Source organism: Crotalus tigris, unplaced genomic scaffold (genome assembly GCF_016545835.1).
Source record: "Crotalus tigris isolate CLP2741 ecotype Arizona unplaced genomic scaffold, ASM1654583v1 scf7180000017568.13789103, whole genome shotgun sequence".
NCBI classification, from domain to species: Eukaryota; Metazoa; Chordata; class Lepidosauria; order Squamata; family Viperidae; genus Crotalus; species Crotalus tigris.
Window position 1 is genome coordinate 835,964 of NW_024096479.1, and position 223,256 is coordinate 1,059,219.

The window sequence follows — 223,256 nt, forward strand, 5'->3', positions numbered from 1 at the left end:
AAAAATAGAGTAGCCGAATGGCGACTGTTAACAATGTTTGGGGATTTTTGTTTGTGTGCATGTTTTCTTTTTGCAAACATTTGCCTTACTGCTGCCGCCGCCGCCTCCCAAAATTAGCATTTCTATAGATACTCGTTTAAGTCGGATAATATAATTCAACCGTTCCCAAACTAGTATTTTCTCAAATGCCTGGGAATTAGAAGAACAAATCCAGCCCACAGAAGTGCAATTAACAACAACAACAATTTTCTGGTGAGGCACGGGTTTCCCAGCTACTGTACTCCTTTTCATTATTTCATCAGCTAATTATCATTTCAACCCTCTGCACAATAAATTTACTTCCAGGGAGTACGGGAATTCCCATCTCTGGAGGATCACATTACTACCGCATAATTTAGGCGTGATTACCCAGAAGTAATCCCTCTTCAGTCAGGGCGAGTCAGGCTGAACTGAAGTTTAAAGTAGGCACTCGCTTTCTTCCGCTAAAGAATATGAGGTGAACGGAGAATATGTGCACAGTATTTAGGACGGAACAAGATGAATGAAACGCGCGGCCATTTTAGACTACAATTCCCATGATGCAACTCGCAACCACATCATACTTTCGAGCAGCGACTTCAGCTCCTGCCTTCCATGCTATTTTTATCTAGAACGAAAAGCGGTGACTTACTATGTTCTGTAATACGTTATACCGAATATATAAACTATGAATTCCGGGCTGCCTTAGATAGATTGCTCAGGTGGGCAGGATGAAAATATTGGGAAAAAATCAGTTTTAAAATTCGAGCTTTTGGCTATATGCCTACAATGTGGTTTTTGAATGCATAGCTGTTACTAACTAGACAACCCGTGCCCCGGTTGGTTCATCGTTTCAGAATCCTTACCATAATCCTCAGTACCTTCAACAAGACAGAGCTTCTAATGTACTTATTGCTTTCACTGGAAAAGTTGGGATACATTCAGAAATATATCTGCCTTGAAAATAACTTATATTCTGAACAGCACAAACGTCAGCATAGGAAATGTTTTATGACTTTTTGTATTCTATCACAAACTTTTGATATTTCAAACTGTTTTATGTTATCTTATAAAATGTTTTATAAAATTTGCCAAATTTAAATTCCACAAGAGTCTCATATTTTGGACATATTCTGTTTATTAGCCCATTTGAGGTACCCTAGTTCAAAACGTTTTGCCCTATGGTCCACCGTTTTGCCCAGTTAAAGTTTACACTGTATATAGTATTTTGTATATTGGCATTGGAAAGTGTTCCAAACATTTTTTTTTTAAAATTCCTTACAGTCTCATAGCTTGCAATAGTCAAGTGTGCTTCTAAATCTAACAAAAATGGATTTCCAATTCAGAATTGAAATTTTCTATTTTCTCTCTGGAAATCATGTAAAAATAACTCATTTATAAAACTGTATATGTCATTTAAATAGAAAGTGAAATCTTGGTGAAAGTGCCAGATGGATAAAAATTAGGAATGCTAAATATTTTGAGAATGCTTATGCTCTAGTCTAGTTCACTTGTAACCTCAATGTTTAATAAATTGATTATAGTATTAATTCAAAAATTTAAAAGATTAAGACAAATTAAGAAACTATAACTACTGAAAGAAATGTTAAACATTTTTTGGGTAGTAGTAATCAATGCAGTTGCGAACAGCTACATTAAGAAATAATCTATGATAAATACGAGCCGCATTGGGGAAATACAACCTATTCCGCTTGAAAGCGTTTACTTTTTCTTTGTAAATACAACTTTATAGAATACCTATAGCAAAGTCGATTGTGATCTTTCCCTGATTGATCCAGCAACATAACTGAAGGCTAAACCTCTTCTTAATAACTTTTATAAAAACCCTCCAACAACTAATGGGAACAAAGATCGATTATTTATTTATTTATTTATTAACATCTCGGGATCTCTAGTAATGGCCTAAAAACCTCGGAACCGGAAAAGGTAAAAACACGTCACTTCAAGAAAGGCCTCGCTGGGGACTAGCTATCAGCGACAATCCATTTCCGGGAAGTACGGTGTCGTATTAGGTTGCCTTGAAAAGCGTTCGCGTGATGCTTCCACTGCGCCTGCGCCAGACGAATGATTCTATAGGACCTACGTGCTAGCTCCAAGACCAGATTGGGTAGACTCTTCCCCCCCCTCCCCCTGGTCTGTGCCTATTGGATGCTGAATCAGGACTGAGTCGCCTCTTCTTTCTTTATCCCTGGGGTACGTGTGGGCAGAGCTCCCCGTGCCAGGGTGGAAACCTTGTTCCTTAGTTTCCATCTTCCTTCGACTGTTGTCTGTGATTGCTGTGAAAAGATGCCCCGACGCGGAAATTTGTTTACTCAAGGGACAGACAGAAACATGGGAGGGGAGAAGGCATTTATAGGATTTGTTAATCTGGGGTGGGCGGAGAATTGACTATCGTATTAGCTTTCCTTTCTTCTGTAACCGGGTGTCAATGCAACCTCTAGTGTTGGAATTATAATCCCCATTATCCCCATTATTTCTCTGAAAACGTCATGAAATTCAAAGTGAAAGAGTGATTGGATGTCAGAGCTCTGAACAAGTCAGAATGGGCAGAAGATTTCCTTCTATTGTAAAGAATTGTGGTAGAATATATAAAGTTAGAATTCAGCATTACTGAAATTTATGAGATTCAAATAACTAACAGTGTAATGTTTCTGTATTTGTAAATGTAATTTTTGTTTTCTGTTTGCACATGCATAGTCCTTCTAAGCTTTATCTTTATTCCTTGTACAAAACCAGTTTCCTAAGAATGTTTTCCTTTATAGTTAGGGGTGATTAGAGTGGGGTTCATTAAGGTGCTTATTTATGGCCCCCATTTCTATATAAGTTCCTGAATCCTATTGTTCCATCTCTAGTTTGGGAAAAAATTAAAATATTGTTTGTTTCACTATTCCAAATGTTGCATTTTACAGTTTCATGTTATGTTTCACATTAATTATAAATATTGTATGGATATCTAAATTTTCATTCCATTAGCATCAAGCTATACATTTGAATGATAAATCCAATTAGACTTTTGCCTTAAGTATCATTTTTGCAGGACGGATTCATAGTATTTGCCATACTGTATGATTCTGTCTTCTTACTTTGGAAATGTATATCCGCAAACAGCCATTGGACCGTTGGATGCAAGATGTGATCTGACAGTTTCATTTGTGGCTTGGAAGTGTGAGAAGGAACATTTTATGAATTCAGGTTAACAAGAAGTATATAAAGAGCAGCAATTCTAGCAGAACAATTTCACTAATAATGGTTTCCCCAATTTTAGTACTACAGTTATGGGAGAAGCATGCCTAACCAAACTGCTTTTTAGTTCCTTAAATATGGAATTGGCAATGCTCAGGAGTTATTTGACAGCTCTCATAATAAATCTAACATTTATTTCACTTATTATATTTGGAGATCTTGGTTTAGAAGTCAACTGTAGGTTTTATTTAAATATAAATTTGAATACATTTGATGCCATTATCTTTCTAGATGAGTCATAAAGATACGTTGGCAGCTGCTTTTCCTTTTATTTGAAACTGTTACAGGAAAAGAGTAAACTCATCTAGACTAATCAATGTCAAAAGTCCACTTTTATAATGAATAGTCAATGTGCTTGGAATAGCATTCCAAAATTGGGATTCTTACCCAAATATCTATGAGTTAAATGAAAGTAACTTAGGATCAGGCACAAGTTATGCACAAATTAATACTATAGTTATTCAAAGATACTTTCTGAAATGCTTAACATTCTTGTTTGCTATTAGTAGCTTCTAATATTTAAAAGGTTTAGAAGAAGCCATTTTTAAGCTGAAAAGATTTACACTTGATTTTGTTAATATTAAAAAGTCAATGATTGGTACAAATGTGTAGCTCATTTTTTTTTGTATACATTGAATATTCATGTTGAAATGCAAACCGCTGAGGTTCTTTTTATAAAAAATGGCATGTTTCTAAAGACAATATTGAAATGGTAAAGCTAATCCAATCATGATACATCTTAGATATTATATTCAAAATATAATCCTGTTTACTTCAATATTTACATCAATCGCCAATTTCCATTTTCATGTAATTTTCAATTTTTGAATTGATGTAGCAATGCATAGTAGGGCTGTGCATCAATCTGGATTCAAAATGGGAAAGATGATTCAGGTCATATGCATGTGCATATTTTTTGTTGGAAATTCATTAAAGACAAGGAAAAGTCAATAGGTGTGATGTGTGTGGCCACATGTACTTTGGTCACTGTTTTCGATCTGGACTATTGAACAAGCCTATTCCAAAGAAAATGTATTACTAGAGTGACAAACCTATATTGAGTGATGGGATATCTAAACCAGAACTGAAGCATAATATGGTGTCTCCAGATGCACGGCATTTTCAAATTTCAGAGGGAAAACACTTCCTGACATTCTTCTGAAAGGTGTAGTTGGCATCTCAGGTATTGGCTACTAGGAGGGTTCACAGAAATCCAGCTCCACCATGTTCTCAGTCTCTATGTGGCCAGTTAGGTTAATGTCTGAATCCTTGTTAGATTAATCAGATCCATCCTAATAAGGAACATGAATTATATAGCGCACTAAGTCAAAATCAATCTCATAATTTGATGCAGTATACAAACCGAATCCAAGTTTGCTTTCAAATTTGTATGTTAATCGAATTCTGAAAGCTTCTCTTGGGGTCTTTTGCTTTGATGCAGCAAAAGCTCCCTTTGCCCAGACAACTCAGTCCCTAATGATATGTCTCCAATCATGCTGTGCTTCATGATGGTAATGCTTGTTGCTATATTTCTGCTGACGATGGAGAGAGAAGCTATTTTGAGAAATGAGACAAACTGAATAAAATAGGATGCTGTAAGGAAATAAGTTACTGAATGAAATAATTTAAAAATGAACATTAGAAGATCAACAAGAGTAGGGGATGTATGTGGCTGAAAATGTTTGTATTACTAATATGTTTATGTTATTGCAATAATAGTTTATTTTTCTGCAGAATCTTTCCCACTGAGATACTCTGTCCCCAAAGTAGGCATACCGCTGCATAAAAAAATTATCTTCCCAGCTTTATAGGTGGTTTGTGTCTTCCTCAGTCTTAGGTCTTCTATCAGAGGCCTGGGAGTTTGAGAGTTCTGCAGAGGATCTTAGCTGTTCCTAGCACTGCACACTTTTGGACAGAGAGCTTTGTTGTTTATTAAACCTATTTGCTGCCCATCTTGTATCAAAACAGTTCTGTTCCTGGGAACCGTTGGAGTCACTCTCCCAGTTTAGGAGTCATAGTCCCAAGTATTCCTACCACTTTGGCCTTAAAATTCCATATCCTTCCAGGTCTTCCTTCAGGTCCTGATAATTCTCCAGCTTTTTCCTGATGTTGCTGTCACTTGGCATTGTTACATCTATCATCACCGTTGTCTTTGGTTCTTGTCTATTAACATGAAGTCTCGTTGATTGATTAGTATCTGTCTGTCTGTCTGGATCTGACATAGCTTTCTTATTCTCCACAACGTTCTGTGGGATCTCCCACCCAGACCTAGGACTGTCTAGTCCAGGGGTAGGCAACCTGGGGTCTTTTATGACTCATGGACTTCAACTCCCAGAATTCCTGAGTCAGCTATGCAGGTTCTTGTCTTGCCATGCCACTTCTTCTGCTTGATCTTCCTGCCATGTCTGCTGCCTCAGGCATTCTTGCATCAGCTCATCTTTGGGTGCCATCTTACTGATGTACTCCTGAATACTCTGGGTTTCATCCAGGACTGTCACCTTGTTACTCACCAGACCCTGACAACCCTCTTTTCATCTAATTTACAGTCCATGAGTTTTGGACTTGAGTTGGAAACCTTTGTACATCGTGACAAGTTACCAGATTTTCACATAGGCAACTTTTATGTTCTTTGGCCAGCTCACTATATCAGCAGGATATCTGATGGCAAGACATATATGTTGAATGCATAGATCTTGTTTTTCCCATTAAGCTGGCTCTTCAACCTTTGGTGTATTTGCTGTTTTCTTTGCCTCCTTCTCATGGTCCCCATATGATTTTGTGGGATACCAAGGTACTTGTAGCTGGTCTGTATGTCTGCTATGTGGCCCTCTAGTAGTTCCACCCTATCAGTCTTAACTACTTTCCCTCTCTTGTCTACCATCCAGCCACACTTCTCAAGTCCAAATGACATCCCAATGTCATTACTATAGATCTGTGTCAGGTGGATCAGTGAGTTGATATCGCATTCATTGTTTTTATACAACTTGATATCATCCATGTAGAGGGGTGGCTGATGGTAGTCATGCTTGAACTTGCATCCACACTCAGTCTTTGTGTTATCTGGCTGAGGGGGTTTCCAGCATAGTACGTCCCACTTGAGGACCCCTTGTATGAGCTGTCTTGAGTTGACTTCCAGTGTTGTCCTCCACAGTCCTGTTGAGTTCTTGAAGAAAGTCCTTAGTGTCTTGTTGACTTTGCACAGCGCCAGGTGTTCACAGATCCATACATGTGGCATTGAGTACATACATATACGTATACATATACACATATATACATATACACACATATACATGCATACACACACATACACATACACATACACACATATACATACAATACATATTTCAAGAAAGGAATGATAGCATCACAAAGAAGGATGCTGATTAAACTCAAGCTTTGGCATGAAATTTCTGAAGAAACTGCCATTTCTGTTAAATGATTGGGGGGGGGAGAGGAATTATTTAGGTGTATTGTAAGAAATTGAGATACAGCTGCTGAGTGCTTTTTAAATATTGAGCTTCTGAAGCCTTAATAGCCCCAAGTGTTGAATGTGGGAAGCAATATAAATGCTAAGTGCTATTGCTATTTCCATGTACTCCATTCAGAGCAGTGAAAAGAAGAAGAGATAACTGTCTTCCTTCATTTAGTTATAAAATTCCATGATCATTTGGATAATGTACTACTGAACCAGAACGTTGCATGAAGTGGATTTCCAATCTGGTAGATATCTACCATAATTCTTAGGAGCTGTTTTGAAAAAAAAAATGGAATGAAGATTGTCTGGAGAATTCTGTCGGATGGTTCTGTTACAGTTGGTTCTGATCCTATTACAAAATGCTTTGGGTTAAGTCATCTTAGTCTCTTCAAGAAAGATGACCCGAGGAAATCCCTAAATATGCCTAGCTCACTATGGAGAAAACGTTTGCCTGCTACACGACTCCTGCTGCGCCCTTGGCTTAGTGAGCATCAGACAGAATAGAATAATTTATTCTTACCTGGTGGAAGGGAAAAAGGAAATTCTGAGTTTGTATTTGCACATTGTATTTTTTTTTCCATACCCAATGACAGGGTTATTCCTCTTTTTCATCACTCCTAGCTGGAAATGATTTGTTTGAGAATTCAGTTTCCTAAAAATCATCATTTCGTTTATATTCCCTTTGTCTCATACAGTCTTCTCAAGAAAGGATGGAGTGAAATATACTATATCTTCATCATCGTCACCATCACCATCATCACCACCACCACCATCACCACCATCATCATCTCTTGTCCTTTCTGGCTATTCTGCCAGATGGCTTAGGCTAAGCAATAGTACAAATCCAAACTAATAATAGGCTGTGTTTAACCAGGGATTTGTCCTCAGCAGAAGTGGTGGGGTTTAGGGATATTAGCAAAGATGAGCTATACTTATAACAGAATCTCTGCTTGTTTTTCACCTTTTCTAAGGTTAAACAGGTTCTTTTCTGAAAACCTAACAGGCGGCAGGAAGAATTAACTTTCCTCCTTTGAAGTTGGTGGCTTCAACTTCATATGGGCTTTTGGTGATTGATTTTTCAGGCCATCACAAGGTTTGCTGGGATTTGACCAAAAAGGAAGTGGCTAATGAACCATGACCATTGCTTTGGTGTGAGAAATGTTCTGTAGATCATCTTCACCACCATTAGGCATTTCTTGCAAACATGAGCCTTTACCAAATTCCACTCTCTGTCACTTGATATCTTTCGTTTGAAATTTTAAAATATGCATGTATTTAAGCCTGTTTTGTGAAAGGCAGGTCTGTTGAAAGCCCTCGAGTTCTTCATATCCTGGTCCCTCCCTCCTGCTTTGCTGTAGCAGGTTGATAGTTTTTGCTGCCATCACCAGGGGGTATCTCATTTAAGTATTCAGACTATTACCTCAGTGTGTGTGAGAGTGAGATCTCCCACCCTGTTGCTTCATGAAAGCAATCTAGAAAAGATACAGAGTGATAAAATGCAAATCGTCTTCAGTGAGACTCAGAAAAGTGCTTAAAATATCAAGACATTGAACATTTGATCAAAGGCTCCTCCAAAGAGATAATTGTATTTTGCTGTGTGTAGAAATGGCCTTCAAAACAGTTGAAAAGCTGCAGCCTGTTTTGAACGCAGGAGCCCATTCTGATATAATTGAACTTGGGGAGTTCTCATCCCTCATAATATTTCCATAATTGGGGAAGGGCAATGTTTTGTAATATTTGACTGAGAGATACAATTTCAAAGTTATACTTTTGTAATTGCCACCCACCCCAACAGTGATCTGTGCCTTGGTTATCTTAAAAAAGCAATGATTCCTCACACTGAGTTTTATTATGATCTTCTGAAGGGTGCTAAAGGAAAAACTGAAGTTCTAAAGAACCAATATAGACCAGATGCTTTGGCTGCTTCAGAGGCACCTGAGCTGCTTTTTTACTTGGTGGAATCCATGAAAGAAATCAACCAATGATATATCTCTATCAAAAGCTCAAGGATATTTGTGAAGTGGACATTTATGGGATATTTCAAAAATGATACTAAATTTCCAGAGAAGCCACATCAATGGCTTCATGTCCTTAAACATGGTAAAGTGATATCTACTAATTTCAGCTTAAGATTGAATTAGGATGCATTGGACTTGCCAAACAATGTATTTGAAAGGATAGAAAACACATTTTCTGTGCTTGGGGTGTAAAAACTTTGAGGCTCACTGACTCAAGTGATCATTTAGTATCTTCAGGATAGTGCATCTATCTTATTAGATGTTTACATATCAAGGGTGTTAATGTAATGTTGAAGTATATTCCGAACCTTGGAATCTGACTATTTATCAGGAATTGTGGTTGTATAGAACATTGGGGAAGGGTGGTGGCAAAAATATTTTTTTTGACTTTATATTGTTTTTTTTTCAAGATATCAAGGAATGGTTGTCAGAAATATGTGATTTATCTGTTTTGGAAAAGGCAATATTCTCCCCTCAGCAATATGTGTTAAATGGCAGTAATTTTGTGATTACAATACACAATTATTTCTTGTATTCTTTATATTATAGTAGTGAATTCATGGGTAAACTGTAACTATAGATAAGTATAAAATACAAGACAGATTTTTCTTTTTTTTACTTATTAGTTCATATTTTAGTTGTACTTTTAATTTGTTTTTAAATTTTCTTCTCTAAGATTAAAATTGTCTGATTAAAAAGGAATAAAGAAAAGGATTACAAAAAAAAAAAAAAATCAAAACAGATCCATACTGGGAGCTCCGCAGAACAGACATTAATCTCTTCACTGCTAGGGTTCCTGAACATATATCCAAGTTTTTCTAGCCTTCAGGTTCTCACTTGTTGATGTGGTGATTTTGACTCAGGCAAAACCTCCCAGATCTGCTACCTTCCTTCAGTTTGGGCAGTCTATTGCAGAGAGCAACCACAATGCTTCTAGATGTCTGTGGAGATTCTCAGTCATCCAGGTCATAGTTTTGAAAGAACACCTTTAAGAGTGCTTCTAGATGTGCTTGGTGTTTGTTGGGCTGTCTTCCAGCTCTGGCTATCTGTCATTTATAAACTTGAAACTAAATGAAGCCCACCAATCCTACAGACTCAATGAAACTCTTACATCTTCACAGCATGCTAGGGTTGGATTCAGCCTTCTAAACTATTCTCCTCTCAGCACAAGAATCCAAGAATCTCCAGCAAATGGTGATCTCACTTTTATTTGACCCCATCCAGTAAAGGGGAGCTATTGCATCTCTGGATAATTGGTTTCGCTGTCCTTGATCATTCAGAGTTCCAAAGGACCTTGCTTGGAGTTACTTACAATCTGGATTTGAAGTTCAGACTGTCCCCCATCTCCACACCCACAGTTATGTAGCTGCAGTTTGGGAACTCGGCAACTGGGTTGTATTTATAGCCATTTACAGTGCCCCGCAGTCACATGACCACAATTTTTGACAATTTTGCTGAAAATGATTTTGACATCCGCTTTTCAGCAAAAACAGCCCATAGTAAACCATGGGTGGCTTGATGACCACGGTGTTCCCTTAATGGTTACTGCAAAAAAGATAATGAAATTGGCTTTGTCATGTGACTGGCCCACTTTATGCCTATCATGAGTTTAACAACCATGATTGGAAAGTTCCATTGCAGTCATAAGTCAAGATCTACCTGAACTGCTAGAAATTTTTTTTCAACCAATCATTCAGAGATATCTGGAAGGGAACAATTGAAGGAAGTGTGTGAGTGGCCAATGAAAGCAGCACCCACTGCCTCAACTGCATAGACTTCCATGCTTGGATTACCCAGTGTGAACCAATGCTGCTAGGAATGATAAAAGCCCAATTCCTATACTCTCTCTGTGTTTTAAAAAAGATAAAACCTTTCTCCAATTCCAGCAGAGGGTAGAGCAAGAGTACCTGACCTAGCCTGTGTACCCGACAGTGAGCCATTTCTCATTCATGGGATGTGGATTGTGAATCTGAATCTTTGTACAAACTACATCCAACAATACTCCATTTCTTTCCTTGCTGTTCGTATGATAATCTGTTTCTTCCATCTAGAGTGGATCAATCTGATAAGTAATGGAAAAAGGATAAAAAAGGATATAGGCTATTGCATATGTTCTGAAAAATCTTCTCCGCTTTCTCTTGATATATTTTTCCATTCATAGCTAGAGAAAAAATATAGGAAGAAATTTTTATCTCTGTGTGCGTACAAATATTTTCAGTCCAAAGAAAATGGGAGAATTTCAGCTGATGGAAAATATATTAAAGAAAAATAAACCCACAGCCATTTTCTTTTACAGGTTACAAGGACAAATTGGTTAACCACAAAAGGGGAATTAAGGTATGCTACTTCTCCTATGTACTGTACATATTTTAATTTTTAGAACAAGGAAAAGTATCAACATTAACATTATCAACAGCCAGTGATAATGAAAACAGATGCATTACTAACTGAGGGGAGAATGTAAAGATATTTGTTAAGGCAAGTTTTCACTCACACATGCAGTAACGCCTTTATTTTGTTTCGAATGTGTTAGTCAAACAAGGTTATATGGCTTAGTATATTGGGTAAACCTACCAGAATTAGTATGTGAATGATTTATAAAAAAATAGGATTGTGCAGCATCAGAAATATATATGAAAAGAGACTGTTGACGTCCCATGAGCACAATGCCACTCTGCTGCTGACGTGTGTAGCTCTGTTTATGTGGATAGAAATTGACTGAGATAGTACAATAGGGGATTTAAAAAGATCTGATCAGGAAACAGTGTATCTTTAACAGTGTGTCTTCTAAGGAAATCCAGTTGGGGACTTTTATCCCAGGTAAGCTCTTTGTCTTCTATGTACTTCCCAGCTTTACCTTCTTTTATGAGTTGGGAAAAGTAATAATTTAATTTAAATCTTACTAATAGAAGTAAGTAATTTTTTCCAGGAGACTCCCAGTAAAAGATAATTATTATGGACTATCATTAACTGAATTGAAGACATAATTTTTATATTTTGTTATCAATTCATATTTTATTTCTGGTCATTTGGGGGGGGCTGAACAGAGGTAATCTACTGTATTTAGGCAGAAATGACTATCACAGAAGTGCAAATTTCTGAAGGTTTCAATCCGATTCCAGGAGTAAATCCAGAACAGAGACTACCATCACAATTCAATGGGATTATCTACCGTAAATGCCGACGTATAAGGCGACTTCCGCGAGCGCTGAAATTGGCGCCAAAGACTGGGGTCGTCTTATACGCCGAGTCGTCTTATACACCGGAAATACTGGTAGTTTCCGGCGTATAAGACGACGTTCTAGGAATGCGGCCCGGCTATAAAGACGGGGCTCGTCTTATACGCCGGGTCGCCTTGTACACCAGCATTTACGGTACATCATGAATGAGAGAGGACGAATACATCTATCTGGTTCTGCTGGGCTTCTTAGTGGTATTCAGTACCTTTGTCTGGGGTATCCTTCTGGTCATACCTTTCTGTGGTATCATAGTTATAGCCAGATCAGATTAGTACAATGTGTTATATTCAGAAGTACAGTTGAAAAAATCTCTGAAAACTATAATTTATTTTGAATGCGAGTCCAAAAAAGTTGGGAGGATTATATTATGCCATCCTGTAAGAGCTATGATAGTTGCCAATTTGCTTCCAGTGACAAATCAAAGTATTGGTGATAAATTTTAAAACTTCAAATGAGCTAGGTATATAGTATTTCAGAAATTATCTCTCTCATACTGGGCTGCCTATTCCCCTGCCATCTGATAAAGAAGTCATTCTCTATGCCCACTTCTAGAAGATGTACATTTCATTGGAATGATAGAGTGACCACATCTAACTACTTTATAAAGCCTTGGTGAGACCACACTTGAATACTGCATCCAGTCTTGATCACAACAATATAAAAAGTATTCTGGAAAGAGTGCAGAGAAAAACAACAAAGATGATTAGTGGGCTGGAGGCTAAAACATATGAAGAACAGTTGCGGGAATTGAGTATGTCTAGTTTAGTGAAAAGAAGGGCTAAGGATACATGATAGCAGTGTTTCGATATTGAGGGATTACCTCAAAGAAGAGGGGGTGGGGTCATCCTATTTTCCAAAGCACCGGAAGGCAGGACAAGAAACAATGGTTGAAAACTAATGAAGGAGAGAAGCAACCTAGAACTTTTTGACAGTGAGAACAATAAACCAGTGGAGTGGCTTGCCTTCAGAAATTGTGGGTGCTCCATCAATAGAGGCTTTTAAAAAGAGTTTGGACAGTCATTTGTCTGAAATGGTATAGGGTCTCTTGCTTGAGCAGGGGGATGGGCTAGAAGACCTCCAAGGTCCCTTCCAATTCTGTTATTCTGTTAAACTCTGAAACTTTCCACTTTGGTAATAAATGGAGAAAGCACCTTACTATCTTCTTTACCGAACCAATAAGACTTTTTTTTTTAAAGAAGTATCAGCAGAAGCTGCTCTCTGCTTTGTAATTTGTTTTAGAAATTTTTGTGTTTTTATAGATTTTTTTTAGTATGGTCTTCCTTTTTTTTAATCTGTTAAACATTTTAAATGTTGCACTGATTTTTAAGGTAATCAGCTACTAATGGGTGCATTAGAATTGTAGGATATAAATCTTTATAAAAATGAACAAATGTTCCACCATATTTTGTTTTGTCCTAAGTGAATATTTTTTGAGAGAGTTGGGATGACTTCATAACCAGTGATGTTCCTTAATCCTGCTTCCTGCCCTTTCTCTAATACCTCTCCCAAACAGTTCCGAGGAGGTACATTTATTTTTTTCCACAGTGGATTTCTAGAATGTGAAAAATACTGAGACATCTGAGATTAGCTCTGTATCTTGTCTTGATGCCTTGTATACCTGTACTCGTAGAGTAGAAGGAACATTTTCCAACATATATACAGATTTGGGTGATCTATTTGCAATGTATTGTTTATTCTAAGGATATGGTTATGGCTACTCTCTGTAGCCATATGTAATGCTGAAGAGATGGGTAAAATGATCATCAGCTTTTTAGAAAATGGCGCCACTGTACTGAAGGAAAAACTCCTCTACACAGTATTGTTTTAAGCAGCCGTTGTGAATCCTGCTACCAGATATTTTGTTTTCTTGTCTCCAAGGATCAAATACTTATTAGAGAGGACAGTGGGTTAGCATGCATAAGGCACTCTGCTGCAGGGTTTATGGTGATACAGATGACATATGTTTAATATGTGACCAAATTATTGTATTTTCCCTTCCTCCCCCCAAAGAATTTTCACAGGCTCATTGTGAACATTATTCTGATGATAAAAGCATGCCGAGGATTCCGCAGCGCATTGAAAGGATTCGCAGGTTTTGACCTGATAGAGAAAGAATGTTGTCGGGAAATTGAAGGTGTAAGGAGTTCCACAAAAACAACTGAAAATCTTTTACTATTATTGATTTTATTTATTATTGCTTTTTAACATTAACTTCTATTGGTATTCTGCAATATAATCATAAGCCATAAATATAAAATAGAATTATTTGTTTAAAAACTAACATGAAAGTGTAGAATACTTTTAAGCTTTTTTTTTTTTACAGAATTCTATGTAAAATTAACTGTCATTCAATGTCTGCCTTTTAGGACATCAAAAGTGCCAATGCTGTGTTTGATCGATATGAATTCAGCGTTTCAAAGGTTTGGACAAGCCATATATTATTGTTTTGGATGGTTTTTTGCATTTGCAGCAACAGACAACTAGAGGACAAGGGTGGGGATATAGCAGTGGGGAAATTGAATAAATACCTCTTCAGAAGATGAAACATTTGACCCAATGTTTTAGTTGGGTTTTTCGGTTTTGAATTCAAGGTGAAATACATTGTCAACTTCCTGCATGCTGGTTACTGTTATTTAGTCCTGCTTTACAGAAACACAGTAGCAAAAACTTTTGTGTGTCTGCTGCAGGAGATTCAGTATTTGAGCTTGACTGGAGGTGAGTGTGAGATGCTTGAGGGAGGAAAGGTGTGCAAAAGAGTGAGTGGAATATATTGAAATAGATGCATTTCAGTATGAGCATGGGGACTAATCCTTGGATTGTCCCCATGTCTTCCCCATCCTTGGATTGATTGGTAATACTCTGCAACCACCCCTTAGTGACCATGTTAATGTGGGCTGGGGAATGGTGGAATTATAGTGCAATAGCTGCATAGCAAAAGTTCAGGAGAGAAGCTTCACATAATTGCTGAACTGAAATACAGTTCACACTCAACTGAGTCATTCCTGCATACTGTGTGAAAATTAAACACAAACGCTAAGGAGTATAGCTGAAGCATGGGAGTTCCTGAGGGAATAAGAGGATGCTCTTATTCCCAAGAGCATCTGCAGGTAGGGGGAGGGTGTCAAAATATCCTCTGTGACTGCATGATCAAGGAGCCACCCCTTTTAAAGATATCATACAGACCGAAATCCACTTTAATGCCCCTTCTCTCCTGCTGATGTTCTGCTTATTACATCCACAGCCGGCTTTCTTCTCAGTTGAAGAATGCCTCAACATTACACAAGCTTTTCCCTGAAAGCAATGATTCCCCCCATTATTACTTTCATTACTTCTAATTATTTACATTAACTTAGGCCTGTCACACAGGCTTCTTACTGACGGTGGGAGGAAAGGCTTGTGATGGGAAGGGCTTGGGTGGACTGGGAAAGCTGTAGAAATGCTGAGGCCAAAGTTTGTCCAGTTTCCATCATTGCAATGGAATTTTATTGCTCTTGTGTGAAGATGGAAATCACACATTTCTCCATGGAACTGAGACGTAATCCCAAGGAGACCTGATAAAATACTGATCAAACTAGCAAGCAATATTAGGACTTTGAAGTTTTATCTTGGGAGGCAAATGAAAGAGAGAGAGCAAGAGAAAAATAATGATGCCTAGAGTCTTGAGAGAATGACATTGCCATCTTTTACTGCTGCCCCTGTGGATATTTATTTTTAAATATATTTGATATTGCCTTCAGGAACATTTCCCTTTTAGAGCAATCCAAATAACTAAGAAGCCACCAACATGGAGGACTGAATCAGAAATAAAACACTTGCGCAACCGCTTACAGCTTTTAGAAAGTTACCGCCAATATAGCCCAACGCTGCAGTATCTGTTGGCCAAAGTGATTCGCTTTGAACGGTAATCGGGAAGGGAAGGTGGGCTAGGGAAGATAATACTGGCTTTGGAGCAATCCAAACCAGATCTATAGCTTTAAAAGTCTCCAAGTATCCCAATTAAAGGTAATGTTCCATCAAGGTTACCCAACATATTTTATTGCAGGAATTGGAATAGTCTAAGGCAGGGGTAGGCAACCTTGGCTCTTTTATGACTTGTGGACTTCAACTCCCAGCATTCCTGAGCCAGCATGGCTGGCTCAGGAATTCTGGGAGCTGAAGTCCACGAGTCATAAAAGAGCCAAGGTTGCCTACCTCTGGTCTAAGGTATCCCACTACTTTGCATTCTTCTGCTGCGGATATCACACAAGACCTTTATAAAAATCCTAGACAGTTTCTATGGAAAATCTCTGCAAGGTCTCACTCTGCTTTTTGGAACTGTTGTCATGTATTTTCCTGACCGTAATTCACTCTGGAAAGCTGCTCATCCTATTACCATTTCCCAAAGTGCCCAACACCCCTTTGTTGGTAATAGGGGGGATTTCCCTCACCCCAGCTGCTGCCATTAGAAAAGATTGTAGCTGGAGGGGAGGAAATATTGCAGGTAGATCACCATCCCAGATATGATACATGTATTAAGTAATCATCAGTATAGATCAGTGTGCTTCCCAAATATTTGCTAAGTGGACATAGTTTCCTTAAACATGAAAGCCAGATAGGCCATGTCTTTCTTTCTATATTCTATATTCTTTTTTATATTCTTTTTTATATTCAATCGAGATATTGGCTTTCTGGCTATCCAAAGAGGCATTTGTCTGAAACTAGTCTGGCATAAAATTTACTATCTTCATTGCCTATCTGTACCTTGCCTCCACTGAATCTGTTCCAAGTTACTGCCCTATAGGTAGCATTGTGATTTCGCACGTATCATTCTCCTCTGACTTTGCTGTAACCAGGCCTTCCTATGGATTCCTAGGATTTGATAAACACATCAGACTTGTTTTTTTTTTTTTGTTATCAAAAAGACTGTGACTTTGTTACTATCAGAGTATCAAAAGAATTGTTTTAGGCCAGAATTCTAATCCCAGAGTGGCCAACGGATAATTCTCCGGTTGCTTAAAAGGGAACGCAGCAGCAGCCTTCTGTTTTTGCTTCCCAGTAATTGCTAACTAGAGTGAGAAAGAAAAGCCTTAAAACTTCTTCTCCATTTAGATCAGATCTAGCTTGAGTATCTCATAGCTACTTTTGTAGAGGAAAGAGGGAGACATTGGAAAGAGATATACTGAAGAATATCATTATTACAATGTCTAGATCAGGCGTGTCTAACCTGTGGCCCCCAGGCCACATGCAGCCCTGGTGAGCTAGTAATGTAACCCCACAAGATTGTAAACTTTTAACATTATTATGTGGTTTGCATACATTATATTGTATATTTTCTATGTGACCCAAGACAATTCCTCTTCATTCAATGTGGCCCCGGCAAGCCAAAAGTTTGGACATTCATGAGCTAGATTGTCTCTTTCCCCCCACTTTTTAAAGATATCCAATAGCTGATTGTGTTTTCAGTCAAGTGGTCACAAGATCTTGTTCTTTTGGCTTTAATCTGACATTAATAAAGAGGAAAGGAATAGATAATGATCTTAATTGTTCTCTGAGAATGATGCTTATTCAGACACAAAAAAGGAAGATGCCTGCTAAAGGAATGCTATCTCTCAGGTTTGAAAAATGTAGCAGTGGCATACTACATAAAAAAATAGCAAACAAATCTGTGGGATGTAGAAAGGCAAAAGAATATAAGCCATGCATTATTTCGGTGTCTAACTGAAAATTACATGATTTGGACATGTCCCATATTGAGCCAATAAAAAAAACAGATGTCTGGTAGCATCTTCTCAGACTAACACAATTTTTTTTAAAAAAAGGCATAATAAGCTTACTTCATTGGATGCATGAAGTGGCTAACCTGAAGTAGGATTTAAACTGGAATGAGGTGGCAAGGGAACGAGCAGAAGACAGAAGATGGTAGTTATGCAGACGCAGATTACGGGTTTCTTATAAATTAAAATTTGTTTTATATTAAAAACCCATTGTGTTTGTTAAATCCTTTTGAGATTAATATATATATATATATGATAGCAATAGCAATAGCACTTAGACTTATACACTTAGACTTCATAGTGCTTCACAGGCCTCTCTAAGCGATTTACAGAGTTTGTATATTGCCCACAACAATCTGGGTCCTCATTTTACCGACCTTGGAAGGATGGAAGACTGAGTCAACCTTTCATCAGTCTTTTATTTGATTTTACTCAGTTGTGCTGGTAAAGTTTCTTTGTTCCAGAATAGCTACTTTAAGATCTATTACAGGGTATATTGGCAGGTCAAAATGCTGTTGTTATTATGCCCTTATCTTGAGTCCTGATGTCAAACTTGTGTGCATTCATTCTTCCACAGAAGGTTTGCCCCATTTGTCCTTCCTAGACTCCAGAGGATATTAACCTTGTAAGGTAGTCCAGACAAGAAGCATAACCAGGAATACTAGTTCTACCTTTATTGAAAGTTTACATTAACATTACATTTCAAAATTGCATCCCATCCCTCATCTTTATTCACCCCAATACTAGGGAGGGTTCCTTCTGAGCCATTTTCACTAGTTGTCTTCCTTCAGATTTCAAATTTCGCTTATCAGACCATTGTCTTGGCTGCAGCTCTTCCTCCTGCCTTCTCAAATGATTCCTATTTTCCATTAAAGAGAGACACTGCTGGCAGATGATGGCATATCTCATGTCAGAGGAAGAGCTTGTGAAGATACCCTTAATCTGTGTGTGAAGTTGTGAGGGCTGTGACTGCACAGCTGGTGTAGTGCAGATACCCCTTGTAATGTCTATAGTGTCATTGAATCTATAAAGAAAACTTGAGGCAAAGGAAAAAAAACAGCTTTAGGTTTGTTGGCCTGGAATTCTTGAAACTGTACTGTTAATCCACCCAGAGTCCCTTCTTTTGTCAGGTGGGCAGCTACTGAATATAAATTTGAAAAATAAATGAATAAATCCATACTCAAAAGGGCATCAATCTGAGGAAGGGTAGCGAACTGTGCTAGCGCTTTAAGTCTTCTTTTTCAGGTTCATTTTTGCCAGCTTGTGATGTCACCTATGATCTGTTTTCCAGATTTGGTCGCAGAAGAGTGGTCATAAAAAAGGGGCATGAAGCAACGGCCTTTTACTTCATTTATTATGGTACAGTTGCTATCACGGATGATGATGATGGTAGCAGTGCCTTTGTGGAAACAGCTCCAACTACGATTCAGAGTGGTGCTTCTTTTGGTGTGAGTGTGATCTGCAATTGTGGTTCTCAACTTTTCAGTATTAGCAAAGAAAATGGTTCTCTCCATAGCAGAAACACACACATGTGCTGCACACATGCACCTTTTTCCACAAAGGAAGTATCTCTGTATGCTTACAAGCTTTGATAAATGTTATGCCTCTAAGCATTCTCAATATATAAGAATTATACTATTGCTTTTCCAATTGAAAGATGCTGATCTTTCCAAGCAATGGGAAATTTCAGCTTCAGAATCCAGCAGGGAGCATTGTCAAGACAGGTAGCTTTCAGGTAAACTGATACTCAGAAAATCTTGTTGAATGAGTTACAAAGATAGCACAATGTACAGTGTCCAGGGGTCATAAAATCCTTACCCCAAAAATGAATTTTAAATAAATTTGAAAATCACAGTGACATATTGTGAACCCAATTCCCATCATCCTGGACCATCTGTATTTCCTATAATATTGTAGGATCCCAAAAAGATTCAGCAAAAATGATGGTGGCTTCAAGAAGGCTTCTGTTGACAGATTTACTGTCAACAGAAAAAGGAAAGGCAAAGCTGCGAAAAGCTTGAGTTTAGGAAATATGAAGGGGGGTGTCGACCGGTGAAGAGGATGAGGAGAAATTAAATAAAAGGAAAAGGACCAGGTGTATAATAGAAAAAGAGGAAGACTCAACCATGGCAATATTTGCTCTCATTTATCTCTTGCTTATTAACAGGAAATTGCCCTTTTGCAAAAAACAAAAAGAAATGCCACTGTGGTCTGTATGGCAGAAACGGAATTGCTGGTGGTGGATAAAAAGGATTTTTTTGCCTATAAACTAGATAAGGAACTTCAACGGGAATTCAAAATTCGCTACGATTATTTGAGGTATTCCTTATATTGCTGTTGTCCATTGTTTCTGTGGTTTTGGCTTTTGTTCAACTAATCAACCTTTATAGAAAGAATTCCGTAGATAAGGAGTGTTTCTTTTTCAATAAGACATCAAGCATTTCAACCTCTCAGCAGCTTTTGATACCATGGTATCCTTCAGAAATGGTTTTGGGGACTGGGAGTACGGTATTGCCTTGTTTTATCTCCTTTCTTTGAGACTGTTTCCAGTTGGTGCTGATCATGAGTGAGAGGTCTGACCTTCAGCCCCTGCGCTGTAGGATCCCTCAAGAGTTAGTGCTTTTCCCATTCCCATTTAACATCTACATGAAACTGCTGGATGAAATCATCTGTCATCGTAGAGTTAGATATCATCAATATGCTGATGATACTCAATTGTATACCACTGTCTGTGGTGAGTTAAGCTATGCTGCAACTATCCTTTCTCAGTGCCTGGATGCTGTTGAGGTCTGGATGGGGAGGACAACTTAAAACTAACCCCTGGCAAGATTGAGTAGCTTTGGATCTGGGGCTTCTTGGTTTGTTGGAGAATTACAATTTTTGATTGTCAATGGGTTTGCACTGCCCCAGATAGACGTACTTCATAATCTGGGGGTTCTCCTGGAGTCATGACTTCTGCTTGAAAAGCAGGTGGCAGTCATGGCCAGAAGGGCCTTTGCACAATTGTGGGTGGTGTGCCAGTTATTCCCATTCCTGGACCAATGGCCTGTTCTCATGGTCACCTACAAAGTGGTCACTTTCCCTTTGGACTATTGTAATGTGCTGTACATAGAGGTGCCCTTGAACAGCATCCAGAAGCTTGAGTTGGCTGAAAATGCAGCCACCCTCATGGTTTTGTGTAAGTCCAAATTTCCACAATGTCCACTACACTGATTACCAATTTGCTTCTGGGTGCAGTTCAAAGTGCTAGCTATCACCTTTAAAACTCTGCATTGTTTGGGGCCAGGTTATTTGACGGACCACCTCTCCCCAATTACATCAACCCAGCCCATCAGAACAGGAAAGCAGAGTATATTCCAGGTCCCAATTATCAAGGAAGTACATCTGGTGGGACCTAGAGAAAGGGCCTTCTCTGTGGTGGATAGATTTGGGATGATTTGGGCTCGTATTTACAAAAAAAATATAAGTTAGCTACTATTACACTGCTGCAGAAATTACAGTTTTTAATCCTTATTTTTCCCATTTACAGAGAATTAAACATGCAGCTCTTTCTGACCCAGCCTTTTATATTCTTTCCCTTTAATAATTCCACTTTTATTTTATTGTTTCATTTCAGCCCATTTCGTTTTATAGATGGGTGGAAAAAGAGCCAGGTTGTTAAGCATTCACTGTTTTTTAAAATTAATAAAGCAGCACTATAGAGATTGTCCATATTATTGTTTTTAGCTCAGGATTCTCAAATAAGAGAGGGCTTGAGAGAAAAACGCCAGTGTTACTGCCTGAAAGAAAATCCATATGGTGCCACTCTCCTATCTGGAACAAATGTATAATACTTTTGCAGGAGGAGACATCGGTTTGTGCCTTCATGGTATTTCTTCCTAAGGCTGCCTGAAGCAGATTGCTTTGATATATTTATTGACTCAGCTACACCGTTGCCTATCCCCAGAACATCCAAGGCAGACGCTTCACCTTCTCTGAACCCCCACTCACCTTCACAGAGCACACAGTTTTGCCCTATTTTTGCAGTACACTTTCCCCAATTATATTGCCTCAAGCATTGCTGTCCATTTGGGCTAGAGAATTTCAGATTATTGCAAGCTGCCCTTCACAGTTCATGGCTTCTTTGCAGAGGTAGGAAAACACCTGAAATTTAGCTCCGGGCCTTTTTAGACCTCCTCTTTACCTTGCCTGTAACCTTTGCTTCACAAATCAAACGTTGCTGATTTGAAATTGTAGGGAACCATGGAGTAAACCTTGGAGAAAGATTGATTTCAGCCCTACAGGTGGACCAGATCAGAAAATGGACTCCCCAGAATTCTACTTTACTGAGATAGGCGCTAGTAGCAGAATCTTGCGAGTCCACCTATGTTTTGCCTTCCATCTCTTTTAAGCTCCAGAAAGTCAAGTAGATTTGGTCTTTAAGTCACATATTTTAAGATATGCTTTACTTCAAGTTTGGAAAAAATATTATTATAAGTTAAATTATAAAATACCTATTTGGGGGATCCCTGGACAAGCAATCCAGGGGGTTTCTAAGGGGGTGAATTTTGATAACATTTCGTATAAAGAGTTACTTACTTGGTCGGGTACTGATTGGCAATTAAAGTCTTCTGATGTGTTAAGGCAAGAAAACATTTTACAATCGTGGTTTCAATATTTGCAAATTGTGCAGAGATGGACTTTGGATAAGAAAGTGGGAATTACTTTAGTAGATGAAAATTTGGTAATTCAGATCAAGGATCAGAAATGTGCCCATATTAAAAGAATTTATAATGAGTTAATAAAATTGGATTCAGAAACAGAGTTAGTTAAAGATTGTATGATTAAATGGGCCCAGAATATTCAAGAACCGATCTCGTTAGACTTATGGGAGGAAATTTGGACTAGAAATGTTAAATTTACGCAGGCCCAGAATTTGAGGGAGAATTTTTACAAAATGTTTTATAAATGGCATTTGGATCCTAAAAAGTTGTCCTGTATGTACACGAACCTGCAACCTAAATGTTGGAGATGTGGTTGCTTGGATGCAACCTATTTTCATGTTTGGTGGACCTGTAAAGTTATTAAAGCCTTCTGGATTATGATTTGGTGGACCATTCAAAAGGTTTTTAAAAGGAAGATTAAGTTTACTCCCCAACTGTTTCTTTTGGGAATTTTCGTGGACTTTAATGTTAAAGAAACTATTTTAATGTTGAATTTAATAACAGCAGCAAGATTACTGGTGGGTCAATATTGGAAGAAGGATACTCTGCCTTCTTTAGAAGAATGGGTATTTAAGGTTTCTAATTTAGCAGAAATGGCTAAAATTTCTGCTTATTTAAAGGACCATTCACAAGAGAGATATTTTAATGTATGGAGAAGATGGATAGAATATGTTCAGAAGAAATATGGAACTACAAAGTTTCACTTATTCTATGAGTAATGATTTTGTTTATAAACTTATGATGTCAAAGTTTGAAGAGAGTTAAGGGTTTTTATGATTTTGTTCATTGTATAATTAGTAAACTTAAATAGATTATGTTTAATATGTTTGTATAATCCTGTATTTTGCTCTGGGAAGTCGGGGGGGGAGGGGGGAGGCGGGTGGGGGGAGGGAGGTGGGGGGTGGATGGGTTGAAGTTTAAGTAGTTCAGATAAAGTAGAAATAGTGTTATTGTATATAATATTAATGTTTTAATTTTGAGAGAGGAACTGTTCGGGCATTTCCCCTGGACCGCATCAAGAGGGAGAAGAAGAAGGTGAGAAGTAAGTAGGAAGGTGGAGGTGAAGGAGGAGAGGGGGTGAGTGAAGAAAAAGAGGGAAAGAAGTAAATTGGTTTGAGGTGGGATGCGGTTTGGGGGGAAATGGGCGGGCAAGACCGAATGTGGTGTGTATCAATTTGTTTTATTTTTTATCTGAAGTATTTGTAAGATTGTTATGTATTGTAAAGTTGAAAATAAAATTTTTTACAAAAAAAAAAAGTCAAAGGGGAGCTGGCCTGAGTCTCTTCCTGTCTTGTGGGCTTAACACAAGCTTCTTCTGCACCTGTTGTTTTCTTAACAGCTGCTGGATGCTTTCTCCAAGGTCATCTCCAAGACTCCTTACAGAAACTATGGCAGGAACTATTTCAATTATTCTTCTTCCTGGACTTTCCCTCCTCCTCCTCCTCCTCCTCTTTATTTGTCACTTGCTGTTGTTGTTGTTGGCAGCTTGGGAACAAGAGGGAAGAACAACGGCAACAGCAATGTATATATTATTTAGAATTTAAGCATCTGCTCCATGCTTTATCATTATTTTCATTTTTTTCATAATACAGCACAATAGGCACATAGATATGTAGGACATTGTATTTCAGAGGAGTTAAATGGTTGGTGTCTGTTGAGCTGCATCAGGCCAACAAAATAAAAGACCTATTTCACATGCTAGGTTTAAAGAAAAATGATGATTGAGTTTCCTTTGCCTGTGTTTCCCTATAACTTTAATGGAGTTCCTTACATAGTAGAATAGATATGGATTTAGAGATGAGTATCTCAGAGCCATTCCTGAATGCTTTGATCTGTAGTTAGCCAAAAGCTTTCAATTTGTAGTTAAGTAAATAGTTGATGAGAATAGCCACATTTTTTTCTATTTTCAGGGCTATAGATCTTTTTCAAACACTGCCTGATTCTTCAATAGATAAAATAGCTAATTACTGCAAAGTTGAGAGATTCTATTGTGGACAGGTGATTACCACTGATCTTGCAGAAACCCACAGTATGGTATTTATTACCAAGGTGAGATTTATTTTGGTTTCATGTTTATAGTATGGGTTGCACCCTTTTCTTTCTACTAGTTAAAGTTTTTTTTTAATCTACAAATTCACAAATGGGTGGATTTGCACACTGCATTAAGTCAGCAGTTCCTAACAATGAACCTATGATCTATGCAAAAATCAGATTATTTCAATGATGTATGTTGTATGTAGAACACCAAAATCCAGTAAGGTTTTGCAGTCTCATGAGATATATCCATTAAAAATATATCTGTGCTAAACTAAGGGAATCCATTAATAGAGACCACCAGTGGTCCCTGAATCACAGGAAACTACTGTATTATACACCATCATGATATCAAAATGATGACATGCATGTCATATCACACAAATAACAGAAATATGTAATTTGCATCACTTGTACCATGTTGAACATAAATATATAAGTTGTATCTTCACCTGTATTTCATAAAAGGATGACATCTTGACTCCTATGTCAGCATTCATTTGCATTCCTCTATACACATCTATGACTTAGCTTCTTCCACACTTCCAAATTAGCTTGGAAAGTCTTTTGATGTTAGGAACTGTTTAAGACATACATGTCAAACTCGCAACATCACGTAATGTCATGCATTGTATCAGGATGGTTTTGCCATTGTCGACATTGGGGTAGGCGTGGCTTCTGGATGACGCGTCTGGCCCATGGGCCGGCAGTTTGACACCCCTGGTTTAAGATATCTTTGCACAATGACCAGCTTTAGCCTGAGAACCATTGAATCCACTCATCAGCCTCAGCCTTTACATTTATACTTTGCTTGTAGGCTGCAGCAATGGGATTGTGCTAATGAGGAAAAACTGTATGGCCAAACATGATATGTGAAGATTGTCTTTTACCTGAAAATGTCCTCTGATTAAGATACCTGGTTTAAAGGAAAATATCTGTGGAACAAAATAGCCAAAACTTAAATGATTTTTCTCTTCAACAATTAGCATGTGGGCAGTAGAGTTAGCAGGTAAAAAGTATCACAGTTTTATTCTAGTACAGCGGTTCTCAACCTGTGGGTCGCGACCCCATTTGGGGTCGAATGACCATTTCACGGGGGTTGCCAAACAACGCAGTCCGCCATTTTTCCCCCTTTTCCTTAGCTGTGCTACTCCCTTTTATTCTATTGGCTTTTGAAAGCTAATAGAATAGAATCTCTTGAATAGTCTAATTCTATTGGCTTTCAAAAGCCAATAGGAATTGTCCAGGCTGTCTCTGCCCTGCTGAGCCCGCCAAAAGTCCCATTCTGCAAACGGTGCTGCAAGTTGTCTGCAGCGAAGGCGAGCTGTCTGGAAGTTTCCACCCCTCCCTGCTGAGCAACTACTAAAAATGTAAGTAAAAGAGGGCCAGCGGTGGGGGGTGGGAGGCCGGCGGGCGCAGGGAGGATTGCTGGCGTGCGTGGGGCCCGGCGGGTGCCTTACCTCCCTTGGGCTGGGCCAGCTGGTGGCCCAGCCGGTGGTCGGCCTGCTCCGTCTCTGCCACTTGCCAGCTACGCCTCGGCTGGCTCGGGGCGGCACCACGCATGCACGGCGCTCCCGGGCAGAGAAAATCCTCGACTTACGACTGGTTGTGTAGTCCTTGACTTATGACCGGTTGGGGTCATGGCATTAAAAAGGTTGAGAACCATTGTTCTAGTATTTCTATTTTCTTCCCTCTTTCTCAAAGCACATATAATATTTACGCAAATCTGTGTCTTATTTTCCACACATGTTCTAGGTGACCTGTTTTCCTCTATATTGGCAATAAATACATGGCAATCCCCTGAAAGGCCCTTTGGGACATCTGATGTAATCAACCCTAGGGCCCTTTTTTATTATTGTGAATGGATTCTTCTTGTCAGTCAACAGGTTCTGATGTTCATACACCCTCAATAATCATCTGTAAGGGACAGATGTTCTTTATAATCTGGGCACAGACAGATACTACAACCATTCCCTGTACTAAAGATGGAAAGGATTTTGGCAATGGTTTGTGCTCTGAGCTTTCCGTTTAGCTCCTGAACGTTTTGTTACAAAGCTATGTAACATCATCAGCAGGACTTCGTTTTTAGTGTCTTGTCTCATTTCTCTTCATCTTAAATAGATCTAGTGTGGTAGGGTGGTCGTGTGACTAACTGGTTGCATGGTGCAAAAGGCAGCTGGTGAGGCGGTGGTCGGTTCTATTATTGATTGATCATTCTGATGGTCCAGTTTGTTATGGGTTCATATACTGGTTCCAAATCTATATGTTTGTAGAATACCAGACTTCGGCAAATTGGCATGCAGGGCAAGTGTTGGCATGGCCAATGATTCTTATTCCATCCCAGTTGAACTGGAGTTGTTCAATGTCAGTGGGTCAAGATCAGTGATTTTTGGTCGTGTCGCTTGACCGCTAGCTGGTGTTCATGAATCCTTGTTTTTAGTTGTCATCCTGTTTGTCCAACATAGAATTGGTTACAATTGTTGCAACTGATTTTATATATTATGTTGCTGCTGTCTACTTTCTGTTTTTGGCTTTGATCTTAGATAGATCTTGTCAGAGAATGGATGTGGGTTTGTGAGCCACCATTATTCCCAGGGGTTGTAAAATCCTGGCAGTCATTTCTGATCTTTCTTTGATGTATGGTAGGACTTGTTTCCGTCTTGAAGTTGGCTAAATGGTACGTCAGGGTTTGGATGATATGCATCGGAGTAGGAAGTTTTGGGGATAGCCATTGTGGGGGAAGACATTGAAAAGGTGTTTCTCCTCTGCTTTTTCAGTGACTTGGTGCTACAGTGTGTCTTGGCTCTTCTGAAGAGGGTCTAGATCAGCGGTTCTCAACCTATGGGTCGTGACCCCATTTGGGGTCGATCGACCATTTCACAGGGGTCGCCAAGCAAGGCTGTCCGCCATTTTTTTCCCCTTTTCCGGCGGGTGCCTTACCTCCCTTGGGCTGAGCCAGCTGGTGGCCCATCCGGTGGTCGGCCTGCTCCATCTCTGCCGCTTGCCAGCTACGCCTCGGCTGGTGCAGGGGGCGGCACCACGCATGCGCGGTGCTCTCGGGCAGGGAAAGTCCTCAACTTACGACCGGTTGGGTAGTCCTTGACTTACGACCGGTTTAGTCCTTGACTTACAACCGGTTTAGTCCTCGACTTACGACTGGTTGGGGGTCGCGGCATTAAAAAGATTGAGAACCACTGGTCTAGATGCAGCTCCTCTTGTGTGCAGTGGGGTTGCGAAACTAAGAATCTGGTTTGTGTGTGTAGATTTTCCAATTATGCTGGTTGTTAGTTCACCATTATCCTGTCTTCTTATGTCAATGTTGAGGAAAAAGAATCGTTGGTCCTTTTCTTCCTCATATGTGAAACTGATCCCAGTGAACACATTATTAAGTAGGTGGTGTGTTTCTTCTAGTTTGGAGCATTTAATGATGACAAAAGTGTCATCCACGTAATATCCCCAAAATTTTGGCTGGATGGTTGGCAGGATTGTGCATTTAAGCCATTGCATGACTGCTTCTGCTATCAGGCCAGATATGGAAAGGATTCATTTGTTTTTTTTTTAAGAACAAAGCATACTTGAACTGGGAAGGAGCTGGGAGAGATAGGCTGGAAAAGACTGCAAATTTATAACCAAGTAGCCTCTGATACAAGAGGTTCTCCCCAGAAAGTTGGAGGTTATCTATGTAATGAAGCAGGGGAACTTTTAGTTCGAGAAATTTCTATTTTCTGTAAAAATGGGTAAAATTTAAGCCAGAAAATTATATTAGATTGTTTCTTTCTGTTTTCTATGTGCTGCCGAGCTACCCTTAAAGTTCTTATTTCTCCGTACAAGTTAGGATGCCATTTGTTTTACTGGGCAAGAAGAAATTAATTTTATTTTTAGTTTCCTAGTGGTCCACAATATCAAATTGCAAGCATTCCTGTTCACTAGGCGAAAGTATTCATTGAGAACTGACAATGCCATTTGTCATTTTCCTAGAACTGTCAGGCCCCAAACCAAGAATAACATGTGACAATTCTTCTAAGCTAATTTTTTTTTATTATTTCACACCTATAGACAAAATCTTGCCAGATTAAGGACACTATCTGCAACCACAATACACCCTCTGAACTAATAAGGAGGGGCTATCTTCACTCTATTTCTCTAAACAGTGTTTCTCAACCTTGACAATTTTAAGGCATGTGGACTTCAATTCCCAGAATTCCACAGCCAGCAATGCTGGCTGTGGAATTCTGGGAGTTGAAGTCCACATGCCTTAAAATTGTCAAGGTTGAGAAACACTGCGTCTAACACTTGATATTTGGACTGAGTTGTCCTTTACTCTTCTGGAATGCACCCCTTTCCTCCTGGGGATCCACCTTCTCACTACATTCCATCACAGAACATTGTCTATACTTTTGTCATTTTATTTTAAGGTAAAACAGGTTTCATGTATATATCTTTTTTAAAAAATAAAATTTGATTTTCTTTAATTCTTGTGAGGTTGGCCTATTTCCAAAGCCTTTCGTCATATGCCTCTAAGCTATATAGTTGCATTATAGCCATTATTTCAAGCCTACTCTCATTTTTACCTTTTAATTGACAAAAAACCTATACAAATTGTGAAAGTTCTACTTTCTCATACAGTGGGATTAGAGAGAGAGTGACAAGTGCAGTAGTCCATGAAAGATAGGCCGTGATAGTGGGAACCACCAAATCACTCCCCATTTGTGTCAGAGGCACATTTAAGGCACTTCCGGGTTGAAAGAATTAGCTGGTGACATCACTGTTGCCCGGGAGATCCCTGTCAAGGGGCTGGAGTGAATGATGGGATTTCACCCCACCATGCAGCAACACTCAGGTCTCGAAAGAGGGCTTGCTAAACTCCAACCCAGCATCCTAACCACATCAGCCACCATACTCCCACCAAATTACTATCTCAGAGCAACGAAATAGTGCCAGAATTTGAAGAACTAGGAGATCTCCAGCTGTTTATCCCACATTGGTTAGCCATTCTGCTATCCAAATAGTTTTGGACCTGAGGCAAATTTCATTCACCAAAACATTTATGCTCAGTTGAGCAAATATCCATGATTAAATGCATACTTGAAAAGAAATCAACAGTTAAAAAACTCTAGATATTATGAATATTGTTTTATAAGTAATACTTTAGCCTTATTCCTTCACGAGAACCGTAGATCTCTTCTAAGGTAATGTTTCTGTGATATATGTAACTGCAATATACCTTTTGTTCTAAAACAATCATTTTGGCCACAAACAAGTATATACAGATATAATCAGTGGTGGGATTCAGATGGTTTGCACCAGTTCAGCAGAACCGGTAGCTAATTTTTTGTGGTCTTCAGTGAACCAACTAAAGCCCTAGCCCTTTTCTGCAAGGCTCAGAACAGACTGCCGGAAGTGCATGGACGCTACTTCTGGAAGTCTGTTCTGAGCCTTGCAGGCCTGGGAGAGGCCTCCCTGGACCAGAATGGCCCACTGGAAGTGTGTGGATGACACTTCTGGAAGTCCATTTTGAGCCTCAGAGGCTCAGGGGAGGCTCCCAAGCCCCAAACAGCCCACCAGATGTGTGCGGACACCACTTCCAGAAGCCTGTTCTGGGCCTCAGAGGCCCAGGCCCAGAACGGACTTCCAGAAACGATGTCCATGCAGAGAACTGGTTGTTCAGGTATTTGAATCCCACCACTGGATATAATCAATTCATTCTCAGGCAAGTAGTAGCTTCCAAGTCATACAAACTCTTTTTTAATGAAATACAAACTGAACCACTTCAAGTCTTTCCCCAGGACTGCAGTTTGGCCCTCTTTGCCCTAAATTATCTTTAATTTTTAAAAGTCCTTTTCTGTCTCAAAATTAAAGAAAAATTCTGAGGCAGAAATGTAATTTGAGAAAGGATTCAGAGTTGACCCTTCCTAGTTCTTTTTAGCATAAAGTTGGATGTTGGCAAGTCACTTTCAGACTTTCAAGATTCTGTTACTGTAATCTTATAATAATTGTAGCATTAGCATTCACAACTTTGGTTTCCTTCACTGATCTACTTCAGACTGCTAATGTACTCCCAAAGAGAGTCTTAGATCACATATGGCTTCTGAATAATTTTGCTAATTTCTGGTTTAGGTATTGGTTTTTAAAACTCAGACTGATTATTCAGGTGAACAGATTTTTTTTCTTAATATTATAAGCTGCTTACACTTTCAGACCGTATTTGTTCATTCATTCACCTCACAGATCTCCATTCAACAAAACAAAACAACTGACTTTTGTTTTCATTTTGTTTCATCAGGGCATTTGTGAAGTATTGCGACTGGTTAACCTGAGCACTTGTCCTTCTTATCAAAAATGGATCGCTAAACAGCTGCATTTTCCCAAAAACAAAACATCCACAAAAGAAAGGCACCAAATGGATTCTGGTATGTTACATGTTGACTTCTGTAAAGGTGTAATTCTTGTAAACATAGCATATGATAATGGTATTGGTCTAACAGTCCAAAGAACTAGTTCTTTGTGGGCAAAATATTTAAGGCAAACATACTTTTTGATTGGAAGGTAGATAGAAAATATCAACTCCAGGTAGTCTTCGGGTTATGACCAGTTTTTCAATGACTGTTCAGAATTACCACAGTGCTGAATAAGGGGAGCTTGCAAAGACTCCTTAGAATTCAGCATTCCTTCAGTTATAGGAATCATGATCAAAGTTCTTTTTAGTCAGCTTATTATTACAACACTCCAGCAAGCTGTGGTCACATGATCAAAAATCCTGAGATTTCGGAATTGCTATGGCTAAGTGATATGGTCATGTGACATTACACTTTATGACTGCATTGCTTGGTTCCTAGTCCCAATTGCCATCATAACTGAGGACTACCTTAATCTTTTTATTTTGTTTCTTACTGATGATGTGCTGTGTATATAAATGTATACACACCAGCACAAATGATTTTTATTATGCAACTGTATACTCATCTCTGTAAAATTATTTTTTCCCAATTTAATTGGCAAGTGGGAATCTAAAAATATTAGAAACTAAAATTTTAAGCTTTGATTATGATAAAAAGCAGATATGTCATAGTGTTCTACCAAGTTTTATTCTCCTTTGCTAATCTTTTCATGAAATGCTTTTCAGGAAAGCATGTAATCAAGCAATTTAGTTTATGTTTCCTTGGAACATTCTTGTGCAATTCTAGACAAACCTGTTTCTATAAAATAGTTTTCTTGCTCAAACTTTTATTGGTTTATCAAAATATAAAGTACAAAGAGAAATTCAAAAAAGTAATAGAAAAGTAGGAGGAGGGGGAGGGAAAGGGAAAAAAAAGATATAGTGTAAAGAGGGAAAAAGAAAGAAAAAGGCACCAACTTCTGACACTCTTTAGCACAGTGGAAGGTAACAACATTACAACCACAACTTTTTACTTTTACACAGCAGTATGTACAAGCCATTTCTGTAACAATAAACCTATCTAATTAGCAAAAAAACCAAAAGGTTTCATTTCTTTTTTCATTGCAAGCACAAAATCCGGAAGCAATTTCAAAATAGAAACAAGGTTAGATATATTCTCTTCTTTGGATAAAAGAATCAGTTTGACCATCTCTGCTTCCCTTTGCTGTGGGGAATAGTATATGCTTTTATTAACTCATTAATCTTTATCATAATTCATATCAAGAAAATCCTCTATATTATTTTAATTTTTTTAACCGTAAAGGGAGAAAACATTTTTTCTAATTTTGATATTTTACTAACTTTAAAAAAATATTCAAGTAACTCCTTCATTTTAAACCCAAAACACAATACTACATAAGAGCTTTCATTCAATAATATATATCATACCAATCTAAGCCCAATTAATTTCAATTAGCTCATTGAATTCAAATTTCTTCCTTGAGTTTATCCTCAGGGAGTAAATCTTTTTCTTCTCTTATTTTCAAATTTAATCAATAGTATTTTATAAACTTTGGGAAATACTCAGCATTACATAAAAAGACAGAACACATGCATTTACAAACTCATTTTATACATACAAAACTATCTTATAGCTTTCTTTCAATACATATATCAAAGTTATAAAAATCCATCCTAACTAATTAATTCATTAAATTTAAGTCACTCCCTCCAGCTTATCTTCATAAAATGAAATCTTTTTCTTCTCAGGAGTGTCTATCAATTCTCTTTTCTTCAAGAAATTCTCAGCCTTATTTATATCCGTGAAAAAATATCTCAAAGTTGTTCTGTTAGATGTTGTAGATTAACCTGGAGCAGATCTTCATAGAATAAAGTTTCCTTCTCTGAGATGTCTATCATATCTTTTTTTCTTCAAAGGATTCTTGGCCTTCTTAGTATATATGAAGAAAAAGTCCCAAACTTGACCTCTTAGGAGTTGTAAATTTACTTGGCACTCTTGTTTCAGGTACATCATCATAATAAAAGCTGGTGTCAGATTTATATTCCAGAGGTACAGTTAAGTTATTTACATTGTCCAGCATTTGTAAAGCTGACACAGTGGGTTGGTGATTTTCTACACCTAATTGTGTCTCTTGTTCTTTTTAAATATCCTCTGTATAATTAATATCTTTGGACCCTATCAGATTTATGGTATAAATTATTTTCTGTATGGACTTTTCAAAGATTCCTTTGACGACAGACTCCAACTCAGAGTTAAACATCTTATAGCTTCCTCTAGTGGTCAAATAATGTTTCCTGTCTGTCTGTCTGTCTGTCTGTCTGTCTATCTATCTATCTATCTATCTATCTATCTATCTATCTATCTATCTATCTATCTTTCTAACCAATCAGAGTTCATTAAAATTGGAAAATTTCAACAACCACAACAAAAACAATACAGAGTTACAGATTATTTTAAAAGTAATTAAGATCACAACTTTTATCCTTATATTTCAAAAGAAAAAATACTCCATGTTTCCTTATTTTAGCTGCCACCACCAACCTGTTTCCTTGTCATTTAACAATAAAGAAGTCTCAAAGATGGTGATAGCTTCAAAAAGAAGTGATAAGCCGTAAATAAAGAGAGTGTCTTTTAACTAGTAGAGATATTGTCTCATGAATTGATTAAGAAATGAAGGACACAGCTTATTGTCTGTTTGAAAAGTAAATTCCAAAATGACTGTTTTATCCAACAACAAAGTGATTTCAGTCCCACCCCCCAGCTTCAGCTCACCAACTATTTTGAAGCACGGCTTCTGAAACTGCTTGCAGACCGTTGCTGTTATCGGAGGATCTTGAGGGATGATTCTGGGACTCTCCCTAATCCAGAATGAACAAATAAATGAAAAAAAGCCTGTTGCTTCTGTTGTTAAATTGGAAAAAATGACAGTCCAGAGAGAGGAGATTCTCTGGGCATGTCAGGTGCTGTCCAAGTCTTCACCGGAAGTCTCTATAAAATAGTTGTTGATAGAGAGAAGATGTCCTATTTAATTAAAGAAGGTACAACAAAACAAAAAAAATACTTGAATACTGGAAGCCCACTTAAACTAAGAAGGAAAGGAATAAGCAGAGTAGGGCTTTTCTTTAAAATATACTGTACTATACATGGCATTGATCATAGAGAGAGAGGGAGGGTGGGGCAAATTCTGAGGTAAAATGCAGGAAATAGGAAATGGGAGAAAAAAAACTGAAAACAGTTTTTGTTTGTTTATCATTTTCAAAGTTTACTGGAGAATAGAGAGACAAAAACAAGAAAAACATCCATCATTCACAACTGAAAGCTATTCCTTTTTTCCATGTTTCAGAATCGGCATTTGGCCTTAATAACTTTTTTACCCAGAAGTTTGCTTCAACTGTATGGCAGCATTATTATCAAATCTTCATTCTTATCATATTTATTTGCCTTTTCTGTGTTCTGCCCGAATTGCAATATAGTATTGTATGGATGAAAACACTGTAAGAACAAACAAACAAGAAAGGTGGAAGTGTTCTAATTTAATTCCTGACTTTAAAAGCATACTCAGATATGAAAACAAATGATAGACCTGGATTGAGTAACTTCTGGAATATCTCTCTCTCCCTCCCTTCCCCCACTTTCTAGAGATTGCCTGTGTTGATAGATTCAAAAGCACCATGTGGAACTCCTATTCTGGACACAAATTGAGGGACCTGAAAACCTATTACTTACAGAGAAAGAATTTATCCTGTGAAAACTATAAAAGAGATGAGAAGCAGATCTGTCGCTCCAATAAGAGTTGTAAAAGTGTAGTGATAAATGAGCAGAAGCCTGATAAAAGGTGAGAAAAGCATTGCTTGGGTCTCTAGAGATGGCATATTTGTTGGCACTGTCAGTTTTCATTCCCGGGAGGTCTGGGGCCTTGCTCAGGGCAAGCTGCCATGTTATCCAAGCATGATACAGGTAAATTGAAGATGAGGGACAGGGTAGAGTATAGATCAGGAAAAAGCTGGTGATCCAGAACTGGGGGCTATAAGGCTCTGATACTGTTGTGTAGAAGATAAACGAATCATAGAAATACTGTAAGAGGCCAGTTTTTCAATTTGCCAAAGAATTTTCATCAAAGTAGGCACTTTTACACCGAGGGCTGATGGGTTAATTTACTGGGTAACTGGCAAGGATCAATAAACTTTATGTCCAGCTTCTATTACAACGGGACAGAAGGTAAAAATCCAGTGGAAAACCACATCAAATCCTCCATTGCAATCCTGACATGCTCTTGCCTGGATTCATCTGTGGTGCACTTGTCTGTGCCAAATGCAGCTTTTCTTTAAGAGGAGCTAAGTAGCCTGGCTCTCCTGCACCGAGTCTGTGCCTCAAGGAACAGCAGATACTGGAGCTTGGGAGAGCAATTTGCAGGACTGGTAGCCATGGACGGTCTGAAAAGGAGATATATCTATGGAGGAATGTATTGAGTTGTTGCATACAAAGTCTGCAAGAAGGCAGTTTTCATCCAGTTGTCCTGCTGAGAAAAGACAGATCACAATAGTGAATGGAAAGCCCAATCCCAATTATCATAATCATAATGAACTAAGGCTTGCAACCAAAGTCAAAAATAACACAAAAAAGCTTCTTTCAACATGTAAAAAACAAGAAAAAAGTGAAGGAAATGATTGGTCCATTAGTGGGTGAAAGTGGCAAGAAGGTGACAAGCAATAGGGAGAAAGCAGAACTATTTAACTCGTTTTTTGCATCTGTCTTTATACAAAGGGAAAAAAACAGACCAACCTATCAAAAATAGTGTCATAAAAAACAGTATAGAAACACAAATTAAGATAGGCAAGAAAATGATAAGTGAGCACCTGTCCAGCCTAGATGAGTTCAAATCACCAGGACCAGATGGATTACACCCCAAGGTTCTCAAGAAACTGGCAGATGTGATCTCAGAACCACTGAACTATATTTTTCAAAGATCTTGGAGCACTGGGGAACTACCAGAGGACTGGAAAAGAGCTGATGTAGTTCCCATCTTCAAAAAAGGAAAAAAAAATGGATCCAGGAAATTACAGACCTATCAGCCTGGCCTCAATACCTGGGAAGATTCTGGAAAAGATAATCAAACAACGAATCAGCGAACACTAGAGGCAAACAAAATCACTACTAAAAGCTAACATGGGTTTGTCAAAAACAGATCGTGCCAGACAAACCTTATTGCATTCTGCTCTTCAACATCTTCATCAACGATTTGGACGAGGGGATAGATGGGGAACTCATCAAATTTGCGGATGACACCAAGCTAGCAGGAATAGCTAACACTCCAGAAGACAGGCTTAAGGCACAAAATGAAATTCAGTGGTGAAAAAAGTAAGGTTCTACATTTAGGCAAGAAAAACCAAATGTACAGGTATAGTATAGGGGGTACCTTGCTCAATAGTAGTAACTGTGAGAGGGATCTCGGAGTCCTAGTGGACAATCACTTAAATATGAACCAGCAGTGTGCTGCAGCTGACAAAAAAGCCAACTCAGTGCTGGGCTGCATTAACAGAGGGATAGAATTAAGATCACGTGAAGTATTAATACCACTTTACAATGCCTTGGAATACTGCATCCAGTTTTGGTCACCACAATGTAAAAAAGATGCTGAGACTCTAGAAAGAGTACAGAGAAGAGCAATAAAGATGATTAGGGGACTGGAGGCTAAAACATATGAGGAACGGTTGCTGGAATTGGGTATGTCTAGTTTAATGAAGAGAAGGACAAGGGAGGACATGATAGCAGTGTTCCAATATCTCAGGGGCTGCCACAAAGAAGAGGGAGTCAAGCTATTCTCCAAAGCGCCTGAAGGCAGGACAAGAAGCAACGGTGGAAACTAATCAAGGAGAGAAGCAACCTAGAACTAAGAGAAACTTCCTGACAGTTAGAACAATTAACCAATGGAACAACCTGCCTCCAGAAGTGGTGAATGCTCCAACACTGGAAGTTTTTAAGAAAAAACTGGACAGCCATTTGTCCAAAATGGTGTAGGGTTTCCTGCCTGAGCAGGGGGTTGGACTCGATGACCTCCAAGATCCCTTCCAACTTTATTATTATTATTATTATGGATCATCGCACAGTCAGCCAGATGTTCAGACTGGATTTGGCATTTTGTCTACCTATCGAGTCCTTACCCAGGACCTGGGATAGGCAGATGTGGATGTTTGATGGTATTACAGATATCGTCGCAGGATGGAAGCAGTTCCTAGTAAGGCCGCCTTTTGCAATTGACTAATAGCGAATTTGTCAATGCCAATGGTGTTCAAGTGGTGCTCCAGTTGTTTTGGGATTGCACCCAAGGAGCCTATGACTATTGATACTACCCTTGCTTGCTTTTGCCACAGTCTTTCTATTTCTATTTGTAGGTCTTTGTATTTTGTTATCTTCTCCAGTTCTTTCTCTTCTATTCTGCTGTCTCCAGGCACTGCCACGTCCACTATCCAGACTTTTTTGTCTTTCTTATCGACAATTGTTAAGTCTGGGGTGTTATGTTGCAGGTGCTTGTCTGTTTGAATTCTGAAGTCCCAGAGCAGTTTAATTTTATCATTTTCTATGACTTTCTCTATTTTATGATCCCACCAGTTTTTGCTTACAGGCAAATGATATTTTTTGCAGATCTTCCAATGCACCATTGTTGCTACTTTGTCATGCCGCTGCTTGTAGTCAGTCTGTGCAATCTTCTTGCAACAGCTTACCAGGTGGTCCACTGTTTCTTCAGCTTCTTTGCATAGGCGGCACTTACTGTCTGTTGCTGTCTTCTCAATTTTGACTTTATATGCATTTGTCCTTAAGGCTTGGTCTTGTGCAGCCAGAATTAGTCCCTCGGTCTCTTTCTTCAATTTTCCTGCTCTTAGCCATTGCCAGGTCTTGTTATTATCTGCTTTCCCAGCTATTTTTTTAATGTATTGGCCATGTAGTGCTTTGTCTTCCCATGCCTCTATTCTGTTCTTCATTTGGTCTTTCTTGTAGGCCAGTTTGGTCTCTCCAGTAGTCAGTAAGCCTTCCTGATATACTAATTTCAGTGCATCTTCATCATTGTTCTTCAGATATTCTTCCAAAGCCTATTCCAGCTGTGTACCTAATGACTGGAATTGCCTAGGTGTTGATTGCCTTTATGGTATTTCCTCCATTGAGTTTGGACTTTAAGATCTTCTTCACTCTCTTGGTGTATTCACCTCTAATCTTTTTCTTGACTTCAGTGTGCTTGATGTTGTCAGCTTGAAGGATACCCAAGTATTATTATTATTTTTTATTATTATTATTGATCATCGCACAGTCAGCCAGATGTTCAGACTGGATTTGGCATTTTGTCTACCTATCGAGTCCTTACCCAGGACCTGGGATAGGCAGATGTGGATGTTTGATGGTATTACAGATATCGTCGCAGGATGGAAGCAGTTCCTAATAAGGCCGCCTTTTGCAATTGACTAATAGCGAATTTGTCAATGCCAATGGATATTATTATTATCGATCATCGCACAGTCAGCCAGATGTCAGACTGGATTTGGCATTTTGTCTACCTATCGAGTCCTTACCCAGGACCTGGGATAGGCAGATGTGGATGTTTGATGGTATTACAGATATCGTCGCAGGATGGAAGCAGTTCCTAATAAGGCCGCCTTTTGCAATTGACTAATAGCGAATTTGTCAATGCCAATGGTGTTCAAGTGGTGCTCCAGTTGTTTTGGGATTGCACCCAAGGAGCCTATGACTATTGGTACTACCCTTGCTTGCTTTTGCCACAGTCTTTCTATTTCTATTTGTAGGTCTTTGTATTTTGTTATCTTCTCCAGTTCTTTCTCTTCTATTCTGCTATCTCCAGGCACTGCCACGTCCACTATCCAGACTTTTTTGTCTTTCTTATCGACAATTGTTAAGTCTGGGGTGTTATGTTGCAGGTGCTTGTCTGTTTGAATTCTGAAGTCCCAGAGCAGTTTAATTTTATCATTTTCTATGACTTTCTCTATTTTATGATCCCACCAGTTTTTGCTTACAGGCAAATGATATTTTTTGCAGATCTTCCAATGCACCATTGTTGCTACTTTGTCATGCTGCTGCTTGTAGTCAGTCTGTGCAATCTTCTTGCAACAGCTTACCAGGTGATCCACTGTTTCTTCAGCTTCTTTGCATAGGCGGCACTTACTGTCTGTTGCTGTCTTCTCAATTTTGACTTTGTATGCATTTGTCCTTAAGGCTTGGTCTTGTGCAGCCAGAATTAGTCCCTCGGTCTCTTTCTTCAATTTTCCTGCTCTTAGCCATTGCCAGGTTTTATTATTATCTGCTTTCCCAGCTATTTTTTTCATGTATTGGCCATGTAGTGCTTTGTCTTCCCATGCCTCTATTCTGTTCTTCATTTGGTCTTTCTTGTAGGCCAGTTTGGTCTCTCCAGTAGTTAGTAAGCCTTCCTGATATACTAATTTCAGTGCATCTTCATCATTGTTCTTCAGATATTCTTCCAAAGCCATTTTTTCTTCTTCAACCATCTGATGTACTTGTAGCATTCCACGCCCACCTATTTGCCTTGGTAGATAAAGTCTATCAATGTCACTGCGTGGATGAAGGGCATGATTCATTGTCATTATTTTTCTGGTCTGCCTATCCATTGCTTTTAGTTCTGCTTGAGTCCAGTCCACTATTCCAGCTGTGTACCTAATGACTGGGATTGCCCAGGTATTGATTGCCTTTATGGTATTTTCTCCATTGAGTTTGGATTTTAAGATCTTCTTCACTCTCTTGATGTATTCACCTCTAATCTTTTTCTTGACTTCAGTGTGCTTGATGTTGTCAGCTTGAAGGATACCCAAGTATTTGTAGTACTCTTCCTCATCCAGACTCTTAATGTTATTTTCGTGGGGCATCTTGATTCCTTCAGTTTTCATTATTTTTCCTTGTTTGATAGTAAGTGTGGCACATTTGTCCAAGCCAAACTCCATTACAATATCTTGGCTATATATACGGACAGTGTTGAGCAGCGATTCTATTTCAGATGATGTTTTTCCATACAGCTTCAGATCATCCATGTAAAGGAGGTGGGATAGTCTGGCAGATGTTTTTGATGTTTGATAGCCATGTCCTGAGTTATTCAGTATTGTTGACAGAGGAAACAGTGCAATAACAAATAGTAATGGTGATAATGAATCTCCTTGAAATATTCCTCTCTTGATATTAACCTCTCCCAGCCTCTCACCATTGATCTGCAACTGTGTCTTCCATTGTGCCATCGATCTTTGCACAAATTTTCTGATGTTTCTACTGACTCCTGTTATTTCTAGGCACTTTATTATCCAATCATGTGGCAGAGAGTCAAATGCCTTTTTGTAGTCAATCCATGCCACATTCAGGTTGGTCTTCCTTCTCTTGCAGTTTTCCAAGATCATTTTGTCTATTAGGAGTTGATCTTTTGTTCCTCTGCTATTGGGGCGGTTTCCTTTCTGCTCAGGTGGAAAGAGATTGTTTTCAACTAGATGCTGTTGCACTGCATCAGCTACTACACCAGTTAGTAATTTGAAAGTTGTTGGTAAGCAGGTAATTGGCCTGTAGTTACCTGGTGTTGCCCCTTTTGCTGGATTTTTCATTATTAGGTAGGTTTTCCCAGTTGTTAGCCACTTTTCAATTTCTCCTCCTTGTAGTATATTGTTGAACTGTTTGGCAATGAGTGGGTGTATAACAGTTAGATGTTTCAACCAAAACCCATGCAGTTCATCTTCACCTGGTGCTGACCAATTTTTGATTTTCTTTGCTCTTTTTTCTACCATTTTTGTTGTTATTACTAGTTCTTTCATTTCAACTTCTGTTTTATTTGCATCCACCTCTTTTAACCAAGCCGCATCCTTGTTGTATTTCTTTGGGTTATCCCATATCTGCTTCCAGAACTGTACTGTTTCTTCCTTGTCAGGTACTGACTGATTCCTTGCAGTTTCTCCATTGATGGATTGGTAGAAACGTTTCTGATTGGATTGAAATTGGAGGTTCTGCCTATAGTTTGCAATTCGAGCTTCATATCTACTGATTTTCCTGGCTATAGCTGTTATTTGTTGCTTTATTATTTCCAGTGCTTCCTTGATCTTCCTTGTTTCTAAGTGGTATTTCTTGATTAGGTATTCTTTGGTCTTCTTGTTCTTCAGCTTCTTTTCTTTCATCTGTTCTAGCTTGCTTGCATGTGATCTTAACTTGCTGATCTTATTTTCTAGTCTAACCTTCCATTTTTCTGGTACACTGTTTGTTTTTCTTTTTTGTTGATTTTGCATCCCAGGTATTCTGTTATAACTGCAGCTGTGCTGTACATTAGTTGGTTTGTTTCTTGCAGTGAATTGGTGCTTATACTTGATATTGCAGTATTTGCATCTTTTAATGCTTGTGCTAGCTGTTTCTTTGGAACAAGCTTCAATGCAGGCAGCCTTATTCTGTTGTTTTTGTGCTGTTCTAGATGCTCAGTTATTCTTTGTTTCAATTCTTTTATTTCTTTAGTTAGAGGGTTTTGTTCTTCCTGAGGAAGAGGTGCCTGGTTTCCAAATGAGAACAGTTGTATATCTCTGCTGGATTCCTTCACTGCCAACTCCCCCTGGTTTGCCTCTACATTCTGAATTACTTCTGGTAAGGCTTTGATTTCTTTGCCCTGGGTAAACCTTTGCAGTTCGTCCAATTCTGTTTCTGTGAATACTTTATTTTGTGTTATAAATTGGCGTTGATCTGCTAGTCTCTGTTCTGTTATTTCTGATTCTGGATGTTGTTCTTTCCAGAACTGGTGCATTCGTTTTAGATATCCTCTTCTTGTTGGACTTGATCTGTAGTAACAGATCATTATTTCTTTGTTTTCAATCACTGTGTATCTGCGACGGGTAAACATCTTTTCTTCCATTAGTTCTGCAGCTGCTGGCCCTGGTTGCTCAGCCAACAGTCCTGAGTCCTGTAACCCATTTTTCACCAGATATCCAGGAACTCCAATATCTAGCGCGGACCTTGTTAACCCGGGCGACGTCCGAGCCGGTATGGCATTCTGCAATTTACGTCTCACCATATTTTTTATGGGAGAGACACTTTTTGTCTGACTCCTCTGATGAGACCTGTCCAGTATGGTTGAACCTCTGGCATAGCTCTCATCTTCCTCAGAGTACACAAGCCCCACGTCAAGGTAGTGCCTCACTGGGGGTCAAGGTAGTGCCTCACTGGGGGATTATTATTATTATTATTACTGTAGTTAACCAAGGATTACCTCTATGCAGATAAAGGTGAGGATAAAGGTTGTATGAATCTTTTCTTCAGACTGTCCACCAAAAATACTTTTAAAGTGGCAAACTCTTGAGTAGATGTGAAATAGTGTCCCTTAGCTGGAATCAGGGCTGCAGTTTCAAATGTTTAATACAGTTACATATTGCATGAGGAAGTAATGTACTTGTTCCATCCTCTCCAAAAACTTCAGCAACCTAAGCATATTGATTGTTTTTTTTTTTGTTGTTGTTGTTGTTGTTAAGGAAGGGAATTCAAAAGGCGATCCTAGAAATTTAAATGGATAAAAACAGGAGCCTTTCCAACTCTGCTATTGACACTTTTGTGATGGAAAAGATATAGCCTCTGGCTCCCAGTGGACATCTGGATCATGAGTTTACAGCCAATAAATGCCCAGCAGAGTGGGGAAAGAGAAAGCTGTGATGCCAAGTGATAATAATTCTATATGATCATTTATTATCAGTTGCAAAGTCATCTCTTGTCTGGACCACTGCTATGCATTCTACATGGGGCTGCCCTTGAAAAGCATTTGGAAGCTTCAACTGGTGCAGAATGCAGCTATATGTCTAGTAAAGGGTGCTGGATATTTCACATGGGTAACACCAATGCTTCACGGGTTGCATTGATTGCTAGTGTGTTTCGGGGTACAATTCAAGGTGCTGGTTATCACTTTTAAAGCCCTTCATGGCTTGGGGTCAGGTCCCAGATATTTCTATCCATCAAATTTGGTCAGGCAGGTTGGTATCCCATCAGCCAAGGAATATTGGTTGGTAGGGACCTGCTTTCTGAAATATTCTCCCTTCAGATATCAGGATGATTCCGAGGGCCTGGAGTGTGTTAAGAGCCTTGTTGCCTGGCTATATTACCATCCATAGTAACAGTTTTACTTGGTATCATATATATTATTTTGTGCTGTCTTGAGTGTTTTAATGTTTTATAATATATTCTGCCCAGAGTTGCTTCTTGAGATGGGCAGCTATAGAAATCAATCAATCAAACAAATAAATATTGTGTGTTGTAGAATAGGACCAGCTCAAGCCATTTTCCATCAATAGTTTCCACAAACATAGGTTGCTCTGATAAACAGTGTGGACAACTTAAATTGCTGCACTTTGGCCTCATCTATGAAGTTAGCTGCTGAATCTAAATCTAAAAAAAGCAGAGCCTTGTATTTGTATATCTGAGAGTGTACAAAGAGTAACAGGGATAATTTGCCTATTGTTGATTGTCTAAGCCAGTGATGGTGAACCTTTTAGAGACCGAGTGCCCAAACTGCAACCTAAAACCCACTTATGTATTGTCGGATGCCGGGTGGGAGTGGCCCATTGGGTGGGTGTAGCCCATTGGGTGGGTGTGGTTGCGGTGGTAACGGCAGACTGGGTGGGACTACAAAGTTCAATCAATCAATTCCAACTTTGTGAGATCTTTTTTTTCCCCACGAGAAGTTGAAATTGATTGATTGAAACTTTTTTTTTTTGCATATGGCGGCAGAGGCCTAAAGCGAAAAGGTTTTATAAAACCCAGCTGAAGGCCTAGGACTGGGGCGACGGCATGCGTGCCCACAGAGAGGGCTCTGTGTGCCACCTCTGGCACTCGTGCCATAGGTTCGCCACCACGGGTCTAAGCTCTGCTTAATTGTTTGAGGGCACCGGTGTTACACTCCTGGGAGAAGAGTCTGCCATGTTTCTTGAAGTTGAGACTTTTGACCAATTTGGGCACTTGCTTGCCATATGGCATACAGTTCCACAGGTGTGACACTTACAGCAGCAACAGAATCAGAGATCTATACTATAGTATACAAGCTTTGGCTATAATCCTCTTGGTTTAGTGTTGCTCTCCTAGCTACAGCATCAGTTCTAAGTCTTTATCTAAAGTTCTGGTCATTTTCCGTTAAAGAAGTGTTGCCTTCAATGACTGGCACAGCTCATTTGACTGTTCCTTCTTTCAGCTGGCTAGGAACAAAATTCACTCTGGAGCGATCTATAGGAAATTCTGCTGGTCGACATGTCACAAAAAATTCACAATGACTTGTAAAAGTGAGAAATTGATCCTGGGCTCCTACAAGCATTTTTAACAAAACCCCATGAAAGTGAAGAAATACTAAAGGGACTGTTTCTTGCTTGGGCAAGCCTAGTCCCAAATGCTACGTTAGTTTGTTATTTATACATTCACTTGCTATTAATGTTGTAAAACTATTTTAGCAAGTTGTTCTGTGGGCAACTCCCCCCCCCCCAAGGATCTGATGCGCATTTCCACAATCAAAGGCATGATTAGATGTATCTTTGAGTAGACTACTGAAGCATGTAAAATTGATATAAACACTTTGAAGTAGGCTAGATTTGGAAACAGACACCCCAAGGACTCTTGGAACTTTGTAATTATAGAATATCTTGAAAGCTTGATATGTTTTTCCTTACTCTCTTCTTATATGGATGAGATCCAAGGCAGGATTATCTTAATTTGGACCTGGGGGTCAAATTCCTAGGAAACATGTTCTGCAACCAAGCCCCCACTCCTGCTATCCTCACCACCCAGAATGAAACAGGAGATGGGAACATTGGCAGCATATCAGCTTGATGGCCATATCAGGGTTGATTGGCACCCTTGGTACAAAAGGTTTTATGGATGCCCATTTTACTTACATAGAGCATAGAACATTAGAATAATAGAGTTGAAAGGGACCTTGGAGGTCTTCTAGTCCAACCCCCTGCTCAAGCAGGAGACCCTGTACCATTTTGGACACGTCTTGAAAACCTCCACTGATGGAGCACCCACAACTTCTGGAGGCAAGCCATTCCACTGATTAATTGTTCTCACTGTCAGGAAATTTCTCTTTAATTCTTGGCTGAAACTTTCTTTAATAATCTTCCATCTATTATACCTTGTCCTACCTTCAAGTGACAGCCTGGGAAGAGGGGGTTGATAGCCATTCAAATATTGGAACACTGCTATCATGTTACCCCTAGTCGTTCTCTTTGTTAGACTAGACATACCTAGTTCTTGCCACTGTTCATTGTATAATTTAGCGTCCAGGCTCCTTATCATCATAGTTGTTGTTTTCTGCACTCTTTTTAAAGTCTCAACATCTTTTTAATATTGTGACCAGAACTGGACACAGTATTTGAACTGTGGTCTTACCAGTGCATTATAAACTGGTATTAACACTTCACGTGATCCAGATATTATCCTTCTATTGAAGCAGCCTAGGACTGCATTGGCTTTTTTTAGGGCAGCTGCAGCACACTGCTGCTTCATACTTAAATGGTTGTCCATGAGAATTCCTCTCACAGCTACTGCTATTGAGCCAAATAACATCTATTATTCTATACTTGTACATTTGGCTTTTCTTGCCTAAGGAAGACTTACTTTTCTTACCATTGAATTGCATTTTGTTGGATAAGCGTTCAGGTCTCTCAAGATCCTTCTATATCTTGAGTCGATCTTCTAAAGTGTTGGCTATTTCCCCCAGCTTGGTGTGATCTGCAAATTTGATGTTCCCCTTCTATACCCTCTTTTTAATCATTTATGAAGATGTTGAAGAGTACTGGGACTAAGACAGAACCTTGAGAGATCCCACTGCATGCTTCCCTTGATTTATTTGTATTTGTATTTGTATTTAATTTTATTTATATGCCGCCCAATCCCAAAGGACTCAGGGCGGCGTACAGAGTTAAAACAATCATAAAACAATAAAATAATACAGTCATACCGCGAGTCCGATCATATCCCCCCCCCCGGGGACCTCAGCCCCAGGCCTGCCGGAACAGGAGAGTTTTAACGGCTTTCTTAAAGGCTGGCAGGGTGGGAGTAGTTCGAACCTCGGGGGAAAATTGATTCCACCAGGTCGGAGCCACCACAGAAAAGGCCCTTCCCCGAGGGCCCGCCAGCCGACATTGTCTGGCCGACGGGACCTGAAGGAGGCCCAATCTATGGGACCTCACCGGTCTCTGGGAACTGTGCGGCAGAATGCGGTCCTGTAAGTAACCTGGCCCTATGCCATGAAGGGCTTTAAAGGTGATAACCAACACCTTGAATTGCGTCCGGAGACCCACAGGAAGCCAGTGCAGCTCACGGAGGATAGGTGACACGTGGGCGTAACTTGGCGCGCCCACAATCGCTCTCGTGGCTGCATTCTGAACCAATTGCAGCCTCCGAACGCCCTTCAAGGGTAGTCCCATGTAGAGCGCGTTACAGTAATCCAGTCTTGAGGTGACAAGGGCATGAGTGACTATGAGTAAAGCCTCCCGGTCCAAATAAGGCCGCAACTGGTGCACTAGGCGAACCTGTGCAAAGGTCCCCCTGGCCACAGCCGATAGATGTTGTTCCAAATTTAGCTGTGAGTCCAGGAGGACACCCAGGTTGCGTGCCTGCACTGAGGGAGGTAAATTTGCCCCCCCCAGGACTAATGATGGACCATCCAGTTGGCCTTTGGGAGGCAAGACCCAGAGCCACTCGGTCTTGTCAGGGTTGAGTCTAAGCCTGTTCACCCCCATCCAGACCCTCACATCTTCCAGGCACCGGCACATCACGTCGACTGCTTCACTGAAAGGACACGGGGTGGAGATATATAATTGGGTATCATCCGCGTACTGATGATACCTCACCCCGTGTCGCCGAATGATCTCACCCAGCGGTTTCATGTAGATGTTAAAAAGGAGGGGGGACAGGACCGAGCCCTGAGGCACCCCATGATCGAGGCGCCTAGGGGTCGATCTCTGTCCGCCCACCAACACCGACTGCGACCTGTCAGAGAGGTAGGAGGAGAACCACCGCAATACGGTGCCGCCCACCCCCACCTCTCCGAGACGACGCAGAAGTATACTATGGTCGATGGTATCGAAAGCCACTGAGAGGTCAAGAAGCACCAGGATAGAGGAATAACCCCTATCCCGGGCTCGCCAGAGGTCATCGGTCAGTGCGACCAAAGCAGTCTCAGTGCTGTAGCCGGGCCTGAAACCAGATTGAAAAGGGTCCAGATAATTAGTTTCATCCAAGGATCTCAAGAGTTGGGACGCCACCACTTCTCTACAACCTTCCCCACAAAGGGGAGGTTGGAGACGGGACGAAAGTTCTTCAAAACAGCTGGGTCCAGGGAAGGCTTCTTGAGGAGGAGCCTCACTACCGCTTCCTTTAAAGGTTGCGGGAAAGACCCCTCCATCAAGGAGGCATTGATTATCGCCTGGAGCCAGCCTCGTGTCACCTCCCTACTGGCAGAAACCAGCCAGGAGGGGCACGGGTCCAATAAACAGGTGGCGGCATTCATTGCCCTCACGGCCTTGTCCACTTCATCAGGGGTCACAGGCTCAAACTCGCTCCAGATAACATGACTAAGACCAGCCCCTGGCAACTCGGCTGGCACTGCCCAGTCGGAGTCCAGATCTGTCTGAATCTAAGCGATTTTGTCCGAAAGAAACTGAACAAACTCCTCAGCTCTCCCCTGCAAGGGTTCCTCTGCCTCCTCCACTTTAAGAAGGGAGCGGGTCACCCTAAACAAGGCGGCCAGGCGAGATTCTGCAGATGCAATAAGTGCGGAAAAGTGAACACGCTTTGCCGCCCTTATCGCCACTAAATAAGTCCTAAGATAGGCTCTTAATAGTGATCGGTGAGATTCAGAGTTACTGGCCCTCCAACGTCGCTCTAGACATCTCTTGTGGTGCTTCATCTCCCGGAGCTCCTCAGTAAACCAAGGCGCCCTCCGGGGACCACCACCACAGAGAGGTCGCAAAGGCGCAATTCGATCCAGGGCCCCGGACGCCGCCTCATTCCAGGCCGCAACCAGGGACCCGGACGAGTTGTGGACAAGGGAGTCAGGTATTTCCCCAAGCTCCTCCTGGAACCGATCTGGGTCCATTAGGCGCCTGGGGCGGAACCACATAGTCGGCTCCCTCTCCCTGCGATGGGAGAGTGATGCTCTGAAGTCCAGCCTCAATAGGAAATGATCTGTCCATGACAAGGGCGAGATCTCTATTCCCCTTAATTCCAGATCATGTCTCCATTGCCCCGAGAGAAACACAAGGTCGAGTGTGTGACCACCCCTATGAGTCGGATCCTGAATTACCTGGGTCAGGTCCATGGTTGCCATGGAAGCCATGAACTCCTGCGCCGCCTTTGAGCAATCGCCGAGTGATGGTAGGTTAAAGTCCCCCAGTACTATAAGTCTGGGGAACTCCACCGCCAACCCGGCTACTGACTCCAGCAACGCAGGCAGGGCTGTTGCAACGCAGCTGGGAGGTAGGTACGTCAGCAGCAAGCCCAACTGAACCCGTGAACGATGACTGCCACTCCCCCACCCCTGCCCTGATGTCGAGGCTGATGCAGCACCACAAACCCATCCGGGCACATCTCCGAGAGGGAAACACCCCCCTCAGGGCGCAGCCAGGTTTCGGTTATACATGCCAGGTCCGCCCCGCTGTCCAATATTAAATCACGGACAAGGGGGGCTTTGATGACAACGGACCTGGCATTAAGCAACAGCAGCCTACAATTAGGGTCCTGTACTCCCCTGTCACCAGTACTATAGGATGAGCCTTTTGAGGGGCCGGAACAAGGAATCGCTCTAACATAGCGAGTCCTTGTTCCCCAAAGATGGCCTGCCCCTCGGCTCCCGCCATATCTGCCCATCCCAGTCATAACCGGGATGCTCCGACCTTCTCCCCTCCCCGGAGTACCCCCACCCTCACCAGCCTTCTCCCTTCCTGACCGGACTCGCTTTCCATACAGACCAAGCCCAAGGGTAAGTCCTGCCCCCCTACTTTTGCTATTGCACTCAGCAGAGGGGGTACCAGGCTCCACCCCCGACTCCACCATTCTCATACCCCAAACACTCAATACACATTCACACTCAATTTATATACATAAAAATAAAAATATTCACATTCATACGCCCTAAATACAATAATAAAATTTATACATAACAGGGCCACCATTCATCTACATGCATACACACACCCACAACAAACATTCTCTAAAAAAATAATATTGCCCCTCTGTGTCCCAGGCTGGTCCAATATGGTCGGCTAGGTGATCATTAGATACTTGTCTTGGGGCAGACCGTACTTGGCCTTATGCTCCTCAAAGAGCTGGGTCAACTTCTCCAAGTACCTCTCATGCAGCTCATCAATGGCTTCTCCGGACATCCAACAATTGTGTAAAGTCAACCCAGCCATGGCGGGACGGCTAGTCAAACTAGGGCTCCTTAAAGCTGAGTTGGTTTCAATTGCTGGGATCGCAGCCGGGAATGGAGAGCGTAACAACACCTCTGAGCATGTACAGAGTAGATTTCTAGGCCACAAGCTCGCCTCTCCCACTCCTTTCACGATGTGGCACTCGATGACGGCCCCGAACTCCTGGAAAAGGACGCGCAGCTTGCCGCTGGTGCAGACGGCTGAGACGTTGCCCACGAAGGTCTTGACGGTGTGGGTGGGCCTCGGGCGGGAGAACTCCACGACCACGTGGTGGCAGTGCAGGAGGTGCCCATTGAGCTTAGATGTAGTTCCATTGAGGACTACATATTGAGTGTGGTTAGTCAGCCAGTTCTGAATCCACCTGGCGGTGATGGTGTCTATCCCACATTTTCCTGTCTTACGAAGAAGTAGACTATGATATACTTTGTCAAATGCTTTACTGAAGATTAAGTAAACTATGTCCACAGTATTTCCCTGATCCTTCCTTCTTTCTCATTTTAATTTGTTTATATTTGAAAATATATTATTCCTTTTAACAAAATTGTGCTTCTTTCAATGAGAAATGAGGTGTTATTTACAGACTGCTCCTGCCAGGTCATAACAGCCAATTAGCTAGCTGCACATTGCTTGAAGGAGTCTTTAGAGTATAACGGAAAAGCTGTGCCTTCTCCTCTCTGGATTAGCTCTGGATTAGAGGAGGCTCACATGGCCAGGAAGTGAGGGAAGGGAACTGAGAAACCAACCCTGAAGGAACAATTAACACCTATCTCTGTTTCTTCCTGCCCAGCACATTCTGGCAAAGTGGATGTGCTCCAGGTCTCTTTTACTAAATATCATTTTATGGGACTGAGGAAGCAAGCCTTCTCTGTCATGGACCCTCACTGTCTGCAACAGCATATCCCCAGAGATGCGCACAGCATCCTCCCCCCTGAGGTTTCAAAAAGTGCTTAAGACCTGGCTTTGCTCCCCAGCCTGCAATTGTGGGGCCCTTGGTTTAAGTTGTTACTCTTTGATTGTTTTAGTCCAGGCTGCCTATGAAGTTATATATTTTTACTGATTTATATTTGTATTTGTAAGCCACCTAGAGTCTTGGGAAAGGGTGACTGTAATAAAGCAGTTTTGCTTAGCTGGACTCCCTGCAAATTAACAGAATAACAGAATAACAGAGTTGGAGGTCTTCTAGTCTAACCCCCTGCTCAGGCAGAAAACCCTATACCATTTCAGACAAATGGTTGTCCAACCTCTTCTTTAAAAAGGGGAAAGTGTTGGGGCATTCACAACTTCTGGATGCAAGTTGTTCTAACCATCAGGAAATTTCTTCTTAGTTCTAGGTTGCTTCTCTCCTGCTGTTCTGAGGCAGTCCAACATGACATGTGCTGGCTGGGGACTGTGAGATTTGTGGTTCAGACTCATCTCAATGTTAGGATATAGAGAGACAGTGAAATGGCCTTGAAGCAAATCTTCAGAAACTGAGGACAGATGTACTGTATTCCTTAAATCTTGGGAATAGAGATTGCATTAAGAGGAGACTCAGGTTGGGTCCTTCCTGCCTCCTGGGGTATAAGAGAGAGAGGAGAAAAAGCAGAATCAGACTTGTAGGATTTTGTATTAGAACTCACCTAAATAAAGTAGAATTCTGGTTCTCCTGCAGAATTTGCTTCCTGATTTGGTCTTCCTCCAAGGGCTGATATAGGGAAGAAAAATAACAGCAGGGGCTGCCTTGTTTTGAAGATGTTCATTTTTTTTGTTTTTTGTTTTAAGTTGGTTCTTATTCTGAATTCAGAGGGGAAAGTATTGGTCTTTGAGAGTAAAACCCTACATTGACCAAGCAAGAGTTAATATATAAGTTTATTTGCTTAAATTCAAGCATCCTTCAGGAACTGGTACCATCTGATGAACAAGAGATGGTGCAGAACGTTGTATCAGGAGTATTCAGACAGAAATCTGCACACTCTACAGCCTATGGAGAAATGCCAAATTCTGTTGCCGCAGCTGTATATATCCGACTAGATCAATTCTATAAAGGAGATTACATAGTAAGTAAATCTGTAAGCTAGCACTTGGGAATAGTAATAAATAAAGATACAATGCTACGTTAACATGAAAAAAGCAAAAATAATCCTGAATAAGTGTGATCTAGTCAGTGGTGGGATTCAGCCAGTTTGCACCAGTTCGGCAAAACTGGTAGCTAATTTTCTGTTGCTCAGGCCCAGAATGGATTTCCGGAAGCGGCATCCACACAGACAACTGGTTGTTCACATATTTGAATCCCACCGCTGGATCTAGTGTATTTCCTTTACTTCATTTATTATATAACTTGATAACCATATGTGGGCTGTCTCTCTGTGTGTATATATAGTACTTTATCAGGATCAATGACTAGAACTCTATTTTTAAAAATTAAAAATTAAAACATACATAATAAAAGAAAATAATCAAGTTGATTCAAGGGGATCAAGGATCAAGCACAATGGGGGGGGGGGAAGAAAAGAAAACAATAGTTTCGACCAGAATGAAAATATGTATAGCCACCTTCTGGTCTCCAGTCACACCACCTTCGTGACAAAGGACCACTTTAGGCACACTTAATTCTTCATTCATTCATTCATTCTAATTCTTTCAAATTTAGATTGTAGATTTTGCTTTATAATACTCCAACATAATTAAAGCCTATCTGCTAATAGGAATAGAGGGATAGGAAGCTGCTGGTATTTACTCAGCAACTGCAATGCCAGTTGTTGCACATCTTTCCTTATATCAAGAAAAAAATATACGTTTAAAGATTTAAAGTTAGATTTTGTGAAAAACCTGAATCTATATGGAAGTGGCTTTTTGCCCTGCTACCCATCTCAATGATATGTATCAAATGGTCTGAATGCAGCACTAGAAAACGCCCCCCCCCCAATATTCCATTGGACCATTGGAAACATTAAAAAGTTGCTCCAAGATTACAGTGGCCATATTTTCTTGGAAAAAATAAAGGGGAAAATCTGAAAGAGCTTCCTAAGGATAAAAATGTTTAATTGCTTATGTTATAATTTTGCTATATAAAGAAAATTCAAGAGGAAAACCAAGAATTTTTTTTTTACAAAACACATATTCTAATAAAAATATCTAAAAAGCATGAAAAGCTATTAGAAGCAAATATTTCTGCAGATTGTGCATTAAACGGTACTCTTTGTATGTTAAAAGTTAAATAAAGGACAAAAGTTGAGTTTTTGAAAAAAATAAATCCAAAGGATAGCTTTCTGAAATAAAGGAATATTCTTTAGAATAAAGAACATATGGCCATTGTATCACTGTACCCACAATATAAGCTGAGAGGTACACTGTTTGTATTTCTTAGGTAAATCTGGAAGACAGTCGTGTTATCGTCATGGTCAGTCATGGAGTTGAGCTAATCCGACTGAAAAAGGAAAAAATTGAGGCGTGGGCTGATGACGTTATTCTCATGAAATTGAATAAGCTAAAAATTAAATATCCCAGGTGGGTGTAGTTGAGCCTGGCAGCTACTGAATTTGAAAACATTGTGGAAACGCTCGTGATCAATGATGGATCACGGTCAAAGAGATTTATGCAGCATTTTCAGTATCTAGTGAAGGTCTTGCAGAACTTCTTTAGTATGAATGGAATTCAAATTTAAAAGTTATGTGCGGAACTCCAAGCAGCTGGCTTACTTTTTTCTTTGGGATGAAAAAGAAAGCAAGAATCCTTTTACAGAATTATCACCAGTGTGATACAGCGGATAAGTACTTGACTAGAATTGGAGAGACCCTGGTTCAAGTCCACGCTTAGCTATGGAAACTTACTGAGTGATGGGGCTTGTCCCATGCTCTCAGCCCTCCCTTATCTCACAGGACTGTGGTTGTGGTGATAAAATGAAGGAGGAACCCTATGGAAGCCGTCTTGCTCTGCTGGAAAAAGACAATTTATCTATTGAACAGCTAAACAGTAGTGTTACTTCCGCCATTAATATTAGTAATATATACTTTTTGTCATTCTGGAATTGGAAATCCTTTGGTCTATAGCAGGGGTCCCCAACTCCTGGTCCATGGACCGGTACTGGGCCACGGCATGCTAGCAACCGGTCCACACAAGCAAGCAACGCCCCATCTGCATGATGCAGACAGCACACAAAACCACGCCCCCTCCGATCAGCAGAAAAACCTCTCTCCGTGTAACTAGTCCCTGGTGCCCAAAAGGTTGGGGACTTCTGATCTATAGGGGGAATTGGAATCACTAGAGTCTCCTTAATATTCTTCATCAGGCATTTTCACTCTGATAAAATTCTTCAAAAGATGACTTATGTTTGTCCTTTCCAAGGAAAACAATTGTCATATTTGAAAATAGACAAAGTGGTCAGGTTTTTCTTCCTTTTTCTTTTAACAAAATTGGTCCATACACCCACAGCTACACATTGGTTTCCTTAAAAGCTAACTCTCTTCCTGACCTAACCAGGTGATCTAAGAATAACTATGTAAATTTAACTTCCCTATTCTCCTCCAATATTTATTACAGATGTACACTGTCCTCTCCTTCATAATTAGGCACACTGTAATACTTAAGGGCAGGTTTGTAAGTAAGCTAGAGAACAACTTGATGGATGGGTATGAAAGCAAAAGATAGAAAAGGTGGGGTTACATTACTGGTTACTTTATCCTCCAAATACCAAACTTCTCCTTAACCACATCTTTTACCCTTCCCAAATTATTCAGAATATTTCCCAAAACAGTTTTAACACATTAAAACTTTAAGCAGCAGCTCGAGCCAGGAATGCCTTATTTTCGAAGTACAGAACAATCATTACTAAATAATTATGAGTACCTCTGAGTGTTCAAGAGGATCTGTGTGCCAGTGAGAGCAATTTTAGTATGGTGGTTGCAAGGAGCAAAGGGCCTGAGAGAGTTTTGAGAGTTGATTAATAGAAGAACGGTTCTCATCCTTGTAACAGAGAGTTGTGTGTCCAGCATTGTGGAATCTCTATAGACATGTACTGGGTGGGAAAACATGAACTGTCAATCTGGTATCCAGCTGATTCAACTTCAGTACTTTTTGTATATCAAATCCCAATGAGCATTTTAACTCTCCCTTTCCTTCCCACCATGTAATGTACTTGACTAACTGTCAAAAACAGGAAGTAGATAAAGTGTAGAGACAAAGAACAGTTATCTAAAGTGCTTTTCCCGTGGGCATAATGAATTTATACATACATACCAAAAATGAGGCAAATATATGTATCCCAGGATAATGTTGCAAAATCCAGTCTGGGTCAGTCACCGGGATCAGAGATTTACTGAAGCCCATCCTCAGGGAACTTGAGCCCAAAGCACATTTTCTGGTAGAGAGAGGATGGGGGCTCCAGCATGAGTTTGAAAGCTCGGAAGAGTAAACCTCTGGTCCCGATGACCAAACCAAGGTTAGATCTTGCATACATGCCATATCTCAGCCTACAAATACAAGTCAGGCATCAGGTGAGATAAGAAGCTTCAACCAAAAGAAACAAAAGGAAACAAGGAGAGCCATCATGACTTTCTAAATACTACAGGGAAGAGGGAATGATGCTGGTTGGATGTGGCAACCATGTCTGATGAGTTCATTGAGGTGTAGAGAAACAATACTTAAGACATTTAGAAATGGAAAGAGCAAAAATATTCCAGAGATCTGCTGCTTAAAAAGAGGAATCCAGTTCTTAATGTTGCTTCCGCTTTTCAGTGACGACGAGCTGTGTCAGATCTTCCTTCGACAGAATGCCTGGGAAATGTTTAAGAAAGATCTATTGAAACTTGTGATGGAACCCAAACTCATGAAGATGGTACATCCTCCACATCCATGCCCTACAGCTGAAGTCTATGATTCCTGGAGTTTGAATCAAGAAGGAGTCTTGGATCTTTCTCCTTTGTGTTACAGAATGCCATATCCACCACCTAAAGTCAAATACGTTCCTGTTCAATTAAGCCAAACAAGAGAAAGTCTACCAGTTATTCTACCAAAGCTGATTCATGGCATCTCCGTTGTGCGTCCCAATTTGGATGGTGCATTTTAATAGCATCAGCGTTTGGATTCATAAGTCAGCCACATAGATGCAGTTCTAAAAGACTGAAGGATGATACTACTTATGTGCTTATGACATAAATATGCATTTAATTGTCAAAGTCTAAATTTCTTTCTTTTTATAATTGATTGATACTGTGGTTTGTGAGTCTGGTCCATTTCATTTTTTTTTTTGTGATATTGCAGGGAGACAAATTTCTTTTATAAGGTAGGTTTCCCCATGCATATTATACATGCATCAGTGAAGTCAGGTTTTGTGTTTAGTGCTGAAATGCTTACATACTATATTTAATTTATTTTTATTTATTAAATGATTATGCCCGCCATCTCTGCAATAAGATGACTCTGGGTGGCTTAAAGCACAAAAAAGCTACAGGATATCTTGCTCTCCCTCTGCATGCTGATCTCCTGAATCTCGCCATTCTTGAAATATCCTGCAAATTTCATATTAATACAACATGCATGGTTGAATAAGCGTGACCTACTGTTTCAACATGAGACTGAAAAGGAAACATGTACTCCATAATTTTAAGACCAAAAGCTTTATAATCAAATAGCAATATAAACTGCGCTGGTTATACTATAAAGTGATTCAGAGTCTTTGGAAAGCCAATAGACCAGAAATGGAGATGTGGCCTTCCGGATCTCCTTAGGTTTCCATTTTTGCAGTGCTACACGTAATGGAGGCTACAGTGTGGAATAAGGGTATTGTGCTTTTAAGGAGAGTTGATAGCCAGCCGATGCCCATTAGACAGCTAGTTCTAATTAGTCCGATTCACGTATATCTATTTCAGTTGTACTCTTTTCTGAGCTGCTTACAATCACCTTACACGTACTAGTTGCTGTGTGTGCTTGGCTCCCTTCATATGACTAAAAGAACTTGCTTGTCATCTGAAGTGACTGGGAACCTCAGAGCCGTGGGATGGTACTGGGCTAATGAAAGCTACTCCGTGTCAAAAGTGTGTGTACGCTAAATCGCCTCACTTGCAATCTCCAGTGTCCTTCTCACAGCAGAAAACTGCAAATAATTGGCAAAAGTGGCTCCAACGCTTCAATTCAGTCTGATTGTTGGCAGGTCCTAACAAAAAGAAAATCAACTTCAGGGCTTTGTTTTTGCATTTTGCTTGCAAAGAGGCAGAGGAGATTTATAATCTGTTCCTGTTTACACAGAAGGTAAATAAACAAATAATAATAGACACCTTTCCTGCGCATTTTGACCCTAGAAGGACATAACTTGAAAGGCTTTTTTTAAATATCAGAATTCAAGGAGTAAAGGAGATTGTGTTGACTGTATGCCAAAAAGGTCGTCTCAGACATGTGAATTTGGAGAACTGCCTGTGTTGTTTATAAAGGACAAGATTGTGAGCAGTGTATATGGAACTCAACCATCCAGAAAGAGAAATTGTTCATATAGCATGACTTGACCCTGGACGAAGCAGTAAAGATAGTCAGAGTAGAGGAATTCTTGATATCTCTAATCCAAATTTTGGAAGCCTCTGGGAGAGATACATGTATTGTTTAAGTTAGCTCAACTTTGGAACAGACATTTTACAGGAAGCCCTCTAGGTTGTAGAAATTTACAAATTTACAAAGTCAACAATAATGTCAACCATAGTAAGAAATATTCTAGGCATTTGTTGGATAAAGGCCCTTGTCTTTGTTTGGAGTGTGACCCAGCCAGTTAAAACGGCTGAGTCACAGCCTAGCTTGGTTATCTGGGAGGAGTCTGAGCTGGTCAATTTTGAGAAAGTGGACAGAGGTCCTACTGCAGTGAATTCTGCCACCTGGAGTTTGGACTCATGCCCTTCTCCAAGCCTTGAAAGAGGTGATGGTTCACCCCCTCCTCAGGAGGCCATCCTTGCACCCTATGGTTTTAAATAACTTTTGTCCAATCTCCAACCTTCCCTTTTTAAGGAAGGTTGCAGAGAAGGAGGGGGGTTCCCCGCTATAAAGAACTTTGGATGAAGTGATTTATCTGGACCCTTTTCACTTAGGATTCAGGCTGAGCTATAATATAGATATTGCATTGGTTACGCTCATAGATGACTTTTGGAGGACTTGGGATGGGGGTGGTGTATGCATCCTGGTACCTGTGGATCTCTCAGAAGCGTTTGATACCATTGGAATGGTAGTTTGTTGACCAGCTCTGGGGAGCGGGGCACTGTTTTGCTGTGGTTTGCCTCCCTTTTTCCTGATTGATATTGATTGGCGCTAGCTGGGAAGAAGTGATCCAGCCTTAGGCCCCTTTGTGGGGTTGCCTCAGGACTCAAGTGTCTCTTCCTCCTATATAATAATTGTATGAACCTACTGGAAGAGATCATTCACTGGCACGGGACTCGATGTCATCAGTATGGTATGCAGTTGGGGAAGTGGTCCATATAAACCCACAGCTCCTGCTGGAAAAATAGATAGCAGCCATGGCCAGAGGGCCTTTTGCACAAATCCATCTTGTGGGCCAATTGTATCAATGGCAAAGCAATCAAATAATACAATTTTCTTTAAAAAAAAGCAATTCACTGCAGATTTGTATAGCTTCTCTTTAAATATGGATACCTAATAGTCATTGCTGTGTGTTATAAATATGTTGGGTAGGAAGCAAACAATTGTCACTACTTTTAAGAAGCAGGATAGGAAAGGTATCAATGCCTTTGACCTTTGGTGTTGGAAAATACTCCTGAGAATACCATAGAGAGCCAAGAAAACAAACTGATGGATCATTAAACAAATCATTCAGAGTTCTCCCTCAAGGCACAAATGACCAGGCTCAAATTGACCTACTTCAGACACATTATGCAAAGACCAGCTTGCTGGCAAAGCCTCTAATGCTGGAAAAGGTGGAAGAAAAGAGAAGGTCACAGCGGCAATGACTGCACCATTGGAAGTCTTGAAAAAAACAGAGATTGGTTGTTTTAGAGAAAGTCCATCTATGTGGTCACTGGAAGTTGAAAATAATTTGATGGCCCATAGCCAACTTTTAATGTATTTATTTCGTATAGTTCTGGTCAGCAAGGAAAGTCAATTTGAGAAAAACAGAGAGTTTGGTAGATTAGGAAGTCGTCTTCTTCCATTTTGTTCCAAAATAGACTTCTTTCCCTGCCAGCTGCTCCTCTTCTCATCCCTTTGCTTTGGGTTGTCCTAAAAAGAGAGGCAGTAGAGGGGGACAGAGCCAGCAAGAAGCCAAGTTTATTGCAGAGGTCTCCAGTTTCCTATCCTAATTATACAGTCCTAAAGAAAACGAAACCTTCCCTATTTGAACAGTTAGGAGAAGGTTTTCCTGCCTTAAGGGGAAAGTCAGGAAGTCAGACAATGAAAGTCCTTGTATTCTCTTAGGTTGTGCCTGCTTGTAATATCTGGCAGAATTCAGTGCCTCAGTGTATCCGTTTACCAGGGGAACAGTTAACCATTGAGGTAGGTTGCAAATAATTAATCCGTGGACTCAGGCATATCATGACTTTATTTAATATGACTATTAAACTGAGAATTACATTACACATAGTCAATATTGTTTTCTGAGTAAAGGTTTTTAGAAACTACAGTTAGTTTTAGAAGTAATAAAAGCTACAGTTAGCTATTGCGTATTGTCACACTAAACCACAAAGAACTACCTTGTGTTGGTACCTTATCTCCTCCTGGCAAAGGGCAATAAACCGTAACTGAAAATAGACGAAATGCATATTCATGAATTTTTCCCCATGTTAACAGTTTTCTGTAACATAACATGAGATACATATCAATAAGTAGAGACTCCGCCTATAAAGTGGTTGTGGTAGATCAGGATCCTCACCCTAACTCTGAAAGGTATAGTATATTGCCTAGGTTTGTCATTGTTTTCAATTAGCATTTAAAATCTGATCTAAATATAAGCAGAGGTGCAGTAACATTAATTTTTATGGGATTCATTTAGGGTTAAGGTGACAGCACTGCTTGGAAAAGCAATTAAAGCATCTTAATGTATTAAAACGGTCTTCTACTTTGATTAAACATTACCTGGAGGTATAGAACAATAAGGTGGCCGAGTCTGCAAGGCATTTCTTATTTATTTGTTACAGTATAGTGCGAAGAGGAGAGCTACTAGTATTTAAGTGGGATCTCACCATTCTGCATAATTATAATTAAAAATAATCCTTGACTTACACCCACAATTGAGCCCAGAATTTCTGTTACTAAGTGAGACAATTGTTAAGTGAGATTTGCCCCATTTTACAATCTTTCTTGCCACAATTGTTAAGTGAATCACTGCAGCTGTTAAGTTAGTAACACGGTGGTTCAGTGAATTTGGTTTCCCCATTGACTTTGCTTGTCAGAAAGTTGCAGAAGGTGATTGCATGATCCTGGGACTCTGCAGCCGTCATAAATATGAGTCAGTTGCCAAGCATCTGAATTTTGATCACATAACCATGGTCAAGGGTAGGCAACCTTGGCTCTTTTATGACTCGTGGACTTCAACTCTTCACTGTACTCTTCCTAGAGTCTCAACATCTTTTTTTACTTCATGGTGACCAAAACTGGATGCAGTATTCCAAGTGTGTAAGGCAGACAAATTGATGATTTGGACACTAAAATGAATGAGAATGGTGACCTAGTACTTTTAGAAAAATATTTGGCTTTGAATTGGGGGCTTAGAATAAGTTTATTAATCCATACACATCACTGACTCGATAAAAATAATGAAGGTAAAAGGCTGATAAAAAATTCTCTGAAGTCCACGAGTCATAAAAGAGCCAAGGTTGCCTACCCCTGATCATGGGGATGCTGCAATGGTCGTAAGTGTGAAAAATGGTCATAAGTTACTTTTTTCAGTCCTGTTCTAACTTTGAACAGTCAGTAAATGAAGTGTTGAAAGTTGAGGATGACTTGCACTGCACCAGAAGGACAAAATTATGCAAAATATATTGCTGCAATCTGAGCAAGTGGTGACTAAACACTTTGCTATCATAATTTTTTTGTGCAAACAATCAGCATGGAAGGTCAGGTTTGGGGATTTTAATGCACTAGATTCCTTCCCCACAGGAGTTTTCCCATGAAAGAAATTATTACAAGTTGCCATCAATCAGGTTGTGCCTCCTAATACATTTTATTTTGTCTGCTTGGGAAATTTGTATGTAGTATGCAAATGCAACTATGTAGTTTGGCAGATGTGTAGGCAGATAAGACTTTAATGACTAATTTCTTTTTTAAATAAATCTGTAGTTATTAAAACGTATTTAAGGAAGAGGGAAAAACAAGGAGATATCACAAATAAAGAATTCCAAATAAAATAAACAAAGTCAAATTAGGTATGTACTACCAGATTAAATAGAATCTTGGATTTTAAAGCATATATAGAGTTCATTCACAGATGATGGAGAGAGAGAGAGAGAGAGAGAGAGAGAGAGAGAGAGAGAGAGGATTTTGTGTACGTGAGAGAAAGATCTTAGCATCCAACGATGCCATCTTTTTTTATTTTGAAGGCAACAGTCTTGAAATTTTATAGAATGCAATGATAACAGTGACTCATGTTCTATACAGTTAAACAATATGCTCCAGTTCAGAAATCAGAAGCTTGGCCAGCAAAATGATCCATTTTCCTAATGAACCATCCATTCTGATTTTAAATAATAACCTATTGTGTGGGTTACTTTATTACTTTGGTTGGAGAGAAGCACATTGGAACAGAAATACAATTTCTAATCTGTTAGTCCTTCCAATATGGGGCCAGCTTACTCTATGGAGCCCTGTTGAACCATTCCAAAATGGCACACATTAAAAAATGGTGGCGTTTTGACTGTGCAATCATTGGTGCCATCTTGAATGATCTTGAAAATTAAAGAAATCAAGAAAGGACATATGTATTTATTTAAAAACCTTTTTGGGAGGAATGTAATTACATTTCTCCAAGAAATTTTACATTTTAAACTGCAGATTCTTACAAATTAATTTACAGAAACAATTATTATAGGTTTGATTGTCTGAATGTTGTTTTTAAGCCACTGACCAAAATTTTCAGTTTGCCTTATTTTTTTTGGAGCAGGTGCAATAGCGATATAGTTAGTTGGTATTTTTAGACTATGGATTTAGTGAGGCTTCTTTTAAACAGTCATGTTTTACAGGTAGTCCTTGACTTACGACCACAATTGAGCCCAAAATTTATATTGCTAAGTGAGACATTTGTTAAGTGAGCGTAGCCCCATTTTATGACAAAGAGTTAGATATCCTGCATACCTCAGCTAGAAGTTAGAAATAGGGATGGCCTGGAGCAAATAGAATGTGTATTAGATAGCTCCTGGAGCATTCATTAGCCAAAGTTAAGGAATAGGGACAGCTAGAGACCAATAGAACAAATGGCTAGAATGTTTATTAGATGATATTTCTTATATATCCCACCTTGTCCTGCCTTCTGCTTTAGTGAAATTGTATAAGGCTTTCTTAATCCATTGTTCTGGGTCTTGGCATTTTGCTGGCTGGGACCCCTTTTGCTGAAGCACTTCAATAAAAGGAAACAAAACCTGCATCTCGTGTCTGATGTTTTTCATCAGCTTTGGGGACAACATGACCTTGGGGATGCTGCAACAGTCCTAAATATGAAAAACAGCCATAAGTCCCTTTTTTCAGTTCATTTAGTGACACTCTGAACTGTCACTAAATGAACTGTTGTAAGTTTGAGAACTACCTGTAAGCACAATTTCTTGCAGAAAGGAGTGTTTTTATCAATGGTTAGGGCATCAGATTAGAAAGCTGGAGACCATGAATTCAAGTTTCTCCTTAGCCATAAAAGCCAGCTGGGTGACTTTGGCCAATCTCTCTCTCAGCTCAATCCACAGGATTGTTGTGGTAGGGAAAATAGGAGGAGGAAGGTGTGCTAGATATTTTTGTCACCTTGAGTTATGTGTAAAATAATAAAGGCAGGATACTGAATAAATAATAAAACAAGCACCTATAATTACTGTATCTGTCTGTATGTCTAGCTAACTGTCCGACTAGACAAAATACTTCTTGAAAAAATGTTTTCTTTTTTTGTAGCTGATCAGCTGTAGGAGAGCACTTCAGGCAGAAGGTTCACTCCTAGCTATGCCACTCGGCGCTGAATAAGCTAAGCAAGCGAGAATAGGGCGGCGTCCGTAGGGCCTTGCTCCTCCCTCCGTGCTCATTCAGATCCTAAGATCTATGACATTAGAATAGTTGTTCATTTCCCTCGTCTTCCATTCTGGGAAAATAGGAAGGCTCGAACACAAAAGGAAGGCTAGAACGCGAACGCCCCCGCAGCAAGAAGTTCCTGCGAACTCTGAAGCACTGGGGCTGGGGAAGGGAGGAAACACAACTGCCAGGAAGGAAGATGGCTACCGGCGCTTCCGATGACACCATTTTCCTGAGCCTGCAAAGGGAGTGGGCGGGTGTGGTGAGGAGGAAAGTGGGCGGGGCAGCCAAGGAAGCGCTGGAATGTGGGCGGGGCGGCGAAGCGGGCGATGTGGCTTCCTATTTGCCAGCAGCCGCAGCAGCCGACTCCTCCGTCGGGACTGAAAAGGACCGTGGCAGGCGAAGCCCCTCTCCGGGGAGTCTCCTCCCGGGGTCCCCGGTAAGTTACTTCGGGGGCTCTCCGAAGAGGCTGTCCGGAGTGATGGGGACAGGGAGGCAAGACATGGAAATGGGTCCAGAGGCGGGGAGGGTCGAGGAACCGGGAAGGAGGGTTGGCGGTAGGGCTCGCCTGGGCGGGGACGAGCAGAGGGCTCGGAACGAGAAGGGAACGAGAAGGAGAGGAAAAATCATCGCCGAGCCCGGAGTAAAACTTGCCAGGGCAAATGAAAAAAGCGGTGGCGAGGGTGGGTCGGGTCGAGAGGAGGCATTTTTAATAAGAGGGGGGAAAAAATCCGGAGGGCAAACATTGGAAACCAGAACGCGAGATTGGCTTTCCGATTATTTACTTTTGGAAGAGTGTAAGGAATTACACTTGACTCTACTGCAGAAGGGTATTTCTGAAAGAAAACGATAAGTTCCTCTCGTTTTCAGTCAGTTGGCCATCTCATTTTGCTCATCAATGTTTGAAGCTTGAAAGGGAGACCTTTCTTTGAAGTTTAGTATTCAACATTAAAGGGAAAGCATTAGACACACGGTGTGGAAGTACTGAGCCTTCCACGGGGAAAAAAGATTCTTGCAAGGGGTCTTTGATTTGAATCTTTCCTTAAATAAAGCATGTCAACACTCATATAATTTAACTAGGGTAGCAGATTGAGTGATTGAAATTGGGCTTATGTTTCCAAATGCAGGATTTTTTAAATTGATAGTCTCCTCTTTTTTTTTTGGCAGGTGCCCCATCATGTTGTTTGCCTTATTGGAGAATTAAAAAAAAATCTTCTGTTATTGCTAACAACTACTAAATGTGTCCCAGGACATCACAATTGGAAAGATGTTGAAGACCTAAAATTAAATGGGATTATACTGACATTTAATCCATCTACAAGAACATTGCTTGGAGTCTCTTGAAGAATTTTCCTTTGTTTTCTTGCATATTCTGTATCCATCAACAAGCTTAATTTTATTTGGAGGAGGGGACAGATTTTCCAGAGTGCCATTAATGAAAAGAAAAGGGCAGATTGTCACACTTTCTTATTTAAACTGTGCAGTGGTGTTAGAGACTAATTCTGTTCCTTTTTGGCTGTGTCCATGAACTGAAGCTAATAATTTAAACTGAAACGGAGAATGTTTGGATCCTGATTAGAGGATACTTCACAGCCAAATAAGAGGGAGTTTAGAATGGCATCCAGGGAGAGGCTTTATGAACTTTGGATGCTCTACTGTAGTAAGGTAACTTTTTTTTTTTTAAAAAAAATTGTAATTAGTTGCAGTTGTTTTCTAGATGCTGAATAGCCAAGGTTACAATAAAGATACTGCATAATACAGTGATAAAATATTTTTCAGAGTGTATTTTCCAGTATCATAAATTAGCCACCAATAATTAAGTTCTGCACAGATTATAATTTTTTCTGTTCATTCAGGTTGTGAATATCATAAATATGCCGGCTATGCCACCATGCTTGCCGTAGGGCTTGTATTAGCAGCAATTTCTTGTAGATGCATTGGCAAACTTAGCCTTGTTTTTTCACAAATAATTCTTAGGATTCTGTAAATTTGATGGCTGAAGGATGAAAATGATTTAAACTGAAGAAATAGCGAGCTTCCTACTAACAAAATGATATATGTACATCAACTTTATAATGTTATGCACCATCATATCTATTTAGAAATTATCCTTAGTTTTGTTATGTGGTACATTTCTTGTATTTTCTTTATCTTGACTTTAGTTTTGTAACCACTGCAATATCTTCAACAGCTTTATTGTACAGAAAGTGACATTTGTGCAGTCATTATTATGTAGTAAAAAGGAAGCTGCAGAAATGCTTGTCTGAGCAAAGATTGTTGAATTTTTAGTTTTTGGTGCCTAAGCTGGCAAGCTTTTCAAATATAAATACCCTGTTGTTTGACAAAGCTTATGAGCAGGTGCTTAATAACATAACTGATACTGAACTAGAGTTTACAGTAGGGGTAATTTCTAACTTTTTATTTCTAAGAGAATTTCTTAGAACTGCTCATAAGGTCATCCTTATTGTATCTTTGTAGGTTGCAATATGTTCTAAGAACATTTTGAGATATCGGAAAACCAATTACTCCCTATCTACTATTGCTGACTTCACATATTGATGTGGTTTGGTGTTATTTAATTTGAAGCAATGTGTAAAATTGCCCATTGTAGCTTATTAGCTATGGTTTAAGGTTTAATATATCTAATTCAACTTTCATGGTTTATTCAGTTAATGATAGCTTTGCAACAATGCATGAATTTTTTGGGTTCTTTTCCACTTAGTACTGGCATCTCCCTATATGAAGATTGTTAATTGAATATCAATTTCAAATAATTAAATTCAGAACCATTGCTGACAAGTTTCTTATTGGAGTGGTCTCTGGTCTTGGATCAACAAGTTTTATTGGCTCTCAAATACTGAGTTTCATATTTTTTAACAATGCAAGCAATGATGTGGGAGCAGTTGCTTGAGGAAGGCTAAGTACCGTAAGTAGAAAACATATTGAGGATAGGTTTATGGCATTAGACAAACAGTTGTATGAGTTTTTGCCATAAATAGTAGAAATACATCTGTTTTTAATATCAAAACCTAATATAAAATGGTTTCAAATCACATGACTATCTTCCCCATCATGATAAACCTGCATTCTGAAGAATTCAGGTTTACATGAATTTCTGTTGCCAGCAGGTATGATTGAACAAACCAGAGCTTCAGTGGTTTGTTCCACTGCCCTCATTGATAGAAGCCAGACAGGTGTATCAGGACACCTTGAGAAATTGACTTACCATGACATGCTTCTGCATTCTATGAATTGTATAATAACTAAGTTAATAATGGCTGCTAGATCTTGGTTGCAGACTGCTAGATGGCAACAAAGAGATACAGAAAAATATAGCACTTTGCTCCTATTTTGTAGTCATGCAGAGCTTTATGGCCCAAATCTAGGGGCTATGAACCTAAGCCCCATTGATTTACTTTAGATATGGTAAACCATGAAACCAAATAAAAAATTTACCGGAGTCAATATACAGGCTCTTTCCAAGTGCTAGAAAGAATTACCATGTCCCATAGAGTAATATACAGCAGATAAAATTAGACAGGTTTTCAAAATTCGTCTCTACATTTTTAAAATTTAAATTATTAGAACTTTGACCAGAGTGCATTTTGGATTTCTGTAGAAAATTTGAATATATTTCCTCTTTTTATATCAAATTGGTAAGTGTATATTACATGAAGACTTTGTTCCTTTTTAAGACATTTCTTTAAATATCTTCATATAACATCTTCCTGCTAAAAAGTAGATGAAGAAAAAAATTGGTCTGTCCAAAAAAATTGACAGCAGAAAAGACAGTTAAAAAAAAAATTCTTTTAAAGGCTGGCAGAAGTTCCTCTGGCCCAGTTTATTTTCCTATAGGCAATTTCTAAAGTCTTCTAATTCTTCAATTCAGTCATTGTTGTTCCCAAAAAATTGTAATGAGAACAGACTTTCTCTAACTTCAGCATGTTTTGGGTGATGCTATGAAGATAATATAAATCACTTATTGGGAAAAGGCTATGGGATCACTATTTGCTGCTGATAACTAAGTTCTTTTGACTAATAATTGAGAAAATACCTGACTAGTTGCGGATTTATAAACAGAGAACCCATTGATTGGTCTAGATTGTAATTATCAGTTTAGAGATTATGAAAAATTCTACTTCCTCAGAGTCAATTCCATTTATTGAATATCCACCAAATTTAGTGGTCCTGTCCAGTGTGGCTGCAGATTTATTAGCTGAAGTCCTGTTGTCTTTTATTTGGACTATTGCCAGGATCTATGGGCAGATCTTCCTTTGTCCTCCTTGCAACTATTGACCTTGGTCCAAAAATTGCAGTATTCATTGTTCTTGACCTCCCTTCTTTTTTTCTCATGTTTCCTTAGACCACAGGGCTTCTCTTTTATGGCCAGAGCCCAATGTAAGCTCTTGATTCTACCATTTAAGGCCAATAGTTTGCTATTCTTTACTACCTGTCCCAGTTCCTGTATTAGCATGATCCTTTATATACAGCATGATCAATGGGACAGGGTCACCTTTTCATTCCTTCTCTGCTCTTTACTCCATTCTTCATATGCATTTCAAGGCTTGGATCCATGATTATGGAATTATTTCTCTACCTCCAGCTCTTTATACTTTTGGATACAGTTAAGAAAGAGTTGAAAACTTGGTTATTAAATAAAGCCGGCTGATTGATGGACCTGGTTGTGAGCAGATGCTGAGAATGACATTGACAAAAGTTCAGTAACAGGGCTGTTTTGTTGTAAATCTGATTAGTAAAGATAGACTTCGAGGATAGAATGGTTTCAAATCACATGACGATCTTCCCATCATGATAAACCAGCATGATATAAACCACTTTGATTCTATAGTTGTATGAATGCTCTTTTTACACTAGCTATAAATATATAACAGTGTATATTGATTTCTTTTGTGTAATTTTATTGTTTGTTAATTTTTATTTGTAAAATTAAGTATTGGCCTGAAACCAAGATGTTTGTATATAGGGTGTAAATCAAATCTCAGGTTCTTGTTTTGTACCCAAGTAGACCAAGAAGATGTTTGCTTTCCATTGTTGAGAGCCTCATCTAGTTCTCCATGTAAGCTAGTGAAGTGATTGGATTTGTATGTATTTGGAAAATTATGACAGCTGTGTCATAATTTTAGAATATTATTTTTCTTGAAAATGGTTTAGTGAAATCTACACTAGGTAAAGTTTTTTGCAGATAATGTTTAAAAGACTAACATACTACAATGTATTAAAATATTTTTAGAATTTAAAATTTCAAAACACTTTCCTTGAAAGTATTTAAAGAATACTTTAAATAAATAGATCTCTCTCCTTATAAGCTATTGAATCAGCAACTTTAATGTCCTGAAATGTTCTCAGAGTAATTTAAAAGCCTTTGTAGGCATAGGTCAATAGACAGCTGTTGTGTGCTACAAATACTTTTGTCAGTGAAATTCTGGTTACATGTTTGAAATGGAAATAAATAAGGTCCTTTGGCAAAGAAATTACTGGGTATAATTCATTCAAACTGCATTTTAGTTCAGTGTATCTGGCAGAGAAGGGAGAGAACATTTCTATGGGAAAGACTTATGGGTGCTGCTGAATGTTGGGTGCTTAGAGCCATTAGCAAAATCTGCTGCACATCATAAAACATTTTTTACCAAAAATTTCATAAACCGCTCTCTACTCTAACAGGACTTTTATTGTTCTATGGTATTTAATGTCATTTCTTTCTGCTGTATATTTAATCCTTTTGCAAGGGCAGGGTGGGGAGAGGGAAATGGGTTATATTTTAATCTGAAATCAAAGCTACATAGTCTTGTCATTGGGAATTACTCTGAAACTTATGATAGATTTGAAGCCTCAACTGTTGTGGAAAGTGGAGTGTGTTATTGTTTCTTTTGATTCCAGTGTTGACCTTGTCACCAACTGTATGCCAAATTTCTATAATTGATCATCCACTCATCCTTATAATTCTACTAAAATGAAATGTTTGTTTCTCACAATAGTCAGAAGAGTCATTCACTTTTCAGTACTTTGGAATTATTTTTATTGTAAAGCTAGCTCTACTGATGGCAATTACTTGACAATTTGGCTTGATTTCTGTAGGGTTGGGCAGTGTAAATGCTCTTTCATTAATTGATAAGCTGAATGTATCTGTCTTTGTTTTATTAAACTTGTTATGAAAAGCTAGAAGGATCTTTTTCTCTGTATAGATCACTGTTTAGTGGAAGTTTATTATTTTGAAGTTTGGTTGAATGAAATTGTTTTCTCATATTTTGGGTGGCTTCTTACTCAGAAAAAACTTTTATAATTTGAACATCAGGATTATACATAAAATAATTAAAACTTAGAACTGTATATACTTATAAGGTTTCTGAATTAATTAATACTATTATAAGACTCTTAAATATTTTATAGTATTAAAAGCCAAGAAATTTGGATGAACTCAAATTTGTGTTTTTCTGTCCTAACAAACTATGGTTACAAAAATTAGGAATGAAATTAGTGGGGAGTACCCAACAGATGGAGAATTCTTAATTACCAAAGTATTGTTTGGCATTCTGAGTGCACAAATATATAGGAATATTATCAGATAGGTCAAGTGTTTTCCTATTTTTTTTCTTAGTTATAAAATCCATAGCTTTCATTATAACAAGGGGCAGTAAGAGGATGAACAAAAGTCAGAAGGCTGATTTTTCAACAAATGTGACAAACTGAGGGGATTCTACCATTGTCTGCCTGGAGAAAGATGAGCTCAAAACTAAAAAAGAATTATTTTTTCTTCTTTGCAGCATCCCCTGTTTGCACATTATGCTAAGTTTTGAATTCTGATAGGTGTGTTTTCATAAAATCATTATGTTTGCTTAGTTTATGAATAGTTGTTTTTTGTTTTACAGTATTATATAGATAACTATATCTGCTTCTGGCTTATCTTTTCCAAGGCATATTGCTAGATTATTGAATTGTAACTGGGATGCAAAGCTCTCATTTTAATTGGGTTGAGGTCTCGGACATTGTGACACTAACTTGATTCATACACTGTATATGATTAGTAATCATAGTTTGCACAGAGTAATAGCTGGGCTCCACATATTATGCTTAAACAAAATCACACAAGTGATGAGTGAAGACCATTAAATCTTCTCTGCCTGATAATTTAAAAAAAAATTTCTCTTTTTATTTATTTATTCTTTTTCATATATACTTAATCATATACTGTATGTCTTATGGGCATGATGTATAAATATGGCCTCAAGTGGTCAGATAAAAATTGCACGAAACCAAAATTCCTTATTATTCCAATAAGCATTATGATATTAAACATCAAATAGATCAAATGTTTTATAAGAGCAGTACAGTGTGATTATATATATAAAATAAATTTTCCAGAAACTTTCAATCAGCTAGGTGATATGTGGGCTAGGTGACATGACATTTTATTGATTTGGTCACATGGCACTGATAATGTCTTATGGAAAGTCATTCAATTGGGCTTTTAAACTGGAGAGGGAAAGAAGTTTCCTATGGATTTACTAAAAGTTTTGTCCCATTTAACGTACCTTTTGCTAAGGTGTCATAGAGTCTGTTATGCAGTGTGTGTAGTTTAGCAGAGGCTGAGCTACACACCATCATGATGCCCTGTCTCAAATCACTATTTGTTAGGTCAGTGCATACAGTACATTTCATATACAGTATTCCCCATTATAAGCCTTGCCATTTTTTTTAATAGCAGTCAAGCTTCTGTCATCAAGTAGTCTGTGGTTCTGGTAATGGATTTCTTGTAGAGCAATTGCAACAGTCATTTGATTGTTTTAGGAATTGTTCCTCCCACCAAAATTCCTTCAGAAAGTGAAAGACTTATGCTCAGTCATGTCATCCACAATCCTCACACATCTGCTGTGGCAAAGAGAGCTGTCCAAAGGTAGAAGAGGTAAGTGGAAGATGCAGGGATTCAGACACAGATGGCTGGAAAAGTCTGTTCTTGTAATGGAAGCCTCAGAATAATTGATCTCAGTTGATGCTTCACTTGGATACTCCTCAGCATTCTTTCTTAGGAATTCTATAAACATTAAATCACTTCAACATTCTTTTGTCATTATTTGATGATCTTTGTCAGGCATAGCTAAGAGGGCTTTCATGATAAAGACATGCATTCATCACCATGGAAATTTTATGTATAAGTTAACAGTTGCCTTGCACAATTAATTGATTAGTTTTTTTTTTCTTTTGTTCATGTCTGATTCTTTAAGACTGCCTGGCAAGTCAGTCAGTTTTCTTGGGACGGTTATTCAAAAGTGTCTATGGAGATTCTCAGTCATCCAGGTCATGGTTGTCCCAAAAGTGCTTTTTCTAAAAGGCAACTGGACTATCTTGGTTTTTTCTTTAAAAAGGCTTCTCTTCACATCCAAGAAGCTTCTTCAGTTCTAACTGACTGGTGGGGAATGAAAGAATTTATATTCTTTGCAGTCATCTGGTCATTAGCACTCTGAGGGTTAGTTCTCTGAGAATTGTTGAGGCAATTCGGGGATTTATCTCTAGTCTCAGGGTCACCTGAATCAGAGTGTAAATGGGTGTGGAACCTTCCCGGGACAGCTGAAAACTGCATTGTAAACAGGAGATAGGTGGTGTTTTATCCCTCCCCCAATTTTAATATAGATGGCCTCTTTGACTCCTCTTTCAAACCAGTGATCCTCTCTGTCCAGAATATCAGCTTTACTGTCTTCAAAAGATACAAATGGATTGCTGAATCCTGTCCTGATGAGTTTGTTCTCCTGTGTTGTGCCATGCATTTGCGGGGTGGTTGTCTTGGTCTGCATATGTCTTACTGCATTGCATTACATATACCACATTGCTCTATTTGTGTCTGAGTATTTTGTCCTTGGACAAGCATTGGTCTTAATGTATTCCTGGGTTTAAAGTGTGCATGTATATTGTGTTGGTTAAAAGTCCATTATTCAAAATTGCCACTGCCTCCTGCCTAGGGCTGAGTGAAGTGATTGGCCCAAGGTCACCCAACTGTCTCTACGCCTCATGGTCTCCTGGTTTATACAAAATAGTACATTGAGGATGGGGAAAATCGTACTTAAGAAGTTGTAACTTTTAAATCAAACTGCTTCAGGATAATTGAGTGTTTTTTAAAAAGATAATCTAAAGTGAAATTATAGATACGTAGTCAGGATTCCAAGGAAATAAATACAAAATACCTTTGACTATATGTTTTAAACTTTCCATTAGCTGAAGACTAATTCTTCTGTAATAGAGCTACTTCTTCTTGGAAGGTAGAATTGCTTCATATTGCTTTTGGCAAATTGTACAGTCTAATTTTTCCATCATCCTAATCTCTTGGGAGCCCCTTGCTAGTAATACTTTCGTGAAGCTGTGATTTTTTATATGGATAGCTCAAGGGAAAAAACCCCTCAAAAACATGGATAGTTGTTTTTGAGACGAGGGAGACCAAGTTGACTTAGACTCAATTTAGTATGAAATTACAGAAATAACTGTAACGACTACAAGAAAGCTGTATTTGACTATAGAAAGCAAACTTTCTTTCTCTTAGTTTGTACATAGTAGATTCAGTATATTGGATGTAAACTACATCTGTTCCACATAATTCTCTATAAGCAGAAACAAATAAGTCCTAATTCATAATTAACTTTTCCTCTTTCAGTGAATGGAGCCTATGCTGAATAGGCTTAAGCAGAGTTGGTCCTTTCTTTATCTCTGGAGAAGCCTATACCAACAGCCTGATACTTTAGTGTCTGTTACCAAAATGCATTTCTTTAGAAGGCTTTACAATAATTTAATTGGATTGAAATGTGCAAGTCTGGGAAAGTTTTTTTTAAATTATTTCTTCATTACATAATATCTGAGAACTGAGTTGGAACTTAAACATGATTCTCCTCTGCTGTTGCTAATGTCATAGGTTCAAGTGAAATATGAGAATTTAATGTGGGGATTATCAAAGATGGAAACTTTGTATTGGCTCAACCTTTTACATGCAGAATCAAGAACTACATGGAATGTAACTGTCCAACTTATTGGAATAGTGTTACTGAAATATATAAAGTTTTGAATAAACAAGCACTGACTTTTGAAATAGTGATTAGAAATCATTATCTACCATTTTAAAACTTGGCTTGAATATGATGGGTGACTAATGAAATGATTGGTGGAGTTATGATGCAAAATGGTTTATTTCTGATTTGAGAAGTGACAAATCTTTCTTCTTAGAGAGTGGAATGTTGTGCTGAAAATAGCCACCGGCTAATCCAGTTTTTGTTTATAATAGTCAGCACTTCCTGATAGGATAATAAACTGTGCTGAACTTTGCTCTTCAAATTGTATCAAGTCTGATTGAAGCTCAATAGATACTATGGGTGATTCTTCAAAATTTTGGGAAATATAGGTCTAAAAGCCAGTTACAGTAACTAGTGGTCTTTCCCATCCTTCTGTAGTATGGCAAGGGAGATGAACTGCTTTAGCTGGCAGATTTCACAAGATTTTCCAAATTAAAGACAGGAATCAGTTTTTTAAAGGGTCACACAAATTATAGACATTAATTTGTATTTCTAGTAGAGGGGAGAAGAGAGAGCCATGAGGGCAACTTTGGGATTTGGCTTTGCGTAACCAAAAATCTTGGTTAGCATGGCATATTGTCCATAGAAAATAAATCTTTTGCTAAGGCCTAAGGCTATTGCTTTCTAAAGTGTCAGAATCTGATGTGAAACACATTGTCTAGAGATCACTAATGGTATTGCAAATATCTTGTTTGTGCATTTTTTCCTTTTCAAGGCAAAATAAAAGTAGAAGTTGTTTTGGGTAATTTCCAGATACTGTTAGTTGCTTTTATCTCTGAAATTTAAAAAAAAAAAACAGTTGCTGAAGAAGTAAGTTGGATACAAATCTCCCAGCAGAATCTATGCCTCACATGGGACATTACAAGATTGGCTTGAGGATAGTGTTGAGTGATTGTCAGAACAGAGTTTTGTTTTTATAGTACTAGCAAACCATGCAAATATATTAAGGGCAATAGATGTCAGGCAGTAGAAAATGCTTTGTATCTACAATATGTATCCTCCTAGGAAATTTTATATTCAAAATTAGTTTCACTGTCACAAAATGGTTGCTTAGTGACAAGTCACTTCAATAAACCGCACAATAGAGAACAAAGAAGCAGATCAATTTGCTTACATCTTATCTTTGGCCTTCCCTTAACTCACTTAGTGGCAATATTCCAGGCTACCCAAACCGTTATCTGTCAACCAGTCATTATAAAAATTGTAAGGAAGTGTTTTTTATTTTCATTCTGTTTTATTTTTGTTCTATTCAAGTATTTTACATTTTATGCAATAGATCCTCATATTAGTGTTTTGTGGTAAACCTCTTCTAGGATTTTATTTCTGGCTAAAGCAGTATAGAAATGTTTTAAATAAATTGTATGTAGTTAGAATTGTGGGCTAAGGTAGTTTTTAAAAGCAACTAGATAAATTCATGATCATAACATATGGTAGAAACCACAACTATATTTCACCAATCATGATGCCATCATCCAAACCACATTGATTATGCATCTTGCTATTTGTAGTTTGTTATCATGACACAAACTATATGCCCTACATAATCCGTATCATTTGTGCAATAGAGTCATGATGGGTGTGACAGTTTTTTCCACCAGCATTCATGTTCATGGGCCATGCATTTATCTCCTTATAATTAAATATATGCAACAAACCTGTGAACTGACTGCCAGAATAATCCTGTCTTGGTTTCTTTCTGTGTATGTGTGCTGAAAAAGTCACTTGGGGACAGTGGATCAAAAAATGATAAACAACAATTGTTTTCGGTTTGATTTAGTAGCGCAACTTTTTTCTTAGCATTTCTGAGGTTAGTTCAAGTGTTAGAAAAACCCTCTTAAAAATCAGAACATTGAAGAAGGCATTCTGACTCCAAAGACAAGCTTCTACAAGACTATTCCAAAGACAATGACTTTTAAAAATCCATTTAAAACAATCTCATACAAATACAGGTAGTTCTCGACTTACAACGGTTCATTTAGTGACTGTTTGAAGTTACAATAACACTGAAAAAGCGACTTAAGACCATTTTTCACACTTACAACTATTGCAACATACCCATGGTCACATGATCAAAATTCAGACACTTGGCAACTGACTCATATTTATGACGGTTGCAGTGTCTTGGGATCATGTGATCCCCTTTTGTGACTCAACAGTGCTTTTTCAAAAGGCAACTGGATTTTTTTTCCTCGAGGAAGGGAACCATCTCCTTTTGTGACCTTTTGACAAGCAAAATCAATGGGGAATCCAGATTCACTTAACAACCTGTTATTAACTTAACATGATTAAGTGATTCACTTAACAACTGTGGCAAGAAAGGTTGTAAAATAGGGCAAAACTCATTTAACAAATCTCTCACTTAGCAACAGAATTTTTGGGCTCAGTTGTGGTCATAGATTGAAGACTACCTGTATAGGTTTTTTTTTAGATTTGATAAGCCTACTTTTGAAAAGTTATTTTTGCTGGTCTGTGATCATAATGAAGACCTGATTGATTGATTGATGGATTAGTCACTGACAAAATGAGACTGTCTGGTGATACTCCCTGGGCTGGACCTGGCACTAGTCAAAGAAAAAAATCCCTTCCTCAGTTGGCTGTGACCATTGATGCAGCTATGTTTGCCAGAGAGTATGCTCTACACACCCTAAATTTTTTGGTTCTTCAGATGTGGTAGGGATTGATTTGCTTGGCTTTCCACTCTGTTTCTTCACAAGGAAAAAGGAAGCATTTGGTCTTTTAATTCAGCGGTAAAATGGCTTGTCCCTAGAGTCTCCCGTGAACTATTTTTACTGAGTTTTCCTTGTTTCTTGACTTTCAGTACTGTATTCAACCTTTGTGGAGTTTCTGAAAACTAGCAAGAGTTTTACAACTATCAAAGATGCAGTTAAATCAGTGGCAGTATTAACATCTGCCTAGCGACTCTCTTTCTACCTGGCGTTGCTTGTGTTATAAAACCAACAGTTTTAATTAATACAAAACTAAACAAAGACTACTTGTATTAGTAGGTCATTTTGGAGGCATTGAAATTAGAGTCACAATCTTCTTCTTGCCTGCAACTTATTCTGTATAGGAATTTGTGTGGGCAGCCATGAGGCCATTCTGTTCAGCTAATAAATGAAGCCCTGCATGGAAATCCTAGAAATGCATGTATGTATTTCATTTATATGCCCACCTATCTCACATTCTTGACTTATTATTTGTCCATTTGTTAGATTTATATGCTATTTTTCTCCAAGGAGTTCAAGGTAGTGTAGATGGAACTCCCTCCACCAATGTTTCTCCACAGCAGCCCCACAACCTGTGTTCTTCTGTACTGTCAATTCTACAAGGGACATTTGCCACGAGTTGATTACATCTCTTTTATTTAAATTTCTGGGCCCTATCTGTTAAATAATGAAGATGAATTTATTTTTTATATTAAAATTAAAAATAAAATTATTTACGTGTAAGCTTTGCTAATGATTGCCAATTCTTGTTATGCGGTAGTTTTGTGTTGTTCATTTATTAATTGTATTTTTATTGCTCAATGACTGAAAGTTATGACTCTCTGTCTTTAGCAACTTGGGGGGGGGTTGCAGGTTGAATGGGAAAAAAATCCTCAGCTCAGGTGGGAACTGGAATCTGAATCTCCTTGATATTAGTCAAATGAGTGTCCTACCTTTGTCTTTGTACTAACTGTGAAGGTGATTACAACAATAAAAGCATACAGAGCGTTCCGCATTATATCTGTGGAAAACTATATTTACAGTAAGTAATAAAACACAGAAGGGATTTATAGATAACTTCCTTCTTTGTTTATGCTTGTCAAATTCCTTCTTACTTTTAGTTGTCCGTATGTGCGCCAGAGACATATCTGAAACAGTTGTTTCTGAATGTGCTTTTGAGAGACAAATTGTAGTTTGCTCAAACTTAATTCAGTTTAAAGATAAAGGTGAACTATGATTTTCTTGAGTCCTCAACCTTTGAATTACCTCTTTCTTGGCTCAAAGGGAGACTGAGCAATATGATTTCATGCTACCATGGTTTAATTTGTTGTTTGAAACTTGAGCTGTACTTCTCTTTTAAACACAATTGTTGTATTCATTTTTTATTTGAGGGATTTTGTTTTTACTTTACTCACATGTACTGTTTTTCATATAATATTATTTTGAGATTGTAAGTGAATTGTTTTAACTTATGTTTTACATGTCTTTGTTATAAAGGATGATGGTGATTATATGTTTTTAAATTTGTCTGGCTACTAGCTATATTGAATCAGGAGGTTTTGTTTCTATGAAAGGTGATTATACTGTATCTGATTTTAGGTGGCACTAGCAAATCTGATTAGAACCCTACATATTGAATAACACTAAGAAAAGCTTCAAGAAAAAAATTACTTATCACTATTTTGAAATGACTGTTAATTTTCTTCACATGTATTCAGTCTAGTTTGTTTCTGTTTTACTTAAACAAGGCCTTTTAACATTATATCTTGTTAAGTTTTCTCGAAGTTAACCAAACATTTCTCCTTGTCATGCCTATGACTTTTTGCTTCTTCAACATTAATTTGTGGATGATGGCAACTGGAAGATTTAATGAGGAACACTTGCATTTTAGATTGTACATTTCTTGGGCATCTGTCCTTTTGCGTTATAGATGTGGGTGTGTTCTGTCTGAATAAAAAAAAACCTATAGTAGTAAAATATGATGCCAATTATTCCCTGCCTTCTGGTAAATTAGAAGTAAATAGATTATTGCAAAAACAGCACTTATTCATTGCCTTTCAATAGAGGATAGAACAATTTTAAAAAACCTATTTTGCCTACATTTTTTCTTCTGTTCAGTTGTGTCCAATTCTTGGAGCTGCTTGGACAAAATTCCCTGCAGTTTTCTTGGCAAGCTTTTTCAGAAATGATTTGCCATTGTCTGTTTTCTAGGGCTAAGAGAGAGTGACTGACCCAATGTCACTGGCATTGTGCCTAAGACAGGACTAGAACTTACAGTCCCTGATTTCTAGGTTGACTTAGTCTTACATCCTTCCGAGGTCGGTAAAATGAGGACCCAGATTGTTGGGGGCAATATGCTGACTGTGTAAACTGCTTAGAGAGGGCTGCAAAGCACTATGAAGTGGTATATAAATCTAAGTGCTATTGCTATTCTAGTCTGTAGCCCAAACTGGTTTTCTCCTGACTGCTTTCCATGATGTTAAAATAATTCAATGCCCCTTTTGCTGGAACAATGTAATTAACTTTGGAGCTACATAATAAAGAATAGAACAACTAAACCTCATAGCTGTTTCCTTTAAATGAAGAGGTTTGTGATGTCAGAACCAAGAAAACTTATAGCAAAAACAAGACAGCAGCTTAATCACTGGCATCATTGGCTTTTCTTGGGAGAGGACATTGTAATGTAGGCAAGTTTCTAACTCTCTGAGTTGGCATGTTTGCTATTGCCACGTTGGGGTATATGCTGATTTGTCATCTGGAAAGGATAAAAATGTTTTAAAAATAACACAAGAGTCTAGTGATGGACGCCTATTTATTCTGAAACCTAGTCACCCTCCCAGTCTGATTTTCCAATATATGTTTTTGCTTTGGAATGAAGTTTTAATGTCTTATCATATTCCTGATTTTGGGAAAGATTCTTTATTTCCATAGATACTGAAATTGTGTCCACTTTTTACCAGTAGCTAAATTCTCCAACAGGAAAAAAATCACTGTGTTATCCTGTTTAAGGAACGTTTTTTTTTCCTAATTCGTGTTGCAAGATGTTTAGTTGATAATGCCAAGGTATTCAGAAGAAGGATTTCATAGCACATGACTCTCAGAAGCTTTGTAGAAAAGACAAATTTGCTTGTGTTTACAAAATATATCTGATATTGATAGTTGGAATTGCAAAATCTATATTGATTTCCTTGAGACTGCCTATCCCAATAAGTGGAATAATCAGAATAAAATTATTGTAGAGAAGAAACTCAATGGCTTGAGAATGTGCTGTGATTTTTTAAAATAAACTAGTTGTGTAATACCTTGATCCAGTGTTGAAGGATATCTTAAACCTACAATTACTTACACTTGTTTGATTTAGATTTCACAAGGTTTAATCATAATTTATTCAGCAAATTACAGTCACTGATTTAGTGCAGACTGCAGAAGCTAAGTTTGTGTAACATATAAAGCCAGATTGAAACACATCGCTTTGTTGCTGGATTTGTTTTATGAAGCAGACCAGTGAATCAAATCATTGATCCATCTCACTCAGTATGTGCTGGCTGTAGCTCTCTGATATCCAAGTCTTTTCCAATTAGTTTTCTGTAAGCTACTTTAGGTGATAGGTATAAAACCTGTGTCTTTTGAATGTACACACCCTACCACTGATACCTGTGCCTTTCTCTTTACTCTCCAGTCTTGTTTAAATGATTGGTTGGAATAGGATTTTTTCAATTTCATAAATAGCTTCTCTTTTTCCATTCAGTTGGATAAAACGTCAAGTTTCTTTTAAGTTGAGCTGAATTCACGACTTCATGAACATATAATATCTGAATTGATGATTAAATGGGAAACATCTAAACTAGGCATGTCAGAAGTACAGAAGGAGTATACTGGGGCAAGCAAAGTACAAAAACATTTTCAAATATTTCTGGGATTAAAAAACAAAAACAATGTATTAAACCAGTCTGTTTTTCTTCACAGAAAGATCCAGACTACTTGAAGCTCTGGTTGGACAGTTTTGTTTCTAGCTATGAACAGTTTCTGGATGTGGACTTTGAAAAACTGCCCACTCGGTATGTTGAAATAGATCTGATTTGATCTGATATATAATATGGCTAAATAGATATAAAATATTTGTGATAATAGTTTTATCAAGTATAATATGCAAATACATACTATAATGAATGCACAAATCAAAGTGAAGAATTCAGCACATCTTTTTTATCTGATGGTCAACTTCTTAATCCTGATAAAATGTATAGAATGTATAATGTCCCCACATTTTGTGCTTATTTAATTTTTTCCTCACTATTAATGGAAAATGAAAGCTGCTCTAATCTTAACTCTGTTATCTCTTTGAATCATATTTTATATTAACTTCTCCTGAAGAACTCATGCGAAAATGAGTTTAAGAAGAGACTGGTCAGTCACTTGTCTGAAATGGTATAGAGCAGTGGTGGCGAACCTATGGCACGGGTGCCAGAGACGGCACTCAGAGCCCTCTCTGTGGGCACATGTGCCGTCGCCCCAGTCCTAGGATTTCAGCTGGGTTTTATAAAACTTTTTTGCTTTAGGCCTCCGCCGCCATGTGCAAAAAAAAAAAAAAAAAAGATTGAATCAATCAGTCAATTTCAACTTCTCGCAGGGAAAAAAAAGATCTTGCAAAGACTGGACTTTTTAGTTCCACCCAGTCTGTCGTTACCACTAGCAGCCATGCCCACCCAATGGGCCACACCCACCCAATGGGCCACACCCACCAGGCACCTGACGATGCATAAGTGGGTTTTGGGTTGCAGTTTGGGCACTCGGTCTCAAAAAGGTTTGCCATCACTGGTATAGAGTCTCCTGCCTGAGCAGGTGACTGGACCAGAAGACCTCTAAGGTCCCTTCCACTTCTATTCTGATTTAGTGTGCCTCCACACCCATACACACACACACACACACACACTCACACCCACATACACCCACACACACTGTGATGTAAGTGGATAAAATCTGCAAGGTGGTGGATTAGTATCATGATTGAATTGTACATAGATACACGTTGCCATATGTACAAAAGGGGTAGAGTTTTTACCATGACAATCAACACACCATCTTGGAGATTTTAACTCCTCCCTCCGTGGACATTCATGCACACATGCAAATCTAAAATGTGAAGCAGCAGTAAATGGAAGAATGCTGCCAAAATGTAAATCTTAGTTGCTGATTTTTCTATGCAGAAGACCTGCAGGAGAGCAAGGCTTTCTGTTGGTTGCCAAATTTAGTTTGGGGGAAGGAGTGTTGCATATGTGCATTAATGTACTATCCCCAGATTTGGAGATACAAATGATAGCACATGGCCACCTGTATGTTGATCCCGATGTACACAAAGTGCACAAACATCACATGGCCTGAAGACCTAAGCTGTTGTTCTTCTCCAAAGTATACTTGGAACCTGACACACAAAAGTTCCAGTCTGTTTTATCTCATATCTTACAGGTCATTTTGTCAGCAGTGCCCCAAGCCAAAGTCGTGGTATTCATCAACTTTATTTTACATTAGGATATTCTCCCTTTGTATCACACTGGTATTTCTTGTCCTAGCTTACATTCTTCAAAAATGGGCTGTTAAATTATAGAGTCAAGTAAACATTCTTGTTTGCTTTAAACCAGGAAATGACCTTGGAATGTGCTTTTTGAATGTACTTACTTAGCCTAAGATAATGCATTCTCTTAGCAGCATGAATTCTTTGTGTGCTTGTTCAAAGGTCAGTCCTTGTGGTCTCTAGTGGAGCTTACTCATTGGTAAAGATGTGGAGTTGTGTGGCAGTTGGGACAGAAATCCGGTCCCCAGTAGAGTGATCAGGAATGTCCTCAAATGCAGTACAACTGTAATCCATCTACACACGGAGTGTCTGAGACCATGAAGTCTTAATTCTAAAATTACCAGTTTGCATCACTGAATAATCAGGGTGTAGCCTGATAATCATGGTTGGATTTTCATTGTTTGACTCAAATTGACTCAAGTGAAAACAGGATACTGAACATAGGATAAAGATTAGTAACATTTTGTTGAAGGAACTCCTTCTATCAGCACAACCAACACGGAGTAAATTATTTGAATCAACTTTAGAGATTGGACTGAATAGAGCATTTAGTAGATCATTAGTTACAGTCTCCTGGTCACAGAATTCTTCAGTTGTGCCTTAATATTAATTTTAACATATTCTTAAAATAAAAGTAATTTTGAAGACCTACAAATCAATTTGGATGTTTACTGTATGGTTGATAAATTTTAGATTAAGCCTGAATTGTTTTATTGTATCTTAACTAATAGTATTTTTAGGTATCAGCATAATAAAATATTAAAAGGGAGAAAGTATACAATCTGTAGATTAGCAGCAGTGTTGTTTAACTGTTCGGTATAAAATCTAGAGTTTTGCTCTGATGTTATTGACAGGACTTACTGATTGATAAGAGAAAATATCTAGGGAGATAAAGGTGAAGATTGTTATGGTATAAAAATGCTTCTCTAAAATAACATATTTTATGGGGTATATATTTTCAATTACAGGTGCTACCATTTTAGTATTCAGTTATATTGAGAAGGACATATTTTGGAATATATCACCCCATATTGATGCTGCATTTTTATAATAGTGGCAAAATACTGAATTTAAAAATAGATTTGAAATGGAGGATGTGGATTGCTAAAAATGGTTGTGTATTTTTTTAAAGTAATACTGGATGCCTGGTAATCTCTTTTTTTGTGCATAATGGGTGCAATTTTTTATAAAAGCAAATGAAGTATTATAAAATAAATCAGTTCCATAAGTATAGGATAGGGGAAACTTGACTTGGGTAATAATATGGATATAAAGGATCTAGAAATTATAGTTGACCACAAGTTGATAATGGGTCAGCTGTGTGAATGGATTGGGTAAAGGCAATTTTAGGCTTCATCAGTAGAGTAAAATTCCCAAAATATGGAAAGTAATAGTTTCACTATATTTTTCATTAATCAGACCTTCATCTTAAGTTACTGTGTCTAATTTAAAGCACCCCACTTTAATATTTAAAGAAACTGAAACAAGTGCAAAGGACAAGGAGGAACTGTTGATCCTTGAGAAAAGATGATTGGGAGGATGTTACAGCACTTGTTAAGCAACTGAAAATGTAACAGAGAAGAAGATCCTGTTATTTTTTCAGGATGTGGAGTAAATTCCAGTTGAAGAGTTGAAGAAACTTTCTAATAGTAAAAGTAATTCAACGGGAACTAGCTATTAAAGGAGACAATGAACAATGTTCAGTGGACAAGTTTAAATAGGGGCTAGACAGCTTCCCATCAAAAATATTTTAGGTTGGGGGGTTATCCTGGGAAGGGACAGGACTGAGTGGCCCAAGTTCTATGATTCTGTGAGGTTATTCTTGACCATTACATTTGAAAAGCATAGGATGAAGTCAGTTGACTTCAGGGCATCCCTTCTTGTAGGCATTCTCCTAATATTTTTTTCTCACCCAATTTTTTTCTCAAGGTAACTCAACAGACAAGGCTGATATTATATTACAGGAAGAATGTTATTCAGAGGTGCAGGCTTGTAAGGAACATATAGACCAGGGGTGTCAAACTGGCGGCCCGTGGGCCAAATGCATCACGCACAGGCCACGTCCACCCTGGCTCCGCAAAAACAAAAAATGTTGTGATGCGTCACGATATGTCATGTGACGTGATCGAGTTTGACACCCATGGTATAGACCAGGGATAGACAACCTTGGCTCTTTTATGACTCGTGGACTTCAACTCCCAGAATCCTGGGAGTTGAAGTCCCCGAGTCATAAAAGAGCGGAGGTTGCCTACCCCTGGTATAGACCAAAATCATCATGGTGCTTTGCTTCTCTTTTAAGGGAAAGCCAAGCACTCTATATTGCAGTCAGTTTTTTGGCAACTGTGCTGATGCAACATGAAAGATTAATTTCCTCTCCTCCTTTGTATGTTCCAAAGTTCCTTTAACATGTTGTTTTACTTATATCTGAAGACGTAAAAATCTTCCTACCTGTTTGCCTTACTGCAGGGGAGAGTTTTCTATTGGGAAGGAAATAAAAATATGTCAAGTTCTTTTTTTCAAATTACTGTGTTAAACAGAAGGCATGCCAGCTACTAAGGTGACTCTAATAATAGAGATGCTTATCTCAGTTTCGGAATCTGATTCCATATAAAACAATCATAGAAATGCAATAATACACAGCAAGCTTTTTGTTTAGAGGTTAGCTAATCATGAGGAATCTAGTGTTATACTTTAATTGCTCTTAATTACCATGTAGATCTGGTGTCAGTTGGGATAAACATTGAGGAAAATCTTGAGAGGAATAATAGAAGAACTATGCAATACTGGAAAAATTATTTTCTGTTTCTGTAGTCCTTCATGTATTTCCAATCATCAAATGTGCTTAAGTTTGAGTATTAGTATTATTATTTAAGTATGCCACTATTAGGAATATCACAGGTGGCTTAGCACTGAGAAACTGGAATTTTTTTACCAAGGGATATTAAAATAAATATCTACAATACTGTTAAAAGAAACAAGCATCTGATATGAAGGAATAAACTGGAATTCTGACAAAAAATGCCCCCACTGTCCCCTGCTAAGTTGTACAAATTATCTGCTTTTTTCTTTGATTGGGTTTCCAAAAATGGAATATAGAGTTTAAAAACATACCATTATGAACACCAGCCTGAATTCACAGTTCTTCAGAGTCTCAGCCTAATTCTAGGAGTCAATCAGTCTTTACTCTGAATCAGGCTGGACATGGGTTCTATGCTTCAGTTTGGTTTAGGTTTGGTTTTGCCATTCTTCTAAAGCATAGAAGGGTGGGAGCCAGTCTTCCTTCAGGGGGAAAGCTGTTGTGCGATGAGGAGGTTGCCACTAAGGTCATCTTCTGTATCCCAACTTTTTTTAATCTCTTGCGAGACCTTGTCCTGCAGGCAGATGGTACCTGGAGAAAATAGAGTCGTAGCTAAGAAGTTCCAAAGCTATAATTATGTCAATGACTGTTGCTTTTTGCCTCTCATATTTACTGGCTTTATTTTAGGGTGGATGACATTCCCCCCGGAATATCTCTGCTTCCTGATAACATTCTTCAGGTTTTGAGGCTCCAGCTACTGCATTGTGTTCAGAAATTGTCAGAAGGGTTGGAAGAGCCACAACAAGCACTGACACTTCTCCTAGTCAAATTCTTCATCATTCTTTGCCGGTATCTTTTTTCACCAAATTGTCTTTTCAAAATACACTGGAGAGTGTCAAGAAAGAGATCCCTGATATATTCTATTTCCATTATTTTTCTTTCAGTTTTTTGTTTACTGATTTCTGAGTGTACCTGCTCAATCCCTTTTCTTTCTGTATTCTTACCATTTTTCTCTCTCCCCTCTATCTCTTTTTCTCTCTTGGAAGTATAATATCAAGTTAGTCTGGGAGTTACAACATTGGCTATATCTATGGTAACTGAATTTCACATTATCAAAATTCCTATGCTTTTATTTGGATTGTATATTTGTTTTTATATTGTGAACAGCCCAAGTTGATGGGACCCTGGCTATGTTCAGTCAAATTAAATACATATTTGAAAAAATCATTTTCAGTCATGATTTGATTTATCTGTGGGTTGTTGTAACCCATAGATAAATTTATTTATCTGGTTGTTGTTGTAAAATTTATTTATCTGGTTGTTGTTGTAACCAACTCATATTAACTCATGTTAAGCTATAAGTTGCTTTCAAAGCTAAAATAATATATCATTCTAAACCAGAAGTAACTATATTATGGTTAGCATAACATGTGGCCTCAGCTATTGAAAATATAGCTAACTGGTCATTCTGATATTAATACATTTGCTATATCAAGGTTTCTAAGCTTATAGATTGTCATTGTCTAAATCTATCTACTGTTCTGAATTATTTTGAGACTACATTACCAAGAAAAGTGAGATTTTAAAACATGTAGCCTCTCATAATTTGCATTTTGAGATATTTGTGTAGGAATAATTTTGGAAATCTCTATAGATATTCCTTTCCATCAGTTCGCTTCTATCATACAATTTCTTCACCTCTTACATGTTTCATTCTGTTTCAGAAATTTAGATAATGTGGAAGAGATTGGAACTTGTTCCTATATTAACCATGTGATTACAATGACCACACTCTACATTCAGCAGGTAAATGAATTTGCAATGGCCAGAAGGATGACCACAATCTGTATTAGAACTGTAAAGGGTTTAAGCAGTGGGAGCACACAGGCTAAAGTAGTCTGTTCACTTGGAAACCAAACATTAAAACTGAAGTCAACAATGATGTATATTTAGATATAGACAGGATATATATTTCTACAATCATTATTTTGTGCTTTCCTTTTTCACTACCTTTTTTAGGGTTGGGATTTGGGAAAGGGGAGAGAGGAGAAGTATGTTTATTATTCTAAACTAAGCCAAAGAGCATTATTTCAGCATTTTATTTTTATTTTTGTTGACATTGTGTAGGTGCATGATGCCAGGGAGTGATTTCATTATGTAATTTGTGCATTTTATTTATGATTTGTTAGATTAATTATTGTTAGAGCTTCGGGAAAAAAAGGTGGAATATGAACGTATTAAATAATAATTATTATTTGGCAAGCACATTGTGCGAGGACTGTGCACAACTTTGAATTTTTTTTCTATACCCTGTCACAGATGCTCTCCTTATGCTTTGATATGCCAGTTAGTTAATTGGTGAGCTCTTGGAGTTTCCTGTAATGCTAAGAGCCTTTTGCAACCACATACATCTCAGCAGCCTGTGAATCAAGTGGCTGGCTGGCTGACAGGGAGCTCAGTGAGGTGGAGGTTGCCTTCAGTATGTTTTTATCCTCCTTTTGGTGTGTGCTCCACCAGGTCATGACTAATGCAGCCCTTAGGATCAAAACATTTGCCTGACTGTGTTATAGCTAAAAATAGAAAAGCAAAACTGGTCGGATTAAAACCTCCTCATTCTTATCTATGCTCATAGTGATCATATGCCATGGATTGGTTCACATATAATTTGTGGTTTGTTCAAGCTAGGTTTGTTGAACAAGCAACGTGGATACATTTCTATATAGGTAGCAAACTGAAGATGTACAGAATGTTTTTAATTCAAGCCATTGAAATGTTTGTAAAACACTACTAAAGTATTTTACACTATGATGAAAAACTTGTTTGTTACTTCTTTAGCTAAAGACGAAAACAAAGGAGAAAGAAGTGGCAGATCAAACATCTATAGAAGAGTTTGTGCGACATGCGCTGGCTTTTTGTGAAGGTCTTTATGATCCATATAGGAATTGGAGGCAAAGAACTGCAGGGTATGTGAGAATATTAACACTCTGTATCAACACTCTGTTCTTGTTATTTTAATCTCTTTAAAGTAAAGATGCAAAATATATAATCCCACAAAATGTAGCGCTAAATAGAAAATATATTGATTAGACAATTCATGTAATTCTGCCCCTCAAATTGCCTACACTTGTGATTTGCTACCAGAATAAAGTATAAGCCTCCCAGTAAGATGCTTCAGGACCCTTCTGTATCATCCACCATAGGGGAGACAGAATGGGAGGCTACATCCAGTTTATGCTAGTAAGGAGATTAGATGGACCTCATCTTTTTTTTAAGTTTGAACAGATTATGTTATAAAATACTCAAATTTCTATCTGATGCTGCATTGAGATATTCAGACTGGAAAATAATGGTTATCCATTTTGGAATAAGACAGGATATTAAACGATAAATTAAAACAATGTTTTAATTCTGGCTTCTTTTAAAATGTTTAAAATGGAAGAAGGGAATACTATTCATAAAATCGCAACAAAAGGCAGAGTATAAATCAAATCAAAGAAATCAGAATTTTCCTTGTTTGATTGCTCACATCCTGAAAATTCTATAGGAAAAGGCTTCTTTTGGATCTGGGCTTTTTAAATGGAGATGTACTCATACATGTATAATCATAGCTATAAGAGTTTGTTTAATAATTTTTATTGTACGGAAGAAGCCATCATTTTTAGGAGATGGGAAGATCAGTAAAGTCCATTGTTTATGTGAATACTGTGGTTTCTCTTCAGACCATATAAATCTTTATGTGAATAAGATCAGATATATTTATAAAAGTTGCACTGTTAAAGCCACATTACCTTAAAGTTTATGTTTTTGGCTTGATGCAGAAATAAAAACAATCCAAGGGGTATTTTAAGAATGTCATGTGAAATAAATGATATACAGAATCAATGTATTATTAATGTACATATGTTTTGGTATAACTAAAATGTGTTTTGAAGCTTTATTATAAATGAATATGATTTTTTTGTGTCAATATATTGTAGGCGTATTCTGAGCACAGTTGAAAAAAATAGACAAAAATATAAACCAGCTTTACTCACAGTGGAATTTGTTCCTTTCTTTTACCGTGAGTACTTTATTATAATATCCTACCATTCAGAATTGTTTTAAACTGAGAATCTTTCAGAAATGAGATAGATTTGCACCATAATTTTCAATTTGAAGGTGCCAGTGCTCTCTGAGCTAGATTTAGCTCAGAGAACACCAAGGACCCAGAGTTCAACTCTGAGCTACAAGAATTCTCTTCTATCAGTAATTTGAAAATGATAAATAATTAAGCAATTTAAAGACATTATTGACCCAGATGCATTCTGGATAATAAAGATACATTTTCAATGCTATAGCATTGTCCTCAGATGTGTGTGAAAGTAAGTATCTTGCCCAAGGCTCCTCCACTCCTGGTGGGTTCCTGAGATACATTACAGCACACGTTCATCTGTATGTGGTATCATTTTTTGAGAGCTCACAAAAAGTGCCCTAAAACTTAACTGCCTATAAATCATAAATCTAGTATATTTTTTATTTTCCCTCTTAATGGATCTGTCATGAGTCACAGATTGCAACTGGCTTAATTGCTCTTTTCTAATTAAAACACCTTAGATAGATAGGTGCTATCAAGAACAGTGGTTTTTCCTGAATTGTGAAGAAGACTCACCATCTAAAACTCAGAACCCAATGTAGCAATTCTTTAAACATTGTGGAAAATGTTGCAAAAATGACTATCACAAGTTATTGGCACAGTAATAAAAGCACTTTTTGAAAGTAATTATGCTACATTTCTTCCTTTGAAATCAAGTCTGCAATCATTGAGACCCATACATTTCTGGGGGGAAAACCTGTAACTACGCTGAAGTGGGATACACTTTACAAAAGGCAAAAAAATATGAATTTTATATCTAGCTCTGTTAAGTATTCAGAGTTAAAATCCCTTTTAGCATTAATGTGGATCTCCTTATTATGTTTAACTTGCACAGTTAAGCTCTTGAATGCTCTTTTTGTTTCAAAACTTGTTTTGCATTTGATTACACCTCTCTCTTGAAGATTAAACAGTGACTTTGTAACAGTGCAGGCTTCTGCCATTACTGGGAACTTCTCAAGAAGCTAATTCCCAAAAAAATAATCTGTGGTGGTTTTGGCAGCAGCTACATTATGGGTCAAGCTATTGCTATGGCAACAATTTCCAGGTTAATGTTTATTACTGAGCAAAAATTCTTTAGGTCAGTTGTAATTGCCTTCCATGAGGGAAGGTTTAAGTTTAGATACAATATAATGATTTTTTTTTAGTGGCAATTTGAGTCAACATCCAGTTTGGGCATAAAACATTAGCCTTCTCAAAAATAATATGGGGAAGTATGGCTACTTAAGGCATTTCATTATGTTAAACTTATTGTATTTAAATATTTAAAAGCTGTGTAATCCTTTGAATGGTTTTAGAACTTTGCTTGATAACCTCCTGATTTTGGACCACAACTTCCACAATCCCTGGCCATTGAGCAGGGTGGTTGGGACTGTTGGGAATCCAAAGCACCCCCAAATTATGTCCTTCTGCCAGACTGATGTGATCCTCCTTTCTTTTTCAGTAGAAATCTGACTAAACATCTGGAGTCTTTTGCTTTGCTTCCAGACTAACTGCATCTTTCAGAGTGAATTTAAAACCAGATAGTCTTAGCTACAATTAGGGGAGAAATAGATCTCTAATTTACAATGATGGCCTGGTAAACATCATTTAGTTATATTTTACTAAACTATGGTAAAGGTGACTTCTTGTGAGAGAGAGTAGACCTCATTCAGCACTGAGAAAAGTGGCCAATATCTTATGAGATTAATCCAAATATTAGCTAGTCAAGCTACTTTTAATACTTTTTTTTTCATATGGTCTTTTAAAACAATCTTATTTCCAAAACTTACCTGGTATAGTCAAGGTACATTACACTGTTTGAGGAAAAAAAACATTTTATGTAAGCTGCCAGTAGAATGAGCAGAAATCTCTCTTGCAGGACAAGATGGTTAAGCTCAACCTTATCTCTTAGCTTTTCAGTTGTGCTTGCTTTGCCCAGTTAGGGAGGATTGGATTCCCTTATATTTATGGCTGCAAGTGTAGGATGGTAGTGATTTCTTTTGTGCTGAAAGTTCTTATACAAGGATTTTGTTCTTTGCTTCCAGAGTGTTTTCAAGAAAGTGAGCATCTCAAAGAGAGCCTCAAATGTTGTCTATTACATCTCTTTGGAGCTATTGTGGCTGGTGGGCAGGTGAGAATATATTAATATCCTTTTCTTAATCATTGGGATGTAGGACTTACATCTTTATTGCATCATCACTTTGTGGCTTGTGTTTTATGAATACTTTCCAAGAATGGAGAATTTGGAGTAGAAATAGATTAGTTATGACAAGATGGAGTGCAATTGCTATTTTATGGGACAGACTGTAGTTCAGAGGTAAAATGCACTCATGCTCCTTTAATACCGTAACTTCCGGTGTATGACGACTCGGCGTATAAGACGACCCCCCGACTTCGGAGCCAATTTGCATGCCTAGAAAGTCGTCTTATACGCCGGAAACTACCGTCATTTCCGGCGTATAAGACGACTCAGCATATAAGACAACCCCTGACTTCGGAGCCGATTTGCATGCTTTAGAAAGTCGTCTTATACGCCGGAAAATATGGTATCTTGAGAAAGATCCTTTCCAAGGGAGACAGAACTGAGCAATGAAGGTGAACAAAATGGTCCAATATGCTGTGAGTGTACTCTGTGATTGAAATCCCATGTGCTACTTGCTTAAAATAATAAAAGAGAGTCTATATCAGTCTGTTACACAATACCCAAGCACCATACTTTTGTTTCCTCTTGTCTGAATTTATGACAAGGCAGCTGAAACTATGCAGAAGAAAAGTAAGAAAAATCATAGATATATTGTATGTATGCTAGCATTCAAAGATGTTTTGGTTTTTAATCTTGTTTTTCTCATCAGGATTCAGTTTAACTTTAAAACAATGGTACTTAAGATGTTCTAGTAGTGAAACTGACTCTTTTCCATTTTTCTTATGCTATCTGATTTCATCCAGTTGCAAAGATGTATAATTAATGAAAATCTGTTAGCTTGTCCTAAAAGATGTTTAGGTGAGACAATATCTTAAGTAAATAAAATAAAAGTGCCGTTAGGTTCAAAGAGAAAGAATGTGTTCTTTTTCCTGAGATTGGTGAGCATTATGTATTGAAAGCAAAGTTGTGTAAAGATATGTGTAATTTTATGTTGAGAATTTTTCTATAAGAATACACTAAAAATGTAACAGTTCTGGCCAATACATATCACAGTGGAAAGCATTTCAGCTACAGCAGGTGTGTCAAACTATCACAGCCACCCCATTTCCTGCAATGGAAAAAAAGTCATGATACGTCGCGACACGTCACGTGATGTTGCGAGTTTGACATCCCTGAGCTACAGGAACACAGAAAATTGACTTATATTGGGCCACACTACTTAGGCAATCTACATGTGTTTTATTTCCTTTAACTGTCTGAATTTCCAAGATCTCTCATGAGAAGAGTTTTCTTCTGACCCTTAGTGCTTGTGTGTGTTTGGGTGTGTGTGTGAGCATGTGAGCAATGGTACCACATGACTCAATAGGCACATGGAATTTTGGGAATATTTTGTGACATTTTTCTTTCTTTTGTTATTAAGTTTTCTTAACAGTTAACATACTGTGCAATTTTTGCTTCATTTCCTCCCCATAAATAGCAAAATGTTGTCTGTGTTTGACAATTATCACCACATTTTGATGGCATGAAATTCTCGGGAATCTGAGCATGTTTGACGGCTGGGGTGAAACACGAACACATCTTCAATAAGTTCTTATGTGATTCCACTATCAAAGGGAAAAGTACTTTGGTATCCAGCCACAGGATTAACGTGCTGATTTTGTCCAAGTCACATGATTTCAAACTTGTTTCATGTGCCTATTTATGCTTCTTAAGGAGGAATTGTTCCTGATTATTTTGATAGTGAAGAAGTTTTATTATTAACTTTAGAGAAATGCTCTTCAAGCCATCTCTCCTGCCACTATGGAAGTCTTGATGCGTGTCCTGGCGGATTGTGACATGTGGGATAACAGAGACCCAGATGAAGTAAGCAGGAAGGCTGAGCTGACGTTGAAGTGCCTGACGGAAGTGGTGCACATTCTTCTCACTAGTAGTTCAGACCAGCGGCAAGTGGAAACCAGCACCATACTGGAGAACTATTTCAAGCTGCTGAACTCGGATCATGAGGCTTTGCCTAACTCAAGGAGGTCCCGTCAGTGGGAAAGCAGGTTCATTTCACTGCAGATTCAAATGCTGAGTGAGTAACAGGATCATTTGGGGAGAAGAAAGGTAGGCAGGATGAGATGCTGGGACCATATGTCAGTAGGAAATGGGGCCCTGACCATTTCATTCTCTCTCTGTGGCTTTTGCGATGGGACCACTTTTGAAATAAAACTGTCAAAATAAGAATCAGTTTGAAACATAAAGCCACAAGCAACATTAAGTAGCTGAAATGTCCATAGCTACAATAAGATGACAGTTCTTCAGTAATCAGTGCAGTAAGTTATTTCCCTGATTTTTAGGGGGCATGGCATCTGCAAGGGCATATAGACCTCTACACACTGTTTGCTTTTTAACTAGCTAAATAATTAAAGTAGAAACTTTTTAAAATTGTGTTGCCTGGCAGGAATTAGAAAATAGAGTTTGTCCTCAATTTATGATTTCTGGCTTATTAGGGAATATCAATCCAGGGTCCGGTTTTTAATGACACACTAGACAAATTGGTCCCCAAATTGGTTGTTAAGAGAACATCACTTGTGAGAAGAACCAAGTAGTATGTCGTATGCAAGGGTCTTAGCACTCTACAGGGCTGACTTGACCATTCCATGCCAATGCAGCAAGTGTCTCTTTCGTGAGCTTCAGTTAATGCTCCTGACTGAGGAGTGAGTACAATTTCTATCTATTTAAATAATTTCAGTGCTGACTAAATATCCCTAGAGTGGCTTACTAGAACCAAATTGTAAGAATTGTGATCAGCTAAGTATTCCACATTCTTTGTCCAGTTCACTCAGAAGAGGCAAATATAGTAGAACATCTATTTTCTAGGCAGAAAGATTCCCCACAGGCATTTAACAATTATTTGACAGGCTGGCTTAAGGATTTCAAGGAACTGTATTCTTGTACTTCTTTAAAGCAGTGATATTGAGAAGGCAGCTTCAGTTGATGGCTGTTTTCTTTTCCTTGGCATGATTTGCAGGATACAAGAAAGTTCAGGAGAATGAGTATCCTTCAGCTACATCTTTCTGGCTTCTCTTCTATTTGTATTGTCCAGAAATTGCATTACATCTATTGTTAGAGCATTAAAGAGAAATCTCAGATACTTAACAGTTTCCTTCTACTTCTCCTGGACCTGTCCCTAAGAAGCTTTAGTCTGGTTCTGCTGTTTATTGTGTCTGACTTTCTAGAGATCTCAAAGAGGAGAGATGCAAGCTTCTGTCATTCAAATTGTTATTTAGATTTCTGGCCTTGAAATCTAAAAAAAATGTACAACATACATAGGGATGTCACTGTGTGTGTGGTAATTTGACGTGAGATAAAATGGCACATCCAGAATTGTCCAATGAACTCCAAGGTCAAGCATAGGACTGTCATTTCTAGGCTACAAAATCTGTAGGACTACTAAATGTCAGCAGATTGATACAAAAACTGAAAAAAAATTATTTACAACTCAGTTTCATTAACCCTAATCAGATGGAGGTTTGAAGCTGGTTTTCCCTGTGACCAGTTTAATACTATATTACTTCTGCTAAGTAATCAAAAAATAGATCAATGTTTTTAAAAAAGGCAGGTGGGTTTGATGCCGTGTGCTGTTGTGAAACAACTATATATATTTTTTATTAGTTGCATTGTTAGTAAACAACCCTGTTTTAAAAGTACAATTCTATATTGGGAATAGGAATAATTGTATATTCACTCCTTACTTTATATAAATACATACGCATACATATAAAATATTACTCCTACATAATTAGCTATTGCCTTTATGTCCCAATTTGGCTTCTTTGAGCCACCTGATTGGCCAATGTAAGAGATGAAAATATATCTTTCTGATCCATTAGAGATTTTTCTAAACTTTGGCATACCATAATTTTAATGGTAAAAAAATATTTCCTGCTTCTTTTTTTCTAACAAACAAACTTCTGTTCCTTTGGAGGGAGACTAAAGCAATGTAATTATTTTAAGATATGATTCTTTCCTCCTTGATTTTTAGTTTTTTCTATTTTTAAGATGCAATCACTGCTATGTTGGACTGCACAGATCGGCCTGTCCTACAAGCCATTTTCCTTAATAGTAACTGCTTTGAGCATCTTATTCGACTGCTGCAGAATTGCAAGGTAAACAAAAGATTGTAAGAAAGATATTCATAATCTTTTGGACATGTATTTGATTATAGTTTTAGCAGAACCATTTCAGTTATATTCCAGAAGAAAACCTGATTCTTTAATAAATTGAATTCAGAGAGTGCATCCAGCTTACTTTTATGGTGACCTAGTTTTAAATAGGTTTTAAGAGTAGTGTCTTGTCTGTATAACACCAATATCAGAGAAGGGTATGAATAATAATTATTATTCCTTCCATATATATCCTTTTTATTTATCTGTAGCGCTATGTGAATTGAGACAGCCTTAGAATTGCACTATAGTTATTACGTTTTTTTTTATAACCAAGGACTTTGAATGTCTTCTGAAAGTAGTTTATTGCCATTCAGGTGTATACTCTACAGTGCTGTCTTTCTCTTTTCTTGTTAGTGTAATATCTTTTGTTTTTCTTATATTCTTATTATCGGTTACCTTGGAGTAAATCTTATTTAATTTGGTGGGACTTTAGAAATAAAAGAAATGCCTAGGCCTGCAAAAGCAGATTGGCATTTTTCAGTGTTTCATAAGTTAGTTAAAGCAGGGTCCCTTTGTAAGGTGGAATTTGCAAACCTGGTTTCCAGGATTTCCAGTCCCTTATTAAAACAAGCCTGATTTTTAATAATAAATGTTAGTGCTCATAAATATATAATTTAATTCAAAATTCACCAAATATTTCCCTCTTGTAATGGGACTTCAGTTATGGGGAATGATATAGGTTGAAGCCTGGTTCATATAGAAGTCATCCAGTTGGATAAAACATGGACAATGGTGACATGGGTATTAATATTGGAAAAAATAAAAAAGGAGAAGAGTAGTGGGATTTTCTGTCTGAAAATTTGGAGAGGCATTGGCAGACAATGAAGACCATGCAAAGATCTTAGAACTAGTGGACTAGGGATGTGCAGTATTTCAGATTTGAAGAGGAAAAAGTCCTAAGTGCCCTGGCACCCACATTGCTCTATAGGCACTTCCTTAAATAAAGTGCATCTTTTCCTGGAATCATACTATACCCTAGAAGACAGCTACGCAATGCCAGGAAAAGATCAGCTACTTTGTGGAATTATGAACAAACGCTGCAAATACATGCTAATGGAGGGAGAAGTGACTTGTATCAAGAGACTGTTAATTTGTTCCCCACACTATGTGGAAAGATTGATGATCAAGTACAGTGGTAGGATTCAGCCGGTTCGCTGGTAACTAATTTTTTGTTGCCCAGGCCCAGAATGGACTTCCAGAAGTGGCATCCACACAGAGAACCGGTTGTTCACATATTTGAATCCCACCACTGATAAAGTACCATACCTGAGTCTGAATGTATAGACAGATGGCATCATTTTTGTGGCCCTCCGGGGTCCTTTTATCACCCCATCATGGTCAAGTGAGCATTATGTTTGCGAAACATAAATTCCAAAGGATCTTCTTAAGTGGAGAGTTGAAGTTGCAATTTAGGCTTTCTGATAAATTAGGAACTTCAGCTCTTTGTCATCTTAATATTGTTTTCACCCAGTAGGAGTTACTTCTGGGCAGACATGAATAACATTGGACTTAGTTTTATTTTGTGTGAAAAAATTTTATTATCCATCATGAAATGAAATCCCATAATTTATTTCAGCGTTTTACTAACAATGTCATTCTTTTTGCAGTGTTTATGAACTTGTTCAATCTAATGCAGCTAACTGAATTTAACATTAGAGTTAATCAGATAATGAAACCCTATATGTAGCTACCTTGTGGTTTAGGATTTTACTTCAAAAGTCTTTGTTAGATATATGTTTTGCTGCACATCTATAGGGGAATGGGGTGAACATCTATAGGTTAGTCATGCTTCGTATCCATGTTGCATTCTGCATATATGTAGGGTAATGGGTGGCTATCTTTTGATTAGTTAATCTTCGTCACCCATGTTGCATGGGATTCTTTTAATTGCAAATAGATCAAGGTTGGCTAGTCTCAGTTGGGAAATCATTGAGAAGCCATGTTTATCTGTTCTTGGGAGACGATTCCTCAAAAAAAGGCACCACGGTACTGGGTTTTTGTGTATGGTGCCTATTGATTACGTCTGTGCAAATCTGACTCATACCAGTGCTCCTAATTTATCAAACATTCCAGAGAATCTAAATATGCCATAAAAATCACGCAGGTCATCTTACCAAAGCTTTGAGGCAAAATAACCTAACATCCCTTCCCTTCCCAGTCTCAGCTATGGTTAGTACTTACCTAATATCTTCCTTAACTAGATTATGAAATTAAAAATAACATGGAATTGCAAATTCTCAGTAGGAGGAAAATTTAAATATATATCAACAGCTGTAAACCCTTAATTATGGTTGAGATCACTAGAAGTGTAAAAGTAATCTGTCAGAAAGGGAAGCTGTTGGAGAAAGCCATTCTATGGACCATCTTGGTTGAAAACAGTGACAGTATTTTCCACTGAATTTAGACATAGGACTTACTTGCAAGTTCATTATTAATATATTGTTTGGAGGGACAGGGAAGAGCAGAAATGCCAGATTTTGGCACTTTTCTATCTCACTGGACCCTTTAGGACTCCCATCTTACATTTACTTTTGCTGTGAGCTCATTTAGAAAAGAGCAACAATCCTAGAATTATTTTCTTTGTGAAAAGAGAACCCTTACAGTACTTGCTGTAAGTATTCTGGTAATTTGTAGAGGTGCACATAACGTGTAAGTTATGTTTTGTTTTAAACTTATAGTAAAACATGCATTTTGAAATATATTTCAAGTTGGCTGGATTCTGACAGAAGAAAACTGGAAAGGATTTAAATATTCCGACCACAGGGACAGTAGGAATTTGAAACAAACTTTCTCCATTGTTTTTCATCCTGGAGCCATAAAAGTACTGGACCAATCTAGGGTTCCATTACAATGAAGATTTCTTTTACTTATTTTAAAAAAGGCTTGAGCTAATCTCACTAACATTATTTCAGGTAGCAACTAATCTCTCCTTAAGGTAAAAAAAAGTCAGCCAGCCAGGCAAAATCAATTAACAGATTTGCTGTGCCTTTAGTTCATAGCCTACCTCTCAGGCACAGTGCCATTAAGTCAGCAATCCACTCTCCCCTGGCAACTGTGTTTTCCATTTCCCATTAATTTGATGTGGAGAGATATCCCTGGCATTTATTGGCCTTCCCCAACTTGGGGTTGTCTAGATGTAGTATAAGACTACATCTCCTCTTTCTCATTATATGCTTTGGGGATGATGAAGTTTATTAACCAATGCATCTAGAGTCTAGACCATTGCTTTTCAGATTTGGCAACTTTAAGATGTATGGATTTCAACTCTCAAAATTCCGCAGCCACCACACTGCCTGGGGAATTCTGGGAACTGAAGTCCATGCAACTTAAACTTGCCAAGTTTGGAATATACAGATCTCGAGGTTAAGGAGAGCTGTGAACTTATTACACTGGCTGTGGCTGAGCTAACTAACACTTCTGTTACCATTATTCTTATCTCCCGTTTTAACAGCTATTTTTAAATGTTAACAATAAGGTGGCAGACAAGAATGAGAAAGACCATGCCAACAAATTACTGGCAGAAATGAATCAGGAACAGGTATCTCCTGCGACTTCCATTTTGTTCTTAGCTGAAGTCAAGGCCCCCATGGCAGGTGGTTATGAACTATTTCCTGGACTTCACTTTGAATATGCTTCCCGAATGAACTAGATGAGTTTTGACGCATGTTTAAATCTAAATTTCACTGTGCTTCAAGATATGAGGTATCTAATTCATATAATATTCTATGTCTCTTTTTTAAAACTGAGAAAAGTGAAGTCCAAGAATGGGATTCAAATTTGAAAACAATCAACTTGGTGATTCTTGTTTTAATTTTTTTTTACTTGCCCCTCCTTTCTTGTTTCTCTTCCCCTACTCTTTCATCTGTTTGTTGGTGCATTCTGGTGTAACAAGCTGTGGGGCTTTCTGGTATCTCTGGAATTTGATTTGAAATCTTAATTCTGTTGCCAAAAGATCAGAGTTCATATTTCAATGGACAATCTGAATCTGAGAGGGGAGACGTAATTGGTGGATTTATTTTGTAATGTTTCCTTTGACCTTATGAAGAAATGAACAATATCAGTTCTATTTTTTTTTCTTTAAAAAAAGATATAGAGGCCTTAATATAAGAAGTTTGCATATAATTAAAAGTTAATGTAAACAATGCATGTGAGACTCCAATTCTTTTTAAATGTAATAGCAATCAAGCATAATAAATTATTGCATAAAAGTTAATTCCTCTAACATTTTATAAATTTGTTCGGATGTATTGCATTGCGAATGAAATAGTTTTTATTTATTGTTCAGACTCACAAATTAACCAACTGATTTGAATGGCAATATACAAATATAATGTTTTAAACAGCAAAACTGTCTACCAATAAGATAAAGAACCCAAAAGACTTATGGTTCTTTTGAAAGGAAAGTACTGGGATATCTCCTGTGAGGCATGGGCTGTGAGGTGAAGATATAATTGAAGTGAGTAATTAATTTATTCACACTTTAGTATTACCCCAACTGTTCGCTAAGACCAAACTGTTTCTCACCAATATGTGTGACAAAAGTTGCTCGATAAGAAACTGCAAAGGTTTTCCTTTTTCATACCACCCTTTTGAGGTTGTCCATTTAAAACATGAGATTGTCCATTAAAGCATGAGGAAAAGCTGTCAGTCAGGTTGTCTTAAATGAGTACATGTGAAGGATTCTCTTCTCCTTGAAATGGCTTCCCTTCTCTTGTGTCTTCTTGCTTATAAGCTATGGTGTTATAAAATCCAATTCTTTTCCTGGGTTGATGATTGAGAAGCATGCCAAGGAACATTTTTCTTTATTGTGGCACAAGAAGGATGGGGTGTGCCCATTGGTCAAATTTGTCCTTATATGCCTAATATGTGGTATCTTTTTTGGTTTTTAGGTATTCCAGGGGCAGCTGGACCATCTGGCAGTATCAGCTATTCAGGCTCTCACAGCAGTGATGCACAGATCTCCAGCTGCCAAGGTCAGCATGGCTTCCTCAGAACAGTTGGAATTCTTGTCTTTGCATACCTCTTTTATTGTACTTGCTGAAATGATGAGGACTAACAATAGTGCATATTCGAGTTTGAAACAAATTACAGAAAGTGCAAATGCCAGTACAGTGAGGCAATGCTACTAAGGCAGATCTCACCATTTAGCAAAATGAAGGCCACTAGACTGGATGACTGGTGTGGTACCCAGTACAAAAGTATTGTAAGAAATCCAGCCCCTCAAGAAAAGATCTAGGTTATAACCTTTCATGTTAATATGATAGAATACAAATGTCAGAATGTTCTTCACATTCTTCACCTGTGGTGTCACTGTATGACATTGTTTTGCTCCACTGTCTTAATTCTGCCACAGGATATTTACAGTTCAGCTGACTGTCACTAGATCTTTTATAGCAGTCTCCCATCTTTCAGATAGATTTTGCCTGTCACAGCCTTCACCTGGGCTTGATAGAATGTGTTCTTAACGCTTCTAAAAAGTCAATTCAATGGCATTCTTCTGCAGAATATACATTCCACTTTGGCTATTGACCATACTAAAAGTTGTTGCTATTACTATTATATTAACTACTAGGGGAAAATTTGATTTTATATTGATTACTAAGAAAAAGCAAGTCAGTTGAATTTTGATTCAATATACAGTATATTAGAATTCCCTTAAAATTATGACAGGCTGACAAAGTTGTGAAAATGCATATATTGGAGCACATATATAGACTGCTTATACTAGTGGAATTTGAATTGATCCTTATAATTCTTTATTGTTTGTTATGCTAAACATTGACTTTCTTAGGTATATGCTGCTAACGTATACTGATAATTTTACTCTTCAGGAAGTGTTCAAGGAACGAATTGGTTATGCCCATATATTTGAAGTACTAAAATCAATGGGTCAACCTTCACAAGAACTACTTGAAGAACTTCTGAATATGGTGTGATATTTTTCTTGTTTTGAATATAATTTTAAAATAGAATACCTAGGTTAAATTATTGCAGTCAAAACAACAGAGAATCTTCTGCCTCTTTAAAGGTTAGCAAGATTTAGTTTTTATACCTCCAAATCATGTTGACAAGATGCTTGAAATATAACCTACAGCTTGCATACACACACACAGGAATAAATTAAAATGACAAGGTTAGTTTGTTTTGCTAACTCATAATGCACACAAGATAGAAACAGGACTTGGTTGTGTCTCTTATCTTAGTTACAGTTTGGATTTGCATAAGAATGTCCCTAATTGCTATTTAATTCCAGTTCTTTTTATTCTGTTTGATGGCTTTTATGAATTTGTAAAAGTATGTACTTATGTGTAAACCTATGTACTTTATGTGCATAGGCATGTGTAAGTGTTCTGCTCATTCAAGACTCTGGTTAACAGTTTAATATTCTGCATTATCTAAACCTCTCTTACTTTATTGAAGCAGATAAAAATGAAAAGGTATCACTTTAAAGGCTAACCAATACGTAAGTTTCGGCAGACTAATTCCAGAGAGCTAGACAAGCCAACAACAGAGATCTGTCAAAGCTCAGCAAAAATTATTGCCAGAGAAAAATCAGTATATCTTTCAGGGGCCACAAGATTCCTTATTGAATTCTATTTTTAAAAAATCTTGTTCTTAAGCAGAGTTTCTACACATGTCAATTGCTCGCAGTAATCTTTAATTTGCTTTTCACCAAGGCGGTTGAAGGTGACCATGCATCAGTTGGGATGTTGGGCATAAGCAATGTTCAGCCTTTGTTGCTGTTAATCCAATGGCTTCCAGAGCTGGAGTCGCATGATCTCCAAATCTTCATTTCAAATTTGCTGAAGCGGATTTGCTGCATTAACAGACAGAGTCGTGCAATTTGCGTCAACACAAACATAGTCATCCGTATCATTGAAACACTCAACAAGCACCCTCAACTCCATGGAGCTTGTGCTGAGAACCTGATTGCCCTCTTGGGTTCTTTGGGGAGCCTGTCAATGAGCTCTGAAGAACTGCATAAGCTGATTCAGCTGCTAAGGACTAAAGACTCAAAGCTGGCTCATCCTTACGTCATTCCTGTGATGCGGGCAATTCTTACAATGGCGCGAAAGCAAGACTTGGACAGCGCCTTGCAGTATTTTGACTTGTCCCATAGCATGGCAGGCATAGCAGTGCCAGCTATCCACAAGTGGCCGGGTTCTGCATTTGCTTTCAATGCATGGCTTTGCCTGGATCAACCTCAAATGATTCCAGATGCTAGCAGCAAGGGTGGCAAGAGGAAGCAACTTTACAGGTATGGTTTCTAGGATGGAAAGGTGAAAAACCAGCCTAAGTGCAGTGACATTTCCTAGGTAGCCTGAATGATGAGTATATTTTTTGGTCTTACTAATTTTCTATGTGTATCCTATACTGCATTGTTCTAATCAAATATTATTGTTGTTTGAAACAAAGAAAGCTAGCATGCTTCAAAGGATATCCAAAGTAGCATACTCTGTGGTTACCAAAGTCAGGAGTTTCTAATGAATTCTTAATTAGTTTTCTAAGACCCCAGAAGTACGAGGGCAATTCAGAAATAAACTTCCATTTGGTTATCAATGACACTTGCAGATACAGAACTTTTATTATACACATTAGAAAACTACAACATTACATTACTTTTTGACATAATCACCATTCTAATTGAGGCACTTCCTGTCCTCTACCATTTTCTGGAGTCCATTTAAGTTCACACCTACTGCTTCAGTGACTCCATCCAGCCATGTCATACTCTGTCGTCCCCTTCTTCTATTGCCCTCAATCTTTCCCAGCATTAGGCCCTTCTCCAGTGAATCCTTCCACGACTTCGCAACTAACAACAAAAAATTGAGGCACTTGTCATAACATCCTACAATGTTTGAAACTCCTTAGTAGTAATTGTTCGGCACCAAATCTCGGGTATGGGGGGGCGATCAAAAACATCCAAACTTAACTGCTTCAAAAGTTCTTGGGTGCATCTAACAGTGTGCAGGCGAGCATTATTGTGAACTAATACCGGAAGTGGCACTATAGAAAATCCCGCCAAATATGAAGGTGCCAAAGGAGTACTGCTAGTGGAGTTCATGGAGCATGGTTCGATCATCAATTCAGAAGTCTATTGTAAAACGTTATAAAAACTCAGACGAGCCATCCATAACAAGCATCAGGGCATGTTGACTTCCGGTGTGGTGTTAGTTCACGATAATGCTCGCCCGCACACTGCTAGACTGCGCCAAAGAACTTTTGAATCAGTTCCATTGGGATGCTTTTGATCACCCCACCCCCACCTTCCCCATAGCCCAGATTTGGTGCTGAGCAACTACTATAAGGAATCTCAAACCTTGTAAGACATTATGACAAGTGCCTCAATTTGAATGGCGATTATGTTGAAAAGTACCGTAAATGCCGGCGTATAAGACGACTTCCACGAGCGCTGAAATCGGCGCCAAAGACGGGGGTCGTCTTATACGCCGAGTCGTCTTATACGCCAGAAATACTGGTAGTTTCCGGCGTATAAGACGACGTTCTAGGAATGCAGCCTGGCTATAAAGATGGGGGTCGTCTTATACGCCGGGTCGCCTTGTACGCCGGCATTTACGGTAATGTAATGTAATGCTGTAGTTTTCTAATGTGCATAATAAAAGTTCTGTATCTGCAAGTGTCTGTCATTAATAAGTAAATGGAGGTTTATTTCTGAATTGCTCTTGTATAATGGTAATTGCAGTAGGTAATAATAATAAAAGTAAAGATAATGGTAACTTCAATGTGTAAGTCCGCCTAATTAAAATGACTTGTCCATACAGTGAATTAAAAACATAATAAAAAAACTAAACAACTCTAAATGTGGGAATAACAGTGCATTGGGAAAATACACAGAAAAACACTATCCCAAAAACCATTCAAGTGGGATCAAAAATTGGCCTGGCTAATTAAAAAATAATACAGGAACATTGGCTAGGAGAAGAAATTGTGTTTTAATTTGAATCTTTTAACAGTTGTATCAATAAACAATTGGAGGATGACATTATTTAGGATATATTTCTGAGTTATTTAAATCTACAGTATATACAAATATATTATTATATTGGGATATATATATGGATATATATGTACTTCTACAAATTGTCCAGTTTTGATTAAATTGCCAGAAGACATATTTATGTTCAATAGCATATTGTTTATAATAGAACGTTTGGAATTTAATACATCATTGCTGGAGCTGAGTGCCACCTACTGAAGTAGGATCATAATTTACTATATATTTATGCATTTTACAGCTGCTTTAAGGCACAGTTTCTGTGCCTTAAAATAAAATATTTTATAAAGAGAAATTATAGTGGTACCTAAGAATGGAATTATAAAAATGTTGTCTGCAACAAATGTATAGGAAGCAGACAGTGGGGCCATCTACAGAAGAAGCTGAGGATGCAATAGGGTAGGATCTCTGACAAACCATTCCATAGCATAGTATCAGTGATGTGAATAATTGTGACAACTCCCCCCTCCCAAATGTTAAGTGTGACTATCTGATAATAAACATGTCCTGTTCTCTAAATCACTCTTTAAGAATTGTTGATCATTGGGCTTGGATTTGGCTGAAGAGTATCTGCATCCCACCAGAGTTTTTGCTGGTCCTCACTAATTCTATAACCTCCCTGCAAAAAGGATCCCTAAAAAGTGAGCAGCCAGTTAATGTCTAGCAGAACTGCAGAGGACTGTGAGAGAGATGTTCAGAGGTCTCCTTCCTTGCCAACTCCATTATTGCTTTGTTAAGTGATTTATAAATCTATATATTTGTTTCTGAGTCTGCAGGTGAATGCCTTTCCACATTTTGCCTCTGGTGCTGCTGGTGTTCTGACTTCAGCTCCAGAGGAATCTGGTTCCTGAGAACCTGCCTGCTCAAAAATTTAATTAGCGGGTTCAAAAAAGGTTACACTCCTGGTATGAATTAATAAGTCTTTCTACTGTACCAAAAATCCAGGATGGGACTGGAAAGTATGTCTGTATGCATACATTTATAGCTTGTGTATAGTTCATAACATTCCATGTCTTAAATCCTGTTTTCTCTCTGTAGCTTTTTTACAGCTAGTGGGATGGGATTTGAAGCCTTCATTACCTGTTCTGGAATGCTAGTAATTGCTGTATGTACAAAGAAGGAGTATGCTACTGTGATGCTATCTGACCATTGCTTCTGTGATTCTCTTTGGGTAAGAGCAGATGTTTTGAATTTTCTTCATACATAAAAGGGACCCAATGATGGGTTAGGTGCTATTAGCTTGGTTTAGATTATTTCTCTAAAGTGAAACGCAGAGAGTCATTTTTCTTCCCCTCTTAATTCCTGTTTTGCCTTTTTCCTCTCTTCTTGGATCATTGTACTAAACTTAGAAGTCTTCATTTAAGAATAACTTCCCTTACATCCAGACTGTCATACCTCCTAATTTGGGTACTATAAAATTGGACTATCTGAAATATAATTGAATGGGACTAGGGTTGACTGATTGATTGGTTAATTACTTAATTAATGGGCATCTGTCAAGGAAGAGAAGGGTTGCATGCACAGGCACAATGCTCCTGACTGTTTTTGCTTATTAAAGCAAACTGTGATGATCTACATGCAACTGTTCTGTACAACCTTTTCATTGTTTTCTCTGCCTATCACAAGTCTAACCTAAATAATCATAATACATGATTCATAAATCAGTATTCTGACTGGCATTAATCTTGATTTAAAAGAGCCTGGGAAACATTTTTTGCAGAACGTAGCTTTGATCTGAAATGTACAGGGGTTCTTTGTAGTAACTCCACATTCATTTAACCTAAGATTATCAATGTAAACAGCCTGGAGTAAGAAATGCTAAACGGATTTTGTACAGGGCAAGGATGCAAGATGAATGCAGTGAGGGCATAATTACAGAATTCCTACCCAGTCAGCTTAGGCTGGGAAATGATGCATCTGTACGAGAGCTCTGAATAAAATCAGGGACTTTCTGGGCAGTCTGTTTTTTGCCCTTGAGGATTTGTTCTGCAGCTTCGCAGAATGCTCTGTGTGCCCTCTAAATTTTCTCTCTTGCCAATTTCCCGTTTAGCCATTTTTACCAATCTAAAACAACAGCGTTCCCATTGCCAACATTTTTGCCTTCCTTCTTTCTCTCAGATGCCATCTCCATTGTCAGCCCTGTGACTGGGGCGTTCCCCAACATGCTGGGGGTTTGAAAATCAGAGTACTAGCACAATTACTGAATTTTCTTTGTGAGGTTTGGCAGTGGTTGAGTATATGTTCCTTGGTGGAAAACAATAACATCAATAAGCCACTTGTAACTGTTCAATAGAAATGATGATGATTCCTTGCTTAAATAATTTTTCAACAGCACAATATAAGCATTGTTCACATGCCTGGGAAAAGGCCCTTTGGTCAAAGCCTTGTCTATATTTATGTAAATGGACAACAGAAAGTCTCAGCACCACTTAAATTTCCTGCCCTGAACGAAGTAAGTCTCTTCTTTGTTATTATTTGTATTCCTCCTTTCCCTTAGAGACTTTTGCTGAAGTATCACCAACAAATATACTGAACTTGCCACATGGGCTTTATCCAGCTAACAGAAATGAGCTAATTGAACATGTGCCATAGTCACTTCAAAGTAGGATGATCTCCTACAGAGATTCCAGAATGATCACCAGTTTCTGTGTGAACTGAACAAGGACAAACTCTGTGTGCAACAGTATTAGCCCTTCAATATTTCTAGCCTCAGTGAAGGTAGAATCTTAATCTTTGAGACCCTGCATTGTGTCTGCTAATTTTAAGTTTCTTACGCTTATGAATTTACCAGGTTTGATTTGCCAAAGTTAATTGTTTCCCCATGTTTTGGAGTTTTCGTTGAAATACATATGCACGATTCTCCAAATGTTTATATTTCTCTTTTCAGTTTTGTCTACCAGACAAATATATTTTTTTAATTTTTTTGAAATATATGTTTCATGAAATATTTCACGAACGTGGGGTTTTTGTATAGGTTTATTAATAATATATTTTTATTGGTAATATATATTGCAAAATTTGGAAAAGTGTCAAATGATACATTTTAGTTCTTATATTGCTCAAAACTCCAAAATCGAGTAAGATCTCAAAGATAAATTTTATCTTTTTATCTTTTTCTGGTTGAGTTCTCTGTGTATATGCATATCCTTGGTAGAAACTCCTACTTTCATCTGAGAAGTGACACATGACAACAAAACCCAGGAACCTGTTGGTTAAAGCATGTTGGCTAAGGTGGCTTTGCTGAAATCCCCTTAATACCCCTGGATATACAGACTAAGCTTTTCTTCTTTTTTAAAATTATTGACCAATTTATACCCTCAAATTAACAGTAACCTAACCAAACATCACTGAAACAAATTTCTTAATGTTTTCTCTAGAATTCTTAATAGACATTTACTTGGGGATACACAGCTCATGTTTATGTTGGGTAATATTTATCTCCATGATGAGTTCTTCCCTTTCTGTGTGACTTATTTCCATATGAATGAGAAACAAACAAGAATATTCTCACTTTCCAAATAAAATTACCCAAATTTTAAATTTAGCAGCATACGTCTATAATGTAATAGGGCAGAAATGAAACTTGCAACCAAAACAGCTGTTTTCAAACACTGCCAGAAGAAAACACATGTGATCAGACAGATGTTCTGGACTGAAATGAAATATATTATACTAATGTTCTGTAGAAATAACTGGGACAGTGTGTCTATAAGTGTAATGAATTCTTTTCTGCTTCCCCATCCACTTCATGTACAGTGTTTACTTCAGTTAGCTCCTAATACAGGATGAAAGGATAAAGGATAAAAGGTGATGAGACTTTACAGTAAATGGGCATATTTATCAGAGAGATCATATGTAGCATAAAATTAGAGGAAAATTAATTTCCAAAACAGTGAAAATATCCATCCATCCATCATATTTGAATAGCTGTCACAAAATACGACTCTGGGTAGCATACAATTAAAACCAAATCATAAAATGAACAAATTAAAAACATTCCACAATTTAAAGACATCAATATTATTATTAAAAGACCAGAAGAGAGCATATTCACCTCACTAGTTCACCATTCCTTAAGATTACCAAACCTGTTGACACAACCATGTTTTGAGGAACATCAGGACGGAGCAAGTCTCACTTCAGGAGGAATGATGTTCCACAGAGTGGGTGCCATGGCCTCAAAGGTTGGTGTCCTGGGACCTGCCCAATGGAACTCCTTAACAAACAGGAATTAAAATGTCAAAGATAGTTTAAAGAAGCCCCATAAAATTACAGTTAACTCCCAATCAGGGACTGGCACATTGTGGCTCCTAAAGTCCTTTTTTAGGTACCTTGAAACCCTGTTGCCCCTATATACAGTATGTGTGCTTATACAGACAACCCTCTGCCAGTGATGCAAAAAGACTCTGGGTGCATATATATCTTGTCGTCTTTTAAACTTATTTTCTAGGTTATTCTCTAGATTGGCTATTTTAAATTTGAATGCATCCAATCTAATTGAACTTAAATGGACTCCAGAAGATGGTAGAGGACAGGAAGACCTGGAGGAACGTTGTCCATGGGGTTGCGATGGGTCGGACACGACTTCGCAATTAATAACAACAACAACAACAATCTAATTTTAATTGTTTATCTCTTTCTTTCCACCGGGAAAAAATTCTCTAGCCGTTTACTTCTTGCTGCATTGGTTCAGCTGGTCAGAGAACAACTCTTCCTCCACCATCGCAAATCCCGGACCCACCTTTTTCACCCCCAGTTATATCCCCTCGGACCTCATTTGGGGGGATTCTTGGTCCAGGCAGCTGGAGTGGCCTTCTGGGGAAACCAGAACTTAGCACCAAGCTGATCTCCGCAGGAACTCAAGACAGTGAGTGGGGCTGCCCCACTTCTCTGGAAGGCCAGCTTGGCTCTGTTATTATATTCCATGAAGCCTTACAGCTATCTCATGTCAAAGCCTTGTATTTGGCAGGTGAGCGTTTTCGGTAGCAGATTACTTTTTCCTTTGCTGTTCTGACTCAAAATTTTGTCTATCTCTTTGTTTCTCTGATCTGACCATTGCTTCTTGTAACTATTTCACATACAGAGGTTGGGTTTTTTTTTTTTTTTTTTGTCTTTTATGAAAAACAACTCGCCCTGATTTTCCTCCTATGCTGTGTTCTGCTTTCTCACTACTTTACAGACTTGACCATCCACATGATGCAATGCTTGTATTCTAGTGTTCATTTTTCAGATCCTTCTTCAATTTCTTATTAAAAAGGAAACCCTGGATAATCCTACCCATGTCTGACTCACGTCTGAAACAATATCAGGCTTAAACACAGTAAGCCTTGCAGAGAATATTCATGTCTTTCAGACTGAATTGTAGAAATATTAAGTGTATATGTTGGACTGCTGAGTATCATGATTGGAATAATTCTGTTTGGGTAAATAAGTGCAAAGTAGTGATGAAGTTTTTTTTTCCACTTGGGAGATGTTTTATTTGTTTGTTTATTTATTTATTAGATTAAAATGAGTAATTGCTAAACGTAATACATGTTGATCTAATCTCTGTTTGGCTGAGAATTATGGGAATTCGGTACAGCTGCAAAATTCCAGGTTATGAAATGCTAATCTAAACAACATGTAACTTGTCTTTTAAGATAAATGTGACCTTAGAAAGGGATGAAATTCCCCATTTGGGTCAGAAAACAAGTTTGAAGTGTTAGCTGCAAATAGAGGCTTTCATTCCTCTTTCTGTTACCTCTGTGAATTGGTCTGCAGCTTTTAAGGTGGAGAAAGAGTTTTCAAACTTAATTTATTTGAAACAAGAGAGAATGCAATTAAAAATGTGACCACAAACGTAAAGTTCAGAGTCTGTTTTTTTGTATGTTGAAGGTCCAAATTGTCTAACTCCTTGGAAGTCCCAAGAATCTGAACTGGCAGATTTGCCATGCAAAATACTTCTTCACTATGCTCCCAAGGTAGTATTTTACACATTTTTCAACTACCTTGTAGATATGATTTAGCATTAGAAGTAGAGAGAAATTGGGGGAAGGTCATTTAACCTCCAGCTGTTTGCCATGCTAACTAAGCAAAAAGTTCTCTCTTTTGAAGTAGAATACCACTGAATATCAATTGCTAACAGTGAATGAAGGTCTAAAGCAGCTCTTTCCTGCTTTGTGGCATTTCAAATACTGCCCATATTTTAAGCCGATTCGTCTGCTATACCAGTGATGGCAAACCTTTTAGAGACCGAGTGCCCAAACTGCAACCCAAAACCTACTTATGTATCGTTGGGTGCCGGGTGGGCGTGGCCCATTGGGTGAGTGTGGCCAATTGGGTGGGTGTGGCCAATTGGGTGGGCGTTGCTGCGGTGGTAACGGCAGACTGGGTAGGACTAAAAAGTTCAATCAATCAATTCCAACTTTGCGAGCTCTTTTTTTTCACATGACACAGCAAATTTAACACCCGTGTATGAATCTGTACTCCCATTTTACTGGGATAAGTATCTGCTTAGCAGCCACAGGTGCGTAACTGTATATAGTTGCTGAATTAGGAGGAAAACTCCCTTCCTTCCTTCCTTCCTTCCTTCCTTCCTTCCTTCCTTCCTTCCTTCCTTCCTTCCTTCCTTCCCTCCCTCCCTCCCTCCCTCCCTCCCTCCTCCTCCTCCCCTTCCTTCCTTCCTTTCTTCCTTCCTTCCTCTCCTCTCCTCTCCTCTCCTCTCTTTCTCAGCCGCTTATCCCACAAAATGTGACTCTGGGTAGCGTACAGTTAAAAATAAACCTAATGTGAACTATCTTAAAAACGTCCACATTTAAAAAACAATATTATTAAAAGACTATAAGAGAGCATATTCAGTGTTGCAGACAGAATAGCTATCTCACTAGTTCATTGTTCCTTGAGATCCCCAACTCTGTTGACACAACCACATTTTGAGGGAAGGCTACCAAGATGGGATCAGTCTCACTCCAGGAGGAAGGATGGTCCACAGGGCAGGCGCCATGGCAGAAAAGGCCCATCTCCTGGCCCTCACCAGATGGAACTTCTTAATAGATGGGAACTGCAACGTACCTTTTCTGCCAGACCTGATGGGACAGGCAGGTATAATCAGAAAGAATCACCTATGGTTATGGTAGCACTTAGAAAGTATTGCTGATTCATGAGTTTTGGGGAGAAAGTTGTTTTGTTATTGGGTTTCATACAAAAGAAGAGTGCAGAATATAACCTATTATCTGGTTTATGAATGTACTGTAGCCCACTTTTTTTCTTTTTCTTTTGGATAGGCCTGCAGAAGCCCTATCTGTCTTGATCTTTCTGCAAATCTTTTACATGGGAGGTTAACAGGGAACAAAATAGTGAACTGGGACATTAAGGTGAGCATTTCCAGTGGCTTAATGTTAATGATGTGTTGTTTTATAAGATCTGGATGATAGAAATGTCATGAGAAACTTCCACATCATATAGTAACAATGCCTAGCATCAGGAACTGATTTCCCATTCCATTTTTGTTTGGGGGTGAGATGGACAGTATATAAAAAAGGGTTGAACATGACAAAAGCTAAATATAAAGCTGCTGTATTCCAAAATGGTATGGTAGATTTCTGCTTAATAGTAATAGTTCCAGATGATAAAGGAACTTCCTTCTACAGACAAATGGACTTTAGATTCATCTCTCTGGTTCTGTAGAATATTAAGCATGGCTGATATCTTTGGCTAAATCACTGAAAAGTGAGTGCAAGCTCCCTTTTCGTAAAGTATTTGTACAGAATTGGGCTTTTTGTTGTATATCTTGAAAAAAAATTAAAAATTGGATCTTTTTATCTGAAATTTGAAAATCTGGATTAGCTAACTGCTTCCCTGAGAAATTGAGCTAAACGCAGCAGCTCATTATTGATTGGTTAATGTGGAACCATTTGTAGTCTTTTGTGGATCTTTATTTTCTCCTATGAAAATACATCAAAAGGTATGTTTACCTGTGCTGATGCTGTGCACTGATTTTATTTTTGAAAAATTGGCTCATTTTTTTTTCTAAAATCCAAACTTTTCTTGGATCTACTACAGATTATTTCTGACATGTCAATTGCTCCGTGCTGTTCTAATACTTTTATGCAGGTCTAACATGTCTTTAAAAAGCCTTTCCTGTTGTTGGTTTCAGATTGGTGATTATTCCTTCTCTCCTTTGTTTCCCTCACTCTGTTGTATTTCTAAAGGATATGATCAACTGCATAGGTGGATTAAATGTTCTGTTCCCATTGCTGGAGCAGAGCAGTTACCTTGATGGGCAATTGCCTGAGAGGCCAGAGATAGACCCTTTGCCCCATGAATTGTTGACACCTGTTGAAGGAGATTGGGTTGTATTAACCTCCACCAAGGCTTCAGGTAAGGACATGATTAGCCTTTTCCATCGTTTTAAATGGAGCAGTGGACCAAACAGAGATGCATTCCCTGGTTTTAATATCTTCTATCATTATGTGATAGTTCTACTCCCCCCCCCTTAAGCTAACATCTACATTCCATTTTTTCAGAGGCTCGGTTGGAGAAGAACATAATTGCGACCTTCATCTTGATGATAAAGCATTTCATTCAAAGGCATCCAATCAACCAGGATAATTTTATTCACACTCATGGAATTGCAACCTTGGGAGTCCTTTTGCAAAAGGTATGCAAAACTACAAAATAATTTGAATACTGTATATTGTGAGCTTTTGTTTGCATATCAAACCCAATTTTGCATCTGTGAGATTTAAAAGTTACAATTGCTTTAAATTACCATATTTTGGCAAATTTTGATCTGAAGTTTGAAATACCTTTAGAGGCTCATCTTCCTAAGCTTCATCTCCCTAAAATGCAAGCCTTTTGTTTTATGAATAACAAAAATGCTCAGAGAAAAAGAAGCTGATGAAGATAGTTTGTTTCAGGATATATATTGGATGGACCTTCCAAATATCTTATTTGGATAATTTGCCTATTCTTCATTGTGTTACAAATGTTATCTACAGTACATATATAGTCTTGGGCTGCTTATAAGACAGTTATTGGTTCTCTAGTCAGGATGATAATCTCTTCTTGCCTGCTTTACTCCTACTCCCACTCAGAGTGTACATAACATTGTTAGACTGATACTTGAAGGCCAGTATGGGAAGGAGGGAGATTGTCAGAAAGACCATTTCTTCCTTTGCTGCGAGAAACAAGTACTATAAACATTTCTGCTGAAAACTTTGGCAGACGTTTTTCACAAATGAACAAGCAAATAATCAAAAAAGTGACTCTAAAAAAAATTATTCGACAACAGCCTATTGTTTGAAATATAGAAATCACTCTGTTCGGGGTTTTTTTTTCTTCATAAACAGTATATAGTCCGTCCTTTTTTTTAGGTGCCCAGCAGATTCATGGATGTGAATGTACTAATGGCAGTCCAGTTATTGATAGAACAGGTCTCTGCGGCGAAAAATGTCCAGCTTTTGCAGCAAATGCATCAGCACCTACTTTTTGACTTCAGCATATGGAACCGTGGGGACTTCCCATTCCGAATTGGTGAGCTTGTTATTGTTGTAACAGTTATGATTTTACTTAATACCCTGTTTATTGATTATATAAACATTAAAGAAAACACAACAATAACATCAGTACAGTTGAAATCAGAAGGAATATAGTTTTACTAGACAACCTATGACCGATTGAGTCATCTTACCTAAATAAAAAAACCAGTATGAGCATGGATGGGTAAAAAAATCTTTCTTCTAATTTCCTGCTGGCTTCCCCATTGACTTTGCTTGTGGGAAACTGGCAGGAAGCATCGGAACTTAAAAAATCAGCTGAATATCATGATAGTATAGTGGCCACAACTTTCCGAGTACAACTGATATGAAGATCTTTGAAATTTCAGTGACAGGGGAGTATTGAGTCTTGAATTTTGTATGCATTCCGATTTGAGGTACCTTGGTTCAAAACCTTTTGTACAATGATGTACTTTTTGGCTAATTGAAAGTTACAAACAGACAAATAGAGTTATAATAGTAAATGAATAGATAACTCTTTAAGTGAACATTGCAACATAATATGGTTTGATTATGATGGTAATATAATTAGGCTGGCATGTTACAGGTTGAACCCAATGAAAAGGGGATGAAGACAAGACTTTTTATTCCACCCCATTGCTGCTGGAGCTACAAATAGGGAGCTACATATCATTTAACCCTGGAGTTTTTCCCCTTCCTTTTCTTGAACAAGAGTAAAGCAGTAGAATCTATGCCATCTCCCACTGGATTTTATGAAATGAAAAGAGCTTTTCTGGATTTAGATCAGGCTTTCTGGGGCAAGAAGTAGGAAGAAAATAAAAGCAGATAAATGCCTCTAAAAGATGTCATGCTCTGTGAGCACAACTCATGCTTTTAGGCTCTTAGCTGTGCTTACTTTAAACCATGGCTTAAAGTGTTGCTCTAATCAGCTTTCACTTTTACTTTTGCTGGAACTTACGTGAGGTTGAAAAACGGATTCTGGGATCATACATCTTTGAACTGATTGCAAGCATATAGCTGTGGAAGAAATGCTTGTGGGGCTTAGAAAAGGATTGGGAAATTGGGATACAATATAGAAGGTTTGGCTGAGGTCAATTGGGATAAATAAAATCCTAGTACTCTTTATCAATGTGGATTATAGATAGATCACATACAGGTAGGTCTTGATTTAACAAGCATAGTTGGGACAAGAATTTGGGTTGCTAAGCAATGTGAGTCATGCCGAATTTTAGACCCTTATTTTATCATAGGCATTAAGCAAATTTCTGGGGTTGTGAAGCAAACCTGGCGTCCCCCATTGACTTTGCTTGTTGGAAGTCCCCTGGGGAGGTCACACGTGGTGATCATGTGACCCCGGAATGCTGTAACTGTTGTAAATACATGTTGGTTGCCAAGTGCCTGAACTTTAGTCATAAGACCATGGAGGGCACTGTGATGGTCATAAATGTGAGGGCTGGCCGTATGTTGCTTTTTTAGCACCGTTATAATTATGAATGGTTGTTAAACAAGCGGTCCTCAGTTGAGGATTACCTGAACCTAATCAGTGATCTATAGAGTTTACAGGTCTGGCTACTACAACCTTATTCTAATAGGGACTTCTGATTTCTTTCTTAGGCCATATCCAGTACCTTTCCACAATTATCAAAGACAGCAGAAGGCTCTTCCGGAAAAAATATGGTGTGCAGTTTTTGTTGGATACGCTGAGAATTTATTATGGGTATGGAATCTTGTATTCATGTTTGACTTGGTCTTTGCTTTTCAAAGTCCAGTTTTTTTTTCTACATGCTGGAAACTCTTTGAATCTTTGAAAGACACCATATAAATATTGAATTGCTGCTATTGCCCTATGCTGTGATTTATTTCATTGTGGTTTTAACTGTAGTTTATTGAATAAACCACAATTATCTAGGTTCAGTTGCATAAAGCATAGCTTAACCCCCCCTTTTATTATTTGAAAATAAAATAAAAGGCCTCCTTCCAAACACTGACAATAAACAAATGTTCAGTTTAAAATCATACTGTAGCATTCATATAAAAATATTTTTAAATGGAAAAACTAAAATATTTTTCAGTCTTTCTTTTTAACTAGTATAAATACATCAAAGAGAGGGTTTTATAAAAGATTACTCCCCTCCCCCATTTTTTATTTTTATGTCTTTTAAAACTCTTACATTTGAGATCCATGTATTTAATCATTCTGCTGTCAGTCTGGAAATCAACCCTGAAATTCTGCTCTGATGACATCAGTTTAATGGACACAGATACTTAAGGAACAAGGAGGAATGGCTTGTGAAAAGAAAATAGTGTATATTAGAATTGATTATTATATTTTAATTGACAATCCTTGTTTTTGTTAGAAACCACTCTAGGGACAGTGACTTGCTTCCAGATGATCTTAGGACAATCAGGACATCTCTGTATGGACTAATCAAATACTTCTTGACCAAAGGTGGGACACATGAGGAAGTCCAGAGCGTAATCGGATATATAGCAGCCACGAGTGATGAGGAACAGGTAACTTATTATGTCTTGCTCTTCATCTCTTCATCTCCCTCTTTTCCTGTAACTGTCCATAACAATGGAAGAAGCCACCACCATCAATAAAACAGGTGCAATGAATAAGGGGGTAGCCAGAATCACTGAAGGTGCATGTATTTCACAGAATAACCAAACTCCCTCAATTCCCCTCTCCACTGCACAGGGATACTATTTCCTTTCAACACTATGAGGATGCAGTGTTTGCACAGATTTGTCTGGTATGCCAGTTGTACCCCTTCCTGGACCGGGAGGCCTTGATTACAGTCACTTATGCCTTGATCACTTCCCATTTGCGTTTATTTATTTATTTGTCAAATTTTGGAACCGCTGATCTCATTCTCAGAGTGACTCTATGCTATTCATGGGGCTGCCTTTGAAAACCATCTGGAAGCTATAACTTCCAGTGGGGTGCACAATGCAGTGATGTGTATAATGATGGGTGCCACTGGGTTTACCCATGTTTCATGTCTGTTGCATGAGCTGCAGTGGCTTCTGGTTTCCTTTTGAGTGAAATTCAAGGGACTGTTTATTACTTTTGAAGCCCTATACTGCACAGGGCCAGATTATCTGTGGGACTGCATCTCCCTAAAAACATCAACCCTCCTACCAGATTTGATAGGGTGGGCATGCTCCTGATCCCTTCCTTTAAATATTGCCCTTTTGTGGAAGCTAGGAAGATTTTGTGGAAGCTAGGAAGCATCCCTTCTCCATAGAAGCTCCTGCCCTATGGAGCACTTTTTCCCCTGAAGTTTGGCAGACCCCACTCCACCCTCCTAGCCTTTCCAAAAACTCTTTAGGACCTGGCTCTTCCCTCAGGCCTTGAGATAGAATGAGAGGGTGATGCACTGCTTGTGAAAGTTTATTATGTTCCCAGGTTGTTCTTATTAATTATTTGTGGTTTTAATCGATAGATGCATATATTAATTGTATAATGATGCTATTTTAGCTATTGCTTTGGAGCCACCCAGAGTTTGGTGTACTATAAAAATATTTTAAATGAATAAATACTGCAGCATATAACATAGTGAATGTGTGATTTTTGCTGTCCATAAGCTCTTAATTGTAGATCCAAAGCTCATCTTGTCCAATTCTTGTCTCGGCATCCAGATTTCTGTTGTTCTTTTCATACAGTAATTTTTAAGAATTAGACTGAGATCACCTCTTAACCAACATTTGTTAACAAACTACTTACTATCTCCACAAACTACTGTAGATCTATGGCTGCTGTGTCTAGTCTGGATCTTTCCTTTTCCTTCACAGAAATTGTCCTGTCGGGAGAAGCAGTAAGATTGTCTTCTCTTAGTGAGGATGTCATGCTGTGGCTGGAGTGGTCAAATATCAGAAACTCCCAGCAAAAAAGTTAAAATCTATCCTGTATCATCATCAGTTTACTGGGTGTATTATAGTCATTTTATGGAAGGTTGCATAATCTGCTTATTTTGTGGAGGTTCACTAAGATTTCAGTAGCCCATTTCTTATATGCCAGGTGGTTGTTAGAAACTTGCAAGAATAAGTTGATTTGTATGTGTGCGTGTGCGCGCACGCATGTGTTTGTGTATGTGTGTGTATGTGTGTCCCCTTTTCTCCATCCCTTTTTCTTTTGTGCTACAGTTTTTAGGCTGTAAGCCTAAGGAGAGGTAATTTCTTTTTATTGATTGATTGATTTAAAAGCTGCTCTGATAAGCCTTTCCAGATAATAATGTAATAGATTAGAACAGAATAAAAATGTTCATGGAAAAGATTGTTGGGAAGACTATGAGGTTATGTGAGGCTTCCCAAACGTTAACAAAATCCATCATTTTTTCCTGGTACTTTTTAAAATTATTTGAGCAGCCATGTATTTCTCTGTCGCCTGTTCTTGCAGATCTCTTTATCTCTGCTACATATCCTCCTATGCAGAGGAGATTCAAAGTTCAGTTATATTCTGAATAAGCTGAAAAAAATGACCCTTGTCTGAATAACTGGGGCAACTCTTAACAGGAGTTGTTGCTCTTTGCATTTTCAAGCATACCTATATTTCAGATAAGTCACTGGTGACTGATGTTGTTGGAATGATATTGAATGTCAGGAGTGATTTTGCATTCTAGATTCGTAGATGATCATCTCTGTGTGCCCTTTTTTTCTCTTTTTCCCCAAGCTGTATGGGATTCTAGATATGCTCTTCAACCTGCTTAACACCTGTCCAACCCGCGATCAGCTTTTCTTACTGCTTTTTGAGCCAGGAAATGCAGACATCCTTTATGCTCTTCTACTGAATCAGAGGTATTCCGATAGGCTACGAGAACTTGTGTTCAAGGTAATTTTTTTTTTTTTTACATCTCTCCTAAAGTGATTGATAGTATTAGAAAGATTGTGGATTTTATATGAGACATGGGTTTTTTTGGAAGAAGGAACAAGGCATAGCTCCTCTTTCAAAGTATTAAGTTTAGGGAATTGACAAATACTTTTTCTTCTGGGAGATATTTGGATGATTGATAGAGAGATGCCGATGTGTCTTAAGTAGCTGAGGTCCATGAGGTCAGGAAAGAAAGCTTAATCTGGCTTCCGTATGAGAATTGTGTTTCTGCATCTCATTTTCTATCAAAATCACACACAATCTAATTCAGCTGTGTGATTTGCAGATTCCCTTTCCTACATAGACATCATTTGGGCTACAATCATGAAAACAATTATTTTGTATTGTGTAGTGTAACGTCCAGAAATTCAACAGGAAAATAACAAAGAAGAGTTAAAAAAACAGTCACTTTTTCTATGAAAGTGCATTTGAATTCTGTTTTGCCACTGAGGTCTTGCCTGCAGGTGGACCTTGCTTGGGGTAAACAAGCTACATAGGCACTGCAGAATTTTCAGTTTGTCCCCTGCTGAGAAGTTCATATATCTTTTTTCTTGCAGATTGCAGAGCAGATGCTGAAATGCACTAAAGTTTATGAACGGAGCAAACAACGTATGAAGCTCAGAGAAGTTGGCTATTCTGGACTGGGTCTGCTCCTGAATGAATCTCCACTTAGCACTTCTCTTATGAAGAACCTTTTCAACCAAATTCTGCATGCTGGTACTCAAATGTTTATTAGCTTTTCCACACAACACATGCCCAGTAAAAGTGCTGTAAACTCTGCAAATAACACAAATGTGGCTAGCTAGCAAAATAGCAAACATATATTGATAGCCATATTTTTGTGCTTTTATGGCATTTTGACAGAAATGAATTTCTTTATTGTTGTAATCCATTTCTGTACTCTGCAGATCCAATTGTGAATTGCAAGGACTTTTTAGCTGTGGTGCACTTGGCTCACAGAGCAGATCTAAACGTAAGAGTGGCTGCCTGTCGAAAGGTTAGTCTCCTTGTGGGGAGGGCACATTAATACTAAATAGTGGTCAGCCTATTAATAGTCTGGAAAATAATTGTGGACATTAGGATTTCTTAAATACTTAGTGAACTCTTCAGACCATTGCTCTTGTGGAGGTAACTGCAGAATATGCAAGTACATCCATCTCCCTTAAATAATATGTCTATCTTCAATAATATTCCTGCTGATGGCGCACCCTGAGAGAAATTAGGATCTAATGGCTAGTGAGACCGCTAGTTCCATCAAAGTCATAAGAAGACAGTCTGCAAATCTATTATCAGAACATGGGACAGATGGGAACTCCTCTTCCTGTCCAAAACCAGGATAGGCCTTGGTAGTCACAGGCTTTCTTTCTTAACGGTTTTCATAGTTCTTGCAGTAAGATCTGCATTTTTTAATGCTAACCCTATCTTTATATCTGTAGAGAGAGAGATGTCTTTGAGGAAATAGGCAAGAACCACTGATATATAAACAAAGAGGGCTGAAACAGTCCTTAAATCCTGGGAAACAAGATAGTATTGAGGCAGATTCGTTCAGACTGAATCTCTTGATTCACTGGGATATAAGAGGGATGGTAGGAAAAGCACAATCTGACATGCAAGATTCCGTTATCAGATCTTCTGTCAATAAAATATAGTTTTAGTTTTCCTGTGCAGTTGTTTTTCCTGGTGTAGCCTATCCATAGGGCTGACAATATCTGGTTCCCTTCGTCTGTTTTTCATAGCACAATGAACATAATCTGAGAAGAGCATTTTTCAGTAGCGCTCTGTGGGTTTTATATTTTTGTTATTCAGTGCTTTCATTTTTATGATGTCTATGCGTCCAGTAGACAGAAATACATACTGAAATTAAATTTACTACTTTTGAAAGGACAAATGTGGGCATTGTTTAGGAATTAAATAATTATGGAAAGGATCCTATAATTGGACCTCTTCTTCATGTTCCTCTAACCCTAGCACCCTAATGTTCCTCTAATCATTTCCTAAGGACATATCCTCATAAAGCAGCTTCCATCTCAGTCTTATGACAGCATTCTGATTCACCTGGAGAAGAAGCCTAAGGGAGGTTGGTAACTTGCAGGTCTCTAATTATCCTGCTGCAAGACCTCACCCTCCCATCTGGCCATGGGGCTCTGTGCTTCCGTGGCCATTTCTGCTTTAGCTGCTGGAGAAAAAGCCATACTAGCAACCAGAATCCATCCATCCATCCATCCTTCCTTCCTTCCTCCCTCCCTCCCTCCCTCCCTCCCTACCTACCTACCTACCTGCCTACCTTTCTCTCTCTGTGTCTGAGAGAGGAATAGCAACTTAGTGGAAAGCATTCTATGGTTTTGCTCTTCCTACTGGTAACATTTGCTTCTCCTCCGCCCCACCAAGCAATCCCTCTCCAACAGATGTAAGTCCTAGCTTCCCTAGTTCACCTTCATTTTATTGCTCTTTCCTTAATTTCTAGAGTTCCTTTTCTTTAGAAGCTGTAGAAAGCATGCTGCTGGGAATATGGGAAAGAGCCCTAGCCAAACTGATGTAAAGTTAATAACAATCAATGCCCTATTCATCTAAATGGGGCTTTTCTAAAGATGGTTTTATTTAGCTTAGTACTTACAATGTACATGTTCATTTAATGCTTAAGTTAGTGTTAGTTTATAGGTCTAACAGAAAGAAGGATAAGTAGATGTATAAGAAACTGAGAATGTTATTTTATTTTATTTCATTCAGGAAACAAAAATAAATCTTAAAACACAAACCTTTTACAATGTATTGTATTTGAATCCATGTTTTCGGTAGCTTTTGCAAATCCTACATGCCCAACAAGATTCAGCACAACAGATTTCTCAGCAACTTGGGTGGCAGGAGACACTGTCTCGACTGTTCCTGAAAGAGCATGCTGATGTCAGGGATGGTGTGAGGGACACCAAAAGTGACTCTACTAAAGGAGATGACAAGCGTGCAAAAGACCATCAACAGTGTCGTACTTCTAAGGCTGATGGGGAAGATGGTGCCAGTTTTGCATCTGTTAATGGTTCCTGTGATCAGTGGAGCTTAGAAGACGGCAAATCTGCGACAGTGATGGAGGATACAACCATGGGGGAGATGTCATTTAGGCCTGAGGATCAGGAGGACTTGTGGCAGAAGAATCCTTCACATTTAAGCTTAGACCTCTCAAGTGTTGACTCTTATGAACTGGGTGAAAGTGGGAGCCAGATGGCTGATAGTCTGCCTAGCACCCCTTCCCCTATTGAAAATACAAAAACATTTTCTGGACAGCTTGACAAGGAACCAAATGCTACAGAAGAGCTGGTATTCGCTGCTGATCTTTCCTTATTTGAAATTCATGAGGTACATGGCTAAAAGACCTCCTTGCTGGGTTGTTCTGATTTTTTAAAAAATAACATTAAACAGTAAGAATTCAGTGAAATATCCCCAGAGTACATAAATGCATACTTGATGCTCCTGCTTCTCTCTCAAGTCTGCCTGTTACCTCCATCTGAGCTGCTTGAGAGTGTAAGCAGACAAGTAGTTAGCCAGTTTCCAGATGTGCATCTCTTGGAAGAGCCATGAATCCTCTTCTCTCCTGATATTTCAGAAATGCTTTGGTTGGAGCATTATGGTTTTTAATTTTAATTATATTTATACTGGCTTGATTGATGGTTGCCATCTAAGGTTACATTGTATAAGATGGGTGATGTGCATTTTTTCAACAAATTAATATGAATGAATGAGTGAATGAAAGGAATGAATGAATGAAAAGGAATGAATGAATGAATGAATGAGAGAGATGTATCTTTCTTAGAACTGTCCATGCAAATTGCTCTGGGTGATTTATTTTCTTATTTTTAGTTTCTTGCACTTTGCACCTATTTTTAGGCTGCCCCTTTCAGTATGTTGCCTTTTCTTTGTTTTAAAAAAACAGTGTAAGATATGATTGTATAATTTTCTGGGCCCCATCAGTCAAAAAAGCTGCCCTTTGTCGTTTTAGAATCTGTAATACCAGCAGTTTTTAATATAAGCTGTGAATCTTTGTTACGAAGTGGAATTGATCTGCTCTGTATAAGTAAAATTAGGAAGATGTTTTTCAAAAATACTGTAATCTTTTAAAATGCATGTCTGTTTTTTTTTCTAGGCATGTGAAGAAGATCTCCTTCAGCTTCTGACAGATATTTTGCTTTGTGTGATGTGGAAAGGCATCGAAAGATCAGATGATGCAGCTTGGACTGAGAAGGGTCAAGTTTTTTCTGCACTTACCAAATTGGGCATCTCTAATGAATTACTACGACCATCAGATGAGATTAAACTCAAGTAGGTCAAATTATTACTTTTTCAAAATTTGTTTTATGGAAAGAAAAAGGTGATAATGGAAAGCAGAAAAGAGAAATGATGTTAATGTGGTCTGAATTAACAGTATAAACACCACATATGGTATAAAATGTTTAAAGAGAAGGAAAAAGGTGCTAAAAATTTTGTCCATATTGCTCAAAAGTATCTTTCTTGTCCCTTTTTTTTTTTAAAAAAATTGAGTCCATCCTTACAGTATTCAGTAATGTAAATGGCACTTATTTCACAAATCAGTGGTAGCTCTATTTCCAATGTATTATAATTCTTACGGTTATCCCCATGTGCAAAATGATATGGCAACGGTATGACAAGTCAGACCATGTGAGTTAATGGTTCAGTTCTTGAATTGCATCAATAAGCAGAGATTTTTAACAAATCCATACTGAATAGTATTATTTGTTAGTTGTTAGATACTGAGTATCTACAGTTAACAGTACAGTTAACTCACTGCCCTGCTGTTTGTGGGTAGTATGGTGTTTATTCATCCTCAAATTCCATTTTGAGCCATGAGTTCTCTGCAAGATGGTCCAAATATTCAGAGATTGAATGTCCAAAAGAGGGGCTTACCTCTTTGTAAGAAGGGCCCAATGTACCCGCGCAAAATAATTTTACGTATATTAACTGCATTTAAGTTCAACAGAAACTAGCTTCTTGTATATTCACACATTAGAACATTCTAGACCCAGAAACTGAGTAAATAGTGAATACTGATTTGATTTGCTTCCTTTCATTTCCTGTTGAAAGCATGCTAACTAAAAAGCTTTTTAAATTCTTACGTTTTATTGAACAAATGCAGAATTTCAGACACGGCAGTGATAGCAGGACCAAAATGCCCACATAGCAGGTGTTTATATAACTTAAAGAGCACAATATCTACTTTCCTCTGTCAGCCCATGCCAGTTATTCCCACTTGAAGAATCACCAGAATGTGATTATTCACTTTTTTGAGGTATGCAAGACAAAAAGGGAATGGGTAAAAATCTATTTATGTATTTATTTATTTATTATTACATTTATTTGTCATCCATCTTGCTGTAGGGCTACTCTGAGTGACCTACAACAATAGAATAAAAATTATAAAAAATGTAAATATAACAATAAAACATAATGAAAGTACAGCAACATGAATCAAAAGATGGGCGAGGAGGGAGCCGGAGGCATGGGATGAGGTTGGAGGTCTGCTATTATCTTAGTATGGTACCCCCATGTTGGGTCCCAAGGGCAGAGCCAGGTGTTCAGGCTCGTACAAAAAGACAGAAGAATTGGGGCTTTTTGGCTCGACAAGAGCAGCCCTTTAAAACAATGGGACTTTCTCATGGGAACTCTTTTATTTGACAATCCAGAGTAATTCATTTGAAAATTAAGGTAGAACATAACTTTGAGTAACATTCGAGAACATAACTAGACTATTTCACAGAATATAATTTCTTGGTTTGCAATGGCAAAAGCTAGATAATAACAACGTTGGGTTTAGTTCTGTTTTCCTGCTGCCTTTCCATCAGTAACTAACATTCACAAAAGTTGCTTATTTGGTGCCACCTCTTTCTCTTTAACTTAGTTTGCTAGAGAAGATGCTGGAGTGGGCAGTCACTGACACAAGAGAAGCCAAATCCTTCCCAGTGTATGCTGAAAATGCTTTCCGGCTGTTGTTCATTGTTCAGGATTTCCTGCAAGCAGAAGGTCTTGTGAATTCAAGACTCTGGACAGAAAAGGTCAGTATGAAACTATATAGCAAGAGCTTTGGAAACATGTTATCAGGTGCCATTTTTATCCTCTTTGAAAATACAAGAAATTTATTTAAACAGCTACATTTAAATCTACATGGATTTGTCCCCAACTATTATTGGAGTATTTGGTAAATTTTCTAAGAATATTTTTTTCCAAATTTAATTGTTAAATGTAAGTTTTAAAAACTTTAGGATTTATCAAGAAATACATTTTAAGGTTTAATCAAAGATTTTGTGAAGAAATGAACAAACAGTGATAACAAATGTTGCTGTTTAGCAATTTCTGTTATCTGCTTGACATTTACCTTCCACTTACAAAGCTTCTGTGAAATGAACAGTTGAATTACTTCACCAGTATTCTTTTCTCAGTTTTCCCCTCCCTCCTTTTTAGGTGACAGTGTTGTCCATAAGTAGACCTGACTATGTCAGTTATACTTTGTCTGTGCAAGTCAGTCTTGATTTGTTGTGATTATCCAGACAAATCCATGCAGCTTTCTTGGCAACATTTTTAGAAGTGATTTACCATTGCTTCCTTCTTAGGAGTAAGGGAGAGCAATTGTCTCCAAAGTCACCCAATGATTTTCCATTATGGATAGTCCCTGCCCAGCAACACTGTACTCACTGCTTTATCACATTGGCTTCTGCTTTATGACACTGTGTGACTCTTCACCTTCAAACGTTTAACCAGGTGTGGAAAAAAAATAAGGATCACTTTTCTCTAGCAAGGGTTTAACATAAATATTTTCCAACTCTTCTGATCATCAACAAATGATAGTAAAATCTATCAAAATCCTCTCATTGTCAAATAATCAAACTTGGGTCATTCTAATTCTACAGTAGTTTTCATCAGTCATTATATAGTTTTAATGGTGAGAGAATAGAAAATTTTTTAAAGAATGTAATTGAACATTATATTTTCTTGTGTCCTGGGCAATGCATTCAATCTTCCACAGTTAAACTCTGAACTTTTTTTGTCTTAATTCTGGATTTAATTTTGCACAGCTTTTGGAAGAACTGGTGACCCTCATGGATACGTTGTCAATCTGGTACTCTTCTGGCCAAGAAAATGTGAAGCTGTATCAAGTACAAATCCAGCTGCTTCTTGGATTCATTGGACAAGATAATTTACAGGTGTGTTCCATTATTGAAGGCTTCTGTGCACAAATATGATAAAGTTTGATTTTCTTTTGCAAAGAAATATGTTCTGTCAAATTTGGGGTATGAACATCTTTACTTTACTTTTTCTCCCTTAATACATCAATAAAAGATAACTTTGGTACTTGGATGGATTTAAAGTATAATTGATCAATGTATAAATGTATGAGAATGTCTAAATACAATTTGGGAAAAAGTAACAGCTTCTGCTTTCTCTGATTAGAATATGCTATTGTACAAACCATGGTCCCATTCTTTTGTTTAGGCCACTGATTTGTTTCAGATGGTAAATGTCGTTTATTTTATATTATATTTATATTAATTCCATCTATCTGTAGAGAAAATCACAGTATTTTCTTCATAATAAATCATAGTTTATCATTAGTTTAGAACACAGATGTCAAACTCGATCGCGTCACATGACGTATCGTGACATATCACAAGGTTTTTTGTCTTTGCAGAGCTGGGGTGGGCATGGCCTGCATGTGACGCATCTGGCCCGTGAGCCACCAGTTCGACACCCCTGATTTAGAATGTCATTTTTTAGCCTAACTTCCTTAAAGAAACTTTGAAAGGATTCAGGAAGAAGCTGTATATATTTCTGAGACTTCTTGAAAGAAGGCTTGAATATAAATATAAATAAACAAACAATAAATACATTATATGGTTAGCATATGCTAATAATCAGTATATAATTTGGATGCACTAATAAATGCTTTTGCTATGTCTAATTTTACTGAGTTGTGCTTACATGGTTATCATAATAACAACTAATAAGGCCTGAGCCAACCGAAAGTCAGGACAATGTGTGCAGTGCTTTGAGTTATAAAGAGAAAAGGCAAATGTGGATTCTCCCCTTATGTAATAATTTGCTTCCTGCTAAGCTTACTGCTCTACTTAATTTATCTTGAGACAATGATATCAAATGGGAACCAACAAACTGCAAAACAAACATCAGCCTCAAATACTACCTGAAGTTTCAGTAATGCCTCTAGAGCACAGAAATGCCCTTGGGAAGGCTTCAGTGCAGTGAGTGGTCTGTCTTCTAGTAAATGAGTGTCTTGTGATTGGCTACAACCACCATCAAAAACATTTCATTAGAGTCCCTTTAGTGTGCTCTCAAAATTTCAAATCTGCCCCAGGACCCCAAAATGTATGAGATTTGAAGAGATGATATACTTTTTGGGGAAAATGTATACCTGTAACTTGTTATTTATATTCCTGTTTGCCCCTGCTCCAGATTTGTGCAATGGCTGCAGCCAAGCTCAACACCCTTCTTCAGACCAAAGTACTTGACAACCAAGCGGAATCCTGTTATCTGCTGGGAAAACTGGAGGGCATCCTGAGCAGATCAATCCAAGAAAAGACTGAAACCTACTCCTTCTTGATCCCTCTAGTTCGAACTCTTATTTCCAAAATATATGACCTTCTGTTCATGAACTTGCACTTGCCTTCCTTGCCTTCTACTAATGGAAGCCCTTCCTTTTTTGAGGATTTCCAGGACTATTGTAGAACGGATGAATGGCAAGCTTACATCGATAAATATGTAAGTTGTAATTTCTTAAAATGCTTTTTCAAAAAAGGGAATGTGTTTTAAACTTCTTTCCCTTTATGAACTAGATTACCCCTAATATGAAGCAGTACGAGCTCAGCATTTTCAGTGATGGCAATGAACGTATGGCGCTCTATTGGAAGGATTGCTTTGAGGCCCTCATGGTCAACATCCATAAACGGGAACGAGAGAGGGGAGAAAGCAAGCTCAAATTTCAGGTAAAATCTGAGTGACTTTTTCAGGAGTTTGCCTGAGCAAGAAAATCATAAGAAGATGGCAATACAGGTAGTCCTTAACTTATGACCACAATTGATGCCAGAATTTATGTTGCTAAATGAGAAATTTGTTAAGTGAGTTTTGCCCCATTTTATGATTTTTCTTGCCATATTTGTTAAGTGAATCGCTGCAGTTGTTAAATGAGTAACATGGTTGTTAAGTGAATCTGGCTTTCCCATTGACCTTGCTTGTCAGAAGGTCGCAAAATATGATCACATGACCCTGGGACACTTCAACCATCATAAATATGAGCCAGTTGTCAAGCGTCTGAATGTAAATTGCATGGCCACGGGGAGGCTGCAGAAGTCGTAAGAGTGAAAAATGGTCATAAGTCACTTTTTTTGGTGCCATTGTAACTTTGAACAGTCACTAAACAAACTATTGTAAGTCGAGGACTGCCTGCATTTTAAGACTGGATTCTGTAGGACATGGTGCCAACCATTTCTCTTTCATCAGTATTATATCTTTGACAGTGAAGGGACAGAACTCTTAACACTAATTCTCTTTTGGCTGCTGTTGAAATCAATTTTTCATTCAAAGGTTTGCCTCAGCTACATTTGTTTTTTTGACTGGTAATGCACAGAGTTATATTTTTTATATGGCTAATGACTCAAAAAATACATTTGCTTCTACATATTATATGCAATTTGGATTGTTATTTTTGTTATTACAGTAAGCCCTCATGCAACAGGTTTTTCAAGTCCTTCCTAAGCACTTCTTTTAAGATTTATTATATATGTTTCTGTCTCTAGGAATTTTTTGTAGAGCCATTTAACCGGAGGGCACGGCAGGAGAATATGCGTTACAATGGCATGCTAAAACAGTTAAACAATCAGCACACAACAACTCTGAGACAGTGGAGAGCTGCCAAACTTTACCTTGTCTGTGAACAAGGCCCTTGGGCTGAAAGGTATGGGAGATCAGCATGTTTTCTTTCTCCTTGGAGCATACTGTACCTTTTTTAGAGCAAGGCATGTGGCTGAACAATAAAAAAAAGAAAAAGAAAATCCAGGAATTTTTTCCAGCATATTTTGGGATCTGATGATGGCATGGTTAGTTTTCCAGGGTGGGTGGAATATGGAGTGTTTGTTGGCTTCCAATAATTTGGCAATAGTTCATTCCCTATTATTCACCCAAGGTAGAAGCAAAACAACTTTCTTTTTCATGCTTAAATGATATTGCTTATGGTAGCACACAGTAAATTCTCAATTTCTAATACCTGGAACAAATTCCTGGGTTCAAGTTATAAACCTGCCTTTTCATTTATTCATCCCTATCCCTCTTCCTCCCTCTCTCTCCCTCTCTCTCCCTCCCTCCCTCCCTCCTGTTGATTAAACTTAGAATCCTAAAGGAAAAAAGTAGACCCTACCAAATGGAATTCTGCTCACTCTAGCTTTGAGATATCATGGTCAGTCCATTAGATTTCATGACTCCTGTTGAAGCCTTGACTTCACACACAATAAAAATGCCTAGTTGAAACCCCCCCCCCTCTTTTTTTGGGGACTGCTTTGAGCTGTTGGCAGAGATAATTCATAATTATAATTCTCAAAGCGAGATAGAAAATTCCCTATATGATTCTAGTATAACAAAGAGACCCAGCTCAGCTTGCTTGGAGGTCATTTTCTATAAGAAAGAATCAAGTTATTTTCCCCAACTAGAGGGATCTTCATGCTTCCCCTGGAACAGTATGGAGAAAAAAAAATATAAAAAAGAAAATTTAATTGCTGCAGTTTTTTTTTTAAAAAAAAATCTTGTGTTCACATCTTGTCGTTCTTTTCAGTACAAACAGTAATATCACATGCCTAATGTTGTTCAATTTCTTTTGGTATATTCCTTTCATCAGGAAACCACATCTCATTCACTGGAAACTTTCAAATGTGGAAAACTATTCACGAATGAGGCTAAAATTAGTGGAAAATTACAATTTCAACTCTCACCAAGAGGCCAGTGCCCTGAGGGATAATCTAGGTGAGGCCAAGTGGCTATGATGCTTGTTAGCTATTGTCTTGGCTCTTTAAAATATTCAATCCTGATTTCTCACTGGACTTTTTAATTTCTTTCAAGTATAGAAAATTCTCTTTTCTGTTTGTGTTAAAAGTGTTCCCTTTTCTCAGCAAATCTGCTTTTGCTTATCTGCTAAAATTGCACTATAATATAAATAGAATCATGTGACTTAATAGGAACCTTTCTATGGATGGGGGAATGATTGTGTTGGCAGTCCAGTAGACAAACAGAAACCAGTACGTTTTTTTAGGATTTGAAGGAAATAGGCTCAAACCAGTGTGAAATAACCCAGAATGAGTTTATTGAATGAAATAAAAGTAGATTAAAATTAATTAAGAGAGTTAACAGAAAAAGGTATGCTAATCTATATCCTTTCAGTATGTCAGGAACCTCAGGAATGGTGGTGGTTGGACTCCAAAGCCAGTAATTGTCCGTGCCCTCCCAGAACTTTGAGTCTACATGGAAATTCTTAAAAGAGAGGGGTTATAAACCATCACACGTGAAGATGGCTTGGTAGCCTACTTTATCAGAGATTTGATATAATTTTAGATAGTGGAATCTTTGCCAAAGATTTATCTGGTGGCTTTTGCCGATTACTTTTATCTCTAGACCAGTGGTTCTCAACCTTTTTAATGCTGCGACCCCAACTGGTCGTAAGTCGAGGACTACTCAACCGGTCGTAAGTCGAGGACTACTCAACTGGTGCAGCACCGTTTGCAGAATGGGACTCTTGGTGGGCTCAGCAGGGCAGAGACAGCCTGGACAATTCCTATTGGCTTTTGAAAGAGAGAGAGAGAGTCTATTCTATTGGCTTTCAAAAGCCAATAGAATAAAAGGGAGCAGCACAGCTAAGGAAAAGGGGAAAAAAATGGCGGATTGCGTTGTTTGGTGACCCCCGTGAAATGGTCGTTCGACCCCAAATGGGGTCACGACCCACAGGTTGAGAACCACTGCTCTAGACAAAACAGGATCTCCAGGAGGCAGCACCTGTAAATATTAAGTGAGCCTTTTTTTATGAGAACATTGTTCTTAGGTAGTTAGTGTTCTCCCTCCTCTTGAAGGATGTTAGATTAGGGAGCCTCTGTTGTCTCTTTATCTTAATGGCTACCAAGTAATAACACAGATGACCAAGCATTGGTAATACAATATTGTAGTCCACAAAGTAACTTCTCTTAAGTACACAGGTGGAGGAATACACAAACAGCTTCAGCTAGTTAAATAATCCTTTCTGCATAGGTATTACATGTGCAGAGAGAGAGAAAAAAAGAGTCCTACTGTGATGCCAATACATTGTTACAAAATAACAGAATAACAGAGTTGGAAGGGACCTTGGAGGTCTTCTAGTCCACCCTATACCATTTCAGACAAATGGTTGTCCAGTCTCTTCTTAAAATCCTCCAGTGTTGGAGCATCCACAGCTTCTGGAGGCAAGTTGTTCCATGATTAATTGTTCTAACTGTCAGGAAATTCCTCTTTAGTTCTAGGAGTTCTTCATGTTTATTTTATTCATGTATTCATTTAATTCAATGTTCTTCATGTTTATTCATTGAGATATATGCTCTAATAGAAATTTATTTGCTTAATTGGATATCTTCACTTCATCTTTCAAGGAGTGTTACAGATGCCACCATCAAGGGAAGCTTTGCTTCTGGAGGCAGTGAAGCAAGTAAAAGTCAGTGATATGGAAGATGATATACTTGAACTGCCAGATGAAGATCCAACATCCAGTACAAATATGTATGTAGAAGAGTATGTGAATTCAGAACCAGGTTCCAAAGAATATGGCTGAAATATATTGTGGGCCTGCTCATCAGGGGTTTTTTTTAAATCTATCTCCACATTGTACAAAATCTATTCAAATTCAGACATGAATATGCATGAAATGGGAAGATTTTTCTTTTTAAGCTTGGAATGAAGCAGTCCACCTAATATGTTAGAATGTTCAAAGTTAGCTGCATTCTGAAAGGTCAAAATTGTTTCATCCCAAAGGAAAAAAAATCTTTCAAAATTTTAAAAACTACTAATAATAGAAAACAGATTACAAAATTGTCACAGGAAACAAATACTTTTAATGTTTCATTTCATGATTTTTGAAAATATAGTTTTTTAAAAATTAAATATAATATTCTTTGGAATTTTTTTACTTTGACCATAGATATTAAATATGGACTAATACCACATCTCTTCTGCTAACTAAGTTCAAACAAAACATTTATCTATTTACTTACTTACTAACAACTTGCCTACCCTTCTAGTTTATTGTTATATGCAAATATTTTGTTTCAAAAACTACATGCGCAAATAATAATAATAAAGTTGGAAGGGACCTTGGAGGTCATCAAGTCCAACCCCCGCTCAGGCAGGTAACCCTATACCATTTTGGACAAATGGCTGTCCAGTTTCTTCTTAAAAACTTCCAGTGTTGGAGCATTCACCGCTTCTGGAGGCAGGTTGTTCCACTGGTTAATTGTTCTAACTGTCAGAAAGTTTCTCCTTAGTTCTAGGTTGCTTCTCTCCTTGATTAGTTTCCACCCGTTGCTTCTTGTCCTGTCTTCAGGTGCTTTGGAAAATAGCTTGACTCCCTCTTCTTTGTGGTAGCCCCTGAGATATTAGAACACTGCTATCATGTCCCCTCTCGTCCTTCTCTTCGTTAAACTAGACATACCCAATTCCATCAACCTTTCCTTATTGTTTTCTTCTAATTATATAAAGATCTAAGTAAAATATAGTTTAGGAATTATGTATAGCATCTCTTGTGCTGGCAGTGTAATAAATAGGTTCTCACTGTTCATAACTTAGAAATGAGAAATTTGTTATAGGATCAAACTTTCCTTTATTCATGTTTTTCTCTTCTTAAGGGGTGTTTTCCCTCCGTTGTCACTTGTTTAAGGTATAGAGCAAAAACAACGCTAATCCTATTTGATACTAATTAGTCTTTTTATTAATTAGTACTTAGTGATGGACCATTTGTTTAGGAAGTTCAAATACTGATTATTTTGTGAGAAATGCTGATACCTTGTTTTGTAATTTTTGTATTATCCAGCTAATCAAGCCTATCATTTGATATTTCTGCTGCAGGGGTGAAAAGGAAGAGCAGGGTCAAAAAGAAAAACTTGTGCTCTCAGAAGACTGCGAACTTATTACAATAATGAATATAATACCTGGCAGACTGGAGGTCACGACATATCACATTTACTTCTATGACGGCAGCATTGAAAAAGAAGAAGGTGAGACCTTTGGACTTCCGTTGCACCACTCTGTTTGTATAGTTAACACTCTTTCATACTGGAACGAATTTCTGGAAGAAAGATTTCAAATGTTTGATAATCTAGAATGCTCCATTTGCATTACAGTAGAGAAAAATATTGCTGATTGCCAAACTTTTCCCTAAGTTCTGGGGATCTGTAATTTTTTGTGGCTGATGATTTGGGGGATGTGACATGAGTACTTTCTCAAAATGGCTGCCATGGTAAACATCCATTTATAAGAAGGCAAGTTGAAAGGGCTCCCCACCCCTTTTCCAGCCTCTCACAATGCGGGCAGGGGGGAGGTTATTGGGGCACATTTATTTTTTATTTGTTCTTTTTTGTTTAATGGATTGCAACTATTTTAGAACTTATACTACAGTTTTTATTTGTTTCATATCTTAATTATTGATAAATGTTACTATTGATATTCGGTGACAGGGAACTACAAAAGGGTAGTTTGAAATGATATGATCCCGATGCCACTGATTGTTCAGTCCTGCCATGATTTTTATTAAAGTTTCTATTTGGGCTCATTCCAATTGACAGTTTTTACTTTTCCAACCATGTTACCAGACCTTTTTGACTTTCATAATTATCATATACCTTCAGTTAAGAATAAACTGAAATTCTTCTTCTATATCCAGGTATAGGTTTTGATTTTAAATGGCCTCTTTCTCAAATTCGAGAGATTCACTTGCGCCGTTATAATTTGAGGAGGTCGGCTTTGGAGATCTTCTTTATTGACCAGACTAATTACTTCCTTAATTTTAAAAAGGAGGTATGTAATTTTACATGTTTCTTGTGCAGAATATCTTGGGAATAATCCCTAAAATATATTTTTCATTACTGGGTGACTTTGCCCAGTGATCTCCTGTGAACAGATGAATGGGTTCCATTCAACAATATTCCTGATTGTGCTAAAAATGAACTCAGCTTGGATGGTAAAGTAATTGAAATGTCTTGTTTCATATTAGGATTTTAGGTGCATATTTAACTTTTTTTTTTCATGATCAGCTGACATGTTTAATAATGAAAGCCAAAGTATCTAGTTTAAATACCATGTTTTAAGCAGGTATAAGAAAGAAAACCAACATTGATTTTAATATCTTCCTTCTTCAGCGCTTAGCATAGTGGCCCATTCTTGCTGGAGATGACCAATGTTGAGGCAAAACACTTTTAAATAATGTAATAGCATTTATTGAGATGCATAATGAAATGATAAATTGAATTGCATGGATTAGCCCCATAATTGGGTTGCCAAAATAGCAAGCCCAAATGTGAAAATGGGGACGTTCTGATGATGTTATTCAATAAATTAATCTATGTGCCTTCATTGTTGTAGACAAGAAACAGAGTATATAGCCGAATTCTGTCTCTGTGTTCTCAAAATATTAGTGGGACCAGATCTCCCCAAGAATTATTCAAAGCTTCTGGATTAACTCAGGTAGGATACTAACCTGAATGGTGGGGGACATTAAAAATAATTCATGTCTCTTTTTGCTTGGTATAATGGCTGGTGTCTGAGTTAATTTTTAAAAATACAGATAAATGTATTATTTAAATGGTAACTTCTTCTATTTCTGAGTCTATTCTCTGTTAAAAATAGTTTGTCACTTGAAGAATACAATAAACTTTAAATTGTGATGTATATAGGATGAAATCTATTTTCTTCCTGGTGATGACAAAACTAATAGTAGCTTTATTTTATACAACCTCATCCTAAATGGAGCATTCTCCTGCAGGTCAAGTTTGTTTGATTGCATAGGAAAGTAACAATAATATGATTTTTTAAAAATAATTTTTAATGGTTTATGGTTCTAGTTTTATATGGGCTGAAAGAGTATGGTGGCATAAACATTTGAATAAACATGAATGCTACTTTAATTTTGCCATTTTGTTTGCTTGAATTATGCTAAAATGCATCGCTAGCTCTTTTTACACAACATTAAGTTCAACATCGGCTTTTCTTTATTTAGAAATGGGTGAACAGAGAAATATCCAATTTTGATTACCTCATTCAGTTAAATACTATGGCAGGACGAACCTACAATGATCTTGCACAATATCCTGTTGTAAGTATTGTTTATGTCCATTGTTTCTAACTAGACGCAATATTATATTTTATCAAAAAACAAATGCGAGATTTGTTTTCCTTTTTGTTCAAGTTTCCATGGATCCTGCAGGATTATACTTCAGAAGAATTGGATTTGAATAATCCTGCAGTGTTTCGGGATTTGTCTAAACCTATTGGTGCAGTAAATGAAAAGAATGTGAGGGCTGTAAAGGAAAGGTATTTCTTTTGAAATAATCACTTAATTGATGTATTTAACTGTCCTTATTATGCATCTGCTTCTTAATGTTTATGCTTGTTCCTCTCTTCCAACTAGTAAGTGGAATGTATTGTTCAGAGGGTAGTGAAGAACTGAAGACAGCTGTGCAAGTATTCATTGATAGGTATATTTAGGATAAGAATTTTAAAAATTGTCACAGCCTTTTCAGATTGGACATGGAGGGTAAACAGTAATAAAATTGTGTTGAAAAAAGGAAGTTGATAGCTATATTGCTAAAATAATGGTAATTTATCATTGAGAATTTGGAGCTGCATGTTGCCCTAGAAAAGCCCAGTGGAGGAAGCATTGTGAAGTAGGTGTATAAGAATGTGTTTTTTTTTTTAAAAAAAAAATGAATTGAAAGAAATTCTTTGGATGATAGGCAGAATCTTTGTGCTCTTTATTAGTATAGAAAATGTAAAATTGTACGAATATTTTCAGTGCTAAAAATTCTATTTTTCCATCACTTATCATTTTCCTTGCTTTTCAATCCACTCACCCATATGGGTGTTTATTCATTATATAGTCATAAATTGAAAAGGCAATATAGATTTACTTTAGTGTTTTTCAAGCCCAGTCCAGCTAAAAAAAGACAAAATTGATAGATCAGCTGCCAGATTTTTTAAAAAAAAAACTCTGAGTGTTCTTCATTCTCAAATAGTAAATCTACCGATAACTTCTCAGAGTAAACTTCTGGAGGCAGATTGTTCCACTGATTAATTGTCCACTGAATGCTCCAACACTGGAGGCTTTTAAGAAGAGACTCGACAACCATTTGTCTGAAATGGTATAGGGTTTCCTGCCTGAGCAGGGGGTTGGACTAGAAGACCTCCAAGGTCCCTTTCAACTTTATTATTATTATAATTATAAATAAAATAATAAATACCAATAGATTCACAGTTATGAAAATGTGTTATTTTTCTTTTTTTTCTTTTAAAGATACGATAACTTTGAAGACCCCCTTGGAATTATTGACAAGTTTCACTATGGGACTCACTATTCCAATGCAGCTGGAGTCATACATTACCTCATTAGGGCTGAACCTTTTACCACTTTGCATATCCAGCTTCAGAGTGGGAGGTATGATATTAAGCAATGTATAAATTTCTGTTGTTTACATAATGGTAGAATTGCAAAATGTATTATTTTCCTTGAAAGTAAACAAGTAAATTTCTTCACATACTTAGAGTAGAACGTTTATTTCTCAGAAGAAAAGCACCCTTGCATATAATTCAGAGGAGCTGCAAATACAATAAGTCCTTTGAGTAAAGGAAGCAAAGAAAAAAGCCTTCTTTCCCATGAAACAAAAAATATTATTTGTTTGTTTATTTATAAAGTTTATTTTATATACCTATCTTACTAACTAACTCTGGGCGGTTTAAAATATTAAAAAGTGTAATGATAAAATGTTTAAGTTATGAGCCGATAGTGGCTTTCTGATACTTTGCCAGGTAATCTTAGCATCTTGGTGATGTCCAAATTTCCCGCCAAGTTTTGTAATGGCCACACATGGTCTTCCTCCATGTAATTTGCTGCTATCCAGAGCTTCATTTATGTGCTAATAGCTAAGTAGAGTTCTTGAATGAACAAGTTTTGTGTTCTAATTCAAAAGCGATGCAAGACTGCATGCAAATGATATGTAGCTCCAGATATGCATTGTTATGCTGGATTGAAATAAATAGGTAAACTACTTCTTTTAAAAAAAAATTGTACCTATATTTGATTTTATAGGAAGAGCACTGAGCTAAAGTTAAATGCAATTTCATTATTTAAATGGAATTTCAGTGGAAATACTGATGTGTAATTTGGGAAGTTTTCCTTTGTATTTTCTCTCTGCAGATTTGACTGCGCAGATCGACAGTTCCATTCCATTCCTGCTACTTGGCAAGCTCTCATGGAGAATCCAAATGATGTGAATGAACTAATTCCAGAATTTTTCTACTTCCCAGAGTTCTTAGAGAATCAAAATCGTAAGAAGTTAAGCCAATAATAAACTGCACAGAACAATGGGTTCTCATTTATTGTTTAAATAACACTCTCTCAGGCGCAAAGAATCAGAACCATTCATGTGGATCACAGCATAAATGACTGAAGTCTATATACAAGAATCTAGTTAACTAACAGCACTAACTTGGCATTAGATAAGAGTCAACAAAATTCAAGAGTGGGGGGCTGGACTTAGATCTCTTGTGTTAATGCAAAGACTCCAAACTAATGATATGTTTTATTCTGCTCCCCTTCCCCCCAGCTCTGCCTCCTCTTCTCCTGCACACACTGGCTAATATTCTGATCCTGTGATTACAGAATGAATAGAAAATCTGATTTATCATACAAAAAATCCTAAACTACACTTTTGCCATATTATTACAATTGCTGTTATTCTGTTACATAATTTGGAGAAGCCATTTCTATTTAAAATAAAATGTGAGACATTGATTTTCCTGATTAAGTATTTTTCTTCTGTCTTCTTCTCCTTTAGTGGTATCTGGCTTAGAAAACTGTAACTTCTAATAAACATTTTGTCATTTTAATTGCACCTGAAATCCTTTTGTTTTATTGCCACTCTGCAGATTTCAATTTTGGTCGGCTCCAGATTTCAAAAGAAGAGGTAAATGATGTTATCCTACCAAAATGGGCACATTCTCCAGAAGACTTCATTTTCAAACATAGGAAAGCATTGGTGAGTTATAGTCCCTCTGGAGAGATAATGTAAGATTTTAAAATGTGTGTTTAGCACAAAGGACCATTAGTGTATGTGTGTAACTTGACAGAAATGAAATGCAGGTGTGTTGAATACATTTGCTGCCTTGAGTAATTTGCAAAAATAATAAAGGTGGATACAAATAAATAAATTTATTTTTTTTAAGTAAGGTATTCACTAATGAATAGTATTCATAATCATATAAAATGATTTTCAGTGGCCTTTCTCTCTTCATTGTTATTGATACAATACAATATACTATGTTGATTAATCAATCAACCATATCAACCATAAATATCAACCACAGTAAAATACAATAAAATGAGGTAAGATACAGTGAAGTGAGATAAAACAGAATAAAATATAGTAGACATGATAAATTGAAGATAAATAGGTAAGATAAAATAGTATAAGATAAAATAGAAGAAGAAGAAGAGAACTTAATAGTATCAATTGACTGTGTCAAATATATAAAACTGATGCAAAAATGTACATAAAAAGAAAATGTAAATTCATACTATATCGTCACCCCTATAGTTAATTTCAATCTAATCAAGGTATTCTCTCCTCTTTGAAGTGGCCTTTGAAATGAGGAGGGCAATTGTATTAATGATTTGAAGGTTTGTTCCCTGCAATAAGAGTGTTTCTCTTGGGTACCCCAATTTTTTTTAGTTTTTAAATAAGGGGCTAAATAAGAGGCCGTTTCTGGAGAGTAAAATTTGCAGTTGACAAGAATGTTTTCATTGTCTTCAGTGGCTGGTGCCCCACAAATGCAAAATCTTTCTTCAGTTGTGACCTCATGAAACCTCCCATGTCTTACCATGTTCAAATCAAGCTCTAAAAAAACTCTTTGGAGATGTTGAGGCATGTAAGATATTTGATAGATATTTTTCTAACTGGGAGGCTGATTTGAGTTGAGCCAGCCACTTCAGCCACTTGACACATTTAAGTGCTGCAATATCATCTTCAGCAGCCACATTAATAACTCTTTGTTTGAAGGGCTTTAGATCTGATTGGGCTGAGAATTGGATAGAGAATCCATATTGAGAGATGACATTTGAAATTTGGATGGCTTAAGCACAATGCTGCTCTTCAAAGCACAGCTACCCATCTGGGTCCATAGATAGTAATTAAATACTTAAGTACTAAAATTTTGTAGATATTATCTGGTAATCTGGCCAAGTGTTTTGAAAAAAAATATTTTTATAATTCTTTTGCGATGTAAGTTGTTGTGCTGTCCTTGGAGGTTTTACCACAGCTGAATTAAATTGCACCTGTGTGGTACTTATTTTTTTTCTTCTGAATGGTTACAGAAACTTGGATTTATTTTCTTGTATTTCACAGTTCCTATGTGCGCAAACATTATCATAAAACTAGGATGATCTTTTTCAGTGAATGTAAATATGGAGAGCAAAGTGTATTTGAAAAAAGGCTTTTTTTTCAAAAATAAAATGGGCTAGAAGTTTCTTTGAAGAACTTAGTTACTGAACTTAATTTTTTCTTTCTGTCTTAGGAATCAGAGTATGTCTCTGCTCATCTCCATGAATGGATAGATCTGATTTTTGGTTATAAACAAAGGGGGCCAGCTGCAGTGGAAGCTCTGAATGTCTTCTACTACTGTACCTATGAAGGTATGAAGCCCCATCTTTTCTTGGTACATAATTGGATCATGTGTGATGGAAAGGTTAACAGTAGCTTTAAAAACTAAACCAAGGAAGAGCAGGAGAGAACACAATAGGCTTTGATTATGTCATGGATAAACTGTTACACTATACCAGGGGTGTCAAACTTGCAACGTCATGTGACGTGTCGTGACATATCGTAACTTTTTTGCCATTGCCGGCAATAGGGTGGGCGCGGTTTTTCTATGATGCATCCGGCACACGGGCCAGCAGTTTGACACCCCTGCATTAGACCAAATATTTGCTATCTTACAGCTGTATCATTTGATTAGTGCTGCATAGTATTAAATGGTTTATCTATTAATTTGCATTAGCACCTGTACATGGTTAATTAGGGAGAATGATTAACAATGTGTCAGTGATGAACTATTTGGTGATAATATATATGTACTACATCATGTTTGTGACAGGTGGCAATAGCTAGCTGACTTTTGGCTGCTCCAGAAAAAGCTAAGCAGTATCAGACCTTGTTAATACAGGTAGTCCTCAACTTACAACCACAATTGAGCCCAAAATTTCTTTTGCTAAGTGAGATATTTGTTAAGTGAGTTTTGCCCCATTTTACGACTTTTCTTGCCACATTTATTAAATGAATCACTGCTATTGTTAAATCAGTAACCTTGACTTTGCTTGTCAGAAAGTCGCAGAAGGTGATCACATGACCCCGGGACACTTCAGCTGTCATAAATGTGAGTCAGTTGTCAAGCATCCGAATGTAAACCACGTGACCATGGTGATGCTACAATGGTTACAAGTATGAAAAATGGTTATAAGTCACTTTTTTCAATCCTGTTGTAACTTCGAATAGTCACTAGGCAAACTGTTGAAAGTCGAGGACTACCTGGATTTGGATGGAAGGCAACTACAAAATCCCAGAGTTGAAAATATATCCTGGCAAACAATTTTTGTATAGTTTTATGGGCATGTCCATGACATCACCATTTCACCAGTACCGTGAATCAAGTGCTTCGTTTTACTTACATCATATATATGGATCATTTAAGATTTCATGAGTTGACTTTAAGTGTTAACATGGACGTGATAAAAGTTTCTATTTGAAATGTTCTCCTTAATCCTTCTTCAGAATGTTCCACTCAGGAGGAGAGTGTTGAGTCTAGGGTGACAAAAAAGTCAGGAAGAGTCTAGTAGCACCTTTTCTGACTAGCAAATTATATTAACAGACATGAGCATTGTCAGATTCGTAGAGTGGCTAGACCAGAGGTCCCCGACCTTTTGGGCACCAGGGACCGGTTCCATGAAGAGAGGTTTTTCCATGGACCGGAGGGGGCGTGGCTTTGTATGCTACCTGCATCCCATGGAGGGGGCTTTGCTTGTTTGTGCGGACTGGTTGCTGGCATGCCACGGCCTGCTACTGGTCCACGGACCAGGGGTTGGGGACCCCTGGGCTAGACTACATGAAGTTTTCAGGCATCTGATAACATTAAATCCAGCTCATGAAAATTTATTTTTGTTAATGACATCTTTTAGTCAGAAAAGGGTGCTATTACACTCCATGTGATTGCCACAGAAATTCTAAGATTAAAATTCATCAACTTTTAAAAGTCTGTGTCTCTTGTGATAAAATAATTTTTCACAGCAGAATTTGAATACCTTCTTTGGGAGGTGGTCTGTGTGTAACATCAATCTCCAAATACACCTCAAACCTTAAATACTATTCTTCTACTCCATTATGAATATGGGGGAATTGAAAGCTTCTGTTTTTATTTAGTCACAGTTTAGCATGTCACCTAAACTGGTATGAAGTTTCTATCCACTAATCAAAGTTGAAGAATAACCAGAATTTCTTAGGGCTGAATAATTTTTAAAAATGAAAAAAAAAGCTTTATAAATCATGCTGGAGCAAATGAGATCACACGGGTCCAAGGGTCAGTTATTTTCATCATACTAAACTAGGTTTATTCTAGTTCTTCATGTTGCATCCAAATGGATAGGGCAGATTCGTCACAGACCTTGGCCATAATTAGCATTTAGGCCCTCATGAAATCTGTTCTTTCGCTACCAGAATTTGGTTTTCCTTATCCTGATGCATTTTGGAGTTTATAATCTTGAGTAGATCTGAAGGACACCAGATAGAAAGAGGGGATACTGTACATTTACATGGAGAAACATTACAATAACTGCAAGGGAGGAAGCAAGTATACTCCGCTCCATAACAACTTCAGGTGATGAAATATTAAGTAATACATACTTGTGAAACGATGTACAGAAAAGCATATGGATTATTATTTTTTTTATTTTGTTTGCCATTTGACTATCATTGCAGGAGCTGTAGACCTGGATGCCTTAACTGATGAGAAAGAAAGAAAAGCCTTAGAAGGGATGATTAACAACTTTGGACAAACACCTTGCCAGCTATTGAAGGTAAATCCTTTGGAAGTACTAAGAGTCCCAGGTACCATCTCCACATGAGTAGCCTGCCTTTGACCATGTTGTGATGGTTCTCATGCTTCAGAAGTTTCCCCTCAGGCCTCACCACACCTCCCTGTCATACCTTACAGTCACATTCTCTTTGTTCCTCTTATTTCAATAATCTGTTGAAGAATCATTGTGTAAGTACATTGTGGACTTATTCTAGGAGCCTCACCCAGCAAGATTATCTGTGGAGGAAGTGCTGCAGAAGCAGACCAAAAATGAAAACTCCACCCTCAATCTGTTCCAGCATCTCCCTGAACTAAAATCCTTCTTCATTGAGGTAAAGATATTTGTTATCAGGTTCCAACTGATAATGTTCCACATTATTTATAAAAAAACAACCTCTAGGGTGTTTGAAAATAAAAATAATAATTTCCCACATGATTGGGTGAACTAAAAGTGGATTCTAGGTCCAAAAAGCTTGATGGCTATAGAGACGGAAGACAGTGCATTACACATTTTCTACAATGATAGTAGAAACAGATCTGTACAGTTTTTTTAGTTTCTGGAAATGCAAAAAACCTACAGCACTCTTTAACATTGTTTAAATCTGACTAAAGAAAACAGGGAAGTCAAAGGCACTCAGAGGATAGTAATACCAATAGATTTATATACTGCTTCACAGTGCTTTACAGCCCTCTCTAAGCAGTTTACAGAGTCAGCATATTGCCCCCAACAATCTGGGTCCTCATTTTACCAACCTTGGAAGGATGGAACATTGAGTCAACCTTGAGCCGGTGAGAATCGAACTGTTGGCAGTGTGCAGAATTAGCCTACAATATTGCATTCTAACCACTGTGCCATGGTAACAGAGCTTGATGCTGTGAATGGCTCTCTTTTCTTTCTTTTAAAATTCTGCTGTAGCTATATTATGTGGATGAGGGCTTCCACTTCAACACTGTGGCAGACAAAGTGTTAAGCCACAAGAAAATATTCTTAATATTTTTAAATATGTTTTTTGTGGTGATGGAGGGTTTTTTTGTCAGTCATAGCACAAGCCATAATTGCATGAGGATCCCAGGACATTTTTACAGCTACTTAGCAATGATTGGATAGGAGGATTACATTTTCCCTGCAGATCATAAAATGTCCAGGATCACATTTCTGGGTATGCTTAAAATCAACCTCTCTACAATCTTACGTGGACCTCATTACAACTTATTCTCTAGAAAATGCCCATTCGCTTCAAAGCTGGTCTACTTTCATTGAAGCCAAAACTGTTGGTACTTTGGGAATTACTACTGCTGTTCTTATTGATAGGTTATTTCTAAGCAATGTTTCTGAACATTCTAACAGTTTGTCTTTGTTACTAATAAACTGAGATGATCAGTTGTGCTGTACAACAGTCAAAGATGAATTACATAATAGTTTGAGAAGAGGATACTGTACCATTTTGCAGTACAGCCACATTCATACTGATTTAGATGAGTAGGTTTCAGAAGATAATAATTGCATTGCCTTTTTTCTAAAAAACAGTTCTAAGGTAACAAAGAATATCATGAAAACACCTAATGTAATTAGAAAAGTGTCCCATCTTCTGTTCCTCATTGTCTTTAGAGGTGCTCTGATTTTTTTACCCTCCTGTTCATTCTTTATTTCTTTATATGATTTATTTCACACACATTTGGATTATACAAATATTGTAGGATATTGATAAATATGGCAATTGAGAGAAGAAAAAGGTAGCAATGTAAAAGCAGTCATTATATAAATAGTTGCACATTTTCCTTCTTATTTAAGAGGCAGACACAGTGAACCTTCAGTCTTCAGCATAATTCCATTTCTGCCTGTTCCAGCAAAACTTGAGCAAATGATTGAGATCCAGGAGTTCCTTCTGCTATCACACTTCAGAATTAGAAACACTTATTCTAGATACTCCATTTAATATTAGCATCCCTATTGGCTGTAGATTTGAACATCATCTACATGCATATGCCACATCAGATTGATTTGTCCTACTTACCATTACCAACCAGCATCTGTTTTCCCCTTAGGGAATCAGTGATGGAATCCCTATTGTTAAGGCCATTGTTCCCAGGAACCAGTACCGATCTTTCATGTCACAGGGAAGTCCAGAACTTTTGGTGAGTGACATTTGCAAAAATGCTGGAAGAAGGTCTGATGTGAAGTTATCAAAATTACTGCTTATTAATTGTTAACTTGTTGCCTGTTGTTAATTTGTTATTAATCTTTAACTTATTTCTGTTCAAAGGTGGAAAGTTTATTATGTTATAATGTGTGTTAAGGTATCTGTGATCATGGTTGGTGTGATTATTGTTGTGTTTTAGTGTTTTCTGAATAGATGCAGTATCTTAATGCAATAAACACATAAAAATCAATAGATCTTCACTTTCGGAACTATAATTCAAAGATTCATAAAAGAACAGCCAGATGTAAAGGCAGGGAGGAAAGACAAATTGTATTTATAATTGATGTGAGTGAAATTTATATCTCAATTTTTTTAAATTTAAACACTCTTTTCTGAAGGTAACAGTAAATCTCAACTTTATTATTGGGACTCATGGATGGCTATCTTATGACCGAAATATTTCCAATTATTTCACTTTCCTTAAGGATCAAACAGTGACAAATCCCAAGTGAGTAAAAAACATAATTTTCTGGGACATATTTTGGCATGCATTTAATAATTTATAATTTATAATAATTTATAATAATTTATAATAATAATAATAATAATAATAGTAGTAAAGTTGGAAGGGACCTTGGAGGTCATCTAGTCCAACCCCCTGCTCGGGCAGGAAACCCTACACCATTTCGGACAAATGGCTGTCCAGTCTCTTCTTAAAAACTTCCAGTGTTGGAGCATTTACTGCTTCTGGAGGCAAGCTGTTCCACTGATTAATTGTTCTCACTGTCAGGAAGTTTCTCCTTAGTTCTAGGTTGCTTCTCTCCTTGATTAGTTTCCACCCGTTGCTTCTTGTCCTGCCTTCAGGTGCTTTGGAAAATAGCTTAATTCCCTCTTCTTTATGGCAGCCCCTGAGATATTGGAATACTGCTATCATGTCCCCCCTTGTCCTTCTCTTCGTTAAACTAGACATACCCAATTCTCGCAACCGTTCCTTATATGTTTTAGCCTCCAGTCCCCTAATCATCTTTGTTGCTCTTCTCTGTACTCTTTCTAGAGTCTCAACATCTTTTTTACATCGTGGTGACCAAAACTGGATGCAGTATTCCAAGTGTGGCCTTACCAAGGCATTGAAGAGTGGTATTAATACTTCACGTGATCTTGATTCTATCCCTCTGTTAATGCAGCCTAGCACTGTGTTGGCCTTTTTGGCAGCTGCCGCACACTGCTGGCTCATATTTAAGTGATTGTCTACTAGGACTCCGAGGTCCCTCTCACAGTTACTACTATTGAGCATGGTGCCACCTATGCTGTACTTGTGCATTTGGTTTTTCTTGCCTAAATGTAGAACCTTGCTTTTTTCACCATTGAATTTCATTTTGTTAGTTAGTGCCCAGTGTTCAAGTCTGTCCAGATCCTTCTGTATCTGAAGCCTGTCTTCTGGAGTGTTGGCTATTCCTGCCAGCTTGGTGTCATCTGCAAATTTGATGAGTTCCCCATCTATCCCTTCATCCAAATCGTTGATGAAGATGTTGAAGAGTACTGGGCCCAGAACAGAGCCCTGGGGCACCCCACTACACACTTCCCTCCATATAGATGCAGTTCCATTGAGGACCACTCGCTGAGTACGGCCGGTCAGCCAGCTACGGATCCATCTGGTGGTGGTTCTGTCTACCCCACATTTTTCTATCTTGTCAAGTAGTAGTTGTGATCTACTTTATCAAATGCCTTACTGAAGTCCAAGTAAATTATGTCCACAGCATTCCTCTGATCCACTAATTTTGTCACTTGGTCAAAGAATGCAATAAGATTTGTCTGGCATGATCTATTTTTGACAAACCCATGTTGGCTTTTAGTAATGACTTTGTTTGCCTCTAGGTGTTCGTTGATTCGTTGTTTGATTATCTTTTCCAGGATCTTCCCAGGTATTGAGGTCAGGCTGATAGGTCTGTAATTTCCTGGATCCATTTTTTTTCCTTTTTTGAGGATGGGAACTACATCAGCTCTTTTCCAGTCCTCTGGTAGTTCCCCTGTGTTCCAGGATCTTTGAAAAATATAGTTCAGTGGCTCCGATATCACATCTGCCAGTTCCTTGAGAACTCTGGGGTGTAATCCATCTGGTCCTGGCGATTTGAACTCATCTAGGCTGGACAGGTGCTCCTAACCATTTTCTTGCCTATCTTAACTTGTGTTTCTGTTTTGTTTTTTATGGCACTATTTTTGATAGGTTGGTCTGTTTTTTCCCTTTGTGTAAAGACAGATGCAAAAAATGAGTTAAATAGTTCTGCTTTCTCCCTGTTGCTTGTCACCTTCTTGCCACTTCCACCCACTAATGGACCAATCATTTCCTTCACTTTTTTCTTGTTTTTTACATGTTGAAAGAAGCTTTTTTTGTTATTTTTGACTTTGGTCGCAAGCCTTAGTTCATTTTGAGCCTTGGCTTTCTTCACTTCATCTTTGCAGGCTCGGGCTATTTGCTGATATTCTGACTTAGTTATGTTCCCCTCTTTCCACTTTCTATACTTGTCCTTTTTATCTTTCAATTTGTCAGAGAGTTCTTTATGCAGCCATGCTGGTTTCTTTTGAGAGCTGTTATTTTTCCTCTTTGTTGGTATTGTGCTAGACTGTGCTTTTATTATCTCATTTTTCAAAATTTCCCAAGCTTCTTGAGTTGTTTTCCCCTTGAGGATTCTCATCCATGGAATCCTTCCCAAGCCCTCTCTAAGTTTATTGAAATTAGCTCTCTTGAAGTCCAAGACTCTAGTTTGACTGTGTTCTATTGGTTGTGCTTCTATAATGTTGAATTTAACAAAGTAAAGACCACTTTATAAAATGTATTGATGTGATCCTTCATTGGGGATATGCAGTAAAGAGAAAGAACATTTTCATAGTTCTTCATTGTGTCTTTAATCTGTTTATCCAGAGGAAGGTACAAATATGTCTATCTGAATCAACCTACAAATAGGCATACATGCAGAAATTTGTATGTACGCACACATACATTCAGCATGTATTGTCTGTTTTGAACTGCAAAGTAAGCTTTTGGTTAGGTGATGAAAGCTTCTGCTCAGAACTGGATACTGTGGGAAATTATCTGAAGAAATCAGCAGACTTTGCTGAAGGATGAGAATGTTGATGAAGGAGTCCATGGGCTCATGGTTAATTTTGGCTTAGTAAACTGGCTCGTTGAATTCATGTCCTCTTTGCTATTTAATCAGCTTTATACTGTCCTCTAGACATTTTCCCAAGGATAGATATATCCTAATTAAAGAAAGCTCAGATATGAGCCTGGAGATTTCTGTAACGCAAGATCAAAAGAATGGATGATAAAATCTTAAATCCGCAGTTCAGATGTCAGAAACCTGCACAGTTACTGATAAGATTTGGGAGTTTGGTTATAATAGTATACCACAATCAGTCATTATGTGATTAAGCAGGATACTCCATCTTGCCTTCTCCTAACTGGAAGAAAATAGAATTTGGAAGTTGAAACTTGTGTTTTATTCTCACTTTGGTAAACGTTTATATCTTTACACTTACTATATTGCACTTTTATTTGTACTGAAACTTGCTTCATGATTTTGGGCAACAATACATTTTAATAAATGGACAATGTAGATCTAATTTAAGTATTTGTTTCCAGAACACAACGAAACATCAGTGGTCCTTTTGCACCAGGATTGGAAATTACCTCAAAGTTGTTTGTGATGTCCCATGATGCAAAGTTGCTTTTCAGTGGAGGGCATTGGGACAATAGCATTCGTGTAACATCTCTCACCAAGGGGAAAATGATGGCCCAGCTTATTCGGCATATGGGTAAGGGATTTTTTTTATTTTATTTTATTATTTTATTTTATTATTTTATTTATTTTATTTTATTTATTTTATTATTTTATTTTAGAGTGAATTAGACAATGGGTCTCTATAGAATGTTGAGATGCTCTCACAAAATAGCTGCCACAAAATAGATGGGGCAAGGCACATGCCGAAAAATCAAGCTAGGGTGGGGGGAGTGGAGCTGCCCCATGTACCCCACACCGCTTACCTTACTAGTAGGACTGCTGCAACCATGCCTCTCACGCCCTGACACTTGTTGTGCTGTGTGGCTCATTATGCTAGTGCCGCCACTCATGGCAGGAATCTGCACAGCACTTTGGGCCATTGTCGCTGCTCACAGCAGGAGGCCGCCTGGTGCTTCACAGCCCTGCCGCCACTCGCAGCAGGATGCCATGCGGTGCTTCAGACCGTTGCCGCCACTCACGGGAGGGCGCTGCATGGTGTTTCACACCAGTGCAGCTACTTGCGGGAGGATGCACAACGTCCTCCCATGAGTGGAAGCACTGGTGTGAAGCACCATGTGGCCTCCTGCCACGAGCGGTGGCACTGATGCAATGTGCCATGTGTCCGGCCGCAAGTGGCGGCAAACGGCCGCTGAAGAAATCAAGCAGCAGCGCAACAGGTGTCGGTGCATGGGAGGCCTCGCTGCAGCAGTCCTAAGATAAGACATCCCTGAGAATAAGACCTAGTGCCTCTTTTGGAGGCAAAAAAATATAAGACCAGGTCTTATTTTCGGGAAAACACAGTAGTACTAGTCATACTTATGAATCTTGGTTTCCTGACCTAGTCTACCTCCAAGGGTTGCCAAGTGAGGATACTTCTATAGGCACCTGTTGCCATTCTCCAGAATGCTCCATTTAATAGATCAAAAATAAAGCTTAAATTACAAACAGGAGTGGCACCTTCTTTCTTAATTCTGGGTACAGAGAATAGATACAAATGCACTGTATTCTTCCATTGTGATAAATAAAGAAAATCCAATGATGTTTGGTAGATGTTACTGCTTATTGCATCTCAGGAAATCATAAACGTATTGTAGGCAACAATATTTTTATTACTGCTGTGCTGATTAGCATTATCTTTAGTAAGATGGTGAGAGGTTACTTTCCAGGTTTTCAAGATGATAATTGTAGCTTGTTTTGTCCTCAATAGGTTGAGAATAGTGATTGGACCAAAGTCTACTTTTGACTTTCAAGGACCAAGTGAAGTTTTAAAGTAATGTTACTCTAGGCCTAGTCTAAAGTCCAATTTAAATATTAGATTGCATTGGCTCAGAAGCCTCTTCCATTCCACTTTCTGTCCACGAGGACCCATTAGAACTCTTGGGAACTCTATAGATAGGCTAAAAACACCACCATTTAATCTGATATTCTTCCTCTCACACTAGAGTTTCTATTTTTTATCTTCCATAGCTTGGAGCAAACAAGGCTCCTCCTTTGTTTTTTGCTACCACAGATTAGTACCTCTGGAAATAGCATTAATCATGTTGGATTTGATCCATTTAAAATGTCTCCTTTCTAAACCCCATAGAAATGAATAGAATTTAGCTTTAAAGAAGGTAAGTAACTGTGCATGAAGGGCTCTGGTGAGCCTTTACTGGCTCCATGTCGGTATCCTATGAGAGCTGGCTCTTGAATGACAATATCTGATGGAGGAAAAAAATATTTTTAGATAACCTTTTATGTATAATGCCTCTTTTTCCCAGGAGCAGAAATATTCTCCTTAGGAACCTTTATTAATATAATTAGGTGTCCCAGACAATACATACAATGTTTTCTAATTTATATACATTCATTTTGCAATTTAGAATAGTTGTTTCATTTTGGGCAAAGCCAGCACATCTATGTTTAAACTGTCACTTTTTTATCTGGTTATTTCAGTTCCTACGAATTGAGTCTTCCTCTGTTTGTTTGTGTTTGTAGACATTGTGACATGCTTAGCGATGGATTTCTGTGGGATCCATTTAATTTCAGGCTCAAGGGACACCACTTGTATGGTATGGCAAATAGTTCAACAGGTGAGTTGGCTTTTGTGGAATTCTGCAAGCCATTTGTGCTGTGGGATGCCGTGTTCTCTGATTGCATTAACTTACAAATGGGGCAGAAAAATCAGAAAGTGAGGTATTGTACATTCATTCAAATGTTATAAAGTACAAAAGGGTTAGTTGAATCTCATACAGTTAGGAATTTGTATAGGGTAGGGGTAGGCAACCTTGGCTCTTTTATGACTCGTGGACTTCAACTCCCAGAATTCCTGAGCCAGCCATGCTGGCTCAGGAATTCTGGGAGTTGACGTCCACGAGTCATAAAAGAGCCAAGGTTGCCTACCCCTGGTATAGGGCTTAGATAGCTATGAAAGTTACATTGTGGCACATCTGATAGAAGAAATATTAGTGCATGAAAACTTACATGAACATGTCAAAAGCACTGGGGTGAGGTGAGGTAAGACTGGAGTCCAATGCTGTTTGTATTGCTAATGGGTTGGACAGGATTTGTTTTGGGCTGTTCATTTTGTTTGGTTTCATTATGATTTTGTGCTACTCAGAATTGTGATGAGTAGCCATACAAGTCTTTTAAATAAATCAATAAAAATAAATTTATAAAAAAGTTGTTCTTGTACTGATCGACTGTAAACTCCTTGAAAAATAGTATTGTGTATTTAAAAGTACCAATCCTTTGTTCACTGTTTAATGCGTTCTTTAGTGTAAATGTGGCAAAATAGAACTATTGCTATATAGGTTAGTTCTGAGGCACTAATGAAGAAAGAATTCTTTTTTTATTCTTTTATACATCCTGAGATTAGGTTCTCTCTTCTGCTTTTTTGAGCTAAAGTTTGGCTTGTGACTCTTAAGGATAAATTGAATTGATATGTTTTCCTCCTATTTTACCTGTTTTGTTTATTTATTTTGGCAGCATTTTCAGAAGATCCAGAGGTTTTTCTTCATAGTGACCAATAAAATGGCAGCTCAGCACCTGCTAGCTGCCATTTTATTGGCAATTATGAGCTGTATTAGGAAGCATTAGAAAGTTTAGAACGAAATGATGACAGGCTTTGGGCAGATTTGCTGCTTTGAAAACATCTTGTCTTTTAATATAACTGTGCTTCTTTTCAATATTTAATTGCAGGGAGGAGTGCCAATAGGTCTGGCTCCTAAACCTTTGCAGATTCTCTATGGACATACCAATGAAGTGTCTTCAGTTGGCATCAGTACAGAACTGGACATGGCAGTCTCAGGTGCCAGGGTATGCTTGCTTGTTGTTTCCTCAGTCTTCATTCTAAATAAGGAAAACTACTTCTCCTGCTTAAAGTACCTCATCAGTCTCAAGTGAATCTTGAATATGCAATTCATTCTTTCCAGGCCATTTACATTTCTAAGTTGTTCTCTTGCGGTAAATGATGCCTGCAAAGCTATGCCTGCTTCTTTGAAAGTATTTCCCTTTTTTTGAACATCTGCTTCCAGGCAAAATAAACGCATGATAGTTTGCTGGCAAATGTTTTGGAGTTTGGTCTTAAGAAAGTTTCTTCTGTTTTTAAATGTATTTCCAAAACATTCTTCCTTCATGTCTTCTGCAGAAACAATGGAATGCGTACAACAAAATGTATAGAATGTTTTTAAAACTACATTGTGGATGCATAATGAATTTTGGAGGCTGAGAAGCATTATTTAAAAATCATTGATATAGAGTGCCATTATAAATATTTGCTATTAAAAGTCTTATTTGCCTCCTAAAACATTTCTTAGATAGGATATGACCACTATTGATAGGGTTAATAGTTGGAAGGGACCTTGGAGGTCTTCTAGTCCAACCCTCTGCCCAAGGCAGGAGACCTTATACCATTCCATTCAAATGGCTGTCCAATCTCTTCTTGAAAACCCTCCAGTGATGGAGCACACACAGTTTCTGGAGGCAAGCAGTTCCACTAGTTAATTGTTCTAACTGTCAGGAAATTTCTCCTTAGTTCTAGGTTGCTTCTCTCCTTGATTAGTTTCCATCCATTGCTTCTTGTCCTGTATTCTGGTGCTTTGGAAAACAGGTTGACAGATTGATAATCCATTGAAAACACTTCATCTGGGTGGATCTCTTCTGTGTGTCATTTTGGGCATGCTGACTGTTGTAATAAAAGCACAGAGGCTAGTATTGCTGTACTATGAATTGGTTCTCACATTCTTTCAGTTTTGAAAGATCTCTGTTTGGTTTTAATAGGATGGAACTGTGATTGTGCATACCATTCGGAAGGGCCAATATATGAGGACTCTGAGGCCACCCTGTGAGAGTTCTCTCTTGATCACTGTTCCTAATCTGGCTGTATCTTGGGAAGGACACTTAATCGTTCATACCAGCATAGAAGGAAAGACAACGCTCAAGGTATTAAGACAGCCAAGTACACAGGGGCTGCATTGATTTTGTTTCTAGAGGTGGGGATAAATTAACTATGTGATTGGAGTAGCAATGGGGGCTTCTTATTGTCATTCAGCATTCTCCAGGCTAGTCCCTTCCTCCGACCATGGAATGGTACATATACATGTATGTCTAGATACATACAAATATATACTTGTAATCTGGGGCCCATAGGTGTATGTTTATGTCTGTATAAACCATGGATTCATATTTTGTTGTCCAGAAAAATGGGCAAAGAGATCATATGGGATGTGTGAATTCAGTTACATAGACTTGACTTAATCAAAATGCAGCAACTTTTGCCTGTACGTGAATTAGTATGGACAAAGTATTGGAATTCATTCTTGATTGTGTCTTCTGCCTCTGTAGTGTAAGGCTGTGCAATTTGTTTGGGAGGAAAAGCTTTGCAACACACAGAAATGACCAAAGTAACATTGGTCCGAGATTCATTGAGGAAGCCAAAGCTGTTTCCAGGATTGTATAGCTGCTGGAGGGAAATTTCTACAGCTCATTTTCCCAAGCAAGGGTTTAGTATCCTTGTTAGTTTAAACTCAATATTAGGTAACAGAATTACCTAATTTTGGCTGACTAAATGTTGCCTCTTAAATGTTTCAATTTGGTTTTATTTCAGCGGTTCTCAATCTTCGTGTGACGGCGACCCCCGTCACACGGACGCGGTGCGCATGTGCGGCGCCCCCATGCGCAGCGCACATGTGCAGCGTGGTGCGCATGCGCGGCGGCGCCCCCTGGGGGGGAAATGGCGGATCGCGTTGTTTCGCAACCCCCGTAAAATGGTCAATCAACCCCAAATGGGGTCGCGACCCATAGGTTGAGAACCGCTGTTTTATTTGATATGAAACAAAAAGAGTCCTCTGGCCTACTAGCCTAGACAATAACATTAATCATTATTAATGCTTAGTTTTAATTACCTTTCTAGCAATGATCCTTTGCAAAATTGGTTATAGGATAAAGTTCAAGACCAAATGCCATCATGTATTTATAATTTAATTGGGAAAAGACCATTTTGAGTTCCGTGGTTGTCATTTTGCTTCTAGTTATGCATCCTTAGCAGTATTGGATAAATTGTGGCATTCTGTTTTCCCAAATGACAAGATGCTGCTTGAGAATTTACAGGTGGAGCCCAGTTGCCAAGTTGTAGAGTCTCTTTCTTGAATGTGATCAGTTCTGCAACTGATATTATATTCTGCAACATTCACTTTTCTGCAAACATTGGCAACCTTTTATTTGCATCTCCTCTGCAGACTAAAAACACATTCATACTCTCCAATTTAGAAAACGGGGAGAATTTCACAAAGTCACTACATTTTGTAAGATTTTGTATTCTCATATAAGACTTTAATTTCCATGGGATCTGAAATTATTAGCAACCCCTAACTTGAAACTTGAAATCATGCAGATCAGGTTTAATAACCTAGATGGGTTCCTAATCAGGATCCCACACCTGTGTATGTAAATATTATGTGAATTCACAACCCTGAACATTACATGCCACACTATGTTCTTTTTGCAATGCTGCTACAAACAATACTGCTACAGAATTATAAAATTTCTATGGGAAAATGTTGTTGCTCAAGGCTTTCTCCTCTCTTTTATTGTTTTTTGTTTGTTTGTTTGTTTGTTTTCTGCCCAGGATAAGAATGCATTGCATCTCTACTCTGTGAATGGGAAGTATTTGGGCTCTGAGAGCCTGAAGGAAGAAGTGTCAGATCTTTGTGTGACTGGAGAATATATTGTAATAGGGAGTCTACAGGGATTTCTCTCCATAAGAGATCTCTACAGGTAAGGGGGAGCTTGAAAAGGAAGGCTGTTTCCAATGACTTGAAATGTTAACAACTTTAGTCTGTGGGGGGCTAGGATCAATCAGCAGCTCTCAATTTACAGTCTGTGATCCTCCTCCACCAACTACTGTTGTTTATATGGAAGGAATCCAATATGCTGAAGACTAAGAAGCAAATTAATTCCTTGCTAGTTAGTTTTGTGCTGTTTAGGAATTTGAGCTCTCCTATGAATCCTTTAACTATTAATTGTGTTTCAGAACATCAGGAAACAATCTTTCTGAATCTCAGCCAACTTCCTGATTTGGGTTTTATTGCTGGTCGCAACTATTTTGTCCTTTTTCTCTTTCTACTTCGAATGTTTAGACAGAACCCTAGTGAAGTAGTCCTCAACTTACGACCACAAATGAATCCAAAATTTCTGTTGCTGAGCAACAAAGTTGTTAAGTGAATTTTGCCCCATCTTATGACTTTCTTGCCACAGTTGTTAAGTAATCACTGCTGTACAGTAGTTAAATGAATAACATACTTGTTAAGTGAATCTGGTTTCCCCATTGACTTTATATGTTAGAAGGTCACAAAAGATGAACACATGACCTTGGGACACTGCAGCTGTCATAAATACATGCCAGTTGCCAAGCATCCAAATTTTGATCACCTGACCACAGGGCTGCTTCTCGCTGTTCGTGTGAAAAACTGTCATCAGTCACATTTTTCAGTGCCATTGTAACTTTGAATGGTCAGTAAACAAATGGTTTAAGTTGAGGAGTACCTGCAGAAGTTAGTTATTTCATGTTATAATATGGTAATTGTGTTGCTATTCTCTAGTTCTGCTGGGTACTTCTAGTTAATTGTTGATAATTTTCCATTCCAAATTTCCTGCTGTAGTTCATACAAACACACACTACACCGAAACACCATTTTGGGGGAGAATTCTGGGAAAATGGCTGGCGGGAGAAGAGATGCAAGTGCAATCAAGAGCAGGAAGATGTTGCACAAGTGGCTTTACTTGCACAAATCTGAATCCAACTCAATAACAGTAATAGGATTTTCAATGAAACTCCCTTGTATCAGCCAGTTGGGAACAGGAGCAAGTTATATTTTTGTTTGAATAGTGGATATGCTTGGAGCTATAATTTAATTTGAGATTTATTGTTTATAGATTTGGAATTGTTCTTGCATTTGAATTTGAGTCTTAAATTAATATCTTTTTTGTATCAATTCATTCTAATAAATTATAGACGTTTAATCTAGGCTGAAATTGACTAGTAAGTTTGATGCATTGAACTGGCCCAGAAGAAAAGATTTAAAAATGGCGGTGTCAGTCTGGGTCCCAACCAGTCACTGCCTTTGAGGAAATCTTAAGAATACTGTCCTCTTGTGCATTACTGACCATGTCCTAGACCAGCGGTTCTCAACCTATGGGTTGCGACCCCATTTGGGGTCGAACGACCATTTTACGGGGGTCGCCAAACAACGCGATCCGCCATTTCCCCCCCTCAGAGGGCGCCGCCGCGCATGTGCGCCACGCATGGGGGCACCGTGCATGGGGGGCGCCGTGCATGCACACCGCGCATACCCCAGGTGGTGCATGGGGGTGGCACCGCCACGCATGCGCGGGGCGGTGCATGGGGGCACCACGCCGCATGCGCGGCGCGTCCATGTGACGGGGGTCACCGTCACACAAATGTTGAGAACTGCTGTCCTAGACACAGATGTCAGAGACCCAGTACATAATGCTTCATAAGACTTGCTGGTAGAGGCCAGCAATTTCTCATTGAGTGCTTTTCGGTCTGCTGTAAATAATAGACATTTGTTATTTCTTTATTTCAGCCTGAGCCTTAGCTCCTCCCCTTTAGCCATGCGGCTGCCAATTCACTGTGTCTCTGTTACCAAAGAGTTCAGCCACATTCTGGTGGGTCTTGATGATGGCAAGTTGATTATCATTGGCGTTGGAAAGCCAGCAGAGGTAAAACCTACCATCAAGAACTTTATCTACCGAACAATGGGAAACTCATTTATTTCTGCTTTCCGGCTGAGCAAGCGATCGCTTCTGTGGCAGGGCAAACTTCAAAGCAAATTTGAGCTTTCAAAGGGGAAGAAATAATTCCCAAGACATTCTTAGAGATTCTTTAACAGGTCCTTCTCTGCTTGGAAAAAAAAAAGAAAGAATGTAGAGGGAAACCCATGGGGAAAAGGAGGTGTGCTGAACTAACTTACAGATTTTATTGACTTAGCTTAAGTGCACTAATAGTGCTTTCTAACTGGACTGAACTTGCTTAATGCTACCTGCCATTTAATACTTAATGCTCAACATTAACCTGTCACCACTGTTTACAATGAATGACATTAGCTTCCAGAAGAGCACTGAATAAACAACAGTGAGCTACTTTGGAACTATTGTGGTTTTGCTTAGCTGCATTCATGCTTCATTTAAAAAAAAATGCCATTAAGGATCCATCTTTTTGTTGCTTAATAGATTTATGCAAAGGGCAGTGCTTCTCATCCTCAAAGTGAATGCAGACTACTTGGATGCCAACTACAATTATGCAGTTTTTATTGGGCATGTCCTTAATCTACTGCACAAAAGGGGTGTCACCAAAATATTTCTTAGAACCAGTGAACCAAAGCCCTTCAGTGGCAGCCTGGGCTTTCTGAACTGATGGGATACTGCATTATGGCGTCTGTGAAAATGGTTCTCCTAATTTCAGAGAGATGCCCACTAGTATTTTCTTAACTCAAGCAAACCTCTGCACTAACCTCTTCAGAAGGAGCCAGGAAATGACTGATGCTTATTGATTATTGAGGACAATATAAAATCTTTGCAGGCTGTCTCTCAAGTGTCACATTTGGGAAACTAAGTCCTTTTCAAATTTCTGGAATATCCAGGTTATATCTGGTGAATTAAGCCATTCACTCTCTCAGTTCCAGTTGTCGAGCTGAAGTCAGGCTTTGCGCCATTCAAAGTCAGACACAGTCAAATGTTGCACTATTATCTCGATTAGACAAATTATTTATTTGCCAAAAAGATGTGTGTTGTTTACACTACAAAACTAGTATGCCTTTAATTGCACAACCCAGCCAGGTCATTGGGTGGCTGACCTAGCTTTTGAGTCTTTCTTATTTATTTACTTATTTATTGCATTATAAATTGCTTCATTTAGCACTAATTGTTTGCACTGATTAAGATTAATGTAAATGTGTATAGGTTTCCCACCATAATCATTTACTTCTTCCGTTCCCTGTTTTTGCTGTTACTTTTTCAAACATTGTGAAGTGTTTTGCCTCTAAATTTATGGTGTAAAGACTATGTGTGCGTTTGCATTTTGGTCCAAAGCATATTTAGAAGACTACCTAGTTAGGTTGTTCAGTTTGCAACCTTAAACAAAATTGATCGTTTTATAGAGGTTCTTTTCTGTTTATATTTTAAAACCAAATAACAACAGAAGGCATCATAATCTTGATATCTAAATTCTGTTTTTTTCCACCTACAAAGCTTTTTTAGGGCATTTTCAAAGATGCCCCTTTAAAGTCACTTGACAATGTGACCCTTTAACAATGTATTGGATAGAATTCCACTTTGTGCCCTTTTTTTTCCCTAGGATTGTCCAAACACTGAAATACTTTAGAAATAAATTGCCAATGTGTTGTGTATATGTGCTCTATCTTTTGCTGTCTGCGCTTCTGTAGAATCATCTGAAGTTTTTATTTAATTTATTCCCCTTATCCCAATTTCCCCTTCCTTTTTGTGTCTCTGGCTTACTTTAAACAGATGCGTGCTGGTCAACTCTCCCGAAAATTGTGGGGTTCAAGCAAACGGATCAGTCAGATTTCATCTGGAGAAACTGAATATAATACTCAAGATTCCATGTGATATCTGCTCCTATCATCTCTCGAGATTCATACATTTATTTAATCTTCCAATCATACCTCCCAACTTTCTCAGTTATGTTGCAACTACAGCACAATTTCCAAAGGCACATACACACACTAATATACAACATCTATTGTTTTGTTGTGCTAAGTAGAAGCAATAAGCTAATTCAGTCCTTTTAAACACATTGCAAGATATATTAGGTAGATGATAGAGAGAGATAGATAGATAGATAGATAGATGATAGATAGATAGATAATTGTAAGTATGGATGTATATATGTGTGTGTTTTAAACTGAATGTTGAAAATTTAATTGACATATGAGAAAGCCAACAAACTGGAGTAAATTTAATGACTATCAGCAATGTAAAGTATTTTGATAGTCACTAAATTTGCCTGTAATTACTGACAGTTGAACACGAATGTCAAAATCAGTAAAATGTGGATATCCATTATAACATTCTATACCCTTCTTTACATAACTTGCTGCTGTTTTGGCATAATGGAACTCACAGTTTGTATTCAAAGTGGCCTTGGCCACTGGAGAGGTAGTAGCTGTCATGCCAAAAAAGAATTAAAGATCTAGTTTTTAAGCCTTCCTTGACAAAAGAGGTCTTCTGGATCTTGGTCAATGTCTCTAAATTATTTAACTATGTAAATTAAACAAAACAATTATTTTAAAAAAAAATTCAATGCCCTTTTAGTTCTTGGATGGTGAATGTGAAATGTATTTAAATTCACCTATTTAAGGGGCGAAATGAATGACTGTCAATGCAACTTGCTCTACTCAGAAGTCAGCTTTCTGAATGTAGATCTGTTGAATAGGTTGAAAGTTGAACATAAATGACAAAAAATAGAGGACCAGCAGATGAGTTCTTAATTTGGTGGGATTTATCATAGAAATGTAATCCTTCAAGGTATCTGATTCAGCATTATTAAATGGTGACTGAAACCATTTTTTGCTGCTAAATATTAAATTTGAGCATTAAAACATTAATATAGTCCATGCACAAAAGCATTGGGATAGTCCTCCTGGGCCTGATTTTACATTTGTAATAGTGGGGAGAGGGAGATGCCATCAATAGGACTAGATAGTTCTTTTGGTCAGAAGATGGTAGCTCACCAGCTTTGCTTGGTTCTGTAAGGTCCAGTGTATAATATGCACATGACTGACTTTCATCTCACACGTCTGAAAAAGCTACAGGTGCTGGGCTGTTAATGGCAATCATTTTTGTAATGAGAAGAAATCTTCATCTGCAGAGTTATGGTATAATAACATTTCTTAACTGTAAGAATTATTTCAATGCTGGGAAATGTAAATGAGAGATGCTACAAATATAACATATATCTTTTCTATATTTCTCCAGGTTTTATTTTGCACAGTATGAATTGTAATCCTAAATGAGGATTTATTTTTTAAAGAAATTGGATGTTAAATATAGGCAATTGTGTAATGGAAAAATGATGCAATTTTAGCCTTGGTTGCAAAGAATTTGAGTGAAAATGTTCTGATTCCCCAAGCAAAGAGCATCTTTTTGTTATAGTACTTTTTTATGATTTTGTGTTCACTGTTGTAAGAAAGATTGCAGGCTTATCAAGAGCCAGTATGCCATATACACAACTTATGGAAGTGGATCTATAACTTTCTCCTGATTCCTTTGAGGCTTAAAACTTGATGAATTACAAGAGAAACACAAGAAAATATGAAGTTAATCTTTAATTTTCGGTTGAAATTTTGCAAACTTTATCACTAACACGAAATTCATTTATTTTTATTATTTCTTCAAAGACTATATTGTCTTTTGTTCTGCTTAGATACACACATTTTTAAATATCCTTCTGCAGTCTAAGCTTCAGTCTTTTACTTGGATAAGACTAATTGAAATTAAGGGACTAAAATTTAAGGAGATATATACAGAATGTTCTGGAAAAATGTTATATTTTAATATTGAGTGTAAAATAATTGTGGGCAAAAAGCACAGATTTTGGGTTAATCTTAAAGTTAAGCAATCTGGACTGTTTAGTACATAAATGGAAGAGCTTGTGGGAGTTGTGAGGTAAATGAGAAAGTTGAAAGCACAGCCCAGAAGAAGGGAACTTCAACCTATTTCTGTATTGTTGCCAAGAAAGTGATATAGATGTATCCATGAAGTCACCAAGGGTTGAGCTCTACTGAAAGATGACCTGACTTTTTCAACAATCTTATAGATTGGATAGAAGAGACTAAAGAAAGGATATACAAGACTGAACTTCAAAATATGTTAAAAGATGTATGAGAAAGTTGGAATAGAAAATGTTAGCAATACCAAAGATAATCACAAAGTGTTTGATGTTTTTGCTGTGAAGTTGGGTTATGAGAATTTTAAAACTGAAGGATTATTAATCAATATTGTAGACTGAACCATTTCTTTAAAAGCATGTAAATGCTATACTTAAATATGGGACTGCATGTAAAGGATATTCTAGGGCATTATATTAATGGTTTTGCAATTGTATATTTGATATGTGTATATTTTGAAATGTTTTTAAAGATTTCAAGTGAGCCAATTCAAAGACCTCCATTCCAGGAAAATAATGGATATTTTCTATATAAAGCTCTCTTACATGAGCTTCAAAAAGCCTCTTGCTAGAAATTTCTCAGCTATTTACCAGAACCTACAGAATGTTTTGATTTCTTAGAGATAATTTATAATTTAAAAAATGAAATGTTAGGGTATATCCAAAAAGGGTAGGGTAACGACATTTTTAAAATGGTCTTTTATTGAAACAGGTAGAGAAAAACATCCAAATGTCCTTTCTATACGTGCTATGATTATTTATTTATTTAAGATATGCAAAAGATTGACCTGAAAGAGTTTCTGGGCGTTTTCTTCTGCGAGGCTAAGAATAGTTTTGACAATTAGTTTAGTATGGATGGATGCTTGCTACCTTGGCTGTTTTTAGAAAAAAAAAAACATCTTAGTATGTGAATTCTGAACACTTTTAATGTTTTCTTACCCGTGTGTCATACATTTGAATATCAGAAAAGTGCAGGAACACTATAAGGTGAAAAGATGGCATGGAAGATCTACGTTAAGAATGTAAAGTTGTGCTTTGTTTAAAATTTTGCACAGAGGTTTGCTTTTGGGAGAGTGAGGCTGTCATGCTTAATATTGTTTTCTCTGCGTTACTCAGAGAACAAATATTGTTTTATCTTCTTTGATTGGGCTTTTGCAAAAAAAAAAGAAAAATTGTTCAGCATCTTTACTCAGTTATTTAACACCTGTACTTCTGAAGGCTACATTGAATGCTTTAGGCTCAGGCCAGGGGTAGGCAACCTTGGCTCTTTTATGACTCATGGACTTCAACTATCCCTGGCTCAGGCTCACAGAATTATGATATATCTCACTGAAATCAAGGAGATAGTGAAGCGCTCTGAAAGGAAAATTGGTTGGTTATCTGGGAGTTTCCTGAAATCCAGATTATAAACCAGGATCAAGGTAGATACTGATTGAAGGTGGCTGTTGCACAAAGCATTAAGTTAATATTTCTCCGCATTTAAATGGGGCTTTTTTTTTTAAAGAACAACCTAGTCTCAGTATTTGCTCAGTTTTTCCAGAACTGTGCTTAGGTTCATATCTGTCAGATAACACCTCTCAGTGCTCCATGTAATTCCAGTGGCAAACGGTTTAGAGCAGTGATGGCGAACCTATGGCACAGGTGCCAGAGGCGGCACTCAGAGCCCTTTCTGTGGGCACGCGCACTGTCACCCCAGTCCTAAGCCTTCAGCTGGGTTTTATAAAAACTTTTCGCTTTAGGCCTCCGCCGCCGCCCCCCCCCCCAAAAAAAAGGTTCAATCAGTCAATTTTAACTTCTCGTGAGAAAAAAAAAGATCTTGCAAAGCTGAAATTGATTGATTGAACTTTTTAGTCCCACTCAGTCTGCCGTTACCATTGCAGCCATGCCCACCCAATGGGCCACACCTACCCGGCACTCGATGATGCATAAGTGGGTTTTGGGTTGCAGTTTGGGCACTTGGTCTCTAAAAGGTTCGCCATCACTGATTTAGAGACATCTTTCTGCATAGCTATCTATGCACATCTATGGTATTTGTGATATTTGTACTATTTACATGCCAATGAAGTTTACCATCACAGGTTGCTAAGCCTAACTTAAAGCAGTATGAGTCACTTTAGGAAAATGTCTGCAGTTTTCAGTATTGTAGAGAAACAATTTCGTGAATTGTAGAGAAACAATTTCCATTGTTAAAGCTTGCAACACCACTTTGCTATCAAAAATGCATTTATTAGTAGGTGTGAACTTTGCCTGATATGATGCTATAAGAGAGAAAGAAAGTCCCACTGTTTGCAAAGGCAGAGGTTTTAGACTCTCCTCCATTAAGAACTGACTTTGGAAATTGTGCTGGTGGCACCAAACAAATTTTCTTTTATGAATTTCAGCATTACACCTAACCTGTGCCTCTGCATGTGCTTAAAACATCACACTTAAAAGTAAAAAGAACACAAAGCCTTCTGTATATAAGGGCAAATGATAATCTAATGCTGATTATTCTAATAGTGCAATCTTGACTTCAAATGCCAAAAATGCCTTCAAATTTTGGATGGAAGTGTTTTGATATAATTAAATTTCACCTAGCCATCGTGGAATGTTAAAACCTATTTATCAATCTTTTGTGCAATATCTTTTCTTTATTTCTGGTGCTTTTAAGGTTAAATAATATTCTATTTGTATTAATGTTCCAATGATAACGTTTAATAATTTTAAGCTTGTATGTATGTATGTATATTAACAGTGAACTGGTTTCTGTACAGCATGGTGAGAAATGTTTTCAGAATTGCACTTTGTAGGATTTACAGATTTGTAATTTAAACCTTTTTAAAATGCTTGCATACTTTGTACATAAAATGATTGTCCAATTAGCTTTGTATATAACAAGGTTTGAAGCCAATTAAATTTTAAAAATTGACCTATGACCAGTCTCCTAATAAATGATAGAGTTGTTTTCTATTTCCCAAAATACAGTGCCACGAGCCAGATACAGTCTCATGTGGAGAATTGGAAATTCAGATGTCCATATGGACTTTATAGCCAGTACCTCTCATTCTCTTCCAATGGTTGCATGTTCAGGGGAGAGAGTGGAGTATGACTGGGTGGGTGCAGTCTTTCCCTTACCTGAAAAGAAGCTTAATTTGTATGTTTTTACTGTGCTTCGTGGACTCCTTCAGAATAAAGCATTCCAATTTACAGAAAATACTCATTTTAGGCAGGAAATCAAATTGTGCCTTTCAAAAACACATTCTAATCCTATAATTATCTGTTTTTTAAACAAACTGGAATGTTTTCAATTGGGAGGGAGGAGCCAGTTCACTATGCAGGTGGCAACAGCCAGATGTTTTCAATCAAACAGGTTTGGGAAGTCATCATCTCTCTCCTCCTCCTCCTCCTCCTCCTCCTCCTCCTCCTCCTCCTCCTCCTCCATGGAATAATAGGTGCATTATAGGAGAGAACAGGGTTTTTGCAAGATATCAACAATGCTTGTGGATCCCTGCCAGCACATCAATTGTAAGTCACAATCCTTTGCCAACAATTCACACTGTGGTAACTCTCAAGGACACTGGAGGGAAAATAGATCTGCAGTGAACATACCACTGTAATCTTTGCTGGACATGTTTAGGAAATGTTCATTTCTGAAACAGCATTTCGTTGAATTTACTGTGAATGATTTCAAAAAGTTAGGATGCCTTTTATATTTAGACAAAGAATGAAGCACAACATTAAACACTAGCTCATTGATTTCATTAAAAAAAAAAAACCCAGCAGTTGGTGTTGGGGGGTGGGGTGGGGACAGGCCACCTACTATGCAACCTTGTAAAGTATTCTATTTATTTCATTTGCAAAGGGGCAAAAGCCACCCAGAGTTGTTGAGAGTCAGACAGCATACAAATTTAACAAATGATTACTATATACCCAACAATGTGAAATCACAACTGCCAATTCCTTAACTGGCATTGCTCTTCATATGCATTGATTGTGAAATAAATCCAGATTTATCTAAAAAGGATTCAAACAGGATGAATTAGCCTTATGCAACATTCCCATAAAACTCAGATTTAAAAGGACTTTTATTCCAGTTGAGTACATAACTTTGGTAAGAAGGAAATCAGAAGGATTTAAGTAATGGGTCTTTACTAGTCACCCCACAACATACATTTTCTGGAATTCTTCCAGAGCCTTTATTTATGTAGCTTTTATTGTTCTACTTATTCTGTACTTTTCCCTTACGCCATTCCTGTTTATGTGCTTAGCTCCAAGAAATTCCACGACTGCAAGGTAAGGTATTTGCATATTACTATTACGTAGTAACCCAAATGCAATTCTACTGCATTGGCATTTTTGTTTTGTTTTGTTTTGGATAGCCATTGACATTTAGCTTGGACCTGAAATTTCTTTTATCAGTTCTTAGCAAAGGAATTCTTCTGAATAATGATGCCAAAATCTTGTCTTGCAATCTGTTAAACAAGGAGACAATTTAGTCTCTGCCAACAACATAATTTTTTTCTTCATCTATCAGGATTGCTACTGCAGACTGCTGCAATTCGGGTACGAATTTAAGCTTTTTAAGATTCTTGGTTACAATAGCCAAGAAACCGAGCTGTGAGACATTAATTGGCTTTAGGCAAACAGCCCTCTCAGATCCTCAGATGTAGACTGAAAGTATTATTTATATTTATATATTAAATATAAATTAAACTATTTATCCAGTTTGACATTTATCCAGTCTGTTAATGTCTTAAGCTATGCTTGAGGCTCACTAAGACTATAACTTCTGATTGGGCAACCTGTCCATCCAGAAATATTTGCTTACTAAAAGGAAAATATTGCAGCTTTTCATTTAACAAGAATTCTTTATTAGTATTTTTCAGAACTCATTTTTTTCTGTTGAAAAAGACTGCCATTAAGCTGTGGAAAGACAGTCCATCACCAGCTGTTTGCCTTTCTGACAAATGGCATTTTTTTTCTAGCCTTTTTGGGGAGCACAATTCTGCACAGGAGAGGATTCTTGGAAAAATAATTACACTATCTTGAAGCTCTCATTTAACAGGAAACTGAAATCTGTTCCATGCTCATGTTCCGTTGGGGCACTTCCTCTGCACAGAAAGACAACATTTAAATAATTACTGACAAGTTTAAGAATGAAGTTTTGGAAGTCAACACTAGTTTCATAGACATTTCTGACAATACCACAGAAGTGAACACTAAACATCTATATTTGTACATATACATTCCTATCACAAGGCAATCTAACAACAATCAATATCACATGTTAGAATTAAGTGGCACATGAATATTGCTGGTGATTAAGAAAACATCTCAACTGCTACTGAAGTCTTATGATGATTTCATTTGAGAGGTTTCTGCTTGCTTTCCATGTACTGTATGTACATGGAAAGCAAGCAGTTAAGACTGGAGAGAAAGAATAATGAAAGAAATACTGATCTAATTGGTTCAGTGAAAAGCATGGGGGGGGGGAACAATCTTCTTATTAACATCTACCAATGGCAGGGACTAACAACATAAGTAGGGTGCCTTTGGGCAGAGATAACAAGAAACAAAATTCAGTTTAATGTGTCTGAAAAGGTAAAGCATTAAGAGGGCTACTCCTTAGAAAGATGTGCCAGAGAATTTATAAGAGTTTCAACTAACAAGACTCGCAAATAGGGCCAGTCTTCAGATTACAAATATAAGCAAAATGTGTTGGACTGCCCTTTTTCAGATCATGCTTAGTCTCTGGATTTGAAGCAAAGGTATAGAACAGGTTTTTACCTCACAAACAACCGAGCCCCAGTTTTCCCTTGTAGGGTAGCTTTGTTTCCTTCCACGAGCAGCAACGATCCTTCACGTAAGCCCTTAAAGGTGAGGGACCAAAATGGGTCAGTTGTTTAATACAGGGGAGCAACAGAAAACTCATCTTGAAAAGTACAGGCAGGGTCAATCGAGTCTGAGACTACCACTGGCTGAGCAAGTGTGAACAAATACTAACTTGTATTGCATATCAGGAACATTATGACATGGGTTGAATCTCTGCTCAGAATCAGTCTGCTTGGATTTTCAATACACCAGTTTAACTATGTGAATTGAATTTTTAAAATTCTTCTCAGGAAGGAATGCTAAAGATCAGTAACACAGCAGATACTTGGAATGTAGTGTATCTCAGTTTGAATCACTGGCACACTCTACAGGGCTGTGGATTACCTTTGTTGAAAACGCTGGGAAGCCACTGACCATCCTTGAATTAATTCACCCATTCTGCTAAGCTGCAGCTTGCTTCCCCAGACACAACTTATTGATACCAACAAAGGAGAATATTTGTAGCTCAGGGTTGAAGTAAGTAGTCCTTGATACTCTCTGAGCTTGGTTGTTTTCTTGCAGATGTTTTATTACCCAAACTAGATAACATCTAGCACTGTGAATACCTAGTTTGGGTAATGAAAAGTCTGCAAGAAAACAACCAAGCTCAGAGAGCACCTAGGGCCCCTCACAACATGTTGAGCCATAAAACCCTTATTTGCAAACCAGGATGGCTAGACTCAGAAAATAAGTATACTGAAGAAATAAATTATGGCTTTGGTGGAATAGATAGCTCATGGAAGGCTAACATTTGGCATGTAATATGAAGCCAAGTTTCTCAAGGGTTAGCATAAGGCAGAGTTTTATATTCTATTTATTTATGTTCTGGATAGGGACTTGGCCATGTTTTGAAGGGGTTGTAGACAAGTTCTATTCTGGTAGCATTTGAATTTTGAGAGATAAAAGTCCACACATGTGCAGGATAGCAGATTCAGGAAGGCTTATGAACCTGGACTCAAGAGTTGCAGCTGAAGAGACATGCTACCATTGGTTCATGATTCATTTCATATTTCTGGTTGCACATGCTCTACCAATAGGCAGAGTCAATATTTACCCAAACACAGAATCAGCAATTTTAGCATTTTTAAGTGCATCTGGCTTTAGGACATATTCTTTAGAATCATCATATGAATCAAGATGGGAGGGGGAAAAAAATCTAAGAATTACTCACTAACACTGGAGGTGTATTTAATTCTTCATGGTACTGCATAATCCTTTTCTCACGAGTTTCCTAGAATAATAGTACAGCACTCAGATGTTAGGAAGAAATCACAAAGTCTAAAGCAAGTGTGGCATAAAGAGGACAGTGTAAAATAAAAAGTCATTCCATTTGAATACTTGCAAGATCTCCAGTTTGGTTCTCAAAAATTCCTAATCAGTTTTGTCTCCTTGTACTAACAAGATGACTAAGATGCCATCTACAGATTCCATTTTAAGTTAGTTTATACATATATATGTGCATATAAATATACATATATTTACATATGCATACACACACACAAACATACACACACACACATATATATACATACATATACATATATATATATATATACACACACACATATATATGCATACGTATGTATATGTATATGCACATATATATGTGTATGTATGTATGTATGTATATAAAATTTTAGATTAAAACCTACATTGTGGTTTGTATACTTAAAAAAGGGAGGGGAAGCCATAGTTTAAAACTTTTGTTTTCCTAGACATTTTTAAGCATCAATTTCTCCTTCCACGTGAAATATGCTATGAAGTACCTTCATATACCCACTCCCATGTCCATGGTAATTGTCCCTGCAAATGTCCCCAGGTTTCCTACAATTGGCTACACTCTGGTTCAGTCAAAGTTAGACAAAGTATGTTAAAACTTAGTATACTGTGTCTATTCGGCTACCATAGTAGTTGTAATTTGGTTTGTTAATTTAGATACCAAACAGTATTTATATAGGACTTCCCACTGTGTTTCTCGGTTCCATTTCCTAATGACTGCAAACCAAAATTCTGCTATTTAATGTAATCTCTGGATTCAATCATTAATGCCTCCCATCTCATTCAAAGATCTTGGCTTCAACAATAGTATCAATGCTCTTGTGCCCATCCAAAGAACATGGGGATAATATAGTTCCATCATGCTTTGCTAAGCATTGCCAATAAGTGCTAGAAAGCTGTTAAGAGACTGGATATTTACCCCCATATGAGTGCTATTAACATCTGGGTCCAAGTAATGTGGATTGATGTTGAAAGGAACCAATTGGAGAGCTGTCAAAGAAGGTGGATACACAATGGGCATATCATTAGTTGTGTTGATGCTGACAGTTGCTACATTGGTTCCTGCACTGGATCCAATGTATGGGATGCCATCCTGTAAAAAACATGGAATACAATATTAGAGCAACCTTTAGTGCTTATAATAAATGACTAGAATTCAAAAATTTAAAGATGATTTGAATAAAACTACATAGTTCTACCTCTCTCTTAAATTGAGCACCTATACTTAGTGTGAATCATTACAAGTACAGATGACGTTCACAAAACAGTGCTCTCCAGATGCATGACGTTAAAACACAATACTACCCAGCATCCTACTAGAAATACTGAAGTATTGAGTAAATATTAGGGAGGGTAGGTAAGAGGACAGTAGGGAAGGTAGCTACACTTTCCTGTACCTGGTAGATAACAGAACATAGATTTTTCCATTTTAACATACTGGCATGAAAATTAAAGTCCAGTTTTCTCTTAAACTGAAAAGCTAATCATAGGAAGGGCACTCCGATTGCAAATTTCTCTTTTTACCATATTGAAATCTTAAAATCACAAGGAAACTGTCAACTCTCTAGGTAGTCCTCGACTTACAAAAGTTTATTTAGTAACCATTCAAAGTTGCAACAACACTGAAAAAAGTGACTTATGATCATTTTTCACACTAACAACCGTTGCAGCATCCCCATGGTCACATGATCAAAATTCAGACGCTGAGCAACTGACTTGTATTTATGACGGTTGCAGGGCCTCGAGGTCACGTGATCCCCTTTGTGACCTTCTGACAAGCAAAGTCAATGGGGAAGCCAGATTCACTTAACCAGGTTACTAACATAACAACTGCGGTGATTCACTTAACAATGGTGGCAAGAAAGATTGTAAAATGGGACAAAACTCACTTAACAAATGTCTTGCTTAACAGAAATTTTGGGCTCAATGGTGGTTGTAAGTCGAGGACTACCTGTATATTAAAGGCGTTTATAATGCAAAGGGAGATATGCAAATCTGAAACGTGACAATTATAGTTAAGCTGACCATCCTATATAGACAAAGCAGAATGTAAGACCTGAAGCTTTATTGAACTTAAATCACCCAAGGAGTAAAAATACTAAAGAATAAAAATATATATTGTAATTTCATTAAAGTCTAGGATAGCAACTACTGGCAAAGTTGCATATTTCTACTTCATTTTATTCTGAAGTTACAATTCTGGTTGCTACCTGAACTCCATTACCTGCAGACAAATCCTATCTTATGTTATGGCAAATCTAAGATAGACTTTTGGTATGAACTCTGATTCCAGAGGATGTGGATGGAACATAAAACTTTACAAGGATTACCCTATCTCTGGATATTCTTGGACTACTTTTTTTGTCTTAAAATGTGATCAACCAGGATATTTAAATATCAAGAATTGTCTAGGACAGTGATGGCGAACTTTTTAGAGACCGAGTGCCCAAACTGCAACCCAAAACCCACTTATGCATCGTTGGGTGCCGGGTGGGTGTGGCCCATTGGCTGGGTATGGCCAATCGGGTGGGTGTGTCCCATTGGGTGGGCGTGGCTGCGGTGGTAACGGCAGACTGGGTGGGACTAAAAAGTTCAATCAATTCCAACTTTGCAAGATCTTTTTTTTTCCGCGAGAAGTTGAAATTGACTGACTGATCCTTTTTTTTTTTTTGTACACGGCGGCGGAGGCCTAAAATGAAAAGGTTTTATAAAACCCAGCTGAAGGCCTAGGACTGGGGCGACGGTGCGCGTGCCCACAGAGAGGGCTCTGAGTGCCGCCTCTGGCACCCGTGCCACAGGTTCACCACCACTGGTCTAGGATATAGCTAATTGTAGTGCTAGTGGCTTGGGACTTACTGACTTGTAGCAACAATTGAAGAGGAAGGAAGGAAGGAAGGAAGGAAGGAAGGAAGGAAGGAAGGAAGGAAGGAAGGAAGGAAGGAAGGAAGGAAGGAAGGAAGGAAGGAAGGAAGACCATTTTGACATTTAAGCAGACTTCTAATTCTGTCTTACAAGAGAAGCCATTGTGGACAGAGCTGGTGGCCTTTCTAGCTTTGCCTGCATTGAGAAACCATTTCTATTGTTTCTCAGGTGACTGAATATGCTGAAGAACAGAATGCCAACAGAGTTGTGGTTTGTTAAAAAAACTATAGCTTAGCACAATATGCAAATTAAGTCTTTCTCTGCTTCAGAATCTGATGGCAGAAAGGGTCAAGGAATGTTGCTTTTTATAATTCAAAGGAGGACACTGAGAATCATCTAGAATATTTAGGGAAATATTTAGGGAATGAATCCAGCTGTAATTCTGACTTTTTTTTCCTGCCTTTGGATACTTAGCGTATCTATTTTATCCTTTAAAATTCCAGCTTGTCCTTTCCAGGGGAGGCCAGACTCAGGTTACTTTTGGAGATTGATCCACAAGATTCCATATAAAGACTGACTGGCCATCAAGTCCACAAACGTTGTACAATCCTAAACCTCAGAAAGACCACTCCCAGAGTGGCAAGCAAGCTTTCAGCTTCAGTGGCTCTGGTTCTGTTGAGTCTGAGGCTTGAGGGACAGAACTTATGCAAGATAGAAAATCATGCAGAAATAAATATACCCTGTGCAGTGTGTACAATTCCTTTCCCCTAAAATATGCTCCATTTTGAAAGGTGAAACAAAGTTATCATAAAGCAGGGGTGTCAAACTCAATTTCATCAAGGGCTGCATCAGCATTGTGGTTGCCCTCGGGGGGGGGCAGGTGGGTGTGGCTATGGCCTACTAGGTGGGCATGGAGTAGGTGTGGCCTACTGGGTGGGCATGGCCAGCTTTACATCATTTGTGTCAAGGGTGCCTGTGGGGGCCTGGGCAGGAGTGGGACAGATCTGAGGGTCTCTGGCAGAAGGGGGTGGGACCAGGACAGAACCCATCAAACCGGATATGTGAAGTAGTCGAGGGCCATTTGCTGGCCACTTCCAGGCGATGGTGCATTTCTTCATTCCTCACAAAGGGTGACACCTCTCTGGCATGCACCCAGGGGGTGGGGCCAACGTGGCAGGGGCTGGTTCCTCACTGTTTCCAGACGGCCTTGTGGACCTAAGACTGAATGCATTTCAGCATAGATGTCCACCACAAAACTGTACATTGGCTCCAGGCCGGCCTGGGTCAGGGCCAAGGCAGCGGGGGCCGTTCCCTCACTGTTTCCAGGATGGCTTCATGGGCCACATGAAACCACTTCGTGGGCCGCATCTGGCCCCCGGGCCTTGTGTTTGACATGTCTGTCATAAAGGATACCATATTGTTATAATGGTAGGAAGCCAGTTTGATAGGCCCGTTTTAATTGTTTGCATCTTTGCCGAACCTCCTTTGGCCTAGGTATGGCACACATGGGCTACATCAGTGCAAGTGACCCCTATACATTAGCAAAAAGTCTTTTGTATCTCTCTGTAACCATCTAGTCTTTGCAGCCCAGATCTGGTGAGCATATCTGGATGACAAACAGTTGCCACAGCAATTGTCTGAGGGACAATGGAAATGTCCTAAGAATGGAAAGAAACCCCGGAGTGTCAGTAACAAGCACCAGATTTCTTCTTCTTCAGAAGTAGTTGCATATTTACTATTTAATAAACCAAAATACAATAAAAGCCTCTCTTTGCTTCCCATGCTTTTCAGTACAGGCCACAGGGGAGAAGTTTTCAATAAACAGTTGTAGACCTTTTTATTATGATCCAGCAGAGCTGACTCAAAAGATGGCTCCCAAAGTTACTGACTCCTCTCTCCAAATTGTTAAAATTTCACAGGCGTGCCAAAATCTTTCTAGATTTCTGTGGTTCTTTGTGGTGGGAGCTTTCTTATGAAAAGAAAGTTTCTTGTATACTATCTTGGCTTTTTATTTTGTTAAAATTATGTTTTAAGAGTTGATCTGCCTTTAAATGTCTGGTGGATGTGCTAATGCTGACTGGGCTGTGCTATATCTGCACTCAATCTAATGCATGCTGTTATTACAAGGTTCAATTCTGCATTGTTGGGGGGAAAAGCAGGACTCCATTCTCCTACTTCATGTTTGTTTTAGAAAAGATCTACCACATACTCATTAGCATTTTGCAGATCATTTTCTTTGTAGAGCTATCAACAGACAAATGTTGTATCTAGGTAGTGAATGTTTGAAGTGGCTGTCTGGCTCTCAAGATAGCAATTGTATAAAATCTACACAAGTAATGCCCTGCTTCTACCATACGAATTTGGATTTTGCAAGACCTTTGGGGGTCCAACCATTACAAAGCATCAGAGACTATGAGGAGTCACCAGATTAGAACAGAAGCTCTGTATTTCTTGCTTATGAGACTCTGAAGGACAGCAACTGCATAGACTGGTCCTTTCTTATTTGGTTCTGTGCCCTTATTGCAATGTAATACCCAGTGTCATTCAGGCTTCTTGGCCTAGCAAAATCATGATTTCCAGGTAAGCACTGATTCTAAATTAGCACAGTCTTGTTAGCATACAACTTGGATAAGCTATCTTGAACATACCCTGGCAAGTTGAGGAATGCATGAAATAATCACCTCTAGATGCTTAATTCAGAAAAACAGAATACTTACAAAGAATAAGAGACTCAAAAGGGATTCCCAAGAGAGCTTAACACAGCATCTCTTCAATACAGCTACATTTGTGAGCAAGTACCAGAAGTTTGTTTCAAAATTGCTTAACTGCTGGTTTATACTACCTCAAGAACTAGTTTCCTGATTGGATGTATCAAATTGTTGTCATAAAGCATTTTCAAAAGACGGAAAGTATTGCCACCACCTACAGAAAGAGAAAGTACCATTTGATCAAGTTTATTCCTTTTGTTATTTGGGTCCACATACTGTGCATTCTAAGCTACCCAGAAATAAATCCCACTAAATTAAGAGGACATACATTTTCAGATAAATATGTACAGGATTATATCCTAGCAGGAGAAATAATACTTGGTATTTTGATCACTGCAATACAAAAAAGATGTTAAGACTCTATAAAGAGTGCACAGAAGAGCAAAAAATATGACTGGGGGAGTGGAGGTTAAAGGGTACAGTGAACGGTTGTGGGAACTGGGTATATCTAGCCTAACAAAGAGAACTAGTGATGAGATGATAGCAGTCTTCCAATATCTCAGGAGCTGCCACAAAGAAGAGGGAGTCAAGCTATTCTCCAAAGCACCTGAGGGCAGGACAAGAAGTAATGGATGGAAACTAATCAAAGAGAGATCCAAACTAGAATTAAGGAGAAATTTCCTGACAGTGAGAACAATTAATCAATGGGGCAGCTTGCCTCCAGAGATGTGGGTGCTCCATCTCTGGAGGTTTTTAATTTAGGCATGAAATCCATTGAATTAGAGCAGGGGTTCTCAACCTTGGCAACTTTAAGACTTGTGGACTTCAACTCCCAGAATTCCTCCCAAAGCTGGCTGAGGAATTCTGGGAATTGAAGTCCAGGAGTCTTAAAGTTGCCAAGGTTGAGAACCCCTGAATTAGAGTCTTCTTCTAAAAGCCCACAAAGGCCATTTAAGAAACTGATCCTGGGGAAAGTGGAATCATTTTGTAATACCCCTATTACCCCACTGTACCAAATCAACTGAAACAGGCATTTGAGGTTCAAGGAGGTTACACTGGTACATCAGAGATACAGGGAGTCCTCGATTTATGACCATTCAAAATTACAACAGCATTAGAAAAAAAATGACTAACAATCTGTCAACTCTGCAACGAACCTGGCTGCAGCCATTTTTTCATTTTGGGTTGCCACAAGAAGGGAGGGGGGGAGACGGTATTTCTGGTAGACTAAACATGAGCAACTCTCATGGGAACCAAGGTCATTCTCATGTCGGAGGGATGGAGGAAGATCACTGAGTTAGAAAAGCCCGCCAAGGGGTTCTATTGGGCAGCATGACTAGAGGGGTGGGAATTGTTACACTGTATTACTTTGATTCTTGGGAGGAAGGTTTAGATCTGGTTTCACTTTTGAACGTGCCGATATTATGTATCCAATAAACATTTTCTTTGAGGAACTTTCTGATTTATTTGGTCTTATTGATTGGAACCTTGACATTCTCTTTATGACCATTGCAGTACCTGTGATTATATGATTGTGATTTGGATGCTTGGCAACTAGCTCATATTTACAATGGTTGCAGTGTCTGGCGGTCACGTGATTGCGATATGCAAACTTCCCAGCTAGCTTTCAATAAGCAATCAGTTGGGGAAGCCAGATTCTTTTAAGGAAGATGTGATTCACTTAATGACCATGTGATTTGTTTAAAGACTGCAGTGATTCACTTAATAGCTGTAGTAAAAATGGTCATAAAGTTGGGTTAAGTCATCTGATGACTCAATCACTACATCACTTATCGACCAAAATTCTAGCACCACTAGTCATAAGTCAAGGACTACCTGTACTTAAAATCTTAACTGTGGGATCTATAATTTTATTCCTGATCATTTCTGAAATGGAAACAAAACAATTTTGCTGCATGGAGAGTCCAGAGTGTAAATGTTAGCAGTGTGAGAGAAGGATCATATAGAAGTTGATTCTGCCTACCTCCAGCATTATATCATTGATATATGTTCAGAATCAGGTGGTCTATAGTCAAAATAAGTTCCTTTTTCCTAATGTAGACTCAACTATGCTAAATAGACCAGGGTCAATGTAACACAATTCTTCAAATGTAAGGCTACACTCTAAGTATAATTTTTAGTTGTTTTAACTGTTAAAGCGTGACTGTCTTGCAGATACACATACATTAAAAACTAATATTCAGGACTCTGCAGAATTTGGAAAAGTCTATGTTTCTGCCACAACACTTAAAAAGCAGAAGTAGAGGTCAGAGGTCTCTTTACTACCTACTACTTTTGCCTCTTTGTATCTTAGTCTATCTTTATCAAGAAGGCAGTCTCTATACAAATACTTTCAAGAGGTTAATATTTACCAATGAATATTGCCTCAGCTTTTCTTACAGCTTCTCTTGGATCGCTTGATTCATGAATACTGTCTAGTCCGTAGCCTAAGAAGGAGACAAGAAGTTACATATAAATCAGTAAGCTACAATGTGCACTGTAACAGAATGTAAAAGCAAGAGGTTCCCAGGTCAGAGACAGAGTCCTGGATAAGAACTAAAATACTATAATGAATTCATGATCAAAAGAACAATCAGAAAATAGTCTTTGGAAAAAGTTTCATACCTGTGCAGAAAACAGGAAGTTGAAGAAAGGATATTAAATAGCATGGAGTGTTGTTGCTATCACCATGTAGAACATCCTTGCTATCCCCCTTAGCCTCCATCATCAACTAAATTAGATCAAGCCCTAGGCCCGTGGTGGCGAACCTATGGCATGCGTGCCACAGATGGCATGCAGAGCCCTCTCTGTGGACACACGTGCTGTCGCTCCAGTCCTAGGCCTTCAGCTGGGTTTTATAAAACCTTTTCATTTTAGGCCTCCGCCGTGTACAAAAAAAAAGGTTCAATCAATCAATCCATCAATTTCAACTTCTTGCGGGAAAAAAAAGATCTCACAAAGTTGGAATTGATTGATTGAACTTTTTAGTCCCACCCAGTCTGCCGTTACCACCACAGCCATGCCCATCCAATGGGCCACGCCCACCCAGCACCAACAATACGTAAGAGGGTTTTGGGTTGTAGTCTGGGCATTCGGTCTCTAAAAGGTTTGCCATCACTGCCCTAGGTAGTATTCAGGATGCGGCTAAGTTACAGTGGATATAAAAAGTTTGCACATTCCTGTTAAAATGCCAGATTTTTGAGATATAAAAAAAACCCAGACCATGATAAATCATTTCAGAATTTTTTCCATCTTTAATATAATGTATCAGTTGTATAATTCAATTAAATGATTTATCGTGGTCTGATTTTTTTTTCACATCTCAAAAACCTGGCATTTTAACAGGAATGTGTAGACTTTTATATCCACTGTATACTGAAAGCAGTGCAAGAGTTTTGAAAAAAAAAAGGCCTTGTCAAGGAGAATTCTGCTGACTGTGACAAAGAAACCACAGTTCTGAATAGCAAGAGGATCTTATTCTTCAAGGGAAGAGAATACCCTAAATCAGAGATGTCAAACTGCTGGCCCACGGGCTGGATGCGTCATTGCAAAACAGCGCCATCATTGCCCGCAATGAAAAAAAAGTCTCACAACACATCATGTGATGTTCTGAGTTTGACACCCCTGCCCTAAATGTTTTCAGGAGCAGCTGTTTCTCTGCAGCTCCTCCTCAAGTATTTTTCAAGCAGCCTGTGTCAGTTAAGTAAAAGAGACAAGCAGATAAAGTTTGCACTTATCTATTGAGAAGAACCTAGTTCACTGGCCATGGCTTGCCAGCAGCTAAGCATTTTTGTCTTAGCTTCTTTTTGGGTTTACAAAGTAAATAGAATTATTGGGCATGTTGCAAGTCACACTATATGGCTTAAGCGTACCTCTGGGCATAGGTAAAAGCCATGTTTGTTGCCAAAGAGGAAGATGAACGGAAAGTCATATTATATATATATATATTAGTATAGTATAGTATAGTATAGTATAGTATAGTATAGTATAGTATAGTATAGTATAGTATAGTATAGTATAGTAGTATATATATAGTAGTAGTATATTATATATATATATATTAGTATAGTATAGTAGTATAGTATAATATAGTATAGTATAGTGTATAGTATAGTATATAGCATAGTATAGTATAATTATAATTGTATAGTGTATAGTGTATAGTATAGTATATAGCATAGTATAGTATAATTATAACACACACAAACACACACACACACACATATATAAAATCAATATAAAAATATTGAATAGCTTCCAATTTAGTGCCTTGGAGCCAAAAGGTTACCTACCCATCTTCTACGTGAATCAAGGACAGGTCTGACTTACCTAAACTTTCCAGCTTCTCCCTTGCCAGTGTAGCATATGCAGTTTGGTCATGAAGAGCATAGGGGACAAACAGAATTTTCCTCACCTGCCTAGGAGAATCAATTTTACGATAAACAAGCAAAAGTTTGGGATTGGGCAATATCTCATTTTACCTTAAAAGGTAAAACAATATGAAAGTCCCCTTCCCCATCATTCTGATGTTTACCTAGCATTTTAAAGCAAGAATCCAGCTAAGCAGCCAGTTTGATCACCTATAATAATAACTTTATTGTCACTTTGAAAGTACACCAATCAGCATACATCAAAATGAAATGCCTATTAAGGCAGGCAGATCATTTTTAAATAATAGACTCTGAAAAAAGCAATCAATTTACCTTCTTCCACATAAGAACCCTACAGATTTACTGAAACATTCTTTTTCCATAATCAGTTATCCAGAAACACTTTTTGATAACAAGCTGCTTGTTATTTATATTTACACACCAATCCTATATAAATATTATCCAATGTTAAATAATTTTCTGATTACAGAGCTTCATTTTTATAGCAACAGTAACAACAGGTAACTCGATTCCTGTTCTGGCATAGAAATAGACAGTTTTAAAAATCTTCTTTCACTCTGAAAAGGAGGCAGCATGTACTGTGCAACCAGCAAGTTAAAAGGAGAAGTCAAGGAACCGTTTGGGGAGGCAAAGCGACCCTTGGGGCCGTCAACTTGGAAGATGCAGCGCCCCTTCTCGACTAGCCACCGGGCGCTCTCTCTCGTGTAAACTTACGCCCCCAGGAAGGTCTTGATGTGTTCCTGGCAGTGGTCTAGGTAGCCTCCGCCGTAGAGGGTGGAGTTGGAAACCAGCAGCAGCCGCCGGCGATTTTCCATCTTGCTCAAAAGGCGCGACGGTGTCTCTTCCAGGAAGCCGTGGAAAAGCCACCTGGCGCTGGAAGAGAGGAGGCGACCAGGAAGCTCCGTTTGGAGAGGTGTGTCTGGCTTGCCAATCGGCGGAGGGAGGAGAGGCTACCCAGGAGAAGAGCGGAATGCGGATTAACGCCAGCCGCGGAGTCGGCCCCCCGCCAGGCCAAGTCCGCTCGCGCCGCTAAAGACTCGATTGCTTTCGCCTCCCTCCTCGGATCTCCGCCTCTTTCTGTCCCTCCGCTCTGCGTTGGAGCTGCAGAGCGGAGACCGGCGCGGACGTGGACTGGTTTGCTTTTGGAGGGAGGGCGGTCGGTCGGTGGTCGGTCGGGTGGGGGGGGGCGCGACCATCATGCTGGACTTTGTCATTTTCGCCGTCACCTTCCTGTTGATCCTGGTGGGAGCCGTGCTTTACCTCTGCCCGGTAAATAAGCGGGGTGTGAACCACGGGGGTGGGTGGGTCCGTAAAGCAAACCAAAGGGCACTTTCGCTGCCACGTACACGTTGCAATGCAATCCTAGGCAACTTTGCTCGGAAGTAAGAAGTTGGGGCTTCCTCGCGGACAAGTGAGCTGGGACTATCGCTTTGCAACGTCCAGTTCGTGTCTGGGACTGTCTGGAAGGAGCAGTTCCGTTGAGTTTCTTGGGACGAAGAGGTTTTGCGGCAGCGGTTTAATAAAGCTCCTCCTTTGTTCCTTACAGTTTTACTTTGACGGCCGAAGATGGGACAGAAACTATTTTCTGATCCCTTCCCCCGAGCGCCTATTTTGGGCTTTCCAGAGACCACCCACCTTGCTGCCAGTGAGACCTTCCCCACGAAAGGGTGTCCCATTCTGTCCCCCCCCCCGGCTATTTAATATATTTCTAAAGAGCACGGGAAGAGGATTCCCAAAGTTTTCCCAGCAACACCCATCTTGCTCTCTTCTATTCATGAAAAATCCGAGAAAACTGCAACGGATGCAGACAAACAAAATGGAAACTTAAGCAGAGAAGCCGTTGGTCGGTTGATTTATTCAGTCAATCACCCCACAACTCTGGAGGAAAAAGCAAATCACAGAAAAGGAGTTCAGTGTGTACTCGGTGTGGACAGCAGGTGGCAGCATTTAGCCAACTCTGAAGAAATAATGGACAGGATAGGATGGGGTTAATATTTCAATGGGAGACCACTAGGAATAGTGGCATTCTGGAAGAAAGTAACCATTGACTACTTCCATATTGTTGCCAAAATGTTTCCATTAAATCAAGAATCAAGCTCTATAACTTCCAAGGAGTGTTTATGTTTAATTTACAAGAACACTAATCCAAAGAGCAGAATTGGTGTAGGTGAGCCTCACACACCAGTAGGGTTCAGTTATTTTCTTTTTCTTTGATTAGTTTTCTTTCGCTTCATGTATTCTAATCTCCAGATGTATCCACAATTTCAATTTAGGATGAGGGCCAGGATCCTGTCAGGGATAATCTCTAATTGTGACCATTGACCACTGCAAAGCACCCTTTGAAAGGGATGTGAAGGCCCCTTTTCTGCCTCAGAGGGTGGACAGCTCAGTTGGGAAGAAGGTGGGCTTACATGGGTCTGTGATCTGCCCAAGGAGAGAAGAAAGCTTCCTGTGATGGGAGGGGCTTTGGGTCAGGAAGGGAAGTAGAGAAGGAAATTGTTGGCATGCCGGAAGTGGAAAGTCCAGTCCCTAGCAAGGATGGGAAACATTGGGGATGGGTGTTTATCAAGGGCTTGGTGAACTATTCCAAATCCTGGACATTAGCACAGTATCAAGGTTCTTCGAATGCAATTATTTTAAATTTTTCTGCCTTGGCTTTCTAAAAGAACTGCCCTTAGAGAGCCTGTAATATGAATTAAGATGAATAAAAATGTAAACTTTACAGTCTGGAAGATTCAGCACAAAAAGAAATAGGATGAGGAGGGAGGAGGAAAGATAATGTTAGATAGTAAATTAGATTACTATCTAAAAGCATAGAGGAATTAAGCTTCACTATCTAATATAACTTTTAAATTTGTTAGATTGCATCTGTAATCCAGTTTTGAATGGGAAATTGCCTAAAATATGTTCCCTTGAACTCCATGATGGATCAGCAACACAAGCAATTTATAAATTAACAATTCTGAATAGCTGGGTTTGAATGCAAATATATGTATTTAGGATTAAAATAAATTACAATCACATGTTTAATCCTGTAGAAGTTATGATAACTTGTAGTTTTACATTTGATAAAATCATAAGCATCTTGATTTAAGGAAATAGGCCAGTGATGGCGAACCTTTTAGAAACCAAGTGCCCAAACTGCAACCCAAAACTCACTTATGCATCGTCGGGTGCCTGGTGGGTGTGCCCCATGGGGTGGGTGTGGCCCATGGGGTGGGCATGGCTGCGGTGGTAACAGCAGACTGGGTGGTACTAAAAAGTTCAATCAATTCCAACTTTGCAAGATTTTTTTTTTCTCATGAGAAGTTGAAATTGACTGATTGATTGAACCTTTTTTTTTTTTTTTTTGCACATGGTGGCGGAGGCCTAAAGTGAAAAGGTTTTATAAAACCCAGCTGAAGGCCTAGGACTGGGGTGACGGCGTGCATGCCCACAGAGAGGGCTCTGAGTGCCGCCTCTGGCACCCGTGCCATAGGTTCGCCATCACTGAAATAGGCTAAGTAATACGTTTCTTTTTTTGTTGACTGGATAATATTAACATCTTAATCTTTCCAATTATATTACCTTCTTTTTTAGCCTTCCCGACAAGCTTCAGGAATCCCAGGGATCACTCCAACGGATGAAAAGTAAGTTACTCCTTTCTATATCATTTCCCTTTTCTACACAGGTATGTGTCCTTAATATTTTTGGGTCCATGGGCACATTGCAAATTTTAAGAAAATGTTTAGGACTACCACATTTTATTTGGAGGAAGATAAACTTAGCATTAGAAATCCCTTTCCTGTTTCCTGTGTATATTATTGTCTATCTGCTTTTTTTCCTTCTGATCTCAATAATTGCTCTCCCTTTTTCTTTTAAAGACAGTTCCCTTGCCTACTCCATCCTTTTCCTAGCTGATTTTAGTTTTTATCCCCATCTTTTAAACAATGAAGCTGTAGTCTGGAGCAAAGTTTCTAAGACTGTTTGGATCAAGCTGGTTCAGCAGGGTGAAAAATATTTTTTAAATGTGTTGTCCATCTCAGCAATGGTAGTAATGCCTAATTGGAAATGAATTATTCTAATGAAACACTCTGGTCTGGTTGACATAATTAGTGGGTAGTGTCATAAACTATGCTTTAAATCCAGAAGTTTTGGTCTACAAACTGTGGTTTATGGGTTTTCTGTGCCCAGTTTACTGTGATATTTAGTTAATGAAATAGTTGAACAAATTATGGCTTAATGTTGTGATTCCATGTTAAGTTCTACATTTCTTCTTTGGAGATGCCAATGAATTTGCCCTAATCTCATCCTTTTTTTTATTCCAGAGATGGGAATCTTCCCGACATCATAACTAGTGGCAGCTTGCATGAGTTTCTGGTCAACCTCCATGAGAAATATGGCCCAATTGTCTCTTTCTGGTTTGGACAACGTCTTGTGATCAGTCTGGGGTCCATTGACCTCCTGAAGCAGCACATTAACCCTAACAGAACAAGTAAGTACTTTTCTCATGTCTATAATAATCTGAATCAGTGGATGGTATAAAATAAACAGTTTTGGGAGAACATGCGTTTTTTATGGATTTCATGAAGTCCATTGAATGTTATCCTCAGCTGCGTGATATTTAGACAGATGAATTCAGAAGAAAGGTTGTAAGGTGGAAAATTGTGCAGACTGAAATCAGGAAGCTGAGAAATATGAAAAGATCTGTTCAAATAAATAGAAGAGCAGTTCAGAAAATGGATAACCTACTTCCAACAAACTTGAATTGGCAAAGCAACATTCCCATGAACTCTAATTGATGAAAGTAACTTTGTTGTTGTTAATTGCGAAGTCGTGTCCGACCCATCGCGACCCCATGGACAACGTTCCTCCAGGTTTTCCTGTCCTCTACCATCTTCTGGAGTCCATTTAAATTCACACCTACTGCTTCAGTGACTCCATCCAGCCATCTCATTCTCTGTCGTCCCCTTCTTCTATTGCCCTCAATCTTTCCCAGCATTAGGCTCTTCTCCAGTGAATCCTTCCTTCTCATTAGGTGGCCAAAGTACTTGAGTTTCAACTTCAGGATCTGGCCTTCTAAAGAGCAGTCGGGGTTGATCTCTTCTAGGACTGACCGGTTTGAACGCCTTGCAGTCCAAGGGACTCGCAGGAGTCTTCTCCAGCACCATAGTTCAAAGGCCTCAATTCTTTTGCGCTCAGCCTTTCTTATGGTCCAACTTTCACAGCCATACATTGCAACTGGGAAAACCATGGCCTGGACTATGCGCACTTTTGTTGGCAGGGTGATGTCCCTGCTTTTTAGAATGCTGTCTAGATTTGCCATAGCTTTCCTCCCCAGGAGCAAGCGTCTTTTAATTTCTTGGCTGCAGTCCCCATCTGAGGTGATCTTGGAGCCCAGAAAAATAAAATCTGTCACTACCTCCATTTCTTCCCCATCTATTTGCCAGGAATTGAGAGGGCCGGATGCCATGATTTTGGTTTTCTTAATGTTGAGTTTCAAGCCAACTTTTGCACTCTCCTTCTTCACCCGCATCAAGAGGCTCTTTAGTTCCTCTTCACTTTCTGCCATTAGAGTGGTATCATCTGCATATCTTAGGTTGTTGATATTTCTCCCGGCAATCTTAATTCCAACTTTTGATTCATCTAGCCCTGCCTTTCTCATGATGTGCTCTGCATATAAGTTAAATAGGCAGGGCGACAGTATACAGCCTTGCCGGACTCCTTTTCCAATTTTGAACCAATCAGTGGTTCCGTGTTCGGTTCTTACTGTTGCTTCTTGACCCGCATATAGGTTTCTCAAGAGACAAATGAGATGGTCTGGTACTCCCATCTCTTTAAGAACTTGCCACAATTTGTTGTGATCCACACAATCAAAGGCTTTAGCATAGTCAATGAAGCAGAAGTAGATGTTTTTCTGGAACTCCCTAGCTTTCTCCATGATCCAGCGTATGTTGGCAATTTGATCTCTAGTTCCTCTGCCTCTTCGAAATCCTGCCTGTACTTCTGGAAGTTCTCGATCCACATACTGCTGTAGTCTAGCTTGTAGGATTTTAAGCATAACTTTACTTGCATGTGAAATGAGTGCAATGGTGCGATAGTTTGAACATTCTTTGGCATTGCCTTTCTTTGGAATTGGAATGTAAACTGACCTTTTCCAATCCTGTGGCCACTGTTGAGTTTTCCAAATTTGCTGGCAAATTGAGTGTAGCACTTTTACTGCATCGTCTTTTAAGATTTTGAATAGCTCAGCTGGAATACTGTCACCTCCACTAGCTTTGTTGTTGCTCAGATTTTCTAAGGCCCATTTCACTTCACATTCTAGGATGTCTGGTTCGAGGTCAATGACCATCTCATTGTGGTTATCTGGGATGTTAAGCTCATTCTTGTATAGTTCTTCTGTGTAGTTTTGCCATCTCTTCTTAATCTCTTCTGCCTCTGTTAGGTCTCTGCCATTTTGGTCCTTTATCATGCCCATCTTTGCATGAAACGTTCCCTTCATATCTCCAATTTTCTTGAAGAGATCTCTGGTCCTCCCTATTCTGTTGTTTTCTTCTATTTCTTTGCACTCTTCATTTAAGAAGGCATTCTTATCTCTTCTAGCTACTCTCTGGAATTCTGCATTCAATTGGGTGTATCTTTCTCTTTCTCCTTTGCCTTTCGCTTCCCTTCTTTCCTCAACTATTTGCAAAGCTTCCTCAGACAGCCATTTTGCTTTCTTGCATTTCTTTTTCTTTGGGATGGTTTTAGTTGCTACCTCTTGTACAATGTTGCGAACTTCCATCCATAGTTCTTCAGGCACTCTGTCTATCAGATCCAGTTCCTTAAATCTATTTGTCACCTCTACTGTATATTCATCAGGAATATGATTTAGTTCATACCTGAGTGGCCTAGTGCTTTTCCCTACTTTTTTCAATTTAAGCCTAAATTTTGCAACGAGAAGCTCATGATCTGAGCCACAGTCAGCTCCTGGTCTTGTTTTTACTGACTGTATAGAGCTTCTCCATCTTTGGCTGCAGAGCACATAGTCAATCTGATTTCTATGTTGACCGTCTGGTGATGTCCATGTGTAGAGCCGTCTCTTGGGTTGTTGGAAAAGAGTGTTTGTTATGACCATCGTATTCTCTTGACAAAATTCTATTAGCCTGTGCCCTGCTTCATTTTGTACTCCAAGGCCAAACTTGCCTGTTATTCCGGTTATCTTTTGGCTTCCTACCTTAGCATTCCAATCCCCCATGATGATAAGGACATCATTTTTTGGTGTTAATTCTATAAGGTGCTGTAGGGCTTCATAGAACCGGTCAATTTCATCCTCTTCAGCACCAGTGGTTGGGGCATAGATTTGGACTACTGTGATATTGAATGGTTTGCCTTGGACTCGAATTGAGATCATTCTGTCATTTTGAGGATTGTATCCCAGTATTGCTTTTCCTATTCTTTTAGTGACTATGAAGGCTACTCCATTTCTTCTGAGGGATTCTTGCCCACAGTAGTATACCTGATGGTCATCTGAGTTAAATTCACCCATTCCTGTCCATTTTAGTTCGCTGATTCCTAAGATGTCGATGTTCAGTCTTGTCATCTCTTTTTTGACTACGTCTAGCTTGCCTTGATTCATGGATCTTACATTCCAGGTTCCTATGGAGAAAAAATCTTTACAGCATCGGACTTTCCTTTCACCACCAGATATATCCACAGCTGAGCGTCCTTTCGGCTTTGGCCCAGTCGCTTCATTCTTTCTGGCGCTATTAGTACTAGCCCTCTGCTCTTCCCCAGTAGCATATTGGACACCTTCTGACCTGAGGGGCTCATCTTCCAGCGTCATATCTTGAAAGTAACTAAGTACATCTAAAATACTTCAGTTTCAAAATGTCAGGAGTACTTCAGCATTTGAAGCAATGTTAACAAGCTATTGCCAAGTGTGATAGTGCTAAATTTGTAAATGCATGGTTCTTTTGAAGACATTTTTTGTTGAACTACAGCAAAGTTGTTCACATTTGTAAATAGTCAGTGAAATACTGGTTTCTGCATTGCTTTTCAGTTAATAACTTAAAAAAATTCCTCTTACTAATTATTGTGGGACATCAGTTCAGTGAATGTAAGTGCCATAAAATGCTGCTGACACCTAATGGCAAGGATCATTTTAGAGAATTGTCCAGGTGAATAAAACCTGAATGATGTTGCTATTCTTCTGAATATGTCGTTTGAACAGATTTGAAAATGTAATAGGCATAATAACAGTTTATGGTATACAGCCTAATTCTAAATTTTATCACATTATTATGACAAAATCGTACAGTCACATTATTAATTATAGGTAGTCCTTGACATGACCAAAACTGAGTCCAAAATTTATGTTGCTAAGTAAGTTTTGCCCCTTTTTATGAGCTTTTTTTGCCAATAGTTAGCCAGTTACTGCAGTTGTTAAATGAATCATGTGGTTCTTAAGCAAATCTGGCTTCCCCCATTGAGTTTGCTTGTTGTAAGCCAGCTGGGAAGGTTACAAATGGTAATCACATGACCCTGGGACAGTGCAGCTGTCATAAATACAGCCTGAATTTTGATCACAGGACCATGTGACAATACACTACAATTGAGCCCAAAATTTATGTTGCTAAGTGAGAAATTTGTTAAGTGAATTTTGCCCCATTTTACAACTTTTCTTACCACATTTGTTAAGTGAATCACTGCGGTTGTTAAATTAGTAACACAGTTAAGTGTGATGACTCCCCCCTCAGATACCTCTCTAGATGTCAGCTGGGGTAGCTAATTGGAGGATGAACCGGTTCCTGGTATGTCAGGAGCTGAATTGATTGATGGCTCTGAGCAGTTCTGAGGGATTTGGCTGAGGCTCCAGGTGGGGAACGCATGCAGCCAGTCAGGGAGGAGGAAGAGGAGGAGGAGGAACTGCTTTCTATACATGATCCAAGAACATGTAGGGAAAAAAAAAAAGGCATATCAGCTAGACTAGTTGTGAGGAGAAAGCCTCGTCCTTCTTGATGGGCTGCACTGGAAGCTGGTTATTTAGCACAGTGGACAGATGGAGGCAATGCTAGGAACAACATTTTTGTTTCCTAGCTGTGTGTTTTCTAGTCATTGTGATTCCTGCCTCACTTTGGATTAACACTGTGTCTTAACTTGGATCGTGCCTTGGAAACTCTGCCTTGTAAATTCTCTTGTATTGTGGATTTAAGTTTGCCTGGTGGATTTATTTTGATTCAGAAACTTTTAAGTGCCTTATCGACTCTTTGGCCATTGGTCTGTGGACTAGCATTGGTTTGCTTGTGGCTGGACTTAATTGGGACAATTCTGAGTTTTGGTGAAGGGAATTTCTGGGGAATATTAATAAACTCACTAAACTACAGTTACATGTGTGTGAGAGTGAGCAGGATAGCACATTAAGTGAATCTGGCTTTCCCATTGACTTTGCTTGTCAGAAGGTCACAAAAGGTAATCACATGACCCCACTACAACTGTCATAAATATGAACCAGTTGTCAAGCATCCGAGTGTAAATCACAAGGCCATGGGGATTCTGCAATGGTCATAAGTGTGAAAAATAGACATAAGTCACTTTGTTTGGTGCCATTGTAACTTTGAATGATCACTAAATGAACTGTTGTAAGTTGAGGATTACCTGTACTGCAATGGATGTAAATATGAAAACCAGTCTTGTCACTTTTTTCAGTACTGTTGTAACTTTGAACAGTCACTAAATGAATGATCGTAAGTCAAGGACTATCTATATTTCAATCAATATGCTTGCTTTTTTCCCCTTCTGCTACCTGTAATAGGCTAAATATAACTATGTATGTAGAAGGAATGTCTTCATACAGTTCTTTTAGATGCAATCTCATGAAAGCACATTTTGTTTATTAAGGTACCAGAGGCAGCAGAGGCGAACTAAAATGGGGTAGGGATGCAACCCCTGTAGTGTTATGCAAATTACAGTGTACATGTAATTAGATACAGCTGCAGAGTGTGTGACTGGCTATAATAGCACATTGCTAGGTTAGGGAGGCAAACGTTTGAGGTAATAAAAATGTTGCCTTTGAGAACACAAAGGCAGCATTTCATAGATATTTTATTTTCTAAGAGTTACTTCTATGAGTTTATCTTATGCCTTGCTTCCCAGAACCTTTGCTCGCTTCTTAGTATCTTCTCTTAGCTCTGTCAATATTTTTTGAGGCTTTTTAGTGTTTTATGGCTGTGCTGACAGTTTAACACTGGGAAAGAGTATTTGGGAAGCAAGTAATGTACTTGCCTTGCCTAAGATCTTACTTCTGCATCCTATTTTCCCCACAACAGCAATCCTGTCAGGTGAGTTGGATGGAGTAAATTCCTGGTGACTCTTATGAATTAAAGCTCTCCCAGCTGTCCCTTCACTCTCTTGGGAAGATATGAAAGTTTGGGAGCTAGCAGCCCCTATAGTTTTTTTGCAGCTTAGCAGAGGTGTTAATCTAAACACATAGCAGTTAAACTTCTCATGATGCTTTTCAACAGATTCTTGCCTTTAACAAAGGAGTGTGACATTTAACAAGTCTGTTCTTTCGGTTCTTAGACATTTTCTTGGGCAAGCCTGTTTCTTAAAGCTGTTGCACATATTTTTAATTAGCAGTTCTTAAAAACATTTTGTATTAAAGACTTAGGTGAAGCATTATGTGAGCAGTGAGTTAGGAAGCCATTTTTTTTTCAGACAAACATTGAGAATGGGTGAGTGCTTCCTTTTTACTGTCCACCCAACTAGTAGATTTGTTTGGAGAGATGCTGTGCAGATCCCCTCTGAAATTGGAACTCCTCTCCTCCCCTCTCTCATGCTTGAAAGACTTTTTGTTGCATTTCTTCTCTCACCTGTTCGATGGATTGTGAAGAACGCATCACAGAATTTGTTTCCATTTTTCTATAACTTGCGAACAACAGAACATTAAAGTTGACATATCCTTTGGCCAGAAAATGTTGGCTGGTAAGCAGTTTTGCAGAGTTCAAGAAGCAAAAGATACAGGTAGCTGTCCCGAAGGAGATTACAGTCTGAGAAAACATGAAGAAATGAGATAGAAAGGCAAAATTGAAAAGAGATGTATTATTTGCTCTCTCTCTCTCTCTCTCTCTCTCTCTCTCTTGTGTTCTCAGTTTCCATCAGCATGGGAGCTTGCAACGGTATGGATGCCCAAGGCTAATGGCTCTGTAGTAGAATTTTGAGTAAGAAGGAAGTTTTCAGACAATTATCTTGAAAAAGGGTACCTATCATAAGGTTTTCCTCTCCTTCCCCTGTCCTGACCACTTTCTACAGGGGGACGATCGAGAGCATCCTGTCATACAACATCACAGTCTGGTTTGGAAGCATCACTGCTTCAGACAGGAAGGTGGTGCAGAGAGTGTTGAGAATGGCCGAAAAGATCATTGGCAGTTCCCTTCCTCCCATCCAGGACATAGCACAGAAGCGTTGCTTGAGCAGGGTCCGTAAGATTGCCTGGGACACTACACATCCTCTTCACGACCTGTTTTCCTTGTTACCTTCAAGGAGGAGGCTTCGTGGTATCCATAGCAGAACATCTAGATTCAGCCATAGTTTCATTCCATACGGCATTAACCTTGTGAACTGTCAAGCTTCCTCCTTCCATTATATATTCAAGATAACAGTATTTAATATTTATTTGCTACATATATGTAGGGATGTGGGTCTATATATATGTTCATAGTATGTTTAGGTGTGCGTCGTGTACGTGTTTCACTTTGAGAGCGGGCAACTAAATTTCATTTTTGATGTGTGCCGTTGTGCCAACAGTAAAAAAATGACAATAAAGGTTATCTTATCTTATCTTATCATATCATATCTTATCATATCATATATCATATCTTATCATCTTATCTTATCATCTTATCTTATCTCATCTCTCAAAACATCATGCTGTTTTGTTTCTTTCTAAAAACTACATTGATTGGAGGATAATTGAATTTGAAAGAGAAAGAAATCCCCCCCCCCCAGTCCACAAGAGCTGCAGGAAGGAAACCAGTTCTTGCCTTAGTGTCATTAAATCAATTTATAACTTTTTTGAAATGAGTTTTTCTGGAATTTTTTTTGTTATTCCATCTCTCACTGTTAACATAAACCTACCATTAAAATTATAAACTGATCATTTCTTCGTCAGTGGGCAAACATACAAAATCAGCAGGGGATCAAATACTTTTTCCCCCTCACTGTATGTTTTTTAAAGTACTTTTGTTGATAGCTGGTTTGCTACTGTGCTCTTACGGCTTTTCATTGACCTCTTTCTACTGACGCAGATGAAAGTCCTCAATTATACTTCTGCTACTTGTAAATTGCACTTCAAGCAAAGAAAAGAATTGGACAAAGATGAACGTCTCTTAAGCAGTAGAAATAATAGAAGCACAAGTTGTTTGAGTAGTTTAGAACTGATTTCAGCCTCTACAGATTGCAGCATGAGCTCTGCAGGATATTTTTCCTGGATTTTGTGTGATTTTTTTTCAGGTTCATATTGCTCATGACGTATTTGCCTTCTATTACTAACTCTTGCCAAGCTCCCTTGTTTAATGCACACTTTAATTTTGCACCATGCTGCTTTTGTTATGCTTGGGTTGGGAGTGGGTGGAAGTCAACAGCACCTAGAGGATAGAGGGGTCCCCCCTTTTTTTCTTTGAGTCACACATTTAAAGGGTACTTGAGCATTTACACAACAGCCAAGAAGGGAGAATAAAATAGCTCTATAGTGCAGTTCTACATATTTATATTAAGATGTAAATCATACGGAATCCAGCTTAGGTGTCTACTGCTGCTGTTACTTATTGAATAAATTGGGTATCTAGCTCCTGTTATAGAAGCAGGGACAAAGTATTTTTCTAATGGAATGCATCTATTTTATTAATTTGCTTGACTTATACCCTACCTTTCCTAATGGAGCTCAGCTTACATGAAAATCTCTTCTCATTTTATCGCCGTATTAACCCTGTGTGTGAGAGAGCAATTGGCCCAAAATCACCCAGTAAGCTCCAGTGCTTGAGAGTGGACTTGAACCCAAGTCTTCCTTGAGTCCATCTTCCAGTTTAGTACTTTGACTACTATGCCTTACTTACGCTTGTGTTTCAGTAGACTGTTTTTGTCAATCCTGCTCATCAGGAGCTCTATCATATGGACTTGGTTTTGTCCCTCTTTTCCAAAGATATTCAGAGGGGAAAAAAAGTGGCAAGATTATGATTGCAAGGTATTATGTTGAATAGAGATTATGTTGAGTAATAATGGTGGATGGGAGATCAGAACATTTGATAAGGCAGAGCTGGGTTACATAATGACTCCTTTTGGATTCCTCTAGTTCTGGCTGCAGGAACGCTTTGTTGTAACATAATTTGTTCTCTGTTAAAATAAGAATGTCCTTAGATTCATTTGGATTAGCATCACACGTCCTGTAATTAATACATTAGGAAACTCAAACATTTCTGCCAAATATATACAGTGTGATTGCACATGCATTTTGAAATAGCTTGTATGCAACCATCGTTGAAGCAGTGTTCCAAGCTGTGAGTCTCCTCCAGTGTCTATCAGACACCCAGGGTTAGCCTCGTGGCTGAAGTATTGTCAGTCCTTCTAGGTCAGTGTTTCTCAACCTTGACCATTTTAAGGCATGTGGACTTCAACTCCCAGAATTCCACAGCCAGCAATGCTGGCTGTGGAATTCTGGGAGTTGAAGTCCACATGCCTTAAAATGGTCAAGGTTGAGAAACACTGTTCTAGGTAAACCAGATGGGAAACACAACTAGGTGAGCTGAATCTACGTTATTGCAAGGCTACACATTAACAGAATCTTGCAAATCTGAAGGCACAAACTTCTTGCTGCCACTTTTAGCTGTCTGATCAATTAAGGCGATCCTTCCAAAGTTTCTTCTTCTGACCGTTAAGCGACTGCCTGCAAGGTCTTCCCTCTCTTGTCTGATTGTTTCCAAGGCAGCATCTCTTTCATTCATTCCTTCATTCCCCCACGGTCATCTACACATTCCATTACAGATATTTCCACCTAGGTTTGTAATGTAATCTTTTCTTTTAGTAAGAGACGATATAGGACTGAGACTTAAGGCCTGCATGCGTGGCCTTCTGATACATCCCCTGCTGCTTTGCGACCTCTGTGACCCTCAGTAGAGAGGTTTACCTGTGTCTAAACTTGTCTATCCACTGCTTCTCCTGAGAAACATATTGTCACCGGCATTATAAACTAGTAGCATTTTTGCAAATTGCCTTGGACAACAGATGGTTGAGAATCTCTGAGCATCTGATAGTACTGGGCAAAGGATATATTGTCAGCAGGCAAAGTGAGCTGCATAATCACTATAACCTGGAGCTGGTCCAGTTGGCATGAAGCACTGGTTGGGCTTCTGCTTTGTTCAATATGGATGAAAAACATACTTTAAGGAGGACTCCCTTAGTGGTCTGGTAAAAGTTACATTATGTCATTGAAGCGAGGGATAGGGTTATTAAAATAAAAATGAACATCTGCGGGTCTTACCAAGTTCTTGCTGATTCTTACAGGAGAAGCTGGTTCTACATTGCTTGAGTGCCTGATGAGATCACTTTCTTACTTTGAAGACACAAATTGTACTTCTTCCTTTCTTCTGCAGAAGGATTAGAAGAAGCTGTAAGCATGGGTGACTATTGACAAAAATGGTTATCGCAGATTTGGGCAATACAGACATTCCGGAACTGGACAGACTTGAACACTGGGCACTAACTAACAAAATGAAATTCAATGGTGAAAAAAGCAAGGTTCTACATTTAGGCAAGAAAAACCAAATGCACAAGTACAGCATAGGTGGCACCATGCTCAATAGTAGTAACTGTGAGAGGGACCTCGGAGTCCTAGGAGACAATCACTTAAATATGAGCCAGCAGTGTGCTGCAGCTGCCAAAAAGGCCAACACAGTGCTAGGCTGCATTAACAGAGGGATAGAATCAAGATCACGTGAAGTATTAATACCACTCTTCAATGCCTTGGTAAGGCCACACTTGGAATACTGCATCCAGTTTTGGTCACCACGATGTAAAAAAGATGTTGAGACTCTAGAAAGAGTACAGAGAAGAGCAACAAAGATGATTAGGGGACTGGAGGCTAAAACATATAAGGAACGGTTGCTAGAATTGGGTATGTCTAGTTTAACGAAGAGAAGGACAAGGGGGGACATGATAGCAGTATTCCAATATCTCAGGGGCTGCCATAAAGAAGAGGGAATTAAGCTATTTTCCAAAGCACCTGAAGGCAGGACAAGAAGCAACGGGTGGAAACTAATCAAGGAGAGAAGCAACCTAGAACTAAGGAGAAACTTCCTGACAGTGAGAACAATTAATCAGCTTGCCTCCAGAAGCAGTAAATGCAGTAAAATGGGAATACAGTTCTGCGTCTTCTTGTGTTATTGCTCTTGAAGAAAAATCAGTAATTTAGGTACCAATACTTAGCACCAATCCGATGTAACTAACTGCAAGCCTCTGAACTAATTTGACAGATTTACAGCAGTCTTCCTAACCTCCTCCTTTCCAGCAGAAGCAGTGGTTGAGAACAATGGGAACCAAAGTGAGGGAACTTCTTTAGAGCATTGTAGAGATTGATTGCATTTTTACTCTCTCTTTCAGCGGACCCCTTTGAAACGATGTTAAAGTCCTTGTTGCAGTATCAGTCTGGCCTGGGTGGAGACATGGCTGAGAGCTGCTTGAGGAAAAAACTGTATGAAAATGGTGTCACCAAGCTGCTGCCGAGCAATTTTCCTGTCATCCAGAAGGTGAATAGCTTCCTCTGAGGGCAGAATTTTGCTCAGGAGTATGGGAGGGTCTTCTTTCTAGGAAGATAAATGATTCAGAATAATCTCTTTAAAAGGCTGCAATGCATGGAGAAGAATCAGATGTTTTAAAGTTTTTGAAAGTTGCTTCTCTTGTGTAAGCAGTCAACTTTCTCAGAAGTGACTCTCCAGTATTAAAAAAATCTTGTCTGGTGCATTTCCATTTTATATTTTTCCTGTGTATTCAAGACAAGTTAAATTAAAACTTGAATGAATAGGCCTGCTACTGTTTTACCCCCCCCCCACTCCCACTCTGACACATAGTGGATTTTAGCAGAGCTTATATTTTCCAAACTAAAAACAATTGGCTTTTTATCTTTATTTTTTTATGTCATATTGATTATGCAGTAATTTCTTTGTTGTCAGTAATCCAGAGATGCTGAGAGTCAGTCGGCATATATATTTAGTATTATGATCAAACAGACAAATCAAGCAGATGTTTAGATTGGATTTAGCATTTTTATTCACTTATCAAATCCTTCCCAAGGACCTGGGAAAGGCAGATGTTTGATGGCATTAAAGATATTACTAGGATGTAAACTGTTCCAAATAAAGGTGCCTTTTGCAGATGTGGTAATATTCTCAATGCCAATGGTATTCAAGTGATGCTTGAGATGTTTTGGGATTGCACCCAAGGCACTATTCCTATTAATATTAAACATGTTTTAAACATGATCAGGATTGCACAGGCAAAAAGAGAGTGCTGTTGAAAAATTGGATTTGCCTCATTTTCCCTGCATAAACTGATAGTGAGAAGTTGTGCTGAACACTTTGAAAACCTTCACAGTCTGTCACTTAAAATTTAATTCTTGAAAATAATAGTATATCTGGACCTGTTCCAGTTGGGCTTCATATTGGAGCATAGTACAGAGCAATACAAGTTATTCTTGTCATGACCTTGGCAGAGCAGAAATGGAGATGTATATTGATTGCTTAGTGGCTTCTGATACTATTGACGGCAGTATCTTTCTGGACTGGCTATGGCTGATGTAGTTGTGTGGCCCCTGATTTGAATTGTTTCTGTTTGATTGTTTTAATCCAGTTTGCCTGCAGGGTTGTATGTTTTTACCTGCTTTTATTGTTTTGTATTGTATTTGTAAACCATCAAGAGTCTATGGGAATGGGTGGTAATAATATATTTAAATAAATAAATAACAATAACAATCTATTACTTGCCCAGCCCTAGTCCCAATCAAGTCAGTTTTATTCATGACATGTGGGTCACCAAGTTCATTTTTTATAAGTTGTGGTATCACAGAGATTCAGAAGCTCTGCAACTGGCATTTCCACTTATTTTTCTTGGAGGAAGCATCCCCATGCCCCTCATTTTTTTGATCATACAGATCAAATGTCTATTTATGTCCAGTAAAATTACTAGAGGTCTGTAATTGCACAGGTGCTCTCAGCATGCCTTAAGAATCATTGCACCTTTCCCAAAGCACCACTAGATGGGAGACATTATAACAGTAGCTCAATGCTAATCGGGCATTATGAGTTATGATGGATTTCATCAGAATGGTTTAAAAGACCTGCTTTTCTATTCAACAGGCCATGTAACAATATTTAATTTTTGCTTTTCAGTTTCATGGGAATATGTAGGGATAAAAAGATTAACACATATATTTCTTTTGTTTAAGCTGTCAGAAGAATTGCTAACAAAATGGCTAACCTTCCCTGAGTCTCAGCATGTGCCCCTCAGTCAACATATGTTAGGTTTTGCAATGAAGGCTGTTGCACAGACTGCTATGGGCAGCAGGTTTGAAGATGATCAGGAAGTCATCCGATTTCGTAGGAACCATGATGTGGTAAGTCTCCAGAAAGAAGAGACGGTAATATTCTCTTCAGTTCCATTTTCTACCACAGGGAGACAAATCACATAACTATATGTAGAAAGGCATTGGCTCAAAGACATAGCTTTGCTAATTTCTTTCAGTTATTGAATAAGTAGGTAACACTGCTTGGCTGGCTTTCGCTGTTCTTGAAAAATCTAAGCTAAATTGGACCTTGGATGGAAACCACAAGGAAATTCCAAGGCTGCAGACCAGGCTGAGAAATTTTAAAAAATGAAAACTCACTTCTATCTTGTTGCCAAGAAAGCGACATGGAATGTACTTGTGATCACCAGATGCTAAGGGTAATTTAGATTTCAATTTCTTAAAATAGGCTTAGATAGCCTGACCTGTGGGCCATTGCATGCCTTGCTTGAAGTGGAATATCTGCATTAACAACTTTTAAATAAAGATCCTTACTCCATTGAGCCGAGAGATATTTTCTTAAAATCTGATTGCGTAGAGCAAACCAAGTGCAGTTTTAAATGCAAGTAAAAACAAAAATGCCTTCATCAAAAACTAAAATGGCAGACAATGTGCAATTTCACTGTTTTCTTTCTGAATCAGCCTGCTCTACACCAATATTATTTTCAGTTTCATCTCAGACTTTGTGAAATATCTACAATAGTTATAATTAATATATTTAATTGTCCTATAGTATTTATCCATATACTTTCTATAAATTGGAATAAGTACTATACTACTTCATGTGTGAGGAAGTCCCTCTGTTTTTGTAATTAACAGAATAGACAGCTTATGAACCCATCCTAATACAGATAGTCCTTGACTTATAATCACAATTGAGCCCAAGATTTCTTTTTTTTTTTTATGAAGAAATTTTATTGTTTTTTTTCATTTTTACATAAAAGTGCTTAAGAAACAACATGGTGATTGGGCTATCAATTATCCAAGAACAAAATCAAAAATATATCACACAGATTAATTCCTTAAAAGTTTCCTCTCTATTTCCCACATATTATTTTACCAATTAAAATTATTACATTTATAAAAAAAAGCTCAATCAATCCAATCGGTCATTTCAATTATAAGAATCCAAGTCCTGTTTTTAAGCTTTACTATTTTAGAAATTACCATATTCCAGTTAAGCTTAGATAGACATATTAACACTTCAGGCATCATTTCTCTTTTCCCTATCATGATGGTTCTATCTAAAATAAATATATTATCCCAAAAAGCAACATCCTTACATTTTTTTAAATATAGCCTATTGCTTAAACTAATACATCATTTATTAATACTATTATTTCTCTTATCACAAATACCTCCTCTTCTCCCTCTATTACAAAATAGTTATCTTGGTTAAAATAAAGATATCAGTCCAAAGAACTACATTTCTGTCTATTTTAAATATATATTCTATCAATCAATTAAGTAAAATTTATCCCTCCAAATACTTATCATCTCTAATACCAAGTATTGTTACAAAAATATCCTTTTACAGAATCACCTATTTCATTTGTTATTAAAACAATCCAAGTGTCAACAACCTTTTTAACCCATTCAGTGGAATTTTAAACCACATTTTTAAACCTAACTCTAGCTTTCTTTCTATGCCAAACCGGTTTCCAAGATAAAGCCTCAGCATCATCAAACCTCAACATATGAGTAAAGCTATTTCTCAATACATCAAAATAATCAAAGTTCTTTTCTCTTTCTTTCAATATCGTTTGAACAGTATAGCCAATTTTATTCCTTATTAAAGTTGCTAGTTGATTGTCCACATTGTCCCAATTTTCAATAATTTGTACCTAAATGTCAATCTCTGTTATTTTTGGGAGATCAAATAGTTCAGTTAATGGTATTCTTTGATCATCAATGTTCTCCATAGGTCGTAAGTAGAATTGTATAGGATTAATTTGCTCAGTAGTTTCTACTGTAAGTTCATAATTGAATTGTAAGTGCAGTTCTTCTGTCTCGTTCAGTTGTATATCTTGCTGAGTGGGAACCTCTCTAGGGTTGCTCTGTTCTTCCTCCGTTATTCTTTGGTCTGTAATTTGAACCGATGGTTGAAAGTCAATTTTGGTTCTCTAGTATCATCTTTGATTTTTCTCCAAGATTTGATATAAGCTTTCATATAGTTTGTAGTTTCCAAAAGCTTTTCCAATATAAGTTCATAGTTGAGCTGTGGATAAGCTTCTTCCATTTCAATGGCGAAATAGACTTTGATCAAGAATAGTCTTTAATCTTTTAGTGGAGGCTATATTTCAAAAAGGTCAACAAATATCCACCTCCAAAGGTCAAATTCATCTTCAAATAGCAAAAAAATACAGTTGTAATGGCACTTTTCGCCAGAAGATGTCCTCAGTGGACTGTAAACTCTTTCTTCCAAATAGATAAAAAATTATCTCTTTCAGGAAACATAAAAAGCAAAAGCAGGTATCTCCAGTATAATAGATAAAGTAAAAAAATATAGTGTTTCTTTTTTTTTTTTTTCAGGGCCCCTAGGTATCCAAAAAAGAAAAAAAATCAAGTAGTCAATAAAACTTTAACTATTTTAATTCTTTTAAAACTTTCTTTCCCAAGTAGACAGAAGCTGCTCTCTTAAGACAGGGAAGTGATCAAAAACTTTTTACAGGCAAATAGTCAGGACAGAGAGAGGGAGGAAAGGTCTCACCCGGATTCACCATGGTGGTTCTTTATGCTTAGATGATTTTCTGACTTCGACTTCGGCAGCAAAGTGATCGGCCATTTTACTGGTTGATCTTCTCCGTCGGCCCTACGGAGTTGGCTCGGACTGCAGGGGGAGCCGCCACTCCACTGCAGCCAAGCAAAAGCCTCCTCAATGGCAGTTGCCCCTCCAGGGCGATTTAAGACCCGCATATGGGTCTACCGGCGGAGGGAAAACAGCCGACAAAGAGAGAGATCTTTTTCTACAGCTGAATGTGCCGCGATCCGGAAGCGAAAGTCTCAAGCCCAACATTTCTGTTGTTAAACGAGACAATTATTATTCACTTCCCTTTTAGCACCAGCCTTACCTTAGTACAGAAACCATGTTTAATATTCGGATAAGACTGAAATAAATACTTATAATAAATTAAAAAAAGATGATTATTATTTATTTCTATTTCAGATCTGGGCAGAAATTGGAAAGGGTTTCTTAGATGGTTCACTTGATAAAAGCATGACCAGAAAAAAGCAGTATGAAGATGGTGAGTTCTGTTTTCTATCTATTTGACACATATACCCGGCAAGGTGATCTAATTGAACATTTCTGCATAGCATTGTTTTACTGAATGTTTCAGAAATGCTACTGTTTTATTTAGCATGCATGCTAGATATCTATTTTTCCAAATGCAGGCTAGAGTAATAAATCAATCTCATCTGCCCCCTTTCAGCACTCTACAGTACCTGTTTGCTTGCCATTTAGAGATTGTATATGTTTTCTGTAATTGCTGTAGGCTGACAGATGAAATTTGGTTTCTCCATTCATACTTGCACATACAGACACATATATGTGAAACTAATGGATAGGACTATAATGAAAATAAATGTATTTCACATCATTGCATTTCATCCATCACAAGGGAAACAGCCTTCAGAAGCCAAAGATCAGCTGCCTGTCATGATATGATATGTTTCTAAGACCCCCACTGTGCTAGCTAGGAAATGACCTCATTATTGTTTGTGCTTAAAGCCCTGATGAAAATGGAGCTCGTCTTGAAGAAAGTTATAAAAGAACGACAAGGAAAGAGCTTCAGCCGACACATCTTCATAGATTCTTTACTACAGGGGAATCTGAGTGACAAGCAGGTATCAGCATCTTTGGTGTAATTAACTATTAATGGAGTTCCCTCTAGATTAGCTGCTAATTATGTCCTGATAGTGTTTGATTAATATAATAGCTTCTATTGCATCTCATTTGAGTAGTTTTTTTTTCCTTGCTAGAATGTAATGTATGTGGCTATTTTGGACCTTTAGGCTTGAAGCCATTTTTTTCTTTAAAATGCAGTAATATGTTATGGTATACATTTAACTGCTAAGGTGATGTGGATAAGGTTATTGTTAAAATGGGAGATGCTGTTCCTAATGTATTATTTTAGCTAATTCCTAAATGGCAGGAAATTCTTTGTACCAGATCTAGGATTAGAGTGAATTTTTATTTTTGAAAGGCTGTGAAACATATATACATATACATATACACACACGAACACACACACACACACACACACACACATTTATACACACACACATACATACATTCCGTGAGAAAATCTTCATTGGCAGAATAGTTGGATAGGCGATATGATATCTGCCATATCTGAAATGTTCATCTGGCAGATACACCATGGCAATCGCATGAATGGTTTACCAGATAGCATACCAGATACCTGTTGCTTTTACAGAGACTGCATTGCCTTGGTGAAATCTATAGAGATCCACATCACTATGGTGGTGAAGAGTGAAGCTACTGCCATTCACACATTCTCTGATCTTTGGTATCTAAGGCAATAGCCTTTCAAATAATGCCCCATTAAATATGGTGGTATTTATCTCTGAGAAATGCAATTACAAAATTGTATATGGAGGTGGAGCATTAGGTGTGAGCCGATAGAAGGAAATGATAGAGATCTCAAATCTTCTCTCTGGGAAGTCCTGAATGGATCTGCCCTCCTGCTTTGGTATGGCTGCTACTACTTGTTTTCCAGGGAGGTGCCTTTACTCGGCGTCCCTCCTCAACCTCAGTGTATCAGGCAGATGGGGATCCCATAATTTGTGTGTTTTATTGTCTGGTAGAAGAAGTTGTGAATCTTATTTTATTTTTATAGCTATTTTCTAGCTCTGTGCTATGGAGGCATGTGACTAAAGGAATCAGGACCCCTCCTCTGGGAGATCATGTGCATGGTATAACAGAATTAAGTTTATTTAAAAAAAAACAAGAGAAAGAAGGCTAAAATATCATTTTAAGTGGTCACATGCAATACAGCAAAGAAAAGTGTAAAAACAGAGAGCTAGGAAAGCCACTCATAACTTCTCAAGCAAATCTCTGAACTCAAAACTACACAGAAAAAGTGAAATTGGTCTATTAATTGGGAAATATAATCACTGAACATTTGAAAAAGGAAAATATAAATCAGAAAGAGTATATGATCAGGCACCATAAAGCTCCATGCATTCCAAAATAAAAATAATCCTATGCAACATTTCCAGTTACCTAAGTTGCTATTATTTCACAGGGGCAAACCAATGACTACAACAAAGTTTCCTATTTCTCCCTTAGTTCTTCCAAATTCTATTAGATTCTCCGCTTTAATCAGAAGCTCATGTGCTTTAGCTCCTTTTGTAGCCCTGGTAGCTTGCTTCTCTCCAGGAATTTTTAAAAGATCAGATATTTTTTTCTGCAGAAAGTGTGGGAGGGGGGACCAGGAAAGCTCCTTTTGCTAAGCATACTTATGCTGGTCTATAGCCATAATAAAGATTTGATTGATTGGTCTTTTTGCTATGTGTGGCCTTTCTAAGGGGGATTTTGCTTGACACAGAGAATATGTTTTGATTTGAACAATCTTCATGACATGCAACTGACAATCTGGAGTTCTCTGAAGGCCAGTGGACTTCATAAAAGCAGGCTTCTAAATATGCATGGAACTGACAGCCTTTCCCATGCATTTTTTTTCTTTCTTTTTGGAGCTATTCCTTTGGTAGCTACAATTAATTTGGAATGCATTTCACATATATCTGCTTTGACATATGTGAAATGTTTGATTAAATTTTCAATATTAGGTTTAGCAGTAACTCTCACTGTCTTTTTTTCCTCCATGAAACTCTTTTCATTTTCTAGATTTTGGAGGACACCATGATCTTCTCTCTGGCAGGATCCATAATCACTGCAAAATGTAAGTATATAAAACAGCATTTAAGACATAGTGCAAATCATCGGTGGAGGGAGGAGACCTATGAAAATGTTGTCACAGTGCTTATTGTTCCATAATACTTTAGATAATTTGATTTAGTTTGTGTGCTGCTTTTGAGAGGCTCCAAGCCTTTATAATATTCAGAGTTTTTCTTTCTTGGACAGGAAAAGTTAAAATAGGGCAGATGGAGGGAACTAGGGCTTATGCCTGAAGTAGCAAAATAAATGATAAATAACTTGACAATTTTTAATTCCAACTTCTCATCATGTAGAGTAAAGAAAATGGTAACAAAAGCCTTGGCAAATTGGGATTGAGAGAAGCAAAATCCTAATATCCCAGGATTAACCAAAAATTTCAGGATATAGGAAGAAAAGGTCTCTATTTCCTTTTGCTTGGCCATGAGATGTGCTTGTCAGAGGCAGATCTGAAAATAGTATTACATGGTTTCCCTCAAACTTTAAGGCAATTGCCTTCCTGGCTGATTGTGATAAACTTTGAAATAACTCTACAACCTTTTTTTTAAAGAGATTGATACTTGAGAATAAAATGAAAAGAATATACAGAAATTCCATATAGTAGAAATGTCAGCATCCAAGATACCCTGGCAGATGCTCCGTAGTACCAGACAATGTAGTTAGATCAAAATTCCAGTCATTAATAAAAAGAGAATATTTGTAGCTCAGGGTTGAAATGAGGGGTCCTTGGTGCTCTCTGAGCTTGGTTGCTTTTTTGCAGATGATTCATTACCCAGACTAGGTAACATCAGTGCTAGTAGGACTATTTCAGAGCGCAGGTGCCATTGCCGAAAAGGATCTGTTCCTGGGTCCTGCCAGGTGGAACTCTCTAGTGGACAAGACCTAGTGCATGTCTCTCCTGCTGGATCTAACAGAATGGGTAGAGAATATACAGTGGGGGAAGCTGGACGGAAAATAGAAAACATGGCTTTAAAATTGAAAAAAGGAAATTGAGATTAAATGTAATTTTATGATTACCGTAAATGCCGGCGTATAAGGCGACTTCCGCGAGCGCTGAAATCGGCGCCAAAGACGGGGGTCGTCTTATACGCCGAGTCGTCTTATACGCCGGAAATACTGGTAGTTTCCGGCGTATAAGACGACGTTCTAGGAATGCGGCCCGGCTATAAAGACGGGGGTCGTCTTATACGCCGGGTCGCCTTGTACTCCGGCATTTACGGTAAGATGATATGATTAAGTATCTCATCAGCTAATGACAACAGGAACAAAAGCAAAAATTGAACTTTGAAAAGTGAGATAGAAAGAGCAGTGATGCTTTTAAACTTCTGGGTTTCAAAAAGACTCCTGAAAATGCCATGGATACCAAGAAAGCAAACAAATAGATTACAGGACAAATCTGGAGTTCTTACTTCAGGCACAAATGACAAGGCTCAAAGGATATTTTGGACACAAAATATGAAGACGTAGCACTCTGAAGAAATTTCTAATGCTGGGAAAGTTGAAGGATAGAGAAAAAGACAATGACTGATGATGGATGGATTTGATAAGATTGGCAAGTTGGAGTTGAGGGCAAGTCATCTGGAAAGGGTTATCTACACAGTTGCTGAAAATTGACAGTAGTTTGATGGCTAATAATAATAATTGTTGAAGGCAAGAAAAAGTGCTATTCTCTCAGTGAATCAGCTCTTCTAAATGTATCTGCAGTCTATATTTGAGCATTTTCCAATAAAGATAAGTTCTGAATACAGATTTTCCTTGTGAACATTTAAATCTGGTTCCCTTCATCTTAATTAATGTACAACAGAGGATCAGGGTAAGAAAACCAACTAGAGCAAGGCAAGAAAAAGTCTATTCCATGATATTATTTTTGATCTGGTATGCAGTCTGAAACCTCCAGACAGCCATTTAGACTTCAACCAAAAGGGCCTAATTCATTCATATCAGAGATTCAGAGCTGAAAGATGCCATTTAGGCAATTGACCCCAACCCTTGCTTATTTCAAGAATCTAAATGAATGTGTCCCTTTCCAGCTATTCCTGTATGGAGATAAGAAAGGAAATTGGAGAAAAAAAGAGAGGAAAAGAAAGATAGGGAGGAGAGTATATGTTTAAGGGTGATCAACTTATGGGGGACTAGTGACCAATTCTGAAATTTTTGGGTTGCTCATAAAGTGGTTGTCATGATGGGGCACAAGTTGAACGTTAAGGTGGGTGTGGCCAGGGTGGATAATAATCGATGATTTAAAAAATAAAAATAAAAAATGATTTTTTTATTTAAATTGGATTTTTTTGATATAATAATAGTAATAATAGTAATAATAATAATAATAATCCATCCTGAACGATATCTGTAATACCATCAAACATCCACATCTGCCTATCCCAAGTCCCTGGTAAGGGCTCGATAAGTGGACGAAAATGCCAAATCCAGTCTAAACATCTGGCTGACTGTGCGATGATTAATAATAATAGTAATAATAATAATAATATAAAGTTGGAAGGTACTTGGAGGTCATCTAGTCCAAACCCCTGCTCAGACAGGAAATTGGATTTTTTTTATTTTTATCAAATTTATTTAATGAAATGCTTTTGGAGTAAAAATCTATCTAAATATAGTTTGCTATTTAAGATACATTAATAATTTAGTTTATTCAGTATGAAATGGAGCTTAGTTATGTAGCACGAGGCTGTATATTCTGTAATATTTACGTTTTTGGTAAACTCATTCAATGAATCGAAGCTTTGCAAGCTGAGATAACATGCACTGCATTGATGCATTCACACAATTTCACAGTAACCATGAGGTAAATCATAAAACAAAGTTCAGGAATATTCCTTTATCCCATTATTTTGCAAATCTATGTACACTACAAACTGTATGAAGAAAAATGCATCTGTACCAGGCTCTAACGGTTTTAATGAAATAAAAGAATTTGAGTAGTTCTCCAATTATTATGTTTCCCCAAGAATAAAATCCAGTATTATATTATTTTTGCCTTCAGAAGAAGTATTAGGTCTTTTTGGGGGGGGGGGGGGATGCCTTATATTTTTTGTGACATCTGCCTTGCCTCGTGGTGGCACCAACAGCCCCATCCAGCAGGCACCCACTTGGATGCCAGCCCACTTCTGCTGCGGCCACTCACAGCAGGAGACCGCGCAGCACATCATGCTGCTACCACCACAATGAGGCGAGGCAGGTGGGGAGGGGGTGGAGCTGCCCCCGCATCTCTCACCCACTTACTTCAGGGCCCTACCAACCACGCCATTCCTTGCTCGGTGACCATCCCTTTCACTCCCCTCCCAAGCTGGACTGCCATGCTATGGAGGATGGGCAGAGTAGGCCATCCCATTAAAGTGAATGGGACTGTCAGTGAGTCAACAGCAGGTCAGAGGAGGAGTTGCTATGGGACAGAGATGACAGTTGCTCTTTAAAAATTATGATTTAAATCTAGTTGATTTAAATCAAGCCTTTTTACTACTGATTTAAATCAAATCCGGGGTAAAGTAATAGTAGCAGAGGCAAATAGTTGAGATTTTTTCCTGATACCTGCTTTAGTTCTCCAGGATCCTTTTCTTCATTCCAGCTTCTCTTTATCTTTTGTCTGGGCAGATAGCCATGATTTCCAGAGCAAGCACTGGACTATAGCCTCCCATTATGCTTACTTTCTAAGAAAGCTTATCAAGGTCTGATAAACAAAGCTTATGCCAAAGGCTGACACTTTGCTTTGCAGCATGCAAGCTTCCAATAGACTTTTGCTTTTAATTAGGAAATATTAAATGAAGCAGAGAACCTATTAAGTGGTGCCAAAGGAGGTGCTGCCAGCGTGTGGAACATTTGGATGGGGGTGAGGGCTTTGTGTAGATATAGAAGAGTTTGGGATGAATGAATGATGTGGGAGATAAAAGGATGAAGGATGGATGAATAGATGTTTGCATGCTTGGGTATATATGAAATTATAAATTGGAGGTCTTCGCTCTAAAGTCACTGGCTAGCTTTAGTCAAGCCATTGTCTTTCAAGTCTCATTATGTGGGGATAATTAAAAACCATATTTTAGAGAGCAAAGATAATGATGACTAAAATAATAACTATGATACAAATTGTGCACTTCACAAAAGGTTCTCTGATTGTTAAACTGTAGATTGCGTCAAAAGTCTACTCAGCCTTTAAATGGTTTAATCACCCAGGCTTGTTCATTTTCTCACAGGCCACCCAATACTTACTTCTTCCTATGGACTGCTTCATCTGGCGTGGGTTTTCTATTGAGTTACTCAGTGGGGTTTGCTTTTTCCTAATTTCAGAACATGAACTGTGAATTGTATGCATGTGTTGACCAACTACAGACTTTTATCTTCTGATGCTTCTTTTCTTTTTCTTCCTTTAGTGTGTACCTGGGCAGTCTATTTGTTAACTACCTCAAAAGAAGTCCAGCAAAAGCTTTACAAGGAGTTGGATCAGGTTCTTGGGAAGAGCCCTGTTACACATGTGAAAATTGAACAACTTAGGTAGGGGCCTATTTTTATACTCATTTTTTTTATTGTCTGCAAATGTCATACTTTTGATCTCTTAACAAAGTGTGAGAAGAGGACTCTTGTTTTCCTTCTTCTTGCCCTATCCATTTCTCACCACTTTTCAAAATCAATTTGAATCCTAGTATAGTACTATATTGCTAATATGCTTAACTTAAGACACAGTTTGCCCTGTGAGTTAGCCAACCCATTCCATTCCAGTACCGGTAGTCCTCAATGTACGACCACAATTGAGCCCCAAATTTCTGTTAAGTGAGTTTTGCCCCATTTTATGGCTTTTCTTGCCACAGTTGTTAAGTGAATCACTGCAGTTGATAAGTTAGTAAGCTGGTTGTTAAGTGAATCTGGCTTCCCCGCTGACTTTGCTTGTCAGAAGGTTGAAAAGGGGGATCACATGACCTTGGGACACTTCAACAGTCATAAGTATGAATCAGTTGCCGAGCATCTGAATTTTGATCATATGATCATGGGGATGCTGCAAAAGTTGTAATTGTGAAAAACAGTCACAAGTCACTTTTTTCAGTGCCATTGTAACTTTGAATGGTCACTAAATAAACTATTGTAAGTCAAGGACTGCCGGTATTTTATATCCTGTACACAGCAGATGGGGCAATACATGGATTTTTGAGGGCAACAATAGGCAGAACAATGATGCAAAATGGACGAGGCCAAGGCACGTACATGAAAGAGTGGAATTTTCTGGGATATTCCCCTCCCCCACCCCATTGTAGGTTTCCTTTATTTGTAAAACTATGCTAAGCATTTTAAAACAGAAGAAAATTCTAGTAGTTAAAAGGGGTACTGAGATCTAAGTGATCTATGAATGGCACTGCACTTTGATTTGGAACAGAGATGGAAGAGAAGTGTAATTTGCCCGGGGTGGAGAAGAAGTGTCTCAGCCAACAAGCAGCCATTTGAGCTTCAAGAAACAGAATAAAATTGGGAATATTAAAGTGGAGAGCTGTAGCCAAGTGGCATGTAATTCATCCAAGAACTCATTACTGTATTGTAACACACGTTATGCCATGACGGGATTAAATGTTCATTAATCTGACTCTTGTTTGAAATACTGTCTCTGGAGGTTGTAGGAATGTGTGTGTTTTAGGAATCTTTTTTAATCAAATGAAAACCTTGGAAATGTTGTGCTTGCAGGTATTGCCGGCAGGTTTTGAATGAGACAGTGAGGACAGCAAAACTAACACCAATTGCTGCCCGGCTTCAGGAGCTGGAAGGCAGAGTTGATCAGCATCTGATTCCCAAGGAGGTAGGATTGGAAGCTGGTGCTCTGATCTTCAATTTTGGTTAAACTTCCTAGAAAGAGATGTTACTTTGTTTTTTTAAGAGAGGCACATTAGTGGACAGGTAAACCAAAACACTGAATTCTTTTTTTCAATGAGCTGATTCAAAGAACATTGATTGACGGATTGGATTGGTAAGGCAATGTGACTCCAAATGATGTACAGCAAAAAAACAACAACAACGAAGAATAAATCCTCCAAATAACCACATATTTTTTTAAAACTCTACCCAATATATAAAATGGCAACCAAACACAATAGTTAAACAACCAAAATGCATTCAAATGCATTTTTTGTTTAATAAACCATTATATGACTGAGAATTTTGTTCATTCATTCAGATGCTTTTTGTGTCTGTGTGTTTGTGAACCTAATTAAGCCAGGAAAGGGCCAATTAAGCAAAGTTTTCCTTTTCCTCTAAGTAGAATAGCAATAATGTTCTTAATTGAGAACAACCGGATCATGATCATGAGAGCCAGCTCGGTGTAGTGGTTAAGGCATCGGCTTGAAAGCCAGACACAGTGAGTTTTAGTCCTGTCTTAGCTATGAAAGCCACCTGGGTGGCCTTGGGCCAGTTACTCTCTCTCAGCCCAACCCACCTCACAGGGTCATTGTTACGGGCAAACAGGAAGAGGAAGGTGTGCTGGATATGTTCACTGCCTTGAATTATTTGCAAACGTAACAAAGACAGAATGCAAATAGATTTGGGTATATATGAAGATGAAGGATTCATTCATAGCTGTTTGTTAAACTGAATAACTTAGTAGGAATGCTATTAATAGTTAGTAAAATTTATGATGCTCTGTGCTGAGTTATAGCACAAGGCCACAAGGTAACACATTTGTTTCATTAGAATGAGGAGAGATGGCTCTTTTAGTTGTTCATAAAGTACTTGGGGAAGATGCTTAGAGAATAGAATAAATGTATGAAATCTTATTGAGGCTTGCTATAATCACTTTATTCATTTAAGTAAAGGAAAAGGTAGTTCTTGGGGTAACCTTTTGCTCCAAATTAGTAAGGAGTTTTGATTAATAAAATATAAATAGTCTATTCTTGCTTGTGCCATTTCCAACAAAAATATCACCATTGTGATATTTTTGCCATATTTACTTGGACATCAGTTCTAGCATATCTTCATCATCCTAATAAACACAATTGTGACTTTATCCTTAAGTTCTTCAAGGTGAGATTATCAGACATCAGGCTTCTGTGAAAGTAGTGAAAGGAGCTGATTTCAAGCACAAAGCTAGAAAAAACTTTTGGTTTCTATCGCTTCTGTCACTTTCTTTTTCCTCTTGTAAAATGCAATGATTGCTATAGATGATTACACACATACTCATTTGGAACCATTATGGTCCATCTTTTCTTGAAATGCTGTCATTGTGATACTGTTTCACGCAAAGGAAATTTTTCTTAGAGGTTACGTGGTACTTGGCTGCTGTCACCTTTTTTTGTCCCCGATCTCTTCTCTTCTTGCAGATTGAATTAGTTTTGCATTAAGGATCTAAACTGAAGTTAAAGCAAAGAAAATATATTTCTGTTATGTATTTATACAGCTATTAATGCACATAATAGTCTACTAGTTTGTGTATGCAATGTGATAATGTTGTGCATGTCAATGGGCTAATATAATGCTTTTTAAATTCTCTTACAGACTCTTGTTTTATATGCTCTTGGTGTGGTCTTGCAGGACAGCTCAGTCTGGCCGTTGCCCTACAAGTATGGAACATAGAAAACTTAGATTATAATGTTTCTTAATGTGGATTCATTTTTTCTCCTGCTAAATTATGTCTCTTGGTACTATATGAATAGTGGTCCTATATCACGACACATGGTTTGTGGGATCCTCCATTTAAAATGTAGGTGTAGAATTTCATTTTGATTCAAAAACAACCACCACAAAGTGCATGTAAAAAAAAAACCAAGCAGATAAAAAAGTAGAATTGTCTAGATGCATTATTTTCTCAGCAAAAGATTTTAGGAGGTTCATAATTTTATATGGCAAATGCAGTTTGTCTATTTTAGAAAATAAAAATTGCCATTGCAGTTTACAAGAACAGAGGACACCCATCAAAAGCTTTATGTTGTTATTTTCCGAAATGGCCACAGAAGAATAATTTTGGCCACAAAATTTGAATTCCACAGAGTAAAAGAAAATGTGCTTCCAAATGGCAACCTTTAATTTCATCCAGCAGGATTGGGGAGCTGAAATAGAGACATTCATTTTGAATCCAAGAGGAAAAGAATCCAAGAGGAAAATAATTGAATTGATTGAAACAAAATTAACCAAATCGCTTTTAAAAATAAATAAATCTGGCTCTGGAAACTGAACCATTATTTGGGGGGGGGAGCAGAAGAGCCATTTCCCAAAGGATTCTGTTTCCATTAACAGGATATACTTTCATTATTAGTTCAAGGAAAATAAATAGCCCTCTGGAATGGAAAGGTAGAGAAGCCAAGCTGAGTATGCTGAGTGTCAAATGTTAAAAAAACAATTATTTTGTTTTTAATGTGATACTTGGAACCACCGGATTGCAGTTGGGTCTATGTATCCTGGGTTTAATCTTTGCAAATAATCCTGAATTTAGCCTCTGCAGCTAATGTTGGGTACTGCAGCATTTCTCACACTCACTACAGGTGGTGATAAAGTACAGGATCTCCTCTGACTCCCAGAAAGTTGTTTCGGGTCATCTCTGTGTACATATCATTAATTCTTCGCCACTGCTTAGACAAATGTAGTTTTCATTCCACATCAAACACATTTTGTTTAGGTTAGGGGATGAGTTCAGAGAGGTCCGATTACCCCCTCCTCCAAAAAAAGCTATATGAGCATCAACCAGGCGTCGCCATTTCCCAACATTTACAATCCAACTTTTTTTTAACTTTGCTAATTAAAACAAATTAAGGGATACATCGAACAAAACAGCTTTTCCAGACTTTGCTATTTCCCTGCAGAATATGGTTGGCCTTTTAAGGGAACATGATAAGGTACAGCCAACAGACAGCTGAAGGGTTGAACAATAGAAGATTTATTGCCCAATGAAATATCAACTTAATGAAAAAAACACATGTGCTATACTATAGATTTAATAAATATTGCAGGGTGGGGGGTAGTTGTGTGAAAATAAATAACCAGGCGTCCTTTTGGTTGCTTTGTCAATCCTTTCATTATGAAAATCCTACTGTTAGTTTTAGGCAAGGCTGGATAATTGCTTGTTTACCTCTCCTCCCCAAGCTGAATGTGAAACATGCTTTTCTTTCTAATGAATCATCCACTGCTGAGCACACATTTGCTTGCAGGCCAGCTGGATTGAGAAAAATGGAGGCGGCCTGGTGCAGGCAGCGAAGAAAGAAAGGAGGAAAAGGGAAAGAGATGGCAGCTCTGTCTCTCACCAAATTGTGCCAAATCACAAAATGTACACTGGGTGGATCCAGGCGGCCTGGGGTATTCTCTGCTGAAGAGCTTCTTAATTGCCGATTCCCTTTTGATCTTTTTCTTTTCTTTTTGATAGATTTGATCCGGATAGATTCAGTGATGAAGCTGCTGTAAAAAACTTCTCTCTCCTGGGTTTTTCAGGAAGTCAGGAATGCCCTGAACTGAGGTGAGAGAAAATAATACTATTTTTTTTAAAAAGGGGGGGGGATGTGCTCTAAATGGAGGGGGGAAGCAATACTCTATTTTTCTCGTTGCTGAGATTTGTAAAAAGCCTCTTTTGATGTACTTAGAAAATAGAACATAGAATAATAAGGTCTTGGAGATCTTCTAGGAAAGCATCCAGAGGTTACTCTGGCAGGAGGAAAATCTCCCAAATGAGTCAAAAACACCCATCCCTTCTTCCTTAGCTTCTCATTCCACACTGTCCAAAGGGTGGCTGATCTACTGTATCAGAATTTTTTGGAAGGATTCAGATGCCTGCAGTAGGACAAACCCAAGAAGGGGGTTCCTTCCATGTGTATCTTTTTTTTTCCCTTTAACTATGAATTCCAAATATTTGACCGATCTTTTTTTCATGGCTAGGTTTGCCTATACTGTTGCCACGGTTCTTCTGAGCGTGATTGTGAGGAAACTCCACCTGCAGCCTGTGGAAGGCCAAGTCATTGACACGAAGTATGAACTGGTTACATCACCCAAGGAAGAAGCATGGATAACCATATCCAGGAGGAACAAAGGAGAGGAGTGAAATTGTTGGGGAGAAGAACCATTTTGCACTACTGACCCATCTTCCAGTGCTTCCTTTGAGTCGTCGTAAGGCATTCTTAGCCTAAAATATTTTCCTTCCTTCATAAAAAATTCCTTGGATCCTATAAACAAATCTGTAGGATTAATGGGAAAACTGGACCTTGTGAGGCAATGATTAATTTGCCCCTCATTTTCCATTAACCAGAGCAGCAAGAAGTCACATATTCTGACCTAGGGGTCCTCAGCCATAAAAACCAAGTGTAAGCAGTCACATTGTGGAAATGCGCTGTGCATTTGGATATAGGAGCTTTTTTAAAACCTATTTTTAAATGAAGTATCACTCAAGTTTTGAGTTATAGCAGAGAAAAAACTAAAGGTGAACCATTGCTCTAAATTAAGATCCAATATGAGGAATGGATTCATGCAGTTCAATAAAAGTGGCGGAAGCACACTTCAATTAAGAAACATTCCTGTGTCAGTTGATTATTTCTCTTTCTTTCTATCAGGCTTGGGTAAAAATGTTAGTCATAACTGCAACCCACTACCAATAATGGGAGCAGTTTATTGGCAGTGCAACTTAACAAATATTCCATTGGTTTTTTTTTTAAATAGTTTTTATTAAATACAAAGAAAAAAAAGGATTAAAAACACTGAACATGGTAAATCGTCTTTGTTTTTAATGGGAGGAAGTCACAGTTAATTTTGAGGCCAAGGTGACATTTGGGGTGGGGAGCTGGAACAAAATTAGCACTGCTCATTCTAGACTCAATGCATCTTTCTTTTTTTTTTAAAAAAAAAAAATCTGGGCTTGTCTTGATAGATGGGAAAGATGGCATGCTATTTTTTTGTTCTTTCTTTCCTTTGCTACATAAGTGTTGAAACAATTGCACTGCCAGTGCATTATGTTTTTTTTTAGCAACAGCTTTGATCAAAACGATCTAAAGTAGTCTTTATGTGTAATTATGAGAATTAACATATTATTTGTCAGTTTTTCCAAGGGGAGTTTCACATTCATCTATACCTTTTTTATAGAGCAGTGCTGTCACTCTGCCTTTCCTACTGCTGAATTTAATAGCAATCTTACCTACTGTTTAAATAGTAAACTATAATATAGAAAAACCAAAATCAGTAAATTGACTGTACAGGGCAATAGTTTGGAATAGCAACCTGGGGGTTTTGCTTTCTCTTAGAATGTACGATTCAACTTATGTTTGGTGGGGAGTCATATTTGTTATTTTATAAAACCATGCTTTAAATTTGTAGGGGGAGGGGAGCTTATTTGACACTTATCTTTCTCTGGACAGACTGCATGTATGAAAAGTGAAGATGTGTGTAGGTGAGTGCTTGGATAGATCTTCCTTTTTTGTATGGGTGTAAAATGAGAGAAGTTAATCTTCAAGTATTTTCCAGCATAGCCATTCTCTAATATTCTGAAGTCCACATTTAATTAGATTACTTTGCAGAATGATAAAAGTAATATACATCAGAACTGTATAGTTCAATAGCCATATATTTTAACTTTTTCTGGAAGGAATTCATGGGGTGAGGGTGCAAGTAGACAATGGACTGGTCTTGAAAGTTTTTTTAAGGTTCTTGCCAAGGAGATCTTGTTGTACAACAGTATAGCCCAAGTAAATACACCAACATTATCTTAGACATCCTGTTTAGTAAAATCCTGTTCTTATTTGCCATCATTCAAAGCTCATGAAGTAGAAATGTGGGACTATCTGAAAGTTGTGGATGAAATAGATTTACTTTCTGTTTTACCCATCAGTATCAAATGTGGATTCTTTTTCTTGCATTCAATTAATCCAAATTCTGATTTATTGTCTTGCTGTTCTAACTTGATCCTAGATTTCTTTGTTATTCTGATTGTTTCTTTAAAAAAAGTTTATTTTAAATATAGTTTGACATAATTTTGCTTATTCAAGTTAGCATGCTCAGAGGATAACTTAATGGGCTTTTTCTATAAATAGTAGTACTATTATTACATTGTTGAGGAATTGTATTTTACTAAATATTAACTATAGTTACTTATGCTGTTGTATATTATGAAAAAGAAGGCTTCCTCAACGAATGATTTCCAATTTTAGTTGTCCAGATATTAGCCACAACTTGCCTGGGCCTCTGGATCATCTGGAGATCCAAAATTGAGAATTCTACCTTAAACTGTCCTCAAAACGTCTTGCTGCAGTGAATGTGGTGCTCTAAAAAGAATGATGTTAAAACAAGGCTCACTGAGAAACCAATTATTTGGATGTTCATGTAGGTATGAAATTAGAAGCAGGCATGGGATGAAAGTAGGGAAATAAAAGCTCTTGCTTGCTAAAAAATGCCAGTGAGGATTGGACACTAAACTATATAATGCTCTCTAATTAGCACAGTTGGTTTTAAAGCGGCTTGGGTAAAAATGTTATATAATTACCAAAAATAAATTTTGTCTTAACTTCTGATTTATAGTTTTTCAACAAATGTCCACAAAATACTTGGTAAGTGTTATGCTTAATATAAGCTTGGTTTCAGAATGCCATAAGAATTTTGGAATCGTGCAACTCTGGAGACAAGATTTTACTGGAAATATGATATCATGTGTACTTCCGGAAATAATATCAAGAAGGGAATGCTCTTGCTCAATACCAAGAAGATGCACTAAGTATTGGTAATAGAATCAATTTATGCAAATAAAATGGGGATTAATCCAATCTCCATTGCCCCACCATTAAACATGCATTTAGGGGTAACACTAGATAATGCCAAGGGCTATTCAACATTAAGGTTTATACACAAAATGAACGATGGGAAATGAAAACAAGTTGTAGACTAAACAGGGCCAGAAGACTGCATTGCATTTCTGGAGCATGAAATGACATGTTGAGAAGTCTGCAGGCAACCAAACCATGTTTTGCTCAATGATCCACTCATTTCAAAATAACAAAGTATCGAGATTTGGGGAAATGTGTATTTTTGCAACAGAAGTGCTTGCCTTAAGGAACAGACTTCAAATGTGCAGTACTATAACCCCTTAATGAGAGCTAATTTGGTGCAGTGGTTAAGGCATTAGGCTAGAAATTGGAAGAGTGCCCTGGCCAGCTGTGTGACCTCGGGTCAGTAAGACACATTTAACTCTAGGAAGGAGACCATCTCCAAAGTCTTGCCAAGAAAACTGCAGGAACTAGTACAGGCGGTCACTAGGAATCAAAAACTGTCTCAAAGCCCCCCTCCTCCTTAAAATGGTAAATGAACTAGTGCAGCCTCCTTCCATGAATAAACTGTTTAATTGGGTTTAAAGGTTGAACTATGCAACTCAATGAGCTTCCGTGGTTAAGGATAGCCCACAACCTGAATCTCTCAGATTTCCACCAATACCTCTCGAACTTTCCCCTCACATCCAACGTAGGCTCTCATTTCATTGCATATTCCAAAATAATTTTCTTTGGGTACACACATCTTTTCAAAATGATTGAAAACCAAACCAGTTAAAAGTTTTTAAGTTCTGCATAAAAGAGGGGAAAAAAAGAAATGTTGACTTTGAGTTTTGACAGTTAAGTGGGTTATTTTTTATAGAAATGGTTAGTGGTTATTATTTGGCATAATTAAAAAGTTGATATTATAACTTTAGAATTCAAACAATATTGTTGGCTATAGCCAGAAGGCTTTTAGAAGGTATTTCAGAAATAATTCTTTCAAATTGTTCATATAATTTAGGAATAAATCAGGTGGTACATGCACATACTTCCCTATCTGTTATTTCTTTTAGATATTTAATTTATATTACAAATATGCATGTGTGTACTTGTGCAGCAATGTGTGTTGCAAGTTGCAGTGTTATAAGAACAAGCTTTTGGCATTATCTTTATTTACAAGAATGCTTGTGGGCTCATAGGTGTTGTTCTTCAAAAATACATATAACTGACTGATAGCTTCAATCAAGTGCAGCAAAAATATTGCTTACCGGCTCAGGAAAATTTTTGAAAAAGCTTAGCTTAAAAAGAGGTAGTAGAGAGAGGGGCACCCTAAGAAGAATGATGGAGAAGGGGATCAATCTCATCAGTTTGCCCTCAGGAAAACTTCAGAGGATATTTTGTGACAACTGTTTTGTGAAAGCGTCCGTCACATGTTCTCAACATTCCCAATGTGTCTACCATCATTTCTACTTATTGAGTCAAAAGATAGTCTCAAGCATGTCACACATGCTATCTGACTATGTTTACATTGTGGTGGTTTCAAAAAGGCTTACTCTATGGGGAAATGGGGAACAAAGGTTTGAATGCTTATCTCAGAAGAAGCATTTCAGCAATCTGAGAAAAATGTTTCAGAGAGACTCCACCTTAATTGACAAGTTAGAGCTAAGGCTACTAACAGAGATATAACTTACGTTGACTAGGACTTAGAACATGGGATAGACTAGAAATCTTCTTATGTACTTACTATTACAGTACTAGGCTGAGTTAAGACGGGTTGATGCTGGAGTATTTTAGATTATTCCTGGTGGATTATTTCAATCCATTTTGGTTATGGCTTGTGTGGGGTGGCTTAGGTTTAAACTTTAAACTTTAGAATTTAAAGCAGCCACAATAACTGATCACAAACTAACACACACCAATAGTCAGTAGTCACTCAATTTGGCCTCTTTCTTTGGGTGATCCCATTGATATAAATGAGCCACTGTCTGGTTAAAATTGGATATACAGACTTTCTTACGTAGGACTATGACAACTGATCTAGCAAAAAAGACTGTCTATAGGAGAGTTCCTATGAGTGCTTCTGCTGATGTTTCAATTGAGTCTTAGAATAGAGAACTTATTAGAATTGTATACACATTTTCCTCCAGCATTCTTTCAAAGTCACTAGAGTCAGCCCCATGGTACCTAGAAGGGTTCAATGAGCTGAAGCAGCAAAGAAGACTTTACAGCACAGGTAGAGAAAATTTGTCTCACATCTGATAATGTAGAGCAGGGGTCTCCAATCCCCCCCAGTCCATAGCCTACTACCAATCTGCGGTCCATTGGGAATCGGGCCACACAAGCAGTGGCCAAGCGCACAAAGTCGTGGGTGCAAGTACATGAAATCATCCCCTCTTGCTCCCCTCCCCGCAGCTGCTGGTCCGCAGAGCCAGAAAGGTGGGGACTGCTGATGTAGAGAGTAAGGAAGAGGAACCTGACAGGGATAGGCCAGATCCATTATCAAAATAACAAGGGGAAAACATGACTTAAGTCCCAAACAAGAAAAGGTGATGTTCAAAAGATTCAGGCAGACACCTTCCTAATTCACATGAATATAGGGGGGGGGGCAAGTAAAGCATAGACAGATTTGAAAGATTGTGTTAATATAGCCAAAGTTGATAAAAAATAGTTTTAGTCTTCATGTGGAGTTGATTTTTTGGTTTGGCCTATGTACTGGGGCTGACAATCTTGTAATTCCTGGAGATGGGAATAGGTCAGTGGTGGCGAACCTATGGCACGCGTGCCAGAGGTGGCACTCAGAGCCCTCTCTGTGGGCACGCACGCCATGCCCTGGAGATGGCAATCATCCCTCTTCAACCAGCTGCCTGCTAACTTGCCGAGGTCCCACATGGCTGGATGTATCCCGGCACCCATGTGCTCACTGGCCTCTGTGTGCAGGGGCCAATGGTGTCAGGCAGCAGCCGCCCCGGCCCCTGCCTCACCTTGCCCTGTGACAATGGCACCCCCGCCCTGCCTTGCCTCACCTCACCTCACAGGACAAGCCTCCTGCCCACCACCCCACCTGCCAGAGATCCTCTGGATCTCCCCCAACCCTGCCCGTCCCCCATAGGCATCCCTCCCCATGAGCAACATTGAGGTGATCACGCCCACCTTGGCTACACCCACCTATGACCATGACCACCACAGCCATGACCACCACAGCCACGTCCACCCAGTGGGCCATGCCCACCTGGCACCTGGCGATAAGTGGATTTTGGGTTGCAGTTTGCGCACTCAGTCTCTAAAAGGTTCACCATCACTGGAATAGGCTATTGGGGGCAGTGTTATGTTCCCACTTCATCCTTGCCCAACCTGTCTTATATCTTCATACCATGAAGATCTGGGAACGGACCTGCCAAATATCATTAATTGCCCCCTGAGGAAGGGATGTTGCCTTTCTGTTTAATAGAGGCATTTTCTATACAAGGAGATCCACTAGTCTCCTAGTAGGAGATCTTTCAGATATAGTCCCACTGCTTTCAAGGCTAACAGCCATTAATCCCCATGAATTGGCCCAACCTCTTTTTGAAGCCAGCCAGGCTGGTTGCCAGGATATCTCATGGTAGCAAATTCCAAAGTTTAATTATATGTTGTTAATTTTTTTAAAAAAAATCTCCTTTTATCTGTCCTCCAGTATTAAATGAGTAATCTTTGTTTCTAGTATTTTGGGGAGGGGAAATAGTGTATTGTATTCATGTCATGCATAATTTTGTACACTGCAAACCTATTGCTTATTTTTATCAACTTTGACTTCATTAAGTCTTCCAAATCTGCCTATGCTTTGTAGATTAAAAAGTGTCCGGTATTATAACCTTTCCTCCAACTCCCTGATTATCTTAGTTGCTCTTCTCTGAAACTGCACTATTCCAGATGCAGTCACACCATTGATTTATAAAGGTATTATAATATTGGCACCTCCATTTTCATTACCATTTCTTCTTATCCCTAACATGCTGGTAGCCTTTTTTTTTTCAGGAGATGAATACCTTCATTGAATAGTTTCCCTTTACTCCAAGATGGCTTCTCATCTATCTTCTACAAGTTCTGATAACCTTTGTTTTTAGTACACATATCCAAGCAAACTTGGATATTCCCCCAGCCATACCTAATTCCTGATAATTTATCAATTCATTAAAAAGCACTGGTTTTAGGACAGGTGGAGTCTGTGGTCAGAGTACTTTTGATCAGCTTTGGCTGATAGACCATTTGTGTCTTTCATAGATAATAACCTCAAACTTCCAGGTTTGATTTCCCTAACAAGCTCTATGTATGACTTGGAAGCTTCAAGTATTATAAAATTAATCTCTAGAGTCTCCTGGAGAGACCATTTTATACCAGTTTTGAAATGTTTATACTCGTTGCCATTTGTTTCCATTTAATGTAAGGTTTTACTATTCTGAAAGCCTTAAATGGCTTTTTCCTAAGACCCCTGAGAGAAAGCCTCCTCTTAGGAGATTCTCTCTACCAAATAAGATAGTCAGGAAGACCCTTCCTGTGACAGCCATTGCTTTCTCTATGGTTGCCCTATGGTTGTTGTTGCGTCCTTGGCGGGAAAACAGACACGAGAAGCAGCTGGAGTTCTCAGTTTCTTTTATTCAGCGTTCAGCTTACAGGAAGATGGCTTCAGCCTCGCCCAAACGCCTCGCAGCCTCTTATATAGGCAACTCCCGGGTAAATGGGTTACTTTTCCCGCGCCAGCACCCGCGCATGCGCACGGCGCTGGCGACAGCCTGTCTGGTCCCGGGCAGCTTTGCACCTGCCCGGGACTGCCTGCAAACGCCCGAGCCGTTTGCAAAGGCTCGGGACATAACACCCCTTTCCCCCGGGCTAAAACTACTACCAACATACAACATTTATTTTATATGACATTTTGCTCCCCAGTGCTCCCACTGTTTACTGGCCTTTGCCTTGCCAGCAATGTTATGTAGTCTTCTAGGTACTTAGGAGATTTCTTTGCTCTCTGTGACCTTCTTAGCTGTGGGTTACTGGCATAAGTCCCCTGACTGGAGGGAGGCGTGAGCCTGTTCTCTCTATTGTGCCCTGGTGTCTTCCAAGGACTGTGCCCCGATGCCTGGCCTGCTTGCTTGCCCACCGGGCTCGTCAGGCCAGGGCTTCTGTTACTTTGTGACCTGGTTGACCTACCTAGCTGTAGACCCTCAGGCCCCTTGAAGTGATAGCCGCTGCTGGGCGTCTCTGTAGAACCTCCTAGGTCAGTCCAAGACCTGTCAGGAGGCTGTCCATTCCCTGAACCCCATTCTGTGCTCGGGCTCGTGTGGGTTTCTGTACTTTCCCAAAACTCAGGTGTTCCCTGATTTGTGCTAGGGTTGTTGTAGTCGGGACTTGGTTCCTCGACTAGCTCTGTGTATGTTTGACCCCCTGTAGGATTTGGGGTAAGGTCAGGCCAACCTTGGGATTGTGTGCCAGCTCTCTTGCGGGGAATGATTTGTTGGGATGCCCCCGGGTATCCTCCGTGACTGGAGTGCTGTGTGACGTGTGTGGAACGTGAGTATGCCCCCGGGGTGACTCCCTGGCTGGAGTAGGCGTGGATGCCTGGTAGTTAGGTAAGCTCATGGAATTCTTGTTCGGAGCTCTCGCGGAACCCTGGGATGGGCCGTTTGTGGCTCCCTCAGTGGAGATGGGCAGCAGCTCGTGCCCTTCCCTTTGCTCCAAAGGGTCCCCCTCCCCCCCTGGAAAAGACCCAGGAGTCTCAGCAGAAAAGTCTCGCCTAGAGCGAAGTTGGTCGATGTGCCGACGTAGGACACGACCGTTGTCCAGGCAACCTCGTAGGAGAGAGGACCTGTGATCCTGGACACAGAAGCGGGGACCCATGTATGACCAGGCCCGTAATTGCGAGCCCAAACCGGGGCACCCACAAGTAGTCGTCTAGGTGCCCTAGGATGTGAGGTAGATGAAGGCAGTCTGTCCGGATGCAACCGGTCAAGTCTAGTAGTAAGTTGGCGCCCCCAACGAAGTTCAGCTGGACTTCTCCCTGTAGAAGTGGACGGTGTGGTGCGATAAGAAAGGAGAAAGTCAGCCAACCTGTGATGCCAGTCCCCGTAGGTGAGTCTCTTCAAGGCGTCCTTTGCGATGCGCACCATGCGTTCCGCCATACCGTTGGTGGACGGGTGAAAAGGCGCAGACGTGGCATGACGAATCAGGTTTGCCTGTAAGAAAGCTTGGAATTCGGAGGAGGTGAATTGAGGGCCGTTGTCGGACACGATGACATCTGGCAGCCCGTGTGCAGCAAAAATCCCCCTCAGTACCTGAATAGTCTTTGCAGTGGTGGTGGATGAGACAGGCACAACCTCAAGCCATTTTGAATGGCTGTCAACAAGGACCAAGAAGAACTGGCCCTGAAAGGGCCCAGCGTAGTCAATGTGCACCCTAGACCATGGGGACTGTGTTTCCTCCCATCTATGCACAGGAGCTTGGGGCATCTCTGGGCGAGATCGTTGGCAGAGGTGGCATGCGTGCACCTTAGCCTCAATATCTTTATCTAAAGCAGGCCACCACAAGTGGCTTCGTGCAAGAGCCTTCATACGGACAATGCCAGGATGACCCTCGTGGAGGGATTCTAAGACCCTAGTCCTCATTGAGGTGGGAATGACAACTCTGTTTCCCCAAAGCAGACAACCCTGAGAAAGGGACAGTTCGTTTCTTTTGGACCAGAAACTCTGAAACTCAGGACTAGGGCAGTGCTCAGGCCACCCGGACAGGACCCAGGAGCGGACACGTGAAAGTGTGTGATCTGTACCTGTTTCAGCGGTAACATCCCTGGCACTAAGAGGGAGCTCGGGCAAGGCTTGGATTGATAGAATGTTGACAGCTGGCGCGGGGTCAGCTTCTACTACTGGCAGAGGCAACCTACTGAGGCCATCAGCATGGCCCATTTCTTTCCCAGGCTTGTGGAGTAATGAAAAATCATATGCAGACAAGAAAATAGACCACCTAAGCATTCTAGGGGAAATGATGTGGGGAGTCTGCTTACGTGTGGTAAACAGTCCCAGCAGAGGCTTATGGTCAGTGAAGACCGTGAAATGCCTGCCATATAGAAAATCGTGGAATTTTTTAATTCCAGCAACAACAGCCAGAGCCTCCCTGTCTATCTGAGCGTAGTTGCGCTCGGCAGAAGACAGTGTTCTGGAGTAGTATGCAATAGGAACCTGAGTTCCATCAGACCTGAGGTGACTCAGGACAGCTCCAACCCCGTAGGGGGATGCATCACAAGCGATGCACACAGGAAGAGACTCGTTGAAATGTGCAAGAACACTGTTAGAAGTGAGCAAGGCCTTGACTTCTTTAAAGCAAGCCTCATGTGCTTGTGACCACAGCCACACAGCTTGTTTGTCTAGTAGCCTGTGAAGAGGCTCAGCTACACTAGCTTTATGTGGAAGGAAAGAATTGTAGAAATTCAGGAGGCCTAGGAAGGCCTGAAGTTCGGCCTTAGACTTTGGCCTGGGTGCTTGTAAAATAGCAGTTAGTTTGGATTCAGCAGGATGAATCCCAGCAGCATCAATTTTGAATCCCAGAAATTCAGTAGAAGGCACCCCGATCTTGCATTTGTCTTTTCTGAGCTTGAGGCCTGATTCCCTGAATCTTAACAGGACAGCCCTAAGTCTTTCAGCTAGAATGTGTGTGGAGTCTCCTGCAATCAAGACATCGTCAAAGTAGGGGCAGACCCCTGGTATACCTCGTAGTGTGTTTTCCATTACGCTTTGGAAAATCCCAGGAGCGACATTTACTCCAAACTGTAGCCTTTTTACTTTAAAGGCTCCCCTGTGGGTCACAATGGTCTGAGCTATGGCAGCATCATCATCAACAGGCAGCTGTTGATATGCTTGAGCTAGGTCAAGCTTTGCAAAAACACGCCCCCCCTTGAGAGAGGCCAGGATGTGACTGACCACAGGAACAGGATAGGCATGTTGCTGCAATGCCTTATTGAGTGTGCATTTGTAATCAGCACAAATGCGAATGTCCCCATTTGCCTTTAGAGGCGTGACAATGGGGGTCTCCCACGGGCTGGAATCAACAGGTTCTAGGATTCCCTGTTGGATTAGTTTGTCTAGTTCAGTGTCAATCTTACTTTTTAAAGCAAAAGGGACCCTTCTTGCTTTAATCCTAATGGGAGTGACAGTGGGGTCTAGCTTTAAGGACACAGGTGGTCCTTTGAATGTGCCCAGCTGGGGGCTGAAAACATCTGCAAATTCTTTGCAGACTTCCTGTAGGTCGAGTGTTTGTAAGCTGTTGAGTCCTGTGACGTGTATCCCCAGGGCCTCAAACCAATCGAGTCCTATGAGACTCGTTCGTTCACCCCCTACTACTAATAAGTCTAGTGGACCTTCAAAACTCTTGTATTGCACGTTAAGGGTGGCCTCCCCCTTAACACACACTCTTGCGTTCTGAAAATCTGTTAATACAATATCAGAAGGCCTTAACTTGGCCTTAGACCCACTACTGGAACAAATCTTCCTAAATGTATGCAATGAAATGATGGACAGGGCAGACCCTGTGTCTAGTTCCATAGATAATGGAACCCCTTGTAGCTTCACGTTGAGTGACAGCTTTTTCTTCATGGGCTTGTGTGTGCCTGTTCTACAGATGCTTCTTCGCGAAGCGCAAAACCCTACCCTATTCTGGCTGGGGAATCTGGTACCTTTCAGGCGTTCTTCTTGGGGTTGTGCCTTTCGTCGGCTCAGACACACAGCTGCAATATGCCCTTGTTTGCCGCATGCCCGGCAGGTAGCGGAGCGGAACTTGCAGTCGGTTCTCCTGTGGCGACCTCCACAGCCGATGCACTTGAGCAGAGCCGAAGAGCTTCCCTTCTGGTTCTCTTCCTTCGCGGGGTGTAGACGGTCGACTTCCTCGTCCGGATCCTCCTCGGAGTTTCGTCGGACGTCTTCCTGGTGCACGGACGCACCCTCTGCACTGTTTCTGATCGGCCGCATGTTTTTGATGGCGCCGCCTGCTGCTTCTTCTGCGGTGACTTCCCTTAAGGCGTCTTGGAAGGATAATTCTTCCTTGGCAAAAAGTCTCTGTTGTAGCTCTCGATGCCTTAGCCCGCACACGAATCGGTCCCTCAGTCGTTCCTCGAGGTCCTTGAACTCGCAGGGCTTGGCGGCCTTCCGTAGCGCGGCGATGTATTCCTTGGCTGTTTCACCGGACCGTTGATCCCTCTGCTCGAAGGTGTGGCGCCATGAGATAACGGACACCTTGGGGTGGAAGTGCTCTTTCAGCAGCTTCTTCAGGTCTGCGTAGCTTACAGACTCTACTGGAACAGGTGCTACAAGATTTTCTGCGATTTCGAAGGCGTCTTGGCCGCAAACGCAAAGCAGGGTGGCGGCCTTCAAGCTATCTTCCCTCACTTGGTTTGCCTTGAAGTAGTTCTCCATTCTGGATACGTAGGACTCCCACCGCTCTGGATGTGAGACGTCGAATTCCGAAAGCCTTCCGATTTTCGCCATCTTCGGATCTTCAGGAGACGGGTCTATCAGCCAGCCTACCCCCGAATGCGCACCGGATTGGCGGGCAGCTGCCGAGTCGACGCCGTTCCTCTTCCGCCGCTCAGGACTCCTCGGGTAAGCTTACACTTCTTCCTTTCCAGGTAGTGCAAGGCATCCCACCTCGTCGCCAGTGTTGCGTCCTTGTGGCGGGAAAACAGACACGAGAAGCAGCTGGAGTTCTCAGTTTCTTTTATTCAGCGTTCAGCTTACAGGAAGATGGCTTCAGCCTCGCCCAAACGCCTCGCAGCCTCTTATATAGGCAACTCCCGGGTAAATGGGTTACTTTTCCCGCGCCAGCACCCGCGCATGCGCACGGCGCTGGCGACAGCCTGTCTGGTCCCGGGCAGCTTTGCACCTGCCCGGGACTGCCTGCAAACGCCCGAGCCGTTTGCAAAGGCTCGGGACATAACAGTTGTGGAACTAATTTCTCAAGATCATACAGTGATTGCCATCTACACAGACCTTTGACCACCTTTAAAAGCCTCTGTTTCAATTGGCCTACAATGAAAATAAAAAATAGATCTTATAAATAGGGATTAGCAATGCAACACAATGTCCATGAATGCCAGGCCATCTGTAATCCACCCATAATGCCTGCGCCTCTCCCTGGTTCATTTAAATTTGGTGCAGACAAAATCTTGAAGGATCATCATATTACAGTAGACAAGACTTAGATAATGTGGGTGGGTGGGTGAGGGAGAACTGCAAGTTATTAAAGCAATTCCCAGTGCTTTTTAAAAAAAAATTGTGCTCAGGAGAAGCTTTTGCTGGGATAAGTAAAAGATCCAAGCTATTTCCAGCAAAATATTGATTAATCCTATAAAAATAAAATTTGATTTAAAATGGAAGGATTTTGTGTGACTGTGGATATATCTTTGGGGTTTTCTTGGAAATGATGAAGCATTGTTTTCATTCAGAGTGTTTTTTCAATCTCCAACTCTAACCTGGTTTTCCCTGGGGGTGTACTCTCAAACTCTTTATTAGGCTCAATCCTGCTTAGCTTCCAAGCCCTGACAAGGTCAGTCAGCCAGCCTATAGATAATCTTTTAAATACAGGAAGATCTCATCTGAGTATTGCAGATCGAGTTAAACACAGATATGCTAGGCATTTGTGCATTTTTTTTTTTTAGTACAAATATATCACTGACCCTGGAAACTGATAGCAATCTGTAAGGGGCTGATAGTAACTGAAGGTATAAATGCAAAGTTTCTCTCCAGTGCTGCAGCATTCAATTATTCTGGCACTGCATGGAATGTTTCTGAAATTTATGACTCATAATTTGCTTAGCAATATAAGCATCCATTTTTCAGTGCTGAATAATCTAGTTACAATGCCTGTGGTTTGTTGTTTTTTTTTCATTTAAAAATATGTGATCTGTTAGCAGTGCTTTCTGATTTTTTAAAATAAAAAAACAATGTTTCTGCTGCTGCTACAACAACAAAAAATGTAATCA

At 38.6% G+C, this 223,256-nt stretch overlaps 4 protein-coding genes across 7 annotated transcripts; 3 read left to right on the forward strand and 1 right to left on the reverse strand.

The window, feature by feature from the left end:
• The first annotated feature begins 7,117 nt into the window (after nucleotides 1–7,117).
• On the forward strand, nucleotides 7,118–55,441 carry LOC120313126 (cyclic nucleotide-binding domain-containing protein 2-like). 2 transcript variants are annotated; one of them, XM_039354671.1, is made up of 13 exons: nucleotides 7,118–7,241; nucleotides 11,072–11,112; nucleotides 14,025–14,150; nucleotides 14,381–14,434; nucleotides 15,752–15,915; nucleotides 19,059–19,215; nucleotides 19,935–20,086; nucleotides 24,381–24,519; nucleotides 30,788–30,914; nucleotides 34,542–34,737; nucleotides 51,207–51,375; nucleotides 52,686–52,825; nucleotides 55,052–55,441. In XM_039354671.1, exons 1-13 carry the CDS (start codon nucleotides 7,178–7,180, stop codon nucleotides 55,380–55,382), a joined length of 1,860 nt encoding a protein of 619 aa, XP_039210605.1. In that variant the 5' UTR covers nucleotides 7,118–7,177; the 3' UTR covers nucleotides 55,383–55,441. The 2 variants fall into 2 exon arrangements, with proteins under 2 accessions (XP_039210605.1, XP_039210614.1); XM_039354680.1 differs by lacking the exon at nucleotides 14,025–14,150.
• A 7,375-nt stretch (nucleotides 55,442–62,816) lies between these two features.
• NBEAL1 (neurobeachin like 1) lies at nucleotides 62,817–158,019 on the forward strand. Of its 3 annotated transcripts, none has more exons than XM_039354704.1 (56): nucleotides 62,817–62,942; nucleotides 63,671–64,168; nucleotides 79,242–79,333; nucleotides 84,332–84,493; nucleotides 85,369–85,450; nucleotides 86,480–86,607; nucleotides 87,622–87,704; nucleotides 89,801–89,886; nucleotides 91,666–91,972; nucleotides 93,943–94,049; nucleotides 97,561–97,647; nucleotides 98,999–99,082; nucleotides 99,941–100,039; nucleotides 100,787–101,367; nucleotides 104,164–104,296; nucleotides 105,458–105,577; nucleotides 107,791–108,094; nucleotides 109,000–109,085; nucleotides 110,388–110,477; nucleotides 111,315–111,483; nucleotides 111,630–111,763; nucleotides 112,479–112,638; nucleotides 114,237–114,339; nucleotides 114,980–115,136; nucleotides 117,298–117,456; nucleotides 118,053–118,212; nucleotides 118,404–118,492; nucleotides 120,292–120,843; nucleotides 121,628–121,803; nucleotides 123,398–123,551; nucleotides 124,569–124,697; nucleotides 125,962–126,267; nucleotides 126,342–126,491; nucleotides 127,302–127,459; nucleotides 128,393–128,517; nucleotides 130,164–130,290; nucleotides 131,632–131,780; nucleotides 132,446–132,579; nucleotides 133,144–133,245; nucleotides 133,778–133,873; nucleotides 133,967–134,091; nucleotides 135,071–135,211; nucleotides 135,971–136,101; nucleotides 136,702–136,811; nucleotides 138,346–138,463; nucleotides 140,799–140,896; nucleotides 141,111–141,227; nucleotides 142,942–143,031; nucleotides 143,435–143,544; nucleotides 146,677–146,849; nucleotides 148,793–148,887; nucleotides 149,996–150,112; nucleotides 151,076–151,237; nucleotides 152,922–153,070; nucleotides 154,900–155,035; nucleotides 156,839–158,019. In XM_039354704.1, exons 2-56 carry the CDS (start codon nucleotides 64,118–64,120, stop codon nucleotides 156,938–156,940), a joined length of 8,145 nt encoding a protein of 2,714 aa, XP_039210638.1. In that variant the 5' UTR covers nucleotides 62,817–62,942; nucleotides 63,671–64,117; the 3' UTR covers nucleotides 156,941–158,019. The 3 variants fall into 3 exon arrangements, with proteins under 3 accessions (XP_039210638.1, XP_039210655.1, XP_039210646.1); XM_039354712.1 differs by lacking the exon at nucleotides 62,817–62,942 and adding an exon at nucleotides 63,116–63,186; XM_039354721.1 differs by lacking the exon at nucleotides 97,561–97,647.
• A 5,807-nt stretch (nucleotides 158,020–163,826) lies between these two features.
• Nucleotides 163,827–177,058, reverse strand: LOC120313164 (alpha-aspartyl dipeptidase-like). Its single transcript, XM_039354746.1, has 8 exons — nucleotides 176,803–177,058; nucleotides 176,027–176,115; nucleotides 174,070–174,144; nucleotides 171,832–171,911; nucleotides 167,047–167,220; nucleotides 166,021–166,080; nucleotides 164,766–164,848; nucleotides 163,827–164,089 (listed from the first exon to the last, which is right to left on the reverse strand). Exons 1-8 carry the CDS (start codon nucleotides 176,901–176,903, stop codon nucleotides 164,014–164,016), a joined length of 738 nt encoding a protein of 245 aa, XP_039210680.1. The 5' UTR covers nucleotides 176,904–177,058; the 3' UTR covers nucleotides 163,827–164,013.
• A 102-nt stretch (nucleotides 177,059–177,160) lies between these two features.
• LOC120313158 (cytochrome P450 20A1) lies at nucleotides 177,161–212,032 on the forward strand. Its single transcript, XM_039354734.1, has 13 exons — nucleotides 177,161–177,357; nucleotides 179,668–179,717; nucleotides 180,396–180,562; nucleotides 191,698–191,843; nucleotides 193,538–193,705; nucleotides 196,821–196,899; nucleotides 197,385–197,500; nucleotides 199,527–199,581; nucleotides 203,957–204,077; nucleotides 205,254–205,365; nucleotides 207,054–207,118; nucleotides 208,912–209,001; nucleotides 209,418–212,032. The coding sequence occupies exons 1-13, from the start codon at nucleotides 177,286–177,288 to the stop codon at nucleotides 209,578–209,580; spliced, it is 1,404 nt and encodes a 467-aa protein (XP_039210668.1). The 5' UTR covers nucleotides 177,161–177,285; the 3' UTR covers nucleotides 209,581–212,032.
• The last annotated feature ends 11,224 nt before the right edge of the window (nucleotides 212,033–223,256 follow it).

Coding starts and splice junctions, on each gene's coding strand:
- LOC120313164 (XM_039354746.1), bottom strand. CDS start 176,903: ATGGAAAATCGCCGGCGGCTGCTGCTGGTTTCCAACTCCACCCTCTAC. Junction 176,116..176,802: donor ATCAAGACCTTCCTGGGGGC/GTAAGTTTACAC, acceptor TGATTCTCCTAG/GCAGGTGAGGAAAATTCTGT. Junction 164,090..164,765: donor GGGGCTCGGTTGTTTGTGAG/GTAAAAACCTGT, acceptor CTTTCTGTGCAG/AGGAAGTGCCCCAACGGAAC.
- LOC120313126 (XM_039354671.1), top strand. CDS start 7,178: ATGCCTAGCTCACTATGGAGAAAACGTTTGCCTGCTACACGACTCCTG. Junction 11,113..14,024: donor ACCACAAAAGGGGAATTAAG/GTATGCTACTTC, acceptor CTCCCCCCAAAG/AATTTTCACAGGCTCATTGT. Junction 20,087..24,380: donor ATTCGCTACGATTATTTGAG/GTATTCCTTATA, acceptor TTCTATTTTCAG/GGCTATAGATCTTTTTCAAA.
- LOC120313158 (XM_039354734.1), top strand. CDS start 177,286: ATGCTGGACTTTGTCATTTTCGCCGTCACCTTCCTGTTGATCCTGGTG. Junction 193,706..196,820: donor TTCGTAGGAACCATGATGTG/GTAAGTCTCCAG, acceptor TTTCTATTTCAG/ATCTGGGCAGAAATTGGAAA. Junction 204,078..205,253: donor GTGAAAATTGAACAACTTAG/GTAGGGGCCTAT, acceptor TTGTGCTTGCAG/GTATTGCCGGCAGGTTTTGA.
- NBEAL1 (XM_039354704.1), top strand. CDS start 64,118: ATGGCATCCAGGGAGAGGCTTTATGAACTTTGGATGCTCTACTGTAGT. Junction 105,578..107,790: donor AATTTCCTGCCCTGAACGAA/GTAAGTCTCTTC, acceptor AAAATTCTCTAG/CCGTTTACTTCTTGCTGCAT. Junction 114,340..114,979: donor ACGCTGAGAATTTATTATGG/GTATGGAATCTT, acceptor TGTTTTTGTTAG/AAACCACTCTAGGGACAGTG.